Below are 288,358 nucleotides of genomic sequence, written 5' to 3' on the forward strand. Positions count from 1 at the left end.
GACCACATGTCCTCACATCCTCTTATACAGCATGGTTTTTTTAATGGACAAGGAGAAAATGCAAACACTTTGCTTGGATTGACAGGGTGTTCAAGTGATGTCATATTTTCTCTGTTGTGATTCTTTATTAATTAAGCAGTATTTCTGTATGTAATTCCTCAAGTTCAACATGATTCTTCAACCCCTCTTGAAATTACTCTGCTTTTGAGTCTTCTGAGTCCAAGATGGCCTGGGTGCTGCAGGTTAGGATAAACACCATTTCTTCTTTTTTCCTTTTTTTTTTTTTTCCCTCTCCTTTCTTGTTGTCTGAGATTGAAAACTTCAGATAAAAAAGTTGAGGAGTTATCAGCCCAAACACAAATCAGCTATTATATATCCATCTACCCCAGGATATATGGGGGGTAGATGGATATATAATATCCATCTGATGATATATGGCAAGTCCTTTCAATGTTACTATTTGGCTTCAGTTCTCTGTTACCCAAAAGGACACAAGGACAGTTTTGATTTTGTCTTTTTGAGGGTTGAATAAACTCATCATCTTCCTGCGTCTATCCCCCAACAAATCTGGATTTTCCACTTTCAGAAATTCTTTTGAGATACCTTAGCTTACAAAACTGCCTAATTTCTGATTTTATTAACAGGGAATATTTACAGAATGCCAAAGCTCTTCTGAGGTCCTTCACTGAGGCTGTTCTTTAATTTTGGGGCTTGGAAGGCTGCATGTGTTCCAGGTCATCCAGTGTTCAGAGTTATTGATCGCCTTTGGAAACCAGAAATTTCAGAGCTGTCGGTCAGTGTTTCTAACAGAAGTAGGAGCATCTTTTCATGCACAGACATTACTTATTAAAATGACTCCTGGGAGGTATTCTCTTTTGGGTTGTGGGTGGCTGACAAGAAGGTACTATGGTTTTGGCAACTGTTTTCTGCATGGTATTTTTTCCCCTCTCCTTTAAGAAGTATGCTATCTAGCCTAGGGGCATATCCTCTGTACTGAAATGAGTTTAATTTTTCCAACTGCTTTGTTCTTCCCTGACCCCATTCTATGTAGAATTTATCTTAAGAGCAGTAACCATTTGGACTGTCCCCTATTGGTGGAGCCAGTCCATAATGACAAGGACAAACCCCTGCAGATCCACTGGGAAAGGGGAGAATTGTATATCTGAGTCAGGCACGAATACCTGAAAGCTGATTCAGCAGGACCCAAACAACTCTCTTTGCAGAGCAAATACTTCCTTCCAGAGAGAGAGAGAGAGAGAGAGAGAGAGAGAGGTACACTTTTCTTGTTCTCTCCCACCTTCCAGACCTATTCCTAACTGCCTTTCCCTCTGTTTCTCAAGAACCTTAACATAATTTCAGGCTGTCTTCTTCACCCACTTACCTTTCTGGGATGCCCCAATGGAGCTCCACTTCTGCTTCTTTTCTCTCCTTGTGTAACTGCTGGCTGTTCCCTTAGCCAGCAAATATTTCTATGCAGGTGATAGAGGGGGTTTAACTTCTCTGCCTCTCTCCTTTGTTCAATCCTGTCCTGCTGGCAACTCTTGAATAATTATCAGCTCCCAGAGTGACTAACACAGATCTCAGCCAAGCCTTCTCCCAGGCTCCTTTCTTTGTGGGGAGAAGGTTGTGCTGGTCATCCCATGCTGCTGGCATTAAGGGCCCTAGAAGCAGGGATATGCTTCAAGTCACACCTCTCATCTTCAGGCTCCTTCTGTGACTTTCATAAATATAAATGTCTACATGCCAAATGTCATATGTATAAAATACATTTATTTGTGGCTTGGCTCTTCTAGAAGATGCAGTTTCACTATCCACCAGCTGGTAGAGAAGCTACAAGCAGGTGCCAAATGTGACTGCCCTTTCTTCCTAAGGCCATTACAGACAACCAGGTGCCTTGGTGCTTTCTTGGTGCTTGCCTTGGTGCTTTCTGTGCAAGGCACTGGCAGTGGCATGGACCAGGCAAGGCTGGGAGATGCTCATTGCTCTTGAGGGGCAGGGAGGCTGTGAGATCATGGGCAGAGGAGCACCTGGGGAGTGACACTGCTGTGAGCTGTGTGTGATGGGAGTCCCTCAGTCAGCTGGGTGGGAATGGCTGCTCCAACGGCACTGATCCCACACAGTTGTTGCTGATAACTGACAAAGGTCAGCTTGAACACCTTTTGGAGAGCTCAGCTGACTGGTCAAACAGCATTGCCTAAGTTTTGGAAAGGTGAAAATTCAAAGTCAGGCTTTACCCAAGCCGTGCCACAAACAATCTCTGATTTGTGAAGATTTATGGCCTTTTTGCATCATGCAATGAGATCATGATCCATGACTACAACTCCTATGCAATAAAATAATACAAATAATTAATATTGATAATAATAATAATAATGAGTTGAGTTTCATTATGTGTCTTAAAATCCCCTGTGAGCAGTTACTGTCAGTGAGAATATTTAATGTCTTGTTGCAATTTGAAAATGTAGTGCAAATGACAGTGTAATAAAACAAAGAACTTCATCAACTTCTAATTGAAATTAATGAGGACTGAACTTCTACTTTGTGCATAAAACAAGAGACTTTTTCCCTGACCTTAAAAGCTGTTGGCTCCAGGAGGCGCATGAATCAATTTGAATTCTCTTCTTTTTCTACCTCAAAAAGATTTTACTGCAGAAAACTAGTCTTTTTTCAGACAACCAGTAAATATCATATGGATTTAAAAGTTAGACTTTTCTCTCAATTCCTGCAGAAATGTTTTCCCTATGTATTAGCAGATCTGTAAGAAATCATAGCCATCTGTATTTTGTGAGACTGGGAGCTGAAAATACATTCCTTATCTGAGAGACTATTTTCTACACTACTATTCCAGAAATTTATACATAGACCAAATCTTAACAAAAAAGACTCTTTTATTTCAAGGTCATTTTGAATCTCTGTGGCAGAGGTAGGAATATTAGTAACATCATCAGGCAGAAGCACAGTGCACTGAGGCATGCCAGCATGTTTGTCAGAATGGCTGTGGAAGCCCTTTTCCCATCCCCTGGCAGCAGAAGGGAATAACAGAGATGGCTGGACCTGGCCATTGCATTTTATTACCATGCAATAAGGCAGGCAAATATAATTCTCCATGCTGACATTTGGCACTGATACAATTTCACAGACCCCTAATGACTGCAGTGGAGAACAGTTCAAGCCTCTCAGCTCCAGGTAACTGAAGTGTTCCTTGTCTTCCAAGGCTTCCAAGTTATATATAATATCTACTTTTCTTGCAACTATTTTTGCTATAAAACCTGCTAAACCAAGAATTAATATTTTCTTTTTCCTTTTTTTTTGTTTACTAGTTTGCACAGCTTTGAAGATCTTTTAGAATGTCTAAATTGCTGCAAGCTTTAGCACAGGCATTTAGGTCATTCCACATGCTATAGTGCAGCTGTTTGCATCACATCTTGTGGGTCACTTGTGAAGGGAAGAGCTGTTGTGATGTACTGCACTGGCCAACAGCAGGCACAAATCAGGAGAATTGTACTTGGAGGCATATCATTAAATTTCAACAAACAGGTTTACTGGAGAAGTCATTCGTCCTGTGAGATCACTAAAGCTGCCATTGTCCATAAACTATGTAAAAGACCAGAGTAAAGGGCTACTTAAAGTCTTCAGCTGATAAGGCTCAATGCTGTGTTTTCTCATTCCTTTGTTTATGATTCTCCTACTTGCCAGTGTTTTCTTCTCAGTGCCTGAATAATTTGTGTTCACAGGCACCTACTTTCAGGATTGTTGGAAAGATAGGATATTTAAATAATAGCTCCATCTAGTACCTACAGAGAGACCTAGAGGTCTGTATGTTTTTTGATGCCACAACATAATGGATGGTTAGCTTGTGATAAAAGCATGTCACACAAGCTTCTAAGAAGGTGAGTTCAGGCAACACTTTTTACCTCAGATACTGTTGGTTTATTTCTTTTCATAGCAGTTACATACACTGCTTCTAAAAATAATATTTTTTCATATACTGTCAGCCTGCATTCTGGGTCTAACTCAAAGACTGTGAAGAAAATTGAGATTATTCTAAGCAAAGATTAAAAAAATCTCTATAAATAGGATAGAACTTGTGATATTTTGTTCTATTTTACTTTAACCAAATCTGAAGATATAAAAATTAAGACTTCTGTTTTCTGAAAATGTGATTAGTCTGCACCTTCCAGAGACAAAGGAAGCAGTGCCCAGAATCCACAAACTCTTCTCCAAAGTGGTTACCCTCTTGGAACAAGAAACAGCTTGTCAAAATCCCATCTTTCATAATGGAATTTGCTACTTCTTGATGGAGAAGGATGCTTCCTGCAGCAGTATTATACACTTACAAGACATGAATCAATTTACATTTTAATCATGGGGGGCCCATACCATCAATTGGTGAGAGTGCTTTTAATTTACCTGAACTCAGTCACTGGGTTGATCCCAGCAGATTTGCCTCTACGGCAACACCTGCTTTTATCATGTCATCTCTTGAGTATTCAGCCTCTATAAAAATAAATAAATTCTCCTGTGCTAAATTCCTTACCAATGAATCTCCTTTACTATATGAAATTCTAAATAAAAAAAGACAGGTTTATTTTAAGCTTTTAACAGACTGTTGTAGTTAATCATGTGTATCAGGCAAGAGGCTTGGTTGCTAAGAAAATCTTTGGCATGTTTCCATGGGATTTGTGTGTTATTGACAGAAAAAGTACCAAATGATAGGAAATGCATCTGCTAATTTGAATAGTGAAAAACAAAAAAAAAAAAAAAAAAAAAAAAGAAGAATAGAACAATTTTCTGCCCAACTTTTGAGTTAATGCAAGCTCAGGCCAAAAATAACATACTTCCCATCAATTTACAGAGAAGATTTTTGGCTTCAAAGACTTGATTAAGATGATAAAAAAAATAAAATACCCATTTCTATGTGAATAGAACATATGGATCTCTGGTTGTCAGTGGTTGCCCTTACACTGCTGCACAGAGTTTCCTAGGATGAGCTCAAAGCCAAAATACATTCTGGAGGTGATCTGCAGAAACATCCGGTGTGTTTGTTACTTCCAGAAGAAATATCAGCTGTATTTACATTGAATGTTCTCCTGTGTGCAGTTGTCTGCCATGTGATCAGGCAGAACTTTCTCCGTAGTTTTTCCATCTGTCCCAATTATCATGGTCCAGAAGAGAGGGAAAAAGGCAGAGATGGGGAAGACAGAGTGGGGCCTCCTTTAAAAAACCCCCTGACAGTGCTTGCCTCAGGAAAGGACACAGCAGTGGGGATCCAGGGCTTCAGTTGAGCAAAGCCTGCCTAGAGGAACAGATGCCTAGTACTGGGTCATAGCCTGGAGCTCAAAATGCTGCCAGAGGAGTTTTGCCAGGTACCGGAGCAGCCAGTTGCAGAGAAAGCCAGCAACCCCAGCGTGGAGATGGAGCCCTACACAGGCCAAGTTTTAAAGACTGGCTGACCATGAAAAATATACTTATTCCACTTTGAAACTTTTTCTTTTTTGTATTTAAATATAGGCTGGAGTCATCTGGAAGTCAAGAATCGAGCAATGGGTTAGATCTTATTGATACATTCTCAGAAACCATCATTTTAGCTGCCCTGCATTTAGACCCTTGGCTACACTCCATAATCAGTGCACGACCCCATAATTTAGGATTTTGGAAAAGGAATGAGTCCCTCAGGTCTACAAGCCAAGGAAAACAGTGGATGTATTGTGGGAGGATATATTGTTTAGCAGGATAACATAATTCAACAAAGTAGTGTGGTGGCCAATGAGACTACTCTGAGAACAAAGTTCCTGGGCACTCTGAGAACACTGATCTGCAGTATAAAGTTCATAAAATCTTGTGGAAAGTTAGTTATTCTTTGGGTTGATAATTTTCTTTTGACTTCTTGAATTCCTGTTGGTTTTAGGCATAATTTTTTATTTCTGGACAAGGAAAATCAACCGTAGAGCTGAAGCCTATAGCCACATAAGGCATGTGTGGGGCTCAGTAATTGCTGCCTACAGTGTCCATTTACCTCCTGAAAGAAACCTGGATTTTTTGTTCTCTCTCATTTAAAATAATTGTTTCTTATTTCAGTTTAAACATGGGAGGATTTTAAAGGTCAAGGAACAGGGTTTCTGCCTCTGGTTACCATTGAGCTAATTAAGAAGCAAAGCAGCACTGGACAATGAGGGAACCTTATGGAGGCAAGAAAATTGAGAATATAAGACTCCCTGTTACAATTCAGTAATAGCACTGGAGAGAATGATTCATTTGTTGTGGAAGATAAGCAGCCAGGGATCTTTTCTGTTTTCTTTCTGCTTCTCTTTTTTAATCCATTCTGTGACTTTGGGCAAATCCTCCCAACTTCTTCATCCCTCAGTCTTCCCTTTCTGCAAAACAACGAATCAAACTACTTTGCTAGAATTTTGGAGGAATGGATGTAGTGCTTTATAAATATGTAACGAGTTCTATTTTTGCTAGGAGGCAAAATGGACTACTATATATATAAATTTTATGTTTGCCACTGGCTTTGGAATTTTTTCAAGACATGCCAATAAGAGAATATACTTAGAAGCTAGTCTGACATATCTCATAGAGTGTCAAAGGTTTGCATCAAATATTTAATTTGAGCTTCTCTATGAGTCTGTTTTTAAAACTGCACAGAGACAAAGCACATTTGCTTAGCCTGCATATCCCTAGAAAGAAATGAGATATACATTTTTAAACCATCTTCATTTACTGATGAGAAGAATATCTATCTGCAATATTTCATGTATAAAATGCTTCATGCACGCATACCATATGTACAGAGCATATGTTTTAATTTTAGTTCAGTACAGTATTTCAAATTTAAACAAATTAGCCCAAGGCATAAAGTACTACCGACCATTTTTTCTGCTTTTAATACAAGCCAGATTGTAGAGAAGCATTACTAATGAAAACAGCAATCATAAACCTGAGCATATTTTACTTACCACATGTTAGGAACTCAATACACCTCTTTTGCTAATTTAGATTTTTGTATAGTGACAGAAAATTAATTGGTAATGACTTTATCTTGCTGTTTCTTCACAGATTTCTGTCATCACTGTTTTAAGGAATTTTGAGTTGATGGTACCATTAAAACATTGTTATTCAGGGCTATCTGCCTTCAACTTGTTCAGTTTCCATGCTTGGTAACCAGGAAACTTGGACACCATGATCCCTGAACTACTTCTAAGATAACTACTAATGATAACTAGGAAAAGCAAGTCAGAAAGTTTAAATTTACTGTTCAGGAGTCCACATTTTTAATCCTGAGAAATGGTATCTATTATGTATATTGAACATGTACTCCAGTGAATTCTCCTCCTCCCACGGAAGGCTTAGCTTGACAAATGGGATGCTCTTTTTCCAATTGCAAATATTCTATGGCAATACCATAGGTAGTTGCACTGCTAGTTATATAAAATTTTATGGTGAAGCCTCTTTAACTTCATTCAGAAGTCAGAAGTACCCTCTTGAGAATCATCTCACTGAAGGGAAATTGAATAGTTAATATTATTGCATGTTATTGAATACTCAGCTTTGCAAAGAATTGTGTTAAGTCATTTGAATAGAGATAATAAATAGACTGCTTTTTCTTTCCTGTGCAGCAAATGGGCCATTGTTACAAAAGAAGATTAAAGACCAGGTTTAAAGTCTATGTAAAGGAATACATTTAAGTTTCCTATCAAAATTTGTTTAGGTACCCCTCCTTCTGTTCACAAGAACTCTTTCATCAGACAGGGCTTCCTACAGGACCCTCATTTGTGGAATCTATCTGACTTGCTTGTATGAATGCTCCTCATTGGTACTAAGTGAAGTTACCTGGGGTGGCTTGAGCAGAATAAACATGTGGTAGGTCTTTGACACCTTCCCAGGAATTACTTATAAGCCACTCAGCTGGGAGACTGAGGAGGAGGGAGATCTCTGGTGCAGAGAGAAAAGGAGGGAAAGGGAAGTGTGTCTGTATGGAGAGGGCACTCAGGGGGAATGAGGGTAGGAGAAGAGGAGTGAAAACTCTCCCATTGGCTCAGCTAGAACTGGAGGAAGGTGTGCCCATGGCAGGGTGGGTCAGAAAGGAATCCAAAGGATGGACTTGCTGGAACCTGCTTTCAGGCACTCAGTTAAAGTCGTCCCCCTCAGTGCAGCACCAGCAGCACTAACACACAGGAGACCATGAGTACAGCATGTGAAGCTGTGATCCCACCCTGACTCTGCTTCCCGTGCCACACAGAGATGCACACACCCACAGATAGCCCTCTGCAGGGAGACTCCTACACTCCTTGCACCCACTACTCTCTCCCTGTTTCTCACCCAGAGAGGAGAAGGCTGAGGGAATCACTTTTTACAATTGTCTCAGACTGAGAAACCTAAACTAAGGTCTGGTTCCAGATCTCTCTCCAGCTTGAGAGAATTTAAACTCCAGTCACTCCTCTGAGGAATTCCCAGCCCTGTATGGATAAAGAAAGACCTTGATGTGGAATTTTCCAGAAATCCTCTATTGTTTAATTTTTGTTTTAATAGCAGCATCTAAGTACCACCCTGAAGGGTCTGTGTTTCCACAGCGAGTACAGTGGGGTTCTGCAGGGAGCCCAGTCTTGTCAGCATGCACTCCGTGTGTGCTGACAGTGCCTGCCAGACACACCCCGCCCTTGGGGACAAACTGCCTCTTTCCTGGAGAGTCTTGTAGTTGAGCAGACAGCAGACTACTGATCCTTGTTTGAAGTAGGGCTGCCCGAAAACAGGAGTGTGGTTTAGGTGTATAAGGAACAGAGGAGCACTCCCAGGATGAGACAGAACACATTCAGGTTCTAATTTCTGTACAAATCTTGGTTTAATTCCCCTTTTTTTATCTCCCTGGGATCTGGTCCTAAAAGTCTTGCCTGGAATCACATAAAGATGCTGCAATGTAGCAAAAAGTGGAATTCTATGTCCAGCTCTCAGATTAACTGAATACCTAATTTGTGTTTCAGCACAGCCACAAGTATTCATTTATTTGTTGAAAGATGCATCAGTGCAACAAAATAAACTTTTCACATGAGCTCCCACAGACCTATTCTTGATTTATGGCATTTTACTAGAAGATCAGTCAAGCTAATTTTGTTCTCCAGATACCAAGGGAACAAATTTTAAGTGCTCTGTTGAAGCATTTTTCTAGTTTGAATTTTATGTGGAAAACCAACAGAGTCTCATTCCAGTGCAGATGAGAAGAAACTCTGCTGCAACTGTGGTACATGAAAAGCTGCCTGTTTCAAATAATCATTTCTTAACATGGTAGTCACTTTCTCATCACTCTTTGTTTCTTGGTTATAATTAATCCTTAAAAGAAGAATGGTTCAAAATTTAAATTAACTATAAAATCTATAAAAATATAAAATGAAGTATCTGAACCCAGGCCTTTGACAATTACATTTATTACTGCACACTGACTGAAAAAGATTCTGCATTAGATACAGAAGGACAGTTGACATCAAGCAGGCATTTGACATAAAGTGCAACATAATGTATTAGAGAGGAAAGGCATTTGTGGGGCATTTGATTAACATACTTTTAATTGGACTTTCCTGCCTCATTGGTTTTATTCTTTCAATTTAGTTCAAGCTGCTCAAATAAGTAAATAGGCAAAGCACCTACTATAATTAACACAATACACTATTTGCAAATTACCATACTTCTCAGATTGTGTACACATAAATAGGATATTGTGCAAATATTGCTGAACTCCTCCAGAAATATAAACAGGCAAGGAAAGTCTTCTTATTGACCAGGAAAAAAACCAAACAACCAAAGAAAAATAATACAAACACCCTCCTCTTTGAAAGCTGTTTGGGTCACTTATCTTTGTGTTTTGTTTTCAACAGCAATTTTAACTTTAGTTCTATATTTCAGTAAAAATTTGTTGGATGTTGTGTCAATATAATTCAAGCTCAAATTTGAGAGTACTGATGCTAAGTTTTGTTCCCCATGTGATGCTCTCTAGTCATATAAAAGAATGTGTGAAACCATGCTTGTGTAACCAAATTCAAGAAACAACCCTGAAAAGCAAGCATATACTGCATAAAGGATGCCTCGAGCATAGAAACACAACAGAAAATGCTAAATGCTATTGCTATTTACAATGCTGAAAATATTCCAGGATTTTTAAGATCACATTTTAGGTGCTATTAATCTAGGATGTAATTAAAAAAGAATATTTAAATTGCACAATTGCCAATAAAACACATTAAACATTTAACAACTGAAAACTATATAGGTAATTTGGGTTTGATACTTGCATTCTCAGAAAATGTGAATGGCATCTGAGCAATAAACCACATGGACAGAATTTCCATAGCCAGGATATAAGCTGAGTGAACAATTTGTTGTGTGAATATTTGGAAGAAAAAGAGCAGACTGAAAACTGCACATCTTCCATGTTTGTTGAGTGGTCATCTAGTTTTACATTATTTAAAAATTAGAGTTAGTATAATATTTAATATATTTTCAGAGGTTTTATACTTTAAATACTTTTCAGTTGCCACATTAAAAATCTCAGAGTTCTCCTTCTTAATAAACACTATTTAATTTTAATTTTAGTCAATGATTTACTTTGGGAGCACCACCTACTCTTGAACACCTACATGTAGAGTGGGCAGGGGGAACACCTACAAAACTGATGGTTCTGGTCACATACACCTTGGAAAAATACAGAGTGTTTCATTTAAAATAAACATAGACAATGAAAGACACCAGTTCTAAAAGTTACCTCTATATTATATGAGCCAATAGGGAAAGATATGATTCCTTTCCTCACACAGATTAGGTAAACATTGCTCAGGAGAAATCAAATATTGGATTTGTTTTATATTTACTGCTCTCCATCCCTTTTTCACTAAAGTTTGTCATATAAAAGTGTAAAATTCTTATTTGCTTTTCCTTTATAATGTTTTTTACCATTTCACCCACAAATTCAATCAAATAGGCTTGACTAATTATTAAAATTAATATAGTTCCCCCTCAATAAGTACTCACAAATGATTTTGCAAACAGTATTGGAGTCCTTACATGTTCTTTACTTACAGTTATGAAAAGCTAATAGTGTGTAAGATGTTACTATTTTCTCATTGGCAAGGAGGATTTCTGAACTTATACTCAGTTTGTGGTGCACATGGGTATTTCTGGGGAATACCTGGGTGTCTTGCAAGCTGACAGGGCACTGGGTGCTCATTATTGCCCTGAAACAAAAGGTTCTGTAATGTACACACTTAGCTAAAGAATTCATTCTATGGGGCAAGGAATTTAAATTGAATCTCCCTATCTGTGTTACAATCTTTTGTGCTGAGCAAAACAGCAGCAAGGCAAAGTGAATGTCCATTAGGAGGTAATAGCTGGAGTGTGCTCCACTACTGCTGTTTTTGCACTGATTATGTAAAACAGCTGTCAGTCAGGAAATTCCTTTGGGAAAACAGCACTTCCTTCTTTCCAAATTAATTACATTAAATGTGGTGGATTACATTAGGGAATGGGAGCACGCAGGAATGGTTGTAGGAAGTTTGCTTCCATGCTATCAGAAAGTTTCAATCAGCTGTTTTCATGGAGGTGTGCAATGGAACTGAACTGTCCATATCAGTTTCTTCTCCAGCTGGGATAAATGTAGAACAGACTTGAAGTTTTTATTTTTAAATGCATGCACTATTGCTTTATTTTGAAGAGAAAAATCTTCACCTGCTTCCTTCTCATAAGCTATGTAATTATATACATTTCTGAATAATTGCCTGTAATATGTTTCCAACACACATATCAGAATTAATGTTCCTCTTATTTGTATTTAAAACTTCTTCAGACTCACAGTCTTTCAGCAGAACTTCTTCCATACTTGTAAGAAATATGCTTCTCAATGGCCCAGCATCCTTTTAACTGAGGACAACAAAAAAATTATACAGCTGTTGACAAAATATTTTAAAATCTAAATGCTGATGAATGGCTCGCTTATCTCGACATCTAGCTGTCACAAGGAAAGAAAAATAACATTCTTTAGTATTCCCTGTCCTCTCTAGTTCCACATCTTGTGTCCAAGACATAAGGAAGACATTAAGGCTAGTTTTACTTGTGTCTACAAAATTTTCCAAACATATTCTCAAAGCCTGCTCAAAACCACATCATTCTGATTGCTTAGATGTGGGGGGTTTTTCAATGTACGTATTTGTTTTGAATTCAGACTGCCATAGCTATTGTATATTGCCAATAATCTCTTTAACCACTAAACCTTCTCCTTCATTGACTTGCTGCTTCACTTTGTGGTACAAGTAGTTCAATAACTACTGAATAATAATAGCTGAATAACTCGGATTGTATATATATATATATATATATATATATATATATATATATTTTTTTTTTTTTTTTTTTTTTTTTTTTTAAGTTAACCATTATTTCCTGAACCCAGAATGGCAAGAGGCTGGATCTAAAGATGTAATTGAAATGTGTGTCACTGTAGGTATTGAACAATATCATTATAACATAGTCTCTACATGTGGGTTGAATTAAATCAGTCAAGTTTGAGGCCAAAATGAGTAGAATTTCACAGTGTTTATCAGTGTATGTTAAGCTTTGTCATTCTCCCAGTCAGTCATTCCAAGCTATGGATTTCCTAAAGTTATAGCTACAATCCAATATCATAAGTTTTTCTTCTTAAGTTAATGGATATTTCAGAGCAAGAAATGGAATTAAATATTTCAAATATACTTTCAATACATTTAGAACTGTCTGAAATCAGACTCTTCCTGCTAAGAGACGTTTTTTGAGTGTTCTAACACTAACAGTTTTCTTGAGAACCCTGAGCAAGCTTTGCAAATATTCCCTTGTTAGAGATCTCCAGTTCTTCCACACTTAGGTCCCACCCTGCAAGCACAAGCAAGTATTACTACTGTGTTCAGTGTCATTATCCAATGTTCATGAAATTCAGAAATAGTGGAAAGAGTGGATGAAAATTCACCTTCACAGAAGATAACGTCTTGGCATCAGCAAGGCAGGATTTCACTCAAAATGCAAGAAATAGAGGGTTTTCACTTTTTCACTTTATGGTTTATGCACCTGCAGTATCCTTGAGGAAAAGCAACACTCATAGTTAATTTAAGTAATCAGAAATATTTAAAGAAAATTACTGTTTCAACTAGTGAACTGTAATAACTATACACAGCTGTTAAAATTGCTTATGCTGCACCACCACCAAACTCACAAAGCATCTGTGATGAGAGATCAATCATTTCCTGGTATTTATCAAGACATAGCCAATTAGAACAATAAATAGGATCACACACATTTTCGTGTTGTATCATCAATTCATCCTTTATAATATGTAGCTTTGATTGTAACTAACATTTGTTTTGCTGAATTCTGTCTAAATGCTCTCTCGGCTTCTCAGTTCAAAATCCCTTTGATGCATTTCTTCTAAAAACGTTCTAGTTTACCTTTTTCTACTGCTAAACTCACTCAAGCCCTTGAAAATAATTTGCAGCATATTAACTTCTGTAATACTTTATATTTGTCCTTCATATCATTTGGTGAGTGCTTGTGGTACAAAGTGTATTAATTTCAATATTGTAAGTTCTTTTGGTCTGAAGGGACCAAAAGCTCCAGGGAACACAGAAATTGACTTCAAATCATTTTACAAGTGTTGTCATTTTATCGTGACTAGAAAGAAATCTTAATCAACTTCAGTGCCAGATAGCCCAGTCACCATTCACACTCAAAAGGATTTGTGCTCTCCAAGTGTATCTAAAATTCTGGCTATCAACAAGCCTTGATTTTACTCAGTTTTAGCTCTCTAATAGAAGGAAGAGGCTTAGTCTGTGCTAGTTCCCAAATTTCATCTTCTCTCAGTGAGGAGAGATGGACTCCTCCAGAACCTGTTTGATCCTCTCTGTCTTGGAAACCCATTCTGTGTCCGTGCAGGGAGTCCAGCACTGCTGAGGCTGCTAAGGGTAAAAGAGATTCACTCCACAAAGAGCAAGCAGATGAAGGCACACTATAGAAACACTATTTCTACAGAAGTAAAATCAAGAAATCAAAGGAGACCACGCAGTGCAGCAATGCTATTTGAGCTTTCTCACTAGCTTGCACCACTCGTTACAACTGGCCACAGTCAGACTTTGCAGCTGCATCTTTGCAACAAACTTCTATTCACAACCACTGCCCAACATGACAGATTCCTCCATTCTCAAGCATTACCTACATTTATTTTGTCCCCTAGATGTAGAATTTCCTTCAGACTGTCCTGAAGTGCATGTTCAGCACACTTAGAGAGCAATCCATGCTGCTGTCTGTCTCATTCTCTGTCACTTATTGCTTTCACATCTCTTGTGTCATCTTTAAATAGTATTAACATCAGAATTTTGTTGCAAGTCAGGGCCCCTCAGCTGAACCCTGTGGGACAAGTTAGAACCACCAGGCCATTGGTGATTCCAAATTTATGACTACATTTGGAGACACTATCAGTGAAACAGTTTATCCTTCTTTTACTCCATATCAAATACATATCAGTTAACTCTGTATGTGTGTAGATTTTTGTTGTAGTATACCAGGTCATACATTTTTTTACTTACTCTATTATCTTTACAGATTAAATATGAAATGTTACTTAAAAAAATCAACAAAGCAGGATCAACTCTATTTTAAGTGAAGTCTTGTTAGCTGGTATTAATTATATTCCCTGGTTTTAATTCTTGATGAATCAAGTCCCATATCCATCATTCCATTAATTCACCCAGGATTGAGATCAGGATGTCAGAATTATAATTACCTGGGTCATCCTGTTTGGCATTAATGTAAAAACTGTTCACACTCTTCTCAAGTTGTCATAACTAGATTATGCTCACTCTCTTCAACTGAAAATAAAATTCATTAGTTATGTGATTATTGCTGTAAATCAGAATTTCTTCAAAGTAATCTTCCAAAGCAGAGATGTATAGTATTAAAGTATCACATGAACTCACAATTTTCTTGTGTCCAAGGGAAGCATTCAGGAAGGATGTTCTCCATGTTTAGACTGACAAGGACTTGTCTCTCGCTTCCCTTCACAGCCTTTCTAAACATAATCTCTTGTGGCTGGCTGTGAAGATGTTAAGGCAACCTCATCAAGCACAGAGACTTCTCTCCTCAGCCTGATGAGAGAAGAGACATCCTCCACAGGCATATTTCCAAACTGCAATCCAGGTGCTGTGCTGCCCCAGCTATCCTCAGCTGCTAAGTAGAAGGTATCTCAGACTCATGGTCTTGAATGGACAATGCTTACAACATCACAGAATCATTGAACCATTTAGGATGGAAAGACCTCTAAGGTCACCAAGTCTCACTGCTAACCCAGTACTGCCAAGTCCAACACTCAACCATGTCTCCAAGTTTCTTTTAAATACCTCCAGGGATGGAGGCAATCTGCATATTCCACACTCATTGCATCATAGGGTACATCCCTGCTCATTTTCTTCACTATCTGAATCATGGAGCCATGGAATCATAGAATCATGATCTGGTTGTCAGATCCTTGGCCTTAATTTGTCCAGCCTCATTTGTAGCTGCTCCCACAGTCCCCTCTGACAGCAGAAGTTCACTTGCCAAATGTGTAAAGATGTACATTTTAAAACTGGGCTTTAAGATGCTCTATTATCCCTTGTTTCGATGGATTTCCCTAGTTCTAGCATTGCAGGTTTCAGTGATTAGCAGTTCAGTTTAACTAACACCTACAAGATTCTTTAAACACACCTTAGTTCTCTCTTCTCCAGATGGAAAACTCCTGTATTTTCACAGTATTTTTACCTCTGGAAAGGGAAGAATGGGAGGTTTTAAGCCTGTAACTCTTCATTTTGTGCTATTTCCCAGTCCAGGATGGTCATCCTTTCCTCTCATTCCATGTGTGATGGAAAACAGATAGCACCAAAGCTACTGGGGGAAGTGGGAGGCAAGGGTTGATAAGAGGTTTTACTTTGCCTGTGGTTATGGAAGCCTTGTTATGTGCAAGAACCTTGTTGTTGACAAGGCTCCTGTGTACATCCCAAGCTCTGAACCTAATCCCTGCAGACACCTATCCCCACAGGACTGCTGTTCTCAGAGGATTTGTGAAAAGGCAGTTCATTAAACCCAGAATGTTGACATAAGTATGAATGAGAGCCTCAGAGCATTTGTTCCCCATCCCCAGCCTGACTGCTGGGACTGGAAGCTGCTCATGGTGGTGGTGCTGCTGTAAAGCAGCTTCTTCAAGGGTGACAAGTGAGACTCCTCACAATAGATCATCCTTTGAAAGTCCATCAGTTGAAGATGGATATGACTCTTTGTCTTTACTTTTTCTTTTAAACTGCTACTGCTTAATGCTCTCTGGCATGTGCTTCATAATATATTTTTGGCCAATTTTCCGCTTGCCAGTCCGGAAAATCAGCATACAGTCATCTTTCAATATTGAGCTTTGTACACAGCTAATGTTAATGGAAAACAAGGGACTGTTAACAAAGACAAAGAGCATGAGCTGACATTATTTCCTTCAAGCTTCATTCAGCAGGAATGACCTGTCAAGTGGAGCACATTATTCCCAAAAGCATTTTGAGAATGAGTGGGTGAACATCCTCTATCATTCGGTAATACTTGTCAAATATCAATTGTACTGCCAGCAGGGATGTACAGCATTAAGGGTGTGGCTAGAGGACTGGCATTCCTGAGCAAAGAGCAGCACAATACCTGTAATTTTTTTGTTAGCTCTTTGTAAAATAAACTAAGAATAATTTCAGGGAGTGAAAAGCTGGACAGAGTCTGGCTCAAGTTTATGGCTGAAAAGTATGCACAGGGAAAATAGAGGACAGAGTCCTCTGTAAGAAAAATGATCTGCCTGTATTTGTCATTGGATCTGCAGTACATCATTTACAAAAGCAAGGGTCTTACAAATGTTTCCTAAATGGTTTCCTAATTATTCTAATTAACGAGTGTCTAGTAGGTTCCATCAGTCATTGGTGAACTCGTGCAATGTGTTTCTACTGCTGCTTTGTCTTTAGAAATTCTGTAAGACAAGAAGTGAAGAATACAAAACAGTGATGAGGAATGATACAGTGACTAGAACTTGACAGAAGATAATAAACAAAAAGAATTATCATGATTGAAAATGTAGGTACAGTGTTGGAAAAAGGCAAAACCAGAGGGGAAATGGTTTACTGTCTTACTAACTGGCATGATTAGGTGTGCTGTGGATTTCTTCCTTTTTTTTTTTTTGCTGGTCATAGTGACAACAGAACAAAGACTTGACAGAGCCTTTTCATTCTGTATATATTAAGTTATAATCTCCCATTTTAAAAACAGCAGAGAATAACATATTACTTGGCAATCTAATATCAAATAATGAGCAAACAATTCAGGAATAAATTAAAGTCCCACTGAACTCACATTGCTGCTTAAGCTGAACAAGCTATGAAAACATAATTATGTTTTGGGAGTTCATCTTGTCTTTCTGAGTAACTCTAAATATGTATTTCACAAATCGGCTCATAGATTGTTTTCTTTGCCTTCTTTTTTTAAACTTCCCAAAGTCAACACAACAGAACATGAGAATATGGACAGTATAACTGAACTATGAGACAGAGACACAGGTTCATGGGTTTTTTTCTTAATGTCACTCTAGAAAGAATACTCCAACATGTTACAGACCACTAGGACACAATTGCTTTTCCATGAAATCCTGGCTGTCTGAATCAGTTAGGTGACATCAAGGATTTCCAGCTAAATTCAAATCAATACAAAAAGGGAAAATTATAGCAGAAGAAGTAGGTTGTTAGAGGGAGAAGTTTGGGCCACAGGTTTTCAGAGAGTGAGGTTCTATTGCCTAGTTAATCTTCATATTTCCAATGAAAAGCAGGAATCTGCTGTAAAATACTACTACCTGTTTTTTCTTTAGGAAGAAAAGTATTCGTGGTAGGAGTCAAAAGAAGCAGGCAAGTCATTAGGAGATGAAAGTGGTTCAATGGGATCTATTCAGAACAAACCAGCAGTGGGGGTTTTTTTGCTTGAAAAGAGAAATGCATTTTTTCCTGCTGACAACATCTGAGTCCCCAAAAATCATGGCTAATTGTACAATCTGATCCATATTAACAGTGTTGTATGAATGAAATATGCTCCTGAAATTCACACTGTTAACAAGGGTCCATTATGCTGATCATCTTAGAGAACCTGGTCACCAAGGTCAATTTCAATTGATCAGCTTAGGCATGAAAAAAAGACATTATTATTCTGCAGTAAGCCTGAACATTAGCAGCACCAATGCCATTAATTCAAAATGATGTTATCTGCAAACAAAAGCAGCATCTCTATGATCTGATCACTGGTGTCAAGAGGACACAGTAAGCATAGCTGAATTTTTTAGAGCAGGCAATAGCTCTGTAGTAGCTCACTAGCTGAATTATTTTACTTTTAATGTCAAACCTAATGTGCTGCTAGAGGATGCTCAACACAGCAACACAGAGCATTGCATTAAGGCTTTGCTTAGCAAAGGCTGAGCTTCCCAAGAAAGGTGAATAACAATAGCCAAGAGGTAGAAATTCATCCCAGTGAAATCCTTCAGTCTGTTTCTCTCCACTTCAGCAAGAGCTTTTGAATTTTAATCACTTGGTCTGAATTTCACACACTTCTTTTTTAGGTTTAGTGCAGGACATGCAGTATGCAGGCTACACATGGCTCATTCTGGACCCCAGGTATAATCCATGGTCTTAGAGACAGACCCACATCAGTTTTCATTTCTCTCTTTTCCTTCCATAATTACCAGTGAAACAGTGTAGTGATGCTAGGAGCAAACACAATAAAACACTTCATTTCTGCAAGAACACAGAAGGAAACACTCAACAATCTCTTATCCTCTTCTCAGGCTTATATGTACCCATTGCCAAATCTGAAGAATTTCTGTGAAGCATCAGCTTCTAGGACTGTACTGAGATGCTGCAGTTATTTTCCTATTTCTGGGGTATTTTTGTCTGGGTGGGGTTTTTTGGGTTTTTTTTTTGTTTGTTTGTTTTTTTGTTTTTTTTTTTTTTGTAATGTACATTTCTGATATTTGTACAGTTTCTACTCTTGAAAACTAGGCTGATTGCATCTAGCCATTCTAGATGCCATAATTTTTTTTTAAATTAATCTCTGAACATCTCAGACTGGGAAACTTTTACATGTATTCAGTTAGAATTAATTACAACTTAAATGTATGATTCTTGTTCCAAATAATGACTTCAGAAATGTTCCTTCAATCCTCAGCCCTTTCCTGTCCACAATGGTGAGGTCACTGGAGACAGAAACTTATTAAGATTATACTGGAAATTATTCTCCTAGCCAAAAATGCTAAAACTGATTCTACAAAAATCAAAACTGAGGAGGGAAAGGGATATCCTGTTTCTCCAAGTCCTACACAGAGGACACACTGATACATATGTGTTTGTTAAGCAGAAGGAGGACTTAGGGGATGACCAGGGGCTTATAGAGAAGACAGAGTTTTCTTTTTCACAGTCAGAAATAAAGATGACAGGCAACAGGTACAAAGAGCTATAGAGAAAATCTGACTGAATAAAAGGAGAAAAAAACCCAAATAATTCACAGGAGAATGGTCAAGTGCCAAACAAAGTCACCCAAAGTGGCTGTGGAATCTCATTTCCTGGACATAATTTCAATTCAAGTGGACAAAATCCTGACTGAATCTACCTTTGAATTTAGGCCTGCCTTTGAGAAGGAGGTTGAACTGAGTGACCTCCAGAGATCTATTCCAATCTGAGTTCTGGTACATTTCTTTTAATTTTGCTAAACCACCCAAGCCAAATTTTTTTGTCCCACTCTCATAAGAAAAGAACTTCAAACTCATTATTACCTACCATCAAAATTGTAGATAATATCATTTTCCCGTGTCAGTCAAGAATTTGTGAAGAATGGGGTGTATTAAACTCATGTAAATGCTTGCAAGGACATTATCCTGTTTGTAGGTTGATATAAAATAGAAGCTCAGTAGATGGAGACACTTCACACTGAAATGTATGCAACATATTAATGACAAAGGAAGATGTTTTACTACCTGTGAAGTCAAAGTTAGCCTGATAGAAATGACACCTGTTCTAGCAGTGTGATATTTCCAACCTTGAAAAGGTGAATCTATTCCTAAATCAACAAGACGAAGATCATCTCTTGTACTTTTGGTTGGGGTTTCTGAATCTGAATGGATTCCCTGGAAACTTTTAAAGAAACAGTGGCTGCAGGAGTTAGGATGGTGTACTAGTAAGTGGCTCCCACTGTGGAACACAATGTGTGAGAAGAGCAAAGAGAAGGAATCAGTGGAGAGAGGGGTACATCTATGCTGGTAAAAAAGGGAGGACTGTGACGAGTGCTTGACCTTGAGGATAGATATTATGGATTAGCAAAAGAGGAAAAGTCCCCAGTGTTTAGGTCCAGTTCCCTCTAGAGAAATCAATGATGTACAAACTACAGATTGCTTGGAATTGAGTCTCTTCTGTATCTTATATTTTGCCCACAAGATCCTATGACATAATTATCATTTTTTGTCTTTTTAAAATTTTAATCACAGTCTCTGAAATAACTTCAGGACTATATGTCAGCCTGTCACTTTCATGTAACTGGAGTATGGAACTGGAGGGTTTGTATCATGTTCTCTAGGAAGCAGAAGTGTACAAAGCCTATTAGAGGACTTTCTGGGAGTTAACCTGACAGTCTCATCCTAAGTGACTCTAGAATGATTTCTGGATTGAGTTACTCCCAAAACAGTGTCTGGGATTTTATGTTACAGAGAATGAGACAGAGTGGTCAAATGCAGAGCCTGGGGTAAGCTGACAATCAATTGCATATCCACACAGACACCTTCTCCTTTAGTTTTCCTAAAACTTTTAACAGGACAGCCATGGGGTTTAGTGTTAAAGCACACTCCCAGGTCCTGTGTGTTTGCCAGAGTGTCTATGAGACCCAGTGTGTCTGCAAAGCAGACTGTAGGCAAGAGATTTTCTTTCTTAGATGTTGTTTTGGTACCAGTAGATTACACAGTTCCTTTTTGTTTCTCTACACCCTTGCAATTGTGACATCTAATTTACAATTGGAATGGATAATTTATCTTTCTTTTGACTTAAGTATGATATCAAAGAAACTGCCTAAAGTAACTGGTCAGTGGTCCCACAACTCTTTTATTTAGCAAGACATTCCTTTAGATTGGTAATAAGGTAACTGTTGGGGTAAATTGCTTATTTAGGATTTCAGCAACTGTCTGACTTTCCTGGGATAGCCAAAGGAAAAAGGACTGTATCCCCACAGTAGTTGCAAGAGCTGCTTTGAGAGTTTCCATTACTGTGCTGATACTGTCCAGGCACAGAGCCTGTAACAGCTCCTCACAGAGAATCACTTCCCTGGCTGGCTTTTTCCCTCTCCACAAAAAATCAATTAAAGCAAAGCCAGCACATTTACAAAGATCAGGAAGGGAATTAGTGTGCTCCAGTCAGCTAGAAAAGTTGTCTAGACCATAGCAGGGTGGTAGGTGCTGATTGCAGAGCGGCCATGCTGCCCAGTGAAACCTCCCCAAGCACAGGCTGCTCATGCACACACTGCACAGCCCTGTCCCCATGGGGACAGCACAGTGACACTGGGGGTCTAAAACATCACCTCTGTGTGTGTGTGTGTGTGGTGAGATGGGGTTTTGGCTCCAAGTGTAAGAATAATGCTGAATAGAGCCCACCAGACTGTTCATTTTATAACAGGATTGTGAAAGTACCTATTGCCTGTTCTGGGACTTGGTGCAGCCCAGTGGAGTTTAGGGATGTCTTGAGCCTCCTGAGATAGTGTAAGAAGAATATGAAGGCTCAAGAAGGGGAAGCCTGGCAACTCTGTCTGCAGGGTACAACTTCTGTCACAAATTATCACCAGAATTACCCCAAAGAATGGTCCATCCAAAATAATCCAGGAGCAGCTTTGCTGTATGCACTCACATTTCCTGGAATCTGCCTCTTTCAAGGTCATATCAAGACCACGGAGTCCTGTGGTCATCTGGACATGGTACATAAACACTTATGCAACAGCAGAGATTCCAGTTCTTTGTTCCCAAGCCTATTGCTTTGCATGTCATGTAGTTACATGCCATTCCATCCACAAACTCTTCTCCAGTTCTCTTTTATATCCTCAGATTCTGTTTTATCCTGTCAATATCCAAATCCTTTTCTATGTTAATGTTACCTCTCAATTTTGCATCATCATCATCATCATCATCATCATCATCATCATCATCATCATCATCTTTCATTAGGACATGCACATTTTCCCATAACAATACATACTACATGAAAATATTAAACTACGGATTGATAAGGACCAACACTGCTCCTGGAGGAAATTTGCCTCCAGTTTTATGACTGTTTTCAGCACAAACTCCTGTGATCTGTGTTCTAACTATGCTCTTTTCACTTCTTATACATAGCCGCCCTTCATAAACTGATGATTCTCTGAGTGGAATAGAAGTGAGTAAACAACATCCAAGTGGATTAAAGCTATAGCAGTTCAAGAGGAAGATAACACAGAGAAAATATTTTTGTCCTCAAAAAATTGTGTTGTCATCATATAATCTACTTCTGGTGAACATGAGACACATTTTGTTCCATTTATCCCAGACATACTGGCAAAGAAGCAAGTAAGATCAGCTTTGCTACATAAGATCTGTTGCTTTCTTTTGTGTTTCTCTTTTTTATATAAGGATGTATGTTAAATCTACTCTTTTAATTGATTTTACAAGATCTTATGCATCTGAACATCCAGCAATTTTTAATTTGGTCTACACTTTTTGGTCTCCAGGAAACTGTTCAGTCTGCTTTTGTGTTTCACTGAGAATGTCTACTTTTTTCCTGATATACTTTTGATTATGGTCAATTCTACACCTTGATTCTGAACATTTTCATACAAGTTTCTGGTTTAAAAATTCACTCTATTTTTTGCAGCTTTGACTTCAGAAAAATCCAGTTCAGGCATTCCTTTCTCTTAACCACTTCAGTCCATCCTGCCTCACTGTATCGTTTTCTCAACTTACAAAACTTTGCCCATTGAAAATCCCCACTGCACGTACAGATCACTTTTGTTAATCCTTCCATTTCATCTTCAGTCTTTGCCAGAAAACAATGAGCTCCTTGGTGAATTCTTTTAGCTTAAAAGATGATGAGCTTCGTGAATTCTGGCTGTGGTTTACGTGTCCAGATGAATGAGTCTGAATGAAGTTGTTTCACCTGAGGCACCTCCCCTGCATTTGTTTGCAGAGAAGATGAATGCAGTGCCCCCAGCTTTCTTGTCCTACTGTCATGTTTTAAATGTCCTACTGACATTTGTTTTAAAATACAAGATCCTGTGGAAGGAGTCATGTAAACGTCTCTGTCTGAGACAGTCACTGCATATTGCTCTCCAAGTTCCTGAAGAGAAGCAGACACTTTAGGGCTGCAAACCAGAAATAAATATTTCTAGTCCTACCAATGACTAATTTTGCACAAAGAGGCTAGGCAGTTATCTCAGAAGTAGCTTCTACAAGGCACATAACTGCTGTTAAAGGAAATTAATCAAAATGCTGCTCTGCCTTAACCAGTTGCTTCTGAAAGAAACTATTACACCCATTTTAGTGCTAATGAGGTTGTGGATTCTCTCTGCTACCTATTAACACTGCTGGAGAGAGGATACTGGTTACTGGGGCCTTTGAAATGATGCAGTGTGGCTTGCTCTTATTGAAGACATTTTTCAAGATGATTATGTCACTTAGATTTTGGTTTGCTGATAACTAATAGTAGTGAGATTCACTTGCTAGATAATAATTAGTATTATCCCTCAATGGTCTTTTATAAATTAAGTACAAAAGACAATGTTTGCTCAAAATGAAGCACTGGTCTGAATACCTGCCTTGAATTATATCTTAGATTTTGTACAGAATGTGATCATTGCAGGAGACCTCTACAAGAGGTAGTGCATATAAGGTGGTGGATATTTATAGAAAGTCATCTACTAAAGATAAGTTGATGTGCTAATAAACATACACATATTTGTCTAAAACTTTACAGTTCACTTCAATTTGCATGGCCATTAAAAAAGCTCACAATTGTTTTCTTCACTCTAAGTCATCCTGATGAACCCTGTTTTCTTATATGTTTTGTTAAGCAGTCTATGAAAAGTTGGAAATTTGACACATCTTCCTTCAAGCCAGGAATGGCTTTTCCTCTGATCATCCATACAAAAACTTACTGCTGAAAATATTATTCTAAGAGGAGATAATGCAATTAGGTATTGGCTTTTGATTGGTTATTTAATTATTAAGTCCAACATATCTTTTCTTTTAATGTTTGTCCCGATTTGTCATTAGTCAGATATGTAAAGTAGTAAATTATTTCCTAAGAAATATGTCAAGGCCTTTTACTGTAAGGCTAAGGAGAGCAAAGAACACTGCACTGAACTTTTAGATAGTAATGAGTAACCTTGGTACATCTGAACCACTTTATGATACTCTTATATCTTCAGGCTGACATATAGAAGAACAATAATACCAATATTAAGCAGTGTAGAAGTACTAACTGCTGCTGACATTTTGACATAAGAAAGCTTAAGGTGATATACAGACACTCAGTGCCAAAAGATTACCTGGTTTCCACAAGCTCAGCTGAGGCAACAGTCTGGTGGAAGTAGAGGTGAATTTCCCAGCAGCTGATGTGCAGTGGTGAAAGCAAGAGGGACCACTTCTATTTCAGAAACAGGAATTTCTGCAGCAGAAAAGTTGCTTACAGACCACTGAGCTGTACAGTCATGATGCTTTTCAGGTAATCATTTTTCATCAGTTTAAGCTCTCCTTATACTTGTGAATATTTTAGCAATATTCATGACAGCATTTAGGTCGCAAAATTTGCAGGGGTGAGTATTTAAAAATACTCATTGATTTTTTTTTTTTTCACCAAAAAAAAAAAGTGTCTTCATTTTCCCATGATATTATAAGCTCACTATTGTCTGGTTTTCACTTGTGATGGATAAGTCTTTGCATCCTTTCTAATTATTGATTAGAGAGAACACTTTTAAAACAGCTAGGTAGGAAATAATGAATAGCAAGTACTGTTTGGGAAAACACAGGCTCTCTTTTTATAAACACAAAGCTGCATCCATGAGGAATACTGTAATGATTGTGATGAGCTTTTCAAACCCCATTCCTTCAAAAAACATTTAGATTACAAGCACAATTGTACAAGGCAATTCATTGGAATTTGAAGGTTCATAAAAGTTCTTTTCTGTAGCTGTTGGTATAAAACTGGCATGAACTTGAACATTACATGGAATAAAAGCAGTCAAAACAGATTAGATTTTATATTTGGTTATATCAAAAAAGAGTTTAGCCTGAATTACCTGGCATTAACAAACAAAAGTCAGAGCTATTTAACATAAATATGCAGCAACTCTATTGCACACATTACATGTTATTTGTCAGTAAGTGATCTTTGAAGATCAGCAGCCAGGGAACTTAGCAATCAGATGCATTAGATTCAGCTGTCAAGTAATACAGTGACTCACAAGAACTTAGAACAAATTTAGGAGAAAAAATCCCAAGTAATTCCAGATCAGTACATGTGTGAGGAAAAGCAGAGTTCAGCCCGCTGTGGGCATGGTCTCAGGTACTAATCTGAAAAATAAGTGAAAGTACTTTACAAACTTCCTAGATAAGAACACAGGAGGCTGAGAGGAAGGAAAATTAAAGAATTCTATTTTTTCTCCTCTTTGGTTTTCCTCTGTCTTAAAATACAGTAGCAGTGCCCCAGGCCTTTGAGCATCCTGCCAATTACTTTGAAATGTAACTAAACCAAACAATACCATCAGTTCATGCTTTACTACCAGGTGGTAGCTCCATGCATCTGTCTGCATGTTATTCCTCTCACCACTCTTCAAAGGGAAACTAACAAAAAATGGGGTGGCAGGATGGGGGGGCAGGAGGCAGCATCCCAAACTCTGCACAGAGAACACACTCCCCACCCATCTCTTTCAGTTCTACTGCACTCCAGCTAACACAGCATGAGTCCAGATTGCAACCTAGGCTCTCTTAGGTATTGCACATAAAGATATCCTAGGACATACTTGGCTCATGCTATTTTTAATTTATCTCACTATGCCAGTTCAGGAGAGTTTTACTGAAGCAGACTCTTGTGGATTTACCCCAGCTGCTTGAAGATAGAAAATAATAATGGAATTCATAATTAGACAAATTGCCAGTTTTATTACTTCTGACCTCCATATCTCAGCTTCAGATAAAAGAACTAGTGCTCCATGCTCATAGATGAAAAACCATTTAGATCAAGGCTCGGCAAGAAGCCTTGGACAAACCTGATATATCTATTTAGAGCCATGACAGAGAAGAGCAATTTATCAACATCAGTAAATCCTGATGAATGCCAAGACACCCAAGCCTCCTAAATCAAATGAGTGCTTCAACCAGGTTTTGTCTAATAATTGGTTGCTGAAAGCTGAATGCGAGGTAGGACATAATTAATTGGATTCTCCCTCCTCACAGCATTGCAAAGCCCTAAAGTGCAGACTGTGAAAGTTTAGGATGTCAAGCAGGAACAGGAAATTAACTTGGAGAAGATATAGGAATGGAATTCTCACCTTCTCCAGCAGGTAAGACCATGTGAGACATGATTTTTTTGGACTGACTTTTCTAAACCCCAAAACTCATTTTGAAAGTCAAGAATTCTGCACTCCATCTGCTAATCCATTGTCCAAATACTGTGAAAATTTTATATCTACTTGAAAAACATGAGAAATCCATATTTGGTTTAGGTACTATATGATAGTTAATTCCACCATAATGACATACTGATCTAGAGATTGAAGGGCTAAGGGACAATTTGGGGCTTATAAAAATGAATTGATGCACTATTTCAGCTTGTGAAACGAATCAAACCTTGCTCTGCCAGGGACCAAATGTCATTCTCCATGACCATGAATATATGTAATGTTGGGCAAGTCTCACTTTCTTTCTGTTCCCTTTCCTTAAATGGGAATACCACTGCCTGACTACAATGAATTTATGGGCAATACATTTGTTTAAAACTATAGCTATGCTGTAGTAGAGGACCTATGTAAGAAACTTCCAAATAGAACAGTGACATTTTTATTTCTCTCACATTTAGCCGATGTACAGAGCTTGTGGATGAACCTCCAGGACCTGTGGCATCCCGCAGGTAGCAGGAATAAGTGAAAAAGAAAGAGCCATCTTTACATTCCTGATGTTTCCTTAGGTAGTGCAAGTAAAGAAAATGCTGGGCTCTGCACCAGTTTGGGTTTTGCCATCAGGATAAATAAATTACACACAAATACACACACATATCTAGAGGAAGAATTCAGAGAAATAAGTGAGCTTGCTTTCTCTTATATCAGTTTCTCCTCGGCAGAGGGAAATGGAATCCTAAGAAACTCATTTTCCTTTAATTTGCCAGAAGACAGCTTTGCCTGAGAAACAAGCTTTCAAGCTAGAAGGCAGACCAGCTCTAATATTCACCCACCAGTAATCCCCTGTAAGGATTATACATTTTAAAAGGAGAAAGGTGTGTATTCTGTGATGATCCTTTTACTTCTCAGCACTTTTCATAGTTGTTCTGTCAAAAAGTATTGCTTCTTTGAGAACACAGTCCTCCTGTAAATGTGTAGGTGACTAAGATTGTTGATGCCTTTCAAAACCCACTGGTAAAAATCCCCAGATCTCAGAAAAACTAATTCCCAGGCATGCAAGGCAATAATAGCCAAGATGCAGCTTATGCAGCTTACCTGTCTGAAATGGAGGACTTCCTGTTGTAAGATTGTTAGTCTCATTCTTGAAAGCAGTCATCTTAGGGGGGGAAAAAAGAGAGAGAGGTGATACAAAGGCATGCAGGCAAACCTTAATGAATGTTGAATTTCCACTGACTTGTGCCAGCATGTTGCTTGTGCCAGAAAAATGGCAGAAGATGATGTACAACAAAAACAGTGCCTAGCTAGTGTAAGAAAAGAGAGATTAAAAGAAAATTTAGGGAAAGAGTGACCGGTTTCTTATTTTGCACATGAGAAAAGCCCACGGAACCCAGGTTTGTAGCCACATATAAATTATACCTAAAATTCCTGTCTCATTGGTTGCTACTGTCAAGGACAAGCAGGGCTGCTACTGACATTTCTGCAGCCAGCCTCTGTGCTGTGAGAGGTGGACACTGACATCCTGCCATTGTGGTCTAAGTAAAACTTAGGGTGAGTCTGCTCCCTCTGAATGGAAACTCCCCAAAAGGTGTTTGGAGCTCAGCTTTGTGGCTTTCCCTGCATGATTTACATTACCCTTTTCTGGGCTCAGTTGGCTGTACAAAGCAAAAATGAGCACTTCTTAGGCTGAGTGGAACCTTATTGAAAGGATGAATATAACAGCTACTATTTGTTCAAGTTCATAGTTAGGAACTGCACAAGGGGCCTCACACCAAAACACTGCCACACGTTACCACTCCAAACAAACATGTGCCCTGTGAGATCCCACTCAGGAATTTGAACTATCTGGGTGGGGGGCTTGGATAGGTGTAATTTCTGTGAGCATTATTGTGGATGTGTGTGGGTGGGACAGAGAGAAAGAAAAAAGGAGAGGGAAAGAGCATGGCAGGGGGAGGAAGCAGGAAAAGAACAGAGAGGATATGTTAACTTTATTTTTCTTTTTATAAGCAGATGTGAGCTTGCTTTGGTTGTGCTCTAAGCAGTCAGACTTGTTGTGCCCACGCTATCAATAAAGGCTTAGCAGCCCAGGCTTACTAACCATGGCTACACTGTTTATGGTTTGGAGCTGACTCATTCCCATTCAGAGTGAAGGCTGACAACAATGCAGTTAAAACCATAAGAGACCTGAAAAAAAAAAATCCAGACACAGAATAAGCAAGTTGTGTCTTCTCAGAAAAGCATAAAGGTCTTAGACTTTTAGTGGGTCACTGTCCTTAAAAGTTTAAGTTAATCTTAGCACTGAGCTATGGGAATTCATCTTGCAGATCTTGTCCTTCAATCCAGTAACTTAGTTACATGTACATTCTGATAAAACTTCTCCTCTTAAATATGAAACTCGAGCACACTCTTCAGTTATCTGCTCCATAAGTGAACTAATCCTTATTATTAACTGGTTTTGTTGACTTCAGCTTTCAGCCATGAGTGTGGGTTTGTCTCATTTTTCTGTTCTCTGACATTTCATTCATATTCTCTGATGCTGGCTAAAAAAAACCAGCATCAGAGAATATGGATGTACATCAAACACCGATATACCCATTAAAAAAAAAATCAATTATTTCAGGCAGCAAACATGGATAAGGGATGTCCAAGTCTAAAATGAAAATCTGAACCAAATCTTTCAGCTTTCTTCTGAAAGTGTATGTGAAGCATAACAGCACCTATGTCACATCTGCACCAGATGAAGTAGCAAAATTTTGATGTTTCTCTATCTCCCCAAGAAGACAGAAGGAATATAGTCAGGAAGCCTAGCTGGCCTTAGAGAAACATCTATGATCTGCTTTGACAATTTCTGCATTTTATAAGAAACAATCAGTGAAGAAAATTCATTAAGAGTTCTTGGAGCAAAAACCAAAAACCTAGATCTCCCCCCATCCTGGGTAAAGGACCTAAGGCTCTGAAGCCTGGGATCACATCTTCTTTTCCACTGGGTGGAACTCAAAGGCTTTTTTCTGGTGCTGATAAATTTCTGGCGGCTGCAACTCCAACAGGTGGCAGATGCTCAGAAAACACAGCTAAAAGACCACTGATTTCAAGTTTGTCAATCAGCTCCTATTCTTAAAAAAGACTATTCTGCCACATGTCCTGGAGAGAGGAGACATCCCTCTTATAATGTCGAGTGCCTGAGTGCCAGAGCAGAGCTGGAATTACCATCAGCACTGCCTAGGCAAGCCAAAACCTCAGAGCATGGTGGCTGTACCTCCTAGTGCTGCCTTCCTCTGACCACACAGAGTGCAGGAACCTGGCATGAGTCCACCCAACAATTTCAGAAGTCCTGCACAAGACAAAGTGATTGCAACTTTCAATGCTGTGATATTCACTTATAGATATAGATGCAAGCCCTCAAGATACTGATTTTTTAGCTATGATGGTTGTATTGCATTTTTCCTGAAAATATGCATCATTTCAAGGGCAAACACTACAGGTCTTTCCATGTGTTGATATGTCTTATGAATGTCTCTGAACCCTACATTTCAACAACCTTCTCCAAGGACAAAAGTATAATAATTCTGTATCTTGTGCTTTGAAAATTTGAGCCTAAATAATTCAATGAGAGGTTTGGTGTGTCTTTTCCCCTTAGTTTTAATAAGGATGGGATTTCATTCTTCATATGCATCTCACAGTGTAATGGTCAAACCTGGCAATAGTTTTAGTCAGTGATGGAGAGCATGTCTATGTGTTCCCCACATAATGAGCAGTGTTACACTGGGCTAACAAGCAGAGCTGACTGAAAGCTGGTTGCTTCCTCCTGAAGCAACAGAGGTATTACCTCTGCATTACAAGGCAACAGTGATAATAGCAAATTTCTGTTTCATAATCTAGCTGCATACATAGCTGTAGATAAGGTATTTAAAGGGACACAAAGAAGCAGACAAATCTGCAGAGGTGAGCTTGAAGCTGTGACCCCAATGATTTCCTTTCTAAGACAAACTTTCAGTTAAGAAGCCTTAAATTAACAATGTAACATATTAGCATATATCTTATTCTGTATCCAAAGTACTGTGTCATATGCAACATATATTACAATAGCATACTACAGTATATGTGAGGTAATATATATTATTTTACATTTTCTATTCTGTGTACATTTTGTATAGGTGTGCATATATAAATAATTGTATGTTTAAATATAAAATCAAGTTAATAGCCTAATTTAAGGGAAGTTTTAGAGATAAATGGCACTCAGTATAGCTGAACAATTTCACCTCTCCTCCTCTTCAAATACATGTCTCTGGCATATAGAGGTACTACAGCAAAACACTGAGGCAGTTTGACTTTACAAAGTGTAATGTCAAAATGCTTTCAGAATCCACTAGCATACTTCACTCCAGCAGCTTTGATTTCTTCTCACAAGAGTTAAGAAGAAATTCACTTAATTAGTACAGCCAGGCTCAGTTTACCAACTCCTTTTAATACTTTATCACCTTTGTTGAAAACTGCACTGTGAACCCTCAAAATCAATCATCACAACTCCTGCTGGCAATTAGGATTAAGGAAATTAAGCTCAGGAGACACACAAGTTGTACATACAAAGCTGATCCCCATGGGGGAGATTGCTTCACCTACAAGAGTCTGCCAGAGACATCTCTTAAGGCTTTACATCATCACCACACTGAAAAAAAACCAACAGTTCTATAAAGTGGCAGTATGATCTATGTTGATTAATGTTATGTTGTTGGCCTCTGGAATTTTCAGAGAGCTCTGGCTTTAGCATTGCTGTACCAGTAAAGCTATACCAGGTACATTGCCTCAGCTATGGTACCTGTCTGTTAAACAAAAATGAACAAACAAAAAGAGACCATCAGTCAGCTCCAGATAACTCTCTTCTCACTAAAGTTCTCCAGAGTTTAAATTCCAGATGCCAAAATTAGCAAGTACAGGATGCCTTCAGCTCATCACTGGAAACACTTGTTACTGTATTTGCTGATTTTCACTGTTCACCCTCCTGCACAGGTTCCCCTAGGATCACAATGCCTGTGATGGATGATAGTTTAGTATTTGGGGAATAGAAGAAGCAATACAAATTTTCAAAAAGACTGGGCTCTTTTCAGTTCTAGTTTAGTTTAGTTAATTTCAAGGCCTTTAGAGAATGAGTCAAGGAGGTTTGTAAACAGTTTAAGTATCATTCATATTTTCAAATGCTTTATGTCTGCAGTTGTCAGGGAAAATATTTATTGAAGGGCTCAGCTTTGGCCTCACTTTGCTTCTATCAAAGGTAATGGTTTCAATGTTTTGAGTGGCAGCAGATAGTTGACATCAAATCTGTGGGAAATCCCACTTTGGGAAAACCAAAGATGTCTCCTGGGTCGGAAGATGATTGGTGATGTAAAGTTTTGTGGGTTTGGGGGGTGGTGATGCTTGTTTCAGTTTTGTTTGGTTTTACTTATCTCAGGGTGTTAGGAGCAACATGTCACAGAAAAAGGGTGGACTAATTATATTCTCATATGTGGTTTTAGTAGGAGGAATAATTAGAAGACTAATTCAGGGAAAAAAAGATCTGCATGTAACTAAAAATCTAAAGAATGTGTGCAAGAATGCTGCAAAGAAAAAAAGGTTTGTAAAGACAGCCATATGTAAAATGCCAAAATTGTCATAAATATATCTGATTAGACTTTAATATGCCTGCATGTGTGTACAGGGTTTTTTGTTTGGTGTTTTTTAATAGTGACAAAATTTCACCAACAAATGCTTTTTCAGCACAATGACTGTATACTGTTTACTCTACAGAACCATGCATTCCACCAGTAAAGGTTTTCAATGATGATTCTAAAGCAGCACTCTTGAAATTTCATTTTAAATAAATGTTTAGAAGCTGCAATTTATAAACTCCATAAAATTATCCATTATCTTTATTTCCTGGGTTTCCTTAACTGTTCCTTGGGTGTTATTACTAGACTTTGATATGTCAACAAACAGAATTTATGACATCATTCCTCTGGTTGATATGTTTACTTACTGGTTGATATGTTTACTTGCTGGTTGATATGTTTACTTACTACATTATCTAGCAGTTGATTTGGAATTTCCCATTTAAATTACTCTGTCTGTTTAGAGGCCCTATTTGACAGCATTTCCAATTGCATTGTCTTTTTCTTCCTGTCAATAATTTATTGGTATATTTTTCATTAAATAAACACAAAAACTGATTAGCACAGTTAGCCCAGGAAAACACATGCAAGGAAAATGGAAATACTTATTATATATTTACACTACTTCCTTGCTACAAAATAGCCAGTAAACTAACCTCTATATCTCTAGTGCAGCCTTACAAAAGACTGATCCATATTTAACATTTAATAGCACATTCTTACCCAGCAGCAAATACAGCTTCAGTGTAAAGGAAAGCAAAGAGAAATTTCATTGCTGCAAACTCAGGAGCTTTGAGCCAGACCAGTGCAGCTACAGTTTGTGTTCTTTTGCATTCTCTTCACTTTTTCAGTTTGAGGCAGATGAACTGATTACAGAGAAACTCTAAGTAAAGGCTGAAGAGAGCTAGTAATAGGGGGTGCAGGGAAACTGCTTGTTTTGTTTAGCTGATCCAGAATTTCAACAGAACTTTAGGAGCATTGACTTGAGATGTTCAAAGTGTCATTAAATGACAAGCTCAGAAAACATTGTCGTTGTGTTGCAGCATTTTGTCTTTAGTCAAGGTGGACTCTCTATGCTTTCAATTAAAATGAGCTTTATACAGTGTCTATACCAAAAAAAAAAAAAACCTTACATTTTAGAAACAAAAATAAATGTACACATACTACATTTAGAAATTTTTTTAACAACTATTAAATTTTAGCTGACTTAATTTGGCTTTAGTTTAATGTTTCTGTCCCACAGTTTAATGCTGTGGGACAGAAACAACTCACTAGTTTGATGTTTTTTTCTCATTTTATATTAAGAAAAGACCTAACATTAACCTAAAATTGTCTTAAAATTGATGAATTTTAAAGTTTAAAAACCCCCTTTTCCTACTTTTGTCAATCAGATGTAGTATTTCAGAGGACTAATAGAAATACTTCTCTATACTATCAGAAAAATGATAATCTAGATTTATGAGTTACTTTATTATATTTATGTGGGTTTTACAATTTCAGAGGGTGATTCAGAGCCTTGGCAGGATGAAGAATGCCTCATAGTCACCCAACTCTCTCCGAGAACGAACGAGGATGCTCAGGGATGCTGGTTTTCTGTGGACACTGCAAGTTCTGGCTGTAGCTAGGCTACCAGAAGAACACTTAGGGAACCCTTAGCTGCTCATTACCACCCCCACCACAGATTTCCACCTCCCAGGTTCTGTCGGTGTAACTTGTCTGGCTGCTCCCCAGCCTGTGTTGAAACAAACCAGACCCACTCACTTTCAATGACAGGTCTTTGCAGGTCCACCTCTGTTTGCCTGAACTAACACAGAGAGTGAGTTTTTAAAAGACTGGGCCAACAGAATTGAGGGCAGCACTTTCAGAGGATTTTTATGGTCAAGGGGGTGGAGGAGTCCCTTGACCTAGCGAAGGTGCCACTGAAATGGGGCAGGGCTGTAGGTGCCTTCTTGTCTGACAGCGAGAAGGCAGGACAAGTGCTGTACTCCAAGGGCTGCCAGATCCAGCAGAAGCTAAATGAGATCTACTGACCCAGCTACAGATTACTGCCCTGCCTCATTAACTGGGTCTTAGCATTTCCCCAAAACCCACACTGTCTCTGGGATTGCTCTTTGCCTCATTTTTTAAAGGTAGTTTGATTAATTAAATACCTCCAAACACTTGTGTTTCTAACCTAACACTCTGATAAGTAGTGAATTAGGGTGTGGCCACATAAATTGATATACTGATACACCTGACAGGGATCTCTGGTTTCACCTGGTTAAGTGGTAGGTGAAGCAACACCCGAGACCTTTGTTAAAGCCTTTTGAAGAGCAGTTATGTCTTCTTCTACCTGCTTGATATAAACTCCCACCTAAAAATCACTTCAGGATGCTTCTCATTTTTAATTTCTTAGCTATTTCATTCTACAAGAACTTAGACATGCAAGGAATAAATGTGGAAAGCATTGTATTTCAGCAGTTTTCTGCATTCACAAACCAAATACTAACATCATACTGGAAACATGAGCATCTATGTTCAGAAAGGGCTGACATAGAACTAAAGACAGAGTGCTGAAGGCAGGGCTACTTCAGGTAGAATTACTCAACAAAAGGTTCAGGGTGATAGCATCACTCCTCTGCATTCTTGTGTAACTGAAGTGAGACTCTTCCCCTGTTCATGCAGATGAATGCAAGGTTTACTACTTTTAATACTACTTTATCTCCAAAAGTGCTATCTTTCTAACCAGCTTTTGCATGCAAGGAAAACAGAAGGTAAGACCTTAGAAAAGGGAGAGAAAAAACATTGTGATAATGTTATCTGTCTCAGCTTAGTGTTCATATTAGAATGCCTTGGCTGGTGGTGTTGTCTTCGTCAAAGACAGAGGAAGGCCTTTGCTCTTGCTTCAGCAAATCATGCAAAACAATGAGCTTCTATATAATAGGCAATAAATTGTCTCATGGAATTATGTAATAGTGTAAGAGAGCTTGAATAGCAGACAGTTGCCTTATTTGACAATGGGCTGGATAAGCATGTGGTGTGCTTCTTATTTAACTTCCAAGCAATTGAGTGTGGGGTCAGACCCTGCTTTCAACAGAGAGTTGGACTAGACAATATGCAGGGGTCCCTTCCCACTTCAGTCATTCTGTGGCCTTAAAATTTTTCTAAGTCTGTGATCCTGGATGTTAACAACTCATCAGCTGACCACAGCATGAAGGTGTCCAAAGCAGTCCAAGTTCTGTGGTATGTATATGGTGTTAGCCCACTTCTACTCCAAACTTCATTCACCTGATTCCTCTTGACTTGTATGGAAACTGTGAATACCAGATGCTCTGTTCCTGCTAATTATCAGGAGACATTAATGACAAAAAATTTATTAGATTTCTGAATTTAACTGCCTTTCTAATATGTGTGAAACTGATTGCACTTTTGTTGATTAGTACAGTAGAAAAGTTGGCTTTGTTTTATGTTTCATAGTAACTAGTTACTAAATATCTGCTTTTTGCTATTCCCTGTAGTATTTGTGCAGAGGACTATTGAATGAAAGTTGAAGGGGTTTAAAGTGTGGTTGTAGTACTTTGAGGTGTTAGGATTGTCCCTGAAACAGAGGTAGAAGCAGCTTTGCTGAATACTATGATATGTTCCAAAAGCTTGATGGCTTGAAAAACATCATTATAGTAGTTTGGAGTGCTTGAACATTTGTCTTATTTGAAGATAACATGTAAAGCTGTTCTGAAATTTATTTTAAATGGTTTCTGTGACTTTCTTCCTACCAACTGAACTGCATGACAGGTTTATTTTCAAAGGTAAATGTCATAGATTATTTTTACTTAGAAATAACAATTCTGAAGTAACAGAAGTTTCTATACAGCAAAAGACATTTATAATGATAATAAAATACCAGACTACAGAGTGCCTATGTTTGAAAGGGTGGAACAAGAAGTGTGTTGAGACTGCTTAGTTTGTATCTCTGTAGTCCCTTATCTCACAATTTGGAATTATTTGCCTACAGCCACATGGTCAATTAGGAGGAACTGACAACAATGTCTCTTTTGATGGTTCCAAGGCTATATTTCAGGGTGGCTCTGTAGAGCAACCAGCATATCTTTGACACAAAATGTGATGTAGGGCTACATTACTTTGATCTCTGTCCTTCTCAAATGTTGTTATAGAAAACTGTTACTGTGTTACAATTGCCATCCAAATTACTTAAAAATAGAAACAGTTGTGAAGTTAAGCTACAAATTAATTTCTATGACAACCAAAAATATGGCCAAAACATGGCTTTTCTAACGGAGCCCACATCTGTGTTACAGAAGTTTTTACCACATATTGGAAAGGAGAATTTTTGCCTTTTTCCTCTGAAATCCTACAGATCAGTGTTTCTCTTGTTAGTATCAGCTTTTCAGACAAGAGGCATCTTTCAACATCTGCAGATCAGGTATGATGGAAAAGACAACAGCTGCAGAAAGATAAAGCTACCTGATAATTCCTGTGCTTTTTAACTAAAAGCTGTAGCAGCTGGCCAGCCAGCCTGAACATAAATTGTGTTACAGAGAAAGTGTCACATAGACACAGAGGGATGAGTATATACACAGTAGGAAAACAACTTGCTGCTATTCTCAGGTTTTGGGAATTTCACCTGCTACATGCCACTGTCCAGAGACCTGATAGGACTTGCAGTGACAGAAAGCAAACAGAAAAAAATCTACATTCACACAGAAAATGCTGAGGGAGTGAAGAAAAGACCAACTGGACTCTTCTACTCAGCAGCAACTTTCCTGAATGATTTCACCCAGAGGTGCAGTGTTTCCATTGAACCTGAACTTGGTTCTATTGAGGGAAAAGGGCATCTGCAAATAAGTTATTGGTTCTACCAGTCCTTTCTCTTGCTGTCCCACTGCTAAAATGTTGCTTTTCATTCTTACTGCTCATTAGTTGTAGATAACTATAAATTAAGTACCAAGAGGATTGCTTTCCCCCTTTCCATAAATCCAGGGGAAATGATCTCTTCAAGTCTACTGGACTTCCTCTCTGCCTGTTACCAGGCTTCTACTGCTCTCCTGGAATTGTTGTTGCTGTATCCTAGCTGCAAATTTAAAGAAATTGGAGTGACTGTGGAAATAGGGTGGGGACAGTTTTAGAATGGAGCTTATGCATATGCAGGGAAAGAACCAGCAAAGGATGCCTGGAAAGATGATGGAATCTGTGTTTGCAGAGACATTCTGAACTTGACAAATTCTTCAGCTGCCTGTTCAAGAGGGCAAAGTAAAGTAAACCCCCTGCAACAGAAGGTTTTACTAGGGAGACAAAATGGAAAAGGCATATAATCAAATGAGGAAGGTAGCAATAGAACTAATAAAAAATTCTAATCCCTCCCAGGTTATTTTGGTTTGGAATGAGATGTTGGACTAACCCAAACTTTTTGGATGGCATAGGAATAAATCATTCCACATGTGCATAATTCTTCTGTGGGTGACATTTCATCTGTGTTAATGGAGGGCTAGCTCTGTTTTCTCCTTCTGAACAGATGGTACACAGTGAAGTTGCAGGGGGTTGCTCCCATCATCCATTAATGACTAAAGATACCTGGGAAAAATGGAGAAAGTGAGAAAAGAAACAGGGAAAAGTTAAGTTACAGAATAATTCTGACCTGTTTCTTTCCTATGTTACCCAGTACCCAGGCAATATACTATGTAAATGTGGGCCTGAATTTCTGATTAGCACAGGCATCTCCTGTTAAAGGCCATATTTCCAGTCTTTCTGTGTGGAACTATACCACTTTGTACAAACCATTTAAATATACATAAATAGCACGTAAACAAGTGGGTGCGACTCCCTAATTTGGTGGTTTACACATGTAACTGGGAGGAAACCCAGCTGAGTTCCTGCCCCAGTGAATTATTAGTACAAATTATTTAATTAGTAAAATTGTTTAAGCTCAACAAAGCTCTTGAAACCATATCAACAGTAGGATCTAACCTCTCCTGCTCCAGAGATACCGTAGTTTGTTGTCAAAATAGCGTTGTGGGAGAACAAGAGGTATGAGTCCAAATGCCCGCAGGTAAAGAGGGAAAATTAAGTCTATGACTGCTGTATGATGCTCCGTGCACATCCTAACCACAGCTCTTGGTTAAAAGGCAGGCGGCCAACCCCTTGGAAAACCTTCGGGTTTCTTTTTGCTTCTTCTGCAGGTACTTGAGAGGGATCTCTTAGTTTCAAGATGTGAACAAGTCCATCACTTTTATTTTTCTCATTAAAACGAAAAGGAAAAAAAAGGTAGGTGGCATTTGAACTTCAGGTAAGAATTGATTACCCCACCTTGTAATGGAGCGTTTCTCTCAGCAGCACTGGTTTGTCTTACTAGTGATTTATCACGCAATGTAATGAGGAGACGTGATACAAGAGAATGCTTGCATCTGGAGCATGAATGGATTTACACGGCAAAACAAACCCCCGGGTTGAAAAAGGCAGAACAGTAGCGATGGAGAAAGACTGCGACTGATTTCAGTCGAGGAGGGGAAACCGGAACGTAGCGAGAGGAGAAAACGAAGGAAAATTTTAACCGGCTGAAATAATGCACCTGTACAAGGACCACTGCAGAGCTTTACGAGCGGATGCTGTTCGCCGCTCACCGCACGCAACTTGCCCGACGCGCCCAGACCTCCGCCTGGTTCGCCTTCCCGACGGCTGATGGAGAATCCCGGGCCCGTGATTAGCCGCTGCCGCCGGGGCGGGGGGCGCGGCACCGCCGGGGGAGCCAATCGGGAGCCGCGGCCGCCCCGCTCCGCCCGCCCCGTCGGCGAGGCGGGCGCTGGCGGCGGGGGCTGCCGGGGCGCCGGGGGCGGCGGGGCGGCGCGGCGGGCACCGGGCGCGGGCACAGCTGCGGGCACCAGCCACGCCGGTGTCGCCGCCGCTGCCGCCGCCACCGCCGGGCGGATCCCGCGCTTCTGCCGGAGCTTCTTTCGGTCGCTTTACTTTGGCGGCCCGGAGCAGGGACATTATGCCGAAGAGAAAGGTGAGGCGCCCCGGGTGTGCGGCGGGTCCTGCCTCCCCGGGTGGGGTCGGGGGCGCCGAGCCGCCGCCGGCGGGTGAGACGCGCGTCAGGGGCCGGCGGCGCCCGCTGCTCTCCCGCCGCTGCTCCGTGCTGGGGTTTGCGGATGGCTCCCGAGCCCGGGCATTTTGCTGCCTGTTGCAAGCCCCCTCACACCCCTCCCCGCCGCCTGTTTACTTTCCCGGTGCCGCGCGGGGCGGTGTCGCCCCGCTCCCCCGGGGGGTGAAGTCGCTATTACAACTCCAGCCCCCACCTTCCTCCTCCTCCTCCCCCTCCGCCGCCGGGGAGAAGCGCTGCAGCAGCTGCGGCTTCGCCCCTGGCCCCCGCGGGAGGAGTTTCCTGCTCGCAAACTCCGGCGCCGCCGCGGGGAGGAGGCAGCCCCCACCCGGGGCGGCCGGATCCCGCCGCCGCCGCTTCCCGCCGCGCCGGAGCGATGGCTCTGAGTAAAAGGGAGGAGGGGAGAGGCAAGCCATGTTTAAAACAAACTACACCCTTCTCCTCGCCTCCCGCGGCAGACCCGTATGTACCAACTCCGGCGCCCATCCGGGCAGGGCCCCCGGGGGCGGGGGGCGGCGCCTCCCGAGGGAGCGCCAGCGGCCCCCGCCGCGCCGGGGGAGCCTTGCGCGGCTGAGGGGGCCCTGCCGCCGTCCGATTCCTGCTCGCCGGGCACCTCGGGGCGGGCAGCCCGCTCCTCGGGAGGGAGCCGGCCGTGAGACCGCCTTCCCCCAGAGAGAGAAACTTGGGCGGCCCTTAAGCGGCGGGGCTCGGCGGTGTGGGGGTTTTTGCGTGCCTCCCGTGCCCGCTGGAAGCGGAGCCGGGGCTGCGCGGCCGCCGGGAGCGCTCCGGCGCTGTCAGAAGGCGGCTGAGCCCGGAGGGTGGCGGCCGGCCCCCTCCGCCCCTGCAGGGCCCCGCGGGTGGGCGGCCGAGGGAGGCCCTGCTGCTGGAGATCCTCGTCGAGAGCTTGCCGCCTGCCTTCCTGGGCGCTAGCAGAGTGTAACGAGAGGCTTGACACTAATTCATGCAGTGACAAAAAAATTATAGCTGCAGTCCTTTAATTTTAACTAGGTCAACCGAGGCAAGGCAATTTGTGTTTTTCCCAAATGTCACCTGTGACCTCCTAATATGCCGTTTCTGGGCTGGGGCTGAAATCTGTTTTAATAAAGTTACAGGTAGATGATGCCTTCCCTGTGACTTGGTGTTTGCTTGTCCTTTGCTTATTCCTTACGGGAGGTATCAAAATGTCAAATTGTCAAGTATGCTTCTGAATTATTTAATTCGTAGTCAAGGGCCTGATTCCAGTTCTGAAAATGGATACAACTATGGGGTTGATTGGAATAAGTGGGCTTGAAGTCAGTGAATGATGGGCCTTTTTTCCACTTGCTCTTCTGTCATTGCACCCTCACGTGCTTCTGTGCTTTTAGTGCTCTTGCTTGTCACCAGGAGAAACTAGAAAATTATCTCGTGTTCATAGGACCCCCCAACTTTTGAAACCTTGTGAACTTCCTGCCCTGTTTTCTTTGCTCTTCTGCATTCTTACACTACAGATGTTTCAGGCTGTCCTAAGTGCGGGTAGTGTTAAAGATACTCCTGTAGGTTTTTGTGGTCTGTTGTGAAATGTTTATTAAGGGAAACTACCTTTCAGTAGTAAGTCCATAAGAAAATGTCTCATTTCTAGAAGATTATTTAAAATAAGTAATAAAAAGGTTGTATATGGGATGAGAGCAATGGAGATGAGTTTTAACAGCATAGTAAATTTTATTTTGGTTAGCATTGTATTGGTTAAGGTTTACATTTAAAGGTTGTATACAAAGTGTAGGTTTTGGGAAGCACTGGTTCCAGGAAAAATGTGTGACTAATGGCTTTGCTTTTTAAGAAAAGTGTAATTGTAGTATTTTACAATAGTCAGTTTTATTCCAGAATAACATCCGCAGAGTGAGAAGTTGGTGATGCAGCAGTAGCTTAGTAATTACACCAGCCAATTTTGACATGGAGACAAGACCATCACATACAACTAATAGTCAGTTCTTCTTAAAATTTCTAACTTGTAAAAAGTCTTCTAACAGGGAAAATTTTGTAAGGAAATAAACATCAAAAGTCAAAATGAGAAATTTTCACTGTTACAAGGGTAGGTAAATAAATAACATTGCAGAAAGGGCTTAAATCCACCTGTATATATTTTGGTGTATCTGTAGTTATCTAAGCTGGCTGGTTCTTTTTGTTTGCTTTTCTTTTCATCTCTAATGTTTCTCATCTCTGTGTAAACTCAAGTCACTTGCTAAATCCCTGGCCCTATGTTCATTATGTATATTAAGAACAAGAAAGTGTAAGCTGCCTCCCCTTCTCTAGAGGGCTGAGGCATAGGGTATCATTGCTCATTGCTTGAGGGTCACAGAGGAAAGGAAGAACATACTCTGTGTTGAGATGGTGTTAAATGCTGTGCTAAAGCAAAAAGGGGTTGAACTCTGGACTGCTCCTGTCAGATTTCTGTACCCTTCATCTGTTGTAATAACATGTTGTGGTGTGAACATGGCCTTTCTCAAGAGTGGCATCCCAGTGTGGGATAAACCAGAATGCTTGTTGTGGTATTGCTAGAAAGAATGCCTTGAAATGGGTTGGGGTGTTTTGTTTTGCTTTTCACTTGTCTTTGTAGAATTAGCTCTTGGGTCATATTGACAAACTCCTTGACCTTGAAACAGCCCCAATAAAAATATCTCAGTGTTATCCATAAAAGGATGAAGAGCCATTCTGTACCTGATGGCAAGGAGAATCGTGGTAAGATTACATACAAGGGCCTAAGCAGACATCAAGATGAATGACACTTCTCCTGAATGTGCATCATGTCTGAGTGTCATTAATAGGTCAGGTGATTACTTGTCCAGTATTGGATGGGGAGCCTGTCATTTAGTGGGGATTGCACTCTGAAATGACCCAACTTGTTTTTTAATACTGCCTGCATCTCAGTTGTTGTTTTGAAAACACTTGGAGTTGGATCAGATATGAGGACTAAATGCAACTTAAGTCATCTCTTTTTTTTTATCATTTGCCATCTTTAAATATTGTTACTGTTTCAGAGAAAATATAAAAGTATTGTGGTCTAATCAGCCATTTCAGTTGGTTATTTGCTGGCTCCTTGTAGTCAGGAATGTAGTTTCTGCAGTAGAGTTGATGCTGTGACGATATACTAGAGACCATCTGGGACAGGTTCCTGTTCTGCTATGCAAATTCACTTTCTTTAAAGTCAAAGGTATTTGGTTATATTTACTGCTGAAAAACAAACCTGCTGAGTATTTGTAATGCTGCTTCTTTAGCAGAAGTCAGAAGGGACCACATTATTGTCCTGTCATAATGCATTTAGTTACATGATCATGTGATTTTTTTGTGAGACCCTTACTGATTATTTTCCAACCAGGTATCTAATCAATCTATTTTCTAATCTCTGGGGTTAAATGTATGTTCTAACAGGTACTAACCTAGAGCTGCTAGATTCTCCTTATGCTTTTTTGTCTGGACCTAAACCGAGTTCTCTTTGTGAAATTCTTCTATGTGTTTGAATTTTTATTTCTGAAGTGTCATGAATATTCCAAGAGAATATAAACCATATTTATCCACCAATGGGGGAAATGAGGCACAGAAATAAATTGCTTGGTTGTTGGAATGGTCCCTTTATCTTGAATTCTCAGGTTAAGATGTCTGTCCTGGCATTTTGTTCCCACTAATAAGCACCTCCTGCACTTTTGAGTGGCACATTTGTTGTTACTTTGCCAAATGTGTCTTCTTGCTTTGTGCTGTGTACATAGAAACAGGAATTTGCAGTAGTAACCAGTTCTCTAAAATTTTGTTGGAGTGACTTGTATGTGATCAGACAATTAAGTAATGAAGCTGAGGTCCTGCTGGTGACAGCTCTTTTTTGCTTTGTCTCTGAATGATCTTGCTGTTGCTCTTTGGTCTGTGGAATGAAGACTAGTCTTGTGCAAAGCATAGTAGCAGCTGAGTTTATGTTCATGGTGCAGCAGTATGAAGTATACTCAAGTTCTGAGCAGCTCCATTTCACATCCCTTTCCATGTCTTGATACTTCAGCTGTGATTCAGTCTGCCTCAATGTGATATACTATATGTAACATAGTGGATTTTTTTCAAAGGTTCTCTTCATTTTGAAGCTATTGGACAGGAAAGAAGCTCCAGTGATGTTGTGGGGACCTGCATCTTCCCAATAAATTCTTTCAACACCCAGGCTGGAAGCTCTTTCTGTGTAGCCAAGCTTCTCTTCAGTTTATCCTAGAACACAAGGAAGTCTCTGTTTTAGCAGTGAGACATAGAAATGGGGGAGGTTCTGTATTTCATTTCACAGTCTGTAGGTGATTATAGAATAGAAAGGAAAAGGGAGTCAGTACCAGATCCAGATGACTTGGCTGCTGCCCTCTCCCCACTTCTATTCTGTCCACTTCTTCCTCCACATTTTAACTTGGGACTCACTCTGCCTTCGTGCTGGCTGCTTCTTTCTCCCTGTCCATGATAATTAAAGCAAAAGTCAGAGCTCTGAAAGAGGCAGTTTCTCTTTCCACATTTTCTGGTGCATCACTCCTAGACCATTCAGTAACTACTGGAAAACAGGCTAAACAGCAATAGCATCTGTCACTGACATGCCCCTGACTTTGACAAATTTCTGTCTAATGTGTCAGCAGAGTCCTCAGGTGGACTTCCACCTTCAGCATGCCTTGCAGGGACAGGTAAAATGATTGCTATGCAGAGATGCACTTTAAATTCAAGCAAGACAAACAAAACAGATGTTCTAGAGCATCTTAAAGATTGCAGGAGCCTTGTAGTAGAAGGGAGACGGATGTTTTGCCACTAACAATTTTAGAAATTTTACTGGATTTGTAACTATTGTAGAATTTTAAACCTTGAGGTGTTTAAAAGCAATTGAAAACTGCCTAGTTGGCCTACTTCAAGAAGGCCAACAAAGTCAGTTGACAAGACTGACTCAAAGGAGCTACATCTTTCATAGAAAAATTAGGCAGAAAATATCAAAAACTTCTGTCTGCTCATGAAATGCTTGGATAGAAAGTATTGTAGCAGTGTTCAGTAGCATTGAAGAAAAAACATGCTTCAGCAATGCTGCTATGGCACATTACAGTAAATGAAGTTTACAGGGCTATTAAATACATGCAGCAAATATTTTTGATGTTTTATATTAGAGACTTTTTAACTTAGAGCTAATTATGTAATCTTAGCTATTATTATTGTTGTTGTTATTCAGTTATGGAAATTAAAAGGTCATTGACCAAGGATTTAATGATCTAAAAAATTTCTAATAATTTTATACCAGTCTGTAAAGATCTGACTCATTTATAAGCAATGGATGGCAATGTATATAAATTTTCTTCTTAGACTACACTAAAATACCATTGGACTTAATGGGCAACCTAAAAATTCCAAGGTTTTCACCTTGGAATAATTAAAAATTATTTTTCATGCTTTTTGAGTACATTAAAGCATAGTAGTACAGTCTTTGTAAGTCATCAACTTCAAAATTAACTAGGTGCATGTAATCTTTCTATATATGGTAGCTCAGCAGTCAGATATGGGCAATGTTCTTTTGTGTGCTGGCGTATCAGTTTTGATAAGTTTAGAAAATAAAAAAAGCCCTGTGTGTAAATGGAATGTAGTTATATATGGAAGTAGAATATACCCATGCATTACTTAATTTAAGGTTGCTTTTCTTCTGTGCTACTTGGAAAACTTCACTTTCTCTGCTGTTTTATACCCAAACAGTAGCTGTATATAAGAATGGTGTGTTCCAAGGTGTATAATTCCTTTAGAGAAGCTTTATGAAGTTAAATTTTGCTTGACAAGATCGTAACATTGTCTTTTGCCTAGAGTGTAAGTAAACCAAATCAAGAGATTTTTCTTGGAAGTTAGCACTTGGTATGATCATCATGGCCACCATCTACTTCCCATTCTTTACCTGCACTAAGCTAGCACTGTGATTTATCCCATGTTCCAGTAGCCAAAAAGGTGCTTCAGTATGCTGGAATGGCCTTTCAGGCCATGACTCTTAAGGCTTGTCTGCTGAACAGGTTTGAACATTATTTGGATTTTTTAAATTTTTTTTTTTAATTCTGGGTCATTTTATTGATCCAAGTTAGAATGGTGCACAGTGGCACAATGAATGTGTGGTAGCCTATTAGAAAGGAGTAGGCTGGGGGTGAGCAGCTGGCTGCATGTGGGAAAGAGGTACAGTCTTACACCAATTTTATTGTCAGCAAAATTGGCAGTGTGGGACTTCACAGTTTCAACAGCAGTTTACCAGATATTTCAGGCTGGCGTATACAGGCCAGAAGCAGAAATTCCAGATGCCCATTCCTGTCCTTTTTCTCATTTAATGTGTGGGATATCATATTTGTTTGAGGTAGTTTTTGGGCAGACCTGCCTGCTGATCTGGTTTCCCATACCATGACAGAAAGAGTTAAGCTGGGATTGGCAGGAATGATTAGGTGGGGAAGGGCAGAATGCTTCTTAGCAGCAGCCAGGCATTCATATTTGATTTGATTGTCCCTAACTCAGAGTTTCTAGAGGAGTATTCTTTAATTCATTAGAATAATCAGAGCAACTTAGTGCCCCTCAGCTTGCAGCACCAGAGGGAGGAGGCATTGGGCTTGGTTTTTATTTTATGAGTTTTTACCCCATTGGTGTCTTTGGAAGTTACCAGTTTTTTGGAGATACAACTCCTGTATTCCAATGGAAAAGAGTGGGTGTTCTTGGTAATGGGGAAAGCTGCAAATGAAAAATGCTGTGTTCCCTAAGAACATTGGAATCTGTCTGCAGAAAAGAATTGTGTATGGTCCCATCACTGCCAGCTTTGTTGGGACTGTTGGTATGTTTGCTCATCACATATAGCTTTCTCCATTGACCTAATGCTACCTGAGTTAATAGTAGCTTCCATTATTGAAAATGAAGATCTAAGGACATTTTTACCTCTGCAGTGTTTTGCTCCTCTCAAGCAGAGTTGAGATGTGTCAGTGGTCTGTTTGTAGAAGGAAGTCATCCTTTACCTCTGCTGCATCATTTCTTCCTTATCCCACCTGTGCCCACTTAGAGACATTTTAATTTATTCTTCTCTTCAAGCTGCATTTTGGTTGCCTGTGAAGCTCTTCATTCTGGCTGTTATAATAGAGCAATATGGCTTTTAATCACAGCTGTAATTATGACAGGGATGGGTGTATCTAAGGCTTTGTACCAGTTGTGACTTTGGTACCTTCTAACATCATCTCAGAGGTTTGATGTTCTGTAGTACAAGTTAACTGAAACAACAACAACAAAGGTCCTTTTTCTAGATTATTGTGGTTTTTGTCACTGTAATGTCCTCTGGTAGAAGAGGAATTAAACACCTCTTTTCAGTCCTTCACAGTATTTTTTTTTGTCAGAGGTGGCTATTTTAGGGAATCAGTTGTTATTGAAAGTAATTATCTAAATGTAATTTCTATTTTTAGATTTTTTTTTTTTCCAGAAGTACTGCGTGCTGGTTTTACTTTGCAAATCTGATCAGTTCTATTTAAATACAGATTTTGGAACATAATCTTGAAGGTTTTAAAAATTGCCTCTATATGCAGACTTGGATGAGTTCAGCAGCTTCATCTCACTTGGAGAACTGTCATCAGCTTCAAAAGTTAGAGAAGTAATATTAGGGACTGGATTTCATCCATCTGGGTTTTTTTTTTGAATCTGCCTTTTTATTTTATGGTGGCAGAAAAATGGTTAAGCAAATATAGAGGCAAGAACGTACTCACTACCTAGCTGAATTTTCACATCTGGTGTTCAGGGATAGCTGAACAATTTCAAATGCTCGGTGCTCTCTGCACCCATGGCTGATCTGTATTTTTCAAAATGCAGCTGATTACTTCACTGTCTCAAAAGTGAACTGTGTGTCTAATTTTAAATTACAATGCCACATTTTTTTTTTAAGTCTGAGCCTCTAAAAACTGCTCTTACATTTTCACTTTGCCATAGGTAGATGTCATGTTCAAAAACTGACTTCAGGGAAGAGAAACTTGGAAGGAAAAATAAAAGCCAAACCAGTTGTGATATTTTTTAAAATGTCCTATCAAATATGCAATGTGTTTTCAAAATGAATTTTGCAAAAATGCAATGCATTTTCAATTATATTTGTCAGTCTTTGACCCTCTTTTCAGTGGCAATAGCAGAACCTCAATCTACAGTGAAGGAATTTCCTCTTCTGGAAAAGCATTTATTCTGTCTGGTTTTGGTTATCTGGAAATACCCCAGTTCTAATTTGATTTGCTGTCTTGTCTGGAAGTGCATAAGGCTCACAGAAGTCACCTGTCTTAAGAATTAAGAATTAAGGAGTTTAAGAAATGCATTTTCTGCACCTACTGATTTTATTTACAGACAGGCTTTTTGTATTCTTATTGTCTTGTATATTCTTTGAAAAAGCATTGCTTGTCAACAAGTCACTCTGCTTGGCTTGAATCTTTAAGCAGGAGTGGAAACCTTGATCAGGAAGTGTTTCCTCTGATTTTTCCCAATTAACATGTAATTAGCATATTCATACAATAGATATTAATGCTTGTCTTTAAATTTAAACCTTTAAGTACTGTTCATCTTTTCAGAGCTTTATGGTCTTGACGTTCTCCCCCAAAGAACTAGAAAATTAAGTATTCAACTCTTAATAGATGTAAGATGGAGTGATTTAAATTCTAAAAATGACATTTTATAGTATTGTCATAATTATTATCAAAAATATTAAAATATCTGCTTAATAAATACTTAAGCAGCATGGGGTTTTGTGTAGCTGGTTTTGTATGTTTTGAGGGTTTTTTTGTGAAAGAAAAAAGAGAGAAAGACAGATATAATTTTGGATAAGTATTTAAAAAATCCAGCCTGCCACTAAACCATTTTATGTGGTACTTCCCTTGTGGTTCCGGCAGAATTTTTTTTTTTTTTTTTTTAGTAGCTGCATGCATAGTTTTTCCTCATTCAGGATCAGACTTTTGGTAGGAAAAAGAAATGAAGCTGTGTCATATGAAGATTACCTGATTTCTTAAAGCATTTATTAGGGGTAATTAATTTTACTTGCAAAGCTAATTCACATTGGCTTGGCAGTGAGCACTGTTCTATCCACTGGAAACAGATCAAAGAACTAGTTGTAAACAAAGGTTAATGATAAGATGCTGGAGGAGCTAAATGAGGAAACAATATTGCAGGAATTGGTTGGTGTTAAATTAGTCAACACGTACTCTTCATTAATCTAAACCAAGAAATAAATAGCATTTTAATTACATTTATGAACTAGCTCAAAATTCAGAGCCGCTCTGAGGATAAATAATTAGAAGGTATAGCATGTATGGGGAAATCATTCATGGCATTAAATTTAGTGTAATGTATAGTTAAAAACAAATGAGGGGTAGAAAAATTTTAGGGAAAGAGTGCAATAAACCCTGAAAAGGGCTTCAGACTTGATACATCTGCTCCTCTTGCAACATGCTTTTTTTCTTTTCAAGCTTTCACCTTATTTTGGTTGGTGAAAAAAAATTGTAGGAGGAACGACCAAAAGCATTACATCATGGAAATTGCAGCTGCAAGAGTGAGCCAGGAAATCTATGGGCAAATCCCCTTGCAGGCAGTGTATCAAGATGTGGCTGAACCAAACAGCTTGCAAAGGGAGGAAATGCTATTCAGAATGCTAGGACAGTTAAGGCTTTCTGCCTTTCTAATTTCTAACTTCTTAATGTGGTAGTTAGAATGAAATTTGCATCTACGTTTTTTGTTTGTTTTGTTTTCATGGGGCTATGAAAGGACTAATTTCTCTCCCATCAGAGCCAAGGTGTTGAGTTTCGGCTTGTAATAAAATCCTTCAGAGAATGAACCATCTATTTAATTTTATACCGACCTTCTACTGACTGTTACTTCTCACCTACTTGTGTTCTAATTTTCCAGGCTTTTTAATGTACTTCTTTATAATAAATCCATTCATAATAGTGCAAACAAAATATTCATCCAGAAGCTGGACATTGCAATTTCGAATGCATATCTTTGGATCGCTCAAAAGACATCACTGGCTTCACTGCTTTGGGTTCCTGTATTCTCATTTACACACAGCTTATATATCGGGGTGTTGGTGTAAAAAAAATGAAGCTTTATGTTTCTTTTGTGGTGCATCTGTACCAAGTAGCCTTGCCTTAAGAACAGTAAAAACATGAAGTTGACCTGTATTTTCTATAAAATGTTTACTTAAGACAGTTGTCTAGTTTTCTCTTTTCAACCTAACAGTTCTGTAATGATGTTAGCATTGCAGATACTACAGTATTGCTTTGGTGTGTGGAAACACTGGTTCTTATTATGTATACTTCACAGCTGGTGAAAGAGCTGTGTGTACAAATAAACTCAATGTTAATATCCCTTCAGGGGTTTTTTAGCATTCTCTACCATCTATTAATATGCCTTTGTTTTTTCCAATCCACTCAAAATAATTTTCTAGATTGCTCTTAAAAATAGCTGGGGTAAAAGCAAGTGGAAAAAAAAAAGCCAATTGCTGATAGACAGTCTTATGGTTTGAAAGGTATGCAGCTGTGACAGATCTTGCAAAGCTTAGCTGCAGCTTAAGTTGCAATCTTATTGCCAATATTTAGTGCTAATTGAGATGTGACACAATGTGTGGTCATCTGAACCTAAAACTTGCTTGTAGTTCAAATGTCAAAAGCATATTTAGAGATGGCCAGTCATCTTCTTTCCTTATGTGTACCTCCACGAGGAAAAAAAAAAATCACTGTTGTCTGTGTCCTTATTTGCTTTTTTTATGTTTTGTCTCTTGTAGGCATCCATACAGTATCACACACACAGAGCAACCTATAGGGACTGCTTCATAAATGTAATACAGCCATATGATGCAGTACAGCTGAGGAATTGCTGAGGCTGGAGTGCTGCCCTTGTCAAGTGGTTCAGGGCTGGTACTGGTCTTGGATTTTGCAGCACAAAACTTGCAGTGTGGGTATTCCTGCTCCTGACTGGTTTAGGATGTACAGCGCAGTATCCAGGGTGCATTTTAGTGTGGCTGGGATGTCATGTGAAGTATGGTGAGCCATTGCATTAGGTCATGAGGAAAAATGTGCCAAGGGGGGAGGGATTACTTAGTACATTTTGTTGCTTTGAAACCAGAGGTTCTTCAGTAGTTTGTCACTAGGACAAAAAATAGGGGAAGGGCTCCTGGAAGAGTTAGGGGCAAAGGCTTTAAAGTTTGGGTGGGATCTACACAAAAGTCCAGTGACTCCAGATAGGAGTGCAGACAGTCTCTGCTTGTGGCATGCCAAGTTCTTTGGGAACTATGCTTGGCACAAATCCATTTGTGTATAAATCTCTCTTTTCCCCGGGGAGAGGAGAAAGTATTGCAAAAACTGGTATGAAGAACTACATCAGCTGGGACTCATCAGAACTCATAGAGGGGAAAATAAGTTTCTGTTCCTCTTTTAAGAAGTACATTTTAGCCATATCTGACATGTGTATTTTTTTGGTGTGTCTATCAGCTGCAATGCGTAGAGTAGATGGAGTCCCAGGCTGCCTGCAGCTGCCCTGTGCCACTGCATTCTTGTCTGTTGTACTGACTCAATTGTTTGTGCAGCTGTGCAGTGAAATGATTCTGCTGGAGCAGGGAAGACTATATATTTATAATTTGTCTATATATTATAATATTTATGCATTTGTTTAAGCAGCAGGCTATTTTTCAGCTGGATCAGTTACCTTACCCATGACATGGTGTAGTGGGGAGCCAGGGCCGGGAGGATGAGCCCAGCCACCAAAGGCCTGGACTTGCAGAGATTGCAGAGAGGAGGGAGTGGGTCGGAAATGGAAATGAGAGCATGTCAGAACCCCTTGCTGCTTTTTCACACCTCTGAAATTACTGTTATTCTCCATGGAGAAAAGTTATGTGGCCCTCAGAGTTGTTGTTGGGTTTTCTAACTTGGGAGGGCTCATAGAGCAAAATGCTGGGCTCATAAATTATCTAACTTGATTGAAGTGTTATGTATGTTATGTAATATATCACAGTAGTTAGTATACAGAGTTGTGGTTGCATTAAGGGTATTTTAATATGATTTTTCTCCCCTGCTCATGTAGCCTCATGAGCAGGTTTTTAATCTGTTGTCTAGCAGTAGTATTGGCATCTAAAATCAGGCTGCCCTGTCTATCAGAAATGTGGGAGAATCCTCTTCGTAAGTGTTAAAGAGAATTGGGTAAATTACTGTGTGCGAACTGTGCAGTATTGCAGGTGGAGAGTTAGCTCCTGTGCAGTTCCTGCAAGGCTACTGGCATGTGGCAGTGCCATCTTGGGATAATTTAGCCCTCTCTCAAAGCTCTATGATTCCTAAAAGTGAAGCAGAGTAAACCAGCCTGATTGTGGAGTGTCAGTCAACTTTGTTCAGCTTATGAAGAGTTTTTTCGCTTGGCTTCCAAAGGAAATGGATCATGCAGTCTTTCTGTCCCTACCCCTGTAAATCTAAAGTCTCTTGACCACTGCTAGGAAAAGATGATAAAATCTCTGAGAATTTCCATATAAGTAGGTTCTGCCCAGGACAGGAAGGATGCTATTTGAGTTCCCTCTTGGGGAAAGGGTGCAACACGAGTTTGTTAGAATTGAGAAAATTCATATGGGAGAAACATCTTAAGAATTCGTGGGCAACAGAAAAGCTCTACCCAGAACATATCCTGTATTGTGAGTCGAAGAGCAAAGTTGTGGAACACAAGACTTTGTTACTGGCAGAAATAATGGAATAGCTTGTTTTTGTTTTCTTTCTGATGCTCCCAGCATCACAACATCAAGCTGTAGTTAGTAACTCCTTGGTAACCAAACTGAAAGACTTTTGGAAATGCAAACCTGCAAACGATCCTGCAGGTGACTGGTGAGGCTGCAGTTGCATAGGGAACAGTCAGGCTCCATTTTGGATGCCTGCCTGTTGCTATTCTGAGTTGCTCTACGCTGTGCGATGCTGCTTAACTTCCTGCTGTTTTCAAGCTACTTACATGATCAGTCCTCGGCTTTTTTTTAAAGCAGCTGCTCTTGTGGCATGCTTCCTTTCTATCGGGAGAATGCACAGTAACAAAGCCACGTTTTATTCCCGGGTGGGGGGATGTCTTTCTCCAAGTATGTTAGAGCCCAATGCCAGGAGAAGGCACTGGTTAACTGCTGCAAACGAGCCGGTCATTTTCTCTGCTCCAAACCACGGCTCTCTAACTCTGAGACATCTTGTGTCAAAATCTGTGAGGAAGTTTGAATTAAGATTGAAATGGAAAGAAAGGGGAAAAGATAACAGGCCTGCTTCCTTACTGATTGTAGAACAAAACAACAACCAAGTTGCCTTCTCTGCTGCCTGTAAAATGCCTTTTTGAAACATGCCATTCTTGTAGTTCTCCTCTGACTGCTGCTGCTTGCTCTTTATTCAGGAATTGCTCGCTCCTGCCTAGAAACACGAATGTTTGCAAAACGTGAAGTTACCATCTTGAGTTGTAAACAAAAGAGATGCTTGATTTTTACCTGCCCCGCCTTCTTTAATTTAACCAACCTATTTCTAGTATCTGTGCAAGATTAGTTTTGCAACATTCAAGTTGATACTTTGTTCTTGATAAGATGCATGTTCGTCCCAAGCTTTCCTAGCAATATCTCAGTATTTTACTGATTTATGCTCTTCTGATGGAGGAGGTGAGATATGATGTAAGGATACTTTTAAAACTTCCAGCTGAGTGAGGCTGAGAGGAAAAAGGAGTAAAGGAGGTAAAGAAATAATTCATTTCAGTCATGCTGTGTCTTTTGGTTCATCTCACTGCATCTATAGCAGGTTAAATTCGTGTTTGGGAGAAAATGTGTTAAATTTCTTGGGGATTTCAAAAGCCATCATAGAGCAAGCCTCAGATTTCCAGTTCCTACTGTTGTGCTGCCAACAGCTGATGAGATGAAGCTTCCACTGGAACCTGTGGATGCTTTAATGGGTTAAAGTTATTGGGCTATGGGGACTCTGAGAGATGGTGTGTGATATGATATGTATGTTCCTGGTTCTCAGTCCTCAGTTGGTTTGGGTAAAGAGACTGGTTTGAGTACGATGCTGCTTGTACATACAAATGCAGATTTGTCAGGCTGCTTTATGTTGTTGTAAATGAAAGAGCCGCCAGTCTTCACCATAATCTTTGTGTTGCTGTTGTCGGTGTGCTTTTAAGTCTGTAATAAAAATACTGATTTAATATTTTGTTTCAGTCTCCAGAGGGTGCTGAAGGCAAGGATGCAGCAAAAGTAACTAAACAAGAGGCAAGTATATATATATTTAATTTGTTTTGGCATGTAATTATTTAATTGGTGATTTGCAGTCATGTATATCAGATTATGCATTTCTGTGGCACTTCTGGTGAGCTGTTCTCAGTGGGAATAAAGACAGTAAACCACATTTGTACCCTATCTGGCTTGATTTTGTCTCAGTGTACTGAGGATTTATACAACTTATTAGTACACCAAATAAATTTGAGAAAATTTTAGGGCTTTCATAGACAAATTCTGGTGGATCATGTTGCTGCCTGGAACTGTTGCTCTGTCTCTAGTGGGTTGGCAGAAGAGGGTTAATACCCACACCTCAGCCAGTCTATTTCAAAACTATTCTTAGCTTAAGTGACTGATGGGAGGGTGTCGTGAATTAAGATACTGCACTCTAAACGGGAGCAGCTGACATATTTGTGTGTTTTCTTTGACTGGATTTGTTTAAAGGACACAGTACATTCTATTAGAGAAGACAGCTGGTCATATCTAGGTATCTACAATAAAGTTCACTAGCTTGTTTGTCATAGCCCTTAATGTGAATTTAAAAAAACAGGTAAAGAATTATGAGAATTTGTTTTCTTAGGTTGCCTTCTTTTGTAGCAGACAAACTTAAACCAGGACCTTGAGAAGAATGGGAGAATATTTAATTGTTCTCTTTGTAAATCTTGGAGCATATTTGATCAGGAAGATAGCAAATAAACAAATGGCATGTGCTATAGTTTACTTGCATGTAAAGAGCACTTTTTCATAAGGTTCCCCAAGCAGGATCTTAAAGAAAATAGCTAGTGCTGAAGATCTTTCTAAGAATTCCTAACATATAAACTTATGAGAAGAGAATGGAGGAGTGAAAGTTAATATTCATAAAGGAGGAGATTATCAGTGGAGTATTGGAATTTTTTGGGGGGCTTTTGCTGCTGAATATATTTGTTATTGATCTCTAGGAGAAAAGGTACTAAAGAATTTATAAAGTTAGCTGAAGTCTACAAAAATTGTCAGAGTAGTCAGAACTGAGAGAGGCTGAGAAGAATGTTCTGTCATTGACAAATAACCAAGTGATAAAATATCAAAATAAATTCAATATGGAGAAATGCAAATTAATACATGGGGAGGAGAAGACCCAGTGGTGGTCGTGAAGCTGTTAATCAGGGGAGAGATTGTAAAATCACAGTGACTAGTTACTAGAAAATGTCAGTAGTTCTAAACAGAAAGTAACTAGAACATAGGAAAAAATGCCAGAGGACAAAGCATCAGTGTACCACAAGATTAATTTTTGTGCTCTCAGATAAGGAAGTACTAAATGAAGCTCTCCTGAGAGCGGCCATGATAGAATTAAAAAGATATTAACTACAGTGGGACAAATAGAGGATGTACAGCAGCTTTTTAAAAAGGGTAAACAACCCAAATTAAACAACACAGTTTTACAGTTTTTCTAGGATTCTTCATCTTTTGTATAATGGAGTTGTGATAAAATAATTAGTAACACAAAGAAAGGCAGTTAGGGAATTACTCTTCATGAAAGCTGTAAACAAGAGGAATGTAATGGAAGTAAGAAGCAAGAAGTTAAAAGGAGAGACAGCAGAGGGGGAACATTTTGCTTTTTGTTTTCCACATGGTGCATAATCCCATTATGGAACTCATTGACATGGGATGTTATGGAAACTGAAAGTGTAAATGAATACTTATTACTAAACAGATTTGTCTACAAAATAACCCCTGGGGACTATTTAAGCACATGATGTGTATATGATATTCAGGTTGGAAAGTTAGCAACTCCAGATTGCCAGGAGCTGGTGCAGTTGGAGAGTGCACAGAGCTGTTCTGTCTGCTCCTTTTCATAGACTCTTTCCATAGATGATTGCTGGTGGGCTGGTGTCAAACAGACTCTTGGGTCAGCTGCTAATTTCTGGGTTAGTGCAGCTGTTTGGGGGGGACAGAGGTTCCTAAAGCACATCAAAATGTGACCTTTGCTGACTTGGCTCTAGTTCCCTCCTTACAATCAGATAACACAAAAATATACAAACTCCAAATGAGAATTAAAATTATTTAGCTGTCAAGCATTTTTGAAGACCTTACGGTTTATGCTGACTTTCTTGTGGTAAGCAAGTCATAAGAAAGTCAGGAGGTAGGGGAGAGAATTATAACTTATCTAAATCAACATATTATCCTTAAAAAATTAGGTGCTAGCAAAACATTTCAGTTCCTAAATGTTAAAGGGATAGAAATAATTGGTTAAGAAAGCAGATTGGTAAAAGGTGATACCTTGAGTTAGAGGTTCTTTGGTTACCTGACCAACTGAGATGTTTTGTCTATCCTGTTGTAAAATAATGGTAGGCTGCTTCTGAAGTGGTTGATATGCTAAATTGCCAAGAAAAGAGAGGTTTACCTTTTTGCTGTTAATGATGCATAAATATTTCATAGCTGAAAATATCTAGGTATTTTTTGACTTCTATTATGCTGGATGCAGATTTGAACTATTCACTACTGCTTTCCACTAAGAATTCTTGAATAGCTCCAATGAACACAAATTACAGCATTCTTCAGATATTAACAAGGGCTTTTTCCTGTTGCAGGATGTGCCGAGCCATGTTTTTTCAGCTCAACTTAAATGCTTAATATGTAATTAGAAGTATTTTTCATTCTCTTTTTAAGCTGTGCTATGTTGGATATTTGTTGCAGTTTAGTTCTCCCTTTGTTTTGGCCACAGGTGTAATTCTAGTTTTATGAGTAGACCAGACTTCAGTTCAGTTTATTAACCATGCTGTGTAAATGGGTGAATCTGTTTTAATTAATACAAAATTAAATTTTAATTAATACAAAAATATTGTGAACTAACTAATGAGCTAACAAGTATTTTTAAGACTTCAGTAATAAATTTATTACAAAAAGCAAGATGAAATAAAATCTAATAGGGAAAGTATGTTGAAATGATAAAGAAAGCTGGTGAGAAGCAGATCTCTGGCTCAAGTCTTTCCTTTTGAGATTTGTGTTTAAATAGAAAAAATAATTCTCTCTTTCATCCTGCAGCTGTCTTTGTGCACCTGGACTCTCTGAGCAAGTGTGTGGAGAACTGAGGAAGTGGAAGGACTTAGTTTCATGTTTTGAAATTTTACCACTCTGATGTCTTCTAGAGAAGGATGTTAACTTTATTCAGCTGTTAATCAGATGGGAATTGTGCCCACTATTACAAGTAACATCTGCTAGATTCTAAAAACATCATGCTAAGTGTGTCTGAAAAAGGTTCCGTCTTTTGCACAGGTAGTCAAGCTTACTGGATTTAGGAACCTTTCACAGACCAGGAAGGGACTCAGAAGTAGTTGTAAAAGGGGGGGGGGGGTGAGGTATTAAACTGTGTGGAGCTCTTGATGCCTTAGAATTTCAGCTTTTATATTTTTCATATATTTGTAATCCTGCAATTCTTTAGTGTATAACCCTAAACTCCAAATAGGCTGTTAGCTACTACTTTCCCATTTTGGTCAGACAAAACAATTCCTCTCTAGGCCTGGAAATCAAGGACACCTCACTGTCTCAGGCCCAGAGAAATGTAAACAAAAGTGAGTTTGGAAGAAGCAAACTTGGAGTAAATTACTTCATTACCTGAAGCTGTAATTAGAAGATTAACCCCCAATATGCAAATGGACCAGACCTACAAAAGAATGAAAACCCCTGACCTGTCATCCATTTTAGGTATAGCCCCTGGGGGGGCTTTATCTGCCCAAAATGTTCCTGAAGGCTTTCAGTAAATATAACAGCTTTTTACTGCCTTAATTTTGTCTGACCTCTGTCTTTAGGTAGTCCCAAGGAGGCATCAGTTTAGTTGGTATAATTCCTGCACAACTTTTATTTCTAACTTTCACATCACTCTGTCCCTTTAAAATTTTGAGTGTCCAAGGTGAGGGAGATGTGAATTGTGTTTGGCAATAGACACGTATTTTGAAAGATGTAAATTATTTTATGCTGTCCTATGGAATGACTGATACTATGTTGCTTTGGATACTTTTTCCTGTACGCCTGTAAAAGTGTTCTTTTTTTTTATTTTTTTTTTCCCTGTAGCCCACCAGACGATCAGCAAGACTGTCAGCAGTAAGTATGTATAGTCCCTCCTGGTATATTCTTTTCGAAGCACATATGGTTTCTCAGACCAAACTTTTGCTTGGTTCAATTTTTAGTCTTGCCGAGGGGTATTTAAGAACTCTAGCAATGAAGTTATGTTTGTTTTCTTGGTTTCAGGTTTTCAGGTTGTTCTGACAAAAGATATATTTCCCCACTTCAGTGCAAAACTGTCTGTTAGGTGTAGTATTGACTTTATTTCATTTTGCAGGCTGATGTTAGTTGTGGAAATGCAGCTACTTCTCTGGAAAGGAGAAGGAGCTGTGTTTCAAGGACTTCATTTGATGCCACTGCTAGTACTTGGTTTAGTTCCTCTTCTCTGTTAGAATATAGCTGATGGGGGGTTTTTTAATAGTTACTACCAAATCTCCATGTTTTACTCCTAGAGTGACCCCCAATTTACTTTCACTTCTAGATGAGTGAACTAATGCAAACAGGTGTGTTCAGAGATGAGGTGCATTTGTGCAGTAAGGCTTTTCAGACTTTTTCTAGATGCATACTCCTGAGCAGGAAGTAAGGGAAGGTGTAGGGTGGGGGAGAAGCAGGGTGTGGAGGAGGCTGGCATCTGGTAGTGTGTCTAACGTGTTGTGCAACTAAAAATGTTTTATAGAAACCTGCTCCACCAAAACCTGAACCCAAACCAAGGAAAACAACGAAGGTAAATAATCTTTCTTTTTAGTTATCATTGTTTTAGCCAATAGTAAAGAAGCATACTCCTTCTTTATGTTGCAAACATTTCAATTCACAGAATTTTTTTTTTTTGAGGCATGAGCTTCCCTGCCCTCCCTGCAGCTCCCTGCCCCCCCCCCCTCCCTGGAAAAAAACCCGCAAATTAGCTCACTCTTTTCTTTCTGTTCCACCCCTTCCTGGCCTCATTACTGGCCCAAAGAAAATGTCTTGCCTGTTTGATATGCAGACCATGTTAGTTTGTAGTGAATTGCTAGTTTGAGAAGAATTTTTACCTTTACTACACCTTTCCTGAAAAGTACAGGCTTGGTTGAGTAAACTCTTCCTGAGACCTAGCAATTTCTCCAAAAGCATTTGAGATTACTCTGTATCATTCTGTTTCCTTGTCTAGAGGTGCAGTACTTCATTTTGTACTGAGAAACTCTTATCTGTTCTAGAAGCCTGGCTGCTGCTGAGAATGCACAATTATAATTTAAGGTGAAATTAAATATATTTAAATTGAATGGTTTGGGTTTTCTGGGCCAGTTACAGTCAAATTAAAATCTTATTAGTGTTTGAAATGCCTTTTCAGGATTTTTGCATATAAATAATGTACTTCAGAAACTGTAGATTTATTTGTGCCTTAGGGGAATGTTGGATAAGAGCAATTACTTTATTGGGGGAAAAAAGCTCCCATGCTGGACACTGAGTCTAGCACTCCTCACACTTCCATTTTTCAAGTCCTTTTATTGTCATCTCAGTTGGGCAAGTGCCAGGTTACAAAGTCCACATGTGAAAGTAAAACTCTGAGTTTAAACACTGTTTGATTTATCATATAAATTTACCAGTAAAGTCTTGCTGAGTCCATCCTGCTCCCCTCTTAAAAAGAGTATTAATAAAGAAAGGAATGTGATAGCTTCTGTAGCTTCACATACCTGTGGGATGAACTCGGTCATGGACCCAGTCTAAGTTGTGTGAGAGACATTTGAAGCTTATCTTGGGTGACTCAAATCCTTTATGATATTACTGTAAGTAACTTTTTAATACAGTGATCTTTTTTTTCAAAACCCTAACTGGATCACATTTTAAGGAGTATATTAATTTTGGTCTCCTCGACAGAAAACAACAGTGTGTACTCTGAACTTGCTAGTAAACAATGAAAGATGGTGCAGATTTGAGATAACTTTTATTGTTAAAAGCTTGCATGTTAGGCATTTGCTAAGTCAACTCTTTAGTTTGTTCTTTCATAGGTGAAGAGTTATAACTATGCTCATACCAACTGTAAGCTTCTAAATTAAGCTGCTATGTAACATTGAAGCTGAGGGGTGGAAGGAGTAATTCAGGCTGCCCTGGAACTGGGATTACTGGTGCTCTCTCCTCACTGTCCCACTCCTGTATGGGCATCAGTGGGGAAGGGTAGAAAATGAAGGCAGACATTAGGTGTTCAAAGCTACTATTGCCATTTTCATGGAGAATTTGGAGCAAATGATTGCATGAAAAATATCCAGTGTTTATCAGAACGACTTTAAATACTAAAGTAAAATAATAAATGCAATACCATTTAAATTTTATCCCATTGCACTTTAACTACTTAACCTACGTCTCTGCTAACATTTAGATCACAAACATAAATAAGTACATAGAGAAAGGATTTATAAAAAATAGTAGACTTCAACATAGAAATTAAGAGCAAATCTCCAAATGAAATTGTGGCTGTTAGAATAATTCCTTTTGATAAATTCTTTCCTTTGTGTTACTGCAGATGGACTTTTATCAGTTTGCCTCCCTAGTGTGTTGGCTGGTTCTTTCATTGATATGGAATGACCATCACAGATGTTATCAAAGTAACAAAAGGACAGCCAACAAAAAAGCTTATTTTTTAAAATCTAATTTAATATTTTACAGTTGTTGAAAGTGTAGTGCTGTAATTACACAGTGTGGTGTTTGTGGTGTTTGGCTGAATAAGCTTTCAATATATTGTAATTGTGTGTGTTCACAATTATATATATATAATTGTGAACATATATACCTCATAGCACAGCTCTACCAAAGTAGTCTGGCAGGGTTTTGTATCCCTGAAAAAATTAGCAGAAAAACTAAAGAAGCAGACACCACCATTTTCTAGAAATGTTGAGTCTCTATGTAACTTATGTGGGTTTACAGTTTCCAGGTAGCCCTAAGCTGGTTTTCTGTTTCAGTCCAGCACATGAAGCTTGACAAGACTTGCTGTTTAGTTCATGTGAAAGTTGTTTTGATAAAGATGCAGGGTTCTGGCTACTCATACAATGTCAATGGCCATGTTTTTAATCTTCTGTCAGAAGGAACCTGGAACAAAGGCCAGCAAAGGTGCTAAAGGGAAGAAGGATGAAAAGCAAGAAGCTGCAAAGGAAGGTACTACACCATCTGAAAATGGTGAAAATAAAGCTGAAGAGGTACTTTCCACACATACCTCCTGCTGATTGAATCAGTGTTTTTTAATTATTCAGCCTTTCAGACATTGTTAGCATGTTCATAATGTTTCTTTTTATTGCCCATAATGTTATTGCAGATTCTCATCTCGCTCAACTGTTAGTGTTTCAACATCCAGAGGTGCCCCACCCAGCACACTGTCAGTAAAAGGGCAGATTGAAACAGTGAAAGTTAAGGGTGCGGTAGAGCATTCAGCATGTGTGCAGTGAATAGGAACAGGTGGTAGTGTGGTGCTTTTCAGTGTGAACCATGGAAGCCGACAGGTAAGGCTTGTATTGCTTTTGAAAAGCTGGGACCCATGAGTTGAGACGAGTGTGTGGCTGTAACTGTTCTGGCTGCGTAGCTGTCCTATGGACACAGGTTTGGAGCTGTTGCAAGTAAGAAATCCAAGGAGTAAGGATAGCTTGGGTATTTAGGTACCTAATAGCATTTCACTATAGTAATTTAGTTTCTTTCTTTTTTTCTCCACAGGCTCAGAAAACTGAATCTGTAGGTGACAAGAATGAATGAAATACCATGAAAATTTTGGGTTGATTTTATGTACCTCTTGGACAACTTTTAAAAGATATTTTTATCAAGTATTTTGTAAATGCTAATTTTTTTAGGACTATGATAGTTGACATATTAAACTGTATATGAACATTTCCCTTCTCATAACAGTGCTTTTAGAAATTCCCATTGTTGCCAAGTAATATAAATATCAACTTAATATTGCAAGGTATGTGTAAAATTGGATCAGCATTCCATACACTTGCTTTAAGAAATTATGTCTTGTGCATATGGTGATGTTTTTACTGTGTGTATTGGAATTTTTCATGCAGTTTTTCTAGAGCAATAATCAGTGGTGCTTTTGTACTTAGGTTTTATGTGATTTTAATGAAACATGGATAGATGTGGCCACCTGCTGACTATTTTGGGTTCTTTTAATGGATTAAAATAAAAGGTCTCCTTGCCTGCAAAACTAAAGACTCCTAATGTTTTCTCTTAATCTGAGGAATGTCACACTCACATCTTTGACTGTTACAAGGCAGACTCAATGATTTAATAACAGTTGTTTTGCATGCAGTGCGTTTGCTTTTTTTTTTTCTTTCTTTTTTTTCTGATGTCTGATTAAAAACCACGCACACAGGAGCAGCAAACTGGGATTTTCAGTGGCCTACAGTTTAGGGGACTTACAGATAAATTCTTCATAGATACATTCATCAGATACACTGTCACAGGGTGAGTAGAGTTGCCATACTCTGACAGGATATTGTGTCTTCAGTGAGCTATCAGTACAGAACAAATTGCTTGGTTGATAGAGACGTACAGTAATTTTAAAGTAGCTTTGTTTCTCCCTGCTCTCTTTTCATGAATGTGCACTGTAGTCTATGGAAACCTTTCTTTCTATCTTGAGTCTCAAATTTAATATAAATAGTAATTACTGTTCTTCAGATGAGGACAGTTGTTAATACATTGAAATCACTGTTAAACAGTGCTATATATTTGGTACCTGGTGGAAGTGGAACAATGAAAGCTGGTTTTGCGGTAATTGTGGTGATGTGGTGGATTAGCTAATGATTTTTTTAGTGTCCATGTTTCAACTCTGCAGCTCATTCTAAGTACCTTTTATGATTTTTCTCCTTTTCTCTAGGGGTCCTGGTGTTTCTATTGTTACTTCTGGGATGGGAGGGGTGAAAGAAAAGATGTTCCCTGTTCTTCGGTAGCATTGATTTGTATTGCTCAAGTGGTAGCCATTGTCTGAGGATACCTTTTGCTTGTTTAAGTCAATAAATAAATGTTGCCTGGCCTGGCGTTCTCTTCATTCTTTGGGAAGAAGTCTCTAGTTGCCTTTTTAAATTAAAACCAAAAAGAAGCCAAGCATATCTACACTTGAAAATTGAAGCTTGATTGCCAAAACTCTCTCTGCTAGCTAGAATAGGAGTTAAGACCTGCATTGATATAAATGTCACTTATACTTTTATGATAGGCTTGCTACACCCACAGAAGAGGAGGCTGTTCTCTGCAGCATGAACTTAGTTTTGTTAGAAAATTTAAATCAATGCTCTGCTTTTGGTGATGCAAGGCAGAGGGCTATAACAGAAGTTGTAGACAATGAGAAGGGAAGTCCTTAGTGTTACCCAGTGATATGTGTTTGGTAATCCTGCACATTACTTCTGATTTGCTTTCTGATGGACTCTGTTGAAAATCTAGTTATGGTTGTGGGAAGTTGAACCATCTGAACTCTTTCACAGAATCATCAAAGTGCTATTTGTAAGCATTTTTTCAATTTATGAGTTTCTTGTCCCTCTGGGTATATGTATATATACTCTGATCATTTTGTGTGGATCACCAAGAGATTGTCTAATACTATCTAGACGCTTGAAGCTCTTGGAATGACCCTTTTAACTTAAAATTTAAGTTAAGCATGAGCATCAGAAGACACTTCTCTGGACAGGCTTATTTAAGGAGAGCTCTTTTAATAAAGGTGGCAGAAGTTGGGTCCTTAAACTAATTGCACAAGATCTAGTAATTTTGGCACATAACTCTTCTGTTGTCCCAACCGGATTAGGAGATTCAGCTCAGTGCCAGAATTCCGCTGGAAGCACTTAGCAAAAGATTCACTTGGCTAAAGTGCAGTGAAACACACTACCCTGCTGATTCACTTAACATTTCTGATTTTTCAAAAGTGCTTTGTAAATGTCATGCTTACCTATATTTTTTTCTCTATGTGTCAAATTCTCAGAGAAATCTCCAAGGCACTGTATCAAGTTCTAGAACATGTTTTTTAAAATTAGAATGGTCACACATTCAGACATATGTAGCAAGAGTCTTCGTGGGCAGGTGGTGATCTGCAGAGCACCTTCAGGAAACATGTAAGTATTTTAGTTTTGAAGTGGCAGTTGGAAGTGCCAGGTGTCACATCTCTGCCATAAGGAAACTCGTATCATCAGTATTTAATGACTGACTGCTTCACACTTGAACACAAGGTTTGGAGGGATCCCTGAAAGCAGTATTTGTCCTTTGTGGGATGTAACAGATGGGTAATTCAAGGTACATTAAAAAAAAAATAAAATTGTGAGGGTGTCTAAGTTTCAGCCAAGGACAGGGTTAATGTTTTGCAGTAGCTGTGAGGGTGCAGAGCCTGGAGCTGTGTGGGCTAGTCCAAGACCCAAATGTTATTCAATACCTTCTTACTGCATGGCCAGGGTCCAAGGTCTGGGGAGAAGGGACTCTTCCCCTCCAAGGAGAAGCATGTCCCTTTCCAGTGGTGGGCTTAGGGTTCATCCCTCATTGTTTAGTTATCTCAGGCTTGATGAGCATTCTGTGTGTAAATCACCCTCTCTGGGTACACTTTTTTTAGTATTGTTGCTGTTACTGTTCTTTTCTTATCTCACTGCTGTTTCCAGTAAGCTCTTCTTATATCAACCTGTGATTTTAACCTTTTGTGCTTCCAATTTTCAACCATCCCTGGTGTGGGAAGGACAAGGGGAATTGAGGAGAGTGAACAAGTGGCATCTGGCTTGGGAGTCTCAGTGGGGGCACTGAATTGGGGAGGACCATTCCTAAACCACGACAGACAGTTTTTTTAAGTTTAAAGGAGGCAAATGCATCAGAAACAAGACAATTCCCTTAGGTTGTCACTTTCCACTACTGCCCTATCATTGACTGACCTTGGGCTAACTGCATATGTCAGCACAAGGTTACACTTGGTATTTTGTCTGTTCAATGGCAACGGCAGCTTTTTCTGAACTGCAGATAAGATGCAACCAATTTACAGAAAACCTAATGGAAAATTAACCCTTGTGCTAAAAAGCAGTGAAAATTAAGTTGTTTTGGTGCATCTTGCTCAACCCTTAAAAGTTTGAGTGTTATTTGGTCTGTTCATAACTGCAAAAAGAAAAAAACAAGGAAAGAGAAAAAGACTAGCAAGAAAATAAAGATCACTTACTAGAATAAATAACATGCAAGTTAAATTTCTAGTGGAATTGGGAAAAGCAAGAATTTAGCCCACAATGTTCATTTATATTAAATAAGACAGTAAACTTCTATATGTGAATTACAGCACTAAATATACAGCAGACTGTCTATAAACAACTCCAGTACAGCAAGAACTCTGTCACCCTCTTGGCTCAAGGTTTGTTACCTTTCTTGTATTTGTAGGAAAATGTGAAGAACACTTTCACTGTTAGTTAAATTGCTGCTGCATACATAGTGGTCAGGAGAGGCATTAGAATATTCAGTGCTATTATTTTTGGTAAAACAAGAATTTTCTACTCCTGTTCTCTCTAATCTACATACTTTTTGCTTTATTTTAAAACTGATAAAGCCTAACTAAAGCCAGATTGACTTGCCAAATTGCCAACAACTGCTTTCTAGAATGTCCAGTTCTGCATTTTTAATAGATCAGAATGAAATAGTTCAATGGTTTTCCCATATAAAATGGACAGTATAAGAAATAAACTGTTTTGATACATTATGCCCTTTGTGAATAGGGGGACTAACAGGTGTTTGACTAATACAGCAAAATACCCTCACAGTCATCTTCAAAGTGGCTATAAATGAGTTCTGGTGAAAACTGACTTAACTAACGCCAGGTTTTAAATTTGTCTATTGATACCAATCATAATATAAGCAGAGAATCATATTTGCATACCTGCTAAGATAAGGATAAAGCTAGTCATTCAAATTCATGCTCAAAAAATAAACCCGATTTGAGGCCATTGTGCTTAGTTTTAGTACTGCATTTATGTCATGGTATTATAACTTGTAGGAATTGTTTTATCACTGTTTCCATTCTCATTCAGAAATAAATTTCAGACTTGAAGCCCATAAAAACTGAATTTATACTGGACAATTTCAGGTACTAAGCTGTTTGATATGAATCTTCCAATAATGAACAATTTAATGGAGAGCAATATAATTTAAGATGACAATGCAGTGACTGGAAAGAGTGATCTTGTCAAAGTCCCCAGTCTATTTCTAAAATGGCTATAAAATATTACTGTAGTTGCAAAATAAAGGTTGTAGAACAAGAACTTTTGCCCCATTGCAAGACAAAGCTGGAAGGCCATTCTAAGCTTTCTTTAGAATAATAATAATAATAATAATAAAAATAAATATAATTTCTAAAAACCAAACCAAACCCTTCCTAGTTTCTAATGTTACATATATATAAATGTGTGTGTGTGTCAGGCATATTCTGTAAGAAGTTGGAAGATGTGAACTCTTCAAAGGGTTCATAACTATCGGAGATAAAGCACGTGATATATGTCAGGTGCATCTAGAATAACTGAGTAAGAAAGGAGTAGCAGTAATGGAGAATTTCTGTGATTCTCTTCATTGTCACCTTACAGATGGCTGCATGTTATTCACAAGAGGGAGGAGTGCTGCTACTGCAGCAGCTGGGGGTCATCCCAGACTGAGCTTGGAAAGTTCCCTGGTGGCTGAGTGCAGGAGCAATGTGTGAACACTCTGCAGTGATTGCACAGCCACGATGCTTTGTGGAAGTCAGTCTGGGTGGGTGGGGGGCAGGGGGCAGAGCTGGGAAGGGCAGGAGGGGGTCTGATCCTGTAATCTGGGTGGGTGGGTGTGGAAGAAGATATCTTGCACAACATAGGAGAAACATTTTTCTAGGAATAGGAGCAAGAGAGAAACAGCAAATTTTTTTGCATGTGCAAGCAAGCCTTGAATGTCACTAGATTTATTTTTTCCCCTCGGGTCCTTTATCAACAATCCAGTCACTGAGGGCACAGTGCTTTTGTTTTGTTCCCTCTAGGATACATTCCTGGTAAAGCTTGTAATTGTAGGGGGTTTTTTTCCTACTTCCTTGAAGGCATTATTGCACTTAAGTACCATTTGTGTATTGGTGCCAAATCTCCACCTGCAGGATAACTACTGGTTGTGTTGATGAACTTCTGGAGTCTTTCAGGAAGCTTTGCTTTCTTTACCCCCAAGGGAACTAGGTGAGTAAAGATTTAAAAATATGGTAAATCTGAGCATCAAGAGGCTACTGGGGAGTTTGCTATCTACCTCAGTGACAACAGATCCTGGACTTTGAGATGAGATGGAAGAGAGAGAGCCAGGGGAAGATCAGGTGAGCACAGCACCTCTACTACTGTTTAGAGACATCTTTATAGTGGCCATACACAAGATGATGGTTGCTTGGCCTCAGCAGCAGAGGGGAGGTGGGGGCCTTGGATTCACAAGTTGGGTGCAGTGGTAGTTCATCAAAGGGAACAATAGGACTGGTGCAGGTTGTTCTGATGCAGAGCAGCACAGAAAAGGCACACTTCCAAATAGATGCACAAGGATAGATTTGGTTGTGACATTTTTGGCAGCTGGTTGTCTTATATGATTATGATGAATCAGAAAGTTGACAATAGTTATTCAAAAATAGTGAATGTGGATAGTGTTAACAGTAATTAATGACAAGAGATGGCTACTGCTCTGCTATTACACATGCTGTTAGGACTATGGGAAGTGTATGAAATTGGTTATAAATATTGAGTTGCAAGTGCCAATTATAGTAGCAGTTGAATTGAATTGTGAAGACATCCAAAAAAACAGCTAAAAAGAAAAATTGTATTTCCAAAGAGATGTCACCCTCAGTGATGAAACTGCAAGGTGAATCACTGCCATACAGGTTGTAAGCAACTGGTGTTAGAGCACTTGCCTTTGGCTCTGTCAAGCCACTGTCCCATTCATACCTGAATGATCACAGGGGTGTCCTAACTAATTTTTTAAATGCTGTCTCCTTTAAGTGAAAACAATAATGCTCCTCATCTGATGAACACTTCAGCATTACCACTGGATTCATCCTTTCATGGTGGGGTGGTGTTTTAGGTTTATAGATCCCACAATGCATTAGGTAATATACAGAAAGAAGCCAGCAGCATAAATATTGCATTCTTACAAAATTCAATGACCAATTCAGTTCATCACTTGTAACAATAGACTCGGTTTATACCAAACAAGGAAAATACTGGCTGTCCCTTTATTCATCAAGCAATTAGACAAAGTATTTGGTATCATGTATCTCTTAATAACAGTGCATCTGGCATGTTTAGCAGGTTATATTATTGTTGGACCATGAATAAAGGACTCAGTTATATATTACTTCTTTCAAAAAGGGTGTTCCACCTTCCCCCTCATAGTCATATTTATACCAGATAACAAGCCAGTGGCAAGAAGCTTTATGGCCAAACACTGCTTGAGGATTCTTTTCAGTGCTTTCCATGCACTAGTCTTCCTGTTCCCAGTAAGGTCTGACAAAATCTTTGACAAATTAGAGGACTGAGCAATCACCCGACTCTATGAAGTTTAACAAGGGAAAGTGCTGGATCTGTACCTGGGATGGGCAACCCTGGATGTAAAGACAGACTGGGGAATGGGATACTGGAAAGCAGTGCCAGGGGAAGGGACCTGGGGGTCCTGGTGAATGGCAAGTTGAACACGAGCCAGCAGTGCCTTGGCAGCCAGGAGAGCCAACCCTGTCCTGGGGCATCAGGCACAGCATCACCAGCCAGGCAAGGGAGGGGATTGTCCTGCTCTGCACTGGGGCAGTCTCACCTCGAGTGCTGGGGGCAGTTCTGGGCACCACAATGTAAGAAAGACATTGAACTGTTAGAGAGTGTCCAAGGAGGGCAACAGAGATGGTGAAGGGCCTTGAGGGGAAGCGTGTGAGGAGTGGCTGAGGGCACTGGGTCTGTTCAGCCTGGAGGAGACTGAGGGGAGACCTCACTGCAGTTACAGCTTCCTTGTGAGGGGATAAGAAAGGGCAGGCACTGATCTCTTCTCTGTGGTGACAGTGACAGGACCAAAGGAATTGCCTGAGTTGTATCAGGGAAGGTTTAGGTTGGATAATAGGGAAAAAGTTTTTCATCCAGAGGGTGTTTGGGCATTGGAATGGGCTCCCCAGGAAAGTGGCCAGGGCACCAAGCCTGACAGAGTTCAGGGAATGTTTGGACAATGCTCTTGGGCACGTGATGAGATATTTGAGGCAAACCCATGCAGCTCCAGAAGTTGGATTTTGATGGTCCTTGCCAGCCCCTTCCACCTCAAGATATTCTATGATTCTAAGATTTAAGATGTCCTTTGTGACATCTCTCAAGCACCTTTAAATAGATTTGTTGGGAGCAACTGCAGCCAGCGCTTGACTACCACAAAATACAGGTAGTTATCAGGTCAGAACACTGTAGCAATAATTGAGATATACTGTGAATCTCTCTGACAGATGTTAATTTGCTTACTTCCTTGTAATGTTACATTGTTTTCTTTCAACTTCTCGTCAGTTTGAGACTTTGTATTTTTCTGGTTTATTTTCCACATCAACTCTTCCTTCGAGGATCTTTAGTGTGGCCCGGAGAAGCATTTATAATTTTAAGCATTTCAGCATTTTCTCATTATTTAGTGGACAGAATAAAGACTAGATTTGGAGGCTGAGCAAAAGTGAAATGAGCTGTCTTAGGGTTTGTTACAAACTAGCTAGGATTTATCTCTGCCTCTAGAACTTCCTAGCAAAGGATGTTGTTGTGGAATGTATTCCATGTTTTACGTACTATGCTTTACTATAAAGATATCTCAGTTTCAGAAGTAAAGCACAATGGCAGCTTCCCTTTTGTTTGTTGCAAAAGCTGTGTCTATGCTAGCAAACCAGAAGGTGCCAGGGCACAGAGCTGCAGACTTGAAGCCCAGAGCTGACACTGTTAAACTGTTGACAGCCGAGTCCCTGCACTAGGTCCAGGACAAGCAGCATTCTCCCAAGGCACCCTTGGCATGGCTCAGGGGGTAGCTCAGGCCCAGCTGACACTGCAAATACAGCTGTCCTGTTTTGGAGGTTGAAAGAGCCCAGTAATATGGATATGGCCACTGGCATGAGCAACTGGCCAGAAACTGAGTGGGCAGTAGTGCTCTTCAGTTTACAAGGATGGGTAAAATTCAAAACTGAGGAATACAGGAGCAAGAACACCTTACATTCTGTGTACTGGAATTTGAAATTTTGTTGTCTGCAAATATGTCATGACCTGTCATCTTCCAGAGTCCTAGGCTATTAGAATTATCCATCAGTGAATGAACTGAAAGGCATGCACACCACCCTCCTGGGGGAAGAGAAAAATGTAAGTATGCTGGCTGCTGAAAAATTTCAACTGAAAAATCAGGGTTGGGAGTATATGGGAACAACACAATTCAGAGGTACACTTAATGTGGTGAAATCTGGGATGCACCAAGACTGACATGTTTTAAAAACTGTCAGAAACTGCTATGCAGGGTCTGAGGAAAGCAATTTCAACATATACAAACAAATTGATACATGGACAAAACAGACATCGCTTTATTACAACAACTATATTAAAAATAAATTCCTATGTATTTCTTCAATCTACTTTTCATAAGATGTGTTTCTTTACATTAGCTGATTGACTTTTAGTGTTATTTGATGCTTTATTTAAAAGGGTCTGTCAAGAGGTAATTATTAGTAGTCAAATTTGATGCTGAAAGATCAAATACAATTCCTTTTTTATTCAATCTTGGAAGTTGGATTTAAAAAAAAATTCACATGTGCAGAAACTAGCACTAGGCTTGTGCTCCAGAGTTTATTGCAAGAACACCCATCAGTGATGAGGTGAGAATGTGCATGACACTAACTATAAAATGATCTTTCCATTATTTTACCATTCAAAATATAGGTAGGTCATTTTCCAACAGTGAGAGTTTCTGAGTGCCTAAAAAACTTCTTAGTTTGTCCAGCACTGCCTGTTCCAGCTAGGTCCTGTTCCATAAATCTCTGCTTGTCTTGTTTGTACCCATGGATCATTTTCTGAGCATGCTTACCAAACCTGGTCCTAACCAAAGAGGGGCTTGTGCAGTTTTAATTTACTCTTGTGTGCAGGAGGATCCCACTTCAGTTCAAATTCTTCCAGGGAAGAGAAATCAGTATTTTGTACCTCAGAACAGACTGAGCTAGCCACCTGGGAAAAAATCCTCAAGAGAGGGCTCTTCTTAATCTCTGTTAAGAAAGCTGCTCCACTCTGCATGAGAAAACTACCGATTAGTCTATCTAGAATGATCACAATCTTTTAATCTTGTGGTGGGGCCTCACCTGGGAAAAGGGAGTCACATGTGCCAGTCTTCATCTTACATTAGTATTAGGTTAAAAACAAGGAAGCAAACAAAAAATGCAACCAGTGTCACGTATATGCAGGGATCATTTGCTGTCTGATCACACTTCTTGTGAAGCACTGTTACTCTACAACCTGTAAAATCAAGAGCCTGTTCAATTACTTTAAATCAGCAATTATCTTACACAATTTGTATCTCAATTAGTACACCATGCCTATGTGGCTCACAAGAGCTGGGCAAACTGAAAATATAAAATAATCCTTTCAAGGCACTAAGTAGATGCCATACAAGAATACAAAATGTTGAGAAATCTGGATCAGCAAACCAGTATTTTCTCAGAAGACTGAACAATAAATGGAGATCGGAATCTCAGTGATGCGTATTTCATGGATGACTGACAAATCACATATGCTACACAAAGTAGGCACTGTCAGCCAAATGGCTCAATGCTAACAGCCCTGAATTTTTACTGTAAGTGCAAATATTGGTACTACTCACTCTACATCATTGCTATTTTGGGGAAAGTAGGTATTTCAATTGCAGAGAAATAAAAATACATGGTAGGTCTAAACTAAAACAACATTAGGAGGAAACACTTGGGAAAAACTAAGGATGGTCTTTAGGCTGGCAAGAGAGTAAGGCTGTGTTGGATCAGACTAATGAGCTCTAAAATTATGTATCTGTACTATCACTGGCTGTTCTTACCTATAGAAGTATCAGTTCTTCTAAAGACTGCTAAAATCCTTGCCATTGAGACTTCTGAGGCAAAAATGAAGCCCAAATGGCTATATTTTGATATGAGGAAAGACATAGTTTTTAATTTGAAATCTTTCAAGTGTTTCAATTCTTGAACTATACCCAAGGGTTTATAGAGGGTCTTGCTTTATCTTCTCCGAAACAGAGAAATTTTATATGCACTGATTGAATATAACTTCCTCCATGTATGTTATTCTGTTTCCCTGGTCTTTAATCCTATACCTAAAGTATTTTCCCTTAATCCTAATTTTCTCCCGAACTCTAATTTTTTGAGATAAGGTGAAAGATTCATTGCAGTAGTACAACAGAAGATGTGTTATTGTTTTGTTTCACTGGCTTCATATTAGAGTTCTAGGAAAAAAATTACCATATTCTCAATGTTGAATATGTAATAAATAGAATGGGCTATTAAAAAGATTTACTACTGGCTATCAAATAGAGGGGTTTTTTCTCCCTCTTACATTGATTTGGAGCCCATAAGGAGTATGAATGACTCATGTAATTTCTTCAGTAGACTATTTTGAATGTAACATCATGAAATTATACCTACATTGTTCTGCTCATCTCTTCCCTGGGTAGATCTCACTGATATTTCTTACTGCCTCCTCTATTTTTATCTAAATTGCATATTAGCAAGTTTATCAGACTATATGTCTGATAACAGTATCACAGAAACCCTTAAGTTATTACATAGATGTAAATCTTTAACAGTATTTTGTATTAACTCAGAGCAATTCTAAGTCTATATGAAAGCTAATGATGGCCAGCATCATTTTGAAAAATCAGGCAAATAACCTCTCATCTGTATTTTTAAAAGTTGTTTTTCTAACAGGCTACTACAGTAAATGAAAACATCAAATCCAAACCCCTAACTGGAAATGACCCTCAAACTTGGTTATACAGAAATCTAAATTTTCATTTGGAGAAATGGAAAGACAAACAGTAGCTGAAGGCCACTATTAAATTGTGCCTTAACAAACTTTATAATATATATTTACCAATTTAAATAAAATTTGTCACTTAAGACCTCAAGTAAGTCTTCTTAGACTCAGAACACTAATATGAAACCATTGAAACAAATGAATGATGCACGTTATTTTGAGAATCTTCTGATCAACAAAAATTGCCTTAGCATATTAGAACACTTCTACTACAAAGAAAAGTAACAACAAACATTTTCAAAATTTTTGTAGAAGTAATAATCTAAGCAAATAATTGTCAATATTAAAGCAACATAATTCCTATTTTCATTATGGAGTAGCTCTCCTCTAAAATATATCCTGTGTATTGTTTCAATGCTTCCCTTAAAAAAACTTTTACATAATTCTTAGAAGACTCAGAAAACTTTGGAGACATAAAATAGACATGGCACATATCCAAGAGTCTCTGTGGAGAAAAGCCCAATAGCAAACAATCAAGTACAGCATTTTAATAATTTGCTTTAAAACAAAACAAACCTAAATAAAATCCCCAGCATGAACCAGTAGAATTCCTCTATTCAGTAGGAATAACATAGGCCTTATTCTTAGTTTCTCTTTGTAAGGGAAGGTTTTGTACTCAGAGATATGACAGTGAAACCGAAAGAATGTCAAGGCTGGTGCAATTCATATTTATTTGGGTAACAGCATATTAAAAAGGTTTGTAGGTTCATTGGATGAACTCCAACAAGGCTCATTTACTGTTCAAAGTATAAATGACATATAGATCTACTTTTAGCTTGATAGTAGATTTGCAGCTAATTACTTGTTTTTACACAAAAATGATAGAAAATATTTTCAGAGGCTAATCAGTTTGTGTGCTTTTTAAAAGATGTTAATTTGTCAGTGCTGCTGGAAGTTTGGGTAATACAGGTGCCTCATTCTAAGCTCCTCTTGGCCATTGGTGAGAAGCAAACAGGAGTAACAGGAAATATTTTCAAAAATAGCGTAGTGGGAAGACATGCACGTTCTGTGGTAAAGGGCACACTGAAATTGGAAATAAAGTAAAAAATAGAAGCATACAGTTCACTATTTAATATCTGATAAGGGTAGAATACAAAGCAGCTAAGCACTCTATTAGAAACTTCATAGTAGAAAGTTCAGGTAGGTTACCGATGCTGGGTGCAGAAAAGATATGGATGTATTCTTGGCATGAAGCATGAACAAGTGAGTATTTAAAAGAATTCTGATGTGAAGCTACTTAGATAAGCTCCAAGCTATTGTTTGAAACTACAGAGGGAATTTGCTTATAGCAGTATTGTATTTTAGCACGTGTGGTTCTTTCTGCATGAAGTTAACACAAATGATGATAATAAAAAAATTTGCTGGCCTCACAAGCACTCATCACACATGTCTTGCCCTTGTAAGGTTTATGGTTGGTTTCAAGAGTAAGAATCAACAAGTAACTAGTGGTGATACTTCTCATTTGAGGTGGAAAACTCACCAAAAAAGCCCTGTTCAAGTAACCAACCAACCATTCAAACCCAAAGAAAACTTAGTCACTGCTTTATGTTGCTCTCAGCCACCCCCTGCCAATATCATGCTTCAAATATTTAGCTACATTGTTCAGCTTGACAATCTACAAACCCTAAATACTTTCCTTTGTCTCTAGAGAAAAGGAGAAGAGCAAATTTCAAAAGAAACAGAAAAGCTTTTCATGTCAAGTACTGCCACTACTTGGGTCGAAAAAATGTACTTTCTGGGCACAAGGTATAAAATCATACTGACACAAAAAACCACTGGCTAAAATATATCAGTAAAAAAACAAGCAAAAAACTCCCAACCCTAAACCCCCCAACCAACTAATCCCAAAAGTGCAGAAAAATACCAGAAAATTTAGGAAGAAACCAAAGATACTACATTCTTATCTGTCAAAGGTAACCAGTAATTCAAGAAAATTCTAACATATCTGTATTTGGATACTTACAGAGCTTATAGCAATTTTTAGAGGGGAAGAGGAGGATGGAATAAAAAAAAAAAAAAAAAAAAGCCAGGCTAGGGCAAAAAGAGACATCCCAAACCAGCAACTCTTAGGATCAGTCCATTGCTTAGTATACCTGATGTGTAAAATATACAGCAACAGGAAAATCTATGAAAGTTTATTCTTCCCCTTTTTTTTTTTTTTTGGTAAAATTAATTTAGCAATTGTGTGTGAATATTAACATTTGAAAGTCACAAAATGAAACAATTCCATTACTATTTTTTTCTTTTTTTGCCATGAAGACCTTTCAGTGCAATTTCCCCCGAAAACATTAAATCTTGCTGATAAAGCAAGACTGATGTATTTTATTTTAGAATAATGTAAGGTGAAAACATCACATGAAAGAAAAGGGATCATTAGAAAGCAAAACAATAAAGACAGTAAAAATTCAGAGATTATATTTTTCTTCACTTGTGTACATTACAAAAAAAAGCCTTAATTTTAAATGAAATAAAAAAACCTTTAAAAATATCTCTGAGAAATGAATGGAATATTTGTTACTGTTACAGGAGCTCAAACTAACATGTATCACCAAGTAATAATAATTAGGCATTTTATCTTGTGCATGACTTTCATGTTGTGCCACACATGCACATAAAAATCCCATCACATTTGATCTGTAAAAATAAAGTGGAATGTACATTTGTAAAAGCTGTTTATTAAATATTACTCGTAGTATTGCAGTGCTCTATCTCAAGCCTGGGACTATGATTTCATTTTGCTTGGTGATAAAAAAATTTAAATAAAAGACACAATCCTTATTTTATTGTCAAAACACCAAGAACTTTTTGATTCTGCAGGCTGTATTTTGAACTGCAATAGGAAAAGTTGTGAGTTGCCAAAAGAACAAGGAGGGTCAATATATCTAGGAGAGTTTTTCCTCTACTTTCAGACTCCTTAACTGTTAAAATTTTTCTGTTGCTTGGTTTACAGTTTCAGTGATGTCATACGTCAGTATACTTTCTTTTATGTAAACATCAAGGGAAATTAAAATGTTAATCACATTATTCATGTAGCCCTTTGTTGTGAAAATCACCTATGAAAGATATTACAGTACACATTTTACATTGCTAAGAAAAGATTCAAGTCACTTTATTTTTAAAATCTTTATTAGACATTAAATATGATTTCATTTCTTTTTCAATTATTTGAAGTGTAGATTTAAAATGAAGCTGAAATGGAGGGGTTATTGTAACAAGTCTGAGGAAAGGGAGATACATGTACATTATAAAATATATAGTGATCATAGCTACAGATACAGTGATCAAATCTAGTACATAGTCTTGCTTTTCTTTTCATTAAAAAAAGAATTTATGCTACAAAATTAATTTACCTTAATGATAACAAATTCTAGATTAGGATTTTAATGATTTTTTTTTAGGACATGTGATAATTGTATACTAAAAATGCACAGCATCTAGACATCCACATATAAATATAGTTTTTGTAATAAGACAATGGAAATAAGTGATATTTTAGCCTCCTTTCTTTAACCTTTCAGGGTAACATTTCTTCAATAAAGCAGAAGGGTGATTGCAGCGAAGCTTTCTCACCATGTCAAGCACAAAGCTCCAGCTTGTACACTGAGCTTGCAGGCCTTGGAAACACGTATAAAAATGCTCAAGGCAGGTAACCCTCAGCTGCACAGAAATGTTGTTCAAATTTAATTTTGTTGAAAGTTAGATAGTTGAGAATTTCAGGGGCTTTTATGTACAGGGAAAGAAATATTTCTTTGTCTAGTTTCTGTACAATTTCAAATATACTTTTGTCTTTGCTTCACAAGTTGCATCAGTTAATAATTGAGGCTAAAGAAATATTGAAAAATTACAGCTTGCCCTGTTTACATTGATCCCTGTTAAATTCATTCTTATTGTCCACAAACATTTGCTCTTGCAAGGCCCCAGATCGACGAGAAAAAGCACAGACACGTTGCAAAACATAAAGACAACGAATCGTGCTCCTTTAAATCCCTCATCTGATATGGATTTTCTAAAAAAAAGCTAATTACCAAAGGACACCGGCTTTGTTTTTATTTTCTTTTGACTACGAGCAGTAAAGAAACAGTTACAACACCAACCAGAAGGTTTTATTCAGTATCCTTCAGGTAGCAAACATTAAATAAAGAAATTATTTAACCGCTAACCGGGCTCCGTACAATGTTGCAGCCTTTCAGGAACCTTCGGTAGGTTATCGATCCGCTAGTGATTTACCTCCAGTTCAGCCATAGGTTGCCGGCATCACCATCCCTCGCTGGTCCTCGCGTTGACAACACTCCTCCTCTGGCCCATCGCTCCTGGAAGGCAGAAGATTCGTCAGTCCCGCATGTCTGATCTGCTTAGCGGCAAAAGCAATGAATAGAATCGTTATCAGCTGTCGGGTTTTGTTTGGTTGTTTTGGTTTTCGTTTCGTTGTTTTGGTTTTTTGTGGTTTTTTTTTACGGGAAGTTCTCAAAGTGAGCGTCCTGCGAGCCCTTCACCCCTCCGGGCGGAGCCGCCTGGGCAACCCCTGGGAACAAGGGAGAAAGGCGCCTTTCTGGCTGCTGGGGGCTTGCTGGGATTTCCCCCCGCTCCAGACCCACGGCAGGAACCCGGGCGCGATGTTGCAAGAATCAGAACCAACAACGCCTGACACTGTGGCACTTACGCGCAGATGCCAAAGCCCCTGGCAGCGCCCCGAGGTCCCCGGCTGGCTCTGAGGGAGCGGGCTGGGCTATGGGGGAGCCGCGAGCCGGGGGTGTGGAAGTGCCTGGCCTCCCCAGCAGGGCCGCGCTCCCCGGGGGCATTTTGGCTTCGCTCGCTTCCCATTCTTGCGGCGCTGGAACTCGGGAACTTCCAGCGCCGCCGCAGCCACCGCCGCGAGCCGCCGCGGCCCCGCCGCCGCAGCCCCTCCTCCTCCCCGTGCGTCGTATCCCTCCGCGAGCCGGCACCGCGCAGAGAAAGCGCCTTTCAGCCGCCCGCCCGCCGCCTTCCCGCCCACCCCGCCGACATCTTCTGCCACAGCCCGCCCGCCTTCCCGCTAATAAACGCGTAGCGCTCGCCCCTCTCTCCCCTCCAGCGCCGGACAGCGCTGGGGGCCGCCGCGGCAGCGGAGCGGTAGCCGGGGTCAGGAGAGCCCGGCTCCCCCATTCCTGCCCTGCCTGGCCGCCCCCACCAGGCAGCGCCGGGGGCTCGGGGGGGCGCGGGGGGAAGGGGCGGCGCGCGGGGCCGTGGGGGCTGAGGAGGGGGCGCGGAGGAGGAGGGGACTCTTTCTCCTGGCGGAGGGATCGCGCTCGCTTGCGCTGCTTGGCTGGCGACGGCGGCGGCGTTGGCGGCGGGCGGCTGCGAGTTGTTGTTTCCTCCTCCTGCTGCTGCTGCTGCTGCCCGTGGGTTGAATGGTGGAGCCGAGACTCTCCCCGCTGAACGAGCAGTGACAGCGACCGGGCGGGCGCATTTCGCTGGGACCCGACGCTGCCGCGGGAGCGCGGCCCGGGCAACCCCCCCTTCTCCCCCTTTACCCCCCTCCCCTCCCCGGTTTTCGCCTCGCCATGTCCGGGGACGGCGGCAGCCGGCACACGGCGGAGCTACGAGCGGGTGAGTGGTGGCCGGGGGATCCGAAGAGGGGTGGCGGGCAGGGGGAAGAAAGGGAATCCCGCGGGAAAGAGGCGAGCTCCAGCCCTGACGGCCTCTCCTCTCTCCGCAGAGCTCTACTTCCTCATCGCTCGCTTTTTGGAGGACGGACCATGCCAGCAAGCGGCTCAGGTAGGGGATGGATGCATGGAAGGATGGAGGGATGGATGGATGGATGGCGCCGCCGGGCCTGGTGGGGAGGGGGCGACCGGGCAGGGCGGCTGATCGGGCGGCGCGCTGGCCGCTTCGTCCTCCTTCTCCCTTTTCCCTCTTTTTGAAACCTTTTCTCACGCCCCGCTTTTGTTGTTGCTGCAGGTCTTGATCCGAGAAGTGGCGGAGAAAGAGGTAAGAGCGGCGCCGTGCACCCGGCACTCGCCCCGCCTGCGGCCTCCCTCCCCCTTCCCTCACTCTCCCGCTTCCCCCGCCCCATCCCGGGCGCCGCCGGGGGGCTCCTCGGGGGAGGGGGGAGCCGCTCACGGGGCGCCCTCTCTTCCCTCCTTCAGCTGCTGCCCAAGCGCACGGACTGGACGGGCAAGGAGCATCCCCGGAGCTACGAGAACCTGGTAAGAGGAGCAGGCGCTGGTAACAGGAGAGAGCGCTGCGGCGGGCAAAGTTGTTTTTCCCCCTCCCTCACTCTCCCTGAGCAGCCCGGTGAAAAAATTGAATTTCCCGCAAAAAAAAAAAAAAAAAAAAAAAAAAAAAAAAAAAAAAAAAAAAAAAGGCAGCAACTTAGGAAAAAAAAAGGCAACAAAACTTTGGATTTTTTTTTTTTTTAATTTTAATTTTTTCTGACAGCCTCTGTCCCTCCCTGCACTCCCTGTCAGTGTCCCGGGGCGGGTTCGAGCCGGGGGTCCGGCCGGTGCCCGCCCGAGCGGGGTCAATAACAACGCGCGCGCCGGGCCCGGCCGCGCTCGCTCCGCGACGTCACGGACGCGGTGCGGGCGGGCGCCACAGCCGCGCGCGCGGCGCCGCGCCGGGCGGGGCGGGGCCAGCGGCGGCGGGTGCCGGGGCGCGCGCGGCCGTGCGGGGGCGCTGTGCGCCGGCCGCCCGCCCGCCCGCGCGCGCACACAATGGCCGCTGCCCGGCCGCCCCGCCGCGCTCCGCACCCGCACCGCGGCCCGCCGGCTGCTCCCGAGCCTGCCCCGCCCGCCGGGTGCGCTGTGTGGCGTGGAGATTTTTATATAACCGTGTAGCTGGTGCGTGGGAGCAACCGGGATTGCCAGGGTCACATCACAAATTTGACTTGAGTGGATTTTTGGTTTGTTCCTTTTTTAAAATTTCCTAGTGTGTGATTTTCATCTCGGGTTAGATCAGTGTTAAAGTGCTACTCGCAGTGATGTAGCTCTGGCTATCAGAGAGGGGCCTGGGTATTTTTTTTTATGACGTTGTTAACTGCAGCACTTGGCAAAACAGCAATTAAGGCGTCTGAATTGTGTGTGTTAGCAACTTGTTGCTAGTATTGTTTTCATTGCAGGTACACTATTGTATAATTTAGTCTCTGAATTTCTGAAAACGATATAAGCGAAAGGCTGAGTCCTGTTTGTGATGCTCATCAAAGAGAGATTTCCCTTGCTGGTTGCTTGTAGTAGTTCTTTGCTCCAGTGCTTCTGAAACATAGATATGTTGAGAACTTTTAAACTTACACGAAAGGAGACAGAACCATCTCCATTTGTAATGCGTCTGATAAACTGTTGCCATATAATTTTTTTTAAATTCTATAACAAATGTTATAGTATGAAGCATAGGTATTTACTGTAATTAGAATAGATTTACTTACAGCATTGCTTTTTTTCTGTAGCAGGAGTTGCATTGGCACAGGCATTTTCATGTGTATGGTGTGGAAGAGTTGACAGCAATTAGCTTGTGGAAAACATGAGAATACATACAAGTACTTTTTAACTTTCTTGAAATCAAATATGAAGAAACTCAACTGGGAATTTCAAAGTGCATGATATATTATGCTGTTCTTATTTACTTATTTATTTGTAAGGCTGTGAGGCTGTTTTACCCATTTCAAGAAGTTGCTTTGTAAAACTTAGCAATAACTTTTTTCTTTTATCCTATAAATCATAAAGACTTGGAGGTACAGTCTTAGTGTAGCATGAATTTGAGTTTCTTCTCTATAGTCAGAATATAAAAGGATGTGAAGAAAGGAAAAGTGAGGAAAAAAGACATTTTAAAGCTTGAAATAAGGAGAGTTGGTGAGAAATAAGTTTATTCAGACCCTTTCCAAGAAACGTCTTTTCTTTGTGGAATGCAGGTAAATACCAATTTAGTTAGCATGGGTATGTAATGACATAAGATGTATTTCCTCAAAACTTGAACTTGATGCTGGATACTTATATTCAGAGAGGTGAGGCTGACTAGGTCCTTTTTCTTTTCCTAGTCTTCCATTTATAACCAAGTTTCCTTAGACTTCCTAATAAACATTTCTAAGTGCTTTCCCACCTTTTCCCTACCTAGATTTTTTGGGGGGGGGGGGGGGGGGCGTGTGTATGTAATTGGTTACTTTGTTCTTGATGCTTCTCTCCATCCTGTATTTGTTCTTGGCTCAGTTGTCAAAGCTGTGTGAACTTTGTATTACTTGACATTTTAGGCATGTGAAAGCTGGCACGGAAGTGTATTTGCAGCATGACAGTTACATTTTGTACAAAATAAGAGTTTTTCACTGTGTCCTCTTTCATTAAACAGAAACCTATTTGTCTCAAACCAAAGGATTCTTAGCTTTTGAGATAGAGAATTACTGAACTAACATTGTTTGTTTTTTTCTTTTTAATTTTTCCAGTGTTAAGATACCAACTCTTCCTTCTCAGGATGACATGTTTTGCCATGTTTTGATACCCTTTCTCAGACATGAATGCCCTAAACTTTCACTAAACTTTGTAGAGAGGTCTGAAGGGATAAAAGTCTAAAAAATAAAATTACCAGTAAATGTAGTATTAGATGTTTGACTTTTCCTCTGGGAAGGAATAAGGGCTCTGTGTAACTGGGAGGAAATTTAATCGCAAGCTTCTTTTATGTTGTGTACAAAATCGTGCCTTTTATTATACACATATTTTGCAAAATAATTCATTTAATATATATTATTATATTTTCAAGAGGTGATATTTCTGATTTTGTCCTCATTTGAAAGCATTTATTTAAGAATTTTTATTTGAGTTAACTTTTTGTTATTAGACTGGAATTCACAGCCCTAGATGTTTTATTTCTGTTACTTAATTTGTGCAAATAATGATAAATCTGTTGCAATTTTTGTCTTGCAAGTTACTTTCATTTTTCTGTTTGGCCTGTGAAAGTAAATGTTTCATTTTCTTAAATAAGCTAATACCATGCTGTGCATGCTTGTAATGCTACAGGCAAATACATGAGTTTAGAAATGCTGTTATACTACTATTACATTCTTAAGAGATTTTTCTTGAATTTCAATATTTCTATATTATATTTTTCTACAGTCAGTTTGTGTGGAATTAATAACTTGAATATGGCTTTGATAGTGTAGGTTCTTATTTCACAGTGAAATAAGAACCTGATCTCATTCTAATATTGCCAGTATTAAGATTTCTATTTGTGCTATAACCTAAGACCCTGTGACAATTGAGTCCCTGGTAGGCTGCTTTCAACATAGATCTACCAAGGATGGTGGGACTCTTCAGTAACAGATCTCAGGATGTTTTGTGTATTTGCTTTTGTTGTGAAAACTTGCAAATTGTAGGACAGCTTCTTTTCTCTCTTTTGAAAGATTGAGGTTTTCTCACTATGGGGAACGGAAACTGAGAAATTTTAAGAGTTAAACAGCTCATTTAACAGCAGCCCTGTGAATTGTTTAGACGTTGTGGTTAAGATGTTTAAGGATTGTGTTACGTTTTTAAGCTTTTCCACACCTTTGTAAGGGCCTTTGTTACATGAGCAAGATTTGGTGCATCATTTGACTCCAGGGTAATTTTTTTTTTCATGTTGCAGTTTCCCTATGGGTGTAGCTGCTCTAATTGTATGCTGTGGATGAAAGCTGTGCATTTCTGCTGCATCCTTTGTGTAGGCACAAGTGCTCATCCAAATGTGTGGTTAGTTGGATGAGGCAGCTGACCTGTCTCAAAAATGAATAGTAATTTTAAGATGGCTCAGCTCTCTTTGTGTGTTACACCATGGGTCTTACCCCCACCATGAGGGAGATGATAGGAGTGGGTGTGGAGGGGTTGGAGAATGTGTTGCAGTTGCTTATTTTGGGAGAAATGTAGACTTCATCTGAGTGAAACCAACTGTTGAGATTCACTTTGACAATTTAGAGCTACCATAGGGAATACTGCAGGGTTTTTTTGTGTGTGTGTTTTGTGGGGTTTTTTGGGTTTTATGTTTTGTTTTTAAGGTCTTCTATGGTACAAGCATCATAGTGTAGATGATCACAACTATTGTGCTAATTTTTTTATCCAGAATATTAATGTAATTGTCATTTTCTCTGTTGAATTAGAATTTTATTCACAGTGGTGGTGATGGTGGTCGTGATAGAGGAGGGAGAAAGCTGGGACTTCACACCAAATAGGATGGCCCAATATGTTTATTGGGCAGTATGTCTTGGTCTCAGGAACTGTTGATTGTTTTGCTGACATTTGTGCCTTCCTCTTCTCCAACCCACAATTATTAAAAATGATTTCAAGTGAAAATTACAAAACACTTTTTTCAGGCCCTTCCACAGTTCTTTTTTTGTGGTGCAAACCTACAAGAAGTTACAAAGAGTATCTGTGGTACTGGGACACTAAGTACATTGATACTGTGTTTCTTTGTCCATGTAGTAGTTAAGTCTTCTAGGCAGAATTGTGGTTACTATTTAGAAATTGTTTCTTAATAAGTAACCAGATAATAAGTGGTTGATGTATTTAGGAAATTAGGCTAGTTCTGTAAAAATATTCAAAGGAATAGGGAGCAAAATTGAATTGAATCAGAGAGCTGCATTATCACCTAGATTTTATTAACAGTATTTTGGGGACAATCTATACAATATTTTGAAAAACTTGGCACTGTGGCTAAGAAAACTTGAAGTATTCTGATTGTTATCCTTAGCCAGATTTTTGGTCTCATTAACAGTGCTTCTTTTGGACAAATGTGAACTTAAATGATCTCCTCTGAGTTCTAAAAGACAAGTGCTTCTACTCTACTGACTATTCCCATAGTTGAGAACTTGGGTGATGTTAAAACCTTTCTGTTCAAACTTTTATTTTGATATGGGGAAACACTTGTTTGTTGTGGGTAGCACCACACATTTGTTTGTTGCACAGATAATCAAGAGAATTGGCCAAGCCAACTGTTTTGTGCTAGTTCTTTCAAACTGAGGCTAAGAAACACTGTTGAGAGATGGGATGAAAAGGAATATCAAGTTCCTAAAGTGCAACTTTAGTCTAAAAAACACCAAGCCCAACAAAACCCACAGGTTTAGCAAAGGCAAACAACTACAGGTAATTTAACAGTAACAGGCACAGCTGAACATCTTAGTCCATAAGGCAAAAAATGCTGCCTCTGCTCACCCCTTCTCATGCGGTAAGCTTGTGGCACACTGTTTATAGTAAGGCTTGATTTTATCTGCTCTGGCCTCACACCTATTAAAAGCATTAAATAGTTGAAAAAGTAATGTTTTCTTGGGATGGCTGGTTTCATATAGATGTATTTAATTAGAGAAAGAGAAATCTCACAGTAAAATAATAGTCATTCTGATTGGAAATAGTGGTTAAATACTCATATAGTTTTAGCTCAAGCAGAATTAGAAAGTATACAAGAAATAAATATGTTTTGGGGAAAATGGTTCTCCCTCCCTGTTGTTGGTTGTCCCTGCCCTGTCTCCCCAGACCACCCCCCATCTCCACCCTAAAAAAAAGAAAAAAGAATTCTTCAGAGAAAACTATTGCATTTCATTGCAATTTCTAATTTTAAAGCGATAAGGCAGTAGCTTCTGGTACATGGTACTCTATTAGATTGATGGTCTGATATAGTACAACAATTACTGTAATTCAATTTGGGGCTTGTTTTGGGTAATACGTTACATAGCAGGGTGGTTAAGGTGGGATAGCTGTTGGTGTTAGTAAGACTGAGCTCTTACATCTTGGAATATAGGTAGCTGACTGATGCAGGTTTTGTTGTTAAATGTCCTTGTGTGGAAATGTGTTTTTCTGAAACATATTTACAGCCAACCTGGTAGCTGAACATGCTGACTGTGAGCAGGGTGAGGGGGGAAACTATTTTTGAGAGAATGTTTCAGTGTGCAGAGTATTTGCAGCACTAGAATAAGGTCATATTTTACTTGATGTCTAAAACACTGGTGGTGAATAACTGCATTACGTATTGCAAATTTAACTAAAGGCTCTAGGTGAAATCACAATTCTTTTGTTTTATTCATTGTGATTCTGATGCTGAATTATGCTGCAGAGTCATGCAGAATGAAAATATAAGCACTTAGGTGTATTTCAAAGGTGATAAAGATTTGTACATTAGTCCAGATAGGTGTGTAGCTGCATTTTGTGTATTCCCGTGCTGCTTGTTTGGAATAAGTGAAGTTGGGGGTAGTTGGTAAAGGGGGAGGTTTGAGGGTAATGCTGCTTCTGATTTTCTAGAAAATAATATTTAATGCTTAAGATCTGAAAATTTTGTACTTACTAACAGAGTTTAATTTATGTTATAGTAATGGTTAAAAAGTGTAAACTTATGTGAAAAGACTGTGAGAACAAAAAGAGGGTTTATTATTTTAGCTTGAAAGCACATCTTCTAGGCATTTCTTTTGGGAGAACAGACAGAATTAGACACTGAAGAAATTCTAATAGGGCAAGGAAGAAAAACAGCTAGAATTTCAGCTGAGACTGGCAGAGAAAAAATCCTGTGCTTTTTATGCTGTTTGACATCACAGTTTTGGCATATAAATTTAAAATTCCTGTTTGTAGAGTCCAGTTTTCACTTTCATTTAGAATTTTAAATACTTGTACATCTGTTATTTTTTTCCTTTTGCTTTCCTTTCTCTCTTGGAATCAGAGATTGATATCAAACCAATTTTTTTTTATTCTGTTCTTTCATTCTGTTCACTTCAAATTTCATACTGCATTGTCTTGAGCTTTTCTGTTTCTGACAAAGCTTCTAAAGTTACCATTAAAACAAAAATTTATTTATTTTGTTTTGTTTCAATAATCTGACTTGAAAGTACTCTGGATTTTTATTTTTTGCATGCAGATATATTTTTGTTGATTCTAGGTTCTTTTTGCAGTTTGTTACTGCAAGAGTTGTTTCCTGGTAGGCTGCACCATGTAACAATCTGAATAATCTTAGTTTAATGTATTAGATAAAATTATCTTTTCCTGTCTTGATTTGTTGCTACCTGCTTGTGGTTATCTTTTCTGATATTCTCATTTTTCCTTTTTCAAAATGGAGAAATTGGGTGAATTTCTGTTACACAGTTTTTTAATTAGTTACTTCCACCATAATACTTGCACATACGAATTAGCCCTGGAACAGACTTCCCAGAGAGACAGTCAAAGCCTCAAACCTATTGCAGGCTGAGACGTTTGAACAGTGCCTCTAACACTGTGCTTTAACTTTTGGTCAGCCCTAAAGTGGTCAGGCAGTTGGAGTAGATAAAGAAATTTTTTTTTTTTTTAATAAAGAAATTATGTTACCTGGAGAAAATTAATAGCCTGTTTTTAATAAGCTATTCAAGTTCCACATTTTATTTGTTAGGTAAAGAAGAAAAGGAAAAAAAATCAGACCCAACAAAGACTTTATTTAATAAAGTTTTCTTATCTGATTTTACAAAGAAACGAAGCCTATCTTTTTATTTAAGTTTCTTATGTGTACTTTAGCTTTATAGAGGAAAATGAGAGCCGAATGTTAACTGTGCATGGTTCATGAAATAGCTTTATAAACTTCCTGCAACTGACAAGTATTTAAATGGGCAATGCCGCTTCTGTTTTGGCAAAGCGTACAGCTCCTAAGTATTGTTGAATCAGTTTGTTAATGAGCTGCTGCAAATGCTGCTTAGTAGTGAACTATGATTACATAGACAAATACTGTGAAGAAGCATCACACATCTACTGCATAATGTGTCATAAATAGCTCTTTTCACACGAATGGACTTAAATGAGAAGAGACTGTAGCGTGGGTGTAAGGTATATATTGAGATCTTTAATACAGATGATCAAGAACAAAACAGACAGATACCTCTTATCAAAACATTTGCTTTAAAAACTGCAAGAGGAATTGAGCCTACCTAGTTTCTGCTAAAATAAAAAGTGAGCACATGGCTGATGACAAATCATGAGAAATATGACTCAAGATGTCAGCTTGCTGTAGTTTTGGAATGTGTCAAAGATTATTTACTTCATTTACTTTAGATTTTGTGCATTTCTTAGGATGTATAAAATTGTAGGATCTTGAGCAGGATAAAATGTCAACTGTATTATGTGTTTAGTTGTGTTATTCATGGTTAAACCAAAAAACTCAGTAGTTATTAATCTTTGTAAGATGAATTCATATTCTGCAGATGATAATGGTGAATTCAGGTGGAGTTAAGCAAAGAGTAGTGTTTGTTAAAGTTTTGTGTTCCTTTTGATAGGAGAGAGGAGAACAAAAGCTAAGGAAATGTATCAGGGCTGTTGATGGCAAAAGTGTATACAGCTTCTTAACTTCTTATGGCTATGTAGATATTTTAGAGCTCTCATGAATGTATTTTGACTGTGGTGACTTCTTTAAGCAGAAAAAAAGCATATTGATAGTCTGATTAGTTGTTCTTATAATAATAATTCTGAATTATTTTTGCCACTCTTCTGTGTGCATGTCTGATGATATTGAATTTAGCAATTTTAAATTAACTGATCTTTACAAAGAGCTGCGATTTTATTTAAGTGAAATAATTTTTAAAATGTTTTTTTAAAGAAAACTTTTTTTGCTTGTGTGATTTTTGCAAGTTATTTAACTTTTAGTCAGCCGAATTCAGACAGTTTGCAAGGCTTTCTACAAATTTAATATAATCCACAGAAGGAAAACCCCTCTTTCCAGGAAGCAGCTAAACATTTGCCTGCTAATGGGAGGTAGTCAGTGAATTCTTATTTTGCCTTGCTTGCTGTGCAGATTTTGCTTTACTTATTCAACTGTTTTTATTTCAATCTACAAGTTTTTCTCTTTTACCCATCTGATTTTCTCCACCATTCTACTGCAGTGAGAATGAGCAAGTGGCTGCAGAAGGCTGAACTGCTGGCCATTGTTAGACCAAGACAGGAGAGAGAAAACTTTCTCTCCTTCACTAGGAGATTGTGGTGGTGGCGGGAATTATTGGTGTAAGCAAGGTTTTTCCAGAACCTCAGTTTCAGACATCAGCACTCTTTATGTTAGCAAACTGCTGGAGTACATGAAATGATTGTGGTGTGTCAGCAAGATAGGAGCACATTTGATGAAGAATGAGGTATATTCTGTTAATTGGGTGTAATACAGAAACATCTTTCTGCCTAATAGTCAGTCAAGACCTCCTCTAGTTCCAGAATAACAAAACATCACAAGCTTTTTCTTCAGTATTTCGCTGTTTTTTTCCCCTCCTCTGTGAAGTAAAACTGTGAAGATGTATTTCAGGCTGTATGAAGGACAAAACGACTACATGCCAAATTCTATACAAGAATTGGATAAATTGAGTCAATTCTCCCTCTTTATTTATTATTTAAATTTGTTTTTGTTATAGTCTGAATTGACAGTAGCTTTTGCATTTTAAAAATGCTATTTCTTAACCAAAAGCCTTATGTTACTAGGATTTTTACTGTTGTCACATACATTTCAAAAGCATTTTTCCTCCCTTGTTATTTAAGACAGTTCTCTGATCTAGAATATGGTAGTTCAAAAGAAAGAACTTTTTATCTGGCAGTCATTAAAGGTGGTTTATTATCAAGTGATGAGAAATTATGTTGCTGATAATAGGTGCTTGTTTTTGTACTGTGTAATTATGACCTGTTGCAAAAACTTGTCATGTTTATAGATGCAATAGGGAAGACATATACCAAATTAAAAGTTGAATTACCTAAGCCAACGTTTTTGTTTAAAAGCTTTAGATGTAAAATAAATCAAGCCAGTTGTGAAGTTTCAAGGTGTTTTAACTTAGGTAAATTGAGACAAAATGCTTTTGGATTTTTTTTACAAAGCTATGTTATTATTTGGTATTTGTAATTCTTGAAATAAGTAAGTGTTCCTGTCTTTACAATCTTTGTCTCATCTTTATCTTACAGTAACTTAAATTGACCAGACCACTACTTAAATGTAATATTGAATATATACTTTACATTTTTTTACTGTGGTTATAAGGGAGCTTATTAGTGTAACCAGTTGTGCCTTGAAGACAGAAAGTAGTAAATACCAACAGTTCTCTGTCTAAAATGGCATGTGCTGAATAGAAAAATTAATTAGGACCAGCTGGAACAAATTATTGTATTTAAAGGTCATTATTCCTTTTTATCCTTTAATATCCTATAGTTTTGTTACAAATTTTTGTAACAATTTTGGGGGGGAAAGATTAAACCAGTAATGCATCAAAAATATTACGTTCTTTCTCAAATGTTCTGTTTGCTCTTTGATGTAATAGGTGAAATACTACAGACACTTGGCACCTGATCACTTGCTTCAAATATGCCATCGACTTGGACCGCTTCTAGAGCAAGAAATTCCACAAAGCGTCCCTGGAGTGCAGACATTATTAGGGGCTGGCAGACAGTCTTTGCTTCGTACAAACAAAAGTATGAAAATTTCATGAGAATTTTGAGAGTTCTTGATATTTCATACCTTTCCTGTGGTTTTGCATGAAAAAGCTCACTTGCCTTCGTTTTTTGGTGTGATTTTTAAAAAACAGGTTGCAAACATGTTGTATGGAAAGGATCTGCTCTTGCTGCACTACATTGTGGAAGGCCTCCAGAGTCCCCTGTGAATTATGGCAGTCCACCCAGTATAGGTAAGTCAATTTTATTCTGGCATTGCCATTTTAATACCTAACTCTCAGAGTGACTGATTATTATGATGGTGAGAGATAAAAGTAGTTCTGTTTATATTTGCCCTTGTTAGTGTCACATACCTTACTTCTAGTGCTTTTATTAAGATGCTGTGTTTCTGTATTTATTGTAAAATTTTCTCTGAAGCAAATTTTGTCTTTGAAGTATGAAATTGAATGAAATGTATTTAAACAATGACTACATGCAAACAAAACTTTCTCAAAGATATAATAAGGCTGCCAGTAGATAAATAATTAGTATTATAGGGCAACAAGGACTACACCTATTGTTAGGAAAAGTAAGTCATGTAGACTGGTAATGGTTACCTTTGAAAAAATTGATTCTTGTAGAAGTTATTCTTTTTGCTGTCTGGTCCATTCACTAATTTTGTAGCTGTCCTTTAGCTTTCTCTGTGGTGCTGTATCATGAAGGATGCATGTGCTGTCTGTACTGTTGAAAAATTGAAAGCTGGAGGTCAGAGGTATTCCAGTTTTTATTTTTAAGCTCTCACATGGTCACTGAAATGTTTGTTAGCTTTCATGTTTTAAGAACAAAGATACACGTTTGTTTAGTTGCTAGAAGGATCAAGATGTGATATTTTAGAAGATTCTTTCAGGAGCACCCTTTCTCTTTTTTTCATGTATAGAAAAATGAGCAGAATCACTGGCATCTTTTCATCTTTCTCTATTGATGTCCATTGAAGGGGGAATGATTAAGACCAAATTGTCTGTGTGGATTACACCAGAAAAGGACTAGTTTTTTTTAATAAAATGGTGGTTGCAGATAGATGTGCAGTGTTGGATGAGAGTGGGCAGAGAATATCCAGTTGATTGGCTCTGGATCAGGTGTAGCTGCTGCTGTAAAGACAAAGAGAATATATGCCAAACAAAAGAGAATATTTTCAGATATATTGGGAAACTAATATATAACAAAGTATGTGAAAAAATACATTTACATACACTGTATATAGTATCACAATACAAATATGTGTTTGGCAGACACTATTAGGAACAGAGACTTTTTTAATGTGGTAACTTGCCATGGCAATTCTTCAATCGCTAAACTCCTTTTGGAGACTTTAGGTAGCTACTAAATTTTTAATGAATTTAAATAGATACACATAACACATATAAAATGTAAAATCAAGAGAGGTTAATTTGGGCTATTTGTATTTATTTTTTTCTTCAGTTGAAGGAACTTAAAATCAAATCTCAAAATACACACCATTACACCTAATCCAGAGAATTATCATTCTCTCCCAACAGCTGGGGCAAAACCATGCTATAGCTAAACTCTCAGGTTCAGCAGAGCCAATTTTGACTTGGTAGATGGCAGAGTATTGAGTGTCCTAGTAGCATTTCCATTTTAAAGCTCAAGTTACATGCTTTTCATGATATTTCTGTAGATACTTGGACTGTAGGATGAGAATGTGGTTTTGCTTGCTGTTTAGAGCTGAGTTTTAAGAACTCCTGAGCTGGTATGTGTATTGATCAGCAATGGTTCACTTAAACCCTAATGTAGCACCTGCATCATTCAATGTGGTTTTGTTTAGAGCCACTAGTTTTGTATTCACTTAGGGGGCATTTTCTGTGTTGTTCTGTGTGTCTCTCTGTGTAGGAGAAAATGCTTGTTGCTGGTTAGAAAATTCCCTTCTTGAGTGGCTGTGCAATGGCTTGATGATAATAATCTTGGAAAATCTCGGGCTATTTTTGCAAGGTGACTGTAGGACTGAGCTTTTTAATAGCTAAGATTTCTTTAGTGGTTGCTTAGCTTTTCTTGTGAAGAAATGTTAAAACATGTTGGAGGAATCAGAATGATTGAGGACTGTTTAATGTTGTACTGTAGCTCACAGTGTATGGTAGTTGGTGTATACTTTTTAAAGGGAAAAAGATCAGTGTATGAGATCCATGGTAGCTAAAGTTCAAAGAAAGCTGTAGAACTGCTGTGGAAGTGAAATAAAATGTTAAGAAAAATAACCTTCAGACTCTTTTTAGAGAAGAACAAGTCAGGCTTTCTAAATAAATGTTATTTTTATTGAACCTTTTGCAGAGCACTGAATGTTTGCAAAATTATGGTTATTTCAAATACCACTTTTCATGACCAGTAATTTCCTTTTCCAAACATTCATCTAAGTACTGGTAACTGAATGTTTTCTACTGTGAAGTGTATTTGAATTTTTGGGATATTTGGTTCAGAGCTGTATGCTAAAGCATTTACTTTTGATGTATCTTATTCTATCTACTCTGATCTGTCAATGAAATAAAGAGCCTGAATAACACTTCTATTATAAATTATATAAGAATTTTTTTTTCTGTTTCCTTAAATAACTTCCAGTTTTCCCCTTGGAAGGCTATATTTTATGTAAAAAAAGACCCCAAAAAACTGTTAGAACCTATTATTCTTCAAGCTGTATGTATTTCAGGTAGATAACCTACTAGTGTTTAAGAAACAAGAATAAAGACACTGAAATTCTTCTGTTGTCCAGGAAAGCTTAACTTACATTTCAGTGAGTGTACAAAGTTGTTAATTTACTTCCTAACATGATAAATCAATACAGGGATGATACTGATGGGGTATTATTTTGAATTATTTTTATGTATATTGTGTCACCTGCCTTGTAGGTAGCTGGCTTATACCGATTAAAATAAATCTGTACAAATACATATTTCCCCTGAAAACTACAGGGTATCTGTAGAACATGATGAAAAGTAAAATTTGAATATGGAATAGTCTTTGTCCACTTTGGGTTACTTGTGTAATAAATCTTATAAAAAAGTTGCTGAAGTGCTTAATAAAGTGCAAAAGCAGCTAAATCATATGCTAATTTGTTTTGTTAAAAGTCTCATTTTTGTGGATGTAGAAAGAGAAAAAGAGTTCTTTTTCAGTAATTTTTGGGAACTGCTGACAAAGAAATAAACCTATGCATAAACCTTTGAGAGCTTTGAGCTCAGAACTCTTGGGAAAGCTGACTGCTTGGGTGTGAGAATCTGAATGAGACTGGCTGTTTGTCCCAGACAAAGATGATTTTTTTTTTTCCTGACCAGCAAAAATTTCTGCCTTCCAAAACCATTATTTCAGTTTTGCAGATTAATCAATCTCAATTAAAGTTCTGAGGCATTTTACATGTTTTTCAGTATGTTTATTAAGTGGTACTGGTGTTTTGGCTGTAAAGAGAATGCCAGGTTCTGAAAGCAATGTAAATGTCTATTTTTAGAAATACAGTAAATACTTTAGGCCTAAAAACTAGCTTCCCAGTACTTTGTGCAAATCTATTATTTTGTTAACTATAGGAAGAAAATAAAGGCAAAGACTGCATTTCTATTAAAAGATCTGTGTAAAAGTAACATCCTGTTATACATGTTTAGTCAAATCTAGAGTGAGTTATACTAAAGTAAATGACTTGTTAGTGTGCAAGAATAAATAAGTGGTAGAAGTCATGGAACTTTGAGTAAAGTACCAATGGAACTATATAGTGAAAGTAAGTGACGTATTACTGAAGTCAGGGAAGTTTGGAAGATTGTGTAGCTTTCATTTGTTTTTGTTTTCTGCCTCTTGAAATATCTCGCCTTTTACCACTCTGAATTAGGGAGGGTTGGCAGTTGCTTTCATCAAGCAAATGAATATTGTATGGGAAGTTTGAAGTGTATATAAAATTTTTGTGTTTTCAGAAATACTCCAGTTAAGAGTTGATATTCTTTTACCTTCATGATTTGACCAGAGACAAGTTTTGTCATGATAACATAGTGAGCTTAATCATTTTACTTGGTTGACAGTCATGTCTAAGTCAAGAGACTTGGAATACCATATAGAGTTTGAAAGCTGAACAGAGGAATGGTAGGAAGATAGAACTCAGTTCAAGCTGGTGGTTTGGTTTTTTTTTTTTTTTTGGTCTTGGATGTCTTTGAAGAAGGGAGAAAAAAAAGCCTGCAACAGCACCAAACTGAATGCTTGATGCATTCAGTCTTACTAGCTTGGAGAGTGAAAGGAATTGTCTAGCAGTCTCTACTACTATTTTTAACGGCTCTGAATTCTGTGGTTTTCATTAGAGGCCTGTCTAGCCTCTTAAGTTAATGAAACTTGATTCAATAAGGGTAAGAGTTGTAAGTGAATTATATCTTTTGGGTATCCTTCCAGGATTCTTCTGAATCTGGTTCTGTTTTTTTGTGACTGGAAGGGGAACGAAGTTGGATTCTGGTTGTCAGAACAGAACTTCCATTAGTTAAATACAACTACAGAAAGGAAGAAAATGAAAGGTTGTGTATGCATTTTAAAAATGTAACCTATATGTGGTACAAAATTAAATTTGATTTATCACTCGCTAGTGGATAAGGCAGATTACTATCCCGCATCTTTAAGGCATATTCCATATTCAAGGATAAGACCATGTAAATAAGGAGATAGAATTGATAATTTTGGTAAAATTAGAAAGTAGAAAGAAAGCCAAGTGGAAAAAAAAAGAGGGCTAATACTGCCGTATCTTTCAGACCCCCAAATTTATCATCCTTTTAACAGATTTCTGTTTTTCTTTGAGCTGCCTGTTCTATTTGGGGTGTGAACGAGTTAGAGAAGTTCTGAAACTTTGAAGGCATTAATTTGGTGCCTGTTGCATGCCTTTTGAGTGGGAGAAAATCTGTGCTTTTTTGTATGTTCCACTGAAAACTCCCACCACTTCACTTCCATCAGCTTTGTTTGATTTTTACATTCTTCCACAGGAAACCAAACAAATAAGGTGTTTTTGACACTTTGAGATGTGTGGTTTTAAGATTAAGGTTGTTGGCAGCAGTGAATTTTGACAGCAGAAGCAATATTTTAAAAACAAAATTGCATTTTAAGTTCCTGAGTGGCCCTTATGAAAAAAAGGAATTAAAAATCTTACATTTAGGGCCTTTAGGTCAAGAATGGCAGGTTTTTTCTCTATCCCACTTGTTTTTTTAAACTCTAGAGATTCAAGATTCTGAGCAATATCTGGCCCTTCTTTCAAAGAAGGATTAGACTGGATGATTTTTAGAGGTCCTTTCTAACTTCAGCCATTCTGTGATTTTGCAGTAACGAAGTTGGAGTTCTTCTGGCAATAAATATAGTGAGGGATATGAATCAACACATGAAGTTTTTCAGGTGTATCAGCAGTAGGAGGAACAGTAGTCCTGCTGCTGAAAGGGATAGTGGACCTGAAGTAGGATGAGAAGGAGACTTTATAGAACTAAAGGTGGGTCCTCCTCATCTCAGTCCCCGGGCAAGTGATGAAGCAAATATTTCTGGAGATCAAGGTAGGAAAAGACAGGTACATGGTTAAGAGTTGTTTGTATTGATTTGTGAAGGAGAAATCATGCCTGACTAGCCCAATACCCTTTTAAAGGAGATGAAGGGCTTGGAGATAAGGGGACAAGAGCGAATGTTATTTATGCAGAGTTCAGCATGGCTTTCTGAACAGACTTCCATAACATTCTCAATGACAAACTGAAAAGATATGACAGAACTGCTGGGGTCAAAGGGCCGTGATCAGCAGAGTGAATTCCAGTGACTGGCACAGGAGCCAGTCACAAACTGTGTACTCCAGAGGCTGGTGCAAGAGCCGGTATTGTTCAACATCTTCGTTAATAACTTGGATGACGGAACAAAACGTTTGTCAAACAACTGAACTCCAGCAGTAATGAATGACTGAGGAGGACCTTGACAGGGTGGAGAAATGGGTCAACAAGAATCTAATAAATTTTCACAAAGAGAAGAGCAAAGGTCCTGTCCCTTGGGAGGAATGACTTCATGTACCAGTGGATACTGGGAGTTGACTGCTGGAATGCAACTGTGGAGAAAACTACCTGGCTGTCCTGGTGCTGAATGGGTCAGACACAATGTGACCTTGCACATAAAACCCAAGCAGCATCCTGGGTTGCTGGAGGCAGTGCATTGCCATTAGGATGTGGGTGTTCTTTCCTCTCAACTCAGGGCATATAAGATCACACCTGGGGTGCTGGATCCAGCTCCTCAAGAAAAAACCTACATGGACCATCTGTTAACTGGTTAACATAGCTGTTAACTGGTCTCTCAAAGGACCAGAAAGGTGATGAAGAAATTGAGGTATCTGTTATACAAGGAGGAGCCAAGAGACCTGGACTTGTTTAGCCTTGAGTAGAGAAAGCATGGCATGGGCAGGATGGTGGTGGTAGTATCAATGGTTATAAATACTTGGAGCATGCGATGAAGATGGAGCCGGACTCTTCTCATTGGTGCGTCCTGACAGGATGGAGGTCATGAAACAAAACTGAAATAGAGGAACTTCAAGTTAAATGTAAGAGAACAGCTTTGGGAGGGTGATGAGATCTCTTGCACAGGTTGCTCAGAGAGGTTGTGAAATCTCCATCCTTGGAGACTCAGAACTGGACTGGATGTAGCACCGAGCAACCTGCTCTAGCTGACCCTGCTTGAGCAAGGGGCTTGGAATAATTACCTCTATTGTAAGACCCATGTCTGGACAGGCTGTTTGGGTCCATTCTGGCTAGCTATGGACCCTAGCCCACATGATCTTACATGGAGGATAGCAAAAGATGAGAAGCGCTCTTCTCCATGTGGGGACAGATGTCCTCTGTTTATTGACTTGCAAGGAGACGCCTCATATTCTGGCGACTCCCCAGGTGGGAAAGAGGGTGTTGCATGGTGGTGGAAGACTTTTATTCCCCAGGGGAATGGGGGTGGAGGAGAAGGAGCACAGCCAATGGGATACAAGTGAGGAGTGGCGAGGGGAGGGGTAAAAAAGGGGAGAGACCACCAGGGCTGACACTTGGCGGGGGGGGGGGGGGGAAAGAGGGAAACCACGTGGTCATAGGATACAAATAATGTGAACAGTGCAAGTTACCAAACACCCAGTGCAAACAACTAAATAACTATTTAGTGCAATACAACACTCTATCCAGGTTCCTTCCCACCTCAGCCATTCGGTGGTTGGATGGTAGTAGACCATATCAGTCTTGGAGGCTGGTCATAGTATATAAACATAAGCCCAGTTACTAAAAACTAGAAGCCACTTAATTTTGTTTGGAACCAGTTAGAAAAGAATTGTTAGCAAATTAAAATAATAAAATTTGTGAATGAGTTTCAAAATGTCAACAAATTCACAGCTTTCTCAGACACTGACTTGCACTGATTATTAAGTATGAAGAATTCTGATTTTAAAACCGGAATATCATTTGGGAGTAAGTGGTGGTTTCTCATACTGTGTTTTTTAATAACCACTTAGGAACATCTGGTTTTTTAATCTGCTTTCTATTTTATTTATTTATTTTTAATACAGGAACTTATGTGTAAGTAGAGGATGGGAATGTAAAACTAAGGTAGTATTAATTTCCTTTGCCAGCCAGCCATTGGATAGTTTTTTCAATGCATTGTTCATTTCACAGTGCCCTTCCAGCAAGGAGCGTGCGATCTCTATTCTGTTGTTTTCTTCTTTACAACCCTTCTCTTTTAGTGGTTGACTCACAGTAAGGCCCAACCAGCATTTTCTAATGCATCCTGGGATAAAGTATAATCTTCCTTCATTCCCTTATGTAGTTTGTGGCTCCCACTGCAACCATTTAACTACTTATACCTTGTCATTCTTCCTGTGATTAACAGCTTTGTTCATACTCACTCATTTGTGTGAGGCCAAGCAAAGACAGAAAAGTGCTAATATGGCTAAAACAAAGAGAGATTAGACTTGCTGTTGCAGAGTTTTCTAAATTAATTGTTTTCAAATGCAGTTAAAATCAAGCTAAATAGTATAGAGACTTGACAAGTGTTGATGTAACAATTGTTATAAAGCCAAGGGCCTATAATTTGTACAAAGACATTATTATGACAGTGGGTAACCTTTTTCATCTTGGCTTGGGCAAGAAAAATCAAGTTTGTTTGCATGCAGGAATTTTTCACACAAGTTTTTTGATTTTTGATTTTTGATTTTTACCTGTACTCTGGAGGGGAAAAAAAGCTAATGTGCTAGCAAAATTTGCAGATGTTTGGAATAAAAAGTGGGAATTGGTCAGAGAAATCAGGATAGATTCTTGGCACTTGGCAAAGTTGATAAGAGTAAATATAGAGGTAGTTAAATGAAAGGGATATTGAAAAGGAGTGGTGGATGTAAGAATTCCATTTTAAATAACCAGAAGATACCCCCCAGTTTGGGAAGTCTTAACAGTTACGTGCTTGTGGATGGTGCTTAAACCTGTGGGAGATTGATTCTTCCCCTCCCCTCTGCTAATTGCATGAATTTGGTATAAAAATTCTTCCCAGAGAATGTAAGTTCATAATACTGTGGAGGGTTTTTTTCATGTCAGATTGCTTTTTAATTCACTTAGTCTTATTTTCAATCAGTTTTTTGCATGTTTTAAGTTTTGATCAAGGCTGAAGAGTAAGACGGATTCCAGTATTGTTTCTAGTGTCACAGTTATTCCCTTTTATATTCTCTGGTAGGTTGATAGATACTGAATATGGGTTGTTTCACCTGTTGAGTTTCCCAGGGATATGTGAACTAGTAGCAAGTTGCCCATTGGTGATTGGCATCAGTGAGAACATTCTTAGAAATACTGGCTTGTGTTCTGCTAAAATTATCTTCACCAGTGTTACCAAAAACCTCTCCAAAACCGAACCGCTCACTCCCATAAACCTTCTCAAGCTTGAAGTTGATCTCAAGTACTTCTGAAGTTTTTTATAAATTCAGGTGTATATTAAAAATTGCATTCTTGTGTAAAATCATTTGTTGTTCTATTCCAAAGTCTCCCTGCAGTTTTGTTTCATTTGTAGAGAGACATCTCTACAAATTAAACTTTTAGTTAAGATTTTTCAGTTTTTGCAAGCTGTTGTTTCATTTGGAGGCATTGGGATATCCATCAACCATATCCATCTTATATTAAAAGTAGACAAAAAGTAATTTCTGTGTGGGTTGGGATTATTGTGTAAACTCACTTTGTTGGGACCAAGACCTTTATTCTGCCTCTATTGTGTGTGTGTACTTTTTTGGTTTTTTTTTTTTGTGTGTGTGTGTGATTTTTTTTTTGTATAGAATTTTTTTTCTGAAACATAGGATGATTTGTCAGATACCAAAACTAGATTTATCTTCTGCCTAAATTAATCTTGGTTCCCTGCTGTTCTGCAGTAGACTGCTGGCAAGGGAAGAGTTTGTCATAAAGCAAACGCAACTGCATCTTTTTCTCGTATGAAGGAAGGGTGAACAAGCAGTAGAGATTTAAGACAGCAATTGCTCCTTGACTAAAAGTGCTTTGCTCTACAGCAAATAATTCCACTTCTTCACAGAGCTTCTTGTGCTAGGAAAAATTCCTTGAATTAGGGCCAGAGGCTAATGAACTTGGCACTTGGCTATAACACAAGAAGCTTGTGGTTCTTACAGAGTTGCTACAATCCCACTGTAAAAATTGGCATATCTGATGTAGTTTGACCTGTGCTAGCTTATGAACCACTGTTATGTTGGTATGGGCCAAACCTGAGCAGTGTGAGGGGTTTATAGCTCTTTTGCAGTTGCTACTAGGGAGCAAGTTGTCCATGAGCCAGCAGTGCCCTTGTGACCAGAAAGGCCAGTGGCATTTAGGGATGCCTTAAGAGGACCATTTCCAGCAGGTCAAGGGAAGTGATCTACTCAACCCTGGTGAAGTCAATCTGGAGTGCTGTGTCTAGTTCTGGGATTGTCAGCACAAGAGAGACATAGAGGTCTTGGAGTGGGTCCAGTGGAGGGCTATGAGGATGATTAAGGGACTGAGTGTCTCTCTCTGAGATAAATATGACAGGCTGAGAGAGCTAGGCCGGCTCATCTTTGAGAAGCAACAACTGCAAGGTGACCATATCAATGTCTGTTTGTATCAGAAGGGGGGGGTGCCAAGAGAAAGAAGCCAGACTCTTCTCAGTGGTGCTGAGCAATAGGACAAGAGAGATCAGGTAGAAACTGATGCACAGAAGCTTCAACCTGAATCCGAGGAAGAACTTCTTCCCTGCTGTGACTATGCATTGGAACAGGTTGTCCAGAGAGGTTGTGGAGTCTCCCTCACTGGAGACATTCAAGAAATGTCTAGGTGCAGTCCTGTGCCATGTGCTCTGGGATGACACTGCTTGAGCAGGGGGGTTAGATTGGATGACTGACTGTGGTCCCTTCCAAATTTTTTTAAGTTGTCCAACACCGTTCAGTGTGTGAGTGTTATATTAGGTGCCTTGTCACAATTCTGTAGATTATAAAATGTATCACCATTGCCATTCTTTGGTCTGATAAGGATATGGAGTGTGACTAATGTTTATGTATCCATGCAGAGAAGTATTATACTTTGTTGCTTTGTTATTGCATGAATAGCAGTTTAAAATTAATTTCAGTGAGCTTAATTTTCTTCTCTGACATTCTTGATGAAAGATTACCATTTTGTTAAACTGAATTCTTGTTCTTGGAACTTGTTATCTTTTAAACTTGAAAAATATCACCGAGTTCTTTGAAACAAAGTTTTGTTAGTCAAAATCAAAAATTTCTGTAAGTTTTGGTAAATTCATTTGTAAATTTTTCTTTGGTGGTTTTGTGTGTGTGTGTTTGTTTAGCTGTAGGGGGTAGCAGAATTCTTGAAAAATGAACAGCCTTACAAGTGATTGGTAAATGTTTGAGCAGGCCTTAAGAAGCAGGTTGCCTTGGAGAAGATTTGAATGTGTGCTGACCTTCAGTTAATAGCTATGTGGAAGCTTTTACACTTTTTATATTTGAGGTATGTTACTCCTTCATGGAAGCTGCCTCAGTGCTCCTGAATTTGGGCTTCAACTTCAAGTTGGAAGTTATATTGCAAATTTGTACTATGCCTTGCAGTTCAATACTTTTTCCCTGTCTATATCATAAGGCTACTTTTGTATGTATTTTTCTCTAACTAGGACAAAATGAAAATTGCTATAGTAAGCTGTTCATATGCACAGGTGGTCCAGTGTTAAAATTAATTTTCCTTCCCTTTCAAGTATTTTAATTTATGAATGCGATATAAATGTGTCACTTCTTTTTCTTTGCCCATTTGGTAGTGGATACCCTGTTTTCAAGAAAACTAAATGGAAAATACAGACTTGAACGCCTTGTTCCAACTGCAGTCTATCAACATATGAAGATGCACAAGCGAATTTTAGGACACTTATCTTCTGTATACTGCGTAACTTTTGATCGGACTGGCAGGCGAATATTTACTGTGAGTATAAAATCTTTATTTTTGTAGATTCTTTTAATTTTTAAGTACACATAATATGTCTCCTAATTGTTTCCAAAACCTGAATATAGGATAGATACACTGGTGATGAATGTGAAAAGCAGAATAAGTCCTTTGCTACTGTTCCTCTCGTATTTGCTTTTTAATAGCCATGCTGGTTTGCACACTAAAATAGTTTTGGTGTATGTATCTGAACACTAGAGATGTGATGGTGGTTGCTGATCTGTGTAGTTCATTGAGAAAACTCTTCATTTTCAGTGGAAAGGATTTACCCTGAATAAGTTCTTTCTTCTGGCTTTGTTTTCTCTAGGAAAAACAAGCAAAACAAGGAATTGCCACCACAGAATTAATTAGGAAGTTAGAGAACAATCACATGGTGTGTTGTAACAAATGTTGGTTCACAACAAATTGTCTTTATGAAATCCTAGGAACTTTTTTTAAATACTAGTGTTTTTAGTATTTTTAACTATTTGCTTTTTATTGTTGTCGTTAAGTCATTAATTCTAGACAGATGTCTGAAATCAGTGTTGAAATTGCAGGTTTCCGAAGGGATGGGATTTATAAAATCACATAAATGTCAGTGTAATATTTAAATTTCTTGGTAAGCAGTCAGTTTCATCAGAGACAAAGATTTCATAAACACACTTCATGCCAGTCCAGGATGCTTTGGCTGCATTTATTGCCTTCCTACAAACACTGGATGTAATTGATACCCGTGTGCATTCAGGAGCTTGATTGTGTTCTTTTAATCTCAGTTAAGATAGCTTGAACATGCTGATAGGAGTACAGTTCAGATTTTCTATTTTGCCTTGCAGTCCTAACTTTTAAAATTCTTTCAAATTGTAAATATGATTTCCCCTTTTGCCCACATATATCTTGCTTTGTCCCATGGAGAAATGTGTGGTTGAAGGAATGGGACACCTTGCAGTGTTCTGAACAGACCTATTTATTTGTTCGCTTGTTACTTCAGGCATAGAAGAGACTAATTTTCATATTTATTTTGTTTTTGTCACCAAGCTAAATCACAGGCATTAAAATCTTATGTCCTGTGGTTTATACATGATTTACTTGCCAGGAAATGGGCTCTGTGTTGTGGGTTTATTTTGTATATGACATGGCAGAATGCATTAAAGATTTAATGAGAGAATTCTCTTGGCTGTAACAGAGCCAACTTTTCAGAGAGAGAAGTAGAACAACCTGAAATAAAATTGGGAGATGGTGAGGGGCAATATGTTTCTGCAGCCCCAGAGTTTTCCTGGGTATTCCTTTGCTGACTGGTGTCCTGGTCTAATTGCTTGAAAGAAAGTTCCCAGTTTATGTCATGATTACTTCAGGTGTTAAATAAAGTGGCCATAGATATTAATTATGGTTGCTGAATTCTCATTTTGGAGGGCCTAGGACTGAACTTCTTATCTCTACACTTTTAGGCAAATCCAGTGTTCTTCATGTAGATGTTTAAGTGGTTGTTGGCAAATGGTTGTATTCCACATTTCGTTAAAATCCAAGTTGCTCTAGCTGGCCTCATACAGTCAGTGGATAAACAGTCATGAACTATTGTGTTTTAATTGTGCATAATGAAATGGTGCCAGTTCTTTTCAATCTAGACCACTGCAACTACTAAAGTCTCTAGTGTGGTATGTAAATTTGTGTGCACCAGCAAGGAATTGTTCTTGCCTTGCATTTTTACTCCACAACCTTCAGTGAGATGTTGGTTAGTTGAGTTGTTTTAGATTTGTAGTTGGTTTTGGAAACTGCATCATAATTGTTTCCTTTCACCTGACATCTGAAGGATTGAAAGCCTCTAAATTCAAGCTTTGTTCATGTTCTGTTTCAAATTAGAAGGAAAAGAGAAGGTGTTCTCAGCACATTTTTGAGTCATAGTCATCTGGGAGATGTTGTCCTTGCTAGAAAGACGTTACTTCTATTTTGCCTAAAGACAGTGGAAATGGGACAACGTACATTTTTCTTTACTAACTTAGTTGGTCTTTATTGTGTTCATATAGCAAGGTTGTGGTGCTGGGTGGGCTTCTGTGAGAAGTTGCTGCAAGCTTCCTCCATGTCCGGCAGAGCCAATGCCAGCCAGCTCCAAGACAGAGCCACTGCTGGCCAAGGCTCAGCACATCAGTGATGGTGGTAGTGCCACTGGAATAATGTATTTAAGAAGGAGGAGAAAAATCCCAGGGTGGCTGCAGCTGGGAGAGAGGAGTGAAATACATGAGAGAAACAGTCCTGCCGGACCCTATCATGAGGGAAGAAGGACGAGGAGGAGGAGGTGTTTCAGGTGCTGGGATAGATATACCTGTGCAACCTGTTGGGAAGACTGTGGTGAGGCGGCTACCCCTTTGCAGCTTGTAGAAACTTTGTGTTCTGCTTCTACTGAAAAGCATGACTTGCAGAACCCATCTACAAAACAAATACTGTCTTCTCTAGTTCCTGCACTACTTAAATTTCTGACTGCAAAAACCTCCTTTTCTCCTCACCTTTATTTTCCTGTCTCTGTCGAGATTGTTCTTTCTAGGGAATAATAAACAGCTTTGTGTAATAGTCTGTGTGAGATTTCCAACCCAAGATTAATTTGTGTGTTGCTTGGCAGTTTCACTTCATCCCACAAGTGTGTGTAATGGTAGGAAAATGAACCAATTTTACTCCATACCTTGGTAATGCAATCATCAATTCTCTCTCGGTGCTGAAGTTGTTTAAGGATTCACTTTTGACAGACGCTTTTTAATAGGTGTATAATTTGTAACAGTTGTGGATATAACCTTGGAAACATGAGCTGCAGTGTAAGCCAAATACCCTTGCTAGTAGAATTGCAACAGTGTTTTAAGAGTTGTGGATTGTCCCATTCAGATCAGATATAATACATGAATTTGTTTGAACTCTAATACTGATGTCTTGCCAAGGTGCTACAGAATTTACAGTTTTACCTTAGGTGTTTTCTCTTTTGTTTTCCTTTCCTCCTGCCTTATTTTTCCCTTTTCATTGTTGAGACTTGGCTGACAGTATTTTTTCTCTGCAGTGGAGATGTACATGTGCCTCTGTAGCGACAATATAGCCAGCTGGCAGGGAGCAGGCCTGTTTTATGCTGTTCTTCTTGCTGTGGTTTGCTGCTACTAAAAAGACCTCTGGGGACCCTCCAGGTGGTATTAGGTGCCACCACTATTTTTTTTTTTCCTTCCTGACCATTTTACATCTTTGTCTGTAACTGATTTCTGCCTTTTCTAGTGTTGGTAGTGTTGGGTCTTCCATTCCCTCCTCCTACTTTCAGGTCTCTCTTGAGCAGTGAGGCTCTTATTTGCAGCTTTACACGCCAGGAAGCACACATACCCTTCTGTCTCAGCTTCTTGGGTTTTTTGGTGGTTGCATTTTGAGAAGAATATGCAAGCTTCTTCATGCTCTAGTTTCATATGATAACAGAACTGTATGAGCAGTTCTATCTATGAGATACTATCTTTCAGATAGTTGTAACATCCTTACTGACAAACTGATGATGTACAGGTTAGATGTGTGGACTGTGAGACTGTCATTTTTGGGCATTTTCAGGTTTGAAGGGTTGTGATTAGCAGCACAACATCCAGCTGGAGGCCAGTCACTTGTGGTGTACCACAGGGTTTGGTACTGAGACTGGTACTCCCTCATGCTTCATTTAGGGACCTGGGTGACAGAGCAAGAGGGTGCCTTCAGTAGATGCCCAGAAGATAACAAAATCTGAGTTGTGGATACAGCATCATGTTCTAGCAGACCCTACTTGAGCAGGGAGTTTGGACTAGACCAAAGCATCTTCTCACCTCAAAAATTCTATGATTCTGTCCTCTGCTCATTGCTGTAACTCAGACTCTGGTTTTGTTCCCTGGTCTGGCACTGTGGCAATCTAGCAGTTAAAAAAGGCAAATGTGTTCCACAGAATCTCAGCATGGAAGTTTTATGCATAGGTAGAAATAGTATAGGCTATATCATTGCTCTTCTCACCCAAGAGGCAAAAAATATAATTATGAACAAGCTTCTGTAACTATTTCCTTTGCCTAGGAGACCTGGTTCTATTTTATATAAGGTAGATGATAGTATTGCCATGCCTTCTGCTGTTTCTAAAGTGCAACTGCCAGATTACAGTGGTGAATGTGCAAAGGCACTGTAAGTAAATGGAACAGAAAACACTGGTGAAATTTTATAAGGGTGGTGTCACATTGTAACTTGTAGCACCTGTGTGTGTCCAGTAGCGCATCAGTGCTCTGGATATTAAAACCTAACTTTGTATTGCTTCTAAACCTAAGTGATTTAATTAAATGTTTACAATAACCCTTGTCTGTTAGTGTGTGTGCAGTGTTCAAATGTCATATTATTGAGCCATGGTGCAGTGCAGATGCTCAGACTTTCAGGAAAGCACAGAAATGCGAGAAAAAATGAAGGAATAAGTTCTAAAGTTTTTGTTAGGGCTGGGAATTTGTTGTATACAGGCTAGTAGCTATTAGAATTGCGTGGGAAGACCAGCAAAACTTTAGTTAAATATGAACATATTGATGAAACCTCTTGAGTTGGTTGCATTTTGATGTTTATGTGAATGTGAATATTTAAGCAGGTTTGTAGTAGTTTGACCTGATAATGGAATAGCTGTTCATAAATGCTCTTTACCTTACATGTTGTGGTAAGTATGATGATGATGAAACTAGGAAGATAAGGAACATACATGGGTATAAATGATAGACTACACCAGTTTATAGTTAACTTTCACTTTTAATGTAAATCTTTATTTTAATGTCTTGCAACAGCTTCTTCAGTTTGTGCTAGATTTTTGGAAGAAATGTCTTACTGAAGCATAAACCAACATGCTGTAGGATTTGTGATCTGTATTCTAAATGCATCATGATTTGTATGTACTGTTGAGAATCAATGTAAACTTGTGTTTTGAGTGCAGTGTGGAAAACTGTTAAAAGCATGGGTGGCAGTATCTGCATGTCACTAGTTCTGTTTTTCGCTTCACTGTGCTAACTCTAGCATCAAAACAGCCAATGGTGTGGTTGAAATTATTTCTACCTTACTTCTAGGGGTCAGATGATTGCCTTGTCAAAATCTGGGCAACCGATGATGGAAGGTTGTTGGCTACCCTGAGAGGGCATGCAGCTGAAATATCTGATATGGCAGTAAACTATGAAAACACCATGATAGCTGCTGGAAGCTGTGATAAAATGATCCGAGTTTGGTGCCTTCGAACTTGCGCACCCTTAGCAGTCCTGCAGGGCCACAGTGCATCTATAACGTCATTGCAGGTAGGTTTTTGCTTTGCAAAAATGAGTCATGAGAATGTTCAGTGTAATAAAAATGCATGCCTGGAAAGTAAGCTTGAAGTGAGAAGGAATTTTCATGGTATGCATTGTGAAAAAACACGTTTATTGTCAAAATGCCTGACCTTTGAAGAATCCCACACATAATCCTTGTTCAAAAAAATTGCATGACACGTGGGCAGCTGTTTTGAAGTACCATTTCTTTGCAGGCTGTGATTCTGAGCACAGGTGCATTGAGTAAAAACTGCAGTCGCTGGGAGTACTGTGGTTTTGTTTACATGAGTTACGGTGGGGAGGGAGGAGGAACCTGGAGTGCTTTGGCAAGTAAACCAGAAGGGTTGGTCTGGAGTTCTGGAGGGAGTGACATTTTGTTATGAGAGCAGCATTTTGTTGTTTTGGTGTTCATTCCAATCAGTTTCCCTTAAGTATGGTTTGATGCTTCACTTTTTTTTTCGTTGACATGAATTGTGGAATTCCTTAGCACATCTAGAACAAATTAACAGGAAAACTTTTCTTTTTTCTTCCTCCTTTTCCCAGTTCTCTCCACTATGCAGTGGCTCAAAGAGATACTTATCTTCAACCGGGGCAGATGGAACTATATGCTTTTGGCTGTGGGATGCCGGCACCCTTAAAATAAAGTTAGTTGCTATTTTATTTATTGCTACTTCTGTTTATGTAATGAAGAATGATGTACAAATATGGAGAAAAAATTGACTAAGCCAAGCTTGTCATTGACTACTTCAGTAAATGATTGTTGGGTATGATCTATTTCTGATGTAGCTATAGCTTGCTGTTTACCTCTCAAAAACTAAACTGATGATTGTGGAGTGACAATGTATATCTGTTAATTTAAAAAATAAGTCTACTGTTGGGGTTTTTTGTTTAATATAATGCCAAAGTTGGCACACCATTATTCTGATGTCATCACAATTTCAAATGAAATTAAAATAATGTTGATAAAATTATTGCAATTTAGACTGCAAAACCCACTTTTAAAGGAGACAGTAATGCCCTAGTATAAATCAGGATAGGATATTTTTAATGTTTGTTGTTTTCTTACCTGTATTTTCATAGCTGCTCTTGGCAGTAACATGACAAGGCAGAATTCTTGGGCAGCCATTACTGATGGCTGAAGTTGTGCCTGAAGTTTCTGCCTTCAAAGATACTAAAAATGTTGTCAGGACCGTCATACATAGTTTTTTTTAATCAACTTGCTCAGCAGCTTTCAAATATTCTTTGCTCTTTATTGTCCTTTATCGCTAAAACCTACAGCTTAAAATTGGAAATAGTTGTTTTAGTAATCATCAGTGATTTAGCTTTGATGATGGGATGTGTTCTTATGGATATATGCTCCTCGCAGGTATGTTCAATATCCTTGTCATTGTGGTAATTGCTGCTAGAATCTTTTTCTTCCAGTGTGCTGAGGTTATGCAGAGCTTGCAGGCACACTTGCATAGGTACTTTTCTAGTTGTTGGGGCCTTAACTATTTTGATGTTCCCTGGATGTTTTGTCTTTCTTTTGGTACTGTAAATGAAGCTGCATCTCACGTTCTTAGTCCTCCGTTGCCTAGTGCATGCTGTAATCAAATTAAGACTCGCCTTTTTACAAGGACAGGAGGAGATAGCTTACATGCTTATTTTTGTGTGAAGGAAAGGAGTTGCCACCACATTGTTTTTCTTAAGGCTCCCTAAGTCTGAGCTCTTGTTGACAAGATGAAATTTTAGTCTCTCTGATTGGTAAATGTTTTGAAGCCACATGTTTTTTTCTTTTATATTTTTCTTTTCTTTCTTTTCTCCTTTTCCTAAGTAAAGCTTTAGTCCATGGAGTTGATTTTTGAAACTAATTCTGTCATTAGAAAATAGTGAATCCTTGAGTGTTAGGTAGAGTATAATATATAAGCTGGGAGATGAATATTTAGAAATTGTGAAGGTTTGAATGAATCATGGGGTTGGATGAGATTTGTCTTGCGATAAAACTTAGAGAGGAAGAAAATTGGTACTGATTATGGTTTGGGATTCTCCCATAGTGATAAATAATTGTAGAATAAAAGTTGTTAGTGATGTGCTCAACAAATATTAAAAGAAGAGAAGATATTTGCGGAATGCTTTCATGTAGAAGTCATTTTAACAGATGTGATTAGACAGGAGTATAGAGAAAACAGATCAGTTGAGATGTCGTGTGCAGCACTGCAAGGAAGTGGTTTGGTAACCTAAGTCATGCCAGTGACTTCTGTTGCTTAACAACAGAGTGCAGATTAAATTTTGAGACTGGAATTTTTCTACTGCTCTTACCTTCTGTTTTGGAAATACTTTTTATGTTGGGTTTGAGAAGAGAGAGGAAGTCATTAGTCTGTGTTTCTTCAGTCTGGTAAAAAAATGAATACATGAAGATGAGTAATGTACAGTCGTGAGTGTGTTGAAGAGGGAATATAATGAGGAATTGCTTGTGGGCCCTTATGGTTCTAGAAGGTATCAAATGAAAGCATCAGTCTTCAAAGTGGAAGAAGATGGTTCTTTACAAAACGTGCAACTGAGTTACAAAATTCCTTGCCACAGGGCATTATGCATTATATGAAGATATTAAAAGGCATCACTGTGTGCTTTTTCTTCTTTTAGGTCTGTGTTTAAGCTTAGTAGAGCTGTAATATATTTGAAGTAATTGATGGTTTTTAATTCAAACTAAAACTTGATAAAAATGTCTAAATAAGAAACAGGTGTGTCTTTTGGGACCATAGTGTAACTGTATGCCATTTGTGATATCATAACAGTTGGACACACAGACAAGTCTTAATTTTCTGAATTGAACAGTATGCTAGTTCAGGGAAATTGTAAACTTTTCTACTGTGCTTATCATGATTATTCTAGTAAACCAAAATAAATTTTACTAGAAACTTGAAATCCAGTGTAATTTTCCACAAGAAGGCTGCATGGCATGGCCAGTCCAGCTCAGCAATGAGTGTATATTGTCAGAACAGTTTTCAATGAGGTGATTGCACTTCTTACATACTTGGATGTGGTTCTCCTTCCAGAGCTGCAGAAGTGTGGCAGGTTCACTCTACATCCATTCAGTCATGTCCTGGGGAAAACAATTACCAGCAATATAAGAGCATCAAGAGAAAGAAAGATGCCTGTTAATTTTTGTCATAAGGCCTCTTTTGAAGTTACATTAAAAAAATATAATGTGTAGGCCATCTGGAAGAGAGTATCACTGGTAAGGTGGGAAGTTTGTCCTTCCATTTATTTGTATAGTAAAAAATACAGGTTTGCTTCTGTTCAATATTTCTGAAGAGAAGGAAAGCTGGCAGGGACAGTAAGATCTTACCATGGTGGTTCAGCCTCTGAGCTTGCTGCCCTGTATCTTGGTTCTAGTACAACTCCCACCCCAGGAAGGAGAAGTTGGAGCTTTCAAGCAAGACTTAGAGTTCAGGTGAAAGATGCTGTAACATGCTTAAGTCAGAACTTGAGTTCATGTCCCTCCTGAGCTTGACTGCAGCCTGCTCTACAAGGATGCAATTGCTATCAGTGATGAAAGTGTGTTACTAAATTATCCAATGCTTCAAATGGGGATGGGTGGTAAAGTCTTGAAATTTTAGCTACTTTAAAGAAAAAAAAATCTAAATATTCCATGCCTGCTTTTTGTACTCAACACTACTCAAATAACCTGGTGCACCTGGTGAGGGGCAGCCTCATGGTGATTGTGTGGTTGATTGTCATTTCAAGATGATTGGCAGTGCCATTAGTACTTTGCTGGAATTTTTCATGGAATATGGGAAAGGCTGAGTTGGTATTGTGTTCAGTGTGCTCTCAAATTAAAAATAATCAGTTTTGTTCTTAACTACACAGAGGTGTACTTTCTGTGTTTATTCTGTTTCATTCTCAGATTGCAAAAATCTTGTAACTCACCTTTGCCTACAGCTCTGCTGCAGTTAATATTATTTTATTAATAGTATGTCTGAAATTAGGAGCTTCCCATGTTGGTCTATTTTTTATGGCCTTGTTAATTGAGGCATGTTCTGTGTTTGGGTCAGACATATGGCTCAGTCTGGAGATGTTAGTAACCTCTTTGTTTTGATGAATTACAAAAGGACACATTACAATAGATTTAGTGTCATAGGATGAAAGAGACATTGGTGCAGCTGACCACAAAATTCTCAGGTTGTTCAAAGGAAAGTGAGCAACCTTGTTCACATGATTCTGTGACTAGTGTGGATGCATGTTCTTTAGTGTTGCAGGGGCACCTGCGTGCTCCTCTTCTTTCCTTGGAGATTTATGACCAGGAAGCTAACATGTATATCTAAAAACAGTAACATTCCAGGTAGATTAATTCAGTTTCCAAACAGGGGAAGACTGGTTGTTGCTGCAGGCAAGGAATTCACAGAATGTAGCCCAAACAAGATTGAAAACTGAAAATTTAGGCAATCAAGTCTTACCCTGGGTTTAGTCTTCTTTTACTATTCTGGGTGGTGATAGTAAACACAGGAGTTGAATCCTGCATCAGTTTGCAGTAGGGAGGAATGGCAAAACTGAATAATCTTGTGCTTCATTCAAGTTTAAGGGAGAATTATTACAACTGGTCAGTGCATCACGGTTAAATTAGTTGCACTATGAAATATTTGCCTATATATCCTTTCAGAGGAAGACACTGAGTTTCATTTTTCTTCTGCCACCTGTTTGCATCACAAGTTTCCAGTGTTAGCCTGTTACTGACAGACCATATGAGCAAGGCAGCAGAACCGTCTCACAGATTTGAAAAGAGGAGCTTGCTGTACTGCTTTTCTTATCTATTTATTCTCCCATAATTTTAAAAAGAGGTAAAAAAAAACTCAGGAAAAACACATGCTGATTTTGACATTTCTGTTTTGGACAGGACACTGATTTCTCAATTATCATCAGAGTGATGTGATATTTCCCATTTGCTTTCTTATGCAGAAGGCACTTGATGTTAAAGGGGCTGATAATAAATCAGAACTGGGATATGCTGAACCTTTTTCATTAACTCGTGAACGAAGACTTAAGTTAGAGAGGTTATATCACACATCTTCACATCTGTGGAGGAGTCTTGCTTTAACTACTACATGACCAGAATTAGGCTAGTCTGCAGGTTACATTAATAAACTAATAAAACACTTAATAAATACATTGAAAATATATTTAAAGTCAAACACTGTCCTGGAGAGAACCAGCTTTTGTCCCCTTTCCACACTTCACAAAAATACTGATTGCCCAACTCGTTTTGCAATCTGCCCTATTGTAGAAGAGTGCTGAAATCTCTTGTTTCCTAATGCCTAAAATATCACACACTGGAGAGACACAAGTTTGAGAATTTAAATTGGTTATCTGAACTAGAATGTAAATGCATGCTTTCTCTATTTTGTAGCTGTCCTAATGCCAAATGCAGAGTTCACAAACAACAGTGAAAGAAAATAACAGCCAAGTATCTATTTACATTTGTTCCAGATTATGTAAACTGCATATTCAAGTGTTTGATAGTTCTTGTTAGTATATCAGTTAAGGAGCATTTCAACTGTTTTGTAGGAAAGATCTTTGCCTTGTTTAGTGTATGCTGTGAAGTTTTCTTGTCACAAATCTGCATGGAGTTACCTTAAAACTCCTGCAGGAAAGGCCACAGAAACAGCCTATAGTGAATGGATAATTTGGAGAAAGAGTTCTTAGCTGGTACTGCTGATGTTTGTTACTTTGTTTTATGCATAAAAATCACCAAGGTTTAATGCCTATTACTTTTTTGAGATAGCAATAACTGATTAGTGGAGAAAAATCTTTCATGCATCTGCCTTCAGGTGAAATGAATTATACAGGCCATTTTGATTTTAAAAGAGAACATTTTGGATAAGTTCTGAATATGCATTCTTTTATGCTGGAGCAAATCTTTAGTGATGACACTCGTGGGTGTAGTGCTGCTGTTCTCTCGTAAGTTAATTCTTTGAGGGAAGATTGCAGATGGCATACTGTGCAAGACCACCTACTGGTTTGAGGTTGCTGTAGTGCATGAACAGAATTGAAATAATGATTGAAGAACTTGATCTGATTTGTTTTGGTTTTACACATCCTTAAAGTGCCAGGTTCACTGAAGCTTTAGTTTTGCTTGCACATCAGATTCTGAAATGCCAAGAGAAAAGTGAGGGCCATAAAATAAAATCTCTTACAAAATGTCTTCAGTCTTTGTCCTGACATTTTCGGTACTGTTTGAAACTAGCCTACAAGGATATATGTCATTTGAATAAACTCTTATATTCTAGTACTGTGAAAAACTCCAAATTTATTTAAATTTCTTTGATATCCTTGTCTGTATAAAGCACCCAGCTCTGTTTCTCTCTTGTAAAAGCAAGCCTATGCCCCAGGAGAAAACCAGTGCACCCAGCTGTTTAAAACTGAACATCATGGGAAGCTGGCTCTGTTCTGCCTTGCTGATAACTTCAGGAGAGTGTTATGTATAGCAATATCAGAAGGCAATGGGATTTAAGTTATGCTACAACTCTTGTTGATGCATGGATTATTTAGTCCATCTGGATGTCTTAGTTTCCTAAAGATCAGATCATGAAACATAGTCACACAAAATTGTTTATAAATGGGCAGCCATCTGTTCCTTCATATTTAATTTTATCCTTCTGTCCTTTATTTCTAAGATACTGACTTGTTTCTTGAAACAAGGAAATTGGGAAATTATTTAACTGTTTTTTGGTTTTTTTTTTTTTTTCCTTTCTTTATTTGTAGTCCAAGGCCAACGAAGTTTACAGAACGTCCTCGGCCTGGAGTCCAAATGATCTGTTCTTCTTTTAGTGCTGGTAAACAACTTCTTTTTTCCTCCTTTCCTTGTATCTGTGTAGGAAGTAATTTGAAGTGTAAAATAAAGTTCAGTACAGTTACTGTAGCATATTTCTTTTAAATAAGATGGATTTGCGTTTAAGTGGCTGTTAAAAGACCCCAAATATTTAAAATAGAAATTCAGAATTTATGCATTAATACTTTCTGCTGCAGAAATTTCTAGAAACAGTTAAACATGAAATGTTGTAATTAAGTCTCTTGTGTCTGCAAATCTTTTCAGAACAGGCTAGATATATACCTTTTTTGCAGAATAATTAGAAGAGTCAGATTTATCTGAGGTGTAATATGTGGGGATTTGTACAAGAAGGGGCTGATTACAGAGTTCTCACGGTCTGGGTTTCATTGATTCTAGAGCTGGTAACTGAAGAATGCTACATAAATAATTGGATAAAATATCAAAATGTACTGGAGCTCTAGTTCTGTTTGATTTTTTTTTAAGAGGGAGGCTTCTAAGGGCTTAGCTGCAAGCAAATTAGTCTAGTTACCTAATCTTTTGGATACATCTGCTGATGCATATTTACTGACAGCAAATGTGAGGTAGTTCATCTCCAGTTAAACTTTGGAGTTTCTAAATCTTGTTTTGACTTAAAGGTCAGTTACAGGCATAGTTGAAATGAGATACAGCTATAAATTTCAGAGAGTAAATTGAAATATTTGATGTTACATCCCTTTGAAAATACTGTAATAACAGTAGATTGCCCTTTTTTTAAGACTTATCTGTTTGTTTTTCTCAGGTGGAATGTTTTTGGCCACTGGGAGTACAGATCACATCATTAGGGTTTATTTCTTTGGATCAGGTCAGCCAGAGAAGATATCAGAGTTGGAGTTTCATACTGTAAATACATTTTTTAAAATTACATATGTACTTGATTATAGTAATGATTTGGATAAAAGGGGATAACTTGGAGAAATTTGATTTCTTTTTTCTTTTTCTGCTCTTTTTTTATATAGGACAAAGTTGACAGCATTCAGTTTTCTAATAGTAGTAGCAGGTAAGCACATTATTCAGAGCTAGCTTTTTGACCTTGTAGACATTTTTAAATACCAGTTTCCAGACAGAGTTATTAAAAAAAAAAGTTTTATTTTGAGTTTCATCCAGTAAAATTGTTGATAACTATTGGAGTCTCACTGTTTCTTTTTAATCGTACTCCTTAGTTTCATAGTTGTTTTCATTGTAATGATTGAAGTATTTTGAATTTGCTAAAATTCTGGGTATAAAAATACTTGAAACTACTTTCTGAGAAAAATGTGTGTATGTATATATATATTCACAAATCAAATACATGTACTTTTAGATATATTTTAATGTGTAAATCTTTTTTCAGTTAAGTGACTGCTGCATACAGGGAAATAATTAAACTAGATCTAACAATGTTTTGTTTAGCTAGCCTAATGCTTTTTTTAATATTTCACTTTAGTTCTGGATGTTGGATATGAAGGATGCTCAAGAAAATAGTTTGGTTTATTATGAAGCATCTGACACTTTACTTATTTGTTTTTTTAATCTATACTTTTATCATGATACAAATAGTTGTAAACCAAGCTTCACCCACCTCTTTCTCCTCTTCCTACCCCTGAACCTCTAAAATGGGGACAAAAAGCATGGGAGAGAAACTCAGGCTGGCAAACACTTGTTCATATAAATATCATAATACTTACTCTTTATACAATGCTAACTTACTGGGAATAGGTTTTGCTTTAAATCATGTCTGTACTTCTACTGGCAGGGCTTTCCTCTTGACCTGGTGTTATAGGGTCTGTCCCTTGAAATGTTCATTGGTTGTGGTGTCCCTCTGCCAGTGCAGTGTCATAACTCGGCAAGGTGAACCAAAGGTCATAGAACAGTTAGTTTGAAAGGGGCTCAAGACAGGAAAAGAGATTTGACTTTTTAGAGGCCTTCAATTTTTTTGCTGGCATGGGAAGTGTTTTTAACCTCAAACCACATGTACCGCATTCTGACACTGTTTGGACTTCTTAATCATACCTTCTAGTATGAATTCTAGTTTTGAATTCTAATGTCTGGGACTTGAATTTTCAGGTGTCTTTTCTGTACAGATCTGCCTTTGATCTCTGAGTAACTTTTTCCCCCTTTTGTTAGATTTGTGAGTGGAAGCCGTGATGGAACAGCACGAATCTGGCAATTTAAGCGAAGGGAATGGAAAAGCATTTTGTTAGATATGGCTACTCGCCCAGCAGGGTAAGTGATGTAAAATGTTCTGCTATCACATAGATTCTTGAGGCTGTTTGATATAATTTGCTGACTTACTAAAAAAATTCTAAAAGAGACAGTGAGAGAAAAGAAAAAGAGAAGGCTTAAATTATTATTGCTTAAATGCACAGTATGCTTATCTACCTCTTGAAATCCAACTAAAATAAATATTTGGCTACATATTCAGCTGTAGAAATTAGCTTGTCCTGATAATAGTGCTACTAGTATTTTGATTAGATTAACACAATAAAAGATAATCAAAACCCATTGAAGGTCAAATTTATATGTTATTTCACATAAACATTTATTTCTGAAGCAAGAAAATCAGGGCAGGTCTCTTCTTGAGACTGCTTGCATTTTAGTAGTATTTACAGATATTGTGGAAAGTGCATGCTCAGAAAAGCAGTATTGGGTCCTTTTCATACAACACGCCAGAGCAAAGAAATTGCTGGCTCTGTAATGGTTTTGTGTTTGTTAAAACAATCTGAGTGTTTGCAAGAGTTTGTAGGTATGAGAAACTTCTGTACGCTAGAACAAGCAACGAAAGATGAAGATGGAGAATGACTTCGTAGGAAATGTGGCTTGCACCTTTTTATTTTGGCATGAAGATATTTTCCAGTTGGCATAAAATAAAAAGATTGATAACTGGTCTAGGGAATAAACCTTTTTCCCCTTACTGAGTGCTTTGAAGGATATTTAGTAGAAAAAACCCATTATAATGGTTTCAGGAGTAATCTGTGAAAAGATACCCGAAAGACCAAGACAGGGATGGAAGAGAAGGCTAAATAATCTGTAACTTAGTTAGATGTTTAGATCAGACATTATCTTTTCAGTTAAAACATAGGTTATCAAACTATTGGACAAGAGTGTATAAAATGCTGCTATTTTGATAACAGACTGAGTTACTCTCAGTAAGAATTCTCAATTTTAACTGATACTGGGCAAAAGAGGAATGGGTTCTTCTTCATTGTGGTTATAAATGCTGAATTTACTGAGAAACTGAAATGCTCTTTTTGTAAAACACTATAGCAGAATTCGGATTTATCCTTTTGACGAGAGGAATAAGTGCAGTTCCAAATTTGATCTTTTCTGCACAAGAACAGCTTTATCAAAAAAATGAAATTGCTGCACTGAAAGGAAAGAGTGAATTCAGCTTATAAAGCCTGCTGGGTTCTGCATTGAATCTAGAAGGGAATTTGGCTATAACTACATTTTCTATTATTGAGTTTTACAATACATACTATTGTGCAATGTGTTGTTGTGCTTACTGTATGGAAGATTCTGTATTTTGTCTGCCTGTTTAGTGGTAATATGCTATTGTTGTGTTTGCTAGATGTTTTCATAGAAGTAAATGTGCTAGAGAATTCAAGGGTGATTTGTCTTTAAATCACGCTGCCAAAAATGTAATTTTTGAGTATTCTGATATATTATATTATAGATTACTGTTGTTTGGGTTTCATGCAAGATTAAGTGCCATTATTAACAATAGTAAAGTGATGCCAGGGTAGTGATATAGTTCTAAATGTTGCCTGAGAATGTAGATAATTTAAAGGTATAGAATACTTCACTTCATATTGAGAGCTACATATTGCAAATATTCTTTAGGACAATTTGCTGTTACTTAGTTGATTAATTTGGATTTTTGTTCTTTAGATGTCACAAAAAATACTGTATCAATTTAAGTAAACTAGGTAATGTATCAGAGGGCAGTTTCTGGAAGATCCTTTAGTCATTGTTTACGTATCTACAATTCTTTGTGATTGTATGTGCTACATTATAGAAAACATCTTTAATTTCTTTGGTTTCAGAGAAATTTTAAGAATATTTCTCAAGAAATATTCCTAAAAATACAGCAAAATACAGAAGTTTTCATTTGTTAGTAGTGTTAAACTATTTTGGCAAACTAGGATTGCACTGAAATTTTTTACTTCTTTGTTTTAGACAAAGTTTTCAAGGAGTTGAAGATAAAATCACAAAGCTGAAAGTGACCATGGTGGCATGGGACCGCCATGACAACTCTGTTATAACTGCAGTTAATAATATGACTCTGAAAGTCTGGAATTCTTTCACTGGCCAGCTAATTCACATTCTCATGGTAAGGTGTACCATCTTGATTTATCAATCTTGAATCCAAAATTTATTTATACATCATCAACATTTCTCCTTATATGTTTTATCCTGTCTGAAAACTGATGTGACAAATGTTTCCAGATAATTGAAGGTAACAGAGATGTCTATCAGCTACTTATTAGAAAATAAAAGCTTAAAGTTGCAAATAACTACTGGTGTTCAAGATGTCTGAAACTAATTTTAGACATTTTTTTTTTTTGGTGGGTGGTTTTTTTTGTTGTTGTTTTTTTGGTTTTTTTTTTTAAATGGAATTCTATCTTGAAGGAGAGAAGGAAATGGTTGGCTTTTACATCTTTATTTAATGTGATGTTTTAAAATACTGTTAAAGATAAATTTGCCCTCTTTCACCAGAGACACTTCTGCAATCTAATCATTCCATGAGTACAAAAATTAGTCTTCTAACTAAAATAAATTAGCAGTTTTACCAATGTCTGACACTTCTTTTGTAATTGAGAAAATGCTTAACTCTAGGTAACTTGATACTCTTCTTAGAAATGGAAATACTTAATGCAAATCTCTAAAATATAGCATTAATTTTGAAAATGTTGTTATCTAATTTTAAGTTATATATATAATTCTTTGAGTGTAAGTTAAATTTCTAACTAATACTCTACTGAAAAAAAAATGGAAATCTGTGGAATATTAAGACCCCAAGATACCAAGTGTTGTGGACACTAATCTTTTAAAAATCCTGGTGAAAGTATTGGGATGTACTTGTGAAGATGACATACTTGACATACTACTTACGAAGGTAAAATTGCAACTGGAAAGAAAAGAGTGTAATCCACTGCTACCAAAAATAAAGTGTGGTTAAAGTAGTTATTTTGCTGGGTATTTTCATAGGTTAATGTGGCAACTGCTAGTGTTACCATATTGAGTCCTTGGGAAATATTTGAGACAATACTCTTTTTCATTCTGCTGTGTCTTTTTTTTCAGGGACATGAAGATGAAGTGTTTGTGCTTGAACCTCACCCATTTGATCCAAGAGTTCTCTTCTCTGCTGGACATGATGGAAATGTCATAGTTTGGGATTTGGCACGAGGGGTCAAAATCCGGTCTTACTTCAACATGGTAATTATTGTGCTTTATACAGATATGCCAAAGCAATCATTCTAAACCTTCTGCTTTTAGTACATTTTTATGTAGGCCATCTTGAAGTATGATTTATGTATAGAGCAAAATCCTGCATCTGGTGAAGTCACGAGAAATTCCTTTTCAGTTCAGTGGGGCAAAGAGTAAATCTGTAAAATGTTAAAAGTTGTTTATTTGGCTGTATTTCATAGTGTTTTATTTTTGTATGCTTGATCCACGCAAAATTGGAATGTTAGTTACATTGTCAGAAGTCACGTGTAAGAGACAGGGTGACCAAGATCCTCCTTTTGTGCTTTTTTCCTGCCTGGGGAGCCAAGGTGGAACTTGGTTTATTTTTGCATTACTAATTCTTAATCTGGCTAAAGCTGTTTAGGAATGTCCTGATCTCATACAAGTTGTATGCTGCCTTGGCCCATTGGATGGAATACTGTCAATCTTTCTGTGTAGAGCTCTTCCACAGGCAGGTTTCAAATTTAGTCTAGTGCTCTGCACTAGACTAATTCTCCTGCAAGATGAATGCAATAGGTGTTTTCATCTGTTTCTTAATGTTAAGTGGGTCTTTGTAAGTACCTTTTTCCTTAAAAAGGTAATGATGTATTGTGCAATTCAGACTTTGTCTCATGGACAAAATTACAAAAGGCTTTCTAGAATATCCACAGTCATTTGGAATGCTTGAGAGTAGGCAAATGGGCTTCAGCTGTAGTGGAATGGCAGTCTTGGAGACCAGCATAAAGAAAATTGTCTGAAGAAGAGACCTTTCATAGATATATTCACGAAAAGATGAGGGACATTTAGAAATGAACTCAAGCCAGGAAGGTCACTAAACCTAAAGAAAGGTTTTGAGATGTGCATTACAATAGAGTTCATAAGGTCTTAGAGAAAATTCAGCCAATCTTAATCAGAGAGAGTGCAACCTAGATTCCTTCAGCAATGGTCTGGGTTGAGTAGTGTTCTCTCTGCAGTGATTTCTGTAACTGGGCTTATGAAGGATCCAAGACAATCCTATTGGAGCTATAAGCATGCATCTTCATCACTTGGTGCTATTCACTGTTGCCAGTTGAGGTGTATGTTCTCATTTCATGGTTAGCTTGCATTTCCAGTTGTACTCACAATGGGTGAATGATGGTTTTCATGGAGTTTAGGTCAGAAGAGTCTGAGCTAATCTGCTCTTTTTAAACCAAGTCCATTTAAGAGCTATCAGAATCTAAATTACACGTGCCTGTGATATTAGGCAGCCCCCAAGACACTGAAATATTTGTGTCAAGAGTGCCATGCAACATAAGCACCTAAAAAAGGTAGTAGTCACATTTTAATGTCTTTGGAGTCAGAGAAATTTGTAGACAATCAGAAGATCTCAGCAGCTAGTAATCTGTGCTTTATGCTAGAAACTAATATGAGAAAGTCTGCCTGCTGTGTGAGGTGAGGGGAATTGTAAATCTGACAATCAGTTAATCTCAAACCAAGGAATTACGCTGTATGAGCCAGGTATGCAAGAGAGGCATCTCTCTATGGACTGAATATTTCACCACTGTGTTTGATGCTTAAAAGACATGGGTAGAAATTACAGGTTTTCTTAGGTGATGGGTGGCAGGCAGAGGACATTGTACAGTCACCTCTGCAGAGCTGCAAAATTTAAGTGCTCTGGTTTGCAACAGGATGGTAAATGAATTCATACAGAGCTGCCAGTCTTCTGTTTCTTAAATGGCAAATGAAAAATCTCTCATTATCATTGCCTGGTCTGTGGTACGAGCAGTAGCACTTAGTGATTTTCTCATAATAAAAGTTTCTTAAAAAATGTTGCAGAACTTGGGGGAATTGGTTGAATTAGCAATATCATAGATGACTGTTGGCTTAATGATAGTCCAGTCTGTCTCTCCTAGATGAATTGCTTTGTACATCTGAAGCCTTGTGGCAAATCCCTTAAGTAGAGCTGGGTGTTTTTAAATTGCTTTCCATCCTTCCCCAAATGCCTTCATTGTCAACATGAAAAAAAACCTAAACAAACAAACTGAACAAACAAAAACACCCCCAAAAATTAATAAATAAAAACCAAAAAGGAAACAAAACACCAAGGGATGCAAGCAGTGTCAATCTTAATTCTTTTATCCAGTCAGTGAATCTGAAATTGCAAAAAAAAAAAAGATAGTAATCTAATATACTGTTAGTTTTGTATTTAACTTAAACTTTTGATTCCTCCATTTATTTGTTCCTTGCTGGTTGCAATTTGGTCCCACTAGGTGACACTCTGGTGGTCCTGCAGAGCACCCTTTCCCAGGTTTTTAAACTGAAGATTTGCTATTAAATTAATTGTCATAATTGTGGTTAATTTGAAGCATCTTTGGTCTGTTTGCCAGATTTTGGTCTTTATCATTAACAGTCACCCCATACTGTCACATGGGGTACTCTCAGTAAGTATATATGCTTTATATATTTCATGTTTTCACCTGTAGTCTTTATTTCATTTGGTCTAGTTGTGCAAGTATTGCATAACTTGGTATTGGAGTCCATGGACATTCAGAACTGGTTTAATTCAGTCGCTTGAGTTCCCTACACCCCTACACTCAGGGGGTGTTTTCCGTATGCCAGAGAGTGCAATTTGCCATAGAAATATCAAGAGTGTGAGATGGTTAAAGCATTTTAGGCAATTTTGACATTTAGCAAGATGATTAGATGGCTTTAAATTGCATTTGTAAAAACAGGTGTTTGGTTTTTGGCCTATGTCATATTCATACCAGGCCTGGCTTAATACAGCTGCTAATGAAGAGTTGTTCTTGGTGCAAAATAAGGGCAGTTTTATCTGCAGTATTTCCCAGGTACAAAGAGGCATTCTGAAGAAATAGGGTAATAATTCTTAAGTGGTTCCTTTAGCCAACTGTTTTAGAGTTTATGTATTTCACAAAAACAGTGCCGTTGCTACAGAGACTCTTGTAAATGTTTAAATTGTAGTTTATTTTGCTGAAGAATGTATGAGTTGTAGGTGTCTTGGTGGATGATCAAGGGGAAAAAATACACTGAATGGTAGGCTGTCTGGTGAAAGCAGCTGCATGATAATGTACATAAAGATATATTTGAAATGCAGTCTCTTACTCAAAGCTGCAGTGAAGCATCTGGATCCCTTGAGTGGTAAGGCACTTTTCCAACAACCAAGGGAGGTCCTTGCTTTCTTAAAGGAGCCTACAGGAGCAGGTGGCATTCATTTTTTGGGATTACCTTAGCTGTTGGAGTCAGGAAATGGAAGATCTAGATTCTGTTATATCCTCAGTAGTAAAGCACTCAATTTAGCATCTGCTGCTTACTCAGGAGATCATCTTGGCTATAAATGCCCTAGACAGGACTTCTTCCCAATTTTCCCAAATTGTGCTACTACGGAGAGAAGTGAACCTGTAGCCTGTGCATTAGGTACTGGCTAGTTTTTTGGGGTATACAAATCATTTTAGGTAAATTAGAAAGTGGTGGAAATTCTTTGCCTTAAGGCAGGCTTTGGTATTTTCAGGATTCCTGTTCCATTAGGTCATAACTAGAAGGTCTACACCACTCAGTTCTTGTCACAGCATTTATTTTCTTTCAGGTGTTCCCACTAAGTTACTTCCTAGTAGATCTGATGCTGTTGGCTTGGTAGAAAGAAATGCCAGAGTTGACACTTGGATGGTATGTCCTGCAGCTTAGCCCTTAAGCTTTAAAAAGAAGTTTCTCAATGCTGAGAACATATGAAGGCAAAAAAACCTCAAGAGACATAATATTTCAGATCTAAATGAAGATCTCTGGTAATGTTAGGTGGATGCACGGGTCTTTGTTTGGTTTGGTGACTGGGTTTTTTGTTGGTATTATAATTTAGACATTTTGTATTGGTGTTCTCGAGTTTGACCCTAAATAGGTTTGTAGTGTTATGGTGTTGCCCTTGATTTTTTGGACTTAGGCAGTTTCACTTAAGCACACTTTCCTCTAAGAAGTACCTCTTGGAGATGGGCTCTGCTGACTCAGACTGCTTGCAAAAAGCATTTTGTCTGGGGGCTTGGAGTATAGGTTTTTCCTGATAGTTCTTTTGAGTGGACTGCCATGTGAAAGAAGTTTCCTAAAAGTTTTTAGGATATGTACAAGCCTGTAGTCCTGCTCTTTATATTTTTTGTTTGCTTGGGGTTTCTTTCTTTCTTTTTTTTTTTTTTTTAAAGAATAAATTATTTTTTTAAAGAATAATTTGGTTTATACCATAGATTTATGAACAGTTGCAGGAACATATGGTGACTCCTATTTCTTTAAAGTATGTTTTTGAAAGTATGAAGGCTGTACTACAGTAGCAAGAATGAAAGAATAGGGGAAAGCAGGCATTTTAAAAATTTTTGTCATTATAGAATATTGGAATTCTTACTGTGTCTTTGAATGTGATTGCTTTACCTGAATCTGATACCTGACTAGGCAAATTCTGTAGTAGGCATTGCAATTATTGAAACAGAAAACCTATCTTTTGATAAAGATGAGCCTCATTATGTTTAAGAAATCTGTGTGTAATGTATAAATTAATCAAGTAGGAATATTCAAGCCTTTAAAGAAAAAAAATATTCTGGACAACAGATTTCAAAAAAGTACCCCAAGAGAACCAAGAATAAAAGACCTTTCATGACTAGGTGTTGTTCTCCTGTCTTACTTGATTGACTCTCATTGTGAGTTGCTTCTTTGAGAAGGCAGTCTCAGCTGTAGCCAGCAGTCAGCCTTCTTATGTCTGACATATGTGTGCCTTGGGTGCCTCCTGTGTGCCTGACAGTCTGTCAAGGTCAGCCTTTTGATTATTTGTAATCTTAATGTGTTGGCAGTTGTGAAGTGTTCGTCTGGACTGATTCTTGTGACATTACCTTAGTGCTAAAAGAGTCTTTCTGAGCACTGTTTGTGTTAGGGTATCCTTAACATGCTCTGGGTGGTAGTTCTGGAACTCCCTTGGAACTCAGGGCTAAGATGGCCGTAGCTCTTTCTTTGTACTGTGAGGAATGCTTTGAAATACTGATATGAATAGGTTTTTTTTTTACAATTTGGTATTAAATTCACAGATCCAAATAGTTCAAAATCCCCCTACCTTTGTGACTATCTGAGTTGCTGAAAGGCTAAGCCACCTTAGTCTTTGACACTTAAACGTCACAGTGTGTTTAACTGTTGAGAATTGTATGATGCATCTTTTTCTAAATGACAAAGCACGTTTCATGAGAGCATATGGAAATACCAAGGGTGTTCAGAAATGCATTACAATTTGAACTCTAAACTAGTCATTTGAAGCAATCTTCTGATTCTTTTTGGAGGAGAAGGAAGAAAAAGAAAAAATTCTAATTGAACCTGCTCTTCCCTTTTCCCACTTTAAGCTTCCTTTAAAATGACAAGTAACTCAGTTATATTTGTGAAAGAAAAGCTTTAATCTCCCCCAGAAAAACCACTGTTCTCCTCTGTGTAAATGCTCACTCTCCACTTAGTATATGCTGCTTGCCCTGGAAGCCCTATTGGTGGTTCAAAACCAGCAGTGTAACTCTTAGTGCTTGAATTGGTATTTATCATTCTTATGCCCTCTGTCCCAGTTTTATGGAAATAGTCAGGAAAAAAAAATAAAATAAACCTTTAAAATGGCAAGGCCTGAGGGGCTAACATGCTTGTGGCATCGCTACTGGAGAAGATACAGGCCACTGTTCTGTTTCTAGACTGTTTTTGAAAGACTCTGATCCTGGAGCTAAGGTAATGCTCCTTCACAGAGACTTAGAAAGACTACAGTGTCTTTAGTAGCTGTAGTTAGTGTAAGGTAGGATGAGGCTTCTCACAGGTCCTAAGGAAAAAAATAGTTATTTTTAATATTTTTTTTAAACTGGGGAATATTTTGCTCTAAGTCTCTATATCAGAATTCTAGCTGTTTTCTTCATTTCTAGGCAGTGTTCTGTTAGAAGCTGATGATGAATAGTCCCACACTTTTATTTAAAATGCATTAGTTGCATTTTATGTAAATAGACTTGTATCCAGAACTAGAAAGATTGTGACATGTTGTGATTTACATGTGTTCTTTACAATATGTTTTAATTTTCAACTGGTTATGAAACCTAGACCTTAAATATGAACATTTTTTAAGCAAAGTAAGAATTTACACACTTTGTGTTTATTTAAAAAGAAGGTTTAATAGCTTATTCAAAGATTTGGTTAGTGTGATGAGCATAGTTTCTCCCATATGTGTCAAAAAACAAATTACAACGGGTACAATGTGAGCAGCTGAATTGAAAAGTGACAGTGTTCTAATAAGTTAAAGTTTTGCACTTGCAATTTTCATATAAATTTAGCAGCATAATGTTTTGTCCACTTCATTTAACATTGTCAGCCCAGAAGGAAATGACTAAAAATTTTAGGATAAACCTGGATTTAACTCCATTAACAAAGATATGAGGTTTTTTTAAATTTTTTTTCGTCTAAATTAAAACCATGACAGCTAAAAGAGAAATGGTGAGGAAACTTTCATTTCTGAAAAGATGTAAGAACATATTACTGGAACCTTATGTAAATAGTTACAGATCCTTTCAGCAAGATAAAGTTACATGACTTGGCATTATGTTACCACATCAAAACTTAAATGTAGTCATTCTCTTTAACAACTGTATTAATAGGGAATAGCAACTCTAAAGTTCTTGGTACTGAAAAGCTCTTTAAAGAACTTCAATATGAACTGTTGTTGAACACACAGTGCAACAGGTGTAAGCTACTTTATCAGACCTAACAAACTTGGAGGGCTGGTTTTTTGCTTATGTTCTTCGTTGGAGTTAGAAAAGTACTGTGGAAGTTAATAATCCTTAGGGAAAAAAACCCAAGCCAACAAAAAACCCAAACCAAATTAAAAAAGAAAAGCTCAGAGCTTTGCAGCAAGGTAAAATTGTTACTAACTCTACAAACGTTTTAGTTCTAGAATTATAAAATACAAACATCTTCTACTTTCAACTATAGAATTGTAAAATTTTAATGTCTTATCCTGTCTTACCAACCTGACTCATAGCTTGAGTTTGCTTCTCTAATGTAGTCTCTCAAATATGATGATTCAGTGCTTGTTATCAGAAAGATGAAAATACTGAGCTCTGGTTGAGAAAGCTGGTCAGGATTTCTTAGCAAGACATGAGGACCAGGTATTTACTGTTACTGACTTAATGTAATTGTTTTACCACAAATTCTAGAGAAAATACACCAAAGGGGATAATTTACCACAGCTCATTTACGTAGTTTTCAAACCAACATGCGTTATGCCTCTCTCAGAGCTATTTAATTTTTAGTTAAAGGGTTAAATATTGGAACATTAAAAATCAACTAATTGTAAATTAAATTTTTAACATCTATACATCAATGTCAGGTACATGAAGTGAGACATTTTTGGAAAGCTGTGGTGGTTATGTCTGGTTATTACTGAAATACTGTTTGTGAAGAAGAAAAGATTTACTTTGCTGGGTGACCTCTGTGTGTTACTTGAGAAGATGAGACTCCAGCATCTGCTTTTTCACTTTAAGGGTTACAACATGACTGTATTTCCAACAGTTACCACTGCAAAAGTTAGGTAGAAGAAAAGGTGTGTTGGAAGGATCTTGGATTGGTGCAGGACCGCTCATTAAAACCTTATTTATTTTTACCTCTGCTGTAGTAGCTTTCATTTGACTGTGTTCAAACTTCTTATGCAGTGAAGAGTGCTTTCATATGATTGAGAGAATATACACACAAACTTATTTTTAGATATCTTGATTTTCTGGCCAATCTTGAAGTTAAGACTTAAGCTCATACAACTTTGCTATAGTAAAGAAAAAACTCTGACTTGTATTGGTCCTTAGTTTTCTTTTTCAGGTTGTTTCTTTATTGAGAAGCCTTGGGCTGAAGAAACAAAAAGTGAATTTGATAAGGTTATTTTGAAGGTGATCTCTGAAATTCCTTTATTTCATTTGATTGCCTTTGAAAACAATTGGAGCAATAGAATCAGCAAGCAGATACTAACCCACCTTGTAAGGTCATGTGTATCTGGTTATGTGAAGGTTATAGCTGTATCTCTCTAAATGCTGCTTTTATTTAAAATGATGTAGTAGTGAAGCAGATTATACTTAGATATGCTGGCATAAAATCAGGAAATGGGGTGATACATAATTTAACAAAGCAATAACTGTATTTAAAACATAAAACTTGTTTTTGAAATTGAAAATGTGTATTGCCATGCATCCAGTGAGAAAGCTTTGAAGCAAGTGAGTACATTCATGCTAATTTTGTTTTACGTTCACTGCGTGAAGTTACCATGGTGAATATATGCCTTTTCATAGACAGATACAAGTAAATGTGTGTAAATGCAGATAATTTTTTATATTATATTTATATTATATATTAAAAAAACTCAACCAAAACACACAAACTCAAAAAAGCATCAACCCTAAAATCATCTCACACAATGATGTTAACGTTGAAAGTTGTGGCTACACAGAAATTAAGGAATAAGATGGCTGAAGATAATGTCCAAGTGTTTTGTCCCCAAGTCTGTAGCGAATTGATTGTCTAATGTAAAGTTGTCTGGTGCTATTCCTGGTTCCATGCTTTTCTTTCCAAGTCTTTAATTACTTTTCTAGGATGTATGGTAGTTGCATTGCATGATTCTTTTTTAAGCTTATACATTTTCTCCAACTTTTAAACAATGTATCTTTTGAAAAAAATTAATAGAAAGACTTTCTTAGCTTTTGAGAGCTTTGGATATGTTTTATATTTATTTGGAGTTATTAGCATAAGTAGTGACAGAAGTCATCATGTACAGAACTTGGCCATAAAAATGTCAAGTTGAAGCAAGCTGCAAGAACTTTCCTGATTTCTACAATGGAAATTGTGGAGGGTGTAATTTTGACCCTATTAATGGAGAGTCTGCAGTACAGTTGAAGAATCAGATTGTCTGGATGCAGTGATGTGTTGGTTGTCTACTTGCCCAGTCTCTCTGCCCTCTTTACACATTTTATGTTTTTATAAATCAGTGAAAAATATTAGAAACCCCATGGAGGTTGTAGTAGGAATGTATTTCATAATGGCAATGATGTCTAGTTTTTGTGAATTTGGGCACACACATTACCTGTTAATGACTGTTTTAATGTTTTAGTGCAGTTTAATCCTTGTTTTGTTTAGAATTTACTGTCAGTGTTATGGCATTAACTGATTCAGGTTAAAAGGGTTTCTTCCTGCAAGTTGTCAATCAAGCAGAGACCACTGAGTTGCAATTGGATTTTTCTGTGTGCTCTTGCTCCTTCAGAGAGATGGTTGTTGACTGTCCTTTATTTTTAGCTTTAAGTGGACACTTCATTGCAGGCAGTTTCTATGCTATGGCTACTTATGTCTGCGTACCTTGATGTTTTTCCTGCCCCATCTTCTGAAGTCTGATCTTCCACTGATCTGTGTGATGTGGTTTCTTATTTTCTAATTCTACTTCTACTTCAATGCAAACTGGCAAACTCTAAAGCCATGATAGCATTATCATATCACTGACAGCATTGTTTCCTTTCCTTTAAACCTATTAGGCCTACCTAGGTCTTTGTTAGCAGCTACTTGATTAGTTTTAGGCTAAATGACATACCAAAAGATTGGAAGTCCTTGTCAAAATAACAATGTGAAAGATCAGGTTTCATTCACCTCAGCAGAATGCTCTGTGTGTGGATTTTCTGCCATACAAGGTGATTTTTTTGGACTAATGTCTGAAAGGCATGTCTCTTGCTTTTATGAACAGTGTAACTTCCAGTGGGAACTAGAGATGTGCAAACAATATTTCTTATGTTGTGGCCTTCATAAAGGCTTTCACTTTCAGTGGAATTATGCAGGATTGTATTTTTAGGTCAGGTTTTGTAGTTATATGAAATACAGAATGACCTAAGTAAGGTTATGGATGCGTTATTTTGAATCAGTTTATCTATAGTCCTACTCTAATGGTTTGAAATTTTTGAGAGATTCCACCTTTGAATAGCACATCCTGAGAAACAGACTCTGGAGCAAAACCAGCAGAATGCTTTAGTAGTTCATGTAGAAGAAGCCAATACTAAGTTTGAAGGATGTATAGTAAGAAAAATCTTTAACAATAACAAAAAAAGCTGTAAATAATTTATATATATATATATAGAGAGAGAGAGAGAGAGAGCGAGAGCCTTTATATAACTTCAGGCATCCGCAGGGTGGGTGACCTATCAGATCTTTTAACTGACAGATTTATTTTTCAAGACATATGCAGCATTCCTGAGTAAATAAGTGACTTGGCTGGTAGGAAGATAGAAACATTTTTAGTAAATATGTGACTCTGAATTTAATTATTCCTTGTCTTCTTCCTACCATTTCATCTCTTGTTACTGCTCTGGGAGCAGTGTTGAAGATCTGCTGGTTTTTTAAAAATTTTTGTAAACTGGTTTAAAAAGTAAGTCTGCTTTCCACTCCTCCAAATGAGTAGCAACCTCCTTTAACTTTGCAGAAAGTCGGTTATATGTCTGATTTTTTTTTTGGCTTATGGAAGCATGTTGTGATTAAAAATTTTTTCTTAAAATAAAGGAGAGCACGAACCTACAAAGGAACTTCCAGATACTTGGAGGCTGGTTTGACTTGAACAGTTATGATGTAGTTTCATCACTTATAAAAGAGATTTTAATAATAATTAGTGCTGCTTTTTTTTTTTTTTTTTTTTGCTAGTTTCAGAAATTTTTTCTAGCATAGCGTTGTTGTCTTTGTTAGAATCTGAATTTCAGTTTTCAAGTTTGGATGTTGCTTGTAACTTATATTCATTCATTCCTATGCATGTAAGTAGAGAAGTTCTCATCCTCTTTAAGGTATTCTAGTATGGTAGTTCTCTTCCTGCTAAAGCTCTTTTAGTATAGTCATACAAAATAGTCCTCTCTTCTTAGCATTTGAATAAAGAAGCTGAGCTCTTAGATTTTGTGTTATGAGTGACTCTGTAGCTGTTCCTCTTAGAATTTATTCATCTTGAACATGGGAAGCAAAAAATCTGTACTGCTTTGGAAGATTTTGTTCTTAGTGTTGACTATTTGTCCAGCTCATATGCACTTTCTTTTCTGGATGCACTTCTGGTCTGGTTTAGAATTGCAGTTTTCTTTTTGTTGCTGCATTATATGTACTGTATTGCAAAGAATACACAGTGATCTTTTTCCTTGTATTTCCAACTAATTGCCTCAGTTCCTTAACATGAAGGATGGATTCTTCCTCAAGCTAGTAGAGGTTTTAGATTTTTTTTTTTTTTTTTAAACTGTGCTGGTGACTAGTGTTGGAAGATTTTATAGAAATGTATAGTGTTATTTTATGTAGACTGAGTTTCATTACTTTTTTCTGGCAGTAAATGGGCTAGTAAGTTATTTCTAATAATCTTATTAGGTTCATTCTCTGTTGCATTTTGTCCTGTTGGCTTTTAATTGCTTAAATTGATATCATTTATGCTGTCCCAAATTTGTTCTCAGTGGATGATTCACTAATGTTCATTTCATCAAAGGGCTCTTATTTTTTATTTAGTCAGTAACAGAAAGGCCTGAGTTGAGAAATTTTAGTGTTAGCATCCTTTTAGCTCTGTGTCTTTCCGAAATCAGTAACTGTTAACCTTTCTTTATAGTTTGCCTACTCTGCATTTCTCCTACTAATCACAATCATTTGAATCAAGTTTAAGTATCATATTGTGCCTTTGAAATCTAGCTAGGTTGAATGAATTATATTTTTTTGTCATTAAAAAATTACTTTTTTTTCTGGAGAAAGTATCCTAAATTTCTCTGGTACTCCCTACTATATTAATTTTTCAGCTTATTTGATTTTTTTCCTTTTTCTTCCATGTCTTATACTCCTCTTAAAAAGTAGGGCTTGGCTGTTTCATACTATCTATTGATAATAGGTCAAAAAGGCTTATTAGTGAGCTCGTTATGTAAGTGTTATTATTCTGTTTTCATACAACAAATAATTTTTATACATTTAAGACATTACTTTGTGTACAAGCTTGACAGGTCTATTGTCCCTGGTTTGGGGCAAACAATAAGCTTTCCTCAAAACTGAGAGGAAAAATCTTCCCATTTTCATTCTCTTATTTCATCATCATTCCTCCCTTCTGGATACACCAATGTCCACATGCTTCCTTGCTAGTGAAAATATGGGCAAATTGGACTCTTAATTCTTGGAGCTAAAACTAAAAATTATCTTTACTTAGTCCTCATAGTATAGCATCACTGGTTCTACCCTGTTTAGCTGAAAAATCCATGCTACCTGCTTTGCTACCAGGTGCTTCTTGTTCACTTTTCACAGCCTTTTGTTGTGACACAAGCTTTGTTGGAGCACTGGAACAGGATGTAAGAGAAATCGGGAGCTCCCCATCCCTGGAAGCGTTCAAGGCCAGGTTGGATGGGGCTCTGAGCGACCTGGTCTGGAAGATATCCCTGGCCATGGCAGAGTGTTGGAACTATGTGATCTTAAGGGTCTTTTCCAAACCAAATAATTCTGTGATTCTGTGACAGCTCTTAATTAGCCAGTGATTTTTCTGTACTCCTGAGCAGCCTCTTCCCTTCACAATTGATATCCTTATATGCAGCAGGGGAAGGTTCAATAAGCACTCTAAATCTTCTTGGGATACAGTCTTTATGTAGTTCTTGCATCTCTGATTTAAAAGGGATGTACAGGGGAAGGACAGCTTCCTTCTTGCTGAAATTCTTTATCTAGCCTGCTGAAGTAACAGCTTCACTGATTTACTACAGCTTCCCTTTTTGCAGCTTAACGTTTAGTGTCCATTTCAAATCACTAGCTCCTCTGTGTTAGCTTTATTTTTATGGAAAAAGATTCTATTGTAAGTTGTCACTTATTAATCCTGAAGTAGTTTTATGGAAAATTCTACTGGGTAGAATTTCGTTCTCTGGTCACTTTGTTCTTTAATTTAGAATAGTAATTATATCTTGGAAGGTTAACCTCAATGATAGTTTTTGTTCCTGTAAGAATCTTTATTTCCAAGTATTTGTACTTCAGACTTGAAGGTTTGTGCTGAAAGGTCTTGGAGTTGCCCTTTCTGGAAGCACTTTTTAAAACCAAATTCTGGTCACATTTTGATTAAAACTATTTGCACTGTACTTGTCCCCAAATAGTAGAACACTGTTCTTTTCCTTTACATAAGAAGGGAATGTTTTCTGATTAACACTCTTAATTTCCAGAGGTTTCTTGAAAATGGTCCATCCCAACCATTTCTTGATGGAAAGGATTAAAAAACTCATCGTCTTAGTAGTTGGATTTTTTCCTTCTGTTTATAATTTTTCCCCTCACCATGGTTAGCAAATGGTTCTTCCCACAACATGTATTGTTTTCCTTGTAAAACAAAAGGTAGTCAAAACTTAGGCTGAACCATGAAATTCTATTTATGAAGGACTTCAACATTAGGAAGCTTGATACTGATGTTTCCTTTGTTGGAGGAAGGGTAAGGGAACAAAAATCTCTATGTATAAAATTTCTTTTCCAATTTTTAACTGTGTTTCTGCAAAGCTTATTATTGTGGTGAAATGCTGTCTGCTTTCCACCTGTTTTCCCAAACTGTCTCCCTTTAATACAGCAAGCTTTCTGTATGCAAAAAGCAGCACAAAGTTGTAACTTTGCTGTGGTAGTTGGATCTCGCTTAGACTAAATTAATTCTGCATTCCTGCCTGCTGTGATGTTAGTGAGACTTGCTTGAAGTCCTGTTTTTATTTTCCATCTCTTTCTGTGAGACACTTCTGTTCATTTCTTCTGGAATAATGGGCAAAATAGAACGTAAGACTTGCATTGGTTTATGTTTCTCTTCTGCTAGTCCAGAAACTCATTTGACTTTTTTAGGGAATTACCTGTAGTGAGAAAGACCTGAAAGCAATAGATGTAGCAGCCTCTCTCACTGGGGGGATGTGCAGGGGTGTGGATGTGTTGTAAGACTGTGGGGAAAAGATTTAGAATTCTTGCCTTTGTCTCAGCCTGTAAGAGATTGAAAACAGTAGGTATCTCACAGGATTTTTGAGGCTTTGTTAACTTTTTAAAATAATGCTGATGGCCTCTGGAAGGTGCTGCAGAAGTGCACAGCATTACTGTCTCAAGGCTGAATATCATTATTTTTTATTTTGTTTTGTTTTCTTTTTTCCCCTTTCCTGGCAATTTATAGGTGTGCCACAGTTAGGGAAAGAATTTTGTTTGGTGTGTCTTTAAAGAAAATGCAAAAGTGCTTTGCTGGGGAGAATAGAAAGGGGCTTTCTGAAGAGGTGCTGAAGACATGAAAATTCAGAGTGGTGATTGGTCACCTCTGCTTGATTGACAGGTTGCAGGGAAAAACAAAAACCCATTTGTTCTGGCTTAATGGAACTGGAAAACAGAAAATGAGTATCAGGTAAAAATTCCTTTTTTAAAATCTTTGCAGTTCTCCTATAAAAGGCGGAGTTTTTACACAAATTTACTCCTTCCCCACTCCAATAAATTAGGAGTAGGAATTCCAGAAGCAGGTAGTTGCTAAGCTGTGTAATGTGGGTTGTCTATGTCAGTGCGTTTTCCAGGGGGCAGGTGTTGTGGAACACCCCGCAGCAGCCACTGCTGCTGGGGTAGCTTAGCAAGAAGGCAGAGGATGGAAAGGGTGTAGTGACTAAGCCCTGCACTGGGCCCAGCTCTCTGGTTAGGCTCATTAGCAGGAAGCTTTTATTTTCACTTCCTATACTGTGCCTGCTTTGTGGATAAAGTCTGTCAGTTTCTACTGCTATCAATTTGGAATCTTTCACGAGCATTATTACAAAATTCACTGAAAAGTGAATAGTTAAAAAAGTAAGCTTTCTTTTAAAGTAACTTCCATCTAGCAGTATACTGTCATACAGATTTTATAATAAATTTCAATGTCAGCACCACAGTTTGAGAATCATAATTGAAAATTATTAATTTCTGTTAATTATTTTGTATGTTGATGTATTTCAGATTGAAGGACAAGGACATGGTGCGGTTTTTGACTGCAAGTGCTCTCCTGATGGACAGCATTTTGCATGTACTGATTCTCACGGCCATCTTCTGATTTTTGGCTTTGGTTCCAGTAGCAAATATGACAAGGTACAGTGCAAGATGTAAATTAAAATGTTTGTCTGTGTTGAATGCATTTGTGCAAACTTCTTCAGAGCTTCATTTCAAGAGGGCATGTTTTGACACAATTTTGAGCCATTAATATGGGATATTTTGGATGCCTGTTATTGACAATGAGATTTTTTTCACTTTTTTGAATTATAGAAAAATTCTGTTAAGCTGCTGTTTACATGAGAAGTTCAAAATAATAATGATAATTTGAAAACAGAATTCAAAATTAACCAGACTAACCAGTCACTCTCTACTCTCTTAAATGACAAAGTTACAAATATCTACTAATGGTTTGACATGGATAATGGGAATAAGGAACAGTGGAATAATAGTTGCACATTCTACTTGAATTTTGTTTTTTTTTGCTTCCTAACTAAGCCCAAAAATGGGTGTGTAATAGAACTAATTCCTGCTATCTGTATTTAAATATTGCATAGCCTGTGAGAGAATTATTTATAAAAAATGTGCTGTTTTAGTGATGCAATTTTATGTCTGCTAATGAAGTACCATCATGGGTACCTTTGTGCTTACACAGCAATATTCCACCATTAGTGTGATTTAAATATTATATCTTTATTATAATGTCTATTATCTAATGTCTATTCTAATAGTCTACATTGTGTATTCTGAGTGTGGGTGTCTTGCCACAGACCCTCATGACTGTAAAGATATGTGGTGTTGTTTATTTTCCTTTGTGGAGGAACGTGCTCTGGGAACCATACAGGTTTGAAGTGTCCACAGGATCTTAGTTCTTCGTTTACCACCCAGGAAAGAAATGAGGTGTGTCTCTTCTCCCTTTTCCTAAGACTTAAGTAGACCTATCTGGTCCATTTTAATCTCTGCTTCTGGTAGCTGACACTTGAATGCTGTTAGTGGAGTGCTGTTTTTTGGATCCGGCCTCCTGCTTTGGATCTTAGTGCTCGGGCAGGTTTTGAAAGCGTTTTGGTGAATAGCAGAGCAGAGGGACCTGAAGGAGGGAGTGCAAAAGGAATTTTAATCTTTATCTTGTAAGCTACTGGATTTCTTTCTGTAGTCTTACTGAAGGATTTGTATTTGGAGATTTATTTTTTCTCCTTGTTTCTCAACTATGATTTGAAGTCCTCACTACTAAGCTGCTGTTGCTATCCCTCAGTTATTACTATCTGTGCACTTCCCCTTCCATTCCAAATAAAAAAAATAAGGAGAGACATCACAAGCATGGAAAATCAGGATTATCTGATGATTTGCTTTGTGTTTCAGGATTCTTACTGTTCTAGACTTTAGCTCCTGTTTTAATAGGAACATTTTTCTTACTATATCCATGGATCGTTTCTGGTTTCTTCTTCTCTCCAATTGTTTTGGAAGAATGTAGTTCTCTGCTACTTTGAAATGCTGGAAATTAAATTGAAACTGAGTCTTTTGGTCTTTGCTATGATAGACCAGAATTTTCCTTTATGCTGCTATTTGAGAATTTACCTGTGAAAGATTAAATGTGTTAGTAGAATGAATGCAGTTGCTTTTCCCTGCTTGAATTCTACAGTCCCTTGGCTCTCTTGCTGTTTTTGCTGCAGCCCCTGAGAAAAGATTGTTTTAAACTTTTCACTTATTGAATGATTTAAAATAATCCTCTACAGCGGTTGCTGTGCCAATTTTACTCTTGGCATTCTTCATCATAGCAGAAATGGGAGGAAATAGGACTTATTTGTTACCACTTTAATCTCAGTCTTCCACTCACAGAAAACTCAGCTTGGAAGTGTCTGGTGTCTTCCATGTGTGGTTTCATCATCTCTGTTTTTGTCTGACCTGATTTATGGGAAAATGCTACTAGAGGTAGGTAGGTGCTAGAGATGGTGGGGTTTTTTTCTGTTTTTCTCCCCTCAGATACTGGGGGGGTGATTCAGATATCTTTTCAGACTATGATCTCGTAGGGTATATGTTTTTTGGCCTTTAAAGTGTTCCCCGTCTCTCTAGGGAAATGAATTTTACAGAAGAAAGAAGCGTGGCAATCTGTCTTGTATTCTTGCATTTTGGAATTGACAGTGATTATAGCTGAGATGGTGTAAATTCTACTGAGAGAACAAGCTCTTATTTTTTTTACGTCTTAGTGTTTTCATGTTATGTTCAGATAGTATCTACATTTCCTAGCTGACTGGAACCAATGCCTAGGCTTTCTTTCCCCTGCAGTGTGATCTTGGCCATAATGAAGGTGAATGGGGTGGGGTGTTGGTTTTTTGTTTGGGGTTTATGGGGTTTTTTTGTGTGTTTTGGTTTTTTGATGATACGTATTTTTGTGAAGTAATTCTTTTGTGGGGGAAAATAAAAAGAATATATGTGCTGCTTGGCTGGGGTTGCTTGAGCCAATCTCAGCTGAAATCTGAGTGTGTCATCGCCAGAGCTGCGCGGAGTTCACTGTCAACAAGGCATGTGCACTTCAGAAGTTCTTGATTAGGTGGAAACTTGTCCAGGAGTGACTAGCAGTTCTAAAGTGTAAGGTACTATTCTGTTGATTTTAAATCATAGAATATTCTGAGTTGGAAGGGACCCACTAGGATCAAGACCAACTCCTAGCCCTGCACAAAGCACATCATGTGCCTAAGTGCATTGTCCAAATGCTTTTTGAACTCTGGCAAGCTTGCTGCCATGGCCACTTTCCTGAGGAACCTGATCTCTGAGCATTCCAAGGCATTTGTTCTTGCAGACTGCCCAAACCACAGTACTTAGCTGCAAGTTGACAGTTCCTGTATGGTGGATTGGTGCAGTACTGGGGAAAACCTCTTTGTGTAACTGTGCCCATTTGGAGAAACTGAGCATTCTGAATGTGTGATTGAAGGGAGACTATCTATAGAGCTCACACCTTGTGGAAAGCTTTTGTCCTCATTCCCAGGCTGGGTTTGTGATGTCATGTGAATAGAAGACTTATGCAAATGGTGATGTGTTATCATCCTATGGTCATGAATTTGATCTCTAATAGTATATTAACAAATAAGTCTCTTTGTTAATGCTTCTTGCTGTTTTTCTGATGGAATGACTACTTCTTCTGATTTTTCTCAAGATTAGACATTTTCCTCAATACCAGTAGGGATATTCCACCTGAGAGTTGTTAGACCCTGTGTTCTCCAAGAAATGCCACATTATTTTATGGAGTAGAAAATTATTATTTAGTCTCCCTATTATACTTGATTGCAGTATAAGGTACCACAGAAGTGGAATTGCAACAAAGTCACTTGTGATCTTGTACCAGGTTTTCCCTTTTCTCACAAAACCTGGGATACAGACTACACTGTACAGCCAAGACACAACATAATAAAATTCAAAGGTTTTATGACCTTGCCATTTAAAACTCTTTTTTTCTCAGTGTGGGACGTACTTAGTAGGAAGACTTATTAGGTGTAAGTAATGCATATTCTATTATGATTTTCACAGACATTGTAAGTCCTCCTAGGGGACCTCTGTCTCTGTCTTTATCATATTGAACTATTGTGAGATGAAGAAACAAAGGTGTTAATCAGGCCTTGATTCTGTCAGTCAGACACATGAAAGCATTTTTATCTTTCTTATTCAGCCTCTGTTAACAAAGAATCTAGCAGCAAGATTTCATCCAGTCAGCTTTTTTACTGCAGTGGATATCACCTTGTCCATATGTGTTTTGTAAGAGTAGTCTTTTAAATCTCTGAAGTGAATTATTTTCTATTTCATCTTTTTTTGTATCTTTCAAATTTCTTCCTGTTGTTATTTTTCTGAGTTTTTGTGAGGTCTAGAGCCATGATATCTCTAATTTTTTCACAAGTCTTTTTTTAAAATCCGTATCATATGGATGCACTTTCTGATGTTGTAATTGACAAATGTCTGTTGTCATCTTTGTTCCTGGTTTTCTTGCTTCCAGGGTGGGAGACATTTGTCATTGAGAGACCAGACCTCCAAGTAGCTGCCATAATCTCTGCCTTACTGATTTCTACTTAACAAATTACTGGAAACTGTGTTACAGATTGGTTATGATAGATCATACTCTCCAGAAATCAGAGGATGTTTTATGACAACTTGGGCATCCCTCTCTCCATGCTTGGAAGACATGGAGACTTTTTAAGATCTCTATGCATTGAGGCAATCATGTAATTGTTCTCATAATGCACTGGAAATCTTAATTTGTGTGAATGATGATTTTATGATTTGATTTTCACTTGTTCATTCAGTTCAACTGAATACATGAGCTGCCACAAGGTTTTCTTGCCAGTAGGTGGTCCTGGGATGTGTAGTATATGCATCAATTTCTCTCCTATTCACTTTTTCTTTTCTCCTTGCACTTCAATATCTTTCTTATTGCACAATACTGAGATACCTGTTCCAGTGAGGGATGGAGCATACATCTTTTTATATTTATTTGGACAAAAGTATTCTTCAGTCTTGAGGGTCTGTGGAAAGTCATCTATAATAAATTAGGAGCAGGTAGACAGAAATAAAAAAGAAAACTTCAGTTTTATTTTTAAAAAATAAAGTGAGAAATTTAGTTTTTATTTTGGCTTTATTTTATCAACTGAAACTTTTCCTGATATCTAGCATTATAGTAAGGATATATATATTTTGATGATGTTAAAATATTTGGCAATGCCCTCATGCAAAAAATATTTTTCCTAGTCTTCTGTCTGCACCATATCTCATAAGTCTGTGACACAATTTTTTATTATCAGAAAATTTATTCATATATTCAGACTGTAGAAGAAAATTTATAAACTAGTACATTAATGCTGTATTTGGTCAGATGTCTTCTTGTAGTTAAATATTACCCTATTCCCCTGTTCTTTTAATGCTTCCCACCCTCAAACATGTGGATTATTCCCTTTGTAGTGTTATATAGAAAAGAGTACTTTGAAACAAAATAATAATGGAGTCATTAAATTTTCCCCTTTCAACTGAAATAAACACATCAGCTTATAACCCTGTTTTTTGCAAAACTGACCAGGAGTACCACTGTTAAAAATACTTTTGGCAGTTCTCTTCTGTATGCTTTTGTAATAGGTTCTTCAAAAAAATTACAAAATGACTTTGTTTACAGATAGCAGATCAGATGTTCTTTCATAGTGATTATCGGCCCCTTATCCGTGATGCCAACAACTTTGTCCTGGACGAACAGACACAGCAGGCTCCACACCTTATGCCTCCCCCATTTTTGGTTGATGTGGATGGCAACCCTCATCCTGCAAGGTATCAAAGACTAGTTCCTGGTCGTGAGAACTGCAGGGAGGAACAGCTTATTCCTCAGATGGGAGTGACATCTTCAGGTATGGAAAATTTCACTTCACTGACCAGTAGTCTATCTAGTTACCTTCAGTTGTTCTACACTTTCACTGTGTCTTTTTTCTTCATTAATGGGCATAGAAGTTCATGTAGTGTGGAAGAATTGCAATGTCTTTGGCACTGATTGCTTGTGACAATTTCATTTACAGTATTGTCATCAATCAAGTTGGCACTAGTTGATGCTACAGCACCAGTTAGCTCGGAGTTCGTTTCATTACTGGAGCAATGTATAATGTTGTGTGAGCTCTCAGTTATTTCTTTGGGATAAGATTTCCTGCTTTAGAAAACCTAGGAAATAGACTGATCTTCCACAGATCAGTTAGAAAAGGTAACACTTCCAAGAACAGAAAAATTAGGAGACACATCTTAAGCTTCAGTGGTTTGGTTAAAGAACTGAAGACTTGAAAAAGATACAAAATCTAGGAAGTTCCTTGAAAGTTTTATTTTCCTGCACATGATGTGAGAAGAACATACATATTATTGGGCCAATGGCTGGCTGTTGGAAACTGCCTAAAGGTGTTTCACATGAGTAGGGATGGAAAAAACAATGCCTACTTATTAAATGTTACAAATTTGATATTAGTATGAATAAGCAAACAGTGACTGGTGAAAGTAGCTTTAAAAATTTCTGAAACAAGCATTGTTAACTATTTGCATATTCTTGAAAATATGTGAAAACTGACTGTTCCTGTAAATTGTAGTTTATATGTTCATGATACTTAAATCTGTGGTGTGTCAGACATTCCAGGAAGGGTAACTGAGAGTGTTTTTACCAAAAAATCTTTTTCCTTATTTGTTGATGTCAGGATTATAGGGCAGTGAATATTTAATTCTTTTTGGGGGAGGATTGCCATATTTCCTCTAAAATTACAGGAAGAAATGCTACTGTAAGAAGGAAAATATCCTTCCTGGTGAATGTAAATTTCTTAGTTAGTGGCTTTGAAACAAAATTTAATTTTTAGGGAAGGATGTTGCTTTACTTCATTGTTACAGTTAAAGCTTGAATCCATTGCATTGTGAAATTCTCCACATTTGAAAATGTCCTGGGCACATTTTTCAATATGTCTTGAAACAAGTTGGACTCCACACACAGACCCAACAAAACTAAATTTAGTGGTCTGTCTGCATGACACATGAATGCCTACAGGAAGATGATGCCCATAGCATTTTGTTTGATAGCAGGGAGTCATCCATCAGCTTGACAGGTGATGAACAGACACAAGACATTTTTCTATCTTTTTACAATGTAGCAACAATGCAGTTGTATGCAGACCTAAACAACACTTATATAGTTTATATGTTCCCTTCCACTACGAAAGCTCCTTTTCTTTGTTGTGGGATTTGATGCATCTCACTCAGAGCTCTGACCATTTATTTCTCATTAAGTGTTCTGTAGGGATTTCTAAGAGTAGAGGGAATTCAGATAGTCATACTTGATTTACTGCCTTGATGAACATGAAGCTCCTTTAAACCAGAAGTTTTGAAAAAATTAGTTACACCAGTGTATTTATTATTTCATTTAAAAAGAAACCACTTGCTGTTTCTTGCTAAGGTATTGTCTCAGAGGCTAGATACATAAAAACATTCATTTTGTTTAGATAGCAGTTTCCTTATTTAAGGTCATTCTTGGGTGATTAGTAGTATTTCCTATTGTTCTCAGTAGACAGTATGTCTGCTCACAAGATTGACAAATTATTGTCTCACTTACCTGACTCAGTAAACATCCAGTTGTAGTAATACCAGAGCTCATTCTATTATTCCAGGGTTCTGTTGCTTTAGGGAAGTGGACTTCAATAACCTTTAAAGCCTGAGAGCAGTATCTTAAATATTTAAGGTTTTTCTGCATACTGTTAAGAGATAGCAGCTTCTGTTCAGCCACATAATCAAAGCTCTTCATTTCATAGCACAATTACTGTAATGTATCTAGTCTTTGATCTTGCAAAGTGCAGTTTATACTGTGATATTTCTTTGGAATCATGCTGGAAAAATAATTTCTATATCTTGTTTCTTTGAACACTGTTATTCCTCATTATGAAGTTTTACAAGTTCTGCTTCTCTTGACTAGAGCTTCCCACCATTCCACTCCACCATCTCACTCTTCTGTGTGGAGATGTCTGACTTCTTTTTGAATCAGTGCTGTAACCCTTGTCTTTTTCTCTATAACTCTCTAAATGTTTTTTGTGATCATTGTAAGTATGAAAACAGGTTGTGTGTTGTTCATGCTTATGTGCTGTGTATTTTACTTGCTGCTCAGAATCAGTATTATCACCTTGTAATCGCTTCTTTGGAACTGTTTCCCGTCTTATATTCACAAGACCTACCCAAAAGGAGGTTTCTTGGCTGTTTTACATACCAAAGAAAATTACCATTACTTGATCTGTGCAGTCATTATGTCCATGTGGAGCTCAATTAAACATTTTTACTGCTTTGTTTTCTACAGTATAGATAATTGTTTTCTAATTCAGTTAGACCTTCTTAATGTGGTTCTTTCATTGAAGCTTATAAAGTGGTTTTTAATGCATTTCAGGCAGGCTAATCTTGCATATGAACAATTTTCATTGACTGAGCTGACAAACAACAGTTGTATTAAGCTTCTGTGGCTTGCTGGCACTTGATCAAATTTAACCTTTTATTAGAAGTGAAGTTGTGGTCATCTTGACCCTGCTCCAGAAAATATAATGCTCAAATATATTAAGAAAAGAAGTTGTCCTGTTTTAAGAAATGGCTGTTAGAAAAATAAGCATTAGTTTATAGCTACACATGATAATTTACTGTACTTGTTTCGAAGCTAAAACTTAAATGAGCTGTCTGTAACATTAATTTCCTAGAAATTTACATTTGTGTGTTGTTTTGTATATTTTACTTCACAGGATTGAACCAAGTTCTTAGTCAGCAAGCAAATCAAGAAATTAGTCCATTGGATAGCATGATTCAAAGACTTCAGCAAGAGCAGGACCAGAGACGTTCTGGGGAGGCAGGAACCAGTAGTACCAGCCGGATAAGCAGAGGTAGATCACTAGGGGATTGGTGTTGAGGCTGGGAGCTGGAAAACATAAATCCCTTTATATTGTTCATGATCTGTGCATTTTGTTGAACTGGTAGAAAGAAGGTATGCAGCTGTAGAAAACAGTACAGCTTTCCCATCAGGCTTTTTTTGCTTGTTGCAAAATGTTGGGCTTCTTAACATTACAGTTTTATCTTTGTTATTGTCTCCTTACTCAGGGAAATGCAGAGCTGTGTTCCCATAGGAGTAACTACCCTACTGTTTAATCTGGAACTGGCCATCTAGTTGTTTGAAATCTGACTTCTTTCAAATAAGGACACAGGAGGAAGAAAACTGGAAGGAAATACTTACTTCTCTGCTGAGTTGTTCCGTGTTTCAGTGTCTTGCACTAGAGTACACAGTAGTTTTCAACACTTTAAAAATTATGGTTAGCAATCCACTAGAGTAATCAGGATTACCTTGTGAGTGTAAGGATATGGAAAAATGTTTATATTTTGCTACTATGTAGGTGTTTGAAGGCTCTTGCATGTGTGTGTCGTTTTGTTTTGGGTTGGTTTGGTTATTTTTAATCTCTTGACCATTTCAATTTTTTGCCTGTAAATTTTACAGCTTGATTCCTAATTTCCAGGGTTGAGGCTTCCTTTTTTTTTTTTTTTTTTTTTTTTTGAAGGTAGAAGACTGTTTAAGGAGCACACTGATTCAGTGAGATAGGTCACTGTTTTATAATGCAGATCTAGAGTGCAGCAGCAATAGTCAGCTTTGCATAAATGTTTTCAAAGGTATTTTTAAAGAAGCAAACATTTACTTCACTTCAGATTGTTGGTACACCTGCTTCTTTTCAATGTGAATTTTTAAACAGAGTGCTGCAGCCCAGTAGCTGTTGGTGCTGTGTTGCGGTGACTGTAGAAATTGCTGAAATACTTATACTCAGTTAGTATGAAGCTTCTTTTGAAGTGTCAAGTAAAGCTATATTTTCCGTTTCATTCCAAGTCTTTCTTTTCTAATGCTTCCCTAAGAATTTCAGATCTAGAACTATTGCTTTTTGACTTTTTAGGATCTGTAAGCTCTACCTCAGAAGTACACTCCCCACCAAATATAGGGTTAAGGCGCAGCGGACAAATTGAAGGTGTGCGTCAGATGCACAGCAATGCGCCAAGAAGTGAAATCGCCACTGAGCGGGACCTCGTGGCTTGGAGCCGCAGGGTGGTAGTGCCTGAACTGTCTTCTGGTGTGGCCAGGTAAACACAGATGGAGAATTTTACTGTGATGAACTTAATTAAATGGAACAGTTTTGGAATTCCTATTGCCATTCACATCATCATTTTGTTTTCTATTTTGTCATCTCAAATTTCTATAAAATCGGTTCCTGTTTGAAATTACTTGTTGGTATATCACTTGAAAAATCTTGTAATTCCAGAAGGATTAGGAATAAAAATTGTCCTTTTAATAATGACACAGTAATTGAACTTGTATAGGCAATGGAATCTAGTTGCTTCGATATCTTTGGACTTGTAACATGAGATTATGTCCTGTCATTATATGGTGTTTTATGGCTGGAATACTGACCTAAACTACTAGGGGCCTGAGATGAATTTTAATTTCCAAACTGGAACTTTAATTTTTTTCAGTAATTACTTCTTGTGATGAATACTTGAATTAGTAAGTCAAAAAACCTGCTTGCCATAGTCAAGCATAAGCTGCTCTAGTTTAATGAAGTAAGAATAAAATTTTTGTTTGAAAAAAGCTAATTTTAAAGCCATATGCTAATTGTAAAGAGAAGAACTGCTGCTCAAAAATGGTATAGATGTTGAATGTCTATTCCTTGGTTTGGAACAGATCATCTTAGTTTTAGTAATGTCCTTTAAATTTAATATCTCCATTTTCTTTTTTCAGTAGGCAAGAAGAATGGAGAACAGCAAAGGGAGAAGAAGAAGTAAGGGTGTATCGATCTGAAGAGAAAAGAAAACATGTAATGAGTCACATTCCAAGAGAAAACAAAATACCTACTTTCCCTAAGGTAAGCAGTCCACCTGTACCTTATCACAGAATGAAGCATAAAATTTAATTCAGCAAGTTGGGTCACATAAATTTAGATTCCTCTTCTCAGTTTTAAATTTACAGACCAGGGTATGGGAATTTGTTTGCCTCCCCAGAATGAGGAAGCCTGTCTGTACTGATGTTTCAGTATGTTCTTAATAATAAGCAACATGGATTGCTTTCAGAAGTGGGGAGAAATCCCTGCAAATCTGGTGTTAGGAACATGATTTGCTGTAGGGAATCTGTCACTATTAATCAATACATCCCACTGCTGTTGTCTACTGTTTGGCATACTGTTCTGTGGAAAGGTTGCATGAAAACTCAAGTCACAGTTCTTAAGTTTAACAGATTAAATACATCTCCAAATAGATAATTGGCTATTTTCTCTCATAGTACCCTAAAAATCATATTTTGGCTGTTATGGGCTATATCTAAATCATGCATTTTGCTAGAGCTGAGAGTATATTTTCAGAAAAGATGAAAGCAGGATAGGTTAAGTAGAAGGAAAAAAGTTGTATTAAGAATTAGATTGTCATAAGTGACATGCTTTTTTTAAAATATGACTTGCAAAAAATTTCAATCTTGCATATTCTTGCTGGTTACAAAAAATTGAAAGATGTATATTTTATGTTTACAGACAGAATTTTAAGTCTTCTTTGTTTAACATTAGTTTTATCTATTAATTACACATGCTTATCTATGCTTTTCTAGCTAAATAGCCAATTATATTTTTGTAATAAAGGAAGTAAATTTTAGCAATGGTAACAGAGAACTCATGCTTGGGTTTCATAGTATGCTTAATATGGAGGAGACTCTTTTCATCCTCAATCCAAAGCTTGTAAAATACAGCTTTCAGGAACCCCTGCAAATTGTGGCAATTGCAATTGAAAAGTAAAAATCACTTATGGGATTTAAGGTGGAAAAATTAACAAGTGAAATAAAAAGAACAAGTATGCAAAAGACTGCAGTTCCTAAATTCATTAGAGTACCATACTTTATGGCTGTGAAGGAAGGAACTGAGTTTGAAAACAATCCAAAAATAAGTAAATTTCAGATGCTTCGTAGTGATTCTGAAATTTTTAATAAGGATGAATTAATTTTATATGCAGTAGAGTAAGTTTGAAATGAGCAAGTTTATATTTGATATTAAATTTGAGTATTGTTTTGCTACATTTTTCACAGCCAACCAAAGTAAATATTTCAAAAGAAGTAATGTGAACAGTCCCCTATTCACAGTTCCCTAATAACTTTAAATTTCTTTATTAAATTTATTTCTTACTTTTTCCTTCAATTTCTTTCTTGTATTAAAATTTCAATGCATTGCTATCTGAAAAAAATGGTGCTTCTGCACTCTTTTCTGTTCTGCAGGCACCAACATTATATTTTTTCCCAAGATACACTGAAAGAAATTTGTTCACTTTTGTCTCCAGCTTTTATAAAAACATAGAGACGGGAAGCTTTATGCCACGTGGCAGAATTTATTAGTGAAATATCAGGAGATCAGAAGTCTTTAAGTCTTTTTTTTTTTTTCTTTTGGGAATAATAGCAAATGGGCCTGACAAATTCAGATTTTAAAAAAGTTTTTTCCTGTCCTGAGGGGATGTATTTTGGTGCTGAATTATACACTTTCTTCTAGTTTAGTTAAACAGTTGCACTGCTTAAGGGTTTCTACTTTTTTCCTTGTCTTTTGCTGCAGCCTAGTCAAAAGATCCTTCCTGATAATGTGAATTCATACCAAATTGCCATTAAATTTCTAATTGGGTTACAGTTTTCTTCTAAAACATCACTATGATATAAAAGTTTAATAGAATAGACTAGCTAGTCCAGCATTGTGGTTTTAGCAATTACTTTTATGATATCTTTGAAACAAAGAAACTTTAAGCAAATGTGTTTTTTTTAATCCAGTTTAAAAAAAAAAAAATTTTTTGTCTTCAAACTATAATGGTAGCACTGGATCTTTTGAGCCCCATATTTTTATTCCAGATATTTGTCCTTGAAAACCTTCAGAGCAACTGCTCCTTAAGAATAACCTTCTTCAGTTTCATATATTTACACCTGGGGGGTTCTGTGAACTGGATTCTGGGTTCTCAGAATGTGAGAGAGATAACTTGGTAAATCCTTTAGTCACTTTCTACCTTTGTTCTGAGGAAATAACAAAAAGCCCAGGCAATTGTGGTCTTTTCATATGAGTATGTCAGTAAATTTTCTACATAAACATTACTGATATACTTAGTAATACTTTCAGAACATTTAAAGCCTTCATAAACCCTACTGAATACTTTTTTATAACACCTTGGCATAAAAAAGTGGTATTCTTCCACAGCTGATTCTTTATTAAATACATCTCTTTTTGGAGGACTTAGACTGCTGAGAAGTACACTAATTCAAATCTCTTGAGTAAAATCTCAGAGGGATTCAGAAATAAGTAGATATCCCATGGGCTTTAAATAAGCATGTTTCAAGTAGAAAAAGGTGTTTCATCTTGAGTGATTGAGTCTCACAATTAAATTAACTGCTCAGATTTTCATGATTTTTGTTGTTGCTTACAGTTAACATGAGCAACACTTCTGCTCAGGAGTATCTGAGCAACAGGAATAGTGAATTGGAATTGTCATCTTCTGTAGTGTTCACAATAAATTCAAATAAACACCTGGGAAGAGAAACAAGATTGACTGCAATCCAAAAACTGTTGTGCAATGTTTTTAGGGTTGTTTTAAATAGAAATTAATAACTTCATTATAGTTGCTCTTCTGTTGCTGTTCTTTTACAGTGGCAGTGTGACTTGAAATACTAACTCTGTTAGGTTGAAGATTGAAATGGAGAGCACAGTGTAAAATCTTTCTTTTCCTTGAGAACATCCAGTAGGTTTTGATACTGATTCCTGTAAGTTGTACTACAGTATTGTTGCAAGACTGTAGTCCTTATTGCATAGTGAATTCTTACAGGTTTAATGAGAAAATTTATGAGCTAAAGGAGATGGGGAACACGTCCAGCAAAATACAGGGCATGATATTTTCTTCCAGTAATCTCTAAACCTAAGAACTACAGCATCAAGAATTCTAGAAAATGTCTCACTCCATAGAATTGTCAGCTTCTCTGGGAGCAGAGTAAAACAAGGTTTGAATTTAAAACATTGTCTTCATAGGAAAATTCAGTCACCATTAATAAATACTGGTTTTTATAGGAACTTTTGAAATTTATCAGGTCTATTCATATAATAATGATAATGATGAAATAATACTTTCTTCTGTTCCCTTTTTCCCTTCTAACTGAAAGAAGTCAAAAATACAGAAGTAAATGAAAAGATGGGCAGGAGCGAATGTTATTAGCATTTTGTATTGCAAGCTGAAGTGTAGGTCAATAAGGAACAACACAGAGCAGCTGTAATTACATTTTGAGGAGATTCCAAAGTCCTATTGCTAATTTTTAATTCAGGGTCGTTGTAGGGTGTGTTAAAAGTAATACAAAATTATAGCTCAGTCTGTCTTCTTTAACAATATCTGCAATTTACATGGAAGTTACAGAAGTGTTCTGCCATTGAAAGCCCACATTTCTTTGACACAGGTCACACAGAAAAGTGCTTGTATATGATTGCTTAAGGGACTAATGGAGTTCTGGGGAGAAACTAAAAACTTGGGTATTTTGACCTGAATAGTATTTAGTAAATAGTATGTAGTATAACTGACCTGCAGGCTGAATGACAAATTTGGTTCGACTTTCAAAGTCATTGGTGAGGAATAAGGTTTTTTTCTATTCTTAAACAAAAACACTTAAAAAAACAAACAGCAGAAACTTGAACCCCCAATACATAAATGAAAGAGGATAGAATGGAATTTTTACATCTTCAAAATGGAACTGTATTCCAAATTACTTGTTTTCAGGAGCAGATGAAAAGTGAGATAAATAACATGCTTAGGTAAATATTCCCAGTCCAAATACTTAAGAGGATTAATCTATTAAACTACTGGGCTTAGAGCATTTTAATAAATATTTAAGAGTGTGAAATTTCTGTACACTAGGGGGTTGATGTGCTGTGTCCTAGTAAAATGTGGCTAAAATGGAAATATTCCTTATTATTATTAAGTGGAAATGTTATGCCAAAATTTCTGTTATGCAGGAATTAACGTAGGAAATTGTTATGGATGGACAAAAGTAGGCATAAGCCTCTGTTGTGATGGGTGCAAATGACTGTATTGTAAACTAACAGAACCCAGGGAGGAGCAACGTGTATTTTGTTCTGCTGAAAGTGGCCTATTTTTATTCCACAGAAATAAGTTTTTCTACTTACATGTTATTTAAACAATACTTCCAATTAAATCAGCAAGATGTTAAGAGGAAAATAATCTAAAACTCCAGAGCCTAGCTCTTAATACTTAGTGTCTGTTACCTTCACTGCTTTTGCAACAGTTCTTACTAATTTTTTACATACATGTGATGTGGTAAGAGTAAAAACTAAGTAATTACAGACATTGATTCAGACTTGAGGAGAGTGTGGAAGGGTGCTCTTTAGCCAAAGAGAAAATGCCAGAGCAAGAGACCTATTTAATGTTGGTTTCTGATACTGGACATATATTTGTGCCTTGCCCCTGTTAAACTTCCTAGTAGAAGTTAATTCCTGTTGACTTAAGGAAGGAAGGATCATTTTCACATAAAAAATTAAATTCTGCTGGTTAAGAAATACCATGAAATTGCTACAGCCAAAGCTTCCCAAAATTGCTTCAGCCCTGTATGAGGTGGCAGCAAAGCTGTGCTTCCCAGTGCAGTCAGAGTCATAAGGACCATAGCATGCAGTGTGGTCTGAGTTGTCAGGACATCATTGGGTTTCCACTGTATCTCTCACAAATGATGTTACCAAGACCCCCAGCAGTGTCCAGTATCACTCTCAAATACAGGAAATGCCATCATTTTTATTTCACAGAAAAACTTCTGTCAGGAGCTGTAATTGCTGGTGTATCAATAGATGTGCTCTGATACTGGCTGGAAGCCTTGGACAAGGTACAAGGTACTTGTCAGCATATATGACTGCTCATCAAAGTGTTTAGAGAAAAAGTGATGATTGAACCTCAGATCATAGGTTATCTTGGCTTTGTTTCCCAGCCTACTGTTAGAGTTGAGAGTACAATTTCAAGCTTTTTCTTTAGGTTATATATTGAGGGAGAGGAGGCATCAGCTGTGTTTCCTCAGTTATAGTTGAATATGCTGGTGTTAATTACATTTTGTCAGAAAAACCTCTTGTACTTTATAGTCAAACTTCCACATTCAACTCCACCCCTCCCCAAATAAATAAAATTCTGCCTTTACAGCTTCTCTTTAGATTTCGAAAAGTTAAGATGAATAAGAATGATGTTAAAATGTATTTTTTTTTGGCAAGGTGGCACAATGGTATACCTTATGACCAGTTTTCTCATCCCTGCTTTAGCAATGGGTTTAGACAAGGTGACATCTAGAGATCCTTTCCAACTTCATTCTGTCATTCTGTTACTCATGGATAAGTACTTGCGGTTTTGTTTTCCTGGGGCTTTTTTCTGTTCTTGTTTTGGCATTGTATCTTTCCCAAAGCATCACTATGACCCAATATTTATACAGTGGTATTACTGTTTTCCATGTGGGAATGATTGGGGTGGAGGGGCTGGGGTGTTGTTTTTTTCCCCTCAAGCTTTGAACTGCCAAAAGGAAAGGACTCTTTTCAAAACCAAAGAGTAATGCAAAGTTCTTCAGTTTTCCAAGCATCTGTAGTTCTATTTGAGTAGGGAAAAGCTGTATTTATGGTAACTGTTTGAGAAACCTCACCTCTGAAGAAAAACAGGGAGGTAAGGATTTTAGAACTTTTGTTTCTAGAGAGAAGACATGAACATTGCAGTCAAGCTGTAATGTAGCTCCTGCAAAATATGTCCCCCTTATTGTAATGGATACTTGGCTAATTTGTTTCACTGGGGCTATGTGATTCCATTCTCTTGTCCCTGCTATGTTTCATGGTGAAAAAGGCACAGTGCAGTAGCAGAAACAAGTTACAGTAGTGCTGGCTTTTCTGACCTCTTTGCTTCAGTAATGAATCTTGAGAGCTTGATGAGAAGTGAGCAGCCCCAGAAGGCTGAAGGACAGAAGACTGTGTGATGGGCTCAGCTACTGGGCTTAGGGCTGCCTTGGAGCTGTTCTGGGTCAGGTCAGAGCAGCTTGAGGAGATCTCTTGTGTGCTGCCAGTTTGAATCCAGAAGGAGGAATGAGTGCCCCAGCTCTCAAAAGTCTTAGGCAATGTTGAAACACTCATAGCTGAGCAGTCCCATTCAAAGTGTCTCCAGTAACTGTGCTGTCAGTGATAACTTCCCCAACTAGACAGAAGGACAGAACAACAGAAGCACAGTACTAGCTGAAAATATCATGGAGCAGTTTGTGTTGGTCCTCTGAGCTTTGATGAAATCTGGAACACAACTTTACAGTGGTGTGCTGGCTTACTTTACTGAACTGTTGCAGTCATGCATGCAGAAGGTGTGTATCTTCTAACAAGGGAGCATGGGAGAAAAACTAGTTACTAGACTTCTGCACTTTAGTGATGATTGTTGTGACTAAGGAAAACTAAATCAAGTTTTAGTACAGATTTTACTGTAAAAAATGGGAGTTATTTTCCCCAAGAAGGAAATTTAACCTAACGAACCAGTTTTTATGATAGGAAAGGTATTTTCTTTCCTACAAAAGAAAAATAAAATCAAGAAGAAATAGGTACAAGCAGTCTGCTCTACTAGAACACTCTCAAAATATTAGTGCCTTTCTTTGTTTTGTTCTAGTTCTGCTTTCTCCATCTCTGGGACTGTTTTTTTTCAACTATTATCAGCACCCAGTAGAGGTACTGATATCCGAGGTTTTCTTTGTGGCAGAAGGATACTGGAACAGAGGGAAGTGTACCTCTTTTTGTGGCACTTAGTAATGTGCCCAGAAACTATATTATTGAATCTGAGCTAGGATGAAGTTTGACTATACATGCCAAAAAAATTTAGCACAAAACTCTTGAAATTGAGATCATAACTCTTGGGGTTTTTTTTCCAAGTGATTGGGGACTAAGACAAGATTGTACACTTGATGTAGAGAGCAAGTGTTTGCATTATATATATTCTACAGGAGGAACAAAATCTCTTAATGCTGGAGCATGAAGTGTTTCTAAATTACAGCTTTATTTAATTATTTTAAGCTTCATATTCTTTCAAACTGACTCATTCATTTGAATTCTTCAATGCATCATCATACTATTTAAAGGTCTGTATTTGCTAACAGTCATCTCTCTATGCTAAGGGATGTATTACTGTACAGGTTTCTTTTCTAACACATCTGACCCCTTGGCTGCAAAATAACTCTCTGGACTTCTGTTTAAGTCTTCTTTCCTTAGCCATTTTTAGTGTAATTCTAAGCTTTTACAAGCCCTTAGCAGCCTATCAGTAGTTATGTTTTAGCCATTGTTTTAGTCCTTATAAACTGACATGTACTTTGCAGAGAATGAATATTTTTAATCATTTCAGATTTAAAATTTGTTTTTGTGTCTGGGAGGAAATTTAATTATTTCCAGAATGCACAGAACTGTTTGGTGCTTACATTCATTCAGCTATGCATGTAGAGTGTTTTCTTCAGCAGCTCTTTATTTTTGGACTTATAACTTTTTGCCAACGCAAAAATTCCTTCCTGGAATAGTATTATTAAAGAAAATGCCATGTATTAATAAAATGTATACTCAAAAATTATGTATTTTGACTTTTATATCTTCACAGAACCATTCTCATGATAATTTACTGGATGCTACTGACTCAAAGAAACAAGCAGCCAATCAGCACAACTACCGTACGAGATATGCAGCAGAAGAAACTGCAAGGCCTGCTGAAGAGTTGGAAAATGGACACAGTTCTTCAGATGTAAGATCCTTATTCTTGAGGCAGTCTTACACATTCCATTTCTATGCATTACACTCCTGCTTCAGCTAATGGAACACTGTTTTTAGTGGAAATTCAAGTTACATTTTTCATTGGGCATTTCCTTTCACCTCTTAAAAAAATTATGTTGTATTAGATTTTCACATTCTGTTGTATGTGTTTAGCTTTGACTTAAAAAGTAATTGACAGAGGAGAAAAATGCTCATTTGTAAGGGTGTTTTGAAAGTATATGTGCAATTTGTAAGCCTAGGCAGTCCTGGCCACGGGGCCTAGCAATTTGATCACCAACTTTAGGTGGCCCTGTTTGAACAGGGAGGTTTGATAATATGACCTCCAGAAGTCCCTTCCAGCCTCAATTATTCTGTGCTTCTGTAACTGTGGTAGATAATGAGTGAGGAGTTCATAATGTTCATGTTGGGTTTTTGTTTGCTATTAAAAATATGTGGAAATAGGATGTTAAAAACAATTGAAATAATTTTTGAGAAGGTAAGCTAACCTTTTCAAATGGTGATGAAAAATGTAGCTCTACACTGCATCTGGCCAGGCTCAGATTCTTCATTCTTCTTTATATAAAAGTCCACTAAAGTAAAGGAACTATCTGCAAAGTAAAATGCCTTTTTAACATAAAACTTCTAGAATGCCAGATGTTTATAACACATATAAAGCTAGAAAAGTTTTCATTTTATCGTCATATATTACAACTTGAGCTCTAAAGAAAATCCTTTGTTTTTCTCCGCTTCCCCCTCTGCCCCTTCCCAACGCACTCTGCTCTCCTTATTAGGAAGGGGAAGTAGTTGTTGCCAGTGGTGGAACATCAGAAGAAGATGAAAGAGCATGGCACAGTGATGGCAGTTCTAGGTAAGTGACAGTATATATAACATACAGAGAAAATTCTTGCCAAGAAATCCTTCATAATTTTTGCTGTCAACAGTTAATGAGTAATAACTAACACTTGCGCAGATTTAGAAGAAAAAGTGAAGAAGAACATGAAACTTTCAGGATTTAATTTTTAGTAATATTGTTTAGGGAAGGTTTTTCCTAGTTTGCTAGAAGTAGAATTGTTTTCCAGGAAGGTATTTCTTAAACCTTCAGGCAGACAAACACTTCAGGCAGGTAGTAGCAGTTTCCTATGGTGCTCAGTCTGAGCTGTGATCCTTGGTTTGAAATTAAAGAGCAGGTAGAGCATCCTCTGTTTTTTCATTCAAAGCTATGCAAAACCAGAAGTCTTGAAAACAATATCCAGACTTCAATGTTTGTCATCTTGAATTGATGAAGTAAATACAGTGTTTACTTTGAGGGATGCTATAAGTTAAGTTTCTTGCAAGACCAAATGATGTCAGGGCTTTTGGTTTACCATTTAAATTGTAGATAGAATATAGGGTTTTAACTAATAAAACATTGTAGTTAGCTAGACTGTTAACTGTAATCTTTTATTGGATTATATTATGTAATCCAATGCATTTTTTAAGGGTTTAATTTCTTTTTTCTTTGTTATATCATATATAGTGACTATTCTAGTGATTATTCTGACTGGACAGCAGATGCAGGAATCAATTTGCAACCACCAAAGAAAATTCCTAAAATTAAAACAAAGAAAGCAGAAAGTAGTTCAGAAGATGAAGAAGGACCTGAAAAACAAAGGAAGCAAATTAAAAAGGAAAGGAAAAAGGGTATTGAGGAGAAAGATGGACCATCAACATCACCAAAGAAGAGGAAACCCAAAGAGAGAAAACAAAAGGTTAGATGTTCTTTGTGTATTAGAGGTTGCTCATTTCAGCTGACTTAAAAATAATGGGATGAATGATTCAGTTACATATACAACTTAATATTGTCTAATTTTGAAACACATAATGACTTATACTCTTTACAGATGGTAATTAAAGGCCTCTTGCAAGACAGATAACTATAATGCTATGCTTTCTGAGTATGATACATTTGATGTAAGGAGCACTTCTAATGTCATTATCACTATCCTTGCTCACACCAGAAACTTCCTTTCTGTGGAAGTAGAGTATTCAACTTTCACTACAATTGAGTATTGTTATAAAGTGCCAGTATTTTTTACAGCTGTTCTGACTTGTCGTCTTATATAATTGCAATTTCTTTTAGATCTGCACAACCATGTGATTTTTTTCTGTCAATTCTATGATATATGATATTTGCATTATGCTTGCCAGTATTGACTCCATCAAGGGAAATATGAGTTGTTCAGGACTTTGTTGTCTGCATTTTGTTTCCTTTCTAATATAATGCAATCTCAGTTTAGATCAGTGCATAGAAATTTCCAGTGACTTCAGTTATTTTCAGTGTATTTTGAGAGGTTGTGTTTTTAATTGTTAGATCTGAAAACTTCATTTAGACCAGAAGTGATCTATCTGGTAGATGTTAGTTGTTTTTGTAAGCTTATAGCTTTTATTTTTACAGTACTTGAGGAAGCTAACGGTATCATCTAAACTAAGTACCTGTATTTTGTATATTTATTAGGTTAGGAGTCCTCAGCATTCTTTAAGATAATTATTTCAGTGTTTTAGCCCTCATTAAAAGGTAGACTGACAAAACAGCTGTTTGAACACGGAGGTTGGCACAGTGTCGGATTAGCTGTGAATCTGTGGTATGGCATACAGGATGTCAGATGGTAATCTTGATTCTTTGTTTTGGCTACTTTTTCTGTATTGTACACAGTCAGTAGTTGCACTGTCAATACTAATAGTATTGCTGTTTACACAGTCTGAAACCACAAAAGAAGGTATTAGAAGGAATAAGAAAGCAGATGAGAAAAATAGATGGTGGAGGACTTTTTAAATGATTGAAACTTCTAGTTTAGCTTCTTATTATAAAATAAAAAACTACCTGACAGCCTAGTATTTCCACTTAGATTAAAACTAAACAGAGTGTTTTGGGAATCATGCATCCATTTTAGTCCCAGCTGTTGAAATATGGGATGTCTTTGATTGAAAAAGTACCAGGCCTAGATATTTCAGACTTTGAAAGCTGACCTGCTTATATCTTGAGTCAGAAGAAAATATGAGGCTGGAAGTAATTGCAGAAAGTCATCTCTCTTTCCTCTATCCCTAGGTACCATTAATTATACCTGTCATTCCTGACAGATGTTAGTCTTTGAAGTTTCTTGTGGTGGACATTTGACCTCCTTACTGAGCAGAGAGCTCACAGGCCTATCTGGCAGAAAGTTTCTTCCTCCTTCTGATCCTGATTCAAAATTAGGTCTTTCCATTAAGGAAAGAAGTTCTGACTGTAGCCACACACAGAATCTTAAAAATTAAAAGAGGAGTAGGGAAAAATTACCATTCATCTATATTAATGCATGGGTTTAATGATCTTGAATGGTGCTTACATTACCAATCCCCCTCTATTAACAATCAATCTAAAAAATGATACAGCAGTGAAGAAGGACAAGGAAGGATCACCCAGGAAGATCAAAAGTATTGAACATTTTTTTAAGATCAGACACAGAGGCTGACTCTTAGAAGGGAGAGAGTTTGGAAGAGATATGATGAAAAAGCTTGTATAAAACTATCATGATTTAGAAAGGAATAAATGCAGAATTATTTCCTTCCTTATTTTGTTACAGTGACATATTGATGAGTGCACCTGATGACACAGACATAGAGCTCAAAACTGAGCCATTTTCCCATTATACATCCCCCTCCCACCCCAAACCCACTTGAGCATGTAGTCAGGTAGTGGAACTAATTACTAAAGGATTTAGTAGAGTTTCAGAAATTATTTAATAATGTCATTGGGAATTGTCCCTTCCTGATGAGTAACTAACATCAGACTTGGCTTCCGGAAAGTTTTAAACTGATGACCAGCGTGTAAAGTTATAACAAGGGAAGGTTCTCTGGTTAAAGGCTTACCTTCTTACCTTCCCATAATTCAGCAGTTAGCTAGACACTTTACTCTGATGCAGTGTATCAGTTTTTTGCAAGACAGAGATGCTTGAACCTCGGAATTCACAAAGTATTTCTATGTTATTGACTTATTACAATAGAGAAGTTCTATTTTGATTTTTTTTTTTTTTGGTGGGCTTTTGTTTTTTACTGCATGTATGCTTTTTCCTGTGATACTCAGTGGTGCAATCATCACAGTGCTTCTTGTCATGCGAAACCACATTTGAATTGGTGTAATGGAATTTCACATGGCATATCCTACTTGAAGTCCGGAGATGCAATCCTCCAGCAGTAGCTGTATGAAGTGGATTTCTGTACAGACATCCAGGCATGCTTTCTGTACACACACACAAGATCCTGTTAGGAATTTTAAAGCAGTCTTGCTTGAATGGTTGTACAAACCCCTGCTTTATCTGACTTATTGGATACAGACAAGCAGTGTGCACCTAGGATGAGCAACTGCCCTGAATGTTATTGCTTACAAGTATGTATGTGGAAATGCATTCTGAAAATGCAGTAAATATGCCAGTAGGTAATGCCTGGATGTACCCAATCCAGGTAATTTTCACATGACTGATCTCATAAATCTCTTTCTCCTTATTTTGTGCAAGGTTCATTAATTGAAGGCAGCTGTATAATTTTAGTGCTTTTTTGGCCAACACAACCATGTGAATTTGGTTCAAGAGAATGACATGCTTCCATTTTATTATTTTGAGCATGAGACATAATTACTGGACTGCTGTTAAATTCAGTTTTTGTTAGAGTTCATCCCCACACAGCCTCCAAAAAATCTCAAAAGGCAGTTAGGATTAATCCTCACAGTAACAATAATTTTGTACTAATCCTCTGTGTTTTCTTCAGAGGCTGGCTGTAGGAGTTCTGGCAGAAAATGGTTTGACACTGGAAGAATGGCTGCCTTCAGCATGGATTACAGACACTGTTCCTCGGCGGTGCCCATTTGTCCCACAGATGGGAGATGAGGTATTGTAGTTTTTCCCTCTCTGTCCTTGCTTCTTTCAGTTTGTTTTTGCCTTTTGTATTTTCATCTGTGCATTTTTTCCCCAGAGACTTATAATCAAAATATTTTGGATTTTCTTAAAAACACTCTTTGATCTGGCTAAAGTTTGCTTTCACTTCTTTGTACTTAGAAAATATTCTGCATAGTGCTTTAACTTTTTGTTATAATTCCATGCTGTTGCAGTAGTGTTCCTTCTTGTATGGTATTCAGTGTGTTGATTTCCTTATGACACCTGTAGACAAGCTGTGTCAGGTGCTTTATGTCGTGAAAGTATTCCTTAATTGTAGAGCATTTAGTGTCCTGAAGTACAGGCAACAAATCAGGTATGAAATTAGGTCTGGAAAACATACTTCAGTTTGGACTTGAAAAAAAACCACAGGAATTAAGCCTCCTGGGGAAGGTTGTGGGGTTTTTCGCTTGGTATGATTGTTTTGATGTCATTTTTTAAAAAATTCATTTATTTTGAAGAAAAACTCTGATATTGTCTTTATCACTTGTGTTCCTGATATAAAAAGCTTGTGCTCATCTCTTACAATGGAAAAACCACAAGAAAAGTTTTGTATATATGTATTTTATACAAACCAGACTGTAAATACTTTGTAAACATGACCCAGATGTCTCAAAATACAGTAGCAAAAGGATACCCACCAGTTTCTGTTTTGGAATATTTACCAGGTGAACATTACAGTGAATACTATGAATAAGTAGTATTAGGTAGAATGCAATCTTGAAAGCCAGAGTCTTTGCATGTTTCTTAAAACCCCCTCAGGTTAAAATAAGAGGAAATAGCTGGCTTCTGCTGTAATGGGCAGTGTGTGTTGTCATGTTTTCTGAGTTACTAAACAGAGTTGTTGTATAGCTCACACTGTCAGAAGGCTGTTGGAGCAATACCTGACATGGTGGCAAAGTTGATTAACTTTGTTCCCAAGCTAAAGCTTTTTGTGTGGGCACCACCTCAGAAATGCAATCAGGAGCAGAGGTTGCATGTGCAAGCAGTTTTGTTTTTACTGGATCACTTCACTGATCCAGTTCACAGCACAGCTATGCAAAAATTACATCAGCAAAGTCTAGTGAGGGAGGGAAGGAGCATTTCAAGTTGAGAGTTGCAGCTAGAGAGAATGCTTATGGATTGATACCCTCCAGGAAGCGTGTTTTGTAGACTCTGCTGTTCAAAAGATCAAGTCCAAATAAATATATTTGGTGCCTGATACCATCTGGATACAGTGAAGCAGCCAAGGATTTATCAGTACCATACTGCTCGGGAGACTTTAACATCATATTGGTTTAGTAAGATAAACAGTTGTGTTTGATTTGGCACCTGCTGAATACCATGTACAGTGTGTACTAGGAATATCTAAGTAGGGTACATCCTTTTGCTGCAGATGCTTTATGTGGGAAAGCAGAAAGTTTTGTGCCCTGTGCCTAGAGAGTAAGAATAATTGCACCAATAGAGAGTATGTTTGTAATCCAGCTGCTCTGTCTGAAATTCCATCTCTGATACTTGCCTTCACTGGATTTACTTAATATGTGAAAAGAAATTATTCATCTAGAAAGTTAATTTTGAGAGTCACAGAAATAAAGAGTTGGTTTAATTAGAGAAATGTTGTGAGAAGAGATATTGTGTGGCTTTTCAACATTTTGTTGGATGGTAGATATGTTTTAGAAGATTTGGGGGAGATATATTTAAAATTTGTTCTCAAGCCGTACAAACAAGTAAGAAAAAACCAGTAGTGCTATATTTAGTTACATTTGGGGTATAAGAATAGCACATACCATCCCATTTCCCTTTCTGAATAGTGCTGTTTATAGATCTCTGCCCTGTGATTTGAGGAATGGTGGAAACACACCAGAGAGATGGGGTTGCAATTTTGCTGTCTGAATACCCAAATACCAGGCATGTTTGTTGGAGTGTTCTGCCCTTAACACAGTAAAAACCAGTTTTGTCTGGGTACTACAACAAACATGCACAAGCAGGAATTCATCAAGAATAAAAATATTATTTCCTGGGAAAAGACATGAATTCTGTTTTTTTTCAAAGTTATCTTTCCAGTTTGTTCTTCTGCCAGAAGATGCAATGCTTAGAGTCATTCGCAAAATAAAAAATATTTCACTTCTGTAAACAGTGGGTTGAATTTATGTAGTGGTTTAGCAGAAACACTAAGTGTAGCAGAGATTGTTTGTAGCCTGTGCACCTTTTTTTTGTTTTGATTCACTGGAATGTATGAGAAACAATCATCACAATGTCGAGAGTGTAATGTAAATTTGCCTTCAGATGTGTCTCAGTAGCCTCTGTTCTTTTTCCTGACAGATAGATTCTGACAGTGCCTAAGAGATTCTCACTGCTTTCATGCCTTTTGTAGCTGCTGTGTGTTTTGTCCCTATGAGGATATTATGCATATTGAATACTCTGAAAACAGGGATTTTTAAAAAAAATGTGGTGCTGAGTTCTTCATTTAAAAAAGATAAAATTTGCCACATGACATTAAGAATTGAGTACCTGTTAATGTAGAAACCTGGCAAAGACTTCTTTATAATGTTTTGTGATATAAGAGTTTTGGAATGTAGGTAGGAATACAAATATTACTGTGTTTATTTGTGTATTTTAACACTTAGAATGATTTCTGCTCTGCTATTTTTTGTTGTATTGGACCTTTACATTAAAGCTATCTTTCCTTTGTGCAGTTAGGTGGGAATCCCATGTTAGGACACTTTAAGAGGATCTTTTATCTGGCATAAATTGTACCAAGAATACAGCCAGTTATCAGATCTTTGTTCTAACTAGTTTGTGGAACCTCTGTTTCACATTTCAAATACATTCCTTGAATGCATGTTTGTGGGTTACAGCTTACTAACTCATTACAGTGATGGCTTATAATAAAAGCATTCAACCATGTGGTATGATATACAACAAGATCAAAGCAGAACTGGATTGGACTCTCGATATCTGAACCATGGAAATTTATACTAGAAGGATTAAAAAAAATTAATAAGCACTGAAAATGTCTATTTTAGTTTGTTCAGGCATTTGTTAGGCTATTTTTTCAGTGGTATGGAAGCAAACACCAAAATCTTACGAGAAAAATAACAGACTTTTCCATCTAGAATGTATTTCTTGTTCAAAAAAGATAAGCTAGATAGTGAATTTAGTGACACTTGATACTTAGGGCTGTCCTGCAGCGATGTATAACCAGGTGGATTAGTGGAATTCTTGTTGCTGTCATTTAATTGCTCTATGGTACAATGATAAATGGATGGTTTTGTTAGTGATTTTGTTGGCCTCACTCATGTGTAATTTAGGGTATTTTGTCCATACAGAAAATAATGTTCTAATTATTTTCTGCTTTTTTTGGTAAGTGTTTCTATAATAGCTTTTTTAATTTTCCTGCACTTAATTTTTGTGAACCCCTGACTTTAGCAGGAAAACAGACTGGAAAGTTGGAAAGTTAATTAAATAGGAAGTACACACATTGTATGGCAGTGACTTTTTAGCATTTCAGCTCCACAGAGTCTTTGTAGGATAACTGTCATGTTTCACTTTCAGGTTTACTATTTCCGACAAGGTCATGAAGCATACGTTGTAATGGCCAAGAAGAACAAAATTTATAATATTAATCCCAAGAAACAACCATGGCATAAAATGGAATTACGGGTATGACTTCTTTTTCCTTTTTGTTTGTATTTTAATATTAGAAAAAAAAAAAGATAAATAGAAACTAACTGGAAGTAAGTCCCTGATACGTGTAAATCTAGTGCTCTTAATGTTATAAGGTAAGGGGAAAAATTTAACTTATAGTCAAATGAAATCAGACCTTAAACTGTACTACTTTTTGTATCAGCTTGAGCAGATAAGATGGTTATACTTCACAGAAAAATATTTTAAAAGCATGTTGCATTGTGAAATAATAGCTCATTGTGGAATACTAAATTTCAGATCCTTGATTTTGGTGTGTTCTGGCAGAAATATAGTACATTCAATATACCCGTGTTTTCTTGTTTCAGAAAGCTATTTCAATTAAATTCAGTGGTGGTACATAGTATTTTGTTTATTCTAGGAGCAAGAGCTGATGAAAATAGTTGGGATTAAGTATGAAGTGGGATTGCCTACTCTCTGCTGTCTTAAACTAGCTTTTCTTGACCCTGATACGGGTAAACTGACTGGAGGAGCTTTCACCATGAAGTAAGGAAAACAATATTGCATGCAAATTGGGGGTTTTCTTGGGTGGGGATGGCCAGGGGGCTCTTGAGGTTGAAAGTTAAATGATTATATTAATATTGGCCTAATGCTTTTCAAGTGTTAATTTTTTTATGTGCTTTATGTTATGCTTTTGCTGTTTTATCACTTAATAATTGTGTGTTCTGTTGTAATTAGGTACCATGATATGCCAGATGTCATAGATTTCCTAGTTTTGAGGCAACAGTTTGATGATGCAAAGCATAGGCGATGGAATATAGGTAAGTTGTGGTGAAAGTTGTTTGCTGTAGTTTTGTTTGTTTGTTTTTCTAAGTGTCTACCTATTTTCATGATAGCTTTTTTAAAAGTAGGTTATGGTAAAGAAATCCTAATATTTAACTGAAGTCAGAGAGTAAGCTCTGCCCATAGTTAGCTGGAGAGTTCTGCTTAGTCCTTGACCAAAGTGACAGCAAGCAAGCTAAGTATTGCAACTTTTTTTTAAAAAGTGCAAAGAAAATTTCAGTTGTAAATTTGAAGAGAGAATAGTTAGGGATAGGTTTTAGGAATGTGGTGTTTGTTGCTAGCTGAAAACTTCTTGTAGCCTATATATTGTTTGTATCTTTTTTTTTTTTTTTTAATTGAAGGCCCTCCTACAACTGCACTGCTATAGGATTATTTTTTACCAATTTCTGAAATTTCTGCTGAAAACATGGGAGTACTTTTTCAAAAATTGCAAATTGATGTCTAGATTGTACAAAGAGAATGCTCTTTCCATCTTATACTTTTTGAATTATTTTCTAAACCCTGTGGTTTGACTTCACTGAAGCATATATAATTATAATTCACTGCCAAGTGATGAGGGAATGACTTGGATTCTTTTTACTTTGCCTGTGCCCAGTTATTTCAGAGTACTGAATATTGGAACAATGCCCATGACTGGTAGGTCCTCCAGTCAGATCTATTTCCAAGTTATCTGCTCCATATGATGACAAAAATCACCTTTCAGCCATGGAATGAATTAATTAATCTCCTGTCCTTTGATGTCCTTAGGTTGTATGCCTCAGCAGTATCCTTAGGTTGGGTACTTTATAATGTATAAATTACATGATGCCATAGGAATAAGTTCTATATCATCTCATACTTTACACTATGTTGTCTGAAAAGACAGCTCATCTTCAGTTCTACAGGGAATTTGGTAAAGACCCTAGACTTCTGATCCAATAAGAAATCTAAACCTTGATTTCTTCTCAAATATCATTTCAGTTTAAAGATCTCATAAGTGACAAGGTTGATGAAGATCTAATAGGTTGCGGAGCTTTGCTCTTTCCTAATGGTTATGGATCTCTGCTCTTGTCCTCCTCTGCCATGCCATGTTTTTGCACAAAATCATTGCAGCAGCAGCAGAATGATTGCCATAGTTTGTTTGTGAACAGCCTCGCCTGGCTTCCTGAGCTGATGGTGTATTTCAAGAAATTTGCAGTCTGGAATAAATCCAAGCTACACAGAAAGGATTGAAAGTACTAGGACCTTTTATCAAGCTTCCAATGCAAATAATGTGAATTTTTGTTGTTGTCTTGGTTTTGTTTTAGGGAAGAATAGCTGTGTATCTATTATATCTTTTGATACTAAATTTATATAATTGTACATAAAATTTGAAATTACAGGTTCTTATTTGCATTCAGATTCTATTTACTGCATACCTTTATCTTACTATAGTTAAACTTCAAGTTTAATCCTTGGGCTAAAAGCTATTCCAGTAGTATTCCTGCAACTTCAGCAAGCATGCAGGTGTGCATACCTGTCTCTTACATAGCAGGTACTGTGAGTTGCACATACATTTTTTGTTATCTTCAAGTGAGCATTATGCAGGGATACCCAGTTCTGGAAAACTGCACTAGAGCCACCTTCTTCTGAGAGATTTTGGACTGCCCTCTGCATAGACGGGGTAGTGTGGTATTGTCCACAAGGGTCCCAGGATGAGGGAAGAGATGAGAAAGTTGACTCCATGTATCAGAAGCTTGATTTATTATTTTATGATAGATAATATATTAAAACTATACTAAAAGAATAGAGGAAAGGATTTCACTAGAAGGCTAAGCTAAGAATAGAAAAGGAATGAATAACAAAGGCTCGTCTCTGACCGAGACAGTCCGGCCAGGTGAACTGTGATTGGCCCTTAATTGGAAACAGCCAGATGAGAGCAATCACAGATTCCCCCTGTTGCATTCCACAGCAGCAGATAAGAATTGTTTACAGTTTGTTCCTGAGGCCTCTCAGTTTCTCAGGAGGGGAAAAATCCTAAGGAAAGTATTTTTCATAAAACATGTCGGTGACAAGGTAGCACATAGAATATGGGGAAAATAGAGATTCGGAGATGGCTCTTTCACTCATGTTGTTTTCTGCTTTAGCATTCTGTCTGTAGGAATGCTGTGGCTCTTGAGAACTTAGAAGCAGCTGCCAGTATATGCCTCTTTAGGTGGTTTTGATCTGCTTAGTGTTCAGCTCAGTGAAATCACTCCTAGTTGTACCTCTGGAGGTTTCTTTGTAAAATTGATCACTAGGGAAGGCTATATTGGAAAGCTGTAATTTTATAGCTCTTCAGAAAATAAATTTTTCTTTCAAAATAAAGCATCAGACCTTATTTACATTTTTGATCTTGCATTTCAGATATTTCTGGTTTACTTGGTTCTATTCAGCACAATTAGGATTATTAATAGAAGCTTTATAATTGTCCTGAATTACTAGTGATCCATTAAATTCAAATTTCTTTTTAAAATGCAGTAATGAATGCAGGCCATAGATTTACTTCCTATTATTTCAGACAACTTCAGCAAGCTTTTGGGCAGAGGTTGGATGTATTGAAATGGAACAAATACTGCAGCAGCTAAGAGTGTGTATATATTCAAATCCCACATAAAAATGTGTAATTCCTGGAATCTCAGGCTTAAATTACATTTTTTCTTGTATTGATCAGAATACTACACTAAAATTGTTTCTTAGTTTTGTGTCATGTGTTGTAGAAAATGTTAGCATTTATGATGGTGTGTAATACATGCATTCTCATGTGTAATTTTTTTAATAATGCTTCTGACCTTTTTTCTCAGCTGCATGAACGCTTTGTGGTAGTGAAGCCATTGCAAGTCACAGTAAATTACTTTGCTAACCTTTTGAGCAAGCTTTAATAAATTTTATTCTATTATCAGTCAGATTGCCTGCATAGTAAAAAGAATGAACCTCTTGAGTTCCATTTGCATTGCTGAAAAAGCACTTCAGAAACTAAGGAGGATGAGCTCAGCAGCTTGTAAAATATTCCCCATACAGAAGTGTCACAGTGCTCAATTATTTTAAGGTAGCATGTAGTATTTCATGCAAGTAGATTTGAGTTTTAAAGGAGTCTTAAAGCATTGAAATGTCTTACCTTTTATATGAAATGAAGAAATAAATTCATAAGTAAGGAATATGTAGGTAGATTTGCAAATTGTTATTTTTCTAAAATGCCATATTAACTTTCATTTTGGTTAAAAACAATCTTCAGAAAGAATTTAGTAGTTTTGTAAGTTTTTAACTGAGCATTGACTTCTGCTTGCCTGCTGAGGCTGTAAATGTTCAGAAACATTTCTGTATTCAAGACCAAGCCAGGTATACCTAAACCTGCTTTTCTGGGAGGGTAACATGCCTTATATTGATGAAATTATTTTTTGTTCTTACCTAGGTGATCGTTTCAGGTCAGTGATAGATGATGCTTGGTGGTTTGGAACAATTGAAAGCCAGGAACCTCTTCAGCCTGATTATCCTGATAGCTTATTTCAGTGCTACAATGTCTGGTTAGCAAATTTATCTTCAATCTTTTTTATGTTAATTAGTTACTTCATTTGAAGTACTGACTGAGAAACTTACTTTCATTAAATTCAGTCATGCATTTCGCTGTACCAGTTTATTATAATATTCTGTGGTATATAAATTAAAGTTTTGTTACAAACATTAAATAATTACATTATTGAAACAATAATAGTAGATAATATAAGTGTGGTTATTTTTAAGCTGGGACAATGGTGATACTGAGAAGATGAGCCCTTGGGACATGGAGCTGATACCGAGTAATGGTATGTTACCTTATTAATATTATTTGCTTTACAAGTGTATTTTAAGAAGAAAAAATATGTTATATGGTTTTACATAAACAATCCTATTTTGTGGGGGGAGTGGAAAGAAGGTCCACAAACCAGTTGCATTTAAAGAATATCTTTAAATCAATTACTAAACCAGAAGAGAATCAAGATAAAAGAACTGGGAAAAAACAGCCATGCTAGATAAACTGAGTGATGTTGAAAATAGAAATAATACAAAAATTGCTATAGATAATGTACAGTTAAACTGAATTCTTTGTACAATTAAGAAGATAAACCCATGCCCTAGGTCAGCTTGAGGAAACTGGTGCTTTAAGATATGTCAGCATTCTGCAGACATTCAGTGCATTGCAGATGCAACCTGTGCCTGTGAGAGAGTTTGGAAATAGCAGCATTTTCCTCCCCCTCTGGCCCAGCACAAGTAGGAGATACACAGGCTGCAGGGTGGACTGCATAGCATGGGCACTGTTCACATGTTCACAGCTTTTTGGTTGGTTGGTTGATTGGTTGGGTTTTTCTAAGACTTTATAGAACTCTTGTTAAAAAGCAAAGTAGAATCAGCATTTTTTCCTTGTGTTTTCCATGAAACAATGAAACATTTGATAATATTGTCTCTCGAAAGTAAGCATAAATAATTCTTAATTATTTTAATTGTAATTGTGCTCATTTGCATCTTTTTTTTTTGTTGTTCAATCCTTCTTTTAATGGGTGCCTCTTTATCATAAGTAAAATACAGGTGTTAGAGTGATAACATGATTAAAATAAATAATTAAAATAGACTGCCCCTGTTTACTTTTTAGAAGAGGCCAATTCCGTGTCTTAAGAAAGGAAAAAATAATTTTCAGATAAAGAACAGGTACTGATTAAGATAACTAAACCTGAATCTGATTTTTTTGCTATATTCACAAATATCAACTTCTGTTATACCTTCTTAAAAATTGTTAAGAGGTCTACTTAACATCATACTTTAAAAATCTGCTGTTACAGTATAAATTGAAAAAACTGGTAGGTCCTCAAGGATGCTAAGGTGATAAGATTATTAATTTGCATACTCAGGAATTGTGGTTTTAGCATTTGACCTCAAAACTGTGGCAATGTAGAAGCACTACCTGGAGAACATTTTAACAGCAATGTCAAAGTTCTCCTAAACTGTACCTGGAAATCATCCTCTGCTCCTTACCAAAATAACTTATTACCAAGAATATTGGCTTTTAAACACAGAATAACTCCAAACCCAAAACACATGTTTTAACTGTGATAAATGAGTGTCTAAGTTGGTTCTAAAATAAATTTTACAATTACTATTTGGAGGAGGATAAATCTTCAGGGAGGACCTCTACACCAAACTGCATTGTAAGGATTTAAATGTAACACAGAATAATATACAGAAAGGATACAGGATACATCAAAATGTCTGAGCAAATCAAGAGCTATGTTTGTATAAAAATGATTTCATGGTATCTTTGATTTACAGGTATATGTATTACACAAGATGCAAACATTTATGTTTTGTTTAATTTTCATATTACATTCCAGCTGTATTTCCAGAAGAACTGGGAACTAGTGTTCCTTTAACTGACGATGAACGTAGAACACTGCTCTACAAACCTTTGGATGGAGAGTGGGGTTCCAGGACCCGAGATGAGGAGTGCGACAGAATTATTGCAGGGATAAACCAGCTTATGACTCTAGGTAAATTCTGAATAATATGGGAAATGTTTGTGGTTTATGTTTTTCAGACTATGATCATGTGCACTTCTGAAATGACAAAAATGAATGTGATAAAATACACATTTAACCTCTTGATTAACAGGAACAAAACTTTCTCATTGAACATTTTAGAAGTTTTTTTTTATAGTGAGTACTTATGAAACGTACATTTTTTCCTGTTTCCCAAGGTAACTGTTGTTTTTTGGTAGATAATTTGACATATGCTAGGAGTTTGGGTTTTATATGTTAAAAGCAAGTTACTTGATTTTTTTAACTTTAGCTACCAGAATCTCATGTTGGGGTTAAAATTAAAACCTTTATGATTAAGTGAATATTAACTACATTACAGACAGATGGGGGAGGAGGAAAAAGGCATATATTTACTTAGATAATTAATATCTGTGTGTGGATTTTCCCTGTATTAGCCTTTTCTAATTCCTGATTTCTTCCCCACATTTCCTTAATTATGTAAAATGTTGAGGGAAAAGTAATTGATTTACCTTAGGAATGCTACTTGCTATTTAGTTGTGGAACAGTTATTCTTTACAAGCAGCTTCTGAGAAAGTAATTGTTAAAATGTTTAATACATTGCTGCAGAATTCACCTGATCACAGATGGATGTCTGGATGGAGATCTTTCAGTAAATACAGGCTGAATTATAAGTCTTCTGCATGTCTTTATGGGGATCAAAAGATGTTCATTCAATAGTCATAGGTTTTGGGCTAACAGTGGTCATGCATTAAATATAAAAGTCACTGATACTTTATTTAACTGATTTTTGAAACGCTTAATGCAAAGTAAGATTTATGTTTCAAAAAAAGACAAAAACCTCTTAACTCTTGAAATAATTCTGATTATCTGTATATTCCATGTGGTTTTTTTGATGACATACTGCATTAGAAGCCTCCCTTTGCTTCTTAAACAAAGGAGTTATCTGTACAGTATAGTAGAACAAATTAGAGATTTCTGTTATAAAAACCCAAAACTCTGGAGAAAGGAAATTCGAGCTATTTTTGCTGTGCCATCTAAGAGCAATCGTTTTTTGCATTGCATTATAGTGTTTGGTAGACCACTCAGTTTGGGATTCAGTTATAGCAGGTGTGGTGCATATTGGTACAAAGTAGCAGTTGCTAGACAATTCAAAAGAGTAAGTAAACAGCTTTTAGAAGAAAAGCAGTCTTTTTAGTAGCAGCATATTTTCTGTTTTTAAAGACTTTTGATACTTTTAAAGGTGACTTTACGGTTTTGTATTGCAGTATTTTTTCCTTAAGATACAGGATGTTAGAATGATGAGTCTAAGCCCTTATGACGATTCTAAATACAGGAGGGAAAAAGCAAGGTTGTTTTGGTTATTGCTGAGCAGTCCTCTAGCACTATATTGAATTGGTTTTGGAAGGCTTCTTTGCTTTTAGGTAGGGACAGGAGAGAGTGTTTCTGTTTACTTTAAGCGTGGATTTTACCCATATCTTACAGAGGCTGAAATAGCACTGTAACTTTTATGGCAGGAATTTAATGTATTGCTTTGTTTAAAGATGTGAGAGTGGCAATATAAAGTGAAATGAAACGAGCCTGTGCTGTAAATAATGGTACTGAATTGCATGCCTTCATCTGTGTATAATTTTTATACTTTTCAAATGCATATATTTCAAATGTGCACTTGCTATGGCTTTAGGGAGTCTGGTGCTTCATGCATAACATAATGGGTACCCAGTCACTGCAGCAACTGGATGTACAGCACAGCCTCAGCAAGCACTCTAAATAGAATATCCGAAATCGTTTGGAATATCTAGTTACTGTTGTTTTTGGGAAACTGTTGTGCATTTCAAGCATGAAGAAATAGCTTATGTTGCAGGGGGTGAATGTTGAAACTGCTATGGAACATTGTGTTATATAACACTGGAGGTTTTGTGGTTTGCTTATTTGTTTTGTTTTTTTTTTTCATCTAGATATTGCTTCTCCATTTGTGGCACCAGTGGATCTTCAGGCTTACCCCATGTATTGCACTGTTGTGGCATATCCCACAGACCTCAGTACCATTAAGCAAAGACTGGAAAGCAGATTTTACAGGTTAGACCCAATTCTCAGTTCTGCTGTGATCTACCAGCAGCTGTATTTTTGGTAGCTCTTTGTCTTGTCAAACCAAACTAGGAGGTGGGTATGGGTGTGTGCTTTTACTTCCTTTCATCTTCTATCCTTGATTTAGGTTTTCATTTTCTAAAACGCAACAAAGGATTGAACATCTCCAAAATGTATTTTAGAATGACATGGCATTCAAATTCCTGATTGTGTAAATAACTTGTTCCTTGTGAGATTCAATTTGCAGGGTTGACTGTGACTTTTAGTCCAAAGGGTAAAGTTTCCACTTAATAAGTTTTTTTAAGTACTTTCAAAATTTAAAAAGAGAAACCGTAGAAATATCTCAAGTGGGTTTTTTTGGTCCTGATGTGCTTTAAAAAATATTCTTATATCACTTCAGCAGCTACACAGAATCTGACTTCTTGAATTATTAGTGATGAACTTCTGAGTTGTTGTACAGCAACAAAAAAAGTTTATAATTTTTGGTACTGTTTTGATATTTTCTTAAACTATGATTTCAGTTGCTCTGGGCTTTTTCTTTTTTCTTTTTTTTTTTTTTGGAGCTTTTCTTTAGTAAATATTTATATAGGAGTATAGTTCTTTAAATTACGTCAGTTTCCTTGAGGTTTTGTCCTATTTCTCATCAGTGTCGCTTTAGTTTCTTTTGAATAAATATGGATAGGATTTTGTTTTGGGCCAAATTTCAAAGTTCATTTTTAGTGCTTTATACATGCTAAATGAAGATTGAATTCTAAACTAAATTTGCTTTTTCATTTTCAAAATAGCACCTCTGGTTTATATCATTCAGTTGCAATATCGAATTCCATGTTTATTGTGTCATATGACTTAATCCAACTTTCTCTTCCATATTGCACTGCTTTGCTGTCAGATAGAGAGAAATTTTTGCTAAATTTTGTTTCTCTTGTCAAAAGAGAAAGCAATTATTTTTTTGGTAATCAACACACCTTCAATAAATGGGTTTTTTAGTTTGTAATATTGCTGAGGCCTGGTTAGGTAATAACCAACCACACTGTTGTGCTTTGCAGTGATATATATATATATATATTTAGTGGATTGTTCAGATCACTTTTGATTTTTGGTGGTTTCTCGTGAGGTTTACTGTAAAACTAGCTTTTATGCCATCAGTCATCACTATCTTCTTATTTTATCTTTTTTAGATTTGGATCTATTTTTTTCAGTTATTCTGCTTTTGTGCACAATTTTTTATAATGTGGCTATTCTATAGTTAGGTTATTAAATCAGGGGAAATCTGATTGTTGTCTGTCAGAAAAAGGTATACTCTAAAACATTTTTATTACTATTTTGTTAATCCTAGCTGAGTTCAAGGGCGATGTAGGATGGGTTATATATATCATAAAGGAAAAATAAAAGCTGAAGTGTCAGAGCTGAGTTTTCCTAAGGGGTGTCAGCTGTATGTTCTTAAAGCCATTTGTATAGATTACCACAGAATATAACATAAGAATGAGAAGCCAGAGGAAGCTGCCTGCTGCTAGTCACTCAGGGCAGCATATCCGATGTGCACGTTTTCTGATGTAAGGGAACACAGCGGTGAATGAGAAGAAGGCTGTAACATTTTTTGCCCTGCTCATACACATTGCTAGAAATTGTCCTTATTTCTTTTTCCTTTTCTTTTCTGCCAACTGTTTTGATACAGGCGCCTTTCTTCGTTAATGTGGGAAGTCCGGTACATCGAACACAATACTCGCACGTTTAACGAACCTGGAAGTCCTATTGTCAAATCTGCCAAATTTGTCACAGATCTTCTGCTACACTTCATAAAGTGAGTTGCTTAGTAGGTCTGTTGTTATTCCTACCTCTTACCAAGGCAAGAGCCTTTTAAGATCTGAATTTTAAAGTAAGATAGTTCTGCACATTAAATAGACCTTTTGTCTTCTGTTGGGGCAGAAAAGAATAGAGCTTATGTAGACAAAAACTTCATAAGTTTGCAAAACAAGTTTTGTGATACATTGAGTGGCATAGATTGGCATGGCATTTTATTTTGAGAGCCTTTCTCCTAAAATGGGGTTGAGTATCTTCATGGAGTTACAGATCTATTCATTGGTAAGTTAGGAGTTCTAATTTTGAGATTGAATACTGGCTATGTTAACATAATTCTAAAATCTAGACTACAATTTATAATAGGGTTTGAAAATGATGGTTTATATGAATGCAAAGTAAAAATTACAGGCTTTGTAGTCAACTGAAGTTTGTAGCTATCTTTTGAACATTTTATTATCTACAGACAAACTCAGTATTTAAGAATTACAAATACAGACAAATATTTAAGATTTTTTAAATAAACTGACTGATTTTCAGTCAGTTGACACATCTACAGAGCTGAAGTTTGTAAGAACTTAGGGTGCCCACAACTTTGGTTTGCTTGTACAGAATGAGTGCTGCTGTTTCCACCTTGCAGACACAGCAAGATACTTCATTAGTTTAACAAAAATTGTGACATTTTTAGTGATTTTGTTTGTCAGTGTTAAATTGAATCTAGTTCTTTTTTATTTTGTCTGTTCTTAAAAACCATTAGAACTCTGTTTAGTATTTGGAAATCTAGGACTTTGAGTCCATAAATAAATCTTCAATTTCTCTAGTGCCTGTGATTTCTGATATTTGCTGGAGAATGTAAAACACTTGACCGCTTTAGACATTAAAAGTTTTAGTGAAGTATATACCATTAGGAACAGATACATATCTAAAGGGCTTTTCTGTTACTAATTTTATTCTTTAACATCTTTGTCCTACATGGGTTTTTTCCTGATTAATTAAGCAGCTCAGGGTTTTTCAAAGTGTATGTAGCTCGGAGTTTTTCAAAGTGTGTGTTTTTAATTGGCTTAGTTAAATTAGTGGATATTCTTGGATATTCTTATTTAAGAATGGGCTATAGCTTGAGTCTATTAATAATACTAATTTAAATGAACCAGCAATTAATGTAAAGCCCGGGATTTATGATTGTAACTGTAAGGTACAAGGCCTAGACAATGGAAAGTAAAGCCCGTGGTTCTAATGAGAATGTACATCTTAGTTTCTTGCATCACCCAAGTATCTTAAAGAGCTGAAAATGGGGGGTGGTAATGGCAGCAGCCTGTATTAGGGATTCTGATTTCATGTGGAATTGCTGAGTGTTTACAGTTACAAGTGGTAAAAGTGTTACAAACCACTTTTCTTCCCAGTGGTTTGTATTGCTACATAGTAGAACACCTTTGAGCTTTCCTTTGTAGAGGAGTTTTACACATTAATCAAGAATTGAGAATCAGCGTGTTTTGCTGATTTCATTATGCAGGTTTACAGAATAGCAGTGTTAGTCCTTCCACACTTGCATTTTAAATGTCATACATTGTGAGTGCTAAATTAAATTATTAAGTTGTACTTCTTTACAATAAATTTACTGTAATCCTCCTTAAAAAGCTGGGAGCCTCAAACCTTTTATATAGTACAGTATTAGATTTTTCTGATGCTGGCAAATGCACGGTAAAGGATTATGATTTTTAATTTTAAAACATTCACACTGTTAAGTGATCTATATTTTACAACTTTTTGAGCAGATGGTTAGCTTGACTTATTACTTCAATCTCTTAGTATTCATATAGTACTAAACACATTCTCAATTTATTTGAAGATTGCTTCATAAATATTTTCCTTTTCCTAAGCAAATTACAATTGATTCCACAGGTGATGATGGAAAATAAATGTTAGTTTGTGTTTCTTTTTACAGAGACCAGAGCTGCTATGACATTATTCCATTATACAACGCAATGAAGAAGAAAGTGTTGTCTGACTCTGATGAGGTAAGTGGTTGTGTCTTGGGCATTGGCATTGACACACTGGAGAAACAAGACTGCTGTCTGTCCTGTGGAGTACCAAATTGCTGCTTTCAGTCACTGCTGGGAAGTGGAGTGTACTTTTCTGTCTGTACAATGTTTCTTCTTGTCAGCTGGGAAACTAAGTGAAAATCCAGCCTCCTCTCTTCCTTTAGTAGAGAGAGTTTTAATAGTTTGCTGGAGGGTGCTGATTAGATTTTTGAGAGGTTCTCAGAATTGACAGTCATATGAAATGCTTCTCAGAGGGATTGGGGTAGGACTGTAAAGACACAAATGATAAGATTAAAATATAAAAGAACTTGCCCACTCATATATGCTTATATTTTTTAACCTTTTTATGCGACTCATTATCTTGCTCAAAGGAAGAAGAGAAAGACACAAATGTGCCAGGGACTTCCACTAGAAAAAGAAAGGTAAATGTTTTAAAAATTTTTAATATATATTTTTAGTGCTACAATCGCTAAAATGTATTTGTAAACAATGGAATGTAAAACTGAAATATTTCTAGTATTGAGTGATGTCAGCTTTTTGAAAGTTTTGAATTTGGTGATATGTTATTCTACTGAACTGTTTAATGTAAAAGTATTTCTGTCTGCGCTGCTGCAGGTTGTGAATTCATTTATATCCTGTGGGGTAACTCTTCCATTAGATTTTTGTAAAAGCAGCTAGTTTACTTAATATACACCAGGCAATATTGTCGTTTCAGGATCATCAGCCGAAGCGGCGGCTACGGAATAGGGCTCAGTCATATGACATTCAGTCATGGAAGAAGCAATGCCAGGAGCTGCTGAATCTCATTTTTCAGTGTGAAGACTCTGAACCATTTCGACAACCAGTGGATCTTCTTGAGTATCCAGTGAGTACTTTAGAACAAAGTGATTGGTTATAGTCCAGTTGTTAAGTGGTGGGTTGGTTTGTTTTTTTTTTTTTAAACTTTGACCATTTCTTTAGTTCTTTCAATTGAAACTTCAGGCAGCTGTAGTGACAGAATTCTTTTCAGCACTTCATTGTCACTTTATTAAATAATGTTTACTGATTTTTTCCAACTAATTTTAAAATAAATAATACTTCTCTGCTCTCAGATACTTTTGTTGGAAAATATTTTATATTGAGGGATGCTTATGTTATTAAGTAGATTACAGATTTTAAAGTAAATTACAGCTTTTGCAATTAAGGTGTCTTTCCTTTCCTGACTGAAAAATGGTCATATATATGAAATGTATCTATTTGTTTGCTGCATGTGATGTGTTGGATCATTGGTTTCATTTCAGAGTATAAAAACATAAAGTAAGATAATATGAAAACTTAGAGTAATAAAGCAAAGATTTTGCTTGCTTTCCTTCTAGTGTATCTTAAATTCTGTAAAATATGACTCCAGGTCATATTAACTTGGGCAAAATTACTGTCTCAATTAGAGAAAAGAAATGCTTCTCTTTCAGAAGTCACTAGTAGATCTGTCTTGACACTTCTGCAGTCACTGGGTACCATTATTTTTTATGTAACCCAAACTTATGCTGTGGCCAACTACAAGTGTCCCTATATGTTTGAGATCCTCAAATGAGCTCATTGAGAGCACTCTGTAGGCTTGGCATGAAACACACTGGTCCCTGGTGTCACAAGCCTGTTTAACATGCTGAGGCACTCCTGCAGGTTCTATTTGCTCTGATGGATTAACTTAAACTTTTTTGTTAAATTTAGTATTTAAGCTTTTTCTTGTATGAACATGTCTCTGTTTCTTCCATTGCCTGGAAAAAGAAATTCTGTTATTGGCTTGACTTGGGTCCTACCTAAGCCTCTGGAGTTTTTGATACTTCGTTACTGTCATAAATTGTCAGGTCTCCATTTGGGAAACTGCTCAGGTTTCAGAAAGGATGTGATAAGCCTCTGAGCAGGCTCAAGTATTCAAACTTCATATTTTAAAGCTAATATGTGAGAACAGTATTAGTTTTAGTCCTAAGTTTGAGCTGCTAAGCCACCCAGAAGGCTTGTAGTCACACTTTCATGTCATGTCACTGTTATCTTCATGTCAGTGTGTCAGTAATGCAACCCTTAGGGGACACCAAATTCTGAGCTCTGCGTTTCAGTAAATAGGTTTATAAAATGAATTCAATCATCCATCAGTTAACTTCTAACCTTGACCCTACTGAGTATGTCTGCAAGGGAGGTATATTAGTGGAAAGGGGAAAAATGTCTTCAGCAGTCTTCCATACCTATATAAAGAGGATATTTTGGTTAAACAGGTTTATCAAACTCATCCTTATGAAAATTATTTATTAAGGCTTGGGAGAAAAATTGTAATAAATTTCTTTGCTATTTCCAAACAGGATTATAGAGATATTATTGACACTCCTATGGACTTTGCTACTGTTAGAGAAACACTGGAAGCTGGCAACTATGAGTCACCAATGGAGTTGTGTAAAGATGTGAGACTTATTTTCAGCAATTCCAAGGCCTATACACCAAGTAAAAGATCAAGGGTAAGATTTTATTGTTTTCCATTTGCCGTTGAATGAAAGAACACTTATATCTGAAAAGTATAGGACCAAAAAAGCAGAGAGACTGTGTAATTTGATTGCTTTTAAAAAACAAGTTTAATTATTTCTGATCTTAAAATATTAATATTTCTAAGAAACTATTACAGCTTTACATTTGAAAGGAAAGGAATGTGTGCATGTGTGTTTCAAAAGTAAATATTACAAAGTGGGTCTAAACAGAAAACCACATGGAAGAAAAGTTCTGCAGAAGCAGGATTAAGAGTACAATAGTGAAATTTAACTGATATTTTGGGGAAGAAACCAGATTTTTAAAACAAATACACAGGGAGCCTCTCTACTTTGAAGGTTGCCCCAAACTGAAATATCCAGGTATAGACAGAAAAGGATGTTGAAATTCTGTGCTGTTCAGTACTGTGCAGTAGGATTGTGATGAAGCTCTTACAACTTCTGGGAAACAGGACAGTTTACATAAAGTGTCAGCTTACAAAGCTTTTTGTACTGAGATGTCCTGCCAATAGTAGGTGTAGTATCTGATAGCAGTTAAATTATGGATGCATATTTACGTGGGTTCAAGGCTTCTATGTAGCTTTTCTTCTACTAATGTGTGTCAGGTTTTAAGACCAGAATTATTAACAGCTTTTATGTTTGGCTGTTCTAAATAGCAAGTTAGTGATTAGGACTTAATTGTTTTAAGACTTGGGCACAAATTTCTTCATAGGTGACTAGCAGGATCAGTGATTACTCTCCAGTCAGTAGCAGACAGGCCCACTCACTGTTGAGGCTGCCATACCCCATAAAAGAATTACTCTTTCAGTTGCAGCAAGTGGCAGGGCTTTTGGGGCAGGTCTGGATTCTTTTGTGGCTTTTCTTTCTCTCCTTGACCTCATCATAGCTGACATTATCTTTAGCTTTGTGTGGTTTTATGGATTCTTTTGACATTTTCATTTTGTCCATGTTTCATCCAAACACACTGGTATAGTAATAAATTTGTCTTTTTTTGTTTTACTTTGGAAGTGGAAGGCTCTTATGTTGACTTTTAATATTCTAGAACTTATGTGCTTTCAATGCATGCAATATGTAGTTGAATGTCATGTTTATACTATGTCATGCACTTAAATTTTTAGCATCTTCCTTTATGTCACTGATGCTTATTTGAACTGTAAACTGATGTCACTGATGCTTTCTTGATCAGTAAACCTAAAGTCATCAGATTTTTTTTTTTTTTTGCTTGGCACATCAGACACATATTCCTTTGCACATTCTCTCCAGTAAAGTGTGCAGAATCTGTCAAACCTGTCGAGTCTGGTACTCAGATGGTTTGGTCATTAAGTAGGAACTGGTTCAACGTTGTCTTTGTGTTTCATTGAGGGTGCTGTGTCTCCTCAAAGTACAGGTCACTTTGGTGTTTTTTCTGTTTCCAGAATTAATAGCATCTGTGCTCAAATAATTACTTGTGATCTAAACTGAATTTGGGAGTCTCTGTAAATCATCCAAGTCTAGAGTAGGGAAAAAAAAAGTGCACCTACATAATTCCAATACATTTATTGTACCTGTTGCAGCCAACTTCTTGTAGTATCAATTCATCTATAAAAGGAATAGACTGGTGTTCAAATATAAACTATAAGGATGCAAGCTAATAGAGCAGAAAATAAGATTTCTTGACCCTAGGTATGATACAGCAAAATTACCTTAAGGATCTCTCTTTGTGATTTCTGTTGAAACTAGAAAGGGATGCAGTCTAGAAAGGCAATTGAAAGACTTGTTTTTCCAGTTCTTCCTTTTCTGTGTCATCTTCAGTTGTGATACATTTTTCAAAACCATGAAAACAGTTAAAGCAAACCTACACATAGCATATATTTATTGAGGCAGATGATAAATTTCCCTGAAACATTTCTATATAAATAACTTTTTACTTTTCTAGCTATTGTTTGGTAATAAATAAGTAAAGGGACACTTTGGGAAAGTATCAGACTTGTTTACTGGCTTTTCTTTTCCAGATCTACAGCATGAGCTTGCGCCTTTCTGCTTTCTTTGAAGAACATATAAGTTCTATTTTATCAGATTATAAATCTGCCCTACGTTTTCATAAAAGAAATACAATAAAGAAACGAAGGAAAAAAAGAAGTAGAAGCAGCTCAGTTTCCAGTAGTGTTGCATCCAGGTACATTAATTCCTTTACAGTATTCATGAAATGCTGTGAAATTTTGACATACCTAAACAATAAAACTTAGTGTGTTTTTTTCTTAATACTTCCTTTACTATTCCCTATATTGCAGAATGGTAGCTTTGACATGCAAGTCCCTATGATGTGGAAGAGTTTTAAACTTTACTTAGAGCTATCCTAGTGTAAGTGCTTAAAATTCAAATAACTGCTAAATGTGTACAGTAAAACAGCATCGTTAGGATAGTGATGGCATCATGCTTTATCATATAACTATAGTATTTATTGTAAAGATTCACTTTCCAGAAGCTCACAACTTACATGAATTTCCACAGTAAATGCCATATTTTTAACATACTTCATGCAGAGGTGATTGTTTTACTCCCACAATCTCAGACACTAGCATTTAATTTAATTTATTCCTGTAAAACGACAAGGTGGTCATCCAGGATACAAATTGTTGCTCCTTTTGCAGCCCTGAAAGGAAGAGGAGATTAATAAAACCTCAGCTGAAGGCAGAAACTTCTGCCACTTCATCATCTTCTGCACCTGCCCGGTCGACAGCACTGAGACACGCTCCGCCTCAGATGAACGGAAAAGCCGCTGAGGCCTCCTCCCTTGTGCGGACTCGAAGCAATAGGGGGATAACAGATGTGGCTGTTACGGAGCAACCATCCACTTCTTCAGGAGCAAAGCCTTTAACTATAAAGCCTTTAATTACAAAGCCTAATACTACTGCAGGGTCAGGAAAGTCAGGCAAGTTGGGGTGCCTTTTGTTTCAGTTTTCTATTAAATTAAGCCATGAATGTTTTTAAAGATAAAACTGGTTCTTCAGAAATGTAATATATTTCTCTCCGTTAAGACTGGTTCTGCTTTCAAACTGATGGGCCTTTGAGGCTCCTCAGAGGAAAATTGAAGTTAGGCTATGTTGTTTTATCTAGGAAGCTTTCTCCCTTTTGGATCACAGAGTGAAATTGTTTGTAGTAGAACATGAGTTCCATTTTAACCCAACAAGACTGAATGTAGTATAAATTACTTAAGTTGATAATTTTTTTTCTTTTTATCCTTCCAGTACTGGAGAATTCAACCAAACATTCCAAGAACCAGAATATCGTATCAAACCCTTCCCCATCTGATTACAGTCATAACACTAGGAATAACTCCACAAAAGAAAATCCAGAGAAAGAGAAGCAAATCAAGCGCAAAGTAAAATCTTCCACTGTTAATCCACAAGGTACCAAATTTCTCTACTTCCTCCCCACCCTCAGAGTTATTGATGTAGTGACTGTAGTGTTGTCCTTTAGTTGTGGTAATTTGGGGGTAGGGAGATTAGAATGCATTACAATTTAGCAGAATAGGGAAATCTAACAGAAAGCTTAGTCACCATTAGTTTCCTTCTTGATGAATTAGCACGGTTTTGACTACTCTTAACACCATTTCCATGGTGTGATAGCTGTTTTCTAGATGATTTTGAGATGTTAACATATCTGTACCTTAATTTAAATTATTACAAATGTCGTGTTAAAAGTTTCTAAAATCCAAAGCAGACTTCTGCATGGTCACACTTTAAATGCTGTGTGTTTAATGACATAAAACTTATGTTGGTTATATTTGGGTCAGTATCACTGAGTGTGATGACATTCTGTGCAGCAGCAAGCATAAGGATCAGAGGATCCCAGCTGCAAATTCATTCCTTCATTCTTTTGCACAGCAAAAACTATGCAGCATTTACTGCTTCTATTTAGTATATTTGAATGGCCTGCTTGGACCTAGTTTATGAAATCTCCTGGGTGAGCTTGCTTGGTCTTTTGATGTCAGAATACGTTAAAATTCAAAGCTTCTGTGGAGGCTGAAATAAGATCTCCTAGTCAGAAAGCTTTCCTATTTATGAAGGAGCTTTGAACTGTTGGGAAGATGCTTGAAGCAGGTAGATCCACTAAACACCTTTTCTCTGAAAATGGGAACACAGTAGTCTGCAAATTGGGTCCCATCTAATTAATCTGCCTACTTCTTGTAGTCCTCTTCCCCAAGGAGTTCTTTCTTACTCATCTATGCTTCGCAAAAAGCAGCTCTTGGTCTGATAAGTTAAATCATCACTCCATTGCTTGCAAGCTTTCTCATAAAGGCCCCACCTATTCCCACACTGCATGGTTAAATATGCAGCAGTTATAGGGTGGGATGTCAGGGATTTCTGAATGTTGTTGACATGGTCCTGTCTCCTTACATCCACTCATAGGACAGAGGAGGCCTGTGCTTTTAGTGCCTGATGGTGCACATTCAAACACAGCAGAAGCTGTGTGTGGGTGTTTCATGAAAGGGCTGCAGGAAATATCATGCTGGCTATGAGCCTGTTCTTGGCCATATGTTAGGCAAGGCTGTAGTGTCAGAACATCTTTCTAAGAGGTCCAATGATGTGCACCTCTGAGAAAGTTCATTACCCTTCACATAATGAAAACTCATACCCTGTAAAAGTCTCCAAGCAAGTACATGTTGCTGTCTGTTAGTGTGAGAAATCTGTACAAATTTGATACAAAAGATGGTACCTCAGGTTGAAAGAAAATGTTTATTTCTCCAGAAATTACATACTGTGAAGCATTCCCAATCCTTGCTACATTCCCAATGCTTCTTGAGCAACTTTTTGCTGTTGCAGATACAAAATATGAGTTTTGTCCACTGGTGTTGCATCATCTGAGAAAAACCCTTCAGCTCTTCCCTTTTTTCCCTTCTTTTTTCCCCTCTGCATTTTTCCTGGCTTTTTTTGTTTCTTGGTTTTTTTGGGGTTTTTTTTCCTTGCAGCTACCATGTGCTAAATCCAAGAAGTTAATCCTCATTCCATTGTAGAATGAAAGTCTCTGAGCTCAACTTTGGTTTCTTAGATTTTGACAGATTGGCAATTACTGTGAATCCATTCAGATATTTTAGTAAGAGTTTTATTAAGGCAGTGTGAAAATGAATGTAAATGCAAATCTGTTATGTGATGTGTATGTTTCTGTATTATTTCTTTACAGCAGATTGCAAGAATAATGCTTTGGCATCAGGAAGCATCCAGGTAAATGGACATGGTGGACAGCCTTTGAAACCTCCAGTTAAAAGAGGTCCTGGACGGAAGCCCAAGGTGGAGACTAATAACAGTAATAACAGTAGCTGTGAAGTGGTGGTGCACAAGAAAAGAGGCAGGAAACCAAAAAAGCTCCAAATTGTTGAACAGCAAAAGGATGCAGAGCAGAATACAATCCAGACCACAAGGGATGTACCAGAGGAAGCCTCTGTTTCTACTGCATGCAATTCTCTTTCTGAAAATAATGTGAAGGAAGACTTGTTACAAAAAAAAGGCCGAGGGGGTAGAAAGCCAAAAAGGAAGATAAAGAGCCGCCAGCCAGGCTCAGACTTCTTAGCTCCTGCAAATGTTAAAATGCAAACAAGAAGCAGGAGGAAAAAGACACACGAGCCTATGGAGGAGGGTTCTGAAGAGCTTAAAGATTCTGAACCTCACATGAGAACTAGAAACCAGGGTAGGAGGACAGCCTTTTACAATGAAGATGACTCTGAGGAAGAGCAAAGGCAGCTATTGTTTGAAGACACCTCCTTGACTTTTGGAACTTCAAGCAGAGGCAGAGTCCGAAAGTTGACTGAAAAAGCAAAAGCTAATTTAATTGGTTGGTAATTTTTACCAGGGGTTTGACTTCAGAATGCTATGAAGCAGGTACAGTTAAGGAACAGCAGAACAGACTTCTGCTTCCCTGCTGCTATTATGGGTTAGAAGAGTTTGTTCTGATTCGAGGAGAAAAATTTAGCAAAATGATAAACTGAAAGAACATTCTTTAAAAGAAATATATATTTTAAACTTTTGCTATTTATTGCCCTCCAAATAGGTTATACATTTCAACAGTCATTTTGTTCACAGTTGATAATAATTGAAGCAATTTCTGACTGACGTACAGAGTTCAGAGCTACTCTGCTCAAGTAGTATGTAATATCTCTACACAATTGAAAAAAGGTAATAGAACTTTTAATTGCCACAAATTGAAAACAGAAGTCTATTTTTGACCAAGCAAGGTACACTTTGATTGTAAAGTCAAGTCGCCTAGGAAGGCAGACTTTGGCAAAAAGTGGCAGTAAATTCACTTGTATTTCTATTAAATAATAAAATACCAAACTTTGCTAATCTGAAAAAGTTGAATTTCAGTTGTGATGGAATGTTCAGCTGCAAAAGAAGCCTAGCACAGGCCATTGTTTATCCAAGTTCTGCCAAACATAGCAAAAATGTAATCACAAATATATATATCCACATTGGAAAAAGTTTGACTAATGTCTAATTTTTCAGACCTTGATTCTTGTATCAATCTCTAAATCTCTGTTTATTGTGCCAAAGACTGAGAATCAGTGCAGTGGAAAAACTTTTTTTCTTTTTGAGTGTCAGTACAGCATACCATTTGCAGTGATAAAAGCTGTGTCTCGTTTTAAATAGTAAGTTGTTAACATTGTTCTGAAATGTATCCTTTTTGGTACTTCTGGTAGAAAATAATGCACTGGTGGGGTCCTTTGACAGAGATGTTTTAGTCTAAATGTATAATTGGTTAAAGGATTCAAGGAAATTACAGGACAGGTATGGAATTATGATGTTTACTTTCTGATCCAGATTGATAGTTGTTTCTACAACTTTAGACATGCTAAGAGGCTGAAATGACCTACAAAGAATAGTGTATGTATATATATTAATATATACATAAACACATATGTCTGAAATATTACCCAGGTATAAATTTTTTTCAGGATTTTTTAGATAGCACTAGAATTGAAAATTTTAAAATGTCATACTTTATAGTTTAATTTTAAGGGGAAGATTGGTTATTTTCAATTATTAGGGTTAAAAGGCCAAATCACTTTTTATGCAATCATGTTTTATACAGTGGTCTCATTGCACATTGTGTTTTTCTGCACTTTTTATGGTATATCACGCTGACATATGTCAATATACACCCTAAAGAAAAATTCCATTTAATGATTGTGCCTTGTATTCTATTATTTCTTGCATCCTTACTAAAATTAAGTTGTCTATTGTAAATGATAACTATATGACTTAGGGGAATGTATTGTTATATGTACTGCTCTGGAAAAGAAAAGCAGTTATTTATTTGTTTATGGTACATTTAGTTATTTTATACCTTTACAAACAAACCTTAATACCATTTTCTATCACTTAAAAAAAGTATTGTCCAGTTTCAAGGAAAAAAAATACATAAATAGTGGTATTTACTGAGATCTGGTATGGTACAAAAATGTAACCAAAATTTTCTGGTTATACCTTTTTTTTTTTGTTTTTACGCATCATCTGCAATGTCTGAAAGGGAAGACATGCAGAATTAAGATCTTAAATTTGCACAGATTCTTTATATGTATTTGAGGCCTGATTCTTCACTCTTTATTTTCTTACAAAAAAAAAGCCTAAAAGTTTGAAGAAAGAATATTGGTACTTGCCACCAAGAGTAATAGAAATAGGCGCTGTGGATAGCAGATTAGTATCCACCATACCTTGTTTTAGGTAGTTCATTTTGCTACAAAAAATGGCTGAGATATTTTCCAGATCCTCTTTGAATTGTTATGGATTTGAATTTGGGGGCCAGGGATTAGTTTGTATTTGATTTGTTGGCATATTTATTTGTTCTAACAAGCATTTCTTTATCATCTGATTAAAATGGAGTCACTAAACATGTGGTAAGATAACAAGCTATGTTTGTACAGTTGCAATACAGCTTCACAATTCAAAACTGATCGATCCTACTTGTTAATTTTGTCAAATCTCACTGATGAAGGCAATCATTTGAAAATGTGTAATTTCCTGATGTTATCTGCATTGTAATATATAAAATAGATTATATCTAAAATTCATCTTCTGTATTTACTCTGTTTGTAATAATGTTTTATATGGCATGTTTATGTATATATTTATATATCAACAATACCTTGTGTGTAAGTTTTGGAGACTGAAATAATCTGAGTTCCCTTAACAGCAGGTAGAGGAGTGTACATCTTAATTTTACAAGGGTAGAAGGCCTTACCTGCAGAACATGGGTACTGCTTCCCACCCAGTAATATTGGTGACTTTAGCCAGTAAGTTTTTGATTCTTATTATACACATTCATGTTTTTCCTTTAAAAATAAACTGTGGATAATTTGGATCAATTTTTAATAGCAGCAACGCTAGACATTTATTAGAAATTAATACCAGATTTATTTAAAAGTTATATTTTTTATAATTTAATTTCACTAGGTTTGCAAACTTTATTTATGAGACTTTGAGTCACCATCAGACTGTATTTTGCTTGGGGAAAAATTTATTATTTGAGGTGGTTGTGAGATACTGTATCAATACAGAAAAAGAGCTTTTGATTACAGAGTCTTAGGTTTTTAAATGTGAGCAATAAACTAATGGTCAGTGTTCTGAAATAATTTAAGATCTATAGTTATATGCATGTTTTATAATGCCATCTCAAGTACCTAACAACTGGTTCAGAAAATGGAGTATCAAAATCTCATGTGATTGTTTTACATTTGCATTGTAAATAACATAGCTTCATAGTCACATACATGCAAATGATCTGGCAGCAATTAACTCAGTTTTATTCATTAAATTTGTTTCTATTTGACATGGATATATGAGGATACTGTTCTGGTACTTCTACACTATACTGGGAAAAGTTAAAATTGGTATTTGCTGCTGAGTGGTATCTTGATAACAGTGTGTTCTTTAACTGCCAGTGAGGAAATACTTCTGCTTCTGTCCTAAGTGTGCTCTGAATGTTTAACAGGAATCATTGTACCTGTGCCTACATACTTAACAACTCTTTAGCCACTCTGTTTCTGTTGTTAGTGTGTTCTCTGGGAACTGAACTGAAATCTTACCACTGTAGTGCTCATTATTATTGTCAATATTGAACTAGAGCTCTTTGTCACCTGGCAAGGACCAGTGATACAACTTTGCAGAGAAATGTCTTCCTCCAGTGATTCGACTGCTGTGATAAAGATTTACAGATGTTTATTTGTACAGTGTCCAGTTTGTACCTGTGATCAGTTTGTTGATAGACTTGTAAGGTTGAGTTGGTTGAGTTAAATATTACTATGGCTTAATATTTGTAAAGCTATTAATTGATAAAGGACCCTGATGCAGCACGTATAGATATTAATATCTATTAAAAAGTGAATTGTAGAGACAGCTTATTCACTATACTGCTGTACAAATATTTTTAAGTACCAATTCTGTGCCAGAGGCTTTTGTCTTACCAAAAAAAGGACTACATGCAACACAAAAAATAGTCTGTCCATTCAGTAATTTCAAGCTTGTTATGATTTTTACACCGCATTTTTAAATATTTTGCTCACATTTGTTGGATTGAGGACTACAAGTAAATGCTTTAGTGTGTAATTTGAATTTAGGCAAATGTTAAATAGTTGATTGGTTCTATAAAAGCAATAGGCTTAACTGGATGGGACCCTTTCACCTTGTATTTATATAGTAGATTGGAGGTGAGAAGTTTTTAAGCTCACTTTCATCAACATTCACATTTTATTTGTAGCATGTGAATCTCACTGAGGTAATTTTAACATCACTGGTCAATTAAAATACACCCATACCACAATATTTACATTGTGTCCTGAGTCCTTACCTTATTCTAAAATAGTATATTTTTGTTGACAGTAGATTGTCAAAGGTTTTTCTTTTTGCTTTTTTTTAACAGTGTTTAAAAATATTTAATTATAACTCTGCTGCAGTGCTGTGATAGTCAAGGTAGAGGGTTTTGAAACCTCACCTAGAAACAGCAAAAGCTCATTTTCTGTTTACGACCTAAACAAAGATAAATGAACTGTGTAAAATGAGTATATCTTTTCTTTTATCCCTGAAGTTCTTGTAACAGTTTGGTTTCCAAGGGGACCTAGATATTCAGCTGATAAAAGGGCTGTTAGTTTTCTGCTGTAAATTACTGTATATACATGTTTGTTCGTTTGCAGAGGAAAGTGTATTACATTTCATAAATCTGGTCAAGGCTTGGCAATGTGCTTCAAACAACAAATCTGGCATTGACAGCTTACATAGCTTCTTGTTTTTGAATCGTGAATGCAGCTTGCTGACTTTCTATGATGTCTGGGGGAAATCAGCAGGTAGCTTTTAAACCAGAGCTAACCTCCAGGTGCTCTTGTGTTTCTGCTGGTTTGAATGTGGGAATTTGCCATGTCATTTTTACAGTGTGTTAGAGAAGGAAACATGCCAGGAAGCCAGATTAAAAGACATCTTAAATTGCAGAAAAAGGTGATTAGCTGCTTCCCCCTCACCACCCCTCCCCCCCCTTTTCCCATGGTTCTAACAGCCTATAGACACTCTGGAGAGAAACCTTATATGCTGCAATAAAATAAGGGTGAATAAATTTAGCTTTTAGGAGGTATGTAGTGAGACAAGTAGTCATTTGGGTCCTTTTTAATGCAGATAAATACATCAGGAAATTCACTTCAAATAATGCAAACAATACGTTTTAGGGAGGGAAAGTTGTACTATACTATGAATTTCTACACTGAAAGAACAGACAACGAGGTCACACAAATGAGGAGTAGAAAGAAATAGAAGTACCTATCATGTACTGTGTGATGTACATGTACTGTTTTGTGCTTACAACTGTGCAGGTTGGTTTGCTAATGCATTGAGACCATACAGAAGTTACATTTTTGGACCATACTGAAACTGCAGAAGTGTGGTGGACAACTGGATAATGATCATGCGTGAATTAAATTCTGTCATAATGTTTCAATATGTATAGAATGGAGCTCAACTTCAAGTAAATTACCTAGAAAGGTTAATTTTAAAACTGACAGATTTTCAGATTAAAAATTACACTTATTTTGTACAGAATTATGTAAAACACAAATCTGTTGTATGTAATGAGTAACAGTTTTGAAAACTATAATTCTTTAGCTTTATCAAGGCTTTTTTCCTTCCAGAAATCTAGATTATCATGTTATATATAACCTGAAGTATCTCACCAGGATAACAGTGCCCTTTCTTTTTGTACATATGGATTGGAAATTTCTTTACTGTTATGTGGACACTTTCTATGTTAGTTTTGATGCATAATACTTTGAATCCTTTTATACAAACTAGAATGTATGTGTAAGAATTACTGTCACTGCAATGTAGTAACTACAAACTTATTTTTAAATAAATAGAAAACATGTTTTTCTAAGCTGTCCAACAGTGTTTGTTTTTATCTGGTAATTTACTGTGCTATGGGATGATTGGTTGTGTGTTTTTCAGAATTCCTTAAATTCAGCTCCTCTTGATTCCTTGTGGAATACGGAATAGCTGTATCTGGTAGTATGGTATAGTGGGTAAGTGGGAACAGACAAAACTGGAACCGGAGCACTGTCTGATAGAGATCAGAATTTGCTATTTGGTAGGGCTTTTCACTAAGCCCTGCAGTTCAAGAGGCAAAATAAAGGCAGTAGCATCTGTCACTGAAGACACCTCGTTGAGTCCTCTTAGCTCACCTTCACATGTGCACCAGGGCACCTGCCTCTAACCCTCCAGGAAGCCTTCCCTGTTCAGGTGACAACTGTTTGTACCAGAGCTACATCCAATCCATGGAAATCTCTGCTTCCCAACAGCTCTAGAAGAGGCTTAGAAACACTTTAGCAGAGAGAATCCCCTGCCTTCCTCCTGTAGAGTACTGGTCAGCAGCCTAGCTGCCCTGAGTGGGTGATGCAAGGAAAAGTCAACATAGGATGAGTTTTCACAAAACTGCAGGGTTGGTTTGTTCATATCTACATTTTGCTGTTCAATAGGTGCAAGAAAAAAGAAGTGTGGATTCTGTTTAATTTCACGTTAATTGCTTTATCAGATGATCTTTTCCTTACGTTCCTTACCTGAAAACCCAAGGAAGTGATGGAAGAGAGCCTCACTCACCTCACAGATGCAGGTATGTGTGCTTCTGTGCACTTCTGGGCAATGGGAATGTGAAATGGTCACAGTGGAATGAACTGAGTTCCCTGTGAATTTCCAGACTCCATGTGAAGTCTGGCAAAAGCAAGACTTGTTTTAGTAACTGAGGAAATATCTCTGTCCCAAGCGTGTGAGTTTGGCTCATTGGCGCATTCTGCTTGGAGAAAATAATTAAGGAAAATATGACACACTTTGGTGCAGTTATGTCCTGGAGGTGCTAGTTCTGTTGAATGTACGTTTCCAGTATTACAGCACAACAGTAACAGTGGTGTGCTCATCCAAGCATAAGCCACTCCAGGTCCAGGGTTTTAGTTTTGTTGCTGAGAATAGTCTTAAGCAGTTAACATTTCCTTTGATTTGAAAATATCTAAAAAATCCTTTTCCTGTGTAACTCAGTACAGAATCCTTAAAATACAATTGTATCTCTGTTCCCATTTCTGTGACAGGTATATTTTGGAAACCTACTGTAGTTCTTTCATTTTGTGTAGAAATCAAGACTTTGCTTAGTATTAACAGATCTTGTGAAATGTTGGTACCTGAAAATGCTGTTGAAGCACGTGCTGATTTTAACACCAGCAGGAAATTAAACTCCAAACAAGCCACACCCCAGCCCCTGTCCCTTCCAGTAAAGGAGGGACAAAAGAGGAGAGACCATGGGGAGAGAGAACAACGTACAACTTACTGGAACACGAAATGATGGAATAAGACACCCACAGTACAATACAAAAAGAGAAGGTGTTTTACCCACAAAAAGGTATTCACCACCAGGAGCAAGAACAAAGGTGGTGGTGAACATTCCCCGTGGGTTGTGTCCATGTGGTTTTTCCAGACAAAGGCAAGAGGATGATCATTCCTGCATGCTGCCCACATGGTAGTCAGGAAACAAAGGCATTGTGGTGGGGGAACTCCTATGGCTAGTATTTCCAGCCCAAAATAATGGAAAACAGTGATAGACAACCCCCCCTGGAAGCTGAGTGACCTAAGTAGGGGTGCCTTTGCTGCCGCTTCCAGCGCTGCTGCACACCAGGACAGGGGAGGATGGTCCCATAGGGATGCTGGCTTCATGCTGTCCCTGATCACTGTCCCTGCAGTGCCACACGTGGGAGCCACGCCACAGCCTCCCCTCAGCACCATGTCCCAGAAAAGTATCCCAGGATGGAGTCTGCAGGTCCTTTGGAGTTACCCTTCTGCTGAAGCAGGAGAGGCAAGCGGCCAACTTCCAGTAAGGGCGCCTGGCTTTTCCTGCTGAGTCCCGTCCAGGTGATGCAGTGTGTGATACAGAGTAACAACTTGGTCACATCCACACCGCTAGCGCCATCCCCTCTCTAACCAGGACAGACCATAATGCTCATTAAATGAAGGGAATTGCGTAGTCGTTGGAGTTGACCATTTTGCTTTCAAAGTGAAAAGGTTTTGTGCCAAAGCTGGTGTTCACTGCTCTAGCCATCAGTATGAGCTTTGCAAAAAATGTTTGTCACTTTTTCCAAAGATAAATGGGCAAAGTGTAATGGCTTTAAAAGTTAATCAATGTTGCTAGTTGAAACAAATGTGAAAATAAAGCAAGTGCCAGCAAGCAATGGACAATGTGACTGGAATTTAAATAGCATGAATTTGACTTACTGTACAACAAATTATAATGCAAAATATTTTTTGTGGCTTTTACTACTGTTAACGGGAAATTCAAAGCCAAAACGTCTGGTTGTTTTTCTAGCTCAGAGAAATATTGTGCTAAGAAATCTTTGCAAGTGGCTTAATTTACTGTTTGAAAGGGGTGCAGTGAGAATTTATGAATCTTCTCTTATACTGTGAAATCTGTGTGAGTGCTAAAGGGGTGACAGGGTAGAGAATTTGGGAATGATGTTCCTAGTCTGATAACAGCCATACAAACTTCCTTCATGCTTCCTTTTCTTGTCTCTGAAATGGGAAGATTTTTACCTAAACTTGGTTTGTTGGCCTTTCATTTTACTTTAGCTAGATACATAAATACCAAAAAAAAAAAAAAAAAACCAAACAAAAACCCAAGAAGGAGGAAGCAAGAGGCAGGTAACCAACTCATTCAGCATCAAATTTCTGCAGAGGCCTGTTCCTGAAGGTACTGACTTCAAAGAATGTTAGCATTCAAGAGCCTGGCAACCTCAGCTGTTAATTTGTGTTATGTCTCAGATCTTGGAATCTGACTTTGAACAAGGACATTCAAAATAATAAAGACAGAACTTAAAATGCAAACCTGGTTAGAATATGATTAAAATATTAGAAAGAATTACTGTATTTGTATTCTGTAGCAGAGAAATCTAGTGGGGTTATATTTCTGAAATTTGAGTGCCTTGAAAACTTGAATTCTCTTAACTCTTAAGAAAGATGGAGTAAGCTTCCATGAACTGCTAAGAAATTGAATACAGCTGTAGAAAACTTTTAAAACAGAGCTACTTAGAAGTCCTTAATTAATGATCACCTCTCAATACACTGCCTATTTTTACCCAGCTAAAATCTCAACATGAGGAGCTGGGTATATGTGCAGTCTGTACTGTTGCTGTCCTTCACTGACACCAATTAGTCTGTATGCACAAGTACATGGGGAAAGACTAAATATCTGGAACTCAAAACATTTATGCTGTTTAATGCTTGTAAAGTGTGTGCTGTAAAATGTGTGCTAATGTTAAACTCTTCTGATCAATAGAATTTACAAGGGAAATTAGTGGTTAAGTTATTTAGGAAAAATTACTAGAAAATTCACAAAGGCATTGTCTTAACACAATTTCAGATGATCTACCCTTTCTTGTGGTCAGGATTATTTCTTTTTTCTTTAATGCTAATTTATGAAGTTGTAATTTTCCTCTGGCGTTGGCCTCTTTGCCCACCTCTGAGTCATGACAGAGCACACAGGGCTGGTTTCTTTCTGGCTCTTGCACTGAAAGTCTCTGCCCAAGCACATGGGGAGTAACCTGTTTTGCAAAAGAAGCATCTTCATCTTGCAATTTGATTTACTTTGCATTAAGAAGATGTCTTAATGTTTGGGTAGTAATAAGTTGCTTGAGTCTAAAACACTAAAACCTTCAGCTTCCCTGAGGTAGGATCAGGTGTTTACATGGCTCCTGAGGCTTTGCTCAAGGGAGCTGGTAGATCCCAGTATTTACTGCAGCCTGGGCTTGGTGATGCAAACACAGCCACGATGGCCCCAATGAGTCTGTTCTCCTTGGGGTGGGTCTGTGAGGCAAATAGGTTGCTCTGAACAACCTGATCTAGCTGAAGATGTCTCTGCTTATTGCAGGGGGGCTGGATTAGGTGCCCTTGAAAAGGCCCCTTCCAACTCAAACCATCTATGATTCTATGATTAAAAAACTATTTTTCTTAGGTAGAATTTGTATTTCTAGTCTAGGCTAGTATTCATGTGAGTTTTCAATTGTGCATTCCTGCCATGTTGCACAGGTTTAAATCCATCAATAAAATTCCATCCTAGGCCTGGCCCCTTAGATCCCATGTGTTCACTAGGTATGGCTTGATAACATTTTTGGTTTTTTTCAGAGTCTTGCCCTTCGGAGAGCTGTGCTCAGTGAGAAGTGATGGCTAGAGCATTTCCTTTCTCTTGAGAGAAAGTGCTGGCTAGAGCATTTTCTTTCTCTTGGTAAGAGAAACATTTGCGACTGATGAATTTCTCTTCTTGTCTATAATGTTCCCGTTGCTCCGATCTCTCTTTGAGTCTGCCTCCTCTGTTTTCTCCCACTCTGATTTGGGTGCTATCAGCAAATCTGGTTGCTGTTGAATTTACACCACAGAAATCCGTGGCATAGATGAGGGTCACGGCCGGGTTTGATCCCCCTGCAGCAGCCCAGCAGGGGCAACGCCGGAGTTTCTGTTGCTGACACGTGTGCTACGGAAACCACTGAGGACGCTCCTGCTTCAGCCGTGCCGGCATCCAGCGCGACAACGGCGGGCCAGGGGCCGCACCAGGTGCTCTCTGAAGTACCAAGAGCGTTCTGAGAGGCACGGCATGAGGCTGGGTTCCAGGACTGGGTTACAGCATATTTTGCATAAACTTCGCATGAGAGAACTACCACCGGACTTCTATTCATAGCTGGTTCAAGTCACTTGTTCATCCATATTCACAGAAAAAAATACCTAGGTAAGGAAGTTGAAAAAGTTACTTTCTTTAAGTTAGCCTGAAGAAATAAATTACACTTTTTATTTCTTTATTTTAATCTCTCTAAAACTGTCGGGGCGTAAAAAGTCCACGTGGGTGTTTGTTGCGTTTTGAGATTAAGAAATCCTTCTGCCCTGAGAGCTTTTTGTGCGAGGGAAAGACGAGAGCAGGAGACAACTTCCCCACCCGGCTGAGAGCCCGGCTCGGGCTCAGGCTGGGCTCTCGCCTCTCCGGGCTCCTCTAGCGCGTTGTTGCTCGGCGCCGCTGCCTCCCGCCTGGGCGCGCAGCAGGGCCGGGCCGGGAGCGGCGCTCAGCGGGGCCGGCACAGGAGCAGAGGGGCTGCGGCTCCCCCCGGGCGCTGCCGGCTCGGGCCCCGCTCGGGGGCTGCAGGCACAGCGCGCTCCTTGAGGGTGTTCCGGTGCTTCCAAACATGCTCAAAAACGTTTTGATTCAGGCTAATTCGCTGTATGCTACCGCATCCTTTCTGTCTGGGGGATCTGGCTGCTCAAAATGCCTATTTTAGAAACAGGAGGAAGATGTGCAGCGGCAGGTGTACTGCCCTACTGTGGGAGTGCAGAGGGCAGCGCGGTAGCGACCCCCGGATCCTCTCCAGCCCTCCGGCCTCGCAGGGTGCTCATGGCTATTAGGCTGAACTTCCTCCCCCCCACAACACACAAGGCTAAACAAGTACTCTACAACCACTGATAAAGTCTAAAAGGAGATTAGGAGACGTTTTTTCTTTACTGGTGGCTCTAAAGCAGATGATGCAGAAGTGAAAAATACAGTTTGTGGTAAGGCTTCATCACACTTTCCTTACAATATTCCGAAGATATTCCTTGCAGTATTCTTTGAACCTCCTTAGGTATTGTTTTGTGATCTTGATTACTTCTGTTGGGCAGTTTTCATAAATCTACACATGCACATGTGCTGTGTATATTACAGTAACCCAAATTATTTTGCATATTTCATAAATTAGGACAGCAGGATCTAGAAGCAACTTGGACACAACTGTAGTGAATTGCTTCTTGCAGGCTGAGTATTCCACTCTAGGAGAGAACAGGAGCTGCAACATCTGCTCCTGGACAACAGACAGCGGGTGAATGCTGCAGTAAACCTGAGTACTCTGAGAACACCTGTGTAAAAGACACAAGTCTCAAATTTCAGCACGTCTTAGTTCTGATTTGAAAAAGCCTCATAGATGTAAAGACAGTAAGTGCTCCTCAGGTGAAGGTGAATATCTTGATGGTTTGGGGAAGGAGGAAAGAGTCATGAATATGTACTGGTAGGGTGTTTCATGTGCCTATGGGAACGAGAGGTGATGCCACATCCTTTTCTAATCTAGTGGTGGGACTGTGGCACATTATCAACCTGGTACAGTGCTGTAAGTGCCTTCAACCTGAAAGAAAAACCCCTTAGTTCTGTCAGATGTGCAATTATCACTGAATCCAAACAGATTATTTTTGAGGCCATCAATCTGGTATGCCAGACATGTCTAACACACTGAATCAGATGACAAAGCAGCACAACAAATTTTGTTCATGGACATCAGCTTTTTACTGCAAATTAGACAACCATACAAATTCCCAGTTCCTTTTCTTTTTTCCCCCCCTCTGTTTACAGACAAAAAAGATGCCTGTATAAATCTTAAAAGGAGGTTTTTGCTGTCTTGTGTACTTTAGTTTTCTATTAGCTTTTATAAGTACCATGAAATTTAATGCAGTTTAAGTGGCCTAAATTAAGTGTGCTCCAGCTGTAACCAAAATGCCTGAGTACAGATTGTACATAAGGTTGTGAACCAGCAAAGCAACCTGAAGGAAACTTTTATATAGCAAAGTTCCCAACTACATACATTGTCTCTTTTTAACATTTTTCTCTTCCTCTTTTCAGAGTAGGGAGCAGTGAAGTGTCTTTGACAAAACTTCCTGTTGGAATGCCTCACATCAATGCAGCTGCAGCTCTGCAGATTTCCATGCTGCTCTTTGCTCTTCCTGCACAGTATCTCATATCTCAGTGGTACGGAACGGACTCTGCCGAGCGCCTCCAAATAACAGAAAGGTTGTAAGACTCCTCTTCCCTACTGCATTTATTTGTAAGAGAGTTCTCTTTCTCACCCCCAATGACACTTGGTCCTGGAAGCTGAAGTGTGGGTGGATTAGCTATTCCTATATAAAACCAACATTTAAATCACACCTCAGGCATTTTTGTGGCTTAATATGACTGTATTTAGTTTCAAAATTCAAATAGCAATTGTTGATTTCTTCACATAAAAATCTTTTTAATCTGCATGAGTGCCTTAACCTCATTCTTTTTTGGGACATTCCAATATACATTACTAAGGGTTATGTCCCTTTCAAAAGATGAAAATAAAGCATTTGATTAAATAACATTAGTTCTAATTTTCCATTACCTTGTGACACTTACTGTTATAAAATATTTTCTTGCATAGTATGACTCAGTACAGACTCTTAACAAATAAAATTCACTCACAGTAAATTACTTTAGGCAGCGACAATGCTAAGACCTAAGTAAGGAGTGCCGTTTTGTCTATGAATTAAGAAGCTGTGTATTGACAGAATCCCACACACATATCTCCAAATAAAAAGTGGAGACTATTACATCAGATCCAAATTTTTGATAGTGGTGTCCATTGGCAAACATTGGCATCTTGACATGAACCATGCAAAGAGGGACTCAGTTGTCCATGTGGCCTGTGCAGTGCGCTGGCTGTGTGGTTCATCTGTGGAATTCCAATCCATGAAGCAGGAAGAGCAAAGGATTGGTCTTGATGAAAAGAGAACAAAGTTTGGCTTATTCATAAAGACCCAGAGTGAAATAATTTTCAGGCCTCATTGAATGAGTCAACCACTTATTATTTAGATTTATGCAAAAACCTGTAGGCTTTTTTAATAGTCTTTTGATTATGTACACCATTTTAAAAATATCTCATGCTCTCTATTCTCGAATAACAGTTGAAGCTGCAGAATCTGAATGTAATTTAACAATTCCTATGGTCCGAGTACAGGAAGAAAGCAATCTTGTAATGAAAAATGGTGTTTTCCAAAATTTACATATGGTTTACTGGTACAAGTGATGACTGAAAGAATATTCATTTGCAGTGTTGATATTAATCTTGAGTAGAAATTGTTCATGGTCACTGACCCTTTCTTTCTCTTTGCTACAGAAGTGAAACTGCAAAGTTTAAATATTAAAAATCTGTATAAGAATACTAGAGAAGGTTTTAAAAACAATATGATGACAATTTTTACTCCTAAAGAATAATTGCCTCTTGGAGCATCTCAACAAGATCTTACTTGAGTCTGGATGCGTGGGCAGATTGTTTAAAGCTGTGGCTCTCGAGGACAAGATAGGATGTTACTGTCTGCACCTAGGAGATTTCAGCCACAGTCTGTTCTGAGCAGGAAGGTGTGCTGTGGGGGAAGTAAGTGACAAAGAGGAAATATCTCTCATTTGCTTCTCAGACTGATCTGGGACTTTTTACACAAACATCAAAACTGAACTCCATGTGAAACTAAACGTAACTCAGCGCAGTAATCCTGTACATGTTATCCTCAAAACTCATCTGACTCTGAATGCAGAACAATTAGCCAAATTAATGACTGAAAGCAACAACATGTTTGTAGGATCAGATGCTAGAGCACTGGATGGATATCTTATGCTCTTTATTGTAGCACAAGAAAATCTTAATTAGGAATCACAGACAGAAAATCTGTGGGCTAAGTAGTGAATTTTGATTATTGGTCATGTAACAATGATTGATCTAGAAAAAGTAAGATTATTTCCATTCATATATACACACCATTTTAATTTAAGAAGACTTCATGGACTTCTTTCAGTTCGTTGAAGGGCCTTTTTGTGAGATTTAATTCATGTAGAAATACTCCAAAGGTTTTACTTTGTTTTTGATCCACGTACAATAATCAAGGGCGTCAAGTCCTCTGAACTGTGGAGGATCCTGACTTAGTTTCACTCCCAGCAAACCTAGGGGATGGTCTATGAATGGAATCAGAAACTGTGCTCTTCTAAAGTTCACCATAAATTGCTTCTCAACTTTGTGGAAAGCTCCTCATCCTAAAGATAAAGCCTGCAAAGATCAAATGATCCATCGATTATTTGTATATAGTTGGAGCTGTTTGTGACTTCTGAATATTTTATAAGGAATTGGTTATCTTAAAAATAATGTCATTTGAGACCTTCTATATTAGCTGCTGTTTTAGCAAAAGTTAGACATGTTAAGATTTTGCCCATTCCTCTTTCTGTTAAGAGGTACTTGTCAGCCTTAAGTCTTTCTACACATTTTGTAAAAACTTTTGTTTTTTACAAAACTTTGGTAAAAAACATTGTTTGCACAGGAACTTGCTCTCACTTTCTGCCAGGTAGGGTGAAGGAGGTAAGACTGAAAGGTACCATCAAAGAGGAAGGAGACTAGGACAACCTGTAGTTCTTTGGCACCAATGGTTTGCTGGCTAGTATGGATGCAGAATGTTACCCAAACTCCTCTGTTCATAGACTGCTGCTGTTAAATTGCCAGCAGAAGGAAATGTTCCATTTTCTCATTGTTTTTTTACACTTTCTCTTTATTACTATAGAAATGAAAAATGTTAGCCATTTCCCCTTTCTAAACATGTGTCCCCTACTGCCTACCTTTTAAATTCAGATGAAATTCAGTCTAGTGCAAAAGGATCAGCTGCATCTACTGTAGCCTTAGGCAGGGACTCATTGCTGGACACCTTGTCCATAGCAGTATCAACCAATTTTTATAGACTTTACAAAAGACACTGAAGAATCATACTGCTTCTTCAGAGTGCAGAATAGTGTTTGCTCACCTCTATAAAATTAAGTTTCCTCTTTTTCCTGTTGGAACAAATTCCTTTTTCTTGTGTATTCATTAGAAGTGTTTTTAATGTAAAATTCATGAAGGCTTCAAATTGTAGAGAAGTTTGTATCAAAGGCTTTGCAGTATTCCACTTAGGATAATTAACCTTCTGATTATTATTAAAACTCAGCTTCTAAAGAACTTGTTTGTATGTTGAGTTATTAATTTTACATTTTAGGAATTGGTACTATGGAGAGAACAAAACTAAAAGTGGTAACAATGAAGCAAAACCCCATTCTTATCTTGCAGGTATTGAAGTTTTTGCAATCCTTTCATATTTTACTTATAATGTTGTCTATAAGGCTTCTATAGTGGATTTCTTTACTTAATTTGAAAATGGCAGACTGTTTTCATTTTTTCATCTCTCTCAACATGATTGATAATATTCAGTAAACAAAACAGCACATAAAATCCAAGGCCTCTTCCCTGTATTGTGTAATAGTATCAATATGATGTAACTATATGTATGTATTTTACTGAATACATCAGTGTATGCATTTTGTATTGACCTATAAAACAGCTTTCAGTGGTACAGCTTTCACTTGATTCAAATTAACTGATTTAGATCAATTTCACAGAAGGAAAAAGAAATAGTTGACCTCTGCTCCTGGAAAAACGTCCCCAATCAGACTGAATGGAAGAATTCTGTGACTTAAACTGGCAAAAAATAATGTAACAATAAGTTACCACATGTAAGCACTGTAAAATACTGTATGGAAGGCTTAAGTAAATGTCAATGCATACACATGCTAATGTTTTCTAAAGCTCTGTTAAGATCCCTACGTAATATCAAATGCATACAAATAGAAAAGTGTCTTAGTGGATGTTCCTTTGTAAAACATAGTAATTAATATTCTAGGGGAAAAAACCAAAGCACCTGTTCTTCTTTAATTCCCCTGTTAATCTAATTATCAGTTCTCTTCAGGTAGAAGTCAGACTATTTTCTGTTAAAATGTTTAATATAACTGATCAAACTTTTATCCTTGCTAAGTCTCTTTCTTTGTTAAATTAGAATCAGCTCATGTCCACAGTCCAAAGCCTGAATATATTAAGTTCCGTGTGGGCCAGTTAATAATTCACAGAAGATTTGGCTACTCAGGAGTCATTGTTGGATGGGATGTAAAAGCTAACACTCCAGAAGAACAACTACAACCCAGATATCCTCCAGTGAAACAGGTCTGAATGTACTAAACTCCTGCGTTATTAATATATACACAGAATAACTCAGGTTAAAATACCCTCAGAAACACTGTTACAGACCAACTTCCTGCCATCCTAGTGGGAAGTACTCCCAAGTTCTGCATCACCTCTGCAGCTGAGTGGTACCTTTACTGCTTCTGCACTGTGGTCCCGGTATAGCTTGGCTTTTACACCACTGACTGGCTAAGCTTTGCTGGTCAGGGCTGTAGTGGACATACCTCAAATTAAAACTACTCACTTTTTATACACAGTGTTGTATTTGAAATACCAGTGTCAACCTATGATGTCTGAATGGATTTCTCCTGCCATGTCATTAAAATTGAGACGCTGTTAAGTCCTTTATCTGATTGGTGCATTATGACTGCACTTAAGAAATGCAAGTAATGCTCTGTGTTTAATGTTTCAGTGAAAAAGCAATGCTTTTGAGGATCTGGTTACTTGGAGTGTAAATCTATTTAAAACCACATTTCTGTTAGAATTCTTAAAGCCTTTGAATTTCTCTTGCCTAAGCCCTTGTATTTGAAAATCAAATGCTAAATCTTTGTTGACAGTGCTAATCTGGCAATGCAGTGCTGCATACTGTGGCAGCATGTCACTGACATGCTGCTTAAGTGGCAGGACGATACTAATTATTAAGTCAGAGGACTGAAAATGGGGAAAACATGAAAATCTTCGCCTGTAGCAGAAAATTCATGTTCAGCTGGGTACTGACATTCAGTCCCATTTTGTGCATTTGGTTCCTTCCCTGATGTAGCTTTAATCCAACTGTCCCTCATCTTTGGCTTCTAAAACACCTGCATCCTTGCTTTCTTTTTCCTTACATTGTTCTGCTGTCCCAGTGGCCTTGTGTTCATCTTTATTGTTTTAATTTCAAGAGTGATGACAAGGAGTTTAAGCGTATTTGCTGCTTTTGAGGTTTTAATTGCCTTTGCCTATCATGCCATAAACACTTTGCAAAATGCCTTCTGATCTTTAGGCTTACTGAGCTTGTTCCTTGTAAATCCCTCAAAACATCAGCCAGGTTTTCAGCCCACCTTTTCCTTGCCTTCCTCTGACTTCCAGTCTTTATGAAATCACTGAGCAGAGGCCACTGCCTGTTCATTGATCGATACTGATTGCTTCCTAAGCTCCATCTGTATTCATCCATCACTTTTTTGTGTTTAGATTGTGGGTTACTTAGGGCAGGAGTGTTTATGGATACCAGCAAATATCATGGCCCATATTCCCTGGCCCAGGATTTGTTTTCTTAGGCACTTCTTTGTTGGAAGATTTATGTATATATACACATAGAAGTTGCCTTAGCTCTTTCCAGGGACTGTGGTTGTTGGAGGTGGCATTATGTTCTGAACTTGTCTCTTCCTCTCTTGGAGTTTAGTTGTCGAGATTGCCATTGGGCTATGTACAAAAAGCAAGGATATTGTAAGTCTTGTTTCTTGCAAGGTCTGTGGGGAAAAAAAGGAAATTAAACTCCCGACTCTTAAAAAATGTGTTGCAGTTCTGGTTGCTTTATATTTAATTCTGACATAGGTTAAATCAAAAATGAACTGGCTGTGTGTATATATATATATATATATATATATATACACACTAATACATATACATATATATATACATACATATACATATACATACATACACACACACACACACACACACACACACACACATATATATATATATATATATATTTACACACACACACATATATACACACATGTATCTCAAGGGGATTTAGTTTCTGTAAGCCCACTGAAAGTTAACTGATTATAATATGTAATCTTTAGTCATCATCTCTCTTTCAGGCTTTTTATCTTCTTTCTATTTCCACAGGATCTAAAAGATACTCCTTACTATCGAATTCTAATTAACAAAGCAAATGGATTTGGCAAATCTACAGCTTATGTTTCTGAGGAAGAGATAACAGTTATTATGGGATTAGAGGTAGTATTTCTTTTTATTCAGTTGCAACTTGATTGTTATTATGTATGTTTAAAAGTTGGTTGACCTTTGGCTTAATAGATATTAGGATGCAAAGTTAGTGAAAACTAATAGAGAAAGCAGATAAACAAATTACTGCTGTACTTTCAAGCATGGGTTTTTGAAGCTGAAAATGACTAAACTCAGGTAGTACCCACTTTAAAGTATCCAACTGCTGAGGTTTGTAAGTGTTTTAGCATCTTGATTTCCATTATATATAGGCTGTTGCAGACACAGACTTTTGTTTTGTGATTTCTGGGGATCTAGAAAAGTATGTTGGTTTCTCAATTCTACTCTGAAAAAAATCTCCATTTCAAACAGCTCCTGCTCAGCTGCTGCCCAGACTGTCTCCTTTCTTAACTGCAAAACTCTTTGTGAGCCAAAAAGTCTGTTCTGTGTATCAGGGTTGAAGTTGCTTTTGATTCCCGGCTTATGCAAGGCACACCTGATTTTTAGACTAGTCTGAGACTCTGAGCCAGAAAACAGCCTTCAGGCATGCATGTCACATACAAGTGGCTTTCTGCAAGGGACCCCTATGCTGTTGTGGATGTCTTCTCTGAGGACAGTGGAGGGTCTTTGTATCTAAGAAACAGCAAGTGGATGAACCATAACAGGAGACACTTGGTCTAGTCATACAGAGCAGATTAAAACTGGCACATTCCTCTGCCTTCTGGGAAAACCTCCCAAAGGAATTGTGTAAGTCAGACTAGCCTGAAGACTCTCCATGCTCTCTCTCAAAACTGTGCTGCTGCACATAAAGGACCCCTCTCAACCACAATGTGACACAATCACCTCTTTTATTTGGGAGAAGCCTTAGTTCAGTCCATTCTGGTTTAGCCACCAATTGTAATATAGAATATGGCAATATGCCTGAATTTAGGAGCAGAAACTATCCTGTTCCAGATGAGTATCATAAATATTTAAAACTGGATTCTGCCCACACTGTCTGAAAAATGCACCTTCCACTATGTCAGTCAGATGGCTACCTTCAGTTTCCTTTATATTCCATCAGGAGAAACAGATACTTCATTTTAAATATTTACTTTGTGGAATTAGTTTTTAAGGTATCAAATTGCTTTATTCACCCACATGGCAGGTTAATTCTCTATGCAGATTATTAGAGAAACTGTTGGTAACAAGCTCACAAAAACAGGTATTTCAAAGTTGTCTAGCTGGTGATCATAACAGATGGTGAGCCATGCTTCAAGTTCAAAATGTCTGTTGATTGCCCTCACTCAGCCTTTTGTACAGCCTAACAGGCACAGTAATTTCTTAAAGAGTTGAGAGATCAGAAAATGCTTAGACTTGTCATGATCCTTTCCCAGCTGACAGTTCTGAGCCACTCATGCAGGCTTCCTGCATTAAGACAAGGCTTGGCTTGTCCTTGGTGGGTTTGCATCTTCATGTTGGACCTAAGGCCATCATCTGGGTCTGTCTTCACTATTCCCCCCATTGCTTCTTTACTGATCCAGCTAAAACAAATACCAAATACCTCTAACAAGCCTTAGAGGTACACAAATTAGGGCAACAAAAGTGGGAACTACTTCAGTAAGAAACACTGCTGATTGTAAACACTGATGCTGGTGTAAATCTAGCTTGTAACATTGCATGAGATCTGCTCAACATTTGTAAAGTACTTGGAGACAGCTGCTATTCTGATGACTTAAACTTGGTTATGGTACACAGAAAATGCCATTGAAAGTACCTCTATGTACATTAAAAACTCATCAGGAGTTTTCAAACAATGTAGTAACTTCAACATTTAAGTATCAGTTTATATTTATTGCCAATTCTGATGCTTCTTCAACTTGAAATATTTTTTTCTCAGGTGTATCATCCTGATATGGAAACCTACTTCAGTGGATATGACGGATCAAAATACATTATGCAGCCATGCTTGAAAAAACTCTATCCTCATGACTGAGTACTTCAGTGTCTACATGTAATGTACATCCACATAACAGATGTCCTTTTTAAAACTGAGCAAACAGACACCAGGATAAAATGTATATTTTTTCCTATGATGAAATAAAACAGTCCTTAGCAAGTTTTATGTTGGACACTCACTTTTGTTGGAAAAAAACACAATGCACGTTCAGTTTATCACAACTCAGCAATGGGGATTAATTTCCTTCCAGTTTTGGGAGGAAAGCTAAGTGCAGTTTTAGATATAGCACAGTTTCAGCCAGGTGTGCCAAACGTTTGGCACATCAAATATCTTGCTGTTTGACAGGGGCCAGGAAAAAAAATAAGCAGTTGTGAACTGTACTTTCAGAATTAACTGTAAACTTAATTTTAGAGGCTAACTTACCACAAGAATGAAGTAAAAAAAAATCAGAAATCACAAGAAGGCATAAAAATTTTATTAAGATGTGTAGAATTTGAAGGTTTTTAGGGCAATTTGCTTCTCCTGTTTTCTTTTCCCTTTATCTCAAAAGCAGCAAACACTCTACACGACGCATAAGCAGTAGCATTCTGGATTCTTTCTTGAAGAGTCTGTGAATCAGCAGAGAGTGACAGGTGACTGTCTATGTGGCCTCCCCATTCTTTTGTTTCCTCTTCTTTTATCAATAAAGGCTTTCCCAATGCCTGGCCAAAGAGTTGACAGACTTCCTGGGCTTTCCGGCGCGTGTTTCCCACGGCAGTGACACACACTTGGCGGCTGAGAGGTGGAAGCAGCAGCACAATAACAAGCAGGTTCAACCGATGTACCAGTGTTCCCGCCAAGCTTTTTGTTGTTAATGTCGCAGGTTTTGTAACTGCAGAGATGCTAAGGCACATCACCTTCCCCAGCTTCTGAGCCACAGCTTGGGTATTGAGGGGACAGTGTGTGGAAGAAATGTCAGCATCCTCACTAATTCTGATGAGATCAAGCATTTCTAACACGTGCATGCTGCAGGCATCCACCTGAGTTCAACCCCTGCTCCAGGCATTTCAGTGGCTCAGCTGCAAGGTATATTAGCACCTGCTTAACGTCAAGGGCCAGATTTCCTGATCTCCTGTAGATACCTCTGACATTCACTTTTGGCATCTCTGGAACCTTTAACAGCAGCTAATTAAGCTTGCTGCTTGGACCAGGCAGTTCTTTTCTTACAAGAGGCAAAACCCCAACCAAGACTACTTCCTTCTGTCCCTCCCACTTAATGAGAGAAGCCTGGACTGTGAATAGTCAATGCTTAAAACAGATCAAGATTGTGAGCTTAGGACAGCATGTTTTGATGCTGAGAAGTGCCACACATGGTTCTTTCCAGATCATGTCAGCTAATAGTAATGGGAATTGGCAAAGGTACTTAAAATTATCAGCACCTGGTAACACAATTGCATTCTCATGAATAAATACAAATGAAATCTACAAATGATGATGTAATCAAAGACAAATTCTGTTGACCTAAGATTCACAGCAGATTGTACTCCAGTGGAAATCAGTGAGAAAATAATTTTTATTACATTCTGCTTTTGCACAGGGACAAGAACAAATTCTATCTTCTAATTGCTGTTCAGCATCAACTCATAAGTTATACTTAAATACTGAAATCTCTAACATAAATATTAATAGGTGTGATGGAAACTACTTGCTCCCAGTGCAAACAGCATAAATTATGTATTCATATTAACTGAGTCTGTAAGACTTTTGGTGTGAGAGAGAACTTACCGAAGTGTGTCTATGGCTTCTGGTGTATGGTAGAAATTAGGTGGATTGATGGTAACAGAGGTTCCTAACTTTTCAATGAGTAGATTGCAAACATTCTGCATTTTTCCAAAATCATTGAATATGATACAGACCTGGGAGTGAGCGAACAGACATCATATGAGTAACATTTTCATTTTCCACGATGACTCAGCACTTTTATTTAAATCGGTGTAAGGCCAGACATCTACAAAGTAACTAAACATACCAGTGCCATATACAACTCCAACATTTATGAACTTATAAGACTTCTATATAGCCCTACAGACTAGCAATAGGTTTGCAACAGAAAGAAGTTCTTAAATAGTTTAAAACTGAGGATTAAGAAATCCCTTCCTGAGGAAATGCAGAATTCCTGGTATGCAGATAATGTGAAGAATGAATGTGCTCTGGGTGCACATGACTAGATGCATCCTGGTTCGTCCCTTCTTAGATTGCTAGATGTTAATTATGCAGAAGCTCATACAAAATGATGTGGAAAACCTTGTGCATGAAGGAAAAATACATTTTAATTCCAAGCATTAGATTAAAGAAGCCTCAGCTATGAGATTAAGCTAAACCGAGCCCAGATCAGCTTGCAGTGGGCTCCAAATCCTGTGTTGTCTGAACAGACTCACTGCAGTGCTGAGAGGGAACTGGGCACTTCAGACTTGGATTAAAAACAATTTAAACAACTAACCAGTGCAGTGAAAATGCACTAGGAATTCAGGTCCTTCCCAAATGCTATGAAGCAGCAATCACTATCAGCCCTGGATCCAGAGTCCAACAGTTTTTCTGGTGGAAAGTCCAGCCAGGCAGCAGCTTTCCAGGCAGAAGCCAGCTTTTCTCTGTGGCAAAGCACAGCTACCAGGACGGAAGCAATGACACCGAGCTGATACAGCATTCAGGAATCAGAAATCCTGGATCCCTAACTTTTTTTTAAAAAAACCTAAAACTTCATCTTTACTTCATGTACTGTGCTCTCACCATGAGTCAGGTTCACCTTCTCTCTTATCCTCAACTCCCTTCTTTTTGCATACTAATACAGCTTCCACAGGAGTGGAAGAAAAAACCTGCAGTAAAGAAAATTCTATTGCCAACACGTGGGACATACAGTTGCCCCCATGGCTGCTGCAGTCTATGCATCACTCTACCCCAGTGAAGAGATATGACATAGAAATCCCAGTTGCAGCATGTCAGCAGCACTGCAGCAGCTTCCTGTGTGCATACCAGAGATTTACCTTGTGCAATGAGATAATTCAAGGAAGCTGAGTCTCTCAGTGAGGGAGGAGGGAGCTACTTCATATGCAGAGTAAGGTAAAAAGTAATGAATGCTCCCATCTTTTTACCCTTGATAGCCTTTTGGTGTAGTACCTGAACCTTATCCTGGCTTGGATCCTTGCACTGGTTCAGTGGCTCTGAAAGATGCAGTGTCAATGAAATAGAGACTGAAGATGAGGCTACCCTGCAGTTTTTTCTTCAGTGGGAGTTCTTGCTGTACATATAAAAAGCACACATCCCCCTGGGAAGTTTTGCCAGGAAACTGTCATAGCTGTATTTTGTGGAAAGTCTCACTATGAGGACTGTCATAGTGTTTTCCAGATTGCCATCAGCATTTACAAGATTTGTTTCTTTTAGGGGATGAAACAAAAAAAAAATGATGAAACAGAAGAATTATGGGTCTTAAACAGGAGATAAACTGCTCAGACTGGGGCACTTCTGGGCACTCAGGAACTTTACTGTTAAAAAAAACCCACTTGATCAGATACCCTTAGAAGCAGAAAACAACTGAGCAATAGCTGATTTTACTGTTTCCCCCTCCTAAAAAAAATTTAAAAATAAAAATTTTCATTTAGAGCTACATTTAATACGTTCCACTTACAATTAGAGAGAATACTTCAGCATTAAAATGCAAATAAATGTTTTAACTTTGTCAGTTATTACGGTTAAAAAGTGTGAAAAAAGTAACATGAAGCTATGCAAAACTATAGAGACATTCCAAGGTTTGGATGAGGCTGCAAATGACAAGAAGTTAAGGAGAAAAATGTATTAAGAAATGCACAAAACCAACATAACCTTCCTCCCATGAGAACATCATGCAATAAATGAACTATTATGATAAAGATATTATAAAGCTTTGTGATCTTATAAACAACTTCATTCTTCTACATATTTTCCTTTGTTATAGCATGAATTAAAATTATCTCCTTACAGTTGAAAGAATATCTAGAATTCTTCATTATACTTTTAAATAGCTACACGCCTGGGAATTTTTCAGTCTTCTAAAAATTCTTTACAGGAGACAAATGGCAAAGAGTTTACAGAATGAAGTAAAACAGGATGTCCAAGACTTTACATATAACACAGATATAATGGTAAACTTTAACAGGGAAGTGAGTGGAAGTGAGTCTTAAATTCATTTATATTGCTAAATAGGCAAACATGCTTGTCAATGGAACCTTACTGGTTTATGAAGCTGCACTTATGAAACAAGGATAGACTGATCTCTGTATTAACAGTGGCCACACTGCTACCTCAGTGGGCAGGGTGGCCAAAACAGCAGCACTGCTGCTGGATTCTTCCAGTTCCAATCCCCAGGCAACCACACAACTTTGCAACAGCAATTACAGCTGGTCCAAGCTGCTTACAAATCAACACTAAATCTAAGCAGTTAGCCTTCCACATATGATCCTTGCTGTATAAAAACTAATAGCAGAAGACAGAAAATTGATTAAGCTACCACTTAAGACTGAAGTTGTAAGCCTAAGCATATCTGTAGCCCAAACAATAATTCATATAATAATTAATAATAGGGTTTTATTAATTTTTAAGTATAGGTCATCTAAAAAACATGGTGATTTAAGCTCTCAAGGTAGTAGGTTTCTCCACGACAAAGCTGAAGTCATTCAGAACATGAATGCACACCATTTAAGTATCTTAAGACTCATTTTAAAATCCAATTTTTGTTCCCCAAATTCTCAATAATTTCTGTATTTACTGGTTTTATTTAGATGAGAATATGCCTTAAAGCAAGCAAACTAAGGAGGTTGAACCTGTTTAAGGGGACTCTAAACCACAGCTCTATAAACCAGCTATCATTTTATTGCAGGCTTCCAGGTTTACTTTCTAAGGATCTCTAAACTTGCTGGGTAGTGATTAAAGTTTTATGGTCTAAAAAATACATTAACTGAACACACATAATTTCCCTCAGAGAATGTTTCAAGCACAGCATTTATTTCCTACTATGGCATGAATGTGCAAATATATACTTTCCTTAGCAGATAATGAAGTAAATGAGATTATTCCCATAATATCTGCATTTCACAGAGCACCTTTTACCTACAAAATTCTGAGCCAATTACCCAGGAAACAATTACCTTTACTTTACTTAGAGCAAGCTGATGGCAGAGTTGTACAGAACAAACCAAAGTCCAGGTGCTCTGCAACTGTGGCCTAAGCAGATCTTGCATTTGCTCCCAGTTCAAGGGGATAAAATAATGAAAAAAAAAAAAAAAAGCTGAGCTGGGGGAAAAAAAAAGATTATTAACTGAGGCAGCTTTCTGAACTCATCAATGCCTTGCAAGAAGCAGAGGGCAGGAAGGGCTATAGGAGAAGGAAAGTTCAGAATTGCTGGTTTGCTTACACTGCCTCAGAACCAAATATGCCAGTCTGTAGCATCAGGTAACATTTAAAAAGGACACATTAATCTGAGAGGAAAATGAGTTCTGCACACAACAGAAGACTGCAGGTGAACTTTGCTATAAACTGCAGTCCTTAAACAGTTTTTTTGGACTATGCTGCTATTATGTTCCTTGGACTGAGAAAAGATAGTCTGCAAATTTTTATAGGTCCTTGACACACTTCTTATTCTTTAATTTTATTTTTATTTTTGGTTAGGTTGAATACATACCTCTGCTTCCATTTGGTAAGTATTTTCTTCTCTACTAAAATCTTCTGTTACAGTCATATTTTCTTCCTAAAACAAAGTAGAGGAATATAACCTTAAAAGACAGAAATTAAGCATCTGCTGCATGTACATGGTGTCCTATAAAAGCTGAACTGTTTTGGCATATTACTTATGACTTTGCAACAGGAATTTTGAATTTTCCATGCAAATATCTTCAGTTAAAAACTAGCTGGATTTTGAAGATTTCTTGAATTATTCTAAGTCAATTATACAGTAGCTCTAGAATGTGATTTTGCTGCTATTCCCTTGAAGAGAACAATTAGGTCATAAAGCAGCTGGTAGGTAGAAGCTGTGTGTATAGTGTGTAACTGTAAATTCACCTGGTACAAGAAATCCAGCAGCTTCAATTGCTTTTAGAAAGTTAGTATGTGAGAAGTGCTTTTTAGGCCCTTATTTTAAGATATTTAGCAGCAGCAGCTGCTTGTAGCAAGGTCATATGAACAAAGATTCAACCACTATTATTCTGGAATAATGGCAACCCTTGGAAAAGGCTGTTCCACCAGTGATGCCTCGGCATAAACAGCAGCTACACTGGTCAACATAATGGCTGCACAGAGCACTAGCAAATCCTGTAGGACACATAAATAAGATACTGAACTCTGGAAGATACAGAATAACTGCACTTACATGTGAATATCTGACCAGCTTGCTACTGGTCTAACAGTCACATATGTTTCACCCAGTAATGTTTCGCTCTGCCAGTAAATAGTTTGAACGAACAATTTAATGTGAATTTATTATAGCGAAGAAAGCACAGCCTACAGTTTAATTGCAGCTTTGCATGTAACACCTATGAACTGCAGTAAAACATACATCCAGCCTTCCAGTTACTAAAGAAGTTTTATTTACTAGATTTATGTGCATAGGAAATATTTTCTTCAATGCTGACATTCAAAAGATGCTTTGTGTCAGAGTATTTCCTACAGATGCTCAAGTCTTCAAGTTTATCATGTAGCATGCACGCATGCATAAGTTTATGCAAATGATATTAACTATGAGAAGCATTTTCCTTTTAAAATATTATATGGTTTTATTACCATTGAATAAAATTCTACAAAAAACTGAAATGTCAAACTTTGTATCATGATCGATTGGTAGTGCTCAAATTTAAGCACAACAGCACTATTTTTAGATATTTTCAGAAAGTCTCTTCTAGTAAGGGCAAGGATTAGCAAGGGCCAATTGTCCATAAAAGCTGTATTTTTTCTTTTATGTGGCTGGCTGGGGTTTGCTAAAGAGTGATCAAGACAGTCTAGCACCAACAGCTCATTTAATTTACAGGATGGGGTAAATCTTACTATTTATGAAAGAATTCAATTGCAATTGCCAAGAAAGATTTTCCCACAGAGGTTTCATGTATCTTATAGAAATTGCCACACAGAAAACACAAACTACTACAACTCTGTAAACATAGAAAAAATGCATTTCTTTTCCCCTGTCCCCTCTCCTTAATCCTTTTTAAAAACAGGTTCTCTTTCCTGCTGAGCAGATCCAAGCCTTGGAATTTGGCTGTGCCCTCCCAAGGTTCCTGTGTATTTAAGGACACTGCCATCCCGTGGCATCAAGCGCTATGGCAAGATCAATATTACAGAGTGAAAGATCATTTTGCACCACGTATTACAAAATTTCCTTCACAGCTAATTTTAATCCCACCAAATGTGACAGTAGTTGTATGTGCTACTGAAGATAAATGGATGAAATAGTTGCTGAAGTCATAACAAGGTGGCCTTCTGTGATATATTTTCTGTTAGATACTTCGCTTCCATTTGTGGCTGTTCACACAAAGATATGAAAAAGACAGGTTGGAGACAACAGAATTTTAAATTGGAATCAAGGCTGAGACTACTTCAAAACCAAAAATTTTTCTTCCCTACTGTTTATGTCTACTATTCATAGTTTGGCTGAGGAAATACCTATTTGATTGCAATAGCCACAGAAGAAATACTTTTCACTGTGACTTAGGGAAAGCTGCACTTCAGGTGTTCTGGACATTTGGAATAACTTTCTCTATTTTCTAAATCTGTGGGCCAAGAATCACAAAAAATAATTAAACCAATATAACAATATTGGTATCTCAATCACCCCAGAAGCCACTGAACAACTTAACAGAATCACACTTGTGAATTCTGCTTACAAAGCAAATTTTTTATGTGGCATCACATCACTGCTTCAGGCACTCTAAAACAAACAAAAATAAAAAAGATAGTCAATATCCCATAGAGCATATCAAGTCTAGAAATTCCTTTGCTTTATCTTTTCACTCTTTTCAACTGAACACAAACTTTTATAGCCCTTCTTCCTATCTGCTACTTCTGAATAGTGTCTTAAGTCACAGGACCACTGTGTCCACCCTCATAACATTGGCTGGTTATAGGAATGACTGCTCTTTTCCCCAGAAGAGAACAGGAAAAAAATAAATGGGTAAGTTAGCAAAAGCCCACTTCAAGGAGAAAAGTATGCAACAACACACTAAGAGAACAGCCCATCTGCACATAGAATTGTGTTCTGCTCCTGGCTAATGACTTAACACAACTATGAGACCTTTTTATGACACGCAAGCCAAGCCTGAGCAAGGGAAAGCGTTTATAGTTTGGAATGTATGCTAATGCCCATTGGGTAATGTATGCTGATATGTGTAACTGTAAATAAAAAATATCTGGAGACACTTGAAAATGTCTCCTAAAATCTACTTGTACATTTGAACTGATATATCCAGTATAACTTCACATTATCAAAAAGAAAGATATCTGAACAATCAAAAGAGTTAGCTTCTTCCATCTGATCATGGCATTTTTGTTCTTGGCACTATGGAAATGGTTAAAAAGAGCCTTGATATACACTCCTGTCTCCTGACAGTCATCCACAGTGTCTCCAGATAGTTAAGGATGGTGAGCACCTTCTGGGATTGGGTAGCTGCGCTCCAGCCTCTCATCTCCACACTCTGTCTGGTCTATTTGGCATGAGATGACAGAATTACAACCTAAAAACCCATAGTGAAAAAGTTTCTGCTGCTTAAAGAAGAAATAACAGAAGTTTTTGTAGCAGTATATATAACAGTATATGTAATATTCTTACCACAAAAAAGACAAAAAGCAGATTTGTACTCAGCAAATGCAGGGTACTCTGGAGATGTTTCTTTAAATATGTAGTAGTGTAAAAAAAGGCGATGCCTTGCACAGGTTTTTACCTTCAGCCAGGGACATACTGTCATTGGAAGATTTTGCAACTAAGTGAGCAAACTTTAAAACCTTTTTAACCGATTGTATGGATGGGCATCCATAACTGTGACTCCTGAATAAGTTTTGAAATATGAAGAATATTGCACATAAATCCAAGGGAGGTATCCCAGTTCTGACAATCTCCAAGCCAGAGCCTACTAGATATATTTTGCTAGATGGCTTGTTTTGTTCTATAACACTCTGACAGGTACAACAAATATTACCACTGTTATTTTAAACATGGTGCCAATGCCAACAGTCAGATATAGCCATTAAAGAAAACAAGTGTCATCTCCACACCACTCCCCAAATAAATCATAGCTGGAAAATATAAAATCTGTTTGCTTCTAGAGAAAGAGAAGAAAATGTTGCTTTTGAGCAGCTGGGCTGATTAAGGGAGATGGCTTTGAAGGCTGCAGGGAAAGTAAAATCAATGGGGAAACCACATTCTCTGCTCTGAAGTGCTGCATATACTTACAGCACTCTATAAATAAATGCCATTATGTGCATCTATTTCTGATTAAAATCCTGTGTAAATGTATATGGAAATCAGGTGCTGCCCCCAGGCCTCCTGAGAAGCTGCTAATGCAAGCTCCTGCTGCTGCAAAGGTTATGCACTTCCCATCTCACAGACTTCCTACTATAGCAACAATAAGGGTTAAGAAAATTGTTCTGTGGATTAATTAAAATAAATATATAGCATAGTTAGATGATTTCTAAAGAGGCCTTAGATAAGCTCACAACAACTAGAACCATATGGGGACTGTGAAGAGACATTAATTTTACAGTTGTCTAGAATGGTATTAGCTGCAAGTGAAGTTAGCAAACGCAGTTAAGAACAAATTGCCAGCAGTGAGAGTTGTTAGTGGAAAAGCTGCAAGGCAAATAAAAGCCCCTGCAGTAGAGTGATTTAAAACTGGATGAAACAAAGCACTAAAAATTATACCGTGGGGAACTACTCTGAAAAAAAATAACTTCATGTTGTTTTTCTCAGAGTTCCCTAGAGCTAACACTTTGCTAACACTGAGAAACCCACAACTCAGGCAGCATTTCACAGTCTCTCAACTAAGTGGAAAGAACATTTCCATTCTCCAACACACAGCATCTTTGAAAGAGAAAAAGATTACTGCGAAATTATTGTAACTATAATAAGACACCGAATACTCTCACATTGTAAAAACAGCCCACTCTCCACCCTGCTTGCCTGCTCACAATACTTTTCTGAACCTGACTGTTATAAACCCAAATAAAGTCCTTTGTTTGTCCAAGTCGTACTTCAGATTGCAATCCTTTTTTCTAGCCTGGAGTGGTGCACACAGCCCCTCTAAAGCACACTCACCTATTTAACACCCTGCCTACTCTTGTTGTGTGCCAGCCACTACATGTTGGATGTTCCTGGCTGTCCCAATTCAATCAGTATCAAGTCAAAACTGGAAGTCAGTTGTTCAGATTCACTGTAGGGTAAATATCTGCAACTACCTTTTCTAATACAGCCAAGTTCTGAAGAACTATTTAATTACAGTCAGGACAAAATTGCCCCATACTCTGATGGCTCACCATGGTGGGGGGTACAAAGGTTAACATTTTCTCTACTAATAAGAACAAATGCATGCTGAATTGCTTTGTCTTCTCCCATTCTTTCTCTTCTTCTCCACTGCTCCAAAATCCTGTTAACCCACTGAATAGACACTGAAGGCATTTAACCTGTAATCCCTTACAAAAATGCACCAATTTTGGCTGAACGAGTCATCCCAATGGCAATGGAACCCATGACAAATGCTGCCTGGGACAGACATGAACCCAGCCATGATCAATACCTAGCCTAAAGCAGCCTCCATGTCCCTGTGTCATCTAGTCACAGAGCTGCCATATGAGTTTTTTCAGGGGCTAAGTGGTCTTCTTTACCGGCTTCTTTATTCCTGAACAATTTGTATAGATGCTACAGTGACAGTTCAAAAAAACCCCATGGAATGCTATTTTTTTGGGGGGATGAAAGCTGGTGCCAGTACTTATTTTCAAACGCATGCAGCATCTGAAATGTGGGCATGCAATTTCACTGTGGGCACATCACTGTTTAGGCCAAGTAACTTACTTACTCTCTTACTTTGCATTTACTAACTCTGACTTGCACTGAACCATCATGCAGTATCAGGAAACCCTTCTGCAATTCCTTTTCACTCCATTGAAAAATCTGGTCTTCATAGCAAACTCGAACATCTCCCTTTCCCCCCAGCTTAACTGTGAATACACTCAAAAGGCACAAACCTCTTAGGGGAGCTTCAGTAAGAAGTAACTTTTCAAAACAGCTGCTTATTCCATAAAAGACCATTTTTTTTTTTCTGTTTTTAAGAGCCCTATGTGTGGAAAACTGTCCAAAACTCTTTTGCAAAATTCAAAAACATCATCAGCACAATTTTTAGGACAAATATCACCCTTATGGAGCATTTACTGTTTGGACAGAGCTTTAAAAGTAAGTCTTTGCTTTTTTCATTGTTGCAAGAGGCTAAAACACTCATTGTGGTAAAGAAACTTTCTGGGTCCGCAAGGGGCTTCTGTCACTTCAGCTATCTTGATCATATCCCATGTTTTTCAAAACCTCTCTACTTAAGTAGAACAAGAAAGAGAGAGAGAGGAAAGAGCTCTGTTATTTGCTGCTAAGCTCTGGTCATCACAGTAACTCTCACACACACAGGTACAGGTCATGCTGCTGTGTACAACTTTATCCGTTTCACCCGCATGCACGGGCGAATGCTGCATTACACGAACAAATCACAGAATTAGGTGGGAAAAGACCTCTGATATCATAGGGTGCACGCTTAGACTGAACACCACCATGTCAACTGGACCATGGCACTGAGAGCCACGTCCAGCCTTTCCTTAATCGCCTCCAGGGACGGCGATTCCACCACCGTGGGAGTGGAAGCAGGACGGCTTTCACATGCTCAACAAGCAACCTGTTGAAAAGCCCGGGTAGCGACATTCCACCTTTTCCGCTGGGGCTGGCATGGCCGCAGCCTTCCAAAGACAGGCAGGCTTTCCCAGCGGTTCCCAAGGCAGAGGACCGAGAGCTCCAAACCCGTCACTCCCCTGCTTCCCGCCGGCACCGAGGCCCTCCGCGGGCGCCTCTCCTCAGGGCCGCCCCGGCGGGACGGCGCCGCACCCTGCCGGCTGCCGAGTGGGACCGGAAACCGCCCCGGGAACCGGGAACTGCCCCGCCTGCTGCCCCCCCGCCTTCCCCCGGGGACGCCCCAGCGCCTCAGCGGGCCCCGGGCGGCGGAGCTCACCGGGATGCCGTGCAGGCGGGCGGTGTGGGCGATGTACTGCAGCCGGCGGGACACGCTGCTCCGCGCCGCCTCGGCCGCCTCCTTGCGGCTGCTGAGACGCAGCGACACCCGCGCCCGGTCCGGGCGGGCGCTCAGCTCCGCGCTGCCGCTCACATGCACCTCCCGCCCGGGCAGCGCCGCAGACTCGACGCGTCCCTCCGGGGCCGGGGCCAGGTCGAGTTCTGCGAAGACGCGAGAGGGGGGCGGCGCGGGCGGCGGCATGGCCGTGGCTATGGCGGCCCCTCACGGCACCATGGCAACCCTGGGGCGCCACGTCACAGCTCCCGCCCGCTCCCGACCGCCGCCGCGCCGGCCCGGAGCCCGCCGCGCCCGCCGGGGCCGGCGTCGTCACGGCGTCGTTAAGGGTGGGAAAGGCCTCTGGGATGGGATCATCGAGTGTAACCTGTGACCGCACACCACCATGCCAATTAAACCGTGGCACAGAGTGGCACGTCCAGTCTTCTCTAAAACATCTCCCGGGTGATTTCCCCCATCTCCCTGGACACTCCCTTCTGATTTATAATCACTTTTTTTCGTGCAGAAATTCTTCCTAATGTCCGACCTAAACCTCCCTGGTGCAGTTTAAGACTATGTCCTCCTATCATGTCGCTGGTTGTCTGGGAAGTCCCTCTGCCGCTTGCCGAGGGCAAGCTGCCGTGGCAGTGTCCGAGGGTGGTACCCAGCCATGAAAGTGACCGAGCACACGACAAGAGGACAAGGTTGATGCCCTGGCCCAAGCAGGTTCAGCCGCAGCAGGCTGCCTAGGTCCATGTCCCGTTGAATTTTTGATATTTCAGAGGATGGAGACTCCAGAACCTGAGCAACCCAAGTCAACGTTGAACCATACTCGGAGTAAAAAATACAGGGTTCTTATGTTCACCTGGAGTGTCTTGTGTTTTAATCTCTGTCCACTGTGTCCTGTCACAGGGCAACACTGAAGGCAGCCTGGCTTCCATGTCTTCCATCCATCAGGCATCTAAATATAGACTGATAAGATCTCCCTGTTCTTTTACTAGGCTGTAGTTCCAGCTCTGTCAGCCCTTCCTCATAAGAGAGATGCTCCAGTCCCTTCATCATGTTCACAGCCTTTCGTTGCACTTTCTCAGTATGTCCATATCTTCCTTGTGTTGGAGAATTGAGGAAACACTCCAGGTGTGCCTCACCAGTGCTGAGCAAAGGGGAAGGATCACATCCCTTGACCTGCTGGAAATGCTTCCCCTAATCCAGCCCAGGATGCAGCTGGCCTACTTTGCCATGGGGTCCATGATCCACCTGTTGTCCTTTTCTGCTTTCCAGCCAGTGAAACCCCAATGTGCAGTGGTGCACAGCGTTGTTCCTCCCCAAATGCAGGTTTTGGTGTTTTCCCTTGCTGAACTTCATGAGATGTTTCTCAACCCAGATCTTCAGCTGGTCAGAGTGACTATGAAGTGAGTAGCTCAGTGACGAGCTCTGTATGTCTGGTCTCATTGGTATGAGGATTTTTGGGAAGGACTCTGGATTTATCATCGCTGTTTACATTTGTGATACATTGTGTTTTGATTACCTGAAATCTATAATTTAGCACAGAGGCTGGACTGGTATTGTATATTCATACAAGGTGTTGCAGCCTTCAGAATTCACACTGCAAATGTTGGAAAGTCTGTGTTACTGTGATAAGTCTGTGTGTGATGAATATTGCTATATTCTCCTCCTAGATAAAAACATGACATGTGAAGACATCAAGATCTGATTCTAACTCTCAGATGAAGATTTCTTGAAGGTGTCAGGAAACAGAAATATTGAGGGAGTTGAAGCCCTGTCTTTTGTCCCCTTTATTAGTCTACTTGGTGTGTGTGTGTCATTAGCCAGCTTCTGTACAAATTTCCTTTCTTGCCATTAATATTGTATCTGCCTTAAGAGGTATCAGTGACTTCTGTCTATTTCCTGACTTTTGGAGTCTTCTGCCTTTGAATCTGATTTTCTCTCCATATTTGCTGAACACTTAAAGCTGCAAATGAAACAGATTGAACCTCTTAGGTATTCATTACATCTGGAGATGACACTCCATGTTTCTCAGCAGGAACAACCAGAAGTAGAGACTCCTAAAATTTTGAGTGCAACTGACTTTGATCAAAGTTATATGACAAGATAAGGAAGAAGCTTGTAACAGAATCCAAAAATATCAGTGCCTAGTCACTTAAAATAAATCAATTTGAGAGCTTGTATGAATAAATTCTTGGCACTGCTGACTTTAAGAAACAAAATACAAAAAGGAAAATGAGTACAGAGGAAATTATAAATGTGTATTCCTCAGAAATGCATTATTTCATTAAACAGAGAGTTAAATGCTTTTGAAAGTAGTCTGTCACATCTCTACTTACTTTTTTGTTGTTTTGTTTTTGTTTAGCCAAGGTGTTTGTAAAGGAATTACTTAAATATGTAATAGTATCAATCAACATACTCTTAAGTATTGAATGGTGCTTATCAAGAAATCATTAATAAAGGTTTTAAGGAACTCTTGGATAATGTAATGAAGCCAAATTGTGTACTCTCATTTTTTTCATGTTTAAGATAATTCTGATTTAACTATTAAGTAAAAGTGATTTGCCTTTTTATGAGACAGCCTATATCAAAAAAACATGTTGCAGTACTTATACTCAGAATGTAGATATGCAATGAAATCAATGAAATCTCATAGGTGCTACATACTTCAAAATTCACTGCTGTGTGATCTTTAAATTTTGGGGAACGCAGTGTGTCTTGTAGAAATATTACATAAAGGTATCAATTTAAGAGCTTAATTGGCTGAATCCCAGAAGATCTTTCTAAGGCCAGATATAAAATTACCTGAAATGCAAACTAATCTATGGAAAAAGACCTTTCTGTGAAACAAGGTCAAATGTGACTGAGTGGTTAGTATGCACTATAAGAACATCATGCACCAGGGATCATTTAATTACTATAGCCACATTTTTGCTTTGCAGTCTTTAAAGATACATGACAAAGCTCAAGTATAAGTATATTGAGAGTGTGTCACTCAGAATTTTAATATAGAGCCAAATCTACAGATAATAAGCTTTTCCTGACTTACATTTTGAGTAGGAGGCATCTTTGAATGTGATGGATTAACTTGTTTTAGAGTTGGAAAATCTAATTTAATTGCGAATATAATTCTGCTAACTTATCATTGAATTAAGAACTTGAAAACTTAACTACAGACTGTGAAGGAATAGAGATGGTGCTAAATGCTGTGTGGGATTTGGTTTTTTCCTTGGGAAACAGATGGTTTTATGTTTGGATCTATTTCTGTATGGTAGCAGTGAAGTGCAACATTGCTTATGACTTTTAGCAATGGATCTGTATTTGTTTAGTGAGGTGAGACTTTTAAGGTTTGGAATGTGTTTGACGAGGAAATCTCTGTTGCAGGTGCTGCCAAATGCTGTTTTTGTGAAAGGACAGTTTGCAGTAGTGATGTTGACTGATGTCTTTCAGTTGCCATGTGTCTCTGCTCCTGACTTAGTGTGCTGCAAAACATTTAATGAGCGACAGCCTGGTGCCATGCTTATGTATACTTGGTTATTCCTTGCAATGTTTTTATGCAAAATCAGTCTGTCACTCACTTCTTCCATAGCACTGACAATTGCTCTGTAGGACAAATAAATATTCCCCTGTAAGCCTGGTTTGTTACCTTTCCAGAGACAAATAAAACGTGAAATTGAGAAGGTTGGATCCAAACAAATGGAAAATAATCCTTCAAAATTTAAAATTATTTTTAAGAATAGAATTCTAAATTACTGAATTCTTAACAACAAACAGTAATTCTAAATTACTGAATCCTTAACAACAAACACCAAGGAGCTTTAAGCTTTTACTTGAATATCTTTTTTCTTTTAAGAGGAAACATGGAAGAAAAAGAGACCAACCAACACTGGTAGCTCTGTCCTTTTTGGTGTTTTATTTTCAAAATCAACATTTACTGGATAAGATGAAGCTAATGTAGAACTTAGATGATTTCTGTAAAATCTCCTGTATTAAGGAGTGAGTCCTCAGAGGGGTTTTGTTCCCCTCATGGACTAATGAGAAAAACAGACTTGCCAAGGCTTGAGAGGAGCATACTAGGGCTCTCAGGAGTTGAGGCTGGTGAGAAAGTTTTCCCTTTACAATATACACAGGTCTGCAGAAAAAGGGAATTGCCTCCAGTCCATTCACTTTGGCTGTGCCTCCAGAATTTCCAAGGGCTGTTAATGATTTCTGTAGCTCAGGATGTCAGTCAGTGAGTCTCTGTTCTGGATGTCACTTGCTGGAAGACATTCCAGAATTTGCAGCCAGAGTAGAGGAAGTAGCTGGAAAATTTTCCAGTATTGCTGGAATATATGAATGGATTAATCAAATTTTTATTTTACTTTAAGAGTAGTAGTGATTTGACAAGATAATTTGTTTTGGATGTAACTCCACACAAAGCTACTGTCTCAGGCTGAGTGCAGATGTAATCTGACTTTTTGTAGTTTTAAATTGGTCCTGTTAATGCAAGTGGAGATTTCTTTACTCTGCTTTTCACAGTGAGCTTTAACATATAATGTGAGCAATTATCTTATTCTATGATTGTAGTTAGCTGTTGGTGTTGATTTAATCTACTGATTGAAAGCCCACAGTACAAAAAATAAGTAATTACATAATTCTTGTCCATTTCAGGAAAACTGTTAAGAACTTAATACAGCTGCTAGTTAAATCAGTTAAGAGACTGGTTGTCTTCAGTCATGACTGAATGAAGCCCTAAATCATGGAACATACTGATATTATTAATGCTGTCAGAGAGAAAGTTAGGTTTAAGACTAGTAGAACTAAGATTTAAATCTCTTCTTTCTGGCAGGCATCACTGAAATGTCTCATGTTCTGTTAGCTGCTAAAATTGTAAAAATCACAGTCTCTGTTCAAGGGTATGAACACTACAGAAAGGCTAAGTGACTCCTTGAAGTGGTCTTCAGCATTGCATTTGCAAGGAATTATTCTCTGTAAGCAATAAATCTTTTCCAAAAATGTATGTGTAATATTTTAAAAATAAATTAAAAATAAAAGAATAACTTAAAAATAGTCCTACAAAATGTAAGAATTACAATGTAATTTTAAGATACTGGCTTATATTAAACTCTTCATTAAAATTTACACTCCTGATAATTTTAATACAGTTTATTTAAAATGTTACCTAAGCTTTTGTAAGTTCTAAAGGAAACAACACATATTTTCTCCGGTCTATAATTTTATATTTTCTTAGAAGCTCACAATAACTGTGAATGAACAGACATGTAAGCTTCTCAAATAAAAGCACTGCTAAACATCTGGGTGTTAATTTTCCACATATACTTTTCAGCAAGGCAATAAATCTTGATAATTTCACCACCAAGAACCTGACAGCTACAGCAATTATATGTTCAGCAGGAGTGCTTTAGAGAAGATTTGTGAAGGCAGCCATACAACTGAGGAGAATTATGCAATGTTGGATTTTAAGAGCAAAAGCAATTCTTGTGACCTGCCCTCTGTAAAAGGCCAAGTAGCTTTCAAAAGTTTTGAAGTGAGTTTACCAAACTTTTTGAAGACTCTGTTGTCTTGATGGAAAGATTTCATATTATGGAGTGCCTCTTGATGATCTTGGTCAGATCTTTATTGATTAATTATTCTGATTGATAAAAAAGGATGAAATTATATGCCACCTGTATAAACAGAAAATGAAGACTAGAAGAGGCTGGAAATTAACAAATCTATTCTTTTCCAAGCAGTCCTTGGCAGATATTAGGCTACTCACTTCCAAAGAGAGCCTCTGATATTACAGATTTTTTTCATATCCTTATCTGTCCTCAGCATCTTATGTTTGGTTCAAGGAACCAATGCAGTGATTCAGCACTTAATTATAATCAGCATCAAGGAAGAGACACTGTAGTCCATAGTCTCCCTCTTTCCACAAGCAGAGGTCCTTAATATCAAGCAAAATTCCTTCTGCACTATTTCTGTGACTTCCTTCTCTCACAACTTTTTGCAGAGACCATGGTCCCTGCTTCAAAATGCAGAGGAAAGGAGGTTTTATCCCAAATGGATTTCTTTCTGGACTCAGTTCCTAGACCCTGTTCTTTGCTGATAGGTATAGTCTGATTTGCCAACAAGCCTTAAACTCTGAAGGGTCTGTTTTTTCCTCAGGTCTGCTTCTTTCAGTCCTGTTTGTGGAATTTGTCTGCTCATTCACAAGTCTTTTAGTGCAATGCAAATGACACAATAGAAAATAGATATCTTTTAAAAATCAATGTTTAAATTTGTTTATTGAATTAGGAAATATTTTTAAAAAATAAAGATAATTCTTTCCTTAGATATTGTTTATTTATTTAACTATACTGAACCTATCCCACTGTCACATCACCGTGTCACAGAGGAAAAAATGCTTTTTTCATGTCTTGAAGCACAAGATTAATTGAGTATGGGATGTAACATATGTTGGCTTTCAGTAAATTACCCAGGTGCTCTTTATTAGCTTTGACACCAGAATTTGAATCTCCTGAATTGAGAAAATGCATATTTTGACTGCACACAGGCTGAAGAATTCCTTTCCTTAGTCTTTTTCTCCAAGCTACCAATTCAGATGAAATCTTGCTATTGCACAGTTGGTGGAGGAAAAGGTAAAGAACTGATAATTTTAAATCTAGGCCAGTCATTGTGTGATCTTCACCTTTTCTGAAAGAAAATAAAATAAGTACATGGCATCACATCTTTTGAATATTTCCAAAAAGATGTAACTTTGGTTTTGTTCTGGATCTTTGTAATGACTTTAAGATTACTGTTAATTATGTCTATTGATCTGAAATAATTAATAAACAAAAAACCTGCAAAGTTGCATGTGACAGATATTTCTTTCAAATATACACATCCAAAGATCAAGCTGTAGATGATGAAAGAAAGAGATGTGAGAATAGCTTTGGGAGGTGTGACAATTCAGAAGTTAGCTGAAATAGGTGTACAGGAGTTTGGATGCAAAGCGGAAGCAGAGGTGGGAGGCTCATACCAGGCCAGCTGACAGCTAAAGGTTGCATTTGCTTTTATGTATTTAGGGAGATGAAAGTTAGAAGAGAACAGGTAGTGACACAGTGACAGCCTTAAAAGAGTAAACGGAATGGTGTTAGAAATACCTTCCTAACTTTTGTGCCAATACTTTTTTTTCTTCACACATTAGAAGTTAACTGGAAAAGGCCACAAAAGTTTTTACTCTGTTTTTGGCAAGCTTTCATTAATTCCCCCTCAGATTTTCCATGATGAGAGTTCTTGTTCTCAATTTTGAAGACCCTGTATTTTGTCTATGTCCTCTGAGTTTTGCTTCCCTCAATTTCCCTGCTCACTCTACTCAATCCAACTGATGTGTTTTTCATCTTCATCTCTACTTTTTACAGATTTTACCCACCTTTCTGGAGTTCCTTCAAGGGCTAAATTAATTGTGTTACCTCCGTCTTCTTTATGTCCTTCCTCAGAAAATGTTTCCCTGGAAACCCTAACTCTGTTCCCTCAGAAAAGGTAATCCATGCCATTTTTCTCTATATTTACTCTTCCTCTTTTTGTATTAAAAAGATCTTTATTTAACTAGGCTTAGGTCTGTGGAGAAAAAAAATAAAAGCTCCAATATTTTGAATTACTTGAGTATGTATGACTGTAACATCCCTATTCTAACAGAGGAACTCTATTTTGCACCTGAAATGATGAATTAGAACTTAAAAAAGACAGACCAGAGAGGTATACAAATACTAAGGAAAACAGATAATTGCAAGATCAACCATTTGGTTCTGTATATGCTAACCTGGCATGTTATGGGAATTTTTAAAGTTAGATTCTTCACTCTTTCTCCTTGCAAGTAAGCAGAATGCAGCAACCTATAATTTCAGATTTCACCACACTGTAGTGTGTCCCAGAACAGAGGGTCATAACAGGGCCCCAGTCACAGAATCATAGAATGGCCCAGGTTTGAAGGGACCTTAGAGATTGTGTAGTCCAACTCCCCTGCCATGGGTAGGGACACCTTTCATTAGGCCAGCTAGCTCAGGGCTCCATCCAACCTGGCCTTGAGCACTTCTAGAGATGGAATATTCTCAACTTTTCTGTTCCAGTGTCTCACCATCCTCACAGTAAAAAATGTCCTTGGAATATCCAATCCAAATCCAAACCTCATCTCAGTTTAAAGCCATTATCACTTGTCCTTATCTTTACAGACTCTTGTAAAAAGTTACTCTCCAGCTTTCCAACAGGCCCCCTTAAGATACTGGAATGCTGCTGTAAGGTCTTCCTGGAGCCTTGTCTTTTCCAGGCTGAGCAGTACCAATTTTCTCAGCCTGTTTTCTATAGGAGAGGTGTTCTGTCCCTCTGATTATCCCTATGGCTCTCCTCTGGACTTTCTCCAACAGATCAGTGTCCTTCCTATGCCAGGGATAGCAGAGCTGGATGTGTAATCCAGGATGGAGAATGGCACATAAGTTTGTCCTTTTTTTGGGTTATAGTTGTCTCTCAAGAAACTCAGCACAGAAGAAGGTAATTTTACTTTTAAATATTAGGATGCTACTGCATTAAATAACTCTCCTGTGGATGTATTACTGAGATATGGTAATTGCTACATTTTTAGGGAAAGCCAAATATTGAGATATTTTGCAGCTCCTATTTGATGGTATTGTCCTTGAAAATGATCACTGAAGTGTGTTAAAAAGCAGTAGCACTTACTGAAAAGTAAATACAAATGTTGTCTTGCAAAATTGTGCTGTGGGATTGCAATAAGTAGGAACAGTTGATGTCAATGCATGCTACAAAAATGGAGTTTGTGGGTCATAAAATATGATCGCTCATTATAAACCATTATTTTTCCTTGTGCCTTACTCATTTTGGTGTTCTGTCATTTAGTGCTGTTTAAATCAGCAACTTCAGTAAATTATTTTTGTGCAAATGATGTATACCATGAATCTAGTTTCACCATTTATAAGACACCTATTTTTTTTTTAATAGAAGGAAAACTAAAATCCTTTCTTCATTTATTTTGTAATCCCTAGCAGTACTGGGAACCGTGGAGTCAATCAGTGCAAATGAGTTAAGCCATATATCTGAAAAACAATGGGCTACTGAAGAAAATGTTTTGAAGGAGAGAGTTTTCTATTAACCTTTCTAACACCATCCTGAAAGGTCCTAGGGATTCTCAGTTCTCATCAACTTCAAAGACAATTCAGTATTCAATATTTTCTTGCAGAACTGGGGGTGCAGAGATGAGGGCCAGATGATAATGTGCTGAATAGATCACAAACACTTGTAAAAGGCAATGCTTTACGTAAGAAAGAATTTTTTGCCAGTTTTTAGTATGCCATGGATTGTGCAGTGACAAAAAATGGCATAAGATGGCAGTAAGAGATTGCAAAATACAGTGGTTTGGTGTGACATATTCCAGTGGCTCAACCTACTGTCTTGCAATAAGGATGATTGTATAACAGGTGATAAATGGAGATTTCTGGCTCCTTCAGGACATCGTTTTCTAACTTTCTTTTTGCATTTTTCTTCTCCTCTGAGGAAGATCTCCAGTTATTTGGCATTTATACTCTTTTATCTGAGTGTGGGAAAATGGAATAGTTTTTTACACTGCATTGCCATCTGTGTGGAAGTGCTTGAAATTCACTGCTCATACTTTTTAAATCTGTGCTGTATGAAAATCACTCCAAATTTAGCATTATATTAAATATGGTATCATGTGCTGATGGAAACAAAGTAGGGTGAAACAACCACGTCAGTAATGCACATGCAGCTTTGCAGCCTTGCTAGTGAAGCAATGTGGACAAGGGGCTGTTCAATTTATCCACTGCTAAACTCCAGCAAGGAGGACAGGCTGCTGTGGGCTCAGACTGGTGTTGGCAGCTGTAGTCAAACCCCAGGAGGGTGGAGCTGGTGAGCCCCGTGGGAAGTTTTTTGGGTGCTCTCATGACACCAAGGCTCTAGGGTCTTCTCATAACTTTCCAGTCCAGGGCTATGACCTGGTGACACAAAATTGCCTTCTCTTGGCTAGAGAAACGACTTTCAAATACCTAAATAATTACTGCCTGTGATACCAGTACGAAAACCAGAGAGCTTTATTTCTGGAGACTGATTCCTGTAAGATTTGTCCAATTTAAGAACTGCTAAGATAGAAAATGTATGGATTATTTGCAAAATATGGGTGTGTAATTTCTCAATGCTAATGATTTCATTAGGTCTGCTTTTAAATTTTCAGTAACAGCTTTACATTAGTATATAAAGCTATGTTCTGCAACAACAGTGTATATTTAAAGTTTCTCTCAAATAAATATTCATGTTTTCTGAATCCTTTCCAGTAGTAATGATGATAGCATTTTTAGATAGTGGTTTTTGTCCTTAGATATAAAAGAGACTTATACACGTAGGTACGTCTGATTGGAAAGAGCTTTATGTGATAAAACAAAGTAAAATTAACATCAAGCAACAATGAGAAATAAATGTCTTCTACAGTGACTGGCAAAGTATTGCCTAAGCTCTGATTTAGTGGGGAAGGGTAGATGTGGAAGAGAGCTTGATGTTTGTCTAAGTTCATTATGACTTTCCCTCAACGAAATTATTCTTTTCCAGCATCTGTTTTAATGTAGTTGCTGGGAAGTTATGTGGTTATACATGATTTTTATCCAATAGCTAAGCCAGAGGTCAAAGCACAAAACTGACATTTAGAAAGATGATGTGGATTTGTTGTGTCCCTGAAAGGCTTGGTCTTCAAGCCAGGAGATGGATTACAGGTATGAATATTTTCATCTTTCACTCTAGTTCACATGTACCTGATTGCTTCCAAGGAAGATTTTAACATTTTAGGAGATAAAAAGCAAAACTCAATTGATTTTCTTCAGCATTCTGTTTTAATAATGATGCTCCTGGGAAGGTCAAGCGGACATTCCATCATCTATCTTTCCAGGACAGCATTTGATCGCATGTGGCATAGTCCTCTGCACTGTAGGACTAAGTGCACCATTTAAAACCCATGTGTTCATTAAAAGAAAACTAGTAGGAAAAATGAAGTACAACTTGATGTTTAAATCATCCATTTACTCCAAATCTGTGAGAAAGACAGAGTAGCTTTAGAAGTAATATAATCCTTTCTTTCCTTTTGTTAATATTTTTGTTCGGCATTAAAATCCTCCTTCATTAAAATACTAAATTCATAATAATGAAATTATAGTAATAGTATCTTTTACTGCATCTTTACCCCATTAATTCTAGTGAGAAAGTGATAAAGATCCCTTAGTTTTGATTCAATTGTATAAGGAAGATCAAAGTTTGGGTTACTGAAGTTCATGTTTTTGTGCTTAACTCACATGCATTCATAGGAGCCATTTGCCTTGGTAAACATACTTGAACTAAAAGTGTGAATTGTTTTCCTTCAATTTGCTTAAAAATTATGTTAAACTCTGAATTGGTTTTCTTCACAAAATTGCTGTTATTGCTATTATGGTAGATTTTTGAAAATTCAAGTGCAATGCTGCTTTTTATTCTTAATCTTACCCTTTTGAATCCACAGAATTGGAAGCTCTCAGGTAGACTTCCATGGCTTTTTTAGAATTTAATTGTTTACCTGTTGTTGGCCAGTTACCAAGATGTTTCCATGTTTCAGGTTAGTATTCTGATAAAAACTGTCTTCCAGTGAGAATATATGGAAATATAAAAGTTATCTCTAAACCATCTTTTTATCATATGTGAAGAGAAAATGGATGCTCTCAAGTCAAGATCTTGGGTTTTTTTTTTCCATTTTTTTCATAATCAGGACAGTGCCATGATTGACAACTTCTGCTACTAATCATATGTTTTCAATATCATTTTAGCTTCTGGCTTCTCTTCCCTATAATTTTGAATACTACAAGGTGTTTTGAAGCCCAACACAAACTATTTCTGATTTCAGTAAGAAATACTTGGCATTGCTCTTACCATGGAAAATTTGAGTTTTCATACACTCTCACTGCATGCAGCCTCATGATGATTGCTTTCTTGTGTGCTGCTGTATGATATTGGAAATGGTTGATTGTGTTGAACTGGTCCTCTTGTCAGGGAAGGGCAAAAATCACTAAATTAGTCATGTGATTTCACCTCAATGAACATGTTTTAACAACAACATTTTTATGTATTACCCAAATCTATTAACTTCTGATGAATTCCAGAAAAGAATTAATTCTAGAATTGAGGTTGAAAGTCTATTTTTCATCAGACTATTGCAGAAAAACTCTTGTAATACAGGTTTCTGAGAGTCTTGCACATTTCTTTGGCCTCTCTACTGGCCAGAAGTGAATGACAACCATATAGAAGAATTTCGATGCAGTTTATCAGGTTATGCATGACAGCACAAGATATGAAGTCAAAAACTGCTAGACCTTCTGGACTGAAATGAGATAAGCAATACATTGGCCCTGTCTTAGAGATTCAAGGGAGAACTTTTACAATGACTGGACTAAACCATTTTGCTGTTCTGTCATAATCTTGATGAGTGCCTTTGCCCTCATATTGATTTTCCCTTAAGTTCTGATCCAAAGATTGTTCACAGAAGAGAGGATCTTCCAGTGGGCTCTGGCTCATGTCACTGAGTGAGGTTAGGTCAGGCATCACAAAACTTGGCAAAAAAGGGAACCAGGTCACAAAGACCACAAATGCAAAGAGAATCCACGAGTGACATTTCAGAGTGGAGTGAAAAATGACACTAAGTCAGATCAGAATTCATCTTGACAAAGTCAGACATCGAAAAGTTACCTGTCATATTTTCTTCATAGCCATAGGATAAGAAAGAAAGGAGCTAGTGATTCATCAGAACCTGTCTAAGATATCTTGGTTGAGACGAGCTGCCTTCTACAGTGTCTCTTTCTCTCCTTCAACTGTAAAGGAGCCCAGGGGACTAGCTGACATTTAGGGAGCTGACTTTTAGGTGATAAAGTTAGAAAATTCCTGTCAAAGGAATCTGTGGAAGTATTTCTCTTTTGCTCTCTGTCCTTTACTTCCTACACATTCGGGTAGGTCTCCTGGCTTGAAAAGGAACCCTCCTGAACCTTTGGTAGGTCTGGAGACTATGCTTTCCTCTAGAAAAATCTCAGCTAGGAAACAGACATCACATCCTTTGACCTGGAGTAAATTTTTCTTTCTCTGAAAATCAGGATTTTTCCAGTTCAAGACTGATAATTGCAATTAAATAAACTTCTTAGATTACTTAAAGTGAGAATAGAGCTCAAGATTCAATTGCACCTCTGTTTTCTTGCTAAATAGTATAAATATCCCCTATTATTCCTTCCATCCATTCTAACAATATATTAGCATGAATTTAAATAAGATTTTCCTAAGTCCCAGATGCTGCTCTAAGAACTGCACTAGAGGTAACACATTCTTGTTAGAATCAAGGACTCAGTAAGTTGACTTTGTATTTAATGTGTGTCTACAAGTCTGGCCCAACATTTATTCAGGAGAATACATGCAAAAATAATTTTGTTTCTTTCCTTGTATTGTTGTATAAAACAGAGTATATCTGTGTCTTTCATGGAGAAGAAAAGCACTTCAAAACACAATGTACCTTCTGTTTAATTCTATAGAGGACGAGAGGAGGAAAACTGATACCCAGTTTCTTTGGACCATTTGTTTACTGGGTTGGGCTGAGTTCACTTCTTTCACATTTTCGAAGGATATGTTTTAGAAGTAGCTTGGTTCTTAAAGGTATTTAAGGGTTCAAAAAATATGAGTTGCCCTACAGTGGGGCTTTTTACCTCATACTGGCTTTTTAAGGACCAAAATCTTTGGTAATTGATATTCAATAACATTTAAGCTTCTAAATTTAATAAAAAAATGTATTTAAGCTATTAAGGGAGTTAAATTTTATATGATTTGGAAAATTTAGATTTTTATATTGAATCACTTTATGATTTTGTACTCAGTTTTGAGTTATTTGATTAGAAATGCTATTTTTTTAAGTAGACCATAATTCTTTATTCAAGTGTTAAGTTTTGGTTCATTGCAAACAAATATCTTCAGGAAATTATTAGTGCAAATGGAGGCATCTCTTATAAGACACTCATGAGCTGTTTTGGAAATTATCATCACTTGAGATACAGACTTTGGTTTCTTTACTTTATTCCCCATTTCTTTTTAATCGCTGAGGGAGAGAGAACAAACTGTTTGTTACAACAAGGCAAGAAAAGAGAAGAAATAGCTTCAAATAAAATGGATCTGCTCATGAACTGTGAAAATTGTGGTGGGACCATAGGTAGTTTGAATTTGACAATTGCTAAAATATATATGGATCCAGATTCTCCAGAATCCGATATCTAATTTAACGTCACTGTTTTTGTAGCAAGTGGGGTTGGATCCTACCTATTCTATCTTTTAGGAAAATATCAGCTCTGGAACAAATAGAAATATTACTCTTTTTTTTTAGTTATATGTTCATTGTTTGATTCTGAATCTATGAATACATCAAAAAATAGGGTAAAACATTTAGTATGATTGTGAAGACACGCTTCTTCCTGAAGTTAATATGAGTTGTCTTCAAAATGTGAAAGCAAAATATATAAAATTGTAAAACAGTCTGCTTTGTATTTTAAAAATATTTTAGAATATTGTTAGAATTAATTAAAATGCTTGTAAGTAAAAACATTTGCCAAACATAATATTAAGTTTGTTTATTCTCAGTGCAATTCTTTTTTGGGTTAGTCAGAATATTAAGCACTTCTGGGAATGCTTCAGTGTTAAAATATATGAAGGTAAATTTTTCCTTATCTGTTTCATTGTCCTAAGAAATGCCTAGATCGGAAATATTTTGATTGGTGCTCATAAAAAGAGTCTTTTAATATCCTTTCTGAATCCCTGCATTAATTCCTCCAAAGCTTCAGGATTAGCTTGACTAATAAACTCAGTTCTGAATAAACTTAACATTGTTCTTCATTGCTTATAAACCTATCTGTCGACAACAATGAATCAGCCAAAAGCAAGAAAGCCAGAGGAAAATTAAAATCCTTTCTCATATTTTATCAAGAAGTAACAATATTTTGCTTTTTCTCTGAAGTTGGTTTTGAGGCTAAGTCTTAAAAAAGTGCTAACAATTCTCCCTGGCGAGCACACACTTCCCTGTAATCCACACAGTTTCTGAAACTGAGAAATACCGAGCAAAGAAGAGCATAATTAACAAATTACGTACACGTTTTCCCCCTTGGGTTTGAACTGGAAGCTAGAAATAGCTTTATGTAAAACAGTAATAGCCATTCCTGTGATGATTTGTCACACTTTACCTCTGGAAAAGCTGCAGCATGTAATCCATGCTGTGTTCAGTGAGAAAACTTTGAATTTGCAGACTGTGGTTGTATCTCTCTTGATGGATTTGGACCACAAATACAAACATTTGATTCAAACATAAGCCTGGTACATATCTCCTGCACAGAGAAAAATGTAGTTGAATAGTTTGTTGATAATGTGAACACACAAAGTAAATCTGATTCCAGATGGCTTTGTAAACTCCAGTAACTCAGTGAACATTGGATAAATTTTTCTGTTCATTAGTCTCAGTAGATGAACTAAGCTATTAAACAGGAATACAAAAAAAAAAAAAAAAAACAAACCCTATTATACAAATAATTTTAATCTGTTCAGAATTTTAGGATCTCATGCTGAGCCCTTATTTTATTGCAAGTGCAATGTTCTGGTGAGGGGGATAGAAGACTGACTCTGCTAGTCTGGTTTTGGATTTCATACTGATACACACAGCCCTGGTTCACAAGAGATAACAACTGGGAGTAAAAGTCACAAAACAAGGTATCTGAATATTAAAGTCATAAACTCCATGAACCACAGCTTTTTTTGATGATTACAAAAGCTGGGAGTGAGTATGGTGGATAATTTTCATGAGCAAACATTTTCACCCAAATATTGAATGGAGCTTCATGTACTTTTGTGTCCTTAGTCAAATGCTTGACATAATTCCAGCAGTAGCTTCTGAGCTGGAAGGTTTTGGCATAAATGACTGCTACACTTCCTGAAGGTGAAAAGAGCTGTGTTCCCTTCTACATTCCCTTCTAGAAGCACATTCAGACCTTTGAAATGCAATTTTCATCTTTTGAATGCATAATAGGAAAAGTGTCCCTTTGTCTTTGGTGATGTATATTTTACCTTTAGACTGTAGGTTGGGGAGTGCTCCTCTGTGGGCCTTTCTTGATGCCGATGTAGCTGCTGAATTTCAGCCATTCCTTTCCTGTGCCCTGGGTTAGTAAAAGTGATGTTATATCAAGCTTGCAGGAGCAAGAGAAAGTTCAAGCAAGGAGAGCTTGGTAAGGGACAGTCATTTACATCAAGCTGCCTGATTCTGTCCTTGCTCATCCAGGGCATACCTCCAGGAAGATCTCACCCAGTGTGTACATTTTTAAAGGATCTCTTCTTTTCTGCTATTGGGTAGGACAGTTTGTGGTGGGCTGCCAGCTTGGTCTGGGATGTCATTGTTTTCCCTTTCCTAATGACTGTACTTCCCACAACATTTAGGGTCTGTGCACAGGACACAAAGCCGTCTTATGCCAGATAGCTCAGGTGAAGGGCTGCAGTTTCCTGGGCAGAATAGCTGGGATGATGTGGGAGCCATTCTCTGAGGGGCAGAATATCTAAGCTATGATAATGCTAAAATGATCTCACTGTTCCCAGTGACCAAGCTAGGCTGATAATTTGGGTAATATACCCATCTTAATTTGTATGCTTATTCTTTTGCTTTTTCAAAGTGGCTGAAGGAAATTCCTGTTTAAAAATCCAAGCATCAGTAAGTTGTCCACACAATAATGCATTTAAATAAATGTTCTGTCTTAAGTATGAAAGTCAATCAACTGAAAGCATGGTTGCTATGGCTTCTTTCATGGATTTTGCACTTACTGTCTGTAAAACACAGTACCTATCCGTGATTTCCACACAAGGTGTCTCCAGACTCCCAGGGAAGTGATATTCAGCAGTTCATGAACAGGCTGGACACCCAAATCCTGTATCATGTTTTACAATGGACCCACTGTTAAGTACCTGTTCTGGAAATATAATTTTTAAGCTCATATTATGTGCTTAATTTAGTTCTGAATTTAATGGGGACTCTTGGGTTTGTAGGATTGGTATTAGCAATAGCCAGCCCACAGGGATACATTGAAACAGCCTGTTGAAATTGAAATGTCTCACTACCTCCCCACCCTCTTGATTCTGGGGTAGGAGTGAGGTTTGCATCCTAGAACTATTTCATGAGCTCAGGTGATGAGCTGTTGGATAAGAAACATAGATGCTTATTGGGGAGGAGTAGAGGTGCTTTTCCTTTTTGTCAAAATTTAGCTCTCAGCCAGGCAAAATGGAAAGCACCCTTCTGCTGGGCCAGTAACCACTCTGAGCAAATGCTCTCTGCAGTTGTTCCATTGCAGACAGACCACTGGATATCCAGGAGTGTAAGCTTCCAGGGACACAGGGGGAAAAGGGATCTGACACAGTTGGGTAATGGTAAGAACCCCACTTTGGCAGAAAGGTGTAATTTCTATCACTGCTCATGCATTTTATCTGTGTTCTAGTTATATGTGTGTAAAAATTGTTGGAATAGAAATTATTACTTAGGACTCTTGGACTCTTGACTCTGTTCTGGTTTAACCCCAGCATCAACCACACAAGTGCTCTCTCACTCCTCCATGCAGTCTTGGTGTGGTGGGGAGGAGAATCAGAAAAACAGGTAAAACCCATGGGTTGAGATAAGAACAGTTTCAGACTTCAAATGCAGTAAAATATAAAATTACTCCTAATAATAAACATGATAATAATAACAATAATAAGAACAAAATTTTATTGAAAAAAAGAAAGAAATATAAATAAAACCCAAGGGAAATAAGTTATTCCAAACACAATTGCTCTCCACCCACTGACTGCTGCCCACCCCATTCCCAAGCAGTGACCTCCCCCTCCTGGCCAGTTCTCCCCAGTTTAGATACTGGGCATGGCATTCTATACTATGGAATATCTCTGTGGACAGTTCAGGTCAGCTGTCCTGGCCTTGCTGCCTCCTGGCTTCTTGTGCCACTCCTCACTGACAGAGCATGGGAAACTGAAAAGAAAAAATCATAGAATGGTTTGGGATGAAAGGGACCTTAAGGATTATCTTGTTCCAATTCCCCTGCCATGGGCAAGGGGCACCTTCCACTAGATCAAGTTGCTCAAAGCTTCATTCAATCTGGCCTTGATAATTTTTTTTAACCTGAGAGTTTTTTACTGCAGAAGACTTAAAGATGAAACAGAAATGAACTGAAATGGAAACATTTTGTTTAATTACTCAACCACAAAAATGTGCAGTTGAGCAATCAGAGAAAATAGAGTATTTCAAAATAAACTTAGAAAGTCCTAAAACATTTAAAAGTTCTACTAGTGGTGGCTTAAGAAGATTTTTTCCCATTGCAATCTTTTTTGTTTCAAATTGTTTCAATTCTTCAGCTGCTCTTTGGTGTAAATAACCTTTTTCATGTATTCTGGTTTGTGAGTGCAGAAGCTGCTGATGTGATGTTATGTCCAGAGACACTGGCAGTCTATCCAAATAAAATACTGCTGGACTGTGAGGCAGAAATTGCTCCTGCTACATTAAATGTTCCAAAGATTGTAAGCACAATGGTGCTTGAAGAGTTCACAGCAGAATAATTACTAGGCAAGGATGTAGCTTCAAAAGGAGGAGGATTACAAGCAGCAGAAATGCTCTCAAAACCATCCGAGTTTCCAGGTGATGATGCACTGCCAAGACTGGAAATCACTGTAAAGAAGAAACTGGTAGCACTGTTACTGCTGCTGTCCACAGGAAAGCTTGGCAGCCCAAAGCTTGATGTTTACAGTCCTCCAGATCCAGAGGAAGACAAGGGTTGAGTGATTGTGTTCTTTAATTCAGATGGCACAGCTGCTTTTGTCAGTGCATTTAAAGCTTTCAACGGAGGCAGCTGATTTTTCCATTGTCCGTTCTGCTGGACAGAATTTCTATAGAGTTCTGAGTGTTTGCTCTGCAGTCATAACGCTCCAGATGGAACTGTTCTGGCAAGAAATCTGAGGAGCCTGAGACATTCAGCTTTTCTTTCATTGGTAAGATGAAACTATCCATTGTCCTGAAGATTCCCAAATTTCCATGTCTTTCACTACATAGTCAAGAAACCGCTTCAACTTTATAGCCATCAGTAATATTTTGACTGTTTGTAAATGCAGAAAATGTGTTCTGCAAAATGTCCTTGACCTAGGGTAAGAACTACTTAGCAACAACCAAAACATCTGTGTGTTATCAATATTATTCTCATATACTAAATCCCAAAACACAGCACTGAATAAGCTACCAAGAAAAGGAACCCTATCACAGCCAAAATCAGGACACTCTCAGAAGAGAGTTACTTTACCCAAGTTCCCTGGGATTTATGTCACAGTGTCATCATTCCAGACCTAAAAATAGTAACTGAAGAGCAATGATTCAATTGGGGATAAGACTCAACTCTTTTAATGTAAAGTGCTTTGGAGTTAATTGTTGAGTTGGAAAGTGATCTAGGCTCTTAATTGTTGAACAGAGAGACAAATAACTCAGCCCATCCTGAAATGGGAGATGCTGATGAATCACTGAGCAGAAGGATACCTATATCTATACCTAAAAATGCTCCTTTGAGTATGGAGGAAACAGGGAAGACTTGCTTGCCAAAATTGTTGAGCTTGAGGACAGATGAAGTGATGGGAGACAAATTCCATCCTAGGTTTGCTGTAAATCAGGGTTTGGATTCCCTGTGAATCACACCAAGAGTGCCCTAATGGGATTGATTTTAAAGAGCAGATGGGATGTCAGAGGAGGAGTCCAGTTCTGTGAGCATAAAACTGTCCAGTCTTCCTCCTGCATATGTGAAGATTAAATGATTGCCCATGTATGGAGGAGTTGCACACCACAATAGGCTGAAAAACATGGGAAGCAATTCTGGTGTGTACAAGGAAGCTGCCACTGAAAGCCAAGGCAGCTTTCAGAGGTCTGGAGAGCCTTTTGATATTAACCCTTCATGTAAATTCAGTCTATATATTTGAGGTGAAGAAAGCCATTATGGTTATGTTTTATTCATATTTATCTTCTGTAGAAAGGTAGCAGTTTTAGGAAATGAGACATGCTGTACCCCCAGGGGAAAATCCTCCTGTAGATATGTCCTGTACAGGCAAGGAGAGAGCAAGTCATCTGGTGGGCACACTGCATATGTGCCTTGATTGGTGGAAAATTCCAAGTTTAATTGGGTTTTCCTCCTGCTGTTTTTTTAGTAGTACTGAACCTGTCACTATGCAGGGAACGTTGTAGATTAAAAATGTCCAAAAAAAAATTAGTTAAGTGGCATCCTAGTGTATTGTTTAGTGCTTAGGGCATAAATGGCAAATCTCAAAAGACTTTGACAACAATAGAAATAATGTGTAAAAAACAAAGCAAAAATTACCATACCATATAACTTAGTTATATGCAAACCAGGCAGCATTAAATGTCAGTATCCTAACATTTTTTAAGAAAGAAAACACAGAGCTAACAAACAATGTTAAACTCCCTGGTCCCAGTGGTGACAGAAATCCTTTTAGTTCCCATGTGGCACCATCAGTGATGCAGGTTTTTGTACATCCTACTTGCAGTGTGTCAGTGCCAACCTCAGGGGTTCTCCAGGAGACACAACACAGTGAAGTGTGCATTGGTCTGGGTCCACCAGCAGATTTGGGTGCTGTAAAACTGTGTGTCTCTATGTATAGTCCAGCTTTAAGGTTCCTACTGCCCTACAGGAATTGACATCCTTACAATGCCTGTCCTTTCTGCCCCCTCAAGGACTCATGTTTCATAAGGAATTCACAGTCAGCACTTGGAGGGGAAAGTTGTTCTCAAATCACTTTGAGGGGCTATGGGGAATAGGCTTCCATCTCACATCCTGTCACAATGCCCTGGTACAAGCAGGGATCCTGGTGGTTCATTTACTGAGCTCAGAGGCAAAAACAACACAGAAGGAGATTTCAGTATTAATCAAAACATAATGTGCCTTTTATTGAGTGCCCACAGCAAAGGCGATAGAAGGATTAGAAAGGAGATAAAGGATAGAGAAAGAGAGAAAGAGGGGGGAGGAATATAGCTACCAACAGAGAGACGAAATCCTTGTCCAGCCAATAGATCTGTCTTGTCACACTGGGAGAATCTCAAAGTCCTTGGTTAACTCAGGAGTCTTCCATGGTCCTCCACTGGGAGCGGAACAGGTACAGGACAGTGGAGAATAAGTCTGATGAGAACAAGTACAGATAGTCTAGTTGTGAAACAGGACAAACCAGTCTCAGCTGTGAGCAGGAGCCCTTGTTTCAGGACTGGTTTCTATGAGAAACCAGTGTTGGTCCAGCAAACACATCTGCAGGTAACACTTGGCAGACATCCTGCTTCAGTCAGCCCAGCATCCCTGTGTTTGAATTTTAAGGGTCTCAGTCCTTGGGGGGAAGGGAGGGCTTCAATCTCCGTCCTTGACAGTGGTGATGGGGCAGATGAGGGATTTTCTGTGGGGCATCACCAAAGCTACCTCAGAAAATTAGTCTTTAAAGCTGGTGGTGTCTGACCAAGAATTGAGGAAATTCATGGGCTGTTGTGATGAGCAGGGATCGTGAAGCAGGTGTAAGACTGTGGTGACACAGCAAGCACACCTGCAAACAATCACTTGGCAAGTATCCACCTCAACCAGGCCAGAGCTCCAGCCAGGGTCCTCAGGGTCTTAGACTCATTCTTTATGATTGTTGTGAGGCAAATGAAGGAAACTTCGGACAGCCTCTTACACATCCTCATCCTTGTCTAGACTCAAAGTCATCCTACTGTGCCTCCCAAAAGGTTCTTCCTTCCAGACACACTGAAGTAAGTGGATTGTCCCAGAAATTTTCTTTAGAAGAGGAACCGTAGTCATTTATAAGACAAAACCAGAGGAAGTATCAATGACTTCCTTACAGGAAATCTATATAATGTAATTCTGAGTGGGCAGAATACTCTGAATGGGATACAATTCCATTCCCTTCTCCGCCTGAAAGAATTCCAATTGCCTTCCACCACCTAGGAGAATGTCCCAGCCAGCAAGGTATACATGGCAGATGTTAAAGGAAAGAGAAGGGAGAAGAATGGAAGGAAAAGGGCTGCTAGTCACATTTTTTTAAGCGTTACCTAAAATTTAATGGGAGTGACTTAATTTTTAAAATATTTCTGCAGGGTAAGGGTCCAGTCAGGAGTCACACTTTTGCATGAAAGGCAAAGTTCTTTCCCACTGTAGTTTCATGAAGACTTCAGAAAACTTGTGAAACATATTCACTTCCTCACAGTTAAAAGATTGTAAGACAAACAGCTTCTTTTACAGTCATTCCATTTTTCTGGCATACCTTACTTGGAGATACATGCTGCATAGGTCTCTTCCATGTCCTTTCTTCCTGTTTTTTCAGTGTCTCTGCTAAAGCTTTTAGCTGTTCTTCCATTCACAGTACTGGTTTTGATGTCTGTTTATTCCTGGTACCATGCAGTGTCACATAATCAGATGCAATAGCCTCACTGAACAAATCCTTCCTTCCAAGCAGAAAATATTTCATGCTGTTGGACCTAGATAAAAGTATATTCTTTTTTGCAGGACCCATATTTCCAGTGTCATTTTTGGGCAGCTAATCCCATAAGGCGAGTTTTAGGAGTCACAAAAATAGTCCCAGGTAATGATTTTTTTTTTTCTGACACACCACCACTCTTTTATAAAAAAAAAAAAACGCTTGCAAGTCCAGTGTGAAAATAAAGAGGTATTAGAGACAAAAGTAGAATTCACAACAGTTGTTTTATTTTTTTTATTACTTTGTACTTTTGTCTTTAAATTTTTAATGAACTAATACAAAAGTTTTCTTATTTAATGTCTAGATAGCTGCTATGGGTTTTTTGATAATTTCATGCCTTTGACTAATCCACAGATCAGAGCTTAGTGGTATGACAGGTATCATGAGCAACCATAACTGTGTGTTTTGCTTTAGAGAGTTGTTAACTAATGACAAAGAAATAACAGCATGATTTCAGCACATATTCTGCACAAACTTAGGAATGTATTTTGTGAGTTAGCTGCAAAGAATTTATTATGCTTAGGAAGGTCTATAATTTAAAATGTTCTCTGCAGTGGGTACAAACCTGCAAGAGAAATGGATACATGGATATGATACAATTTTGTGTATAAAATTCATTTCTGCATAGAAGCCTAATGGGAAGCTTAAAATACCACTTCTTGTCTGATGTTACAGAGAACTTGAACTTTGTATTTACTATGTGTTTGCAATTTTAAATTTAGTTAAATTAATATACCTACTGCATGCTATATCACAGGACTGTAAAAATGCTGGGAATTTTCTTCTGCTGATGAAGAAGAATTACTGTCTGAATGTATGTTTATACCCATATGGTTCAGCCATTTGACTTAACAATTTTTTCATAGACAACATTGATTAAATATGGAATTTTACTTCCTTCTCTGCCTTGTGCTGTTCTCAGATAATGATGGCTACGTTTGGCAGGGGCTGACAGTGCATGTGCTTTATTTCAAATATGCCCAAATATAAGCATAATTTGGTTTAAGGGGAACTGTTACAAATACTTGCTTGACCTGCTATTTCTTTATCCATGACTTAAAAAACCAAACTGCTAATTAATGGATTTTATTTTTCTTACTGCATTGCTTTCCTGTATATTTTTGTCCACTTATGTATCAGCTAGATAGTCCCTCTGTAAGGCAGGGACTAATAAATTTTTTAGGCTGTGCACATCTTGAGATTTTATCTGTGACTTTATTTTGTAGCACTCAAAATAATAAGCATAATTTATAGTACTTGCCTGTTTTGCAATGTTGAGTTATTCCATCAGATCTCAAAGTGAAAGTTGCTTCAAAAGGAAGCTGCTGTTTATGAATACAGAAAATTGTCAATTTGTGAAGTGGTTTGACTCCTGAAGAGAACATTCCTGTTTAAAAAATACTTAAATCCTTCTGTAGTATTTTTTGATCTTACGTTGAAGATTTTAAATTGGCTTTTGAACCCATGTTTGGCATTTATAGAGCTGAATTAATTGAAAGCTTTAGTTTTTCTTTTTCTTAAAAGATTATTCAGTTCCTTTTTCTCCTTACAAAAATGCCATAAGGGGCTCCCATGAGCCCACAAGAGAAAATGAAAGCTTTCAGTTAATAAAATGCATTTACCTGTGTGTGTAAGCTATGACTGACTGAACTTCCCCCAGAACTGCTGTTATTATATACCATACATCTCCCACAGATATTCAAGACTCAAGGTCAGTGGGGAACAAAAGTTTTTGTAGAAATGCTGGTGTGCAAGAGTCCTTCATCTTCTGAAGCTGTTGTGCCTGAAGTGTGAAATGGCCATGAGAAAATTTGCTAAAATAACTACTGTTTGCCTGTACTGCTGCTTTTCCCAGAATGACACTTGCAGCTGCAAAGGGTTTCTGTGAACAGGTGCAAAATAGTTGTGGTTCAGCCCATAGAGATTTTATAGTAGAGGGAAGTAGAGAGAGGAAGGGAAGAGAATCACAGAATGGCTTGATTTGGAAGAAGCCTTGAAAACCACCTCATTCCAACTCCCCTGCTATGGGCAGGAACACCTTTCACTAGACCAGGTTTCTCAGAGTCCCATCCAACCTAGCCTTGAACACTTTCAGGGATGGGGCATCCACATCTTCTCTGGGCCACCTGTTCCAGTGCCTCACCACCCTCTCCATAAAGAATTTCTTACTAACATCCAATTTTAACCTGCCCTCTTTCAGTTTAAACCCATTCCCCATTGCCCTATCGCTACTGGCCCTGCTGAAATGTCTTTCTTACAAGCCCCTTAAGTACTGAAAGGTTTCTCTGGAGCCTTCTCTTGCCCACACTGAACAACCCCAATTCTGCCAGCCTTTCCTCATAGGAGAGATGCTCCATTGTTGACTTGTGCTTTAGCAATGACCCCGCAAACGGAGGTTTTCTGTGGAAGTATCACTTTGTCTTAGAGATGATGACTATCTGCTTATGTACTTACATCCTTTATAATTCCTCAAACCTCTTTCAGACTTGATGCATCTCAACTTTTTATGTCCTCCAAAGACTCCCACACAATCATCTCCTGATTAGTAATAACTTAAATGTACTAAATAGTACTGGTCCTCTACAGCTACCTTTAAATTCTTACCATTTATGTGCCTAAATTCTCTGCCTTTGATCCTTTAATCAGTTCGAAATCCCACTACAGAGGTTTGACATTTAACCCATTACTAATTCGTTTGCCTAGCAGTCTTAAAAAGAACACAATGACAATCCAAATAAATTATACTGTACCAACTTGCTTTTTCTATTACTAGTATGTTAGTAGAGACATAACTTTCTCCTGCAGAATTGCTTTGTCTCTATTGCCTTTCCTCTCAAATGCACAAATAGTGGAAGCCACACCTTCAGAATCACTGAACTAATTCCTTTGAAGCTGTGCTAATTTGCGTCCATTGAGGACTTGACCAGAAACACACAAGTCTAAGAACCTCATCAAGCAATCCCTTCTCATGCAATTAGTCCTTGATTGTGTGAGTAACCCCATTTAGGTTAGCAGTGAGATAGAATCATATATTTTGGCAGCTACAGCTATTTTTGTGCTGAGGTGAGTCACAAAAAGTGCCCACAACTGCAGGAGCATTTACTTAGGTGAGACATCTCAGTGCTTCTCCCCAGTGCTAGTAGCTCTGTGAACTCCCAGAATTTTCCAAGCTTGGTTGTTGTCTGCTCATGCTGCTGAAGGATGAGATACTGAGAAGGGGGCCCTCCTCCCCACCTTTGGCCTTTCTCTGAAGGGTGAGCTCAGCCGATGTTGTTCATTAAGGAAATGGGATTCCCCATGCCCCATGCCAGCTGCTGGGTAGCAGGGCTGCCCTCTCAGTGCAGGCAGCCTGGGGTATGTCTCTGACCCACCTCAAGGGAAGTGAGCACTTAAACTTGTGTTCCTGTGATGCCAAGTATGTGCATGCTTTCTCTATAAATTCCCTGGCACTCACACTGGTTTTGTGGATTTCCTGTGAGCTGACAGAGAAGCTTGAAGGTACACACTAGTTATTAGTGGTGACCAGACTCTACTTGCTTTCAAGATACCTTTTCTCTGTATTAATTGTGAAAATCTTCCTCAGGGTTTTAGCTCAAACCAAACCTGCAAGCAGCATGCTTGTTGTTGGGTTGTAAGAGTGATATACTGTCAGGTGAAAGGGAGATGTTTCCTTGAACTCTTTCTATTTGAGCAATCTGTCAGTGCCCCCAGGGAAGATGAGACCCTTGTGCATGACCAGTCTGTCAGGGCTCTGTTATGTGGACCCCACTAAATAGCAACTGTGTCACAGGGTGGTTTGACCAATAATTCAGGGTCACACACTGACAGTGTCCCCACTCTTTGTGGGTTTATTATCAGTTTTGTCAAACATGTCATCCCCTGCCAGCAGCTGCCAGCGCCCTTGAAGGACTCAAGCTCACACTTTATGGAATAGCACACTTTATTATCTGACACAGTGGTAATAGAAGACTGTGACAGGGTAAGGTTCAGAGATTGCCATTAGTAGTATCCTGACTGCAAAAATGAATCTGGAGCAATATACAGACAAGCTCTAATCACCAACGAAATCTGGCTGAGGATAATTATTTGGTGAACATAAAATAAGGTTCTTACCCAACTGGCATCCCTATGGGGGGGGACAAGACAGATTCAGCCCATTGATGGATCCTGGATGTTGCAATGGAGTCTTCTCTGACCTTCCCCCTATTTAATCTATATTTACATTATTTTTGTTGTGGGGGGAGAAAATGTAAGGTTATGGTTTCATGTTTAGGTGGAGTTTGAGTGACTTTGCTCATTAGCTTATGCAGGGCACGAAAAATAGTATGTACTTTTGAGTTAATGAAGCACAGTTCAGCTTTTGATTACCATCTGGATAATTCCTTTGGCTTAGTTCCCCTTAGCTTCATTGTTTTCAACAGAGCATAACTGCTGTGCTGCTCCATCCTTTGTTTCATATGTGCATAGATTTCAACAGAGCATGACTGCAACACCTTTGTGTCACCCCATCCTTTGTTTCAGGGCTCCCTTGGAGTGACACACCCACCTTCCTCAGTGTTCCTGCTTCAAAGGTATGCAGGCAGTTTGTACCTGGTGAACTATAGCTAATACATGCACTCCTTGCTGAACTTTGTTTTTTGGTTTCCCCATATATTATGTATATATTTGTGTGTCTCTATATATATATATGCTTTTCCCCTCCACTGCTATTTGTATACTTCTGTATGCTTAGGGGAAGAAGTAAGTTGTAATTTTGAGTTGTTGATGCCTGAGTGGTGACCCAGGGGATTAATCAGCATGGTGGTTTTGTGCCTCAGGCTGCTGAGGATGAGCACAACCCCATGTGGACTTCTTGAGGGGGACCCCAACAAAACAGGCTTTGTGTTTTACAACAAGATATCAATTAAAAATATCAAAGTAGGCCTGTTTAAAGCCAGAAGTTTTTCAATAGAAAAATATGTCTGAAATGAACACCATCTTATTTTTTAAGAGGCCTGGGTAAAATGACCATTAGAGTTGATAGGTCTAGACATAATGCTGCTAGAAAGTATGTACTTAAAAGTAAATGGTGCAAATGCTGCTATTTATGTAAAAATATTTGGAGGTGCTGAATTGTGAATAGAAATAATTTGTCAGCTTCATTATTAAAGCAACATCAAGTGTTGATATCAGGTGAAACAAAAAGTATCATTGGAGAGAGATAATGCTGTGTTTCTTTTTTTGTAAGTACATGCTGCAATGGTAAATTAAGCCAGGGTATTTTGTGTAGTTTTAAAAGGATTCTTTAGTGCTTTCATTCCTGTCTATTGGTTCACTCTACAAATGGCAGCTAAAATATTTTCACAACTGCAGATGAGCAGAGGGCATATGCCATGGAGTCTCTCAGGCAGGAAAATCACAGCATGTGGCAGTATAAATATGACATTGAACATTTACTGGTTGTTCAGAGACCCGTGATAAACCCAGAGCAGAAACATAAATCTTCCTTCTTCATTTAAGACTACACCTAAATAATGTAGTCTTGTCTTCTAAGTTAAATACACAGGGTGATATTTTTGGTTTTATTTTTGAGGGGAGGGGGAAGGAACAACTAATTTACAGAAGAGTAAAAGAAATAACTATCTTGAATTTTTAATTTGTGGCTGTTATATTTGGGGTGGTTAAATCTTCTGGGATGCAGTATTCCTACACTAAGGCATGGGATGCTATAAAACATGATCTGTGAAACTGATCATGTGCACTCAAATACGGTCCCTTTTTCACTGCTCAATATTAAAAATAAAAATCTCATAAAGATTGAGACAGAAAACTCAATCAAGTTCATATGTACTTTAAAAACTCCTATGAATATGAATACTTTTCTACCAGTAATAAAAGTCTAAAATGAAGAAGTATGAACTAGAGTAACTGATTTTGAATGAAAATACTGACATCTCAAATTCAGCAGGAGGGAATTAAAGGGAGCCCAGAGAAAGCAGGGAACTAAGCTTAAAATAAATTCTTTTCATTGGTGTTCAATAGGGAATATGCCCAACCATAAAACCTTCCTTTATAGGAGGCAAGTCTGAGGAACTGTCTCAATATGAAAAGACACCAGAACAGGTTTAGAAAATTCAGTGGAAAAGGAAGAATCAAACTGATAGTATCAGGCAGTATGACCCGAGTATGTACCTGTTGAACTCAGGGTTGAGTTTGTTGAACAATTAGTTGTAGCTTCCACCTTATTGTTTAAAATGATTTTTCCTTTTGGATGGTTCAGGAGTGGCAAATGTAACACCAGTTTTTATCAAAGGGTTGCAGACAGAATTCAAGGAGCTACACAGCAGTACCTCTGACTTTTGTGTTGGACAAACTGGTAGAAGCTGTTACAAATGACAGAAAAGAGTAGAGAGTGCTGAAATACAGCATAGAGAAGAAGGGTCAAAGCAGATTTCCTAGACTGAAGTCATCCTTCACAAATCTATTCTAGTTCTGTGGAGAATATGTGTGTAAGGGTGATGCAGGTAATAAAATTTTTTTAAAAAGACTTTCAATGATATTTTTAACTATAGAGACTTAATGATATTAAGACATCACAGATTAATAATTGGTTAAATGAAAGAAGCCACAAGGTAGGAGTAAATGATCTCTATTTCACAATAGAGAGGAGCATGCACAGCTCCAGCCTCTGTTCTGTTTAGTGTATTCATTAATGAACTGAGAAAGGGATAAGTGATGTGGTGGTAATTGCTGCTTGATCAGACAAAATACTTCAGAATAACCAGAAGTCAGACCAGCTACAAAGAACACTAGAAGGATTTCTTGTTAACTGACTGTAAAATAGAAATGGCAGATGAAGTTCTAGGGCTCAGATATTTTAAATAATGCACCTGGGAAAACCAGTCAAATATATGTATGAAATTGTAATTTCTCTATTAGCTATGTGAATTTGAAGTTATTATACATAATTTTCTGAAAGAAATCATTATTATAATTATTGATAACTGAAAAGAAAATGGGATGTTAGAAATTATATGGAAAGGATTAGAAGATAAAATATCTCTGTTGCTGTTACATATATGGAGTGTTGAATAGAGAGGTCATTTCTGATCCCTTAGTCTCAAGGCAATGTAGAGAAGATAGAGGAGGACAATGAGGTTAACCAGAAGTTTGAAATGGCTTCTGCACATGGGGAGATTAAATGAGTTATGGCTTTTAGCCTGGGAAAGAGACTACTGAGATGTACATGGTGCAGTCCAGCTGGAGGTGATCATTCCCTGTCTCTCCCAGCCTGTGCAGCATGGACAGTGTAATGGTGCTATTAGACATCTGGCCCAAAACAAACAGGAGGAAGTACTTTTCCACACAGCCTGTAACAGAGCTGAGGAGCTCATTGCTGCATGATGTGTCAGATGTAAAAGTAGAAATGGAAATTGGATGGATCTGGATATTCAAGGCCATTGAGAACAAACTGTGGCACAAAGCAGCCTCAAACACCTGCTTGCTGGGAATATAAGCTATGGTCAGCAGGGCTCTCTGTGTGCCATGTTCCTGGCAGGAGCATCTGCTGATAGCCACAGCCAGACACTGGCTACAGGAATTAATGGACCTTTAGTTTGACCAAAGTGTCTTAAACTATTTATGTTTATAGCCATTCCCTCAGATATATGGAGTTCTGTTCAATAGTGAAGAATGCTGTTCTTCACTATTGACAGAGTGATCAAAGGCTGGCCTGTGTCAGAAGACTCAGGTGGCTGCTGTGACTCAAAACCTTCTACTAGCAGGAGGTTGTGGCCCTGCTTTCAGGCTTCCCCAGCATTCTGCTCTCTCACTCTCCTGGACTTTATTTTTCCCTCCCAAGCCTTGATTTTCTTCAGAGATGGGTTTTAAGTTTCGTTCTTTGTAAGGAACCTAAGTACAAGGTGGTGCCTTCAGGAGTCACATGAGCATGATTCCAGCATATCTGTGTGTTGGTCTCGTAGCCAAAATACCTTCTGCTGCTTCCTGGCATGCAGTGAGCAGGGCAGGCTCTTCTGTCAGGATCTTTCTCTACCTGCTTGCTGTGGAGGAAGGAAAGGTGCCCACTAATGAGACTTGTGATTCACTGTGGCACAAAACAGACTAACTGGGGCTCCTTTGTAAATAACTTCTGGCTGTGTTTTCTGTCAGACAGGTGGAAGCTCCTTATTTGTATGCAATAATGACATGTGCTTATCAAAGAGTGATAATGCAAGGAACAAACAAATGACATTTCCAGTATTAATATGTAAATTACATGCTAAGAAGAAATGATCAAGCACTCCTGAAATACAGCAGCAAGCACTAATTGCATTCCTTGCCCTTCAATATGCTGTGCACTGTAGATAACACTTTTCCCTAAATGAGCATTTAAAGCTTTAATTTTTTCTGCTTCTTCATGCCTAAAGATTTCAGATGTATTTTTTTCCCTAAATTTGTTGGACTGTTTGCATATAATGCTATATTGTACCTCATAGAAAGGTGATGTGACCAAAGGTTTGCTAGAACAGCCTTTTTGTGCTCTGATTCCCAAGAAATGTCTGTAGGTTATTCCTAGCTTGGAAACACCAGGCAGAGTGCTGAGGTGGATTTCTGAACAAATCATTGCAAATAACCCTCTTTTGCAAACACATCCAACCCCATCTTGAAAAACGATTTGGGATTTTTGTTTTGTTCCTGGTACATTTTTTCTGGAAATCTGTTCCAGATCTTCAGTCTCCAGATGGCTGGAAATCTCATTTCTTAGTAACCATTTTTTTCATATGTCAACACTAACATATGAAATTGGAACGTTTTTCTCTGTGTTTTCTCCTTGAATCATTTGTAGCACAGGGGCACCCTCTATCTGGATGTGGCACCTTTGCTTTTTTTTGAGCTGAATAAGTAGTTTTGTAATAGTGTAATAAGATGAATCCCCATTTTTCCAGTGTTTTATCCACTATTCTCTGACCATGGGACAGTCTGAGTTTCTTTCTTTAACATTGGCTGTTAGGAAATGTATATGTTGTGTGAACTGGGACCTTCCTTATCAGACCTTAACCCATCTACGCTGCTCCTGCACTGTCTGTGCATAAGAAGTAGGATGGCTGTGAATCCTGTGGAGATCATGGAGACTTGTACAATATATCTTTCCAGATCAAGCATCACCAAGTGAAAAGATCCTGGTAGAGTAGGAAAGAATACCTCAGTATTCCAAATCAACTACATGTAGAGTACCCAGAGATGAACTGAACAAACCTAGATAGGGCAATTCAGGTTCATCCTTGTTGCTGTCCAAGGGACTTATGCAAGCCCAGACTGTGGCTACCCAGCACAGTGCTGTTTTGGGTGACTCATGACTGGGAATGTGCAGTATCCTTTTTCCTTACTGTAGCTGCGAAGAAGGATTACCAGGGAGAAAGACTGACATCCTCTTCCAGAAGCTACTGTTGTTGGCAGAAGGAGTGAATTGCAAATGATTTCCCAGCTCCTGTATTCCTTTGCCTGGACACTGGCATTCAGTAACAAGAGCTGGTAGATACTGAAAAAGGAAGGGCCTGGTGTGTGAGACTAATCAGAAATTTCACCTGAACAGAGAGGGAAATTTGTATTGAAGCTTTATTTATGTTTTTACATGATACCCTGCTGTATTTATTGTTTGAAGTGGTATAAATTAGTTTAAGAGAGCAGATTCCTACATGCAAGTCATAATGGCAATTAGGCAATGGCAAGAAGCAATTCCTGCATGTAAAGCACCTGAAATGCTACATCAGCCTTCACTTTCTGGAAATGTGAGGTACTATTTGTTCTCACTTGCAGCAGACACAGGGTTGCTATGTGGTAGTAGCAGCTGTTCAGAGGAGTAGATTAGATGTCCCTGGTTTAAGGTGGTTTTAAAGTTCCTTCAAGCTCAGTCAACTCTGTACTCATTGCACTTGTGTTTGCTCTCTTAATTTCTTAAAGATGGCTTTTACAAATGAGACACTAATAATTTCCTTTTGCTTTAAAGTCCCATTTCTGAATGTAGCAGTGAGGTGCTAGAAGGAGGTGGGTGTTTTATTCATCAAGAAGCTAAAGGGAGACTTGAGGTGATGTCTCTGCCTCTGATGAAATTCATTCCCTTATCTAGAAGCTCTTAAATCATCCCTGGCAGAGGTGACATTATAAAAATAATTCTGAAGAACAAAAGTTCTTGCCCTTGGAATACACTGCATTGCACCAAATGGTAGGTGTTTATTGCCTTTTTTTTTTCTTGTAGGGAGTCTAGGTGGATGCTTCAGTTTCCTTTAGATTTCTTTAATCAGTTTTTGCAGGCTGACAGATGTTTTTCCCCCTCAAATGAATACCTTGTGAAATAAGCTGCACAAAGGATAGCCAGAGTGGTGACTGGTAAACCCAGAGATTGACTTGGGACCCTTTGGGTTCATCCCTGTCCCAGTTTCAGGGGCTTTGGGGACCTCAGCCTTGGCTTGCCATTCACCTTCTCTGAAGTGGTCTGCTGGCCTTCCTCCTTCTGATAGCATAAAGAGGTGGAAGCTGACACACTCAGGGAAATTTGTTGATAGAAGAGAGGCAGTTCATTGGGGTTTTTTTTTGGCAGTGAAAGCAATACTTAAGATGCGCTGAAGGTGAATTATGGGCATAAGGATATATGGAAAGCCTGCTAGTTAGAAGGACACTGACATCTGTCTCTTTCTGTAGATTATTAAAATATAAAACAGACTCTAGGAGACAGCAAAGAAAGGATGAAGATGATGAGTCTGTGTCATTATATTAAATGGGGATCTAACTAATTCTGGATGGATAGATTTCTGCACAGATAATGTTATTTTGAAGCCATTTCTGTTTGTAGTGAATTTTCAGGACATATTTTGGAATATCCCTTGGTTTGTTTTGTTCTGGAGTTATGTCAAGTATGGTTTAATGAGCTTGTTTAAATTCTGGTCAGGAGTTTTCCCCCTCTATTATAAAAAAATATATGAACTCTTCTATTATGCAAAATATTTAGTGTGTGTGTGTGTGAAAACTTAGAGCTGGTCTGCAGTTTGGCAACAGTAGTAAGTAGTTCACTGGTTTAAATTTTATGTGTCACTAGAGACAGAAAGGGGTTTTTGGGTGGTTTATGGCTCAGGTGTCCAAGGTACCAGCTCAGATTTTAGTCAGGAAGATGAGACCCATTTTAAAGAAAATCAACAACCTAGCCAGGGTGCTTGGCTGCAAATACATCATATGGTCCAAGAAGCAAGTAGACAACTAGAATAACTTGATTTCTATAGTTTTTATATATTTTAGATCATCAACTTGGTGCAGCTGTTCCTTTTTTATTTTTCTTTGAGTATATTGCAATTATTTCTGCCACATAGTTTTGATAATGGTTTCCAGAACACCACAAATTGTTTGAAACAGAAGCTGAGAATGACATAATGGTTTCCAGAACACCACAAATTGTTTGAAACAGAAGCTGAGAATGACAATGTCTCAGCCACTGCAGCTACCACTGTCCCCTGAGCAGCTTCTCAGTCTTGGTGACAACTGAGGGGTTCTAATAAAAAAGCCATTTTACTGTGTACACCAAATTAATTTGCCTGATTTCCAGAATGTGCCAAGTAATCCTCACCTTCAGATCAGTTTGAGACAGGGTAAGATGTTGAGAGGCAGCAAAGCTTTTAGCACCATCTAGCATACAGTATGGTGTTCTCTTTAGCATAACTTAGCTTTACAAACTGGCTGTCTCTGACCTTGATACTCTCTCATCTGGACTGTGATAATGGTGAATTTCAAGAATAGTCCTTGTATCTGATAAGGGAATTGCTATTTGGGAATCTGAGGGCAGTAGGGAACAGAGGTGTCTTCTCTAGGAGACAGTGTGAAACACATTTCTTTTTTTGGCATTATGGAATTCAGGTTTGTTCAGGGAACTTCTGCATAGGATGAAAGCATTGCATCAGCTTTACCTGCCTCCTGGTTGCTGCTTTGTGGCCCTCAGTCCTATAGGTGCTGGAAGTCCCTGGATACCAGGTGGCTTTGGAAGGGGTGAGAAGGGAGGCTGCTCTGACATGTATGGGGGTGGGAGAAGGCTGTTCCAAAGACTTTCTAAATCTCTACTGTAACCCCTGAATTACATACATTTCAGTTTCACTTGGCTGCTTTTGTTAAAAAGCTGCCACTGATGCAGCATTCAGCTGGATGTGACACTTTTAAAGAGCTTTCAGGTGGGGAGGGAAAGCAGTACTGTGTCCAGAACTGCCACCAGGAGTCTATCAAGCCTGAAGTCTTAATGGGGCTGAGGCTGTGCTGCTCTGTCCTAAAGAAAATGTGTTCATGCACAGGAGGAAAGCTACTGGCAGCCTCCTGAGAAAGCTTGGGAAGCTGGACATCCAAAAGGAGAAGTTTGCAGCTTGACTGCAGTAGGGTCCATGCAGAAGTAGCCTGTGGAATAGTGCTCTGCACTTGTGAGTGAGTTGGGAGCTTGCTGTGTCATCAGTAGAACTGCTCTCAAAGATGCTGGTGACTTTATTGGTGTCCCACATGCCCATGGGGCCACTTGTGTGAAAGATTTCTGTCCCAAATGTGATAATGAGCCAATATTTCATTATTGTTTATGTTTAATGTTTCCCTGCACCAGTGTTTCTGGTTGAAGTAATCGAGTCAGATAATGAAACTGAGACCTGGGACCCTGGTCTGTGTCCCAGAACAGAGGCCTGGATGAGGTCATGGTGGCAAAATTCCATCTGATTTCAAAGAAGGCTGGCTTTTATCCACAGCAATAAACTACCCCTGTAGTTTATTTCACTAATAGACTGAAACCATTTTTAGCTTAACGTGTCATGCTTTACCTACCACTTCATTATCAAACATCTTTCATATTGTAAGCAATTCTGCAATGAATATAGAGGTAATAAAACAAGCAGTGATTCTCTAACTCCTAGAATGATGACATATCATTCTAAGTTTTATTTTGTGTGATTTCCAAGGGGCAAAAAAACATTAAGAGTTTTGTGTTTGAACATTTTCCTTAAAGAGAGTTTCTCTGACAGATGTAAACTCTTATTTGATCCAGCTATTTCATTTTTTCAAATGATGTAATTCCATAATTTAGGGGAACTAATTCAAATCACTTAAAAAACAAAATATTCTCCTCGTCAGATGCTAAAAACTTTTTAAAGATAATTTTGCCTTGTCTACTTTTGATTTCTAAGGCTTAAAAATGTAAATAAAGTATGGATCATCTTGTGTATGGAAACTCTGTTGTAGGAAGGTCCAGGTAATTTTTCTGAGAATGGAGAGGGTATGTGTGGAGGTGCAAGGCAAGTGTGTGTGTGTATATACATATACACACACACACACATCCACATAGGACAGGGCTTTGTAAAGAATATAACAAATAAGTTTAAAGAGGAAGGAGACAGTAAAGGAGGAAAGAAGGTGGGAATTAAAGCACAAGATGATAGAAATTATCTGTAAGCTCAGCATGGTGTTTATGAGTCATTGCAAAACACCTTTAATGAAAGGTGTGGGCTGTCCCTGACTGCTGTTAACATGTGAGGATCATTACCTGGCTGATAGATGTCACAGCAGAGGTAGGTCTTGAGGAGAGATTTGAAAGAGAAGATTTCTATCAGATCTTTTTCAAAGGGTACATTTTCTCCTCTACATCAGTTGGAGTTCCCAGAGCTGAATCATTAATAAGCATTTTTTCTGATCAACTTCAGAGACCCACAGCACTGAGAGTGGGATGAAAGTAAAGCTTGAGAGATTTGCCATGTACACAGCCCCACAAGGGCTCACTCTTCCAATAGCTGCCTCATGTTTTCTGGAGAGCTGTTGTGCATAAATGAGTCATGGCCATGCAGTATAATTCCCCTGCTCAGCATGTTCTTGCAGTGCTTTTCAGGATAACATGAGGCAGGCTGCAGTCATGGGAGTGTCCTGAGGAGGTTGGTGCTGCCAGTCCTGGCAAGCAGAGGGCTGAACTGCTGTGAGTCCTGCAGCAAATCACCAAGTCTGGATCAGTGGCAAAGCTTTTAAGTACTTCAGGAAGGAAAACACCTGATTTCTTAGGTCTGTAAAAACCCTTTCAGAGTTCTTACAGGATTGTATCTCAAGAAGAAAAGTTGATTTAGTTCAGTCTCCGAATCCCTGTTAAAACTTTGACTTTTATGTCAAGGTAGAAAATTTTAGTTAGAGATGGACAGAACAGGGAGGAGTTTCTTTTAAAATTGATTTCTTTATTTTAAATAGTGTTTGTGTTTTTAATCTCATATGCAGGATCTTGTCTGTACAGCTTTAGGGATCAGAGTTTTGCAGTTAAATATCTGCAGAACTTGCTGAGGATGGTACAAGGCAGGTGCCTACCTATCACCGAGGACATGGATTACAAGTAACACATTCCTTCCTTTCTGTGGACAAAGGCAGGAGATCTACTTGGGCTCACATCTAGCCTTTTATACCTTCACCTATGTGTGCTCATGCTGCTGAAGGAAGGATTTATGGACACCTTTTTTGTCACCACAGCAATCATGCAGTGAAAGTGGGGGCCTTTCCTTACACTCCCTGCCTCCATGGGAGGAGAGACTGAGTTCAGCATTTCCAAGTGGAAATGGGGCTCCTACATTTGGGCTTGGCCTACCAGGACTCACTGTGAAAGGGGATTGCTCCTCTGCTGTAAAACATTAATGAGAGCAGTCTAATGTTTTTAGTCTAAAACATTAATGAGAGCAGTCTAGATTTGTGCCTTGAAATTGCTGCTGAAAGCTTAAATGTGATACAGATTTTGGCGCTAGTTTGGCCCATTTCTGGCTAGGGTGGTACCCTGATTTACATGTTATTCAAAGACCCAGTTAGATGAGATTGATCTTAATTATTTAAGTGATAAAATGTTATGTAGATAGATTAATTTCATACAGGCCAGCAGACAGGCCCTAACAGAAACTTGATTTGAGTCAGTTATTTTCCAGTCCTCTAAAGGCTTTCACTTTGTTCTTATTCAAGAACAACCAGAGTCAAGCACAGTGCAATAGCCAGAGAAATTCTGGAGCACCATAGCCCAGGGAGTCAATGATTCTACTCACACTGTGAGCAGTGGTAGCATTCAAACACATAATTATCACAGAATCATGGAATGGTTTGGGTTGGAAGGGACCTTGAAGATCACCCAGTTCCAAGCCCCCTGCCACAGGCAGGGACACCCTCCACTAGACCAGGTTGCTAAAAGCCCCATCCAACCTGGCCTTGAACTCTTCCAGGTTTGGTGCATACCCTGTATAGAAAGTTCATTACCCCAACTGAATGCATGTTCATAAAAACTGTTTATTACTTTCTTTGCTCATGTTAGTTGGTTGGTAAGTAAAAACAACAGCTCTGTTTTCTTCTTTCATGGAACAACTGAAAGAGAAATGTTATTTAAATGGCAAGTGTCTTTGCTTCTTTTTTTTTTTTTTTAACTCTTTTGTGAGCTCCAGAAGTTTCCTGAGTATCATTTAGATGAAAATTGTGATAACAGAGGAGTGACAAGAGAACTTGGGCATAAGGCATCTAATGTGCCTGTGACTCCCATTCTCACTCTCAGCAAGTATGTTTCAGACCATTTGTGGAGGCCACAGAGTTTTGTGTTCAGGCTGCTGGAAAGTGGAGTCCTGCTGTCATTTCCAAAGAATATGGCAGTAGGTTTTTTTCTCTACCTCTTTGAATTCTTTCTGAACAATTTCATGTGTCATCCCACTTCATTGTTTGTCTACCCCCCTTCCCCCACCCCTTTATCCCTGAAAAAACCAGGTGTGTCCAATTTCTGGTTCAAATACAGGTTTTATTTTAGCTTGCTTTTTTTCTGAGCAAATATGAAATATGAAAACATGCTGCATTTGTCTGGTGATCAGCTGTCCACAGTCCTGCTAACACTGGCCCCAAACATTTTGACACATGAGCTGATTTCATCCAGGTTTGTCAGAAATGTAAAGATAAGAAAAATAATGATCACCTACAAAACTAATAAACCTCTATGTGAAAATAGATGGTCAGGTAGAGGAGGCAGAGGGTTCATGCCCCATCAGGGCAGAAGCTGATGTGAAATCATGTTGTCTTGGACATCAGAGAGACAGCAGAGACTTGAGATGCAGATCTGTAGGACACCTCATTTCATCATCTCTTCTGCTTATAGAGCAAGGGATTTAATTTGTCTCTTCTGAGAGAAACATTGAACTGCTTTTCTTTACTCCCAGGGTGTCATTGGTGCATTTGAATATTTTCTTTCCTTCTTTATTTCTTGAACTGTCAGTTATGATTAATTTTGGGTTTTTTGATGCTGCTCATTGCATAGAAAACTTCTGACTATGGCATCTACAATGTGGAGTCTGTCAGTCACCTGATTTTTCTCTCCTATTTTTATGTCTGTTCATGTATCAGAGAGGAAATAATGGCTGTGCTCCTAAGAGGGAAAATGAGTACTAAAGGATTAGGTTGTATCAAATGGATTGTGAGAATGAGATAACCAGCCATAACAGGGCTGAGGTACCCAACACCAACCACAATAAACCTGAAATTTATTGGCAGCAGAAATGAAAGTCATAACCCAGAGAAGAAGGTAAAATTATATAGACTCAAATTTACTATGGAATAATAGTCCTATTCCTTCTTACAATTTCTCTCAGCTAAGAAATAAACCTTTAACATCACATCTTTTTCAAAACATCATTTGAAGATAAAAATAAGTGATTTTGTTGATATAATGTCTATTTCCACTGAGAGCTCTTGCAAAAGACATCAAGCAGATATCGTCTTTCTGGAAAACTCAGATTAAAGTCTCCTGTCTGCCAGTGCCTTCCAAATGGAAGAATGTGTTAAAGAGTAAGGCTCGTTTTATTCCTTTATTAGTAAGTGAAGATAGCTTTGAATTTACATACTTACTTTAATAGGGTCCCTAAGTTGTGCTTTGGAAAAAGGTGGCAGTTAAGCTTTACTGTATCAGAGTTATGGAGACATATTTCTCTGGTTCTCACTGGACAAACTTTCAGCTTTCATGGTGTCAGACTCAGCAGGCCCAATAACAAGTAATATATAAAATTTTCATAAAGTTTTGAGGCTTTAAAATGCTACAGTAATTAATATCTTCTGTCTCGAGGTGTCCATGGAAAGTTTGTGGCACCTGGCAATGATTCAGCAAGGGAAGGGTGACTTCTCCTGCACAACAACTTATTAAGGAGCTGAGTTTATCTTCTGCTCAGATGTTTGACTTCTCTCATGTAGTATTTTTGCAGACATCCTTTCTTAGCAGACTTCAAAAGATTAAAATAGAGGTAGGAAAAAGGGAATATGTTAGTGAAAGGAAAGATGAATAACATGGTTCCTAAAGTTGGTAAGAAAAAAATAGATGGAATTTTTCCTCTGAATTTTGAAATTTTATTTCTTTTGCAGAAAACTCATTTTGGAGAAGAAAGATGGTGCCACGTCAAAATATCCCATTGCAAGTTTTCTCCACCTGTGACGTCTATGTCCATTGAACCAAACTATTCAAAACTCAGCTGTCAGAAGAAAAAAAAACCCACTAAGCAGTAGGTGGGAGTATATTCAAGTCTTAAAAATGTTTCTTTTAGTGACAGAGCAAAAGTAAAATCTCAAAAATCTTTAGAGCACACAGCTCAGATAAAAGCATGGTTTTGCTTAAATTTTAAAGCAAAGTACTTTGAGCACAGAAATTTTAACTTTTTTTCCTCAAATAATGCCTAACAACAATTTTCAGCAAGTCAAGGTGGGAATCGTTAATTGAAAAATTTCTCACCTGCTCCACAAAGAAGTCTTAGATGGCTTTGATTGCATCTGTGAATAGCATTCTCTGAAATTAGCAAGTTATGCTCTCTGCTCCTCCTTTCATCTTCATGAGAATGGCCACTGCAGGCTCAGAGCTGCAGCCAGCCAGCACTGCCCCCTTTAAGAAAAAACAACCAAATTAACTGCATAATTTAGCAAGAAATTATAAAAATTTCAAGACCAAACTTCTGAAGAATGTTTTGACTCATGGCCTCTCTATTATGAACTTAGTTTAATATTATATTGAGTACAAGTTCAACTATTTGGAGATGAGGCAATAAAAAATTCTGGATTACTCAGGACTCTGCATAGCCAGGCATGTTTCCTTACATGCCCCTTGACAGTTCTGTTATCAACTGATAATTGCCAGCTCTGCTGTCATGTATCTAATTATTGGTTATTTCACAACATCATGAGCCCACTTCCCCTGTCCTAGTGCTGCCCAAAGGTGGAACTAAAAGGCAGGCTCACACTTTTTTTTGTTCTCCTTGAAAAAAGAAAAAGGAATTATCTCTGGAACAAGACTGTCAGGATCAAGCAATATTGTAATGGTCACAGTCAAAGCGGAGCCACTGAACGTGTCATTTTGTCAGTGTGCACTCTCTGAAATCTGTCTAGCTTTAGAGCTGAAATAAATCCACCAGTAAAATAACACCTTATACCTTAAAAACTTTTCTGGCTGTTATTAGCCCAGAGGAAATGTTTCATCTCAATTTAATCAATCATATCAAACTGATATTAGAGTTTGCCAACTGCTGTATGTGCTTACTTTAGCTGTTCTGAAGACTTTACTCTGTGATTGGGGGAGAAAAAAAAATATATTAAATCTGTATAACCACCATGTTGATGTGAGCATTAGTTGATACCACATATATATATTACCACTTCTTTATTGATATAACTGTCTCTGCCTGGACAGACCACAGTAATTTAGTTAATTTAGTGTAGCTATCAAGGCCGCTAAATGAAGGGAGAAAAGTAAATGCTAGACGCAGAGAAGGGGAGGTAATTTCTGTCACTCCTTTGAAAAGTGGCTTTTCCAATCAACAGCAAATTTCTGTGAACAGAGTAGGCATTCTTACAAAACCTACAAAAAAATGAAATGTCATTTTTATGGATAATGATGCTATTTGCTCTAGAGAATTCTACTTTTACAAGAGCTGGTTCAGAACTCACTGGTCTTGTCTCCATCAACCTTACATTTCTCAACATCAAAGATGTTAACCAAGTCCTATAGAGTAAATATTTAAGGATCTTGGGAGTCATCACCTCAAAAATTTGCATGAGCTTTTTTCAGTGGCATCATTTTTTGTCAGGATGTACTTGCAGTACAAGAGAGGAAAGATTTCCCTATTGCAAACAAGGAAGCCTTAAATTATTTTATTTCATTTTGCCCTTGATAGAGCACAATGTGTTTTAGGTTTTGTGTAGGCTACATTTTTACTCCCTGGGAGCACCCAGACCAGCAAAAAAAGAAACAGCATTGCACTAATTCAGTTTTCTTGTTTCATTTCAAGTTTCATCATCGTGACTGTGCTTGAGCATCTGGATCTGACTGTTTGCACTTCTGCCAGGGGATCAACTCCCACGTGCTCTTCCCTCCCTCACCCCTGCCTTCTTCCTCCTTACTCCAACAAAGAAGTCACTTTTCTTGAGAAATGGGAAAGCTATCAGCATGTCCCCATGCTTCCAGGACAATTTGCAATCTCTCTTTGCTCTCAGGGGTGGGTGACATCTGCTCTCCTCTATGGGTTGGTCAGAATAAAGCAGGCAGGACTGACTCCAGGGAGGCTGGAGCTGTCCCTGTGCTTTGGGGGGAACACACGTGCCAGGCTGTGGATGAGGACTGATGGGAGGTGGTGGGTGATGGAGCAGAGCCCAGGGCCACCCAGGGCCAACCTGCTCAGCTGAGATGGGCCTTGAAAGGCTGTAAAATCTTGCATGGCCGGTGAACGTGGCAGAGAAAGGGAAAGGCATCCAGCTGCCATGGCTGCTCTCTTTCTGGAAGAAAAAACTATTAAGTAGAGTTGTGCTTTGAGAATGACTTATTGTTGCCCTGTTTGTCTGTCTGTGAAAGGCATTTTGTTTCTCTGCCTTTAATAAAAGTATTCCTTGGGAGGCCATTTGTTTCCTGTTTGCCAGTGGGGACAGTTTGTTCCCCGAGTCCTTTGCTCTGCTCGTATCATCAGGATAATTTTCCCTGGTTTCTGGGTGAGGACTTTTGCTGCTCTAGCAGTGATTTACTTTAAACGTGAACCCACCTATTGCCATGTTGTCGTGGTTTAAGAGGAAGTGAAGTTTTTGTGATGGTGTGGGCAAGCCAATCGGTGTTCAGATTTAATATTGGCACCTGGTTTGTCCACTGAGGGCAGGATACGCCTCTGAGAACACAGGGGTTAAAAGCTGTGATCGCCGAGGGGAACTTCCTCTTGGAGTCCCGCTTGAGAGTGAGCAGACCCCCCCCCGGGCGAGCTGGGCAGGGGTGGGGAGGGGAGCCATGTGGCCAGAGAGAGAGAGAGGTAGGCCAGGCCTGGGCCCAAGGGTGGAGGAGAACATTGCAAGGGCTTCGGGCAGCCATCCTCCATTCCCCCCCCCCCCCCCCGGAGAGGGAGAGAGAGACAGAGCCGATAGTGGCCCGGCGTGAAGGAGAAGGGGGGGGTGCCCAGCAGGGCAGCCAGGCGTGGGAGTTGACGAAGTAAACCGGCAGAGAGAGCTTGGGACTTTTAACCCCTCCGAGGAAGATGAGAACCTTGCAAAAGCTGAGTCTTCCTGAAGTTGATGAGATTGAGAAGATGTTGAGATTGAGAAGATGTTGAGAAAATTCTAGGTGGGAGGAGATGATGGAGTGGCTTTGGGCCGGACTTTTCTTGTGTAGCCACAGCAGAACCACTGGTGTTTCTGTGACACAGAGACTGCATTCCAGGGGGAGGTGATGGCTCAGAGCCAGGAGAGTGCAGTGATGTGGAGGAGTGAACAGAGACGACGGGTGAGGAGGGTGGTGGTGGTGCCCTCCGCTTCGAAGAAGAGGAGGAGAAGAAGAAGACGATCTCTGTTCAAGAGACCCCTCGGCCCCAGGGGGTGAAATTTGGGGGGGACAAGTGTCCCAAAAGGAGAAGGACTGTGCTCCCTTTGGAACTGGTCAAAGTGTCCTTAAAATGAAAAACCCTAGAAGCAGCTCTGATCCATGTGCAGTGGTGAGAGCACTGGACATGGAAGTCATGTGGCGCAAGAGGGACTCCTCTCTTCTCGAGAGACTGAGAATCGATTGTCTGAAGGGTGGCAGTGGAGTTGGAAATTTGGTGGGGGGAGGAGGAAGAATTTGGAAGGTTTTCATCTTGTGTTCTATGTGTTTTGTGTGTCTTTCTTTGTAGTTGTAGGTTAATAAATGTTTTCTTTTCCTTTTAACTCTAAGTTGGGGCCTGCTTTGCTCTGTCTCTGATCACATCTCACAGTAGGTGCCAGAAAAGGAGGTGATCTCGTGGGGGCACTGGCATTGTGCCAGGCTCAAACCATGACACATGTCCACTCAGGTCCTGGTAGAATGGTGAAGGAATGGCTCATATCAACCACAGTGTGGTACCCAGTGTTTATCCAGTATCTGTTTAAGAGGTGATTCTTGCATTTTGTGTTGCTGAAATGGCTCCTGAGGTATTAAAGAGTCTTCTTTCCCAGCCCTGTGACCAAAGAAGAAGTTGGGATTCCTTAGGGTTGTTTATTTTCTCTTATCTATAACATTCTTACCCTGACCCACTGAGGTCTGTCTGGCAGGTCGGTCCGTGGCACACTGACCACCCTCGGGGCGGTGTTATCTTTTTATACTAGAAACTACGCGTAGTTTATTTACAATAATTTTCCAGTACCTATCACCTATGTTAGAGAGTCTGTCTCTGCTCTAAACCAATCCAAAAGTGCCACCATCACAGCAGAAGATGGAGTACAAGAAGAACAAAGACAGGACACACAGAGATTCCTCCATCTTGCCTCTTGAACCCCCATTCTAAACCCCCAAAATTCTACATTTTCACCCTGTGATAAATTCATTAGCATTCTACTCAAACTCCTGTGGCTTGTGACTGCTCTCACAAAGTTGGTAATTGTTTCCATGGGCTAAAACCAAAAGCACAGGTGTCTTTGACTCTGTGCCCAGGTCTCTGAGCCCTTTGCCAGGGTCTCGAGCCATCCAGGGCAGTCAGAGGAATGTCCAGGGTTCCGACAGTGATGGTTAATGTTGACTGCCAGACTCACCCAGACTCGAAGTGACAGCTGGAAGGAGAAAGACTTGGTATCCTTCTACCAAACTGAGGATGGCAGTCTGTGCTAGGGGAACATATCTGAGAGACAACCAGACCCAAAACCTGTGAAGGTGAGGCTTCTCTTGTGCCTATTCATGCTTTACCTGCTGAAAGGCTTTCAATGAAACAGTTGAAAAGAGTATGTTAATGTCCTTTCACAGTGTGACAGAGATTTGAAGCACAGATTTTATTTTTTTTTAATAAACAGAATGTTGTTGAGTTTCTACCAAAGCTTCTAACCCTGCTTAGAATTTCAAAACCAGCTTTGGACTGGAAAAAATAAATCCAACAATGAAGGGAAATATTCAAATCCTCCCCCCCACCCCCCTAATAAAAAGAAAGAGGAAAAAAGTGATATGTCACTTTAATATTAAAGTTAAAAGGCTTTGAGAGAGAGCAGAACTTTGTAGAAGAGAAAATGATGGGGGTGACAGATCTTTAAAGAAGGGAAAATGGAGTACTATTTTTAAAATTCTTCTATTCTTTTCAGATTGTGGTATTTTATAGAGCCTTACAGATTACAAAGCAGCTGCTTCCCCTGAGCCTCACAATGCTTTCTCCACACACCACTGGGCTAGGTTTTTTTTTCTTTTCTTTTTGTGTCACATTGATCTTTTCTTGTTGTGCTGTCTCTAACATGCCATTAGATGCCTCTGGCTGCCAATAGTGAGGAATATCAGGTTCTTGTGGGTAAACTGCCATTAGGCTCTTCCTGACATGGCTTAAAACATTAAAGTTTGTGTTGACTCTGAAGATATTTTGAGAGGTTAGGATTACCTTGTTACTGTTTTTGCTACTTGTACTGAAGGAGTTTTTAGGGGCCCTGATCCAGAGCTATTGTACTGGAATTGCACAAATGGAAATTAAAAGGCAGCCCCTATTTGCCAGAACTTGCCTTCAAATGAGTGTGACATAAAAAAGGCAATTATTATCCCCAATTTACAGCAGAAAGTTTTTCACTGCTGCACAGAAAAAAATTGTACTACAAGCTCCAGATAGAAGTAATATGGACAAAGGAGAATGGTACTACATCTGTCCTAAAAAACCCACCTTCTTACAACCTTTAAGTGAAATGATGTGTTAAGGCAATAAAACAAGATACCCACAGAGGCTAACAAGTGCAAAGAGTTCATCAGTTATATGAACCAGCTTGGCAGCTCTCATTCATTCTTAAGATGTTGGTTGCTGCCCCTGGTACCAGAAAATCAGTATCACTTGCTCACCTCTTTTCAGGGGTACACCAATAAAGCTCATGCTGCCCAATGCACTGCAAAGTAACTTCTGTGAATATGTGCAAAACAGCTTTATTGTCCCCCCACCTTGGATCTTGCCTCAAAATATCCCTGTCTGTAATTCTGCCAAGACTCGATGAGGATGTGCCGCTGGTGGGTGGATGCTGTTGTCTCACCAGTCAATGCTGTCTGGTGGGTTCCTACCTGCCTGTAAGGACCTGTTGTCTCTTGCTAAGTTTGTGAGTGGCCAGGACAGCACTTCCAACCTGTAGAGCTCTTCACACAACAGAAACCTAATAAATGTTGGTTTTCTAGGTCCTGAAGTAATACAAACAATAATAACAAATAATAATAAGCACAGAGAAAATCTTTCTTTGCCTGCATCTCTATGCTTGTGTGCTCAAGCACCCTTCCCCTGCCCCTGATTTCTGCCACCCTGGAACATAACAAAGCTTGTCATGTGTGGGAGCAATTTGCAGCCACTGATATTAAGGATGCCTGTACTTAATAATTGAAAAGAATTAGCATACTGCTCGACTCATTGAATTTCTGTGGGGAAACAGTAACCTCCAGTGGTCATTTAGAGTCCAGTCATGTTCTAACAGACTTCAGTGAGTACAGTATTAGATCCTTAATTTATACCTGGCTTTAAAATTTTCCTTGAAGCCCTAAATTATACATTCATAACCTATTTCTCATAGAACACATAGATGCTAGAACTGTGCTCTTCAAAAGGTTTATTTTGCCTTAGTTATTTACCTTTGCCAAGGGCCTTGAGATTCAGAAAAAAAAATCTCTGTAAAAATGAAAAGCAATACCAATTTTTAGTGAAAAGTGAAAACTTTTTTCAGGAAACAGTACAATCCATACAGTGTCTGAACTTGACTTAGGAATGTCATCTGCAAGCTAGGTGAATAGATGCTTTTAAAGTGGGAGACATCCTTCAGTTAGAGGTAAGGCTCAGACAACTTTCTTATGCATTGTCAATTGGTTAAAGGTTAGAGTCTGAAGTGAGACAGCCACTCAGGAATGCTCTAATCTGACCAGTCAGCAATCATAGGGAATAGGGGTAGGAGACACCTTGGGATGACTCTTGTCCTGTGTCCCTCAAGGCTGGGCTATCTCTGGTAAAACTGTCTCACCCCTCAGCTTCCTTCAGGCTGCCTTCTGACAGGAGAGGGAAAGGGGAGGTCAGTAAGGTTTTATGTTCTCTTGTGGTTTCTTCTTGTATTAAAGACCCTGGCATGGTACTGGAGCTGCTGTGTGTTGCTGAGAGTGGAAGGCTTGCAGGAACTGTTCTGTTTCCTTCAGGGAAATTACTGCCTGAGAGCTCAGAGGCTAAATCTTCAGAGTGCTACCTGCTGTTGCAACACATTAATCTGGACTAGCACAGCATAATTAGCTTTTCTGTGACTGTGCTTTCAGGGGGTTGAGGTTATAAATATGACTTGGGTGGGGTCATATGTACTCCTTCATAGTTTTTCATGTTGTTTGTCCACAGGGTGAGGTAAATTGTTGTCATCTCCATTTGAGAACTGAGGACTGTGCAAGTGCATGTGTTTATATTTATGCTCCTGATCAGGTACTGTCCATGTAACTACTGCAAACTGCTCAGAGCAGGCCCTATCTGTCAAACTGGGAATCAAACATATAAAGCCTTCTGCAATTCAGTGGAGTGGCACACTCAGGTGGCTGGAAAGGCACAGGGAGAGCCAGCAGAGAGAGACCTTTTCTGATGGCAGATAGCCAAGATGCCTGCTCTGTCTGTGCCTTTCCAGGTAGAACAACCTCTGTTGCCATATTCCCACCTCCTGCAGGGACAGTCATCCACTTCTGCTTTTTGACAGCAGTCAAGCTCTTCCCTGAAGTCCACAGGCTCATCCTTGCTGCTGACACATCCTGTTCATCCCCCCCAGTAAAAGGCACTCTGGTGTGCCTCTGCTGTGAAGCTGAATTCTGCTCATGCTGGAGAGACCACCTGGACTGGGGGCTTGCATGAGAATGGGGTGGTGCTTAGCTGAAGCAGGAAAATGAAAACACCAGCAGAATTAAATTTAAGAGCAGATAGCAGATGAAAGAAAAAATAAAAGACAGAATGGTAGCAAGCTGTGATTAATATGGGAAATAGGTAACAAAAAGAGGAAAGTTAAAACATTAGTAATTAAAAAAGACCACAGGCAGCACAGTCAACAATATTTATGCCACAACTGATTTTTCTCAGGGAGAAAGCAAAGTTGAAACAGATGAATTTTGAGTGAGGATCTCTCAGTCCTGCTTTCTTTCAGTTAAGGATTATTTCTTATCTTTATTTTTTCTAATGAGGACTGCCAACCCCGATTAGGGATTTACCAACAGCTTCCCTTGATTTTTGTTGTTTTTCTTGTCTTTTTTTCTCTGTGGCATTGTGATACTTAACATCTTTGCCTCTCCTTTAAATGGGTCATTTGCAGGAAAATTACAATACATGCCTGTCTGAAGTTCCAGTGAATTGAACACTCAGAAGACAGTAAGTGAGGCTCTTAAATGCAAGCTATGGGTCAAAGAAAGCAAAAAATATGCTAGAGAGATTAATGGGGTGGGTGAGGACATATTCCAAATTATAGACTGGTGTCAACAAGCGGGGATGTATGTTCCATTCCATTGGGTTTTTTTTTTGCAGTAAATAGGTAGTTCTCATTTACTTTTTAAATACAATAATTCCTATGTCACCTGGAAGGAAATTTAAGTTTCAATTCTGCAAAGATGGGATTGAGGTTCCATGTTATAGATGCTACATGAAGCCTGGAAATATGCCTTCATATAGGTGGTCTTTTCCTAGATTATATACATTGCAAGCAGGCTGTTGTGGAACAAAAACTCAGTACAGTTGTAAGCACTATACATGTTAGTTGCAAATGGGAAGAAAGATCTAAGAATCAGCCTTTCTATACTGTAAATAGTACCAGTCTTCTTCAAGACTGATCTGGAGATGTGCTGAGACAAACTGATTATATTGATGTCCCGAGAAGATTCCCTGACAGAGTCCATGGAACCCAATAACAAGAGTAGTTACAAAGCTGTGTGGGAAAATCTCCTTGGACTATTACAGGAATCCTATAAGTTTATTGAAGTCCTTCTCCCTCTCTCTCTCTCTTTCTCTTTTAAAAATTACTGCCTTCAGAATTTAATTTCTGTATATTAATGGCATATGTGGAAATGATGGAAAATCAATATGGTATTTCTGGATACAAAGACATACATAAATATGACTTTCTCCACTATTAGGAAAGATTTATGTTTATTCAGCCCCTGTTTAATCTTTCTGCTCTCTGCACAGTCCGAAGGTAACATAAATAATATTTAAACAATGCACTGACTCACTTTCATCCATGTTTCTTGTTAGTTAAATTATTAATAAACACTTGGTGCAAAACTGATTTCAGCTAAATTTAGCAGTATGCAGTGCATACATTTATATCTGATTTAGCTTTTAGGGCTCCCTTAACAGTCAGTGTGGGGAAAAGCAATCTCAAGGAGTGATGCACATCATGAGTTTTGGGTTCATTGCTTAAATGGGATGAACTGTGCCCTAAGACACCCATCTTCCTCCAGCTAGATCTGTTGCAGATGTCTAAATTTGTAGATATGAACTTTACCCTTTGTTCAGATAGTGTAATTTCTGTGAGTACCTGGGTCATTACTTATAATCATGTCTGGCCTGAGGGAGCTGAAGGCACTATTCTCCTGTGGCATGAGGTGCTGCTGGGAATGATCTCCCTTTATAAGGACTCACTGGCTGATAAAGTAGCCAGTTTGTTATGAGCGTCCTTGGTTGCTTTTCTGAAGGCATCTAATTCTGCTCCTGCTGCGTTGGATATCTATCAGATTCAGTCTTTCAAAAACAAACAAACAAACAAAAACCCAAAAAACATAGTGGCAGAAGCATGCTCAATGCTCAATGCCATGACTCAGGTTTCCCTCCTGTGGGAGAGGGGTTTGAAAAGCTCCTGCTGAGCAGAAGCTGGAGCAGCACCTCAGGCACTGAGTAGATTGCAGCAGATAGGAGGGTGCCTTGTGGTGGTAGATGTGTCCAGGATTAAGCCATGGCAGAGAGGGGATTTTTGTAAAATAATTTTGTAAATTATGGTTTGTTTGGAGGTCTGTTAGTTTTGCCTCAGCCTCATGTCAGTGGCTCAAGTCCTTTAGTGGATGTATCTGTTAATAATATTTACAACACAGGGATTTATAGACACATTTATTCTGGAGGAATCTAATCACTGCATTGCTTTCGTAAATGTAGCTGTATCAGAAGCAAACAGTGCATGAATTATGTGTCTCAGCAGGATTGATCGTGCCCTTAGGAGCTAACAGCAGCACCCAGAGAACAATTACATTCTCCTGCTCCCAATAATGAAGTATTATTTAGAAACAGAAAGTCATTATGTAAAACTTTGAGAAATGATACAATTACATTACATTACACATACTTTTGTCATGGACCTGGCTTACCACATAAAATTTAAATGCCTTCTGAGAGGGAATTCTGTAGTGCTGGTTTCCTGCTCTTGTGCTCCCAGGCACTTTGCCTTTTCTGTTAAATGATGAAAGAGAACTGTTTAGGATTGGAAATATCATATACTCTGAAAATTTGAAAACTTCATTTATAAAAAGAAGTAGCACTTGAAAAAAAAAGCAATAATCATGTTAATATGCAGTCAATTTCATATTAAATAACCTGTTAATTTGCCAGTATCTATTTCATATTTTGGTTTACCATTTTATTACAGCAATATGTAACTCAAAGAAGTGAACACTAGCATTATTATTTCTAAGGTTATCCATCCTGATAGTGAACATGGTTTTTCCTTTAAATCTGTCAATGTTTACAGATTTAAATTTAAGCCGTAAGTTTTTTTTCTTCTATTTGTATAATAGTTGGTCTTTGTTTTGCATGCTGGTTTCAACCGATGCTTGGCAGGAGCTGTGTGATGGGGAGGGAAATGAGCTGTGTCAGTCTGGCTTGTGCAGCATTCAGCAGTGCCAAGGCAAAGCTCTGGTGGGGGGCTGAAATGTGGGGCTGGGGCAGATGCCACCCCCCTGCATGGAGGCAGAAGTGGGAAGCAGGCAGCATTGGGAATGCCCAGGACAGTTCTGCTCTTTCACAACCTCTTCTGTTTTAGCTATAGAAAGTGAGATGGGGGAAATAATAATAAATATTATTATTTATAATTAATAATAATAACAATAAACTGGTGGGAAAGGCTAACATAGCATTTCCAAAACATCTCAGTAACACTGCTGAATCTTCAAGATTTTTACCTGAGGCTAGAACCACAACAAACATGAGTTAGTGCCTGAGCAACCTGGCTTTGTCTGAGTGCCTCTCATTGCTCTCACTAGCAGTTTTTGTTTACACAAGCCTTTCCTTGAAGGGGAGAGATGCTAGGCATGTTTCATAACAGCCTTCCTACACCTTTTATTTAACTAGGACTCTGCCATAGTGTGAAAAGAGCTCAATGCTTGTTCCTAGGGAAGCTCCCGGGACCCCATAGGAAAAGCCATAGGAAACTCTGTACTATGGAAGAAAAATAAGGAACTGTTTTAAATGCATCAACAGTCTGTTATTTAAAGGGAGATGCTTCTGTGCTTCTATTTCTGTCTCAGTAATTGATTGTGGATGGTTTCAGCAAATGTGTTGCATCAAGAACTCACCAACATGAGTAGAATTGAACCAGGGTTGATTTTTTCACCCACCATCTCCTAGTATTTTCTAATGGGTTGTGTTGCATGTTGCTTTTTAAAATAAATTCTGTGGCAACCACATTACACTAACAGCATGTATTTGCACACTGGGGAGTGGAGCTCCATCAGAAAACTTGTGAGAAGCCAGACACTCCAAGGAAATCTGATGAGACCTGGTTAATCATTTACATGTTTAAGATTTTCTGCCTGAGTCTTACAGCACAAAAACACTGAAGTAGTTCCCCATCATAACTGATTACTTCAGGAGGCTGCTAAATGCCCACAGCATTGGAATAATACATAAACCAGTCTACCTTACCCTCCCAGGAGCCACTTTCCAACATTTTAGTCACAAGCATTGCTGAGAGCTCTAAAAATGTATTAAAATTTTAAATAGGTTGAAGCCCCCACAGATTTGTTATGAGAACAGCGTGGCTGTGTTTTGACAGTATTTAACCTTTATTTCAATTATTCTCATGAATATAATGCCTTGTTTACTTCTAGATCCTATCCAAGCTAATAAATTGTTGTTGAAAGCATTGCATTGTAGAAGGCTGTCATTAGCATCTCACACGAGCTGCATTTTTGATGGCACTCAAAGTGAATCAAACCATACACAGGCACAGTGTGGTATCTCAGTGACTACCCTCTTCCTCATCATCCCAGGGGGTGACTTTGTATGAAATCCAGTGACATAGAGCTCCTAACACCTTCCCATTTTTTTTTAACCCAATCCTTTGTATGATCCCTGGGCACAGAGATGAGAGCTTTACATACACTCTTGTTTCCTGGATGTTGACTCCCTCCATACACATCTTAGTTCCTGAATTTCTGATGGTCAGGTTATATTAGAACTTGCTCAGGTCCAGCACTGTTGGTGACCAACAGTGACACTTGGAGCAGCTCCAGATGCTGGACAGCCCTGAGACACAGGAAGGTGCTTCGGTCCTTGGCTGCCAAGTGATGCCTGCTCTCCTCTGTGCCTGCTAGCAAGTGTGAGATGGTTTTTGTTTTCTTCTGTCTTGTGTGATTAAATGTTTGTGTAGTTGCCGCTTATTTCTGGAAAGCTGCACTGCATTTCAAAATTGCCAGCTCGTTTATAAAGAACAGTAATTTTCAAATTATGCAGTGGTTTGTTTTTCAGTCAAAGGCTTTGCTCCTGGACACAAGTCATTACAGGAGATTATTCACTTTGTAAAGAAAAAAGTGAACCCAAAAAATGTTGTTAGATTTAGTGGTTGTAGTGAAAAACTCAAAAGTCATGACTCAGATTAACTCAATGGCACATTAGAATGTAAATAAAAATTATGCAGTATTTATTTTTTCAAGTCCAAGTTCTAACAGAATTATCTATATAAAAACAAGGTCTTTTGTCTGCCTCATAGTCTGAATACTTGTAATTGATAGGCTGGTGTTGATAGGCTAGTGCTACCACACACTCCATGTAGATGGTGGTCTTCATTTCTGTGGTAACACAGGAACTTCACACTTCAGTGAATTGTTTGCTTATGTACCTGTCCAGCAGAAAAGGCAGCTTAAAATTTCTTGTGACATCTGTTTTACAACAAAAGTTACTGCTTTTTCAGAAAACAGCAAATGGAAATATTTCTGTTTTGTTTTAGAGAAGTGATGTGTGGAGTTCGGCTGTTTGTCTCTGCTCCCACACATACTTAGGATGGTTCTGGCAGGCTGTGTCTCAAAAGATGAGTCTGGACTCCAGGGTTTTTCGGTCTTCAGAATTGTTTATTATATCTTATCTGTAAAGTCCCTTCTCTGCCCGACTGGGATCTGACCAGCACGGCAGCCAAAGGCACTCTGACCTTCCCCCAAGGCGGGCACATCTTTTATAACAAAAACTACGTATATCGTATTTACTTTTTATCCCCAATACCTATCACCCTCGTCACCGGATACACTCTCACCCCAGACCAATCCTCAAGTGCCAACACCACAGCAGAAGATGGATGACAAGAAGAAGAAAGAAGAGTCTTGTGACCTGCCTTGTTTTCTCCATCTTGTCTCCATAACACCCCTGTACAAAAACCCCAAAATCTGTGATTTACCCTATAACTACGTTTTCCCTTCACCATTCACACCCAGGTAATTCCCACAGGTTCCATCTTCTCATACATCGGTGGCACATCCCTAGATGGATCAAAATCAAGCCACCAAGTGCTTTTGGCAACATTCCAAGACCCCCGAGCCCCCCCAAGGGTTCTCTCAGTAGCTCTGGACATCAGGAGTGATGTTCTGGGTTCCCACAGTGATGCTCTTGAAATCTGGGTGTGACAGCACAAGAGAAACAGCTTTCATTTTCTGTATTGCTGAAGGGGATTGCAGTAGTGAAATAGCAGAAATCAGTTATAACAGTTGTTTTTATTAAAATGGCATTTACCTTGCTGCTCTTTCACTGACTATCAATCTTGACTGGATTAAAATCAATGCAGTGGCAAGTATTCATTATTAAAATAATTTTCCGAGTATGTTCAGTGAGACGAGCAACTGTATGTGCACCATGCCCTCTTTGACAACAAAAATTATGTGAGTCTATGTATAGTTGTTAATTGTTTTCATTTTAATAGTGAGCTGGCATTAAAGGGAATATATAATTTTCTCTTCTGCCCTGTGTAAAGCCTATAAGTCCATTTCTCAAGACATTTCACAATATTGTAACAAAGCAGCTGTTTGTCAATAAGAAATTTTCAAGAAAGACTTATTTACGATCTGCAAATCTGTGAGTTGTTCTTCCCCATCCAAGGGGCTGAACTTGGATTTTTTTTTCTATCCATATTGATATACTTTTCTAAGTAGATGTATGCTGTTCACTCTGAAAACCCACAGACATACAGGGAACATGTAGGTAACTTGCTCAGGTTTTGTGAAAAACATTGAGAAATTGACCTTCTGTCCAGTAGAGTTTCTGTAAATAAACCAGTAGTGTGCTTGTGTATGTATGAATTGGGAATAGAAAAGTAACTGTACAAAAATTCTAGGATATTAAGAAATGGTAGCATTATTCAAACATTTTTGCATATTTAAATTCTCTTTTTTTTTTTTTAATGGTAAAAAGAGCTAACAATGAAAGACTTAAAGTGAAGAGTTAGAAGAACAGATACCAGTTTGCAGCTGCTGTGTAAAGAAAAATGATGTCAAATATTGGATTTAGACATCACAAAGATAGCATCCCATTCTGCTCCCAGCAGGAATGTTGTGATTGATCTCAGTACTAATAGGATCAAACAGAAATACAAAAGGCATGTAGAAGTGGATAAAAGCAAAGTTGAAAAAGAACAAGATTGGCAAAATGGCCTGAACTGATACAAAAGGATGGCAGTTCTTAGAATTAGGCTTTGCAAAAAATGCGGCACCACTGTTCAAAATGTATAAACTAATTGCAAAATGATTGATGTGCAAAAGTGTTCTACCTGCCTCATGACTATATTAATAACTGGGTTATGTAGATATATATATGGCTACAGCTCTTTGGCATTCTGCATAAAATAATTGTTCGTCAGTAGCTTTTCTAGCAAATAAAAAAGAAAATTTGAAGTATTTTGCAATAAAATAGACCATACCATACCTAATCCAGTGAAATGTTTCCAGGGCTCATTGCAAAACAAGAAGTTCCACTCATGAGATGCTTTTTAATTTATCATTTGGTGGCACACAAGCACATCATTAACATTATTCAGCATTATGAGAGCAGTAGCACCAACAATAAAAGATAATGAAATAGGATTTTTATTTAAATTTAGTTTTGATTAATGACATTGTTGTAAAATTTTACCACAGATGAATAGAAATCAGCAAATTGAAATAAAAAAGGTAATCTTTCTTCAGTTCACATCATGAGAGAAGGCTGAAAGAGGCTTCAGTGAAAGGCTTTTGAATAAGAAGTGTTTTTGTGTGTGATGCTTCCTGGTGTAGAAGGGAACCTGTAGGCAGATATTTCTGTCTTGGTCTTTGAGGAGTTTATCACAGATCCATGTGATAAGGATATGAAAGATCTGGTGGCAGTCCTTACCAGGGAAAAATAAGGGAATAAATGATTCATTCAATTTACTTTAGAAACTTCCCTTGGGATGAGTATTAGTCTCTAAAGAACCCAGTTGTTCCCATGGAAGAAGAAGCTTCCTAACTCAGACTAAAAGTCAGCCTTAAACTTTCATCCTACCAAGGTTAGTGTTCCTCAGTATAATTTGACATTATTCACTTTACTTTAATTTATGCCTCACTGTCACATTTCCCTCCTGCAGCTCAGCTTCAAGTATCATGTTGCTACCTGGCTGCCTCAGCCAAGCCTCTAACATGAAAGAGAAAGAAGCCTTTACCACCTTAGGGCATAGAAACGCCAGATGCCATGTGTTGGCTGGAGGCTGTTTCCATGGGATTAGCTGTCTCCTACTCACCACCTTCTCTAAATGATATTGGACTAGTGGCTTTGGTTTTATTGTGAGATATGGTCACCCCCACCTATCTCCATACACAAAAACTTTGCTTTGAAATCAAGTGGGAGAAGATATGAATGCAGCATGGTTTAATGAATGACCTACTTTGGGAACCAGAGCCAGAGCAGCAGCCCTAGTGCAGAATGGTGAGGACTTTTACAAATCTGAATACCTTAGTCTTGTGGATAGGACAAGCTGATGCTGCTCCAGGTATCTGATTTCTTTGGAACTGCTTTCTCTGGATTCTCTGTGCAGCATTGCATTTTGCCAAGTAGACATATTGCTTAAGTTAATATATGCCTAATAAGTATATGTGTCCAATGAAGACAGATGAGATCACTTTATGCAGGGAAGTTTCTTAGAAGAACTGTGGAGATTGTGACAGAGAAGCAGTTAATTCAGCTGAAAAAATGTATCTAAAAAGGCACAGCATGTGTTTGGAAAAGGATCTTCAGATTGTGTTACTTAGTCAGGCATCATGAAATGATTATTTTTGAAAATATTTTGGCAAGGTCTCCTGACATGTAATAGATAACTTGCAATTTCTATTGCATGCACTCCTGTAATAGTTCTGGGGAAAAAAATCTCTGGTTTAATTACTGAAGTTCACTTTCTTTGGAATTCCACTTTTTTCCTGGGTCACAGGAGTGATGATGAACAGTGTTGAAATAAAAAATGTCGAAATCACTGAGACAAAGAGTAGTTTCCTTCCCCAAATTAGGGAAAGGAATAGTGTCTGTGAATTTGCCACAGACCCAAGGACAGCACATGTGGAGACTGACTGAAACTACCAAATGTGTGCATCATTCCTAGGCAGGAGATTTAGGATAGTGTCCTGGACCTCCAGCGATGGTTGGTGGAGAGATGGGGATCCTCTGAAGGTAGTTCACAGCTGGAGCCTAATTTGGATTCCTGAATCACCACCCAGAAGTACCTGTGGAAGAGAATTAGGCCCAACCTTACTTTGGCTGGCCTTCAACCTCAGTGGGAAGCTGCAGGTTAGGAACTGTGCCGATTTCCCTTATCCCTTTTGTGCCAAGATAGTAAGTTCTCCATATGTAGACTGTCTTCTAGGTCTGCTGATAATGCAGTGATTCTTGGCCTTGACATTTGCAATTCAGGGACTAAATTAATTTTCTAAGACTAAATCCAGATTTACTTCTGAGAAAAACCTGTCGAAAAAGCTGGTTTGAAAAACTCAGGAATTAGAGGGAAATGAGTTACTAGAACTAACTTAATGAACCTCACAAAAGTTGCTGAAAAAGAAATTATGACAAAGCAGTAATCTCAGTGTGCAGGGTCACTTCAGCACCTTCTTTTTTTTACAATGATAGGGATATAGAAGTTATGTCCAGTCCTGTGGGTTTGTGAGCCTGCTGCTTGTGCTGTCTGAGACAGTATGAATACCCCATTTATACTGCTAATCATAGGAATCATTATGCAGCTGAGTAGATTAGGGCAAGATTACTGATTAATAAAAACCTTCTGTAGTTAGGTATCCAAGGAACAGAGAATTCCTCTGCTCTTTAAAAGGATATTTATTTTTGCTCACAATAAGGGCATCTCACCATAGTTGCATTTGTTTTCCATTCTGCAGTGTGAAACTCCTTCCCAAGGTGTCTTTGTGCTATGTTTTCATTAGGGAAGTAAAATTAATGGTGGGCTAGATGAGAGATTAAGTCTTCCTTGAGGAACCTAAATCTTCCTTGAAATTACATTTCTCTCCAAATAACACCTTCCAAGGAAATCTTAGGTACTAGTCTTCAATAGGTCTGGAAATAATTTTGATTCAAGTTTCTTGATGCTTATCTTTGTAGAGAAGGATGAGAGGAATCTTGATAAGAGCTTTTGATTTTTATTCTCTCTTTTCCTTTGTTGGTACTAAACTATTTACGCCAGGTCCTTTTCTTGTGAGTTCTTAATTTTAAAAGAGACATTCCAACTGGATATCAGTTTATTTCTTTGTTTATTTCCATGTCCCTCTCTGAGGTAAGAAAGTGAGCTAAAGAGCTGAAGTGCTCAGAATGGTTTATCATCATTCGATTTTGCATCCTACATAGCCTTCTGAAAACTTCTGCCCAGCTGCTGTGTAGCTTGGAGATGTTGAAGAGTATGGAAGTTGATGAAGGGTAATCTGCTTTAATTTGATATCTCATCTCATTTATCAGGTTGTGAACAGCACAGGGTCCTACACCTGGCCTGAAAACTCTGGGAAGGCTTCCAAGAGAAGTCCCACTCTTGCCTGCCTTTGCACTGTGCTCAGGAAGCTAATTCCTTGGGAACATGCCAGGATGGAATAGCAGTCACATCAGGAGATATTGTAATCTGGAGGGAGCCTATTCTTGTCATCCTGAGTGTTCCCTGAAGGACTGGCCAGGGTAAGTAGTGTTGGAAGAAGGACATGAATCACTGAAGCTATTCCCATCCCAGATGAAGTACTGATTGTAGTTTTGCCCATTTCATGGTGCTGGAGGAGCAGCTATGCAGGGAGTTTGCGAGGCCTGCTAATGGAGCAAACAGCCCACCACTCTCTTTCTGGTGCAAAGGGCCATACAGGAGGAGCCAGGACTGGGGTGTTCTGCAAGGTATCTTAATAAGAGTCTGGCTAGGAGGTAATCAACCAGACCTGACTCACGTGGGAATTGATGCTGAATCAGAAAAGGCAGAGTGTCTTCTCCCCACTGTAGGCAATCATCTGAGAGGGAATACAGAAATTTCCTGTATTGCGCTTTGGATGGAAGTAGAGAAGGTAAGCTAATGATTTCTTATTATTCCCTTGGCCTTTTCAGTGTTTTTGTCTGTTTGCACTCCTTTGGTGAAGGCAGCTGGTAGAACACACATGTGTTTGCACAAGCAATGTCTTGGGACACAGCCTGAGCCAGAGTGTGAGGGCCAAGGCGAGCTGTGACCGTGCTGAGCTCTCTGTTGTGCAACTGAAGAACAGCTTGTTAACTGACTGTGGTTTTAATTAACAACTCATTTAAAGAATGCAAAATCTATGTTTTTCAGTTGATATATTTGCTTCCCCCAATGTAGATTTCAACTTTTTATCAATTTGCTTCTTATTTTCTCATCATCCTTCCTGATTTTTTTTAAAACCAGCCAAAGCTGACAGCTGTTTTAAACAGGTTTGAAATCAGGTTATTACTTCTATGCCATCATCCATGGAGCCTATGTACTTAAAAGTATATGCATACATATATTTATTTATATTTACACATATTTCATTTTACAGTGTGAAATTATAAGGCAGAAACTATTCATTTAATACATCAAAATGCTATGTGCAACTCTTGCACTATATCATAAAAACAATAAACAGTAAATCACATATATTTGCTTGTATATGACAGCCTATTTAAAGCTGGAGGCTCACCTACTTCAGTTTCAAACTAATTAAAAGTTGTCATTTAAAACTACTGAACTTATGTTTTGGCCCCACAGTAAATCAGTTTCAAGGTTCTGTGATTTCAACTAACACAGAGTGTGTAGTATTTCTGAACTTGCACAGAAAAAGAAAAGCAGAAGGAGAAACATTCTGTAGTTAAGTTCCGTTATGTGTCACAGCTTTTACCTTTCCTCTTATTTCAGTGTCTTTGGACTCCATCAGCTGCTGCTAGACCCCAGTTTTAGCTCTTGTCCCTCTTTGCAAATAAATATTTCCACAGTGTGGACCAAATGGTAACTTTCATGTCCACTGGCAAAGGAAGTGGTGACTTGTGCCCTGAACACCTCCTTGCAGTGACTTCCTCAAGCACTCACCCTGCAGCAAAGAAGAAGGAGAGGGGATGCAGAAGACCCTACAGCTACATCCCCTTGGGTGCTGGCCAGTGACAGTGTCAAGATGAAATGCTCTGCACTTCCCAGACCTTCATTTTACATTTTCTCCACCTGATCAATGGGTGGTGTTTTATCATGAACATTTTGCTCTAATTTTCGGACCAGTTGTTGCATTTTCTCTCCTGATGGCAGAGCAGTCACTCTCAGCACCAGACTCTCACCTTTTCTGGCATTTAATCAGGAGTTACTACCAAGACCAGGGCAGCAGGCTGGGTGAGTCCGTGCAGTGGCCTTGCCATTGGGATGCCAAATGTGCCATGTAATGTGCTGAATGCCATGCTAATTAGTGTGAAGCCTTTGACTCTTTTGGCAGGTTTGTTTCAAGCAGCTTATTTTCAGCTCTGCTTTTCAAATATATTCATTATGTTTTCACAATGCATAATTACCCCATATGTCTCCCTTTAACTTTACTTTCATCAAAAGCATCTGACACACCAGGTGATACTTTCATTCTTGATATGATAATATTCATGGTCAGTTATTCTTTTTCTTAGGGGTTGGAGAGACCAGTGATAGGACACAGTTCTTGTCTGAGAGAGGAATGTCAAAAAGCCTTTACTGATGGGTTTCTGATAGAATATTTTTACTTGACTGGATTCAGGCATGTGCTCTGTGCTGCTGTGCTGGCTGACTTTCAAAGCTCTTGGAAAATGTGCCTGTGCCTCTGAGTTCCTGTGCCAATTCTCTGGCTGTTGTGCAGATCACAAGGGCAAGTTTCAGGTGTTCTGCTCTCCACGTGCAGAGTTGTAATTTGTAGTGCAGGCCAAGTTAATAACCTGATTAATTTACTTATACCTGGCCTTCTGCCACAGACTGCAAAACATGAATCCTGAAGCAGGTGTTGGTGCATTTGCTTATGAAACACAAGTCACAAACTGACAATTTTTTTAAACCTAAATTCAATATCTATATTGATTGGGGTGGGGAGGAATGATCAATGCCTACGTGTAGTTAATAATTAATGTAGCACTCCAGAAATGCTCTCTTGTGAAAAGTCATTATGACAAACTTATTTCTCAAGAAAATAGATAGAAATAGGAATGTATATTGTGGGTCTTAGGGCCTAGTTTTCCCGTTATGGTGAAATCTTAAGGAAGAAAATCTAAACACCGTCAAAGATTTGTCCAGGAAATGTTAGCTTACTGTTTCCTTTGCTTGAAAACAATTTTGTTTTCTTTCAAGCCTCATCCTTTGTTACTCCAAGGCTTTCTATTACCACAGTGACTTTCACCAATGCATGTACTTTAAGACCTGTAAACACAAATATCTCTGCTGTCAAGATAAACTGCATCTTTAAAATCCCATTTTTCAAAGTTTTGCACCCTCTTCAATTTGCATATGCATACATCTGTGCATACATGCAAACCCTTAAATCCTTTTTGGCACACTTTTCAATTTCTTCTTGAACTTTTTTTTCCTGGCAACAAATATTCTGAAGGCACCAGCTATGAACACTTATTCAGTTGATCTTAGATTTATCTCAGAAGAGGATGAACATTTCAAAGCCAAAAAATGGAAGGTGGTTGTTTCTGGGAGAAATGGACGGTGTGTAAAGCATAGCAAGAGGCTGGTTCTCTGTCACTGACTAGCTTTTGAAACCTGGACAGATTTGGAGCCAGAGGGACTGGATTTTATGGAAGCCTGCTGAGCTACCACCTGTCTGCTGAGCCATGTCTCTTAGTTCATCTAATTTGCAAAGTCAAACATATGAGCCTAAAGGACCACAAAGGTGGTGAAAACACAGGACAAGAAGACAGTCTCCATTTACAAATTTCAGATAGCTGTTTGATTCAGGGCAGTACAGGGAAGATTTCTAAAATGAGTAAGAGGGATGAAAGAGCTGCAGACTACCTTGGGACTTCAGTTTGGGAAGGCTTTGGAGTGTATGGCTAAGGCTTACAAAATCATGGAGATATGGTTAAGGTGACTGCAGAGCTGTTATTTTCCTTAAATACAAAAATTTGGGGGAGTCATTGAAACTGGTGAGAAGCTATTTTAAAGGATGTAAGAGAAATTATGTCTCTATGTAGTGGGTGTAACCTGGAACTCATAGCCTTGGAAAATAATGGAGGCAGAAGGTGTCAGCAGCTTCAAAAAGGGACTAGACAAAAAGGAATGCAGTTACAGGTGCATGGATATATACTAAAGGGAATGGACAGTATTATCCTGTAATTGATTGGTGAAAGAATATGGAGAATTAATTTTCCTTGTTTTCTCATGGTCCCAGTTTTCTTCATATTCCTCAGAAAGGAATTTCTCCAGGAATTAATTTAAAAAATGATGACATTCTACTTGAGACTGCCTCTGCAGTGCTACACTAACTACTAAATATACATATTTATATTTGTGTATAAAAATGAAAGAGTCATTCTTAATAAATTTTTCTGTTTGGCAGGTTGGTCCTGTTGCCTTTCAGATCCAAATTCCAATAGCTCCTGTGGAAATGATTTCATACTGTTTTGCACAGGTGCAATTGTGCTTAGTTAGTTCAAACTGGGCAGATGTCAGTAGTGTGAAGTGACTTACACCCAGGTGGAGAGACCCAAAGGTTTCCAGTGACCTGCTCCCAGGGCTGTCTGGGCTCAGGACTGGCACCTTTGCATGCACAGATGTAGATGTATACACTTCTGTCTGTGTGCATGTGGGTGAATTGATTATGGCATGAATTTTATCTTGAATCTATAATCAAGTCACTGTTTTAATTATAGTAAATCCTATTGAATCACTTTATGAATGTCAAAGTAGTCAATGATTAAGTTCTTGCTAAACTCTTTTGTACCCTTATCTTTTTCATCCATACCATTAGCACCCTCCCTGGTCTCTGTGTAAATAATTTTGTATTGATTTCCCTTTGTGTGCTTCATCTATGTGGTAAATAATAGAGTGAACCTTGCCACTGAACTCTATGTTGCACTTTCACAGATTTATATGAAAATCTGCTTTTAACCAATGCTTTTGATGGTGATTCTCTAAGCCTCCCAAACCACGCACTCATGACAGAGCTGTCCCAAAAGCAGGGTGACAGAACTGTTCCTTGCTGTGGGACAGGTTAGTTTGCTAGTCAGTGACAGCCATGTATGAGTCTGTTGAGGGAGACACAATCTGTTATCTGCATCTATCCTGATTTCAGCTGCTCATTGGCTTGCACCACACAACTGGAAGAAGAAAACTGAGGAGCAGGGCCAGGAGCCAGGCAAGCTGTATCTGGATCTCAGCTGGACCAGTCTCCAAAACTTGTTTTTCTCTGTCTTTCTGCTGGGACAGCTTTATGAACACCTGAAACTGCTCCTCCTCATGACAGTTTATGAAGGGAGAAAGACTTTTTCTGTTTGTTTGGCTTTTTTCTTCCCTTGGCTAAGATTTGTATTGCTCACAGCTTACAGGTGTGTTTGAAATAGGCCTAATAAAAGCTCACAGTCCACTCGCAGAATATCATCATCTCACCAAATTTGTACAATGCTGGAAGCCTTGTGCAAGATAGTTAAAATCTGAATCTGGACAGCAAAATGGGAATTCTTCCTCCTCTGCTTTGTGGCTGCAGGGGACATGTGCTTTCACAGGATATCCCTGGGCAAGACATCCCGTTCTGGGGACGAGGGAGGTCCATTTACAGCAGTGGGTGAAAGCCAGCAGCAGGACGAGCTCTTAGGGGCTGTGACAGCTTATGTAAAGATGATCTGCATCCTCCAGGGAAATGAAACAGGAGTTCACCCACTTGTTCTCCTGTAATCACACATCTGCAAAACAGTCTAGAAATGAAAGACAAATGACAGCTCCCATGTTGTGCTGCTCATCTCCTGGTGAAGATAAAACTATGCAGCAGCTGAAATTTGATGGACAGATTTCCCAGAAATAAGAGGACAGGAAACCAAACGAATAGCTTTAGATGAAGGCATGGCTTCATCTAAAGTATTTTTCATCTGAGCTCAGTTTTCTGTGGGTGAATATGATTATTCCAAGATTTGAGGCTCACATCATTCATACTAGCAGTGTACTAAAATCATACAGCTCATTGATGTGGCCCGGCAGAATGGGATAAATGATTTCAGGCTAACAGCTAATAGCTGTCACTTCCTTATGTTGCCAAAGGGCTGGGAAAAATTCCTGTGAACCTTTCCTCTGTATTTTTCAAAGATTACATCTGTGTGTCCACTGGGCCTGAAATATTAGATGAGTGCTTTGAAAGTATTGTCAAAATGAAATGTACTATTTTGTTAATTTTGCAGATCATGTGGTATTATTTCTGAAGCCCAACTGACTGATGTGTAGAACTAACTTTCAGCAAGAGAGCTGATGCCAAAGTGCAGATATAAGAGATTTATTTTAGGAATTTAGAATGATATGAGGTTAAACATAGCTTTTTTTTTTTTTAAATTATCCAGCCTCATATAATTTTAGAAGTATTTACCCAAAATTAAAGGGCATTCATATAGTAAGTGAGTGTGTACATGTGTATATGGGGCAATTTGACATGTTTACCTAAGGTCCAGCAGTAGCAACTGGTATTTTGTAGTGTAGACATTGCAGAGAAAAGATCAGCAACACCAGTGTTCTTAAAAACACTGACTTGCTGACTCCTAGTTTTCTGTGAGATTCAGGTCCCACCTACCTCCCAGCCCCCTGGTTTCTCTTACTGTGTTCTAAGGTGTCCACATCTTGAGATGATTCCAGGTTCCTGAACAGGCACGGAGGGGATGGGAGCAGTATGAAGTGTGTTGAGTTTGCTTGACCTGGCTCCAGAGACCAGAAGTAGTGGCATAGCCAGTGCCTGCAGGCTGTGAGGACTCCCTGGCCAGCATGGGGGGGGATGCATGCACATGTGAGAGCCCTCAGCATGAAGATGCACAGTCTGCAATGGCTTCAAGCCTAAATATGAAGACTAGGAGCTAATCTCGTGTCTCAAAGCTCTACTCACTGCTCAGCACAACTTCTACAGCAGCAGGCTCCAAGCCAGACAGCACTGTGATTTATTCCTTGTTCTCAGCACTGCTGGCACATGGTGCAGGGCTGGGTATCCACAGCTGCCTGCTCTGTCTGACCTCTCTTCCCTTCACCCCACCAATTTGCTGCAATAGCTCATGTGCATGATAAAATCCCTGGGCTAAGAGGGTTAATGCCAAAGCCTGTGGCTGATGGAAGAGCTGTGAGCACTGTCTGTGCCCTAAACCTGGCCATCCTGCACATCCTGACTTGCATCTTCCTGTCACATTGATATTGTTCCTGACAGGGTGTGTGTTCTCCTGACATCACACCTGACTGCCATGAAACCACACCCAGTTTATTTCTGCCATGGCTCCATCTCTTCTTCAACCATCTCCTGGAGCCCAGGCTCAGAGCTTCTGCTCATCTCCTAAAGTAAATAGATTGGTAAGTGAAATTGTGTTCAGTTGCCAAAAAACTGTTCACAGTAGTTCCAGACAGTGCAGCACGTGTTAACAGCTGTAGTTTGGGGTTCAGAGGTAAAACTGTGAGAAAAATGACTTCACTGTAAGCGTTGAGAAGCAGCTCATAGGGGCTGTCAGACCTCAACCTTGGATCTTTTCGAGATGTGGCTCAACAAAGGAATGACAGACCTGAACAAGTGAGGGTGATGGCTTCAGAGAGCAAGTTGAATTAAGCCATCTTCAAGCAATATTTCTACTTGTGATTGTCCATGCTCTTAAATCATTGGAATGGTCCTTTGAATGTGTTTGGCCTGGGACTAGTATCAGTATCCTGAACCATCCCCATCACTAACTGGCCTAAGCCAGTCCCAATGCAGGTTAAATGATGCTACCTCATTTATAAGAAAAGGAGAATTTTGAAGCATGTTAACAAGCCATTCCAAACAAATTGTTCTCAGTTGTTTCAAGCATCCAGAAAACATATAACTGTTTAAATTTCCTAGGACAGATGTGTCCTGTCAAGGAATCTAAAGTGACAACGAACACAGATGTGTTTCCCACTTGGCTTTGCCTCTGGTAAAGGCAATCACAGTGTGGCCATTTTGTTAGCTTGGACAGAGGACTAACAAAATGTGCACTTACTTACTGGAGCACAAGGATCACTAGTTTATTACTTTAAAAGTTCTTTAACACATGGAAATGACAACCATTTATCATTCCTGTCAAGAGAGTAATCTAGTTGTGATCTAGCAAAGATATTTTTGAGGATTCTGCAGCAAAATAAAATTTATCATTGTCTGTTTCTGTAGAGATGCAGTGTGATGTTAAATTCAATTAGGATATACAATAAGAGGGGGTGCTGTCACGTAATCATTTGATTTTGAAGACTCAAAGTTTATTGTCTTGAATTCTTGGAGAGGGCTTTCCTAGCAAATAAACATGGGACTCTGGCAATCTGTGTTCAAGGTAGTGTAGTTCTTGGGCTGTAGTCTAAATGTGTCTATAAGCAAGTTGGTAATTCAGTGTTTTCACTTTAGAATTTAGATACTGCTATCATTTAATTCTAGTATGGATAATGAGAATTCTCTTTCTGGATCAGACCAGGACACTTAATCCAACATTCTGTCACAGTTACCATCCAGGCTCAGAATCAGTGAGAGCCTGAGATTCTGGAAGCCAGTGGACACAGCAGTTAGTACCAGATGGTGAAGAAAAAACTGCAAATAGCCTTGAAGCAAGGGATCTGGAGTGACAGATCAGGGAAACTCACAATAACCATATCCAGACCTCCTTTTCTGACCTTTTCCAGCGGGTTTGCTTTGCATCTGAAATGTCTCCTCCATCTCTGTTCGTGTTCCCCAATTGCTGAATGCACAGGAGCTCTGTCTCTGGGGTGCTGTGCCCAGGCTAAGAGGAAGGACAGCACGGTGCTTTGAGGCACAGCTGGCCTCCACTTCCCTCCTGGGGAAGGGAGGCAGACCAAGCTTGGCCAGGACAAAAGCTCATGCAAATAAGCCGGTTCTCAAAGCTTTGGGTAGAGCCTGCAGGCAGACCTGCCTCAAATGATTCCCAAATTGCCTTTTGGGACTGAAACTTGGAAAAGTGGATGTTAGCACAGGCACAGGATTAGCCAGCTCTTCCTCCTAAAACCCTCCCAAAACAGAGACTATTATTTCCACTTCAGAACAGGTGAAGTTGCAGCAGTGAAGTTATACTTTCTCCAAAGATGCATGACAATTTAGTGAGAAGGTTTGAATTAGAACTGGTTTTTTCTCTCTCCAGCCCTGAGTTCAGCCCTGCAGAGCATGATGCTTTCTTCTTTGTTTCCTCTCTTCTTTGTCCCACCACATCCTCTTGGAGAATGATGATGAAGACATTGTGTGTCCTCTCCAGGTTCAATCCCTGTATATTCATTCAGTTAGTGTGCAGATTTGCTTTTGATTGTAACACAGCATTCAGCTCATCAAGGTGTTTTTTCTTTTTTTTTAGGTGTTTTAGTATTTCTAAAATTAAAAAAAAAAGATTTTTTTTTTTGTAGTGGCACTTTGCAAAAAAAAACATTTAGTAGTAACACATAATTACACCCCATAGTTGTCAAACAGAACAGTGGTTAAGTAGCTGTGCAATAACAGGCAGCAGTAATGCTATATCAGATATTAATGCTGCTTACCTTTCAGCTACAGTGTAATTATTGGTATTTTAGTCTGCATTTATCCCCATGTGAAAGTGCTGCTGTAATGTAGGAAAGTATTCTTAAATCATAATGCCTATCAAAGTTCATGTGCATCTGAGTGAAACTGAAAATGTCAAATCACTTAGAAAATGGAGAATTGCTCATACTTTCTAAAATCAGTTGTTTTAAAAAAAGAGACGGTATTTGAGGCACCTGACTCTTGTGCTCTGGATAAAGTTCTGCAAACATGTTATGTTCCCTTACTTTATAGAGTAATATAAAGGCTATAAAAGAACATGGTGCTTGAACATAGAGGGCAGTAGAACATAATAAAGGTCATTTGACACTACTCAGACTGGTAAGTGGCTGATAGTATTCACTTCAGCATGTTTTTTATGGCACCCTAAATTAAACATCCACAATTTTTAGGAGGTTGCATTTGAGCCTAGGAAATATTACTCTGGAAAAGCTAAGTCATCTCTTGCATTCTTGAGGTCAAGGTGTGTTTTCTGTAGCGTTTTGAAACCTGCATGCACTGAGAGGTCTTAGCAAAGAAAGTCCCACATGTAAAGGTTTTGGGCATCCTAAGAATATGTTTCTATAGTGATTAATTTCCATAATCAGGATAAGAGTGTAGGAATTTGGGGAGTGCAGAATTGTCCTCAGACACTGTGCATGCTTGCTCCCTTGTCACTTGATAGCACTTGCAGCTTATTAATTTCTAACAGGCCAGACTGAAAATACACCTGACACCCTTTCCTACATTATTACACAAAAGCAGAGATGAAAATGCACCAGCAAATATGATAGCAAGTAAAAACGACCCACACTAGAAGCATAGGGAAAAATACTGTGAACATCCCTTAAAATTTTGAGTGGTTGCTCATACAAAGGGTTTCTTTACTTACCCAGTGAAAAGCTACTTGCCAAGCAATGTCTTTTCTATGTCTGAATATCTATATTCATGTCAAAATAGTCATAGCTAGAGAGGAAAAAGATTGATGGCTTATTTTAGATGGATTTTATTTGTCCACTGTTGTTGTGCTTGAATCTCTAAAAAGACTTGCCTGGGAGCAGCAAAAGTATCACATGAAATGTAGCCAGTCACACGTCACACAGAGATTAACTACCTATTTATGGATTACCTGAAACAGGCATTTATTTATGTATTAAATTTCTCCTCTTGTTCTCAAGAATAACTGACAAGACAAGATTGTTTGCAAAGAGGTTAATGGCTAAATGTGACAGATTTATTCACAGTGAATCATTCAAAACAACCTGACTCTGATTTTTATTTTCCTGTTGGAATAAAGAGGTGCTAATAGATGGTAGGGAAGGTTTACTGTCCAAAAGGTGGAGCATAAGATACTGGCTGGAAACCTAGCTGAATCCTCTTGTATGTACATAGCTGCAGTAAATGTGCAGAAGTATTATTTGGTACATTGATTTCAGAGGCACTTTCAGGTCCTTTTAGGTGGCAGCTGCCTGCCTTGTTATCCAATGTCCTGAAATGAGTAATGCTATCTGTGAACCCCAGCTGTGACCTGTATATTCCTAACAAAACAGGAGCTTTTTCACAGCTTTAGTAAAATATAGTGAATATTCCAGACCAGCAGGTGAGTTGTGCACTTGGTATATAGTGGCAGGCAAACTTTCTTTGGTGTTAATTTTTCTAACTGCAAACATTAGGTAAAATCAGAAGCTGACTAAGCTGGAAACAAAGCGGTCTCGCCTACTGAGTCAGCTGGTAGCTGGTGACAGCTCTGTCTGTATGTGATGAGCAAACTCTTTCTCACAGGCTTGAATCATAAGGTTGGAGATCACAAATAATGTAGCATCCACAGCCTCTCATCCTGTCAAAGAAGGGAAGATAAAAGACCTGAGAATCAGAAAGAATTAACAGAAAATTTTCTGGTTGATTCTTCCATCCTTTGAAACTTGTGGAATGAAATCTTGCAGTTTTTCACCCGACATTAAGGTCTGATCATCCCACAATTTTTTTCCACACCTAAGACATGTGCGCATCAAAACTTCCTGGGAAGAATCACCCATAACTTCAGCTCAGCTTCCCTTTAAAATTTCCAAATTGTCTGGGAGCTTGCTGGGAGCTCTTTTCACAAGAAAAAGAGCTCTTTTCACTCTTAACCCTTTGACATCAATACCCTCTTTCTTCCCTCCACCCTGGTACTCTGCTCATTCAATTACTTTTCTCCTCAGCTAGGATGAAGTGAGCATTTGGCACCAGAAGGTGCCTCCAAATTACCATCAGTTGGCTTTGATGGACAATGGAAGCCCAAAGGCCTTGGAGAGAGACACTGGGGAAAGAGATCTTTCTACTTTGCAGCCCTGACCTGAGGCTGGCTCGGTTCTGTACAGGCAGAAGCCGACACAGCTTTGTGCAGACAGTTGTCTCTGGCAGAGTCAGCCCTGAAGTATTAAGTGCAATCAAACATAAGTCAGCAGGGCTATATAGTTCATTTCCCAGTGGTATTCTATTCAATCATGTGCTTAATGTTTTGATATATTTCAGAAGCATCGTAATAAAGAGATATATCTGTGCAATGACATCTTTCACTCCTTTCAGTGCACTCTAGGCAAATTCAGTATCAACTGTCCAAACTGAAGCACAGAGTAAAATCAAGCATCTCAAAACCAGGAAAAAAAGAGATTTAAATGCTAAATCAGGCATAATTCTGAGTTTGGACTGATAAGTCCTCATACTTGGCACTAAGTTATTTCAATAGGTGATTCAAGGATGAAGGCCATGACCAGAGCCTATTAAAAAATCAATGATAAAGTAATTTAGCCAGCATGCTATTTACTTTTTGGGCTTTCATATAATGACTGATTAATTTAAAAATATATAAACCAAAAGAATCTAATAATTTTATCTTTTTTTTTCTTAATGGCTGAGCTGTGGTTTTTCCTTCTTGTAACAACTGCTTATTGGCTTCACTTGTGTTTTCTTTATTGAGGTTTACCCATGACCCACTTGTATTTGTTCTGGTACAAGTTTTCTGTGTTACAATATCTAAAACTTCTCCCTTTAAATGCAATGCTGAAAGAGGTATTTCAGCAATCAGGGCTCTGGGATAGCTCTCAGTTTGGTGACAATAGTCTTCAAGAACCTCATGCTGATGTGCATCTTCTGGCTGCAGATTCAGGTCCCAGAGGAACATAAGTGGTTATAGCATAGAGCTATCAAAGTAAGAAAAAATGCATTATTTATTTACTAGGGTGGAGCTGGAAGAGTTACAGTAAGGCTAGATAGTGTCTCAGATATATCCTTATTGTCTAATCTCAGTCGAAATTATACTGGCATCTGTACCATTTGAGGAACTAAACTTGAACCATGACTTGACAGCAGAAGAACATTCCTATTGACCAAAATAAGCTTTTTTTTTCCTATTCCTGCAGACTGCAGACTCAAGAGGTTTAACTAACCTGCTGGCTTAACACAAGCAGAGTGGGAAGATTCAATATCTTCACAGTGACTTCTTCCATGTACTGAATCTTGGTTAAAATGTTTTGTCTCATCTTTAAAATACTTCTTTGAAGCTTGGATTTGAGCTGATCTGAAAGCTTTTGTGAGCATTAAGGACAGAAGGTGGCTGTAAACATGGTTCCTTTAGCATTATAGTGTCTGTGGAGGTGACAGGTCCTTTGCTACCTTCTTCCATCCTCATCTAAAGTCCATTTTGTGCCCTAGAAGCTCAGCTAATTATTGCATTAGGCACACAGTTTTGCCTTTTGTCTGATGTGAGAGTGAGCAAACACCAAACACTGTGTTGCTTAATTCAGTAGCAGAAGGGATATTGACATTCTGGGAATGGTAAGGCTGCAGGGATTTCTGCAGAAGAGAATGAGTGGCTGATCACTGCTCCCAAATCCCTCAGAGCTTTGTACATGCAGCTGCTGAGGTTATAATGATGAGTCTGGTCCATTAAGAAAGGTTTTCAGAAACGTCACTCAGCTTTATTTAACAAACAAGAGTTTACTGGCAAGTCTCCTGGCATAAGAGAATGGGAGGTGACTGAATATGACCTATGTGAAAGGCTTTTGGTCTGAAAACTGGGGTAAACAACAACAAAACAGAGAGTACTTGAGAGATTGTGATCCAGACCATACAACCAACTGACTTGGCACTGCTGTCTCAACAACAAATGGCTGGCTAGCAGTGTCAGCCCAGCTGGTATTCGGAGTTCAGATGCCCCTAAAACTGATCCCAGAAGCAGCAGCCAGGAGATCTGACCTATTTGAAAGTGCCAGAAAACTCTTGGGCTTGGCTGGCTTCACACAGAGCTTGTTTCAGCAAGAGGTGGACAGAGCTCATGGTTTTGCTCTGCAGTTTTTATGTACTAACATAAAAAACATACTGCCATTTTGTGTCCTGGGATTTTAGATACAGGTTGACTGAAGAATTTAGCTTTTTATGCAACTTTTCATGCATTGGCTGTTTCATGTTTGTGGCTTTTCTTTCACCAAAAGGGAATAAGATCTGCCAGCTGTTAGTTGGGCACCATCAGCATGGAGGCCTGTTTGCATTGCTTGCTTCTGTGTCTCAAGTTTTCTGGTGGATGTTCCCTGACTGACTTTGTCCAGCTGCCTCAAGGTCACTGAATCACAGAATGCTTTGGGATAGAAGGAACCTTAAAGATAATTCTGTTCCAGCCTCCCTGCCAAGGACACCTTCTACTAGACCAGGTTGCTCAGAGCCCCATTCAACCCAGTCTTGGACAGTTCCAGGGATGGGGCATCCAGAACTTCAGAAAATCTGTACCAGTCCCTTACTACTGTCTTATATTCTTTTTAGTTCACTGTGATTACTTCTAAGAAATTAATTACTAATTAGAAAACTGACCAGATGCCAAACTTGGCTCATACTCACACACAGGTACATACCTTTGGGGCTGGATTTCCGTTTTATAAAGGCAGATAACAACATGCTGAACTATTTTTACCTGTGATTCATGCTAACAATAAGGTATTGTTATTTTCTCTCTTATTCCCTGGCCACCCATTACCACTCTGATATTTGCTTGTCCCAATATACACAGTAAACAAAAATAGTGGGACCAATTTAAGTATAGGCAGAGAGGCAGCCATCTGTGGTAACAGTCTGTAAGCACTGCTGAAATTGTGATGGTGAAGGAAAGCCAGGATCCTGCCTCTGACATTGCCAGGGCTGGTGCCTTGGAGAACCAGGCTTGCTCTTGAAGAAGATGTGAGGGCAAAGGAGGCAAAAGCTCCTAGTAGGAAAAAGGAGTCTGTACTCTAGATGAGATTTTCCAGCTGATGAGAGGAGAGTGATCCCTGCTTGTCTACCCACCAAAATATACTGAGCCCTCTCCTCCAGCCTGGCCCTCCTCTGCTGCTCTGTTGCTGTGTGCCAATCAATTTTTTTGTGAGAAGTGGTGGGTCAGTTTTGAGAAATCACAAGTTCCTCCAACTATATTCCCTGCTAATTTTTTTTACCTTTAAATAGCTCAACGTTAAGAGTTCAGTCCTGTTCATCCTGAGTCTGTGGTGAGAGGAGCCTGGCATTGTTCTCAGGACGTGGGCTACAACTCAGATGTCTGAAAGCTTATCTATTAAAATGCAACTTACCACTACAATGTATTAACCAGCTATCAAAGACTATATTTTCCTTGACTTTAATTGGTAACATTAATGTGATGCAAGTATGACCTAATGGAAAGAATATCAAATCCTATGGATTCTCAAAGTCATTGTGGACACTGGCTTTGCTGCTGAAGAGTTACTCTTGTCTACGGCTTCATAGTAATTTTTCTGGCTCCTGCAATACAGGATGCATTTTAAATTCCTACCACAAATCCATGAAGAAAAATATTTATAGGGCCTATGGAAGGTAATAATTTCAGATATTTATTAAAAAACAAAACCCCATGCAATTCTTCTTCTCAAATAAGTAAATTTCAACCCTCTACTTTTTTTAAGAGTAAGCAGCATCACAGGGAATTTTGGTGTTTAATATTCTACGTTCATAGGCTCATGGAAAATGGCAAGAGAGAAAACTGTCTAACATTATAATTTTCATATTAGAAAGCAGGCATTCTTCATTACAATGCTGGATGCATGAGGGGATTTTTCCACCAAAATATAATCCATGTGGATATAGAAAAGTTCCTTCAATATACACACAAACTATATTTTACATACATAATCATTGGTTTTCACAAAGGAAACCAATAATGTATGTATGATAATTATTTGCCCAGAAAAATTAGCCTATTTCCCCTCGCATTGGTGCATGTGTTCTCTTGTTCTGGGAGTCTCTCTGGTGGGCTTCGGTGGGCATAGACCTTGAAGTTATAGATGACTGCCTGATGAATTTGATGTTACTTCCCAAATATGGAGCTGAGTTGGCCCAACCAGTCTTGATCCTTCCTTTGGAGACCCCTGACTGTCAAAGTGTGTTCTGTTCCTCTCCTTGATTAGTGTTTATCTGGAATGTCATCTCAAAAGATTAATTAAAAGAAAGGTTTTTCTTGCTCTGGATAGTCTCAGAAAGTTACTAGGAAAGAATGAGGGAATCTGCATATCTATCTGAGAAAAAGACATCCAGTTGGAATCTCAGAAGAAATATGTACAGTTGTACACTTTGGATAGTTTAAGAGATGTGAAACTATATTTTCTGTGTGTTATTTTTGCATCTCTGACTATCAGTAAGGAAAATTTTCCTGACTTTTGGCCATTGGCAGAAGCATCTGTGCAATGGCAGAACAGGAAGATATTGCAGTAGCAGCAGCAGCATTAATCATTATAATTGTTATAACTGTTATATTTTTTTAGGCTTGGTAGGGCCATACTCCCAAAGAAATGGATATAAAGGACAGTTTTTATTACTTAATGCAAAACTCCACTTTGAAAGAGCATCCAGTTCAGATTAATTTCACCTGGTCCAAAACTGGAGTTACCAGACCTTAAACTGTTCAAAATGACTGGGCTGGGCTGAAGTGCAGAGGGGAAAACGGGAGGTGCACAAGTCTGTGTGCACCCCAGTCCCTCTGCAGAAGATGGGTGCTTGCTTGGACATGCTAAGAACTTTGTTTTGCTGTCTGAAAGATGAACAAATATTTTTTAACCTTCCCATTGTCTCTGAGAGGACCACTTGTGGGTGCTGAACTGATTTGGATCTGGTGCTTGCAGCCTCAGGACTTTCCTCTCTTGGGTTTAACATCACTATATTTGGTTGTCACAGCAGAAATGGACTCCCTAAACCACAGCTCCCACAGCTCACTGCAGCTCGACCTTTTCTTATAACTGAGATCTTGACAAAACAAATTTTTGATTGTCAATCAAACTCTGACTCTTGAAGGAAAGAAAGCAAAATTATATCCTCTACAGGTAACTGGGCTTTCATTTAAAGAAAGACAATGTTTATGACTTTTCATTTCAATAGCAATTTTTTCTCCTTCTGCTAACAGGTTTAAACTCTCCCCCACCCCAAACCACTGGCAGGAAATCATATAAGAATTCCAGACCTTGGCTATAACTATGACTACTCCAGCTGGGAAATTGGATTTATCAGAAATTACAGCCTTATCAAACTCCC

General features: G+C 38.3%; 4 protein-coding genes, 1 long non-coding RNA gene and 1 pseudogene across 13 annotated transcripts; 2 read left to right on the forward strand and 4 right to left on the reverse strand.

The window, feature by feature from the left end:
- Nucleotides 1-39,146: 39,146 nt before the first annotated feature.
- Nucleotides 39,147-62,726, forward strand: HMGN3 (high mobility group nucleosomal binding domain 3). Of its 7 annotated transcripts, none has more exons than XM_030236021.2 (6): nt 39,147-39,351; nt 53,642-53,692; nt 57,746-57,775; nt 58,413-58,460; nt 60,787-60,900; nt 61,409-62,726. In XM_030236021.2, exons 1-6 carry the CDS (start codon nt 39,337-39,339, stop codon nt 61,445-61,447), a joined length of 297 nt encoding a protein of 98 aa, XP_030091881.1. In that variant the 5' UTR covers nt 39,147-39,336; the 3' UTR covers nt 61,448-62,726. The 7 variants fall into 7 exon arrangements, with proteins under 7 accessions (XP_030091881.1, XP_050827902.1, XP_050827898.1 ...); XM_050971945.1 differs by lacking the exon at nt 39,147-39,351 and adding an exon at nt 39,767-39,906 and having other exon boundaries at nt 60,790-60,859; XM_050971941.1 differs by lacking the exon at nt 39,147-39,351 and adding an exon at nt 39,768-39,906 and having other exon boundaries at nt 60,790-60,900.
- LOC108962679 (uncharacterized) lies at nt 41,172-46,505 on the reverse strand. The gene is made up of 3 exons (XR_001991366.3): nt 46,363-46,505; nt 43,779-43,890; nt 41,172-43,662 (listed from the first exon to the last, which is right to left on the reverse strand). It is a non-coding gene; the product is annotated as an uncharacterized LOC108962679 (long non-coding RNA).
- A 13,117-nt stretch (nt 62,727-75,843) lies between the features above and the next one.
- On the reverse strand, nt 75,844-78,277 carry LOC127059347 (translation initiation factor IF-2-like). Its single transcript, XM_050971896.1, has 4 exons — nt 78,246-78,277; nt 77,396-78,198; nt 76,963-77,083; nt 75,844-76,392 (listed from the first exon to the last, which is right to left on the reverse strand). Exons 1-4 carry the CDS (start codon nt 78,275-78,277, stop codon nt 76,389-76,391), a joined length of 960 nt encoding a protein of 319 aa, XP_050827853.1. The 3' UTR covers nt 75,844-76,388.
- Nucleotides 77,953-186,149, forward strand: PHIP (pleckstrin homology domain interacting protein). 3 transcript variants are annotated; one of them, XM_030235558.2, is made up of 40 exons: nt 77,953-78,321; nt 78,431-78,489; nt 78,673-78,702; nt 78,861-78,920; nt 88,946-89,096; nt 89,210-89,308; nt 100,365-100,525; nt 105,586-105,807; nt 106,360-106,460; nt 112,555-112,625; nt 113,400-113,500; nt 113,617-113,657; nt 114,764-114,862; nt 116,816-116,969; nt 117,941-118,075; nt 133,034-133,162; nt 138,213-138,438; nt 141,325-141,462; nt 142,513-142,696; nt 143,352-143,475; nt 151,250-151,390; nt 152,190-152,266; nt 152,915-153,146; nt 156,178-156,297; nt 159,876-159,983; nt 160,387-160,511; nt 160,704-160,786; nt 164,218-164,329; nt 164,547-164,608; nt 166,169-166,324; nt 168,289-168,409; nt 170,094-170,219; nt 172,158-172,230; nt 172,626-172,676; nt 172,970-173,119; nt 174,588-174,740; nt 176,756-176,919; nt 177,395-177,675; nt 177,992-178,153; nt 179,928-186,149. In XM_030235558.2, the coding sequence occupies exons 1-40, from the start codon at nt 78,276-78,278 to the stop codon at nt 180,581-180,583; spliced, it is 5,484 nt and encodes a 1,827-aa protein (XP_030091418.2). In that variant the 5' UTR covers nt 77,953-78,275; the 3' UTR covers nt 180,584-186,149. The 3 variants fall into 3 exon arrangements, with proteins under 3 accessions (XP_030091418.2, XP_050827891.1, XP_050827890.1); XM_050971934.1 differs by having other exon boundaries at nt 179,931-186,149; XM_050971933.1 differs by having other exon boundaries at nt 143,355-143,475.
- Nucleotides 186,150-201,454: 15,305 nt separating this feature from the next.
- Nucleotides 201,455-213,523, reverse strand: IRAK1BP1 (interleukin 1 receptor associated kinase 1 binding protein 1). The gene is made up of 4 exons (XM_030236487.2): nt 213,250-213,523; nt 206,691-206,756; nt 202,766-202,896; nt 201,455-201,775 (listed from the first exon to the last, which is right to left on the reverse strand). The coding sequence occupies exons 1-4, from the start codon at nt 213,508-213,510 to the stop codon at nt 201,505-201,507; spliced, it is 729 nt and encodes a 242-aa protein (XP_030092347.1). The 5' UTR covers nt 213,511-213,523; the 3' UTR covers nt 201,455-201,504.
- A 353-nt stretch (nt 213,524-213,876) lies between these two features.
- LOC127059348 (nucleoporin NUP42-like) lies at nt 213,877-235,794 on the reverse strand (annotated as a pseudogene).
- Between the last annotated feature and the right edge of the window lie 52,564 nt (nt 235,795-288,358).

This window comes from Serinus canaria, chromosome 3, assembly GCF_022539315.1.
Source record: "Serinus canaria isolate serCan28SL12 chromosome 3, serCan2020, whole genome shotgun sequence".
In the NCBI taxonomy this organism is placed as follows: domain Eukaryota; kingdom Metazoa; phylum Chordata; class Aves; order Passeriformes; family Fringillidae; genus Serinus; species Serinus canaria.

Excerpts from the sequence above, each read along its gene's own strand:
- IRAK1BP1 (XM_030236487.2), bottom strand. The coding sequence starts at position 213,510 with ATGCCGCCGCCCGCGCCGCCCCCCTCTCGCGTCTTCGCAGAACTCGAC. Across the intron at positions 202,897-206,690 it reads CTTACCAAATGGAAGCAGAG|GTCTGTATCATATTCAATGA; the intron begins GTATGTATTCAA and ends GCTCACTCCCAG. Across the intron at positions 201,776-202,765 it reads GAAGCCATAGACACACTTCG|CCGCCAAGTGTGTGTCACTG; the intron begins GTAAGTTCTCTC and ends TCCACCTCTCAG.
- HMGN3 (XM_050971940.1), top strand. The coding sequence starts at position 39,859 with ATGTTTAAAACAAACTACACCCTTCTCCTCGCCTCCCGCGGCAGACCC. Across the intron at positions 53,693-57,745 it reads CAAAAGTAACTAAACAAGAG|CCCACCAGACGATCAGCAAG; the intron begins GCAAGTATATAT and ends TTTTCCCTGTAG. Across the intron at positions 58,461-60,786 it reads AACCAAGGAAAACAACGAAG|AAGGAACCTGGAACAAAGGC; the intron begins GTAAATAATCTT and ends ATCTTCTGTCAG.
- PHIP (XM_030235558.2), top strand. The coding sequence starts at position 78,276 with ATGTCCGGGGACGGCGGCAGCCGGCACACGGCGGAGCTACGAGCGG. Across the intron at positions 78,703-78,860 it reads GAGAAGTGGCGGAGAAAGAG|CTGCTGCCCAAGCGCACGGA; the intron begins GTAAGAGCGGCG and ends TCCCTCCTTCAG. Across the intron at positions 176,920-177,394 it reads TCCAGTAGTGTTGCATCCAG|CCCTGAAAGGAAGAGGAGAT; the intron begins GTACATTAATTC and ends CTCCTTTTGCAG.
- LOC127059347 (XM_050971896.1), bottom strand. The coding sequence starts at position 78,277 with ATGGCGAGGCGAAAACCGGGGAGGGGAGGGGG. Across the intron at positions 78,199-78,245 it reads AAACCGGGGAGGGGAGGGGG|CGTCGGGTCCCAGCGAAATG; the intron begins GTAAAGGGGGAG and ends CTCCCGCGGCAG. Across the intron at positions 77,084-77,395 it reads AGGGGCTTTGGCATCTGCGC|ATCAGACATGCGGGACTGAC; the intron begins GTAAGTGCCACA and ends GCCGCTAAGCAG.